At 48.5% G+C, this 285,200-nt stretch overlaps 7 protein-coding genes and 1 non-coding gene across 12 annotated transcripts; 3 read left to right on the top strand and 5 right to left on the bottom strand.

Annotated features, from left to right (window-relative positions):
- The first annotated feature begins 20,112 nt into the window (after nt 1-20,112).
- Nucleotides 20,113-63,667, top strand: PNPLA1 (patatin like phospholipase domain containing 1). 2 transcript variants are annotated; one of them, XM_070418689.1, is made up of 9 exons: nt 20,114-20,666; nt 39,417-39,649; nt 41,758-41,823; nt 42,691-42,900; nt 44,057-44,117; nt 50,564-51,136; nt 54,078-54,156; nt 55,686-55,811; nt 58,033-63,667. In XM_070418689.1, exons 1-9 carry the CDS (start codon nt 20,462-20,464, stop codon nt 58,040-58,042), a joined length of 1,563 nt encoding a protein of 520 aa, XP_070274790.1. In that variant the 5' UTR covers nt 20,114-20,461; the 3' UTR covers nt 58,043-63,667. The 2 variants fall into 2 exon arrangements, with proteins under 2 accessions (XP_070274791.1, XP_070274790.1); XM_070418690.1 differs by lacking the exon at nt 58,033-63,667 and having other exon boundaries at nt 20,113-20,666; nt 55,686-55,815.
- BNIP5 (BCL2 interacting protein 5) lies at nt 60,979-78,667 on the bottom strand. The gene is given in 16 exon segments (XM_070419132.1): nt 60,979-62,922; nt 65,247-65,489; nt 66,809-66,873; nt 67,690-67,821; nt 68,590-68,830; nt 69,138-69,199; nt 70,531-70,662; nt 71,566-71,851; nt 72,111-72,175; nt 73,858-73,977; nt 75,251-75,323; nt 75,325-75,438; nt 75,440-75,514; nt 75,516-75,656; nt 75,658-75,787; nt 78,585-78,667. Coding segments are annotated over 15 exon segments (1,911 nt in total). The 5' UTR covers nt 75,784-75,787; nt 78,585-78,667; the 3' UTR covers nt 60,979-62,886.
- Nucleotides 78,668-103,067: 24,400 nt separating this feature from the next.
- On the bottom strand, nt 103,068-122,213 carry ETV7 (ETS variant transcription factor 7). Its single transcript, XM_070418687.1, has 8 exons — nt 122,066-122,213; nt 120,521-120,656; nt 112,508-112,672; nt 112,024-112,149; nt 109,826-110,065; nt 107,577-107,719; nt 105,987-106,087; nt 103,068-105,874 (listed from the first exon to the last, which is right to left on the bottom strand). The coding sequence occupies exons 1-8, from the start codon at nt 122,069-122,071 to the stop codon at nt 105,757-105,759; spliced, it is 1,035 nt and encodes a 344-aa protein (XP_070274788.1). The 5' UTR covers nt 122,072-122,213; the 3' UTR covers nt 103,068-105,756.
- A 3,247-nt stretch (nt 122,214-125,460) lies between these two features.
- On the bottom strand, nt 125,461-183,233 carry PXT1 (peroxisomal testis enriched protein 1). 2 transcript variants are annotated; one of them, XM_070418685.1, is made up of 4 exons: nt 183,076-183,233; nt 145,057-145,237; nt 133,925-134,055; nt 125,461-125,742 (listed from the first exon to the last, which is right to left on the bottom strand). In XM_070418685.1, exons 2-4 carry the CDS (start codon nt 145,226-145,228, stop codon nt 125,638-125,640), a joined length of 408 nt encoding a protein of 135 aa, XP_070274786.1. In that variant the 5' UTR covers nt 145,229-145,237; nt 183,076-183,233; the 3' UTR covers nt 125,461-125,637. The 2 variants fall into 2 exon arrangements, with proteins under 2 accessions (XP_070274786.1, XP_070274787.1); XM_070418686.1 differs by lacking the exon at nt 183,076-183,233 and having other exon boundaries at nt 145,057-145,293.
- KCTD20 (potassium channel tetramerization domain containing 20) lies at nt 160,356-189,487 on the top strand. Its single transcript, XM_070418684.1, has 8 exons — nt 160,356-160,458; nt 173,553-173,756; nt 176,965-177,238; nt 180,190-180,292; nt 180,650-180,770; nt 182,762-182,959; nt 184,347-184,457; nt 185,906-189,487. Exons 2-8 carry the CDS (start codon nt 173,597-173,599, stop codon nt 186,196-186,198), a joined length of 1,260 nt encoding a protein of 419 aa, XP_070274785.1. The 5' UTR covers nt 160,356-160,458; nt 173,553-173,596; the 3' UTR covers nt 186,199-189,487.
- A 3,194-nt stretch (nt 189,488-192,681) lies between these two features.
- On the bottom strand, nt 192,682-232,586 carry STK38 (serine/threonine kinase 38). 3 transcript variants are annotated; one of them, XM_070418683.1, is made up of 14 exons: nt 232,394-232,586; nt 227,015-227,147; nt 218,761-218,812; nt 217,742-217,864; nt 215,741-215,824; nt 211,227-211,350; nt 208,941-209,095; nt 205,458-205,560; nt 204,351-204,412; nt 197,877-197,994; nt 196,518-196,641; nt 196,266-196,321; nt 195,155-195,249; nt 192,682-194,649 (listed from the first exon to the last, which is right to left on the bottom strand). In XM_070418683.1, exons 2-14 carry the CDS (start codon nt 227,143-227,145, stop codon nt 194,563-194,565), a joined length of 1,314 nt encoding a protein of 437 aa, XP_070274784.1. In that variant the 5' UTR covers nt 227,146-227,147; nt 232,394-232,586; the 3' UTR covers nt 192,682-194,562. The 3 variants fall into 3 exon arrangements, with proteins under 3 accessions (XP_070274784.1, XP_070274783.1, XP_070274782.1); XM_070418682.1 differs by having other exon boundaries at nt 196,226-196,321; nt 227,015-227,150; nt 232,394-232,584; XM_070418681.1 differs by having other exon boundaries at nt 196,226-196,321; nt 232,394-232,584.
- Nucleotides 232,587-268,920: 36,334 nt separating this feature from the next.
- Nucleotides 268,921-269,056, bottom strand: LOC139013362 (small nucleolar RNA SNORA42/SNORA80 family). Its single transcript, XR_011472013.1, has one exon. It is a non-coding gene; the product is annotated as a small nucleolar RNA SNORA42/SNORA80 family (small nucleolar RNA).
- Nucleotides 269,057-277,434: 8,378 nt separating this feature from the next.
- Nucleotides 277,435-284,397, top strand: SRSF3 (serine and arginine rich splicing factor 3). Its single transcript, XM_070418680.1, has 6 exons — nt 277,435-277,557; nt 278,670-278,877; nt 280,154-280,288; nt 282,431-282,469; nt 282,708-282,794; nt 282,978-284,397. Exons 2-6 carry the CDS (start codon nt 278,672-278,674, stop codon nt 283,003-283,005), a joined length of 495 nt encoding a protein of 164 aa, XP_070274781.1. The 5' UTR covers nt 277,435-277,557; nt 278,670-278,671; the 3' UTR covers nt 283,006-284,397.
- The last annotated feature ends 803 nt before the right edge of the window (nt 284,398-285,200 follow it).

Here is a 285,200-nt window from a genome sequence, read left to right as displayed (position 1 = left end):
GCTCATCCTGCCTCCCTGCTGGGCACTCTCCACCCACGCTCCTGGCCACCGATGCCCGGGCCTCGGGGTTCCTCTCCCGCTGTGATCTCATCCTCCCTGGGTCAGCTACTCTTCCACCCCCAGGTTCTAGAGCAGGGAACTGAAGCAGGAAAGGGCACATGGGCACCGGTGGCAGAGCCCGGACTAGAACCCAGGTCCGTTGTCCTCCAGTCCCAGACTCGCTGCTCAGCCTGCTGTCTGTGCCTTAAAAGAAGCAAAGCTGTGTTCTCCAACCGGCACTGAAACTCAGATGAGAACTGCTGTGGGAGGGCCTGGGGGTGTGATGTGCTGACCATGTGACACAGGGCCCAGCTGTGGGAGGGCCTGGGGGTGTGACGAGCTGACCATGTGACCAGGGCCCAGCTGTGGAAGGGCCTGGGAGGTGTGACGTGCTGACCATGTGACACAGGGCCCAGCTGTGGAAGGGCCTGGGGTGTGTGACGTGCTGACCACGTGACCAGGGACCAGCTGTGGAAGGGCCTGGGGGTGTGACGTGCTGACCATGTGACCAGGGCCCAGCTGTGGAAGGGCCTGGGGGTGTGACGTGCTGACCATGTGACCAGGGCCCAGCTGTGGAAGGGCCTGGGGGGTGTGACGTGCTGACCATGTGACACAGGGCCCAGCTGTGGAAGGGCCTGGGGGTGTGACGTGCTGACCATGTGACCAGGGCCCAGCTGTGGAAGGGCCTGGGGGTGTGACGTGCTGACCATGTGACACAGGGCCCAGCTGTGGAAGGGCCTGGGGGGTGTGACGTGCTGACCATGTGACCAGGGCCCAGCTGTGGAAGGGCCTGGGGGTGTGACGTGCTGACCATGTGACAGAGGGACCAGCCTGGAAGGGCCTGGGGGGTGTGACATGCTGACCATGTGACACAGGGCCCAGCTGTGGAAGGGCCTGGGGGGTGTGACATGCTGACCATGTGACACAGGGCCCAGCTGTGGAAGGGCCTGGGGGGTGTGACATGCTGACCATGTGACACAGGGCCCAGCTGTGGAAGGGCCTGGGGGGTGTGACGTGCTGACTATGTGACCAGGGTCCAGCTGTGGAAGGGCCTGGGGGGTGTGACGTGCTGACCATGTGACACAGGGCCCAGCTGTGGAAGGGCCTTGGGGTGTGACGTGCTGACCATGTGACCAGGGCCCAGCTGTGGAAGGGCCTGGGGGGGTGTGACATGCTGACCATGTGACACAGGGCCCAGCTGTGGAAGGGCCTGGGGGGTGTGACGTGCTGACCACGTGACACAGGGCCCAGCCTGGAAGGGCCTGGGGGTGTGATGTGCTGACCATGTGACCAGGGCCCAGCCTGGAAGGGCCTGGGGGTGTGATGTGCTGACCACGTGACACAGGGCCCAGCTGTGGAAGGGCCTGGGGGTGTGACGTGCTGACCACGTGACCAGGGCCCAGCCTGGAAGGGCCTGGGGGGTGTGATGTGCTGACCACGTGACACAGGGCCCAGCTGTGGAAGGGCCTGGGGGTGTGACGTGCTGACCATGTGACACAGGGCCCAGCTGTGGAAGGGCCTGGGGGTGTGACGTGCTGACCATGTGACACAGGGCCCAGCCTGGAAGGGCCTGGGGGGTGTGACGTGCTGACCATGTGACACAGGGCCCAGCTGTGGAAGGGCCTGGGGGGTGTGACGTGCTGACCATGTGACACAGGGCCCAGCCTGGAAGGGCCTGGGGGTGTGACATGCTGACCACGTGACCAGGGCCCAGCTGTGGAAGGGCCTGGGGGGTGTGACGTGCTGACCACGTGACACAGGGCCCAGCTGTGGAAGGGCCTGGGGGTGTGACGTGCTGACCATGTGACCAGGGCCCTGCTGTGGAAGGGCCTGGGGGGTGTGACATGCTGACCATGTGACACAGAACTCAGCTGTGGAAGGGCCTGGGGGGTGTGACGTGCTGACCATGTGACACAGGGCCCAGCTGTGGAAGGGCCTGGGGGGTGTGATGTGCTGACCATGTGACACAGGGCCCAGCTGTGGAAGGGCCTGGGGGGTGTGACATGCTGACCATGTGACACAGGGCCCAGCTGTGGAAGGGCCTGGGGGTGTGACGTGCTGACTATGTGACCAGGGTCCAGCTGTGGAAGGGCCTGGGGGGTGTGACGTGCTGACTATGTGACCAGGGTCCAGCTGTGGAAGGGCCTGGGGGGGTGTGACATGCTGACCATGTGACACAGGGCCCAGCTGTGGAAGGGCCTGGGGGTGTGACGTGCTGACCATGTGACACAGGGCCCAGCCTGGAAGGGCCTGGGGGGTGTGACATGCTGACCACGTGACACAGGGCCCAGCTGTGGAAGGGCCTGGGGGTGTGACGTGCTGACCATGTGACACAGGGCCCAGCTGTGGAAGGGCCTGGGGGTGTGACGTGCTGACCATGTGACAGAGGGACCAGCTGTGGAAGGGCCTGGGGGTGTGACGTGCTGACCATGTGACCAGGGCCCAGCTGTGGAAGGGCCTGGGGGGTGTGACGTGCTGACCATGTGACAGAGGGACCAGCTGTGGAAGGGCCTGGGGGGTGTGACAATGTGACCATGTGACACAGGGCCCAGCTGTGGAAGGGCCTGGGGGGGTGTGACGTGTGACCATGTGACACAGGGCCCAGCTGTGGAAGGGCCTGGGGGGTGTGACGTGCTGACCACGTGACCAGGGCCCAGCTGTGGAAGGGCCTGGGGGGTGTGACATGCTGACCATGTGACAGAGGGACCAGCTGTGGAAGGGCCTGGGGGGTGTGACGTGCTGACCATGTGACACAGGGCCCAGCTGTGGAAGGGCCTGGGGGTGTGACGTGCTGACCATGTGACCAGGGCCCAGCTGTGGAAGGGCCTGGGGGTGTGACGTGCTGACCATGTGACCAGGGCCCAGCTGTGGAAGGGCCTGGGGGTGTGACGTGCTGACCATGTGACCAGGGCCCAGCTGTGGAAGGGCCTGGGGGTGTGACGTGCTGACCACGTGACACAGGGCCCAGCTGTGGAAGGGCCTGGGGGTGTGACGTGCTGACCATGTGACACAGGGCCCAGCTGTGGAAGGGCCTGGGGGTGTGACGTGCTGACCACGTGACACAGGGCCCAGCTGTGGAAGGGCCTGGGGGTGTGACGTGCTGACCACGTGACCAGGGCCCAGCTCTCCTCACAGTCCCGCCCAGTCCCCACAACAGCCTCAGGTGGGGACCACGGCTAACCCCACTGCACTGCAGGGAAACAGACACAGGAGGTGACACAACTACACTCACAGTTAGGAAGCAACAGAGTCTCAACGCAAAAAGCCTGTGCTTACAACCTTTACTCGAGTCTAGGATCTCACAGGCCCCATCGAAATAACTTCAATTTCAGCAAACTTTTCCCTGAAAGATTTCAGTTCTGCAGACAAAGGGCCTGGAGGCCGGTGAAGCAGGCACAGCGGGGGGGAGGCGCTTCCTGTTAACCTGGGGCTGGCGTAGGGAGCAGGGGACAGAGAAGGCCCCGTGAGCCAGGCGCTGTCTGCGTGTGGCCCCACTTCTCACCGGGGAACCAGGTCAGGGATCCACAGCCAGTCGGTGGGATTTGAACCCCACACGTCCCACTCGGCCAGGAGGCCTCCCAGGCTGAGCGCACAGGACGCGGTCAAACCCCACGGAGAGGGCGTTTCTGGGTCAGGAGCTGGGCGTCTGTGTGTCCCAGCGAGGCTCCTGACCTCACATTCCTCCTTCCTCTTATCACTAAGAACTGAAAGCTTCTGCACAGACTGGCGTTTCCACCGAGATGGGTAAAAGTGTGAACCAACTTATCAAGTTCAGATTTTTAAAAAAGAAACAAGTTCTTCTAATTTGCCAAACCTTCACTCAAACACGTTTTTAAACGGAATTGTCCCCAGGCCCCCACGCTTGGCCATTTGTCTTTTCAGAGGTCAGTGAACTAACATGCAGTTTCTGAGCAGAGGCAGCCCCGGCTGATAGAAGCGTGGCCTGGGAGCCCCCTGTCCGGGGCCTGGCTCTGACCCGGGCTTGCTGTGTGGCCTGGAGCTGGTACCTCCCACCTCTGGGCCTCAGCGTCCAGAATGTACAGGGTTCGGGTCTGATGAGCTAAAGTTCTAGGGTAGGAGCATGGGCGCTGGGGTCAGACCTGAGTTCAAACCCCTGCTGCAGCATTTACTTGCCGGCAATCAAACAAGTTGGACAAGTTGCTTAATTACTCTGCGATCTAATTTCTTCATATGTAAAATAGAGATGGATGATACTGTGTCATAGGTATTGCGAAGAGTAAGTGAGAAAATCCATATATTTTGCTTGGCAGACAAACAGAAAATATACTCAATATTGGTTAGTCACAGTGATGAGTGTTCTTTATATGTTATTAAAAGTCAGTAAAACCACTCTGCTGTACACCTGAAACTAATCTCAAATAATCCTATATAATAAAGAGCTAATATGCAAATGGTCATCATGCCCTCACGCCCTCACACTGGAACTGCTCAGACACTCAACACTGGGGAGAGAGGAATGGGGACCAGCCAGGTTGCCGCCCAGGAGAGGGACAAGCCGCCTGCCCCGTGGTCCCGGGCTCCAGCGCCTGAGCTTGTGGCCTGGGAGAGGGACAAAATACCCACCCTGGGGTCCTGGGTGCCTGTGGCTGCAGCCCAGGTGAAGCCGCCCACGCACGGTCCCCAGTGGCTGCGGCCGGCCCAGGTGAAGCTGGCCCAGGTTCCAGGTGCCTGTGATCGGCCGGAGGAGGGAATCCTGGGTCCTGGAGGGGGGGGGGGGGGGCAGGCAGAGGCGTATAGGGGCAATCAGGCCCGCAGGGGAGCAGTTAGAGGCGATCAGGCAGGCAGGCAGAGGGGTTAGGGGCGATCAGACAGGCAGAGGTGGTTAGGGGTGATCAGGCAGGCAGAGGTGATTAGGGGTGATCAGGCAGGCAGAGGGGTTAGGGGCAATCAGGCAGGCAAGCAGTTAGGAGCCAGCGGTCCCCAATTACGAGAGGCAGTCGGACATCCCCCGACGGGTCCCGGATTGAAGAGGGTGCAGGCTGGGCTGAGGGACCCCCCTCCCCGTGCACGAATTTCATGCACCAGGCCTCTAGTATTGAATATAAACTGTAATTGAAATTAAAAAAAAAATTACTAAAGAATCAAGTCATAAAAAGATGAACTTCCATCAGTAAATATTTACTGAGCACATGTTCTTCATTTGCGGCGATCCCTTTCAGTTGGCTACCCAAACCACTCCAGGCCTCTTTGCCAGCTCCAAGCACCGAGGCTGGAAATCCAGACATCCTCTTTCCTGGTCTTGCTCGAAGCTTGGGATGGCTGTGTGATCCACGCTTTGGCCGTGAGACCTAAGCTACTGTTGGTGGCTTCTAGGGGCAGTCACCAGAGGAGAGCCCCTTGCCATTGCCCCTCTGTTTCTTCCCCCTTAAATATGAGCACGTGACACGGAGCAGGGGCAGCAGACCTGTGACTGAGGCACAATCACGTGGAGGAAAAGCCAACAAGCCAAGCAGATCACAGTGTGAGGCTGGAAGGAGCCCGGGCCCTGGGTGAACAGAACAGAGAAGCTGGCCGCAGCAGCTGCCGGGTTAGCCTCCTTGCGACGTGAAAATGCAAACTGTTTATTCAAGCTGTCAGCCAGGCTTCCTCTTCCTGGTAGCTGAGCCCGTCCTCTCTCATACCTCATTCAACAAACATTTATTAAGCTTCTACTGGCGCTGGGCACCATCCTGGGTATTAGGTTTAACAGCCTATTCCGGCAGACAGCCAAGTTCTTTTTTTAAAATGCAATAAAAATGTACGAGGTGGCACATTGAAGTCTTTATATGGTAGCACGAGGGCATACAGGAAAGGGCAGATGATTCCTTCTGGACCGTAAGCGCTTTCAGAACAGACACTTTGTTTTTCTTGCCCGTGCATCTCCAGCCCCTCGCCTAGCCAACGCTCAGTAAATATTTGTTGAACATGGTAACTGGTGCTGCTCACCCTACACAAAGAATGGCCTCACCTTGGTGCCCCTTTCGAGTCAGGCTTCAGCCAATAAAATGTGAGCGGAACTGACACATGTTCGTTTCAGGCAGAAGCAGATAAGAGCTGCTACACATCCCTATGCTCTCTTCCCCCTGCTGCCCGGGCCAGTGAAAACCAACCCTGATGTCCAAGCTGCTGGCATTGAAGGCTGTCACTGGGACATAAGCCAGCCAAACACGATGGACGGATCCAATGGATGCATCACTAATTAATTAACCTGTAGATAGGGAATGGCAGTGTTGGGAATGGATTTAAGGGGTGAGGAGACCCAAGCAGTTTCCCTATGCCACGGAGACTGCCCCTTCACCCTTCTCTCCTTCCTGATAGATCCGAGACCAAACATTATAGCTCGCGTTTTACAAATAATCTTTGCCTTATAACCTTTTTGTGAAACTTTGTTTCAGTTTCATGTGTTAGATTAGCAATTTCAACCTTTTTCATCTCATGGTACACAAACTAATTACTAAAACTTGCGGCACATAACACATATATTTTTTGCTGACCGGACCAAAAAAAAAAAAAAAAGGTGTAATTTGATTCATTCATACCAGACAGCTTTTGTTGTGTTGGCTGTTGTCATTTTTTTTATTTGACAACCTAAGGGTTTAAAAGAGGTCAGTGCCCCTGACTAAATAGCCAGGTATTACATGCTTTAAAAATTCTAATGGCACACTGGTCGAAAATCTCTGTATTAGGTGGAAAGGCAATAGAGAACAATCTAGTTCAATACCAAATATACTTTAAATGTGAATATCATTTAAAACATGGCTACTTAGCATATTATTAGGCGGATATACTCTGGGTCATTCCCTTGCTCTCATGCTCTGAGCTTCTAAGTCTGACTGTTTGGTTTTTTTGTGTGTGTGTGGTTTTTTTAAATATATATTTTATTGTTTGTTGTTGTTTTTTTTTTACAGAGAGGAAGGGAGAGAGGTAGATAGTTAGAAACATCGATGAGAGAGAAACATCGATCAGCTGCCTCCTGCACACCTCCTACTGGGGATGTGCCCACAACCAAGGTACATGCCCTTGACCGGAATCAAACCTGGGACCCTTCAGTCCGCAGGCCGACGCTCTATCCACTGAGCCAAACCGGTTAGGGCAAGTCTGACTGTTTAAGATAGTGATGTGATGAGCTCTAGAGCTTTTCCTATGCCTTAGATTACTAGTATCTCCTCAGGATACATTTCCAGAAGTAGAATCACGAATTCAAAGGCAAATTGAAAGTGGTCAGCTTCACCCAAGACATAACTGCTACGATTCTTCATAAATAGCAAAACTGTTAGATAAGACGAGGGTCTCAAGGTCTGGGCAGTTCTGATGGTTATTTCTTGCTAAATGTTAAAATGTAGCACAATATTTTACAGATGCAGCAGAAAACAGGATGAGCGGGCAGGAACAACTGGATAAATGTTGCCAACTGCGAAGAAGAAATCAACATGCAATTAACAACACAGTGCCTATCAGCAATGACTGAGCTCCGGTTGGGGAGGCGGAGCTTTGGATAGGAATCCCCTGCCGCCTTTACCTGCTGCAGGTAAAAACCACCACCACCACCACCGTGCCTCCCTTTCTGAATAGAGTTCCCCAAGGGGCGAGCCCCGTGAATTCGGTAACAAAACTGCTTTCCAACATGGAAAGAACTTGGTACCTCCTATGGCTACTTTGCCCTGGTGAGCTGAGCCCGCAGGACTGTCCCTGCTTACAGTTAAGGCTGCCGCTTCTGTTCGAGCTTCCATGGTCTGAAGAGGGGGCTTATGTTGTAGGTACTGTTAACTGAGCTAGAAAGCATTATGCTTCTCATCTTTCCAAAGAAACAAAGTCACAACCCTTTACCAAACAGCTGCACAAAGTAACCATTAGACAGTAAAAAGTAAATGATCCAACACCATGAATTATTTAAAAAATAAACTCTTAGATTTAAGTCATACAGTACTTTAGATTCTTAAGAAATAAATGTCTCTGTTCTTTTCTTACGAATCCCCAATTATTGTCAATCACAGTCTATTGAGGTGACGGCGAACCCATGACACACGTGTCAGAGGTGACACTCGAACTCATTTTTTTGGTTGATTTTTCTTTGTTAAATGGCACTTAAATATATAAAATAAATATCAAAAATATGTCTTTTTTTTTTTTTTACTTATGGTTGCAAATATCAAAAAATGTCTATATGTGACACAGCACCAGAGTTAAGTTAGGGTTTTTCAAAATGCTGACACGCCGAGCTCAAAAGGTTCGCCATCACTGGTCTATTGTTATCCTAGTCTTGGTTCTCTGATTATGATCGGGGTGGCTAGCTAGCTTAATTAGTTGACAGGAAGTGTGTGTGGGGGAGTGGGGATTGGGGGGGGGGTGTCCAGAGAGGGTAGAGGCATCTTGGCCTGAACAATTTAAACCCGCCGTAAGTTAGATCAAAAGCGGCCATAAACCAAGGACAGAGGTATCTCTGGCCTGAGCAGCTGGGAGAGCCATAAGGGAGATCAAAGCAACTCCAACCAGCAAGATAAGGGGGGAGGAAGACACACACTCACGGAGAATAAAGAAAAGTCACAGGAAAAAAAAGGCTATTTCACTCTTTGAGCAGAGGAGCCAGTGGTATCAGTCTCAAGGCTTAGCCAGATAAGGTTGCTAGGTCGTGGAGGATAGGAGAACATTGCAAAATTAGGGAAAAGAAAGAAGGGGACACCATGTGGGCTTGGCCTTTGAAACTGGTGCTGTGTAGCAGGATGACCAGTGAGACAAGCACGGGGTCCTAGCTGTGGGAGGGTCGCTAGAATGTCTAATCCCTCAAGACACAGAGAGCAGCGGCCACCCCCTTAGGGGACATCCCTGTCTTGCCTTAGCCTTCGGAATAGAAACTAGAGTTAGGAGTTTTAGAGATGGTATCTGCTTGCAATAAAGTTTCTGTACTTCTCACCTACCACCGTTTGCCCGTGGCTTCATTCTTTGAATCTATCTGGACAAGAACCCGGGAAAGAAATCACCCTTGCACCTGCTCACCAAAAAACAAAACAAAACAAAACAAAAAACAAACCAACAACAACAAACCCCCACACCCTCGAATCAGTTAGAATGGGCCATTCTAGCTGGAGTGGAATGAAAAAGCCCTTGTGGGTGGATGGGAGGCCCTGTCTGGCTTCCCACGCCAGGATCCATTATTCTGGCTCCTGAGTGTACTAACCCCGACCTGGACCTCTCCGGGCCCTGGATAAGCCGACAGGAGCGGCTGGTGTATGACGGGACTGTGGTCTCTCTCCTCCTGAGGGACAGGGCAGCCCTGGACCCTAAGGGAGGAGCACAGTCCTGGAGAGACTGAGAAAGGACGCTCAGAAGAACCCTAGCCCTCCCCCTTCCCGCCCAGTTTGGCTAGACATCAAATGCCTGCAGCATCAGAAACGGTGCATATGGACAATGCACCGGCGGCCTTCCCCCAACTATAGGACTAGCAGCACTCGGTGTAAGTGTTACTTACTCTTCCAATCGAATGTCAGGGACCTCTGATTGTATTCTGAACATTGCGTAATAGGTTGCAGCCACTCTGGACTCCTTTTGTTCTTCTGAAGAGTGTTGCCTTTTAACTTATTTTTGATTTGCTTCTTTATTTGTCTTAGCCATCAGCTCACTTGGCTGAACTCGCCGGCTGCACGTATCGGCTCCTCTCTGGTGCACGGGAGCTGAGACCTCAGCGTCTGTCCTGCTCGGGTGGGGCCCGGGGACCTGAGCGGAGTCCACACAGAGCATGAGGCTCTGCCTTCAGCCTCCTTTCCTTCCCAGGGCTCTGCCCTCTGGCCTTTCACACCAGCACAGCTGTGGGCTTCTATCCTGTCCTAACCACCCACCTGGCCTGGCTAGGGCCTCCCCTCAGGCAAAAAGCTACAAAAAATAGAAAGCTTGTCCCGGGCTTCCCCTCTCTCCAGTGTTGACTCCCGTCCTCTGTGTGCGTTGGCCGCGCTCCAGGTGCCTGGCTGCTTTTCATCATCCTGTCGCCCGAGGCCTGTGGTTCACAGCAGCGGCTCAGCCCTCACCGAACCAGCAGCACGTCTGTTAGTCTCTCTGAAAGAGCAAAGGCTTTCTCAGAGCCCCCCAGCAGATTACTCTCTGTCTTATTGGCCAGAACTGTGTTCGTCTGCTCTTTCTTAACCCCTTTGTTCTGGGACTTGTTTGTCTGCCCTGAAGCGGGTAAACAGAATCAGGGTTTGATGAGCCAGGAAAGAGGTGGGAACAACTGGAAACCACTGGATCTTGCCACACAGGACTTTCCAGTGCCTTTCACAGGAAGGTGTGCTTGTTGCTCTCCAATTTATCCCACTCTCTTACCCACACACGTCTTACACCTGTTCATTCGATTACGAAATCCTCTCCCCACAGGCATGTGTCAGAACAGGGACACTGAGGACACTGGGCTGGTCGGGAAGCAGCGAGGTGCCAGGCCTCGTTGTGGTCACAGCACTCGGGGCGCTTCCCACTGGGCAGCCTGACCAGCAGCACTGGCTCTGTCAGTGTTCCCAACTCAGCAGGCAGGCCGTGACCATGGCAATGGTTTGGACCAAAACTCGAGGTTAAAGCCTTTTTGTTTTTTTTTTAAATCCTCACCGAAGGGTATTTTTCCATTGATTTCTAGAGCAGGTGGAAGGGAGGGGGAGAGACAAAGAGAGAGAACTGTCGATGTGAGAGAGACACATCGATTGGTTGCCTCCTGCACGTGCCCCCGACCAGGGCCGGGGATCGAGCCTGCAACCGAGGTACATGCCCTTGACCGGAATCAAATCCGAGACCCTTCAGTCTGCAGGCCAACTCTATCCACTGAGCCAAACCGACTAAAAAGCTCATGGCTGAGCCTTTACTGAATCGATGCTGAGTCCTGAACTGGATGGAATTTCAGGACCAAGGAAATGCCCACAGAAACACGGGGCGTGTGGTGGGATTGTAGGGATCCATCTTTTTCAAAAAGGTCCTACTGGTACGTTTACGTCATCTTTCCCATCGTATTCTAAAAAGGGGTTTTTAACTGTTTTTAGGGGACAATCAGTGGTTTTAGAGAAAGGTGTCCCCCACACCAGGGTCTGGGACCTGCTACGCCATGAGCCCATGCAAACCACCTCTCCCTCGGCCCAGAGGCCTGGCCCTGCGTGTAGCCCTGGTTACAGGAAAGGCTCGCCTTCCTTGGATTTTTTTCTGAGTTACTCACCTTCCTGGGACAGTTTGTCAACAACTGAGACAACACTTACTTGGCCACCACAGCTGTCCAGCCCAGCAATCAGTCCAGTTAGGGAAAAACTCCACAAGAAACTGGCGAGAATGCCCACCGGCTGAGGTCTATCCCGATGTCAGGAACTGAAATGCATGTGTGTGGGGGGAGGGATGCAGCAGAGAAAACGTATACGCATCTATTTCACTTTCTATGTGCCGGGAAGTGCTTTAAACTAATGGATTTTTGAATTGGGAACATACTCACGTTTCAGCATTCAGAAGGGACAGCAGTGTCGTCAGTGACGTGACCCCGACTGCCCCCGCTGGGCCCCTCCCGAGAGTCCCCGTGTGCCGTTCAGAGCTACGTCATGCTCACGACTGCAAGTGAAGTCACTCCCCCCTTTTACACAGATGATAGCGTATTGCACCCCTTCTCTGGACTCGGCTTTTGCACTTAACGTGTAGGGATGGGTCCCCATTGTGTCCAGGGCATTCTGCTTTCTTTTGTTTTTCTAAGGTTACGCCCCAGCATTTCTCTAGCTTTCCGTATAATCATTAGAACTACCCCTTTCAGTGACTTCGGTTTTGCAGGGTGGCAGGGCCGCAGTTTAACGACAGCTTCCTCCTGCTGAGCGTTTAGGTCATGTCTCGTGTTGCCATGACAGGGACAGGCAGCCGTGACTTGCGATCCTTGCATGTACCCGTGTCTTCCCTGAGGGGCTGACAGTCATGCAGGGGAGCAGCCGGGGAAATGACAGCACACAGCACACCCACCTCCAGCCTCTGGTGCAACCTGGGCTCCCGCCTGGGAGAGGAGAAGCGGTGTTGATGGATCTGCCCAGGCTCTGGCCTGGGAATGAGCAAGCTGGGCTTAGTCATCAGGCCTGTGAGCGTGTGAGCGTGTGAGCGTGTGAGCTTGGTTCGTGTGCTCACCTCACACACAGATCCAATGTCCGCCTGTGGCCCCAGCCGTGGCCAGTTCATGGGGGCAATAAAGGAAGAATTACAGGGAAGCACTTGCCATATGCCAGCACATGATGAGTGGATGAATGGAATGATGCCCAGTTTCATGAATAATCAGGATAATCTCAATTAAACAACAATGCGTAGCATTTCACAGCCCTCAGATTGGCAGAAGCTTTTTATTCTGGAGAAGCAAAGCAGTTAGGTCTCCTATAAGCTCTCAGGGGGGTGTACCGGGCCCACCACTCTGCGAGCCATTTGCTAACAGCTGGTCAAACAGAAGCAGTGCCCGCTGCATGGACGTCTCTTCTCGTTTGTGTGTTCCCGGTGCTCTGGCCTGTCCGGCTGGAACAGGGCCTTCCAGTTCTCAGTGTCAGCAGGGGGGCGCCCTTCCCGATGCAGACGGACCCGCAGAGCCCACTTCTCATCCGGCGCCTACACTCCAGGAAGCTGCGTTCTCTGCCCTGATAGTCGGGCCAGATACCAGGCAACTGGAGGCCCGCAGACATTGTTCACACCGGCCGGGCCCAAGTCTGCCTGGCCTTTCCCACGGAGAGGGAAATAGAGGCTCCCCCCAGCTCTCCCCTCAGCCCTCTGCCGCCTGCCCACACCTGGCGCTTCCCCACGGGGCCCTGCGGGGCCTGGCGTGTAAGTAACAGCAACAACAACCCATCTCCTTTCAGTGGCACTAGCCTCTCCACGTCGTCGCTCAGTCACCTCCATAAACTGAAATTCCGCGGGTGCAATTCATACGCTCACACCATGGCCTGAGAAATTCCTACACGACGCACAGGGAGATGATACCAGGTTGGCTGGTTCTAGTGAAACGCTGGAAAGGACTCGAATGCCCGTCAGCATGAGAATGATGGCCTCGCTGTCCCACGGCCTTACAGTGGGTGACCAAAGCGGTAAGATGGGAAAGACTAGAGCCGTGGCCGCCACAGCGAATGAACGCGGCAGGTGGCAGAATAAACCAGGGTTTCCTGACATGAGATGTGAGAATGTTTATAAGACAATACTCTGCATTGTTTACAAAACATACTCATGTAATAAAAACATAAAGACATGGAAGGGAAAGATTCTCTCCAATCTGGGACATGGTTTCCCACGGTGCGGGGGGGGGGGGGGCGGGGGGTGGGAAGGGGTTAGGAGAGGATTCAAAGGAGGTTTCACCTGCATCCGCGATGTTGCATTTCTTTTCCGCCTCTACTTGTGATGTTTTATTTCTTTAAAATCAAACAAATATTTGACTGAGAGGCAGTGAAATGTTGAGATTTGTTCAGTCTGCCTGGTAGGTACATGGACGTTTGCTGTTCTATATTTGACACTTTCCTGCATATTCGAGCCATTTCATAATGAGAAGAAGACATGACTTAGGCTGCAGGAATGACCTCGAGGTCCTATACAAGGACGACAGGAAAGGGTGCCAGCCAGCTCTGTCCCCACGTCGACCTGTCCAATTTCCTCCTCTCCCCTGACGTCTTCTTCTTTTTATTTATTTATTAAATATATTTTTATTGATTTCAGAGAGGAAGGGAGAGGAAGAGAGAGATAGAAACATCAATGATGAGAGAGCATCATTGATTGGCTGCCTCCTGCACGCCCCCCACTGGGGATCGAGCCCGCAACCCCGGGCATGTGCCCTTAACCGGAATCGAACCTGGGACCCTTTGGTCCACGGGTCGACGCTCCATCCACTGAGCCAAACCAGCTAGAGCTGTCTTATTCTTTTTTAATTGCGGACTTTTTAGAAAAGGGGTGAACGCTCGCACCCCACAGAGGATATGCCCTTATGCTGATCAAGAATTAAAAAATGATGTTGCACAGCTCAAAAGGCAAGCTCAATTAAGAGCAGGACACCACTTTATTTCTCGGGAGGAATAAGAAATTGAGAAATATTCTTTCTCTTCTAACAGAAGTAATAGTTGTTTAACAACTTCTAAAAGGTCTAATACAACTTTTCTGATTAAGTTTTTCAGAATCTGCATGAATCAGAATTACTTCACCTATAATAACAAGCTATCTATACCTTAAAGTACTTCTTTTGTTTTTACCAAAAGCAGAGGGCATATTTTACTTGTTCCTCTCACTATTTGTACACATCCCTAGAAATATTTCATAGCCCTTGCACTAGTCCTGAGGTTTTCAGCAGCAAATATCAAATGCACAGCGGCTGAAACACAAGGACATTCGATGAGCTGATACAGCAGGAGAGCAAACGGTGTGGGGCCTGGTGTGGTCGCTCAGCCATCTCTCCAGGACCCGGGCTCGCTCTTCCTCGGCTGCTCCCCTCAGGAGTTTGCAGCCACTCTCCCAATTGGCCCTTAGTGGTCTCCACCTTCTGGCATTCACCCTCCACCGCTTACCAGGGTTGGTCTGCGTGGCCTTGGCCCTGGTGAAATGTGGGAGGCTGTGGATACGGCAGAAAGGGTGGCATCGCTTCTGAGATTAAGTTATACAAAGACTATGGCTTCATCCTGAGTTCACACTGCCTCTTGTTCCTCTCTCTCTCTCCTCATCCCCTTCTCTCTCCCCGCCACCCCCTTGCATCTCCTATTCTGGGAAAAACACGCTGTCGTCTTGCTGCACACACGGGGAGGCACTGAAGCTTGCGTCCGCAGCCAGCTGAGCACTGATGCCCACCCACAGTGACGACAGTGTGTCTGGAAGTGGCTTCTTCCACCCAGTGACCTTGACATGTCTGCAACCCTCGCTGCCAGCTTGCCTGCTGAGTCAGACACCCCGAGCCGGGACTACCCGGCTAAGCCACTTCTGGGTCGCCATCAGCAGAAACTGTGTGCGATGAGAAATGTTTGCTGTTTTAAGGCCTGAGCTTTTAGGTAATTTGTGGCACACCATAGATAACTAATGCCCTCGGGGTCTGCCATGTTCCCCTCAAGACGACCGCCCTAGCTCCCAGCACCAGGTTCTCACCCAACAGCCTCTCAGTCAGGAAGAAAGTGTGGCGGGGAAAGGGCTCCCCTCATGTTCCTTCCTCCTTTTACCACGAAGGAATCCTTTCTTAGAAGCCACCCGGCAGAGGTCCCCTGCTTCTCATGGGCCAGAACTGGGTCTCTGATAGCCTGTAGCTGCAAGGGAGGCTGGGAAATCAGTAATATTGTGATAGCTGTGTGTGGTGCCAGGTGGGCACTGGAGATACCGAGGGGAACACTGTGTAAAGTATAGATTGTCTAACCACCTGGAACTAATACGAAATAACATTGAGTGCAAACTGTAATTGAAAAAAAAGTGGGCCTTTCAGCTGCTCTGTGGGGACGTGGGCTCGGAACGAACCGGCCGGGATCGTTACACTGGCCCCCTCGTACCCTGTAGTCACTGCAAACTGGAGGTGAGGCCTCAGGTAGAGGCAGGTTACACATTATCGGTGACCTTCCTACTCTCACATCAAGAAGCCACCAGGATCTTCGATCAATAAACCTTTACAAGACTTAGCAGAGGGTGGTTCACTGTCAATGAAAGGCTAACCAGGAGTCCAGAGGGCTGTGTCCTGGGCGGGTGCACTTGTCTCATGCGTGTGGAGACTCCGTGTTCTTCTATAAATTCATTTCGGGCTGTGTTGCCGGAACTGTGTGTGTGATAAGCAGTCTCAGTTATTTGCATGTTATCTCCTCGAGGGCTGACGAGTCATATGAGCAGAGCTAACTTGATATAAACACCTGAGAAGCTATGAGCTGACTTTAAAAATCAAATGCAGCCCTAGTCGGTTTGCTCAGTGGATAGAGCGTCGGCCTGCGGACTGAAGGGTCCCAGGTTCGATTCCGGTCAAGGGCACATGCCCATGTTGCAGGCTTGATCCCCCGTGCAGTAGGCAGCTGATCAATGATTCTCTTTCATCATTAATATTTCTATCTTTCTCCCTCTTCCTTCCTCTCTGAAATCAATCAAATGCAGAAATGTTGGGATGCGATCCTCTCATGATGTCGTCCATTTGAAGTTCGTGAGTTTAGGTAAATGCCAGGAGCAAGCGGGCACGAGGAGAACTTCTCCATCGTGTGATTCCGAGGCCCAGGGGAGGCGGGGCCTGTGGTCAGATGGGCAGAGTCCGTTGCCAAGGTCAGTGCTCGGTGAACACGCCACCAGCCCCCGAGGGGCCTTCTCGCACGCAGTTGTGAGTTTCGAGTTTGCGTGTTTGCACCTGCCGTGGTCTCCACTGTCCCGTCTCCATGGAACTGAAGATGTTCTCTCAATGAAGACCAGGGCCTCATCTGACAGCGCGGCCGGAGGATCGGGGGTGCCAGGGGCCGTGTCAGGACAAGGCACTGTCCTTGAAAGGGGGTGGCCCCAGCCTTCAGCCCTGCCACCCGTGTAGAGTGGGTGGGCTTGCTTCCCATTTCACTGGTTGTAGCAAGATGACTGGAAGGGGAGTACGTGTCCAAGGTTGTCTTTCTCCAACAGGACCCCGTGCCACCTCCAGCTGCTTACCCTTCTCTGCAGCCCCAGTGGGCAAGGGGCCTCTGTGCCCCTCTCTGGAGCCCCCCTCCCCCCACCTTCCAGCTCCAATGTCTATTTTTTGGTCTTTGTATCTTAATAGCAAACATTCAGTAACAGCAGGGAAGACAGACAACATTAAGGCCGCGCGCCTTCCTGCAGGACAGCTCAGCTGGAGCGCACAGTGAGTGGGGGACTCTACCGTGTGCTGAGAATGCTACAGACACCAGGCGGCTGCCATCAGTAAGAAATTTATTTTTGAAGCAATCCAAATGCTGGCACTGTCCAGAAAAAAATGAACAGGTTTATTTATATTGTGATAAAGTGGAACCGCTGCAACTTGTTCCTGAAACAGTTTGACTTGCATTAATGCTTTATGTCCCCGCATTTATATTAAAAAATTCACACCCAAATGAAAATGGAAAAACTGCCAATATCTGATTTCTGTCCCCTATTTTCCACTTGCAATCATATACTCAGGTACCTCTTGACCCCATGGGAAAAAATTCTAATGTTCAGAACTACCAATAACAAGAAGAGAAATATTAAAAAAAATTTTTTTTAAATTGATTTCAGAGAGGCAGAGAGCAATAGAAACATCAGTGATGAAAGAGAATCATCGATTGGCTGTCTCCCATGCTGGGGACCAAGCCTGCAACCTGGGCATGTGCCCAGACCGGGAACGGAACAGTAACCTCTTGGTTCCTAGGTTGACGCTCAACCACTGAGCCACACCAGCCGGGTGAGAAATATACACTTTTTAAAGAATGAAATGTTCCCCTCACAGCGGATTCTGGAGCACTGCTCCACGTACATGACATGCTAGCTGGGTGTCTTTGGGGTAGTTGTTACCCGTTGGGGTGGATAGGACACAGGTTGGGTCATCCCAAAGGCCAAGCAGACGGGCCCTGCCTCCTGCAGAGCCCCACCGGCTGAGAGCTGGAAGGCAGACCTGGTTCGAAGTCCTGAGCAGTTTCTCGCACCAGACGCTGGGAGGGAAGCTTGCAAAAAAAGTGCAGTGTAATTTCACCCAGCGCCCAGGACAGGCCTGTGAGGATGAGGTTTCCTCACCCCTCCAGTAGAGGGCGCACTCGCTCGCTCGAGCTACTGCCGGGGCTTGACCCCTGGTTGGTTTGGGCCTGTAGGGAGCCCTGGAAGAGACTCCTGTACTTACCCTTCTCCTTTGGCGGGAGCCCCGAGCCGGAGGCGGCTGGTGTTCCAGCTCATGTCTCGCTGTCCTCTCAGACTTGTCTTCAAGTTACTCACCCTCCGCCCAGTTTCCTCAAGTCAGCAGAAGGCAGCCCTGCTCCTCCCAGCCCCCAAGGCGTCGCCTGGGCTCATCCTGCCCAGCCAGACCCGCCAGTCTCAGCAGCAACAGCTTCACTACCGCCTTCCTCAGCCACCGCCCTGGCTGGGTGCCGCATCCCCGGGAGGATGCAGCACGGTCCTCCCCCAGCCTCCGGCCGGTCTCATTGCAGGGCTCTCCCACTGCCAACTCGCCCAGCCCCTCCCCAGTGTCCACAGGGCACCCTTCTGTTCCACCTCAGCCCACCTTCCCAGAAGCCTTGCGCTTCTCCGCGTGGATAACAATAGAAACCCCTTGCCAGGCATCTACAGCCACATCTGCAACCTTTAAACTGCTGCGAGCCTAGGTGTTACTGTCCCTTCTACAGATGAGGAAAACTGAGGCCCAGAGCGCTCACACAGGTCACACCGCCTGTGAACAGCAGAGCTGGGATGCAACCTGTGCCTGTCTCATCCCGCGTTACCGCCCCATCCGGCCCGGCCCTCCTCGGGGAGGAGTTGATGCTCCCTGCCACAGCGCCCCTGGGCTCCAGCCACGCTGCTCGCCCTCAGCCTTTCTGGCAGGAAGCGCAGCCGCACAGCCCGCTGCCTAATCACAGGCCGCCTTGCCTGGCTCTCTGGTTGCTTCACATTTGCCTGTTTTGTTCCCAAGAAACCGGAAGTGTCTGAGTTCAGGATGGCACTTCCACACTCCTGTGCCCCAGGCCCCGGCAGAGCAGGGTGTGCCATGCTCAGCGGGGCTGACCTGCTTTCCCAGGAAGGAGGCCGGCGATGCCCAATGCTGACGGGCTCCCCCTCCCCCCAGCAGCAAGCCTGAATCTCTGCGTGTACACACACACACACGCACGCACACACATACACATACACACACACACACGCACACGCACACAGACACGCACACACACACATGCACACACACGCACACACACACGCACACTCACACACACAGACACACACGCACACACACGCACACACACATGCGCACACACGCGCGCACACACGCACGCACACGCATACACATACACACACGCACACATATACACACGTGTGCACACATGCACACACGTGTTCTCTGTTTATACACACATTTAATCCAAAGTCTCCTTCCAGAGGAGGCAGTTCTATACGTGGAGCTACCTACCCACGTGAGGGAACCCCTTGCTCCCTGAGCCCCGGGCGCTGCCCTCGCTGTGGAAATCCATCAGGTCAGTGAGGCGCAGAGGTGCTGGGGGCCCCCGGGACCTGAGGCATGGCTGTCACACCCCCACGGAGCCAGAGCTGGACCGGCCACTTGGGGCGGGGTAGTTGGTGTCTCAGTTCTAATTCTGGTCCTGCCTCTGCAGGGTCTGGGGACCCGCGGTGGGGAGGGGGGTGCTGTGAAAATGTCAGGTTGTGAGGAAGACTCCGCTCTGCAGAGCCCCGGGCACGGCTCCAGGGGAGTGAACAGCGACCCCCCCTCCCTGCCCCGCACTGCCCTGGCCCCGCGCTCCACTTCCTGGGCTTCAAACCGTCTCTGCCCTGGTCCCGATGCCAGGTCTGTCCCCCACCCGGTTCATCCTGGGGGCTGAATAGTGCATCACCAACTTCTCATCCCAGAGTGGGGAGAGGCGGGTCCAAGCCCAACACTTAGAATGTTCTCGGCTTCAGCGGATATTTTCCCTGGATGCCTTGGAGACAGCATGAAGGTTTGGGTTTGGTGAGAGGGTGGCAAAGGGTCAGCGGGTCAGTGAAGGGCCGGAGAGAAAAGGTGGTGAGGATGGAGCGGGCGATGGGTGGGCCTGAAGCTCAACTTGTCTTCCTTCAGGATTCTGCCCGCAGCCAGGCCTAACAGGTGGACAAACAAGTGACTGAGCACAGGGAGCTTATGTAAGAGGAACAATGAGAACCAGTGAGCAACACACCACGCACCACGGGGGTCTGGCAAAGCAGCGGGGAGGGGTCACGGTGGGGGCAGGGGTGGTGGGAGTGTCCCCCCCAAAGCAGAGCCAGCTGCCAGGCTGCAGTGGGAGGGGCCTGTCCCGGGAGGGAGCCAGCGTTGAATTCCTCAGCTGCCCCAGCCTCGTGGCCTCGTGGCCTCGCAGCCTGGGGGTGGGGGGTGGGGGGGCCCTCTGATACCATCACGGAAGTTTTGCAACTCAGTGTGCCAAGCCTTCTGGGCCGAGGGCTGAGCAGTGCCCGCCCCGTGGGCCCGGCCCCGCCTGGCAGCTGGCAGGCTCCCCGGCGCACCAGCCGGGCAGAGGCCAGGACTCTGCCGGAGATGAAGTAGCCGCGCCATGAAACCAGGGGGCCTGGGCACCTGCTCACACCTGGGCCTCCTTCGCCCCGTCCTGGCTCAGCGCAGCACAGGAGGCCCAGGCGCTCCGCCCAGGGGGCCCCGCCGCCGGGAGAGCCGCCCCATTCCAGGCGAGGCGCCGGCAGGGAAGCTTGGCAGCCGGTTCCCACGGCAGGGCCGCCCCGGCTCGGGCTCGGGCAGGCCAGCTGAGGGGTGCCTCCTCCCCACCCGGAGCCCCAGGCTGAGGAGATGGAGGAACAGGTGTTCAAGGGGGACCCGGACACCCCTCACTCCATCTCCTTCTCGGGCAGCGGCTTCCTCTCCTTCTACCAGGCTGGGGCGGTGGACGCCCTGCGGGACCTGGCCCCCCGGATGCTGGAGACCGCCCATCGCTTCGCTGGGACATCGGCGGGCGCCGTGATCGCCGCCCTGGTCATCTGCGGCATTGAGATGGGTAAGGCCTCGGTTCTGCTCCCGGAGCCTCGGGTCGCTCAGGGATGCTTAGGGGAGCAAAGCCAGGGCTCCCGGGAGACAGGGGGGAGGAGGTGGGTGGAGTGGGATGGCGGTGGCTGTGATGTTTGAGGCTGGAGTCTGCTGGGTGCCAGTCTCTGACCCGGGAGCTTGGCCCCATCTCTCGCTCCTGCTCTCACCTGTGAGGCCCCGTCCCCCCTCAGTTTGAGGCAGGAGGTCCCCCCACATCCTGGTCTGGGGACTTACAGGGGGCACAGTCAGACATGGGGAAAGGGTCCCCTGCCTGGCACATGTGAACGGCCCATGTCTGTACCGCCTGGGAGGGGATGGGTGGCCAGGCCACCTTCCAGGTGTGGAGAGGGGGCGCCTGGGGGCTGCGGTGGGTCCAGGGCAGGATGGGAGGAACTGGGAAGGACTGTGGACGCTCTCATTTCACCTCCCGCCACTAGTCCAGGGCCCAGAGAGAGGATGGGCCACATCGCTGACCCCCAGGGCAGAAGCCCCGTCCGTGAGGGGGGGACACGTTCCCAGCAGCCCAGACAGCAGGCCTCGACAGGGCACTGGAGGCCAGAGTACATCCACACGGGACCCTGGGCTCAGTGTTTCATGTGCTGAGCTCCTGCTCTGTGCCCAGCTCTGCTCAGGCACACGGGACAGAGTCCCTGTCCTCATGGAACAGAAATTCTAGGGAAGGAGACGCATGATAGACAGCCACACAGTAACCTGATGTCACCGCAGGAAGCGCAAGATTCATGAATGAAATGACGGCAGGAAGAGGTTGGAAGATAAAGTGGGGACTATTTCAGAAAGAGTGATCAGGGAGGCCCTCTTGGAGGAGGCGGCATTCAAGCAGAGACTGAGAGAAGAAGCCATTCGAAGGTCAGGCAGGAAAGAATGTTCTAGGCGAGGAGCAGCCAGGGAGCTGGTGGAGCTGGAAGGTAGGGGAGGAGAGGGTGAGGGGTGGGGAAGGCTGAGAGGCCGGCAGGGACCAGATCTCCTCGAGCCTGAGACAGAGGACAAGCTCTGATCTCTCCCCGAGAGGCGAGGCACGGAGGCTGTGAGGGAGGCGATGTGGGGGCGGCGAAGGGCACACACACCTGTGGGTTGGGCCCAGCCCTGCCATTTCACAACGTGGACCTGGGGAAACTACTGCATGCTCTGTGTCTCAGTGTCTGCACCTGTAAAGTGGGGCTTCTACCAGTACCCCGCTTCCAGGGTGGGAACAGGAAGCATGGCAGGTGGAGGGAGGGGCGGGCGGGAGAAGCGCCTGGGTGGCTGGACTCAGGATGCACTTTGAAGGTGGAGCCGGTGAGCCTGGCTGAGGGCCCGGTGTGTGAGGAGGAGATGCCCCGGGCTCCATCCTGTGTGCTGGGCAGGAGGTCTTCGTCTTTGTTTTAAAGGATAATAAATGCCCTTCATTGAGTACCTCTTCTGGGCAACGTTAATTTTTCTTTTGAATATTTCACATGCAATAAACAAATTCTCTCTCACTGTACAGAATTCAAGCAATGCCAAAACATATGGAGTAAAAGTATATGGAGTAAAAGTATATAGAGTAAAAGTATATAGAGTAAAAGTATACAGAGTAAAAAAATCCTCCACTGACCTCCACCCTTCGGCCCACACTCACCACAATCCGCTCTCCCTCCTGTAGCCAGTGCTAAGGGCTCTGCCCGGATCCTTCTAGATCAGTGGTTCCCAGTGTGGGGCACACCCCCCACAGGGGAGCAATTTGATTTTTAAGGGGGGTAATTTGATTTTTAAGGGGGGCATTCGAGAATGAGTTATTAACAGTGAATGTTTTACATTTCTTATGGTTCTAGGGGCCTCCTATACTTACATAAATATATACTGTGACATTTATGCAGTTCAGTTCTCTATTATATGCTTTGAAACTTTATTTGTTATTTTTCCATATCACTTCTATTACTTTTTTTAAAAAACAATTTCTTAGTGATTTCTTCCTCAGAACTTCAACTGTCCTTTCGTTCTTTTATTTTTCTCTTTCATGGGTGCCTTGTTCTTTGGAAGCTTGTTTAGACCAAGTTGGTGGCCTATTAGGCTTCCTCCACGTGAATAGGAGCTCACTTTTTGAATAATAAGAATTATATGTCACGGGGGGGGGGGAGGGGGCGGGCATCAGGATTTAGAGATGCTGGGGGGGGGGGGGGGAGGGGGCTGGCCAAAGAAAGGTCGGGAGCAGCTGCTCTGGATCTCCCTTCACACAGAATCCTGTGCATGAGGCAGCGAGTGCCTCAGTCACGCAATGGGCCCGGGACAGGCCTCCAGAGCGGGCAGGGGGAGCCCCTCTCCCTGACGGGGGCTCACAGAAGTCCCGCCTCAGATTTCCTCCCTTTCCGGTGTCTGTGTCGCTCACCTGGGCCACTGCGCCCGCCTCCTCGTGTCGTATCTCCACTTAACCATCTGAGGGAATCAGTGATGTCTACGTCCTCTGGCACTCAAGGACTTTACATAATTAACCCAATTCAATCAACTCCATGAACACTGCCCCAAACCCGCTTGGCCAGGCTGTGATGGGCCTGGACAGCAGGGGGAGGAACCGGAACCGGGGCCGGGAGAGGGGCAGCTGGCTGGACCGGGGCTGAGCCACGTGCTGCCCTGATGGGGAGGGCAGTCCAGGGAGTGGGGATATGCAGGGGGCTCGCACTTCTCGCTCGGCAGCCTGTTGACGCGCTGAGCCACGTCACTCCAGCCCACTTCCCGCCGCTTCCCGCCACGGCGTCTCATACTACCCAGCACTTCCTTATTTCAGGCGGTTCTCAGGCCTCGGGGTCTCAGCTCATCCAGCCCTCACAGCAGCCCTCTGAGGGGAAACTATTATCATCTCCATGGACAGAGGAGGGAACGGACTCACAGACAGCTTAGCTAACTCGCCTGCGGGCACAGGCAGCGCGCGCTAAAGCTGGGGTTTGAACCCCACTTGGCTAGTCTCCACGCTCACCCTGTAAACTGCTCTTCAGATGCTGGTGGTGTCACTAGGGAGGTCAGGGAGGTCTCTCTGAGCAGGTGGGATTTGAACTCAGAGCTGGGGTAGGGGGAGATAGACTCTACTCAATGGGACCAGGAATGTATATAACATCTGTCATCAGAAGCACACCAGGAACCGGGACTTGGTCTCCTGACCGTCTTTGAGGCTCTCGACCTCTCTCAGGATACATTCCATGAGGACTGTCTCAGGGTCCCTTCTGCCATTCCGTCGTTATAAACAGCACCGCACCGAGCGTCTGTGTTTGTGTCGGCCATGCCCACGTGGAATGTTTCCCTCTGGTATGCATCGCATGAACCGTGCCAGACGTGGCTTAATTACTCTCCCAAGTGGTTGTACCAATTTAACCACTAATTTCCCCACGATGTCATCAGCCCTCGGTGCTGTCAGGCTGCAAAGTATTAATTCAAGTTAATGACTGTAAATGATGTCTCACTTTATCTAATCTGCATATCCTGATTACTAGTGAGGTGAAGCATCTCTGTGTTCATTGATCACTCGTGTTTGCTCTTGTGTAACTTCCCTGCTCGTGACCTTTTCCTGTTTTTTTCTACGTGGTTAGCTTTTTCTCTTTAATTTGTAGGTGTTCTTTCCATCGTCTGTACGTTAACCACTTGTCAGTTACAGACACTGCGGCTGTCTTAGTCCACTCCGTGGTCTGTTGTTATTTTGACGATGAGGGCTCTTGTCCTTCAGAAAATGTTAATGAGTCAAATGTATCAGTTGTTTCCTCTTACAACTTGTGGTTTTTTTTTTAGTATCTTGACTTTGTTATAAGGATTTCTCCTCTAGCTTCTTTCAAAGGTTTTTAAGTTTTGCTCTTTCATATTTAGGCTGGAATTTATGTCGTGGCTAGTTTGAGGTAGAAACCCACATTTTAATGATTTTGTCAAGTGCTAAGCGAACCAATCGTCCCACCCCATTTATCGGCAGCCCTTTGCGCACCTGCTTGGCATGCTGCCTCCGGCTTATTCCAGCTCCTGGACGCTCGAGTCTGCCCCGGAGTCTCTCCCTCTTCCTCTGGCTAACTTGTCTACCTCTGCCCACCCGCAGTTTCCATTGCTGGGGCCTCCTCCTCCTCCTCTTCAATTTCTTCTTCAAATACTGACTCTGTTATTCTTGACCCGCCTATCTCCTCCTCTCCCCTCATTGAAAAGCTCTGTTGGGATTTTGATCGAAATGACATCTATCTCTCTATTTCTTCTGGCCTTTTTTGCCCTTTAATAAAGGTTGTGTCAGTCTTTTATTAGATGTGTTAGTTTTTGTTGCTATGGGCAATGGGATCTTTTTTCCTATGGCATTTTCTAATCTGATTATTGCTGATATAAAGAATGTTGACTCTTCGGGATATTAATTTTGTTTTGAGCAACTTTGTTGAACTTCTTAATAGCTCTAAAAGTTTGTTGGTAGACTATCTCATAGTTCACGTGTAAACAATCAGACCATCCGCATAGAATCAGAGGTTTGCCTCTTTTTAACAATATTCTTCAGTGCGTGGGTCCCAGGGCCTCCCTCCTCTCACTCCCAGCCTGGGCCCCCCTGTCCTGAGATTGTGTTTGGTTCTGTGGAAGCCAGTAGCAGCGAGCTCATCTGGAGATGTATGCCTCGCTCTGTGATAGGCCGATGTGAGGCCGCATGAAAATGCTGAAACCAGCACAGTGCCTGGTTTTTTATTAGATGCAGTAAACGTTTGTTGACGGATTCACTCGTCCAAGGCTAGGTGCTCTCCATGACAACCAGTGGGGATTCGGGATTTCCAATCTGGCAGAAGTGGGGATGGGCATTTGCATAATTTTGAAAAATAAAATTTTTCTTATCAAAGAATAGGGATTTGGTGGACTTAAAACCCCATCCCCACTTAAGTTACTAGGCACTTTCCTCTCTATAAGAACAGCATGGCAAGGCAGTCATTCATATTCATCCAATCATTCATTCATTCATTCATTCAACATGCTTGCTGAGCACATACTAGGTCCTGTAGAGAACACAGAGGTAGCATTCAAAAGGCAACTCTGCCCTTGGTCTCCAGAAGCGTCCATTCTTCTCAGACTCCAAGGCAGCCAGGTGATCATAACACAAGAAAGCTCCCACTGAATGCTCGCAAATGAAAAGGCACAGAAGTGCAGAGGGAGGGAGCAAATGCCTGCAATCATGGAAGGCCGCATGGAAGTGGCATTTGAGCTGGTGCTGGAAAGGTGAGTAGATGTCTGACAGGTGGGGACAGGTTGGGCAGGAGCCTAGGCCTCTGATGAGGTCGGGCATGACAACAAACACAGTCACACGGGGGCGTGACGCCTCCAGAGGGCGTGAAGAGTGCGGCCCGCTGGTGTCAGGGGTCGATGTGGAAAGTCTCGTGATAGAATACTTACTCATTCTATGCCCGGGTACGAAGCGCTCGGCCAGCGGGCTGTGTAAGGCCCGAGAAGTCATTTGGACCGGCCCTGCCAAGGCATTAGGGGTGAGTTAATTAAGTGCAGCAGGCTAATTTTTAAGTTGACAATTGCGTGTGGCCCGCAAATAATGGTATAAATATCCAAATGGGCTTGGCAGAAAAATGACTCCGCTACCCTTGCTCTGCCATAATTTTTATATTTTCTTCTAGTTGTTAGAAAAAACAACTTCATTAAGTCAAAGGTCCTTAATCTCAGTTGCACGGTCACATCACCGGGGAGGTTTAAAACGTTCATCACCCAGGCTTCTCCCCAAACACGTTGTCAGGATTTCTGGGGCGGAGCCAGGGCACCCAGGGAATTTCGGGGGCAGTGCCACCTCAGATGCCACGGCGTGTGCCCAGGCAGCGGACACAAACGGGTCGGGCATCTCACATGCAAACCTGTAACATGCCTGTCACGGACGGTGCTAATGAAAACTCCGGATCTGGTTGTCCATGGGGAACGGCCTTTCCGGGGCTGAGAGAAGTCTCACGCGGGGCTGTAGGCTGGGTTCGTTGCTATGAAGGCCTCTGGCTGGGCCGTGAATGAGGAAGACGGACCTGGCGAGGGCTGGTCTGTCTCGTCCCCGTGGCCGATCCCCACGCCCAGCCCGCCTTTCAGAGAAGGGTGCTGACCCTGGGCCCACGGCCTCTCCCGGGTGTTTTTCGCCCCCACCCTCTGCTTTTCAGTTTTCTAGAACAGCTTTTTGAGATGTACTTCACATATCAGACAGCTCACCATTTGAAGCATACAATTCAATGGCTTCTAATATGTTCACAGTTGTCCCTCCAACATCACCTTCAATTATAGGACATTTCAATTACCCCCCAAAGGAACCCCGTGCCCCTTAGCACTTTCTGTCTATCGAGTTGCCTCCTCCGCACCTTCCCCGTAGAAAGGGCCGCACAGCGAGGTCCTTAGCCCTGACCTCTCACTCAGCTTGCTTCCCGGTTCGCGCTGCAGCGCCTGGGGCTCACGCCTTGCTGTGAGTCCTATTCCATTGTGTGGGTAGGTCACAGTCTGTTTACCACTCTCAGATGAGAGTCTGGGCCATTATGAATAATGCTGCTGTGAACATTTGTGTACATTTTTAAAACTTCATAATAGCTTTTTAATGGGAACATATAAACATGTTGGAAAGAATAACATAATGAACCTGCAAGAACCCATCATTTAACAAACAATGACAGCATTTACCTACTGGGTTTCATTTGTACACTCCCCACCCTGCTTGGTTTTCTCTTATGATTTTTATTGGGAAATATTTCAACTCCCACGGACGGTGCAGGCAGGCTCACTGGCCTTGTTTAGCGGGAGGGTCAGGCGGGCATCTCTCTGCGGGTGAGGACTGAGTCTGAGAGCCGAGAGCCGGGGAGCAGGCTGGCCGACCGCACAGCCAGGACCTGCTGGGTGAGGGGGGACAGAGGGACTGAGCTGACCTTCAGCTGAGCTCATCAGGCGACTCTGTGTAGACCTCTAACCGTCATTATTTTCCAATAGCTCTCACCCTGCCCTCTCAACAACGCCAACCTCAACCTCCTCCGACAAACACCCAAACCACCAAGTCGATCATACAATGGCGGGGCTGCGGGGTAGGCGGGGACCAGGCGCTCTTCTCCCTGTGCAGATGTGTCCGCTCCCTGTGTCTTTGCACCAGCGCTCCCTCTCCCTCTGTTATGTCCCCCCCCCCCCCCCCCCCCCCCCCGCCATTCTCCAAGGCCAGCCTCAGACGTCACCTCCCCTGAGAGCCTCTCCTGACTCCCAGCAGGCGCTAAATCCTTGACGCCACCCCTCGCCACAGAGACCAGAATCCCCTTGGGAAAGAGCCCTGACCAGGAGGCAGGCTCCTGGGAACAAAGGCTACGGACATGCCCTCAAGTCAGAGTCTCCTCGCGTGGTCCTGCCGAGTGGGGCTTAGGAAGGAGGGCAGTGGGGTTCAACCAAGCTGGTCCTGGGAATCCACTCAGCAGCCAGTGACCTTGGACCAGCCCCGGCAGCCTCAGCCCAGCCCTGTGCAGGGTGAGAGGAGGATGCCTCCCCCTCCCCGTGCGGCCTGGGAACCACAGGGGCCCCGGGAAGTGCGTTGCAAGCTTCGGGGTTGATGCTGTCGCTGCACTGGTGGGCCCAGCGGGGGCTTCACCAAGACAGAGGAGCACTGCTGGCCCATGTGGCCTTGCACCAGCACCCCCAGGCTGTGTGGTGGCCTCACAGAGTTAGGACTGGGCCCTTCCATCCTGTCACTCAAGGGACTCCTGCCATGTCTGTATTCCAGCCAGTGGGGGGGGGGGGGGGGGGGGGGGGCCGGGGGGGGGGAGGGCGGGGGGGGAGGGCACACCTCTCTCCTCAAGGGCAGCCTTGGAGGTGACACACATCTCGTCACCTTACGTCCCATGGATCAGAACTTAGTCACATGGCCACGCCTGACTGCAGGGGAGGCTGGGACGTGGATGCAGACTTTATGTTGGGAGGCAGGTGTTCAGCTAAAAAGGGGAGGTCCGATTACTAAGGAAGAAGGAAAGGATGGATATTGGGGACGACTAGCAGGCTCTGCCACAGTAACCATAACTGGTGACGTGATGACGATGGACAGATTCTCCCTCTGCCCGGGACCGAACGCATGACCTCATATCCCTAAGGTCAAGTCCAGTCTGCTGGCTGGGAGGGCTGGGCTCTGAGCCTTCGGTAGGCGCCCAGTCCTGCAGGGGCCTGGGCAGGGGCCACAGCACCATGGTGTCCCCTCCCAGGAACGACCTTCTGTTCTCTTCTCCAGAGATGGCACCTCCTCCCGAGCAGCCTCCCGTTTCGCCCCCTCGCTCTCTCCGTGGCCTCTAGCACCCGGCCGGCCCGCCGTCCTAGCCCCGATGCTGTGCTGCCTGGTTGTTTCAGACTCGCTGCTCGTCTCATCTGCTAGATTGGCTGAGCCATCGGAGACCTTACGGTCCCACGGCTGCCACACGTGCTCTTCAAATAAGGGTGCTTGACAACTCCTGACAGTTGCTGGCTGTTGGCAGGCACGCCACTGAACGTCTTTGCTATTTCTGTTTTGGGGTTTACCTGGCTCTCAGACAGCTTTCTGCTGTTATGGGTCTGACTGTAATACTAGAACGTCGCAGAAGGAAGATCAGTGAGTCCAATGCCTTCGTTTTACAAATAATTGTGTTTAGTCTTTGGGAGAGGAAGTGACCAGTTGGAGGCGGAACTCGGGCCAGTGGTTTCCGAACTGGGTTCCCAGGAGCCCCAGGGTTCCGTGGGGCAGGAGGAGCAGGAGCAGGGGAACGGAGAGTGGACACACACGGAAGCCCTGGGGCCGGCAAGTCCATGGGGCTGCTGTCCATCTTACACATAAGTTATTGTCTAAAATTTCATTTAAAAAGCAGTGTTGCAGGGGTTTTTCATTTGAATTTGGAAGCCACTGTTTGAGCCTAATCCCCTCAGTGTGCAGACAAAGGAGTCGAGGACCAGGTTCCTGCGGACTTACAGAGACCAGACAGACCCGTCAGTCCACTCTAGGTCCCAGGAGCCCTCGGGGGCCAAGGCCAAGGCCAAGGCCTGCCCTCGTGGAGCTGACATTCTCCTGGGGAAATCAAGCCACAAATAACCAAACATATAGAACAGTGTCAGCATGCGTGCGAGAAGGGAACCAGCAGGAGGAGGCGTGCTGGGCGGTGAAGGATGACCTCCCGGCGGGGCAGGAGGGGGACAGCAGGTGTGCTCTGCGAGAAGCGAGCTCCAGGCTGAGGTCAGCGGAGGCGGCTGCCTGCCTTGTCGTGGGCGGGAACCGGGCCTCTGAAGGATCTGGCCAACCACCGGGAGGGCCAGGAGCAGGGCCCACCCTCAAACGTGGGTGCCGCGGGACCCAGCCCGACGCCTCCTCTGGGTGGAAGAGGCCACAGGTGTTTTGTTGGCCTCACACATCTGGGCAGGCGCTGCCTCCGGCAGCTGCTGTCATCCGGGGACCGAAGGCTTGCTGGGCCCCGGAGCCACGGCAGCTGGAGTTATTGTCATTGGCAGCGGTCAGGTGTGCCTGGCAGTGGGCCCACTGGGACTCAGGAGCCAGCGCTGGGAGGACAAGGCGACCTCTGCCAGAACCGAGGCTCGGGAGTTCTTTCCCTCGGTCACCGTGTGCCTGCCTTTGTCTCTCAGTCGAGGAATAAGCCACCCAGGGCTGACGGAGGAGCAGGTGTGACATCCCTGCGGAGTATTGTGCCCGCGATCTCAGGAAGGAGATGGCTCTCCCACTTGTCACCTAGGGTGCCCGACCAGCCAGTGACCTGCTGCACCCCCATTTTTCCCGCCTGCAACTTGGGGTGGGCCCACACCCCTTGGTCACTACGGTGAGGGACAAAAGGAGCCATGGGTGTTCCTGGCACAGTGCCTGGCAAATGCCAGTCACAAAATAAGTCTGATGAATGAATGTTGAGTGAGTGGATGGGTAAGTGAAAAAAAATCACCTTGAAATAGAAAAGCATCGGTAGGGAAAGCAGCATTGTTCATTTAATTAAAGAATGTCCTGTGGAACTTACGAAGCTTATTAAAACAAAGATGACTGGACTCTGACCGGGTCTGATTAATATTTTTAATACTTAACTGTGGGCTTTAATTGGCACAAGCATTTGGTTTTTCTTTTTCAATTTTCTTGGTCTTTTTTTTTTTAAAATTAGTATTATTTTTAATCCTCACCTGAGGAGTGAGGATATTTTTCCATTGATTTTTAGAGAGAGTGGAAGAGAGGGAGAAGGGGGAAGGGGAGAGAGAGAGAGAGAGAGAGAGAGGAACATCGATGTGAGAGAGACACAGCTCAGGGCCTGTGTCCATCCCTGTGGGAACAAAAAAGAAATAGTCCCTACAGTTCATTTATTCATTCTTTTAAAAAAATATATGTTTATTGATTTCAGAGAGGAAGGGAGAGGGAGATAGAAACATCAATGATGAGAGAATCATTGATCATCTGCCTCCTGCAAGCCGCCCCCCGACCGGGGATCAAGCCTGCAACCTGGGCATGTGACCAGAATCGCACCTGGGACCCTTCAATCCACAGGCTAATGCTCTATCCACTGAGCCAAACCAGCCAGGGCTCATTTATTCATTCTTGAATACCTACTAAGAATACCTGCTCAGTTCGACACTGAGCTAGGCAATAATAGGGGAGAAGGGTGTTCTTGTTACAGGTGCCCCCTGTCCTCAAGGCATGCAGCTGGCCAGAGCCCGAGGCGACTGGTGCACACTGGAGGGGTCAGAAGAAGCTAACAGCGAGGTGATGGGGAAGGCTTTCAGGAGGAGGCCTAGATCTTAAGCTGGGCTTTAGGGTGAGGGCTGCACAGATGGTTAAAAAAAAAAAAGTGAGCCCTGGAAAGTGTTGCTAAATGGTTAGAGCATCGGCCTCTGCACCCAAGGGTCTCAGGTTCGATTCCCATCAAGAGCACGTACCTGGGTTGTGGGTTCGTCCCCCGGATCTGGTAGGGGTGTGTGCAGCAGGCAACCAATCTATGTGTCTCTCTCACATTGATGTTTCCCTATCTCTCTCTCTCTCTCTCTCTCTCTCTCTCTCCCCGCCCCCCCCCCCCCCCCCACTCTCTCTCAATGGAAAAAATATCCTCAAGTGAGGATTAACAACAACAACCACAAAGCGTGAGTAAGGGCAGAAAAGCAGGATTGTGAACGGTGTGTTTATTGTGAAAGGAGAGACTGACCTGGCTTGAGAAGGGGCTTTGGGTCGGAGGTAGAGAAGCATGTGTGTGAAGATGCAATTTGGGTTCTGTTGCTCTAAAGGGAGTCTTCCTGTCTCCCAGGGACATCTGAGCCGTAGGAGGCGGCCTATACTAAACCCTAGACCAGTGATGGCGAACCTATGACACTCGGGTCAGAGGTGACACGTGAACTCATTTTTTTGGTTGATTTTTCTTTGTTAAATGGCATTTAAATATATAAAATAAATATAAAAAATATGTCTTTGTTTTACTATGGTTGCAAATATCAAAAAATTTCTATAGGTGACACAGCACCAGAGTTAAGTTAGGGTTTTTCAAAATGCTGACAGGCCGAGCTCAAAAGGTTCGCCATCACTGTCCTAGACAGACCAGCCCCCAGCCTCACAGTGGGGCCAGAGCTCTGAGAGATGGACAGGGTGTCCTCTCTGGTGGAGCAGAGAACCGTGGTGCAAAGAACCTTGGCTCTGGGACCCTCAGGACTTTGGGACCCTCAGGACTTCGAGCCTGGCCCTGCTGTTCCCAGTGTGTGGCCTTGAGCAAGTTACTGGTTGAGTCTCAGTTTCCCCATCTGTAGAGAGGAGAGGACATAGCATACCTCAAAGGCGATCATGAAGCTTAAATAGACAGTGAGGCCTCCGAGCTTGGCCCAGCACCAAGGAGGAACCAAACGGTGGTAGCTTGCAAGAGCAGGAACGGCGCGGTGGTTTCATGGGAACCTCAAGACTCATGTAACATAGACGGAGAGAGACGCAGTTAAAAGACCCAACTGACTGAAGTCTTGGGCAGATGGCACAGTGAACCACTTCGTCAGCAGAAATGAATTCAATGACCATGGTTCTGGAAGAGGGGGCGAGGGTTCCTTTGCAGAGGTATCCTGATGTGGGAAGTCCCAAATGAGGAGGTGCTCTGAGATGGCCTTTGTTCTGTGTAGCAGAGCCTCACCTGGAGGTCCCCACACACACCCCAAAAACAGCTGTCAAGACGGAAGACTGGAGGGTGACTAGCTCAGCTCTGCGCCAGCCCCGTGTCCCCTCAGGAGTGCAGGGGCGTCTGTCGGGTGGTTGGACGGTGGGACAGGCCACAGCCTGGAAGGGGGTGTGGTTTCCACCTTGAAACAGAATCTCAAAGGGAATTCTGGGTCCACAGAAGACAGTCAGAGAGAACGGAACGGGGCGATGGCCCCGAGAACACCGTGAGCGTCCAGAGAACTTTCTGGCCACTTTTCCTCGCTGCCTGTTTCTCAAGGTGGTTCCTGGATCCTTCGGTGGAAGGCGGGGAGAGCGTGCCTGGATCCCGGGGGAGAGGTTCGCAGGGGCAGCGTGAGGGCCCGGGGCCTGGGGGAGAGCAGCCAAGGAGCCCCGATGGGAATCCAGGTGATGACCCAGTGGGAGGCACTGCTGTTTCCATGACAACAATCTGAACGTTTAAAGCCAGATCTTTAGTAAACTCTTAGGGTTAGAAAAAGGTGCGCATGGAAGATGATGATTAGCCATAAAAAAGTACTGGGGGCTTTAGTTTGTGTTTTTACGTGCTTACTAGATCACGGTTGTTTTGCTTTTGGCTAAAGCCTACAATGCATTCAGACAGAGTAGAAAAAGGAGTTTTCTGGACATTCTAATTCTGGCTCATGCTGACAGACTGTGAGACCGAGGGTCTGCCCAGCCTTCACTCACTTCTCCAGCCCTTCAGCCACCGTCATTGAGCGTAACCTCTATCCTGAGCTGGTTTTCTTGCCCGTAAGTTGAGAGAATTAGCCTCGGCTTGTATTTTTGATGTGACCGAGGCTCCTAGAGTCTTAGGGGGTCCAGGGCTGAGCATTCAGGGGCTTCCCTCTGGGGTGCAGTGGGCAACCGGGCAGGTCTGAGACTCTGCTCAGCTTCAACCAGAGCAGCCTGTGATGAGCTGTTCTGTGCATGGGTTTCCACTTGGGATTTTCTTTTGAACAAAGGTCCCCCTTCCCTCCCAACCACTGAAAAACCACTGCCCAGGGGGTCTCTGTGGGCCGTCCAGGGGCCACACTGCAGCCTGAAGCCATTGTTTTCCACCAATGCCCCTGCAGGGGGCTGCACCCCGACACTGTGAGGATAAACTGAGACGATAAGTGTGAAAACCTGCTCCACCGAACGACTGCTGTTAAGACAATAATTGTTATTACAGTGGAGTCGGACGTCAAGATTCACCCACAGGGACATGCAGCCTATAATCCAGGTTACAATAGGGACCAGGTGGGAGCAGCAGACTTCTAGGTCTGAGACAGAGATGGAGACTCGCAGGGCTTCCCTGGGAACCCGGCTCTGCTGCAGGCGCCTCCCCAGGTTGCTGCTCCCAGCTCCCGGCTCCCGCACCCATCGTGGTCCCTGCCGCTCACAGCGGGAGGCGCCTCACAGTGATTGGCTGAGCCGGAGGTTGTTGCTAGGCTACCCCGCACAGTCCCATCCTCCTCCGCAGAGACCTAATTCGGGTACCCTCTGAACGGGATCCCCAGCTATTTAAACTGTCAGCTGACAAGCGCCTGTCTTTCTAGGATTTTCCGCTTAGCGAGAGGCTTGTGGAGGATGGAAGAGAAGCTACTTCTAGTCCGAGTCACCTTGAGTAGCTGCTTCTCTGCCTGGACTTCAGTGTCCTCCTTCGACTGTGGGGTTCACTCATTTATTCACTATTCACATATGTATTCGTGTTTATTAAGTGCCATCATGTTCCGGCACCGTATCAGGTGCTGGGACAGAGGGATGAGCAAGACAGAGGCCATCCTTGCTCTCACGAAGAGGGGAAACTTTAGGCACTTAAGCAGGTAAATAAGATAAACGCACATCTAATCATTCACATCCTTCCCTTCAATGGTTTTCCTACCTCCCCCTTTACCAGCTGGCTCTGTAGGCCCCCCAAGTTGACAGGGAGGAGTGCTGTGGCCATCCGTGCCTATCCTACATCACACCATCCCTCCCCAAGCCCTGAGGCCTCTGCTCAGTGCTTTTACCCTGCTCTTCTGCACCCACCCTGAGCCTGTGCACACCTGGGGAAGACGCCGGGCAGGAATCACGGCCCCATTCAGATGGGAACGCTGAAAGGCAGAAACATGCCGCGGCTTTTCCATGGCCGCCTGGGGAGTAGCTGGCACACTGATATCGAGCGCTTCTGTGTGCGGGGCCTTTAACATGCCTGCCTCATAGCAACCCGGTAACCTAAGTATCACCAGTCCCATTTTACAGACGGCACATTGAGGCTGGAAGAAGGTATGTGACTGCCCAGATAGCATGCGGCAAAGCTGGGGTGTGAACCAAATCTGTCTGGCTTCAAAGTCTGAGCTCTATCCAAGACATGGATCTGGTCTTAGAAACAAGTGACTCAGATTCGGAGCAGCGTCCAAATGGCCTCAAAGCCTCCCAGTCCCAGGATCTGGGTTATTTATTTCCCTACTGAAGTTTTAGGACGGTGGATTCAGAAAGCCTGCGGAATGGGCCACACTTGCCGACACTAACTCTGCTATCTGGCCATCTGTCTGGGATGATCTTGCTTTCAAGCTTTTATTGGGTCATTAAGTCAGGAAGCCCTTCCTTGGAGCATCTCCATCATTTGCTTTTTCTCCCTGTCGGTTCTTATTTTCCTTTGTTCACACACTGAACAATCACTGGGCCCACCAAGTGTCGTGGGAGGCCTGGTGGGTGTAGGTGAGTATGGCCCGTCCCTGCCCTTGAGGGGCTCCCAGCTTATAACAAAGGCTGCTCCAGGGCCTTCTATGGGCAGAGCGCCAGGTCGGCCACAGAGGGAGGGAAGGACCGGCCCTCAGAGAATCTCCTTCTTGGCTTGGGAGGCACAGTCTCCACCCTCAGATAACACAAAGTTGTGAAAGGACGTGGCGAGTGTGGGCCGGGGTGAGAGCAGCCAACCTTGAGTTTCCTGCTGTGCTGCTTGCAAATCCCGCCCGGCTGCGGTCTGTGTGGGACACGGTGTCTCAGAGCCCAGCAGCCTGGAAGGAGCCCTTTAAATGGGAGACGGTGCTGGAAAGGACAGATGCATAGCGAAGCAAGTTAAATTTACCCCTCCTCACAGCACCCAGCACTTGCTATGCTTAGCATGTGACTTTCTCCCAACAGCGACTTGTTAACCAGAAGATTAGTTGCTTTTGCCTCAGCTAGGAAGAGAGAGAAGGGGGTTGGGAGGGGGAGAGAGAGAGGCTCTGAAGACAGAGACACACAGGCGGACCTGAAGCGAAGCAAGGAGAAGCGGATAAAGGCATCCTTTGGTACGAATCCCCGGTGAGCAGCAGGAGAGAATATTAAACTAGGCACCTGAGTGGGAGAAATCAGACAATGTCCTGTCCCCTCCCTCCCTGGATATGTGATACTGGCTAGAGAGCATTGCTAGCTTCCAGGTGTAACTACTATACTGGAGATGTCAATACTGTTTCTATTATCTTGGCCACTGCTCAGTCCCTGTCACCACCCGCCCTGAACAGCTGAATTGACTCTAAATGGATAATACACAAAAGCCATGATCAAAATAAGCATTACGAGGCTAACTGTGCACCCCCACCTCTGTTCCCATCCTGAGGAAAATAAGGAAGGACACAGGCAAAGAATTTAGCATGAGATTATTAATTGCAGCATTGTTTATAAAAGCAAGGAAACAAACTAAATATTCAACTCCTCCAGGGGACCTGCCCAATAAATAATCTCATAGCCTTACAGTAGCTTTCCATGCTGCTTGTAAATGAGGTTCTAAGTGGGTACTTATTGATGGGAAAGACATGATTTACTAGGTGAAAAAGGCAAGTTACAAAATAATGTAAATAGATTGACCCCATAAAAGTATTTTGTAAGTAAGGATAAATATAAAATATATAGTGTAGGAAGACATAAACCAAATGTTGATCTCTGGGTGGAGGGATTCCAAGTCGTTTTAATCTTTTCCTTTTGCTTATCTGCATTTAAAGCAATTTTCCCACCATGAGCATTTTTTTCTTGTGCAATAAGAACAAACGTCCTTCCATCGGTCCCAGCGAGCTCCTCTTGCTGGGAGTCCAAGGAGCGTTTGGGCAAACAGATCTGGGTGCTCCTGGCTCCCAGGCATTGTGGGAAGGCCACCAACTCCTTTGTGACCACTTCAGGTTGCTCATTAAGAATTCCAAAAGCAGCCCTGACCGGTTTGGCTCAGTGGATATAGCGTCGGCCTGCATACTGAAAGGTCCCAGGTTCGATTCAGGTCAAGGGCATGTACCTTGGTTGTGGGCACATCCCCAGTAGGGGGTGTGCAGGAGGCAGCTGATCGATGTTTCTCTCTCATCAATGTTTCTAACTCTCTATTCCTCTCTGTAAGAAATCAATAATATATATATATATATATATATATATATATATATATATATACATATATATAATTCCAAAAGCAGCCTGGCCGGTGGCTCAGTGGTTGGAGCATGGTCAGGTACACTGAAAGGCTGCAGATCCGGTTCCTGATCAGGGCGCATACCCAGGCTGCGGGTTTGATTCCCATTCGGGGCACATGCAGGAGGCAACAGATCAATGTTTCTCCCCCTCTCTCTCCCTCCCTCTCCCTTCCTCTCTCTCTAAAACCAATAAGAACGTATCCTCAGGTGAGGATTGAAAAGCATTTCCCAAAACAGCACATCCTCACCCTGGTCCGACTCCCCATCCCGCTGGTCTTGTAGGAGAGAGCTCAGCGACCCAAAACCTTGGTATCCGAATGCCCAGTTGTTTCATGACCTGCTGGTGGATTGGCTGCCTCGTCCCTTCAGGGAAACGCTGTTTGTATCAGTCGGCACACGGAACGCTAACCTCGCCACCACGGCAGGGCCTCCCCCAAAGGGTGACAGCTGAGATGCTCTGCTGCGCAGGCCCGTCCCTACGGCACATACGCAGCTGGGATTCTACACGTTGGTGAGAAAAGGCTGTCGCCATGGCAACCCAGGCTCCCCAGCCTCTGGGATCAGTCCAACACCCAGGGACAGACGGTGGGCGGGAGTCAGAGCAAACACCGCCCGGCGCTCTCACCTCAGGGAGGACACTAGGGTTTCCCTGATTCGCTTTCTGGGTCTGAGGAATGAGGCGGACGCTCCTTATCCTGTCCACCTCCAGGATTAGGGAGGACCTGCCTGGGACCTGTAAACCACAGGAGGAGGAGCGCATCACCAGCTTTGGTTTGTCCCCCGATTGCTGCAAATCACTTAAGGTCCCTGTGCCTCAGCTGCTCTATTTATAAATGGGGAACAGGTTCACCGCCATGCCTCCCGGGAGACGTGGTCGGGCTCTGGTGAGAATCCCGGAATCTCATCATGAGACGGGATCTTAGCCCTCACGGTCCACCCAGGAACCCCTTTGATGAGCTAGCTCTCTGACTGGGGAGCTTTTCCTGCCTCTGCCTAATTACCTCCAGCGGCAGGGAGCTCATGACCACACAGCCTCCCAAACAGCCATTGCTGCCTGATGCTGGCTGTGAGGACGCTCTCCTGTGCGGGAGGTTTTACAATTCAATGTTTGTTTAAAGCGTTAGCAGCCCTTTTCAGAGCCATTTCCACTCCTGATTTTCCCAGGGAGCTTCCACCAGGTAGAAAACAGCAACAATGGGCAGGACGCAGGTACAGGCCGGACTCTGGGAGCCTGCAGCGTAGTTTAGTGGCAGGAGTATGGGTTCCGGGGGCACTCGAGGTTAAAAGCCCACTTTGTCCACGTACCACATAGCTGACCTGGGCAAGTTATATCAGCTCTCCGAGCCTCCGCTTCCTGACCAGCGGGATGAGGAGAGAAATGCCTGCCTCAGAGTAATGCTGTGCCGCTCCAGCACCATCGCACGTCTTAGCAGGTCTACAACCCAACTTCCCTGGTGGGATTCTCAGGGTCCGGGAGGCAACTTACACCTCCCGCTGCCACCCCCTGAGCAACACACCTGCCCTCCAAGCCCATCTGGCCCTGGTGCCCGGGCTGTGCTCCTCTCAAAAGGAGGAGGAGGTGTCCCCCTCCCGGGCGCCTGCAGGGCAGCCTGGCACAGCCGTCTCCAGGGCTCAGGACCCTCTCCCTTTCCAGCCTATCGGGGGCCAGAAAGGGAAGATGATGCAATAGTTTCAGGACAAAGTTCAGCCCTCCCTGTAATTCAGCTGCCCCAAGGCCAACGCGCCCTCCCTGCACACAATGCAGCTGGCACTACACCTGTGTCCCAGGTGTCACTTGGTGAAGGCTTTCCACTGTGTCAGTGGTGTGTGTGTGTGTGTGTGAGTGTTTTGATAGGCATCTCAGGGTAAAAAGTCTCTAAGACTCCAAAAGAATGCCGCCTGCTGGGGGACGGCAGGCATGTGAGGGAGCTGGGAAAGCTCCTTGGCGTCGGAAAGTGGTCCTTTGTCTCAGTGAGCAGAGTCGGGGTGCTTGGGTCTCGTTCTGCCCTGGGATCTCGGGGGCCAGCGACTCGGTTCCACCGTGCCTGCTCTCCTCCTGAGCAGATGACTGGTGGGTCCCCTCCCTGCCTCAGAATTCTAGGTCTTCCCATTTGCTGGCTGCAGGATGAGATGAGAAATCACCGTTGACCCCCCTTGGCCACGGCCGCTGAGCTCCCGCTCCTCTCTGCTTCCTCCACAGATGAGTACCTCCGAGTCCTCAACGTGGGCGTGGCCGAGGTGAAGAAGTCCTTCCTGGGGCCCCTGGCGCCCTCCTGCAGGATGGTGCAGATGATGCGGCAGTTCCTGTACCAGGCCCTGCCTGAGGACTCCTACAAGGCCGCCACCGGGAGGCTGCACGTGAGCCTCACCCGCTTCACCGATGGAGAGAGTGTGGTGGTTTCCGAGTACAGGTCCAAAGAGGAGCTCATCGAGGCAAGAGGGCGGGGCCGGGGTGGGGGCGGGGCCTGGAGTAGGGCAGGACTGTGGAGTGGGAGCAGGGCTGTGGAGTGGGGGCGGGGCTGTGGGGTGGGGCGGGGCTGTGGAGTGGGGGCAGGACTGTGGGGTGGGGCGGGGCTGTGGAGTGGGGGCAGGGCTGTGGGGTGGGGCGGGGCTGTGGAGTGGGGGCGGGGCTGTGGCGTGGGGGGGGCTGTGGCGTGGGGCGGGGCTGTGGAGTGGGGGCAGGGCTGTGGGGTGGGGCGGGGCTGAGTGAGGGCGGGGCTGTGGAGAGGGGGAGGGGCTGTGGGGTGGGAGCGGAGCTGTGGAGTGGGGGCGGGGCTGTGGCGTGGGGGGCGGGCTGTGGCGTGGGGGCGGGGCTGTGGCGTGGGGGGGCTGTGGCGTGGGGCGGGGCTGTGGAGTGGGGGCGGGGCTGTGGGGTGGGGCGGGGCTGAGTGAGGGCGGGGCTGTGGAGAGGGGGAGGGGCTGTGGGGTGGGGCGGGGCTGTGGAGTGGGGGCAGGGCTGTGGGGTGGGGCGGGGCTGAGTGAGGGCGGGGCTGTGGAGAGGGGGAGGGGCTGTGGGGTGGGGGCGGGCTGTGGAGTAGGGGCGGGGCTGTGGGGTGGGGCGGGGCTGTGGAGTGGGGGCGGGCTGTGGCGTGGGGGGCGGGCTGTGGCGTGGGGGCGGGGCTGTGGAGTGGGGGGGCTGTGGAGTGGGGCGGGGCTGTGGGGTGGGGCGGGGCTGAGTGAGGGCGGGGCTGTGGAGTGGGGGGGGCTGTGGAGTGGGGCGGGGCTGTGGGGTGGGGCGGGGCTGAGTGAGGGCGGGGCTGTGGAGAGGGGGAGGGGCTGTGGGGTGGGGCGGGGCTGTGGAGTGGGGGGGCTGTGGCGTGGGGCGGGGCTGTGGAGTGGGGGCGGGGCTGTGGGGTGGGGCGGGGCTGTGGAGTGGGGGGGGCTGTGGAGTGGGGCGGGGCTGTGGCATGGGGGCGGGGCTGTGGAGTGGGGGCAGGGCTGTGGGGTGGGGCGGGGCTGAGTGAGGGCGGGGCTGTGGAGAGGGGCGGGGCTGTGGCGTGGGGCGGGGCTAGAGTGCGGTGTGGAAGGGCAGGTTGGAGGGCAGGCTGGTCCTGCTTCACCAGCCTTCTACCACCTTCCTCGTCTACCTGTGCCAACCAGAGCAAACCACAACAAAGCTGCACTGTTCTAGCCTCATTAACAGAGCTCTTAGCTGGGTTGCTCTTGCTGGGGAGGGCTGGGGGTGGACCCAATTTTCGTTCCTGACAAAGGGGTTGCGCTGCATGACTCTGTCCCACATTTCTATTCCCCTCCCCTCCTCTGACAACAAGGCCCTTGCCACCCATCCTCTCATCCCCACACTGGCCTGGCCATGATCCTGGGTGGAGGGTGAATAGGCAATGCACGTGGATACTCCTCCACCACCTCGTGTCCCTGGGCTTGTTGGCACCAGCTCTTCAAGACTTTCCTCTCCAGCCTCCTACCACCTTCCTCGTCTACCCGGGCCAACCAGCACAGACCACACACCAAGCAGGTCTTCGTGCCTTTGCACCTGCTGTGCCCTCCGCCAGGGAAGCCCTTCTCTCGTTCTCACTCCCCTTCACCTGCCGTAGAAGACTCCAGTCATGCCTGCTGGAACTCTCCTCCATCTGCCCGCCCCACACCCCCCTAAGCTGGGTGCTTCTTTGGGGCCACAATGTCCCTGCTCACCTCCCCCACGGCACCTGTCACCCTGTACTGTCACCTGCTTGCTTACTCCCCTCTTGCAGCATTCCCAAGGGTGGGTATCTCACCCTCCTTTGATGCCAGGACCTGGCCCAAGCCGGATGCACAGTGATGGTGGTTGAATCCCATTGGATTTATGGAACTTTGGTCCCAGAAGGGACCCTGGAGGTCACTGAGGTCACCCTCTGCCTTTAAAGCTGTGACCAAGTTGTCACCAAGGACCCAGCTAGTCAGGGCCAGGACAGGGACTGAACTGGGAGGAAGGCAGGGCCTCCACCTTGGGTTTAAGGAAAGCGTGGCTGGCCGTGTCCCGGGGGCTTGCAGGTACCCCCAGCCCCCAGGGCCTCAGGTGTCTCAGCCCTGTTCTCCCCCCGCAGGCCCTGTACTGCAGCTGCTTTGTCCCCGTGTACTGCGGCCTCATCCCCCCGACCTACCGCGGTGTGGTGAGTGCTGAAGCGCGGGCGGGGCTGAGCCGGGGCCCAGGGGTGCCTCTCGGACCCTGAGACCACAGCTGGGACAGCAGGGGGTGGTCTCAGAATTCAGCAGGAAGACCAGGAGTTGGAAAAGTTCTTCTGTTTTCCTGCTCAGAATTCCCCATATAGTAGATGGACTTCTGGGGCCTTAAGAGGAACTTTCCCAACTAGGCTGGGCTTCTCTCTGGATGCACCAACCCATTACTGAGCCCAGCAAATCAAGATGCCTCCGTCTTTACAGACTTTCCCAGGCTTGACAGGAAGCCTAGGACACAGGCCCTGCACCGTGGGGACCTGGAACCTTGAGTGATGGGGACCTTTGAGGTCATCTAGGCTAGTGCCTCGCAAACTTCCACGTGCCCACGAATCGCTCAGGGATTTTGTAAAATAATGCAAATCCTGCCCCAGTAGGTCTGGGGCAGGGCCCGAGACTGCGCCTGGAAAGGGCTTCCACTGAGCCAGCGCTGCTGGTCCCCAGACCACACTCCAATCAGAGGGTCTAGCCCACCCCCTCCTCATCTTATGGAGAAAATGAGGTCCGGACAAGGTTCAGCTCTAGATGGAGCCCAGCTTGCATGTCGGTGTAGTTCTCAGTGACCCCAGAGGGTCGGCGCCTTTGTTCTCAGCTGAGGAACCGAAACCCCAGAGGGGAAGGGCCTGGAGGGTGGACACGTGGCCGGTCAGGGTGCCTGGCTCGGCAGAGGGGCAGCTTGGACCCGAGTGACCTTGAGCCCATCACCCAGCCCCCGGGCCTCAGTGTAGGGCTTGTCCTTGTGTCCTCCCCGCGTGGGGAGGGGCCCTCTGGCCAGGCGCACATTTCTCACTCTGCCCCCACAGCGGTACATCGACGGCGGCTTCACGGGCATGCAGCCCTGCGCCTTCTGGACCGACTCCATCACCATCTCCACCTTCAGCGGCCAGCAGGACATCTGCCCCCGGGACTGCCCCGCCATCTTCCACGACTTCCGCATGTTCAACTGCTCCTTCCAGTTCTCCCTGGAGAACATCGCCAGGATGACCCACGCCCTCTTCCCCCCGGACCTGATGGTGAGAGAGGGGGGCCTGGAGGGGCCGGGGTGGGGGTGGGGGTGCAATGGGGAAGCCAGTGGGGCCCACTCAGTTCCCATATTTCCTCCCCTCGAATGTTCCCTTAAACTTCCTCCTAGACCTGCATCCTGGCCTTTTCGCTAATGAGCTGTGTGACCTTGCACATGTCCCCTAAGGGCTCCCAGCCTTAATGTCCTCCCCTGTAACTAAGGTGATGTCAGAATCGCTGATGGGATGGTAACTGAGCTCTTCCACTCTGATGTGCGATGCCAGGTCAGCAAACTGTGGCCCGGGGGCTAGATCCACCCCCTCCCTTGTTTTTGGACAGCCTGTGAGCTAAGCGTGGGCTTTCCACCGTTAAAGGCTGTAAAATGGGCGGTGAACACACAATACAGTGTACAGATGACGTGTGTAGAGTTGTGCACCTGAAACCAATATAATTTGGTTAACCAGTGTCACCCCAATATATTCAGTAAAAAGAAAACATAAAATAAAACAAATGACTGTAAAAAAAAGAAGATGAAGAAGAAGAAGAAGAAGAAGAAGAAGAAGAAGAAGAAGAAGAAGAAGAAGAAGAAGAGTAAGAAGGGAAAGAAGAGGAGGAGGAGGAGGAGGAGGAGGAGGAAGAAGAAGAAGAGGAAATGACAGACTATGTATGGCCTGCAAAGCCCCAAATATTTGCTACCTGGCCCTTTACAGAAAAGGCTTTGCGGGCAATATCTCGTGTGACCCTTCAGCATCCTCTGCGATAGATGCTATTATTACCCCATTTTACAGATGAAGAAACTGAGGCTGTGAGAGGTTACACCTACAGAGCCCCACAGCCAGTAAGTGGCAGCACTGGGATTTGAACCCAGTCTCCAAACTTGGCTTTTCATATGGTCCAAATGCACTTTCCCTGCTTCTGCTACAAATACCTCGGCGTCTCCCGCCAGAGGAAGCTGGTGGGCAGCTGCGCAAAGTTTAGCACACTGGTGTAGTGTCACTATGGACACAGGAACTGCTCCCAGTCCTTGGCAGAGAGTGAGGGATGGGACCGGACAGGCACATTTGAAGAGCCCGTCAAATAACAGGCGAAAGCAGCTGCTCTGGGGAGGAGACCGCGCTGTCGCTGTCGCTGCAGCCTGAGTCTCTTCCCGGTGTGCCCCCCTCGCAGGTCCTGCACAATTACTACTACCGAGGGTACGAAGACGCCGTTCTGTACTTGAGGCGGCTGAGTAAGTACCACGTGGAGCCCCGATGAAGGGAGGCCCGGAGGGTGGGCAAAGACAAGAAGTAGGAGAGCTGAGCAGGGAGGGGAGCATTCCCCCACATTGGTGACCTGGAGAGCCAGAAATGGGTGCAGGACTGACAGCTGCCTTGTCCAGGACAGGCCACTGTGGCCAGAAATGAGGATCTTCGTGCAAAGGCCGCGTTTCGGTTACCTGAGGGGACAGTGTCTGGGGCTTTGCACAAATATATTTCTGGATAGAAAAACTGTATGTAGGAAATACATAGCTCGTATCTTCCATTTTCGTGTCATTTCATTCTCTTTCCAAAAGGGCCGTATTGTTAATGTAGGAACTACATGCGACAGGTTTATGTTTATCTGAGGCTCTGAAGGACGTGCGGCTCAGCACATGCGAGAGAGGAGCCCTGGCCCGTGCTGGTTTGGAGGTCGTGGCCCCGCACCTGTGTGTCCTCTGTGATTTGGTAGAAGGAGGACTCCAATGACATGTATAACACGCTTTAACATGAGGAAGGTCATGGCAAACGTCTCTGTTCAGTGGAAAGAAAAAACCTTTTCCATATTAGAGTTAATTTCCAAGAGAAGGGATTCCTGGCTCAAAGGGCATTTCCCGTAAAAACAGTAAGTTTTCCCCATAGTTCCCCAGCGTCTTCATGATTGTCCTCTGGGCAGTTGGTTGTGCAGAAAACTATTTGATCATCCCTTTGAGTTTCCAAACATTCACTATGATCAGCAATGCTGTGTTGTACTTGTGTGTACAGATTTAAGAAATACTTTGAGAGTGAGATTAAGGTGTTGAATGAGGTTTTTCCCCCCAGGATATAGTCACTTTTCCCCTTCACAATTGCTTCCTGCTTTCCCAAGCTCCCACTGTCCTGACTCTATGTTCTCCTGGGTCCTTTCTCCCAACAAGGGTGGGGGTGGGAGAGAATGGGGGCTCCGAGGCAAACAGCCTGGGCCAGGATTCCTTCCCTCCAGCTGTGTGAGCTCAGGGAATCCACTCCCCCTCTCTGAGTCTTGGTTTCCTAATCTGTGAGAAGGGTTTAGATCCCCATTCCTGACACCTCCCAGCTGTGTGATCTTGAGCAGGTAGATAACCTCCTGGGGCCTCAGTTTTCTCATCTGTATAAGGGGCTGATCATCGAACCTCCTCAGAGGTTATCGTGAAGATCAGAGGAGCAAAGCCACAGAGCCCTCAGCACCATTCTCCAATAGCTGGCGGTTCTTGGTGAGGACAGCAGAGTCCCATGTCCCTGCCGTGGTCAATCCAGTCTCTGCCCCCTCGGAGCCAGAGACAGGCCCCTCCTCTCATCCCTCGGCAGGACAGACTCCTCCTGGCCCTGCCTCCTCTGACAACTCCCCCATCCTCATTTGCACAGGTGACAGCTGTGAAAAGTGAGCCCCAAAAGGTGAACAACATGAGGGGTGTCATGGGGGGGGGGTAGAGATGGGGCCTCAGGAATAGGAGGGGCTGGCTGGGGCCTAGCACACTGGTGTAGTGTCACTATGGACACAGGAACTCCTCCCAGTCCTTGGCAGAGAGTGAGGGATGGGACCGGACAGGCACCTGGAATAATAGCCTGAGGTGCATATGTACCATCTCAACCACTAGTAAGTGGACAGCTCGGTAGTGCTAAGCTTCTTCACAAAAGCAGGAAGCAACTGTGAAGGGGAAAAGTGACTATATCCTGGGGGAAAAAACCTCGTTCAACACCTTAATCTCACTCTCAAAGTATTTCTTAAATCTGTACACACAACAAGTACAACGCAGCAGCTGGGGAGCCCCTCCACTCTCCTCAATGATGATGTAGGCTGGGGACTTGGGGCTTAGGGAGACCCCCTGATTTGGGGCTCAGATCTTGGAGCAGACACCAATTCCCTGCCCCAGGAGACCCCTCTACACCCATTACAGCCTGGCTACCAGGCTTCTCCATACCTGCCTCTCCCCTAGAACTTTTCCCTTCTCTTCCTCTCAGGGCAGGCCCTGGGGAACTCGTCCCCCCCGTTTCTCAGTAGCACCTTCTCCCATCCTTCCACCTGCGGGAGGAACCCAGCGCCCTCCCCCCACCCCTCCCCCTTAGCTGGTGTGGACGTGTTCACAGGTATGAATGGTGTCCTAAGCACAAGGCTGAAACCCTGCATTTCAGCATCCACTCCTGACCCGGGCAGTATATGGAGGGTGGCGGGATTTCCCAGGGGCCCTGGAACCACCCCCAGTAGGAAAGACGCTAAAGGAGATGCTGTCTACTGCTGGCCACCGGCCAGGGTTGCTCCTGCTTCCATCTGCCAGTGCTGCTTTCTCAGCGCAGGTTTCAGCGCCCCCACCCCAAGCCTCTGGGGTTTAGATGGGCTGGATCCGCCTCCTTCACAGGGAGCGTGGGAGGGAACCACCCAGCCTGAGTGAGTGCGGTTTTAATCCTCACCCGCCATCCGGAACGGAAAAGGCTAGTCCACTCCAGCCTCCCGCCCAACTGGAGGGTGGTCAGCTCCACAGGAAGCTGCACCCACAGGTGTCACCCCCCCCCCCCCCCACAAGGGCTCACCTCCACCTCACTATTCCTGCTGCCGGCAAGTCTCCCTCCATCTGCCTCCCTGCAGCAGCCTCCAGCTTGCCATGTGCTTGAGGACACACATCTCTCTCTCTCTCTCTCTCTCTCTCTCTCTCTCTCTCTCTCTCTCACACACACACACACACACACACACACACACGCCTGTGAAATGGGCTGTGCACCTGGGCGCTGAGTGAGGTTGGAGCTCAAAGGACGCCGTGTCTAAAAATAGCCACGTGGCATCCAGACCTGTCCAGCCAAACCTACCCTCCTCCTTCCCTCCTTCCTGCCTTCCTGCCATTCTTCCCTCTCTCTCCCTCCCTGCCTCTCATAATTTGATGTGTACACACACACACACACACACACACCCCTGTGAGACAGCTCCCCGTCAGAATAGCGAACCATCTATCACGCCCGGTCTCCTCCTGCCCCTCAGTGATTCCTCCCACCTCCCCTCACCCACCCCAACTTCTGATCTGCTTTCTGTCATTACAGATCAATTGCATTTTCTAGAGTTTTTGATAAATGGAACCTTATACTGTGAAACCTTATTTTTGGCTGCATTCTCTCCTTCAGCGTAATTATTCAAAGATTCACCCATGTTGTTGCGCGATATAAATAGTTCATTCCTTTTTACATTCCATTCCCTTGTATGACTATACCACCGATCATTTAGCCATTCACCTGTTAATGGACATTTAAGTTGTATGCACCTCAGGCTATTATGAATAAAGCTGCTATAAATACTCATATATGTGTATATATATGCTCTTATGTCTCTTCGGTAAATACCCAGGAATGGAATGATTAGATCACATGGTCGATGTGCTATATATAATTATGATAATTACGTTATATAATATAATGATATATAATTTGCATATAAAATTGTGATAAGGACACATAACATAAGTGTGCCATCTCAACCACTAGGAAGTGGACAGCTCGGTCGTGCTAAGCATGCTGACTTTGTTGTGCAGCTAACCTCCAGAACTTTTTACTTGCAAAACTGAAACCATACCCGCTGGCCCCAACTCCCCATTTCTCCCTCCCCCAGGCCCTGGCAACCACCGCTCCTCTTTCTATTTCTACGGGTTTGATTACTTTACATCCCTCACATCAGGGAAGCACACAGTATTTGCCTTTTAGTTCACTTACAATGTTCTCAAGGTTTATCTATGTTGTAGCATGTGACAGGACTTGCTTCATTTTTAAGGCTGAAGAATATTCCAGCGTGTGTATATACCACATTTTATTTAGCCATTTGCTCATCAGTGGACATATGGTTGCTTCTCCCTCGTGGCTGTTGTAAATAATGCTGCAATGGAAGGGTGTGCAAATATCTCTTTGAGATTCGATGATCCATTCGTTGGGACATGTGCAGATGGAGGCATATTCCCAGAATGCGGATCTAGCTTGTTAGGAGACCACCCTGCGGTCCCCCAAAGTGGCTGTCTCATTCTCCATCCCTCCAGCTGTGAGGAGAGCTCCAGGTCCCCCCGTGTTCACCGACACTTGGCGTGTGTGGCAGGTCTTTCCCATCTGAGCTGTCCTGAGAGGCGTGCAGCGGCGTCTCACTGGCTTGAAGCTGCCTCTTCCTGGTGGCTGATGATGCTGAACATCTTGTCATTTGGTTATTAGTCGTCCAAAGAGCTTCTTTGGTGGTTTCCATTCAACTCTTTTGCCCATTTCCCCCTAGGCCTTTCATAAGCTTTATTTTTAGAACAGTTTTAGATTTACAGAAAAGTATAAAAACAGTACAGCGTTTCCGTACATCCCGCACCCAGGTTTCCCGTCGTTAGGTGTTACAGGGTGCCTAGTAACCAAGGCTACACTCTGCTCAGACTTCCTGAGTTGCTGCCTGATGACCTTACTCTGACCCAGGACGCCATCCCGGAGAGCACGCCGCGTGCCGTTGTCATGTCCCCTCGGACTCTCCTTGTTGGTGGCAGTTTCTCAGACTCTCCCTGTGTTTAGTGACTGGCAGGACTTAGTCCTGGCCAGAGACTTTGAAGACTGCCCCTCAGCTGGGGTCTGTCTGATGTTTGCCCCATGATTAGACGGGGTCCTGGGTTGGAGGAAGGAAGACAGAAGAGGCAAAGTGCCGTCTCAGCACATTCCACAAGGGCGCGGGCCGCCCACCTGACGGTCACGATGGTGTGACCTCGGTCACCTGGCTGCAGCGGTGCTGGTCAGGTTCTCCTGGTGAAGTCACCCTTTCTCCTCTCCCCACCCTGTGCTTTCCGGGAGGAAGTCTATGCGTAGCGCACACGGAAAAGGCGAGGAATCCTCCTCCACGTCCTTAAGGTCAGGGCGCCCCCATGAAGCATGTGGGCTGCTTCTGCCTGGACGATGGGTCTCGTCTGCATCACTCAGGCAGTTGTTTCTTTGTTTATGTGTGAACTCCTGGGCACTTATCTTATTCTCTGGGTTCTTATTCAACTCTAAGTTTTTTCTCAAATTGTCCCGGCTTTGGCCAGTGGGAGCTCTTTCAGTTGGCCCTTTGCCCATTTGAAAAATGGAATTGTTTGTTTCTCATTTAAGAGCTTTAAGGAATTCTAGATAAACGCCCTTTGTCAGGAATACTGTTTGTAAATGTTTTCTCCTGAGCTTTGGAATCTTCCCAGTTTTGCCTGTTTTAGGAAACTTGCCCTGGGGCCCTCTGCTTGTCTGCCTCAATCCCGGCCCCTCCTCTCACCTGCCTTCCCTCCCCAGGAGTCTCCTGCACAGCCACCACCACAGCCCCAGTGACCGCCCGGTGGGCTCTCAATACATATGAACCTCTAACCCTCGTCTCTAGAACCCAAATCCACATGCACACTGCCCACTGGTCCCTCCTTGGGCATCTCCAAGGCCCCTAAACTCAACGTGTCCCAAAACAAGCTCCTAACCTGAGCTCTCTTCCCCCCTCTCCCCGTCCATCCCTCCCACGGTCTAATCTCAGCAGACAGCACCAGCATCCATCCGATTGTGCAAGCCACCTACCTCCCCTCAGCCCCCATCAGTCCCTCACCGATCCTCACCCACTTGCCTCCCAAACAGAACTACTTCCTTCACCTTCTTCCAGGCGCAAGCCCCACACAGCTCCACAGCCACCCGACAGGTTTCCCCGGCCCCCTGTGCCCTTGTCAGTGAGTCTCCACACCCAGCTGCCGCGACCTTGTCAAAGCCAGAGTCAGGGGGGCGCCTCCCTGCCTAGAAGGCTTCATGGTCCCCATGAAAATTAAGAGTCCTCAGTGCTGCCTACCAGCCCTTGAGCGAACTGGTCCCTGCTCCTCAGCCCCATCCCCAACCACAGAGCCAACCCCCACCCCGCCCCCCGCAGGCTCCAGCCACACTACCTTTCAGGACCCCACGTCTGGTGCTCCTTCGGGCCTGTGACCTTTGTGCATGCTGCTCCCTCTGCCTGACTCTCCTACCCATCCCTCCTAACCATCCCCTGGACCACTCACTCAGCCTTCAGATCTCAGCTTAAATGCCCCTCCCTCGGGGAAGCCTCCCAGTTAAGTCCTCCCTGCGTCCCTTTCTGCTAGGGCCACGCTCCTCCCCTGCCTAACACTTGTCTTGATTAAAACTTGAGATCAGGGCCTGCCCCCGCCCTGGGCTGTAAGCTCCGGGGGAAGGAACCGTCACACCTGTTTCTGTCTCCTTCGCCTCCTCAGTGCCAGGCACAGTGCCTGCCACACAGAGAATCTCAATAAATATCCACTGAATACGTGGATTAATCCGCAATCAAATACTCAATGTCAATCCAAGCAAGTAATGAAAGGCACCAGTGGGAAATAACCCTGTTTATGACAGTAACTTGGAAAAGCGTTTTTTGCAAACACCATGCTGATGTCGGAGGTTCGAAATGCCACCTGTGACCCATGCTTGTGTTTCCTAGACGCTGCTTACCTTAATTCTCCCTCCAAGAGGGTGATCTTCCCCCGGGTGGAAGTGTACTGCCAGATAGAACTCGCCCTGGGCAACGCGTGCCGGGAACACAGTGAGCCAAGCCTCCAATCAGAGCAGGCCAGTCTGGAAGAATCCACGCAACTTCCCACACAATGCGATGGCAAAGAGCAAGAAAGCGGTGGCCGCGGCCCACTTGTGTCCCCACCTGCACAGACACCTGAATGCACACACGAGTGGCCTCTGGAGTCACCCGCTTCACCACCTGCCTCTTCATCTGAGCAGTCACCTGCATCGACCCTGGGCTCTTCATCGTCATGTTCTCCAGCTGACTTGCCACCTGTATCACTCCCAGCTGTGCCCTCACCGCCCAGCCCCTCACCTGGTCTGTCACCTGTGTCACCACAGCAGCAGGTACAGCTGACTGGATCACCACGCGAGTCCCCACCCTCCCAGCCACCTCCGGGGCCTTCAGCTGGGGGCGCACCTCACACGTTGCCTCGATGTTCTTCGACGTCACCTGCACAGTCAGCTGCGGAGGAGCTGGGCTCAGCACAGCCCCAAGGTAGGGGCCCTCTGGCTTCTCGCGGCTTCTCGGGGTTTCCTCTTGTCTGCAGCCCTTCAGCTTGACAACATGGTGGCCCAAACCATTGCTTCCGAGGGCAGGCAGCCACACGAGGGCAGTGTACCTGATAGTTGTTTGTTTCTGTAGCCCAGTGAGTCTCCAAGTGAGGCTTCCAACCAGCAGCAACGAGAATTTGCAGGCCCCACCGCAGACCTGCTAAGTCGCAGACTCGGGGGGTGAGGCCAGCTGTCCTTTCTACAAGCCCTCCAGGTGGCTCTCTTGCCCGCTTACCTCTGGGGCTGCTGTCCTGGTAAATGCTATTGAGTCCAGGACGGTGCTACTCAAAGGGTGGTCTGTGGACACTGCCGGTCCCCTAACTATCTGTCACTAGTTCACGATGAAATGGGCACGGAAACTGAGAGAAGCATTTAGAAATGTGTAGCGGGGTGGGGTGGGGAACCTTTTTTCTGCCAACGGCCATTTGGGTATTTATCACATCATTCTCAGGCCATTCAGAATTATAACTTAAAAATTAGCCTGTGGTCAAACATTTAATTAATGCCCTGGCAGGGCCAGACCAAGTGATTTCTCGGGCCGTGTAAGGCCCTCGTGGACGTTCCCCACCCCTGGTGGCAATAAGATGGAGCCATGGCGTGGAAGGGCTTCCCTCCTCCATTTGATTGTATTCCACCGAAGCACGAGTCCATGTGGGTTGTAAATAAGATTTTAAAAAACGGGCTCTTTGCTGAAGATTGTTTGAGAAGCACTGTTCTAGGGGCTGCAAAGAGGAGCAGTTCTCACTTCCTCGCCCCGGGGAGTCTCCCCTCCGGCAGAGGGGATGGCAGGAAACCAACTCAAAGATACAAGATACGTTATTTGGTTCCAAACCTGTTGTGGGTGCTTATGGAGGATGTATCACTGCTCTCGGGGGAGGAAGGAAGGCCTCTGGGAGGTGACAGGCGGGTTGACAAGGCAGGATATTGACCATCCTGGTCTGTGGGATGGATTGGACGGAATGAAAAGAGCAGGTCAGGATTTGTTTATTCGAGAAGCTCAGGTGCAAAGCAAGAAAGTGCAGAGTACATTCAGGATGAAGAGGATGGTCAGGGTGGGGCAAAGGGACAGGGCCCAGATCATGAAGGGTCCTGACGGCCCAGCAGCCAAATTTCCATACTATTAGAGTAAACAGTAGCACAGATTAGCAATGAGAAAAAATCTAAGGATAGTAAAAGTCAGAAAATTGGTCCAAGTGTTTCACATGCTCTCTATTTCCTGTGAAATAAAATGCATGTATTTTCATATCACACCGGTGCCTATAGGTAGCCATCCTCAGGTGCCTGAGCCATCCCGGGCTTCCTCACTCCCCCTGGGGGTGGGCAGAGGTACTGAAAGTCCAGTGCTTCTCAGCTGGGAGCGATTACCCCCGGAGACCTTGGCCATGCCTGGAGGCCAGATGCTGCTGAAACCCTACAGTGCACAGGCCCGCCCTCGGTTCAGTCTGCTGAGGCGGGACCCCTGTGTAGCCCCGGCCGAGCCGCTGTGGCACCCCAAGCCGGCTGTGGGGGGTGGGCAGGGAGGAGCCCCCCAGGCTCAGCGTTGTCAGTCCTACAGTGAGGGCCATGTGGCAGGGGGTGGGGTGTTGCAAGAAGCCCTGGAAAAATCCCCCAACAAAGGAACTACAAGTAGATTTGCGACATCCACCAGGCCCCCAAATGAAAGAACTTCATGTAGGGGAATCTAAATAGAGTCCATGTTATTTTTAGTTACATAATTATTATTAATCTTCATATTTCATATATCCCCATACTCTGAAAACATGCAATGCACTTACTTAAGAGCATGGTCATAAAACTATTAATATTTTTTATTAAAAAAAAATGAGAAAAGCAGTCCACAGAGCCAGTGATGGAAGGTCCAGGCCTCTGTGGGTTTTTCTGGCACTTTGCCTCGCACGGCTGCTCTGTGAGGGACGTTATGATGTTCCATGGAGGGTCAGCCTCAGTCCTTCCACTGCATCTCGGTCGAGGCCACAATAAGATTTTGGTCCCACAGACGAGAATTTGAGAACAAGACAGTTCACTGTTCTTTCTGAACACTCTCGCTTACTTCCGATTGTAATATCAAAAAAGACTAAACATTTCCGACGTCACGCTGTTAACCACTGGGCAGCACTACCCAGCACCTCGTCAATTTCCAGGTTCACACTAACAAAAAACGAGGAAGACACAATTGCCCAGGTAGTTCAGGACAAAAGAGTAAAACTTTGGCAAAAAGTAAAATGGTCCTAGCCAGTTTGGCTCAGTGGATAGAGCATCGGCCTGCGGGCTGAAGGGTCCCAGGTTTGATTCCAGTCAAGGGCACATGCCCGAGTTGTGGGCTCCATTCCTAGTAGGGGGCGTGCAGAAGGCAGCCAATCAATGATTCTCTCTGATCAGTGATATTTCTCTCTCTCCCTTCCTCTCTGAAATCAATAAATATATATATATTTTTAAAAAAAGGTAAAATAGAAATGGAGACAGACTTGTTTTGCTTTTCATGTTTTAAGATTCAGGGCCCCCTTATCTACTTTGGGGGTTAGAGAAGGGTTTGGTCTCCCCTCAGTCCTGTCTAAAACTTGGTCATATCATTTCACTGTGTCTTTCTTAAAAACAGGGAAAGGGAGGGGACGGGCAGGCCTGCCCTGAATGAGGTAATGTAGATAGATGAAAACGCTTTGTAACCTACAAAATACTGTACAGACAGTAGCTTTTGCATGATGGGAAAATTCCCCCGCCTTTGCGCTGTTTAGGAAATGTCCTGCCTCCTATTGGCTGAGCAGCATGCCAGTGAAGTGATGGGTGACAAGAAAAATTAAACAACCAAACAAACAAATAAAAAGAGTAAGCACCCCTCACCCACGCCATCTCACTCCTGTCTCCTGCATTTTTCCTTTTGGCTGCAGTTCCTCTGGCCTCTTTGAATCCCCAAAGCACCGTGCCTCTGGCGACCGTGAAGGAGACCAGCAGCAAGCCGGATGCCGCGTGAGTTTCCCCTCCACGGAGACGGAGTTCTCTCCTGTGACGGGGGAACGCTAAGGGACACTTCCGCCTCGTTCCCCGCCCCGGGGACACTGGGATCCCTTTCCAGTCTGTGTGGTGACAGACCACCACCCTCTCCTGTCTTCTTCGGTGGGGACCATGCGTGGGAAAGGGGCCTTTCACGCCGACAGTGCCACTCTCCTCAGCTCCCTGCTCCGTGCACCGGGCACACACCTTCAAGTGCAGAGGGACACTGGTGACGGCTCAGCTCGAGAGAGCAAGCAGTGCACTGCTCCCCAGCCCTAGCGGCCGCTGCACGCGATGAGTTGAGGGCCTCCCTTCACCCAGTTCATTGCTGCCAGCACGATAAGGAGGCTAACATTCCTGTGCTGTGGGTGGTCCCCAGAGAAACCTTTCTCATGGTACACATCAGCGGTCGGGGTCGTGTCACACGTGCTCCGTGATTATCTTTGCAGCCGTTCCGAGGGGGGGTCTGGGGACCTCTATGATTTTAAGCTCCCAGGCTCCCTCACTGTCTGGAAAGCTGTGGGCGAGCCAGTGCAAGGCACCAGCAGGAGGTCAGAGGGTGGACCGGGCACCTCCCCACCAGCCTCACCCCTCCCTGCTGCTGGGCAGCTCTGGTGGTGGCTGGGCTTCTCTCTGGCCACAGCTGCAGGGGTTGGGAGAGCAGGGCCCCTTACTTTTCATGCTGCCCCTCCATATCACACCATAGCAAATACATTAAAACAGACCTGATTCCTTCTCCCAGTATAATTTCAATATAAAACTTTTTTAATGAGTTTGCATAAATTTTTTAAAATATTTTTTTACTAGAGGCCCGATGCACAAAATTCGTGCAAGAGTCGGCCTTCCTTCCCCCAGCTGCTGGCACCGGTTTCCCTCTGGCACCTGGGACCCGGACTTCCCTCCAATCCCCCCGGCTTCATCCAGAAACACCTCTGGAATGATGTCTGGTCTAATTAGCATATTACCCTTTTATTATTATAGATTGATTTCAAAGCGGAAAGGAGAGGGAGAGAGAGATAGAAACATCAATGATGAGAGAGAATCATTGATCGGCTGCCTCCTGCACGCCCCCTACTGGGGATGGAACCCACAACCCAGGCATGTGCCCTTGACCAGAATTGAACCCGGGACCCCTCAGTCTGCAGGCTGACGCTCTATCCACTGAGCCAAACTGGCCAGGGCAGAGTTTGCATACATTTAATAATTTTGTGCTTGGGCATAAAGTATGCATTTTGTTCTCATGATTTACACTTTATTGCATTGACATATAACCATGTGAAAGTTAGAGTTTCTGTTGACTAGTTGGCATGTTCCTCAGACAAATATTCATTGATTACAAAATAAAGGCCGCTGGGAACTCCGACGCTCCCAGGCCCAGAGCCACGCTCTGGTGTGTCTGACACCTTCTCAGCTGGAGCAGGGCCCTGCCGGGGGCTGGGGGGGGGGGGGGGGGCGCGGGGACACAGGACCGTCACTAACAAACCACTACCCCTCTCTCTGCCCAGGGCGAGCCCTGCCGGAGACGCCAACTGGGTGAACAAGGCGTTCAAGAAGAACAGACCAAAGACAAGTGGCACCAGAAAAGGCTTCCCGAGACATCCGCGACCCAAAAAGCCGGGCAGCAAAGTGCAGTGAGCATGGCTAACGTTCTTACATCCCACGGGCAGGAGCGGCGTGGGCATGGGCTGCAGGAAGATTACAGGGTGGGGAGGGGTCAGGAGTGGGGCTAGGAGCTGGGCTTTGGAAGAGGACGCACCCGACATGAGATCCGCGATCAGCCACGGTCTCACTCAATGAGCGTTTAGTGACGTCAACTATGTACGGTGCTTCGCAGGGAGCAAGATGTGCAGCAGCAGCCAACAACTAGCAGACGCCAAGGTTATATAACTCCCAGAGGTGGGCCAGCTACCTCTCAGCTCCTGGGTAGAACTGCACTAGAAAACAAACTAGACAGGTCGATGCCCACGTGACCCTCAACACGTAGAGCTCCTGACTGTTCCCACCCTACAGCTAAAAGCCCTCTCCAGCGTAGGCCGGCTTCCTATAGCTTTTTGACTATGTTATATTGTCATTGATTTCACTGATCGACATTGACGGAGCACCCAGTAAGCGCCCAGCACTCTTCTGGGCTCCGGGGAAATAAAAGGTGAATTAAACTCAATCCCCAACTTCCAAGAGTTTCTCTTGAACTTTGAACTTCAGGCCAAAGACAAGAATAAAACCTACTGATCTGACGAACTATGAGCTCCACAGAAACCAAGCCTTCATTTATTATTATTATTATTTTTTCCAAGCTTCTCTTTTAGGCACATGGATCCATACATACACACTGGCAAACCCAGGACACCAGCCTCAAACACAAACCAAGCTGGTATCACCTGTAATTACTTTGCTGGATTATCAAAGCATTCTCTGAAGGAACAGACCTGCGCTGCTATTTAATTTTCTTCAAGCATTTATTGCTCAGAAGAAAAACCCCTAAATCATTGTAAGGGACATCCTTCCAGGTTGCTCCTGTCCCGGGAGGGGTCCCTGGGTAGGCAGAGGGACTGGGGCGGGTAGGTACCTGGTGGGTGGTGGGAAGCAGTATGGTGGGGAGGAGGTTCTCAGAACTGCCACCAGAACCAGGCCAGACCCCCAGGCACCTTCGGGATGGGCAGGGAGGCCTCAGGACCCAGCAAGCAGTTGGCGGCCCCTGGTGGCCACTGGGTCAGTGCAGCCTGGGATTATTCTCACTCTGTTCCTTGGTGTCCAACTCCAAGACTTCCCTGACCTTGAGTGTCTACATCTCTGTCCCTAGAAGCTCAGGTCAGGAGCATGTGGGCAGGTCTGCAGGGGGCATGGGAGTGCCATCTGGAAGCCAGCCCCGACTCAGGCCCTTGGTTCCGGGTCAGGCCTCTCCTACACGTCAGAGCAGTGGGAACTCTGCAGTTCAGCCAGAGCTGCTTGGGGACAAACTCCTAGGAATCCAGGTGCTTTATGAAGAAGCGGGCTGGGGTCAGACAGACAACAACATTCATAAGCTGTGGGAGACTGTGGTCGGTGGTCACACGTGCTGTTCTGTCCGCAATGCTTCTTTCCAGAACAGGTTATGAAACTGCCTGGAGGCAATTCACCAATTGAGCTGAAGTAATTCCACTGCTCTGAGCTTCAAACACCAGGGTAGGGTGCAGAAAAGAGAAGCTCAAAAATGCTAGGCATAGAGAAGAAGGCGTGATCTGCTCATTATGTCCCAAACTACAATCAGGGGGACACTGTCTCATCCAAGGGCTAGTCCTGTGTAAACTCCTGGTCCCCAGCTGATATTCTTCCCAACAAAAACGAGAGAGGCTAGAATGAAAGCCACAGTGTGGGTGTTCCATACATACTATGAAAACAGCACCCCTTCCCTGAGAACTAGACTGCCAGCTGTGGAAGGTTGTCATATGCACTGCTTTTGTTAGAACAATTACCTGCTGACTGCAGAAATCTGTATGGGTGACGCACAGAGCGTCAGAGCTGTGTAAATAGCATGGGAAGCAGTACAATAACAGGTGCCTACGCCTGTGTTGGCAGTGTACCCTTGGCCAGCGTGCGGGGCCTCCGCCTCTTCCCCTTCCCGAAAACCCACATATTAACGGACTTTTGTAAACCCATAATGTTTCAAACACTCTTAGTAACAAAGTGAACTTCTAACTGGCTTTTGGTGTAAATGGAGAGTTCCGATTTGGACGCGTCAGGAGGCCATGGTGGGGCCTGGCACGTGCCCAGGACGCCCAGGGTACGCAGCTGTGAGAATGTTCTCCCTGGGAGTCGGGGAGGGAAGTCCGAGGCGAGGGACTTAGCAATGATGAGTCTGTGTTCTTTCTCCAGGAAGCTGTGAGCTGAGAGCGAGAACTCGAGCTGGAACGGGAGAGAACCTGAGGAACCCAGCCGAGCCTTCTCCCCGCTGTCCTCAGATGCTATCCCCTCGCCCTTGGCCTTTGGGGGACCAGGGTGACACCCACTATCAAGCCTGTTGGTGTAGAGGGTCCTGCTTCCCCGGGGCGAGCACCTTCCTGTCTTCACATCCTCTCAGCTTCCACTCCCCTGCTCTGGACAGACGGGCGGACAAGGACGGAATTGGGGAGCATGCAGCACAGCCCTCCTGCTGGCGGGCCCGGGGCCTTGCTCTCCCCCAGCCCCAGCCCCAGCGGGGGCCAGATGGGTCCCAGCCTCGGGATCTAGTCCACGGGGCAAAACTCTGGAGGGTCCGGCAGGGCTGAGCCATGGACACTCTCCCGTTTCCTGTGGGGTCAAGAGACCAAGTTCTTGAGTTTTGTTTTCCATTCACTAAAGGCTCCACGTGGGCTGGCCGCCGCCTCGGCCGCCTCTGGAGCCCCTGATGGAGCTGAGGCGGCAGCAGCCTCCCCGGGTCCGGCTCCGGGGACTGGGGGGCAGCGAGTGGGGCTGGCGGCTCTGGCCTCCCTGAGTCCGTGTGGCTGTAGAGGAAATGGGGCCAGACGTCCCTCCCCTCCCCCAGCCCGAATGAGCCCAAATGACAGACTCCGCTGTTCACACCGAAGTGAAATGTTCCACAAGAAAGACACCTCCAGCCTCAGTTTTCCCAGCCTGTCCTGAAAAAGGAGCCCCTCCAGCCCCAGGGTGGTCGTGACCTCCAGCCCGACCGGCCCAGTGAGGGAGCCCAGGCTGTCCAAGGCCTCAGGTGCATTTGCCTAACAAGCCCCCCAACCCCAAACCCAGGGCCTGGGTGGGAGGCGGCCCTGAATGGGGCTGGGAACTAGGACGGAGCAGATTTAGCCGCGGAGGGAGGGGGCCGTATGGAAGGAGGCCCTGGTGGAGCCTGCGAGTAACGGGACCGCGTTGGGGAACACGGGACCACGTCGGGGAACACGAGTCTTCGCAAGCCCCTCAGAAGCTTCTGCCCGGAAGACCCAGATGTGCCTGGGAGAGGCCTGAGCAGAGTCAAGTCTCGGGTGTACTTGGACCCCTGCCTGCTGGTTCTGTGGCCCAGGGAGGGCCTGGTCCTGGGAGCCCGGGCCTGGGCCTCCGCTGCAGGCCTCTCCTTGTGCAGATGGCTGTGCCCGGAGGCCTGAGCCATGGGGAGGGGGAGGGAAGGTCAGTTTGCACAGCTCAGGAGTGCGTGCCCCCTGGTGTGCAAGGGAGATCTGCACAGGGTAGTACCTGCTGTCGAGCTCAGAGCCCGGATTCAGAGCCCAGCTGCTCTCGTGCTGTAGTTATAAGTATCAGTAAGTCCCCTTATATATTTTCCTTCATTTTGCTTAATTTCCTTTTCCCCCATTTGAGGTAATCAAGAGAATTGTACTTGCATTAGTTTCAGGGCTGCCAGATAAGATACTGGAAGCTTTGTTAAATTTGCATTTCAGATAAATAGTGAGTATTTATTTAGTATAAGTATGTCCCCAGTATTGTATGTCCCCAGTATTGCAATTATTTTTTTGTATATCTGAAATTCAAATTTAACAGGGCCACCATATTTTTATTTGCTAAATTTGGTAACCCTAAGTAGTTCCTTTCTCCTTTTTATGCTCTTAAAAACAAAAACAACAAAAAAACACACGAATGGATTGTTTTTTGAAGCCAGTCACCTGCTTTGAAACTGGGAGGCCTCACTGGGGCCAAGGCCAGAACACACTGGTTTTCCAAACAAGCGAATCTGAATGACAGCGGCGGTGCGGCCCTCTCTGTGACCAGCTAACACCCCCAACTCACCAGTTCTCTGCTGACCCCGTTGTCTCTGACTCACCCGCTTAGCCTCCTGCCTGCTCAGGGTGAGAAATTAGCTTAATTATGTCCTGATGTTACTTGCCCGCCTTTAAAAGCCTTTCAAAGCAGCAGGGTCGCGTGCACTGCAGGGCACTTGCAAACCTCCGGGGTCTGAATTGAGGGAGGCCCACCCTCGTACAGTGTCCCCCACCCTGTATTCCCAACGGCACGAAAGTCCCATAACCACTGAGGTCCATTAGCATCCCGAGGGCAGGATTGTGTCTTTCACATCAGCCCTGGCCCAGGTAAGTGCTCGATAAATGCTGGTTTGATATAAGAGTTAATGGGTTAAAGGTCCGTGAGGTCCGTGAGGACCGCTGGATTAGACAGTAAGGGGGCCATTATAACAGGGGTTCTGCGATCTTGAACAAGGCACCGCCCACTCTGAGCCTTAGCTTCCTCATCTGGGAGGTGAGGGTACTAGTACTGCCCTCTCCTCCCTCCCCATGAGCATCCGGGCTCCGGGAATGGAAACGTGGTTTGAAAAGAACACAAGCCACCACACAACAGGGTCGCCTCCCCCAGGAGCCACGGGCAGAGCTCCCATGTGATCTGAGCAGGGAAAGGAGGCCTGCGATGCCTTCTGATGGAGACCACGTTTCCAGACCCAAACCAGGCACTGGCTTCTGCCAAGTCTATCCTGGTTCCGAGTGACAGAGTTTGGGCACCAGGATTTCAGGATGGATAAAACAGATGATTGAGAATGAGGCTGGGACCACATTTTCCGGGACGTAAGAAGGGACTGTCACCCTAAGAGCCGCAGAGGTGCAGGATGTCAGGTCTGGGGGGCAAGTGTCTGTCTCCAAGGTCGTCAGCCTGTGGGCAGCCTCTCCCGCCTGAGGCCCAGCCTGGAGCACCTTTGTCACTGCCTCAGCAAGGTGGCACCCAAGGAGGGGCCACCGGGAAAGCGTCCAGACAGGGACCCCGGCTGGACGAGGAGGCCGACCCTGCAGCCTTGCAGGCACATGACCGGCCGGGATATGGCCTGTGGGCCCCCGTCTTGTCTCCACTGTGAATGACCCACCTGAGACCTCAGTGCAAATTGTTTCTTTATTTGTCCAAATAACACAGTACAAAAATGAGACAGATGCCAGCATCGGGAGCTCATACCAAACACGCATGCAGCTTAAAGAGCACCATTCCGAATGAGAAACCACGGACGGAAGGTTCCTGACCCCCATTTAAAACTGGTTCCCATCCTTCACATTTGGCGCTGAATTCCTACACACCACCTAAGATAAACCCATAAATAGCTCACCCCCCCACCCCCACCCCCCTTCCTAGCAGCAATAACACTAAATGACTTTCAGAATGTGATTAGTTGTGATTCCTAAACTTTGCCTCAGGTTTGAGGTCAGTCCCATCTGAACACCCAAGGCCTCTCTGCCCAGGGCTTCTCCACCCAGCCCCACCCCATGGTGCTCAGGATTGACAAGACTGAGTTTGCCATCCAGGTGTCAGCACCCCTCCCCTGTGGTCAGGCTGTGGTCCTAGCCCTGCGGGCGTGCATGTAGGTGATGGCACCTGGAAATGGTTCCCTGGGGCCAATCTGTTGAAACTGTTCAGTTGGGTAGACGGCAGAGCCCCTGACGGCCCACACTTCACCTTTGGACACAAATGAGACCTTGCATGAGCTGGAAAATTGTCCTCAGAAATCTACAAATGCACAAGGCCCAGAGGTGACTAGCACTTCCTGCGCCAGGTGCCCCTGAGCAGCGCGCCGTGCAGCCCATGGTGAGCCAGCTGGAACCCTCCCCATTTCCTGAAAACTACCGCATTGTGGCTATAAGAACACTGTCTGACGATGACACAGTGGACAAGGCACTGTGCTATCTTCAGAACCTTCACACTCACTTCTCACTCGCTCGCGGCAAACGCCCACACGAGGCTGCAAGGCACCGGCTTCCGTTCTCTGCCCATAGAATTACAGGGCGCAGGGCTGCAAGGTCTGAGACAGCGAGCCCCAGTGCATAGGTCCTCCCTCTCTGGCCTGCAGAGTTCCTGGGCGGCGTCTACAAGTCCCTGTGGGCCCTGTCAACTGAATAAATGATGTGTCGCACATAGAGGCACACCTGTTCAAATGCATGTGGATGTTCTGGCGAGAGGTTCAATGTACTTTTGAAACTAAGACTCATTTAAAACCAGCACCTGAAAAAATGTCAGCAGGTGTTCTATATGTTAGTGGCCATATTTTTAGCTCTGTGGGTCAATAAAATACATGCAGGTAAAAAAAATAAGATTAAAGACTTGGTAACTCTTAAATGAAAATGAAAACCAGGAGACACTCAAGGGCACAAGTGGGCACCAGGGCTGTCCCCAGAATGCAGACTTTGGTCCAGTGCTTGTCGAGGTGGCTCCCCCACTTCCTCCCCACCCCACAGCGTAGAGACAGAACCCCTGGTTGTACAATTCCAGCTGAGGAGCAAGGCCTCCAGGGATGCCTGACAAGCTGCCTGGATCTTAGGAGTTCTCCACCTTTCTGTTCATTCATTCATCCATTCATTCGGCGAGTGCCTCCAGCTCAGTGGGGAGGCTATGTTTAGCCGAAGCGTAAAAGCACTCACCACTCCTCTTTAGACAGATTTCGGAACACAGAACCCGAAGGGACACAGTGGGTCCCCTCCACCCAGAATCCAAGGTCTGAGGGGACAGGGACATGCAGGGTCTTGCAGCAAGTTTGAAGCAGGTCAGCAGTTGAAGCCCCCAGTCCAGTGTTATTTCTCCCAACAGGGTGTGTCCGCCTCTCGCTCTGTGGTCGAATGCGTCGTGCGTTCTCGTCTTACGCCCACGGCGATGTGAGGACACGGAAGGCTGTCCTCTGTCTGCAGTCGTGTCTGGGAAGCAGCGGATTGGGACAATCATGGAGCATCTTCGGGGTCTCCTGGCAAAGCCACCAATTGTTTAACTAGTTCAAGGGCACTTGAGTGCAAGGCACAGCTTTCAGTCTGGACTCTGGACGTCAAGACTTGTGATGTTCTGAGGAGAAAAGGAACATAGGTGTTAGCCAGAGCCCAAGGCGTCTGATAACAATGGACATCTCCTTCACTCGTCACCACACCACACCAGCTCCCCCTCCGGGTCTCTGCTCACACAGTGCCTTCTGCCCACAATGCCCTCCTGGTCCCTTCTCCCCATCTACAGCCTCTCCGGCCTCGAAAGTGAAAATCAATGCCTGCCACCTCCTGGAAGTCTCCCAGAGCCAACTTGCTTTCTTGACCTGTTACCAGTAATTTGGCATGGAATTGATATTTAACTCTGTCAGCAGGGATCAGTCTGTCTTTTCCACTAGCAGAACCTCCCACAAGCCCTCACAGCACCTTGCACACTATCTACTGGTTGAATAAGTAAGTGGATGAATGAATGAGTGAACGAATGATAAAACCAGAGGATGGAATTAGGGCTACTGAGGATGTCAGAACTGATGTTTCCAATATCTTCCACAAAGAACTCAGATCGCTCTATAAACTATTACCTACAGGGCAAGTGACCTGTAATATCCCCATTCTCGGGAGAAGACGGTAAGGCTGAGAAAGGAGAGGTGTGAGGTCACAAGGAGTTCTCACCCGGAGAACAAGCCATTGTTGGGCAGAGCATTTGAATAACAAGCAGCAAATATGTGTAGCTTGTAAGACTGAGCACATGGCTTCCAAGGGTAGTTAATTCCAGTAGAGGAAGACAGAGTGTTTGAGTGATGGTAACGACATTGCAATGATGCTCCTGTTTCCGGGGGGGGGGGGGGGGGGGGGGGGCCATTAGGATGTAAAAGTTCTGGTTCTCTGTGTCCAACCCCAACAAACAGAACATTTCTTTCCTTTAAAGCAGCGGTTCTCAACCTGTGGGTCGCGACCCCTTTGGGGTCAAACGACCCTTTCACAGGGGTCACCTAAGACCATCGGAAAACACATATATAATTACATATTTTTTTTGTGATTAATCACTATGCTTTAATTATGTTCAATTTGTAACAATGAAAATACATCCTGCATATCAGATATTTACATTATGATTCATAACAGTAGCAAAATTACAGTTATGAAGTAGCAACGAAAACAGTTTTATGGTTGGGGGTCACCACAACATGAGGAACTGTATTAAAGGGTCGCAGCATGAGGAAGGTTGAGAACCACTGCTCTAAAGTCACACCCTCATTCAGTAGCTTCTGCTCTACAGATCAGGGCGGTGTTTGTAAGCAGGTTATTTTAAGTGGATTTGAAAGGAGTGGGGGAAACTGTTTATCTGAGTCTTCCAGAGTACATGAGAAAACTCAGATTTTAAAAAAAATCAGTGGTGAGTGTTATTTCTAAATGGGAATCTGAGAGTCTTGGGGGAGGGGGAAGCATGAGGCAATCAGAAGAGTGAGCGTGGGGCAGGGGAGGGTCTTAGCCAAGGACCCAGGCCTGTGAAGGAGCGCCCCCGGGTGCTCACTCCTCCAGCCCTTGTTTGATATGCAACCTCACTCTGCTTCGTTATTTCAGTTTTATGGCAGTCTCAGATTGGGAAGTCACGCAGCAGAACCCATGGAACAATAAGAGGGTTAGCTAAGACAGCAGCCAGTCCCACATCCCATGCTGATATCAAAAAGCATGAAAGTGGCCCGGCTGGTGTGGCTCAGCTGGTTGAGTGTTGTCCCATGCACCAAGTCGCGGTTTGATTCCCAGGCAGGGCACATGTCCGGGCTGCGGGCTTGATCTCCAGTAGAGGGTGTGCAGGAGACAGCTGATCATGGATGTTTCTCTCTCATTGATGTTTCTATCTCTCCCTTCCTCTCTCTCTAAAGTCAATAAAAACATATTTAAAGCCTTAGCCGGTTTGGCTCAGTGGATAGGGCATTGGCCTGCGGACTGAAGGTCCCGGGTTCGATTCCAATCAAGGGCACCTTCCCCGGGTTGCGGGCATGATCCCCAATAGGAGGCAGCCAATCAATGATTCTTTCTCATCATTGATGCTTCTATCCTTCTATCCCTCTCGCTTCCTCTCTGAAATCAATAAAAATATATTTTAAAAAACATTTTAAAAAAAAGATGAATTCCTTTAACAAAAAGTATGGAAATGCACACAGTTGAGACCAGAGCCAAATGAAGAAGATGTTAATTGTCAAGTAAAGCCCGTGAGGGTTTGGGGAAAGAAAAAGGTCACCGTGGTGTAGAGCTGCCTCAGAAGGCCTCAGCGAGGAGGTGGCACTTCAGCTGGACCCCAAAAGTCCTGAACTAGGCAGGGAGGGAGGGGACAGTGAGTAGATCCCGTCGTGAACCCGACCTTGTCAACCTTTTCGTCACTTGCGCCACATAGGGGTGTCTCACCTGCTGGGCCTCCGTGTGTGGGAGCTGGGGGTAGCGCAGGCCCATCAGGCTGAGGGCGGAGTGCCCATTCCTGCCAGCGTACTTGTTGGCCAAGTCGAAGGCAAACTGGTAGGGCCTCTCCGGGAGGCCCCTGCAGGGCGCAGGGAAGCAGGCGCCCCGTCTGCGCAGGGTGGCCGCCAGCTTTCTGAGGGAGGCGTCCGGGAGCTGGTAGAAAAACTTCTTAAGGCTGGGGTGTCGCCTGATCTGGAAGCAGAAATGAAGGCAGGCATCAGTGTTGCTGGCAGGCGACCCTCCCACCCACGCACGGCCTCTCCCTCAACTCCATGCAGCCAGGCCGGGCGGCCTCACTGTCCCTGGGATAAGCTCCCGGTTCCATTCCTCCCACAGCCGCTCAGAATCTGTTCTGCAAGGTCCCGCTGCAAACAGCAGGACAACCTGGGGGCGAGGGGCAGGTGTTTGGAGCCGGACAGCTGTGTTTAACCGCACCTACGCTGTGTGAGCTCTCGGAGCCTCTGCTTGGTCTGTAGAAAACAGGAGGCTGATGGCCCGGCCCTGATTATCCGGGTGAGGGGTTTATGTAAAATGTTATGTCGGCCTACATGTTGATGAATTTTAGTTCCCATCCTACACCTCCTCCTCTTACTACCTAAATGTCTTAGGTTGGGTCCCGCCCTTCTCCCCCTCCCCAGGCCGAGAAGAGACAGGTCTGGGGTGCAGCTCTCTTATGGGGAAATGGTCCCGGGGAAACACTGATGGGAAAGGAGGAGCTGGGGCCGGATGGCAGAGCAGCCACACAGTCCCCTCGGGCACTCAAGAAACCAGCTCCTCCAAGTTCTGCCCCACCTCACCCTGGAGTGAGGGGCTGGGGTGTGCACCCACCAGCTCCCATCAGCCACTGGTTGAGGACAGCTCCTGGGAGGTGGAGGGTGTTCATTCTAACCTACCACGTGGGTGGCAAAGTGGCTCTGGGGCCAGTCCTCAGGCCAAAGGATGCGGGCGCTTTGGGCCGGGCTACACGGTGAGGTCAGGTACCTACAGGTCTGCCACACGACTCACTCATCTGCGACCTGCGCTCCCACCAATGACCCTTCATGAGCGATCTGTGTGTGTCTCTGAGGAGACGGAGGTTTCCAGGGCAGGGAACCGTCCGTAGAGGCTGTCTAGCCGGGGAGGGACATCGAAAAGCCTGAACGAGCTGGAGGTCACATAGGTGCTGAGGGTGTGCCAGGACCTCCCCCAGTCAAGTCCATCCGGACTCGGAAGGAGGCTCCAGGAGGTGGGACTTGAGCTGAGCTTCAGGGAGGACTCGGATGGGGTGGCCGGGCTGGCAGGGAGCCACACGAGCTTTATATTATTTTAAACTAACCTGTATCTCATCTGCTACCTGTGTGGCACTTCCTATCTATGCACTAAACTTGGCTAAGAAGGTATTTATCCCCCAGTTTGCAAAAGAGGAAAGTGAGGCTCAGAGAGGCTAAGGGACACACCCAAGGTCACTCCGACACAGAGATGGGGGTTGCTGAGGCCCCGGGGTTGGCCTCGGGGGGACTGGGTGCTCTTACCTGCTCCCCCAAATGGCCGTCCACTCCTGGGAGGAGCGCCACCAGCTGCTGGATGACCAGCTCCTCTGGAAGATAAAGGAGAGCGGGCACGTGGTGCCATCACACGTGGCTTAGACGACTGTGTCTAACACACAGCACAGGCTGGTCGTGAAGGGCAGAGGGGCGTCTTCCCCGAGCTAGCGCTGGGCCTGGCTGCTTTACGGAAATAGAAGGGACTTTGGGCGGCCAAGCTTCCCCCGAAGCCACTTGACAGATACGAAAGCTGAGCCCTTGATGTCCCCACCCAGGCTTCAGAGCAGCAGGGTCAGGAATGGAGCTGGGACCAGAAAGGGGGAGGGGGACTTCCCGGCTACGGGTGGAGCGGGAATGTCCCCACCGGCCAGGCTGTCAGCAGCGGTGTGCGGGGGCCGCTCAGACCAAGGGTTCATTGCAAATGGTCGGGGAGGCTGTGGGCCCTGGTTATCAACTGCCAGCAGTTGTAATTGGCCACAGTGGGGATATTTGTACCACAGAAATCTGCAAAGGCTGCAGCTCGGGCTTCCCTGCTTGACACCACCCCTCCCCCCGCCCAGCCTGCTTGCCAGCACACCTCTCCTTATGGGACCCGGAGCAAGCTAGGAATTAATGAAATCTTCGAGCAAACCAATGGTGTGGGGTGGGGTGGGTGGGGTAACGTTACATCCCTTAGAATAGACTGGTGTTCTCTGCCTGAAGAGGCTCTCAGTCTCCGACTCTGCCCCGGGAGCCCCAGCTGAAAGGCTCCCCTCCCCTCCCTGCCTTCTAGTCTCCTGGACATTTGCCAGCTGCCCTCCAGTTCCTACTCGGGCTCAGCCTGGTAAGTCCACGGGGCACCGTCCCAGGTGAGAGCAGGTGGTACTAACTAGATTCACACGCTCCGTCCGGCAGGGGTCTCCCTTCTGGCTCGTGGCTTCTGGCCTCGGAGGGTGATTCTGAGGATCCAACTCGGCCCCCTTCTGCAGGCGAAGACTCCCGGAACTCAGGACCCTCCGGATCTGGGGCAAAAGGAGCTGGTGTGAATGTGTTTGCACCAAGTCCTCCAGCGCGTCACTGCGCCCGGGGCTGACAGCAGTGTCCACAGGCACCTGCAGGAGTGGGGCCTCTGTTCCAGGCTCCTGGGTCAGAGGAGTTCACGGGACTCTACCTGCCCCCTCCCGAAATCCCTCGGCCTCCTCTCCGCCCGGGAGGAAAACAAGCAGGCCTGCCAACAGGTCCCACCGGGTGAGCTAACTTTCCCTGTTACCCTGTAGTCCCTTAGCCTGTGGGAACCTCACTTTCTCCATCTGTCCAATGGGAGTAACAAGACGGGCCTCACAGGTTGTGAGCTGGTTAAATGAGATACTATGTGTGCGCGTGGCATGGAGAATCACTGCAGAGGTCAGGGGATCACTGTGCCCAGCGGTCCTCACACTGGGAACAGCAGAAGACAGCCCCGGCCTACCCTCCTTCATCAGACCTCGGCCTGTGCTTCTCCATTAGCGGGTGCACGTGCCTAATGCACAGAGGCACTGTTCTCCTACCACCTTTGCTTTAAAATGCTGGAGTGTGTGTGTGGGATGCAGGGAGTGTGGGGAGTGGTGGGTCCTGCTAGCAGCCCGCCCCTCTCCTTCCCCACGGTCCTCCCGCACCTCCCCGCTCTGTTCAGAGCAGAGAGCAAAAGTCAAGACTGAACCAGAGGCCATGCAGCTGGCCAGCCCATGCCCTGGAGGAAGCCAGGGGTCAGAGGCTGCCTCTGCTACCATGACAACAGCAGGCCCACTCACCAACGCTGCTGGAGATGGAGGGCCGATGGCCCCCCACACACAGGGGCAGATAGGTGGGCCTCCTGGGCCGCCGGGACTCCGGGCTGGTGGCACCTGCAGCCCCCGCTCTCTTGGGCTCCTTGGAGCCATGCTTCTTATGGGAAAAGGCTTTTCGGAAGCTCGACTTCTTCTCTTGGGATTTCTTCCTGTAGGGTGGGGCCGGGTTTTCCGAGGCCACCTCTGGCTCCTGGACTTGGAGTTGCTGCAGGTGAGACGAGAGAGATCGAGTCAGGCCCTGGACTTTGAGGAAATTGCAAGTGAGCTGGGGAAAGAGACCAGCATCCCCTGGAACGAAGAGAGACCCATGCGGACCAGAGGGTGTGTGTGGCCCAGAGGGAAGAGCCACTGATGCTCAGGGGTGGAGAGGGAGCCTGCGGCGACGGGGAAGGAGGGGCCGGAGCAGGGCTCTGGCAGGATGTAGAACTGGGGAGGGCAGGGAAGTGATGGTGCCAGGCAGGGACCGGGTCCACGGTGAGGGTCAGGGTCTAGGCGGGGAACGTCCTCCTCACCTTCTCCCCCTCCTGCTCCTCTGCATCTTGGAGTAGGGCGACGATCTTCTGGATAAATTCTTCTAAAAAAGGACAAATAAAGTACAGAAGAAAGTGTGGGTCAGTCTTCATTTCCTAAGGCCCCAGGTGGGCGATTCTCCGGTCTCCTAGGTGCGAAGGAGCTTGCATTTGTGCTGTCCCAGTCCTGACCCGAGGGACTCACAGATCCCTCAGGTGGGGCCGAGGGCAGAGCTAACTTCAAGGGGACATAGTCATGATCATTCCCCAGGGAGGACCTAGGGGTGCCCCCCGCCCCCATTAGGTGAGAGGAAAACAGGAAAATGGCACTGGGCCCCTCTCCGTTCCCCTTCCAGGCACATTTTTGTGAAAAGCAAACAAGGCAGAGGGGGTAGGAGCAGGCCTTTACGAGTATCCTCAGCACCCAGAACTGACAGGGATTCTGATTCTAAGCTCACCCTCCCCAGTCCTCCCCACCCCCACCCCCATGAAACAGTAATGATCGTGAGGGCAGCTGCCATTTGCTGAGCTTCTCTCCCATGGCCCTTCCTCCTTCCCATCCTCTTTGCTTCTCCTGCGGCTCTGAACAGCCTCAACAATAGTGATAACAACAAATGTTATCACTGGGGGAAGGGCACTGGTCCACGGGGGAAGGGCTAAAGTTTATCAGCTGCGAAGGGGCACTGCTCTCAATGCTGCATGGGCATCTACTCCTTTAGTGCGTCCAACAGCTCTATGCGGTCGGTACTATTATTATCCCCACTAGAAGGCCCGTGCACAAAAGTTTGTGCACTGGCAGGGAAGGGGGGTCCCTTAGCCCAACCTGCGCCCTCTCACGGATCATGCTGCCACTCGCCCCGCCCGCCCCGCCCAAGACAGGGCAGGCCAGGATCTCGCCTTGGGCAGCGCAGCGGGATCTGCCTGCAGTATGCAAATTAGCCGCCATCTTTGTTGGTGGTTAATTTGAATATCTCGCTGATTAGCCAATGGAAGGTGTAGCGGAGGTACGGTTAATTTCAATCTTTGCCTATTATTAGATAGGATTATACTGATGAGGAAACTGAGGCCAGAGAAGAAGCAACTTGTCCAAGTTGATGGGGCTGCAAGAGGTCAGAGCCCAAATTCAAACCCAGGCCCTAAATCACACCGTCTACCCAGCCCGTGCAGTGAGCCAATGCCTCCCTCGAAGCACCTATGGCCGCCCCCCAAGGAGGGTGTTTTGCAGCGGAGGCTCAGACAGGGGGGTGACCGCGGTGTGGCTGGGCGCCCGCCGCACTCAGAGGTCAGGACAAGTCTCTGCCTCTCAGGTTCAGTTTCCCTTCTGCAAGTGGCGGGGTCAGGCCAGACGTTCTGAAGGGACCCGGGGTGGGGGGTGGGGGGGGCGAGGGGTACTGACTGCACTCCGAGGCTTTGTCCGGCTGCAAGTCCTCTCCGGGCTCCCGGCTTCCTGAGTGGATGGAGAGTTCGAAGGGACTTGGACCCCCACAATCTGTAGACGAGGCCTCTTGGACTTCAGGTTCTTCCAAGTCTGAGAAGCAAAATGAAATGGTGAGTGTGTTTTGTTAGTTCAAGGCTGTTAACTACTGCACAGATGCTACAGAGCCTTCACCGTTCGCTCTGTGGCCAGATCACCGTGGAGTGAGCCGGGGAGTGAGCCGGGGTGGAGGTGAGCTGCTGGGCAGGGCCTTGCACTTGAACACCTGGCTTCCTGGGCTTACTCCCTCGCCTCCCTCCCCTAGCGACCTCACCCCTCCACCAGCCCGGCTTGGTCCACTAGTTGGAGAGTAAGTGCGTAAAATGAGTCAGCATTTTGGTCCAGAATCCCCTGCAGGAAAACCCACTCTCTGGTTCAAAGCATTGCCCCTCCTTTTAAATAGGCTGCTCCCGCTGACACCCAGGAGATCCTTCTCCCTCTGGCTCTGGCTCCATCATTGATGGGCCATGACCTTGATCACTGTTTTGCCCCCTAACGATCAGTTCCCTCATCTGTAAAATGGAGGTAAGAAAACGGCCGAGGGCTCATTGATCTAGATCCACAGTGAGCAGGTGTCCTAGTTTACAGGCGAGGAGAGTGAGGCAGATGGAGATGGAGAACGACATAGGGAGTACAGCTCAGAACCCAGGTCTCCCGCCTCCCAGTCTCCTCCTTCCTGCACAGCTCCCCGCTGCCAGGGTGTGGAGGCTGGGGTGCAGAGATGAGGAGGATGGGGGTCCCTGAATACAATTCCCAGTGGGGGCTTCGGCGGGGAGGTCTGGTGTGTGGAGGTGGCCCGCTGGCACCCCTCCCCTCCCCACGGCCCTCCCCATGTTGCTCAGGGAAGAGCAAAGGTCAACCGGGCTGGCTGCTCTTCACGGCCAGCTCCAGCCCAGGGGAAGCGTCCAGAGCTGGAGGCAGCCGCAGTGTTGCTATGGTAACCGTGAGCCTGCTCACCAACGCTGCTGGAGATGGAGGCCCGGTGGCCCCCGACGCACATGTACAGGAAGCTGGGCCTCTTGGTCGGCCGGGACTCCGGGCTGGGAGCATCCGCAGCCCCCGCTCTCCTGGGCTCCTCGGAGCCCTGCTTCTTATGAGAAGAGGTTCTCCTGAGGCTGGACTTTCTCTCCTGGGATTTCTTCCTGACGACGGCTGGGGCTGGGGCTGGGTTTTGTGGGGCCACTTCTCGCTGAGAGCCTTGAAGTTGTAGGGGGCCTGGGAAAAACTGGGCCAGGTCCCTGACCTTGAGGAGAGAGGAGAGCTCCCTGAGAAGCAACTCAATCGCAGCCAAGTGCTAGGGGGTGTCCCCAGGCAAGGGAGTGACAGAGTCCAGAGCAGGGGGGCTGGGAGGCCTGGAGGGCAGGCAGGGCAGGTAGAAGGAGGAGAAGGGGGAGAAGGGGGAGGAGAGAGGGAGGGAGAGGGAGAGTGGGAGGACGAGGAGGAGGGGGAGGGGGAGGAAGCATCAAGCCCCCGGGGACCCCCACCTCTCCTTGGCTCCTCACCTCTTCATCCCACTCGTCTCCCACGGCTTGGAGCAGCTGCACTATCATCTGAATGATAGTATCCTCTGGAAGAGAGTGGATTCCAGTGAATCTTTCTAGGTCAGTGGTTCTCAACCTTCTGGCCCTTTAAATACAGTTCCTCATGTTGTGACCCAACCATAAAATTATTTTCGTTGCTACTTCATAACTGTAATGTTGCTACTGTTATGAATCGTCATGTAAATATGTGATATGCAGGATGGTCTTAGGCGACCCCTGTGAAAGGGTCGTTCGACCGCCAAAGGGGTAGCGACCCACAGGTTGAGAACCGCTGTTCTAGATGCACAGAGCGCGCTTCCTAATGACTGTGCTGGACTCTGAGACCAGCATGGGCCTCCTGTGTTGAACGGGGTGCCCTAGAGCATCTCCTGAGGCCTCAGACGGGGCGGGAAGCACCACATCCCAGGGCTGCTCCTCTGAGAGGCTGGGAGGTCCACGGGGGAAGGGCACTGGGCCAAGGCATGAACTCTCACGCAAGACATCTCAGGTCAGTCCTTCAGACGTTCACCTGGTGCCCTGCTGTTTCCTCAGAACGCCACAGGTCTGTGAATATCTGCCTTGGGTTGAGCAAGCTGGGTGACCTTGGTGCATTTCCTAATCCCGCTGGCCTTCCTCTCTTTCCTGTGAAATGTGGATCATAATCCCTGCTCTGCTTCCCCCAAAGGCAATCAGGCCATCAAATGACAGGCTGCGCTTGGAAATACTTTTCAAGGCTAACGCTGACCTTCCAACCCATCTGAGGAACGGCTGAAAGGGTGCCGGCCTGGCCTCGGGTGGGGTTGGAGGACGGAGGGACTCCAGCCCACAAGACAGACAGCCGGCTGAGTTGATGCATAACCACACTACCCAGTCTTTGCAGAGAAGCCACGAGAAACATCAGGGTCTTCTTTGCTGCCCCGGCCACTCTGCAAGGACAGCGAGCCCACAGCGGCCCCTGCTAGCTGCCAGCTGGTCCCAGGACATCCACAGACTCTTTCTCCACCCCCCCCCCCCCCCCCCGCCCCCCACTTCGCTCTCAGTTAGAAACCCTGCTTGGCTTTTACTCCTGCACTCTGTCTACCTGCTGATTCCCTCTCAGGTGAGAAACAGTTAGCATGTAAAATAAACATCTGGCACAATGAGCAGCTGAATGCCTTTTACTTATCCTTTGATGGGCAGAGAGCTCCTGTTTCATAGCTTTAAAAACATGCCCATTCTGTACAGGGAAGTAGATTAATGGAGCAGCATTGATTTTATTAGGGCCAATACCAGGGCTGTGGTTGTGTATGAGACTGTCCTTATTTCTTGGGTATTTAAGGATGAAGCATTATTTTACTTAAAATGGTTCAGCAACGAAAGTACACACACACACACACTCACACTCACAAAGCAAATATGGCAACTGTTAACAACTGTGAGCATGTGAGTGTGCATAGAACTGTTCTGTCCACTCTTTGATATATTTAATATGTACATAAATTCTATCATCCTCTCTTCTAAATTCCTTTTATAAGTTTAAAGAGAATAACAGAGCTCCCGTGCTCATTAGCACATAATTCCTGTGACTCCCTTTGTGGAACCCTAAAAGTAAGTGTGGCCAGGAGCCCCAGGGGGGCAGGGTCCAGTGCTCACCAGAGTGCGACCAAGGCGTAAGCTTTCCCCCCCATCCGCCCCCATTCCCCCGGGCAGACCCCAGCTGCGGCCTAGAGGACAGTAGATTCTCACTCACGGTCAAGCTTCTGGGGCTCCTCCTCCAGCCGGGGGCCCGTGGCTTGGGAAGAGGACTCCGAGGCCCCAGCACCCCTGCCTTCGATGAGCACGGACTGGTGGGGATCAGGATCCGCCCCGCCTGGAATGAAGGCAGAAGCAAGTGAGGGAGTGTGTGTGTGGCCGGGGGGGGGGGGGGGGGGGGGGGGGGGGGGGGGGGGGGGGGGCATGTCAGTGACATTCTCCTGACTTGGTTAATGGACACAGGAAAAACAGCTCAGCGTTCGCCGCAGGAGGGCGCTGCTGCAGCCGGCTCTGGGCCTAACCAGAGAACCAGGAACCCAAGGAGGCTTCCATGGAAAAGAGGCTGCCTCCACCCAGACATCCTTCCCCCGCCCCCAACGCATCCTGGGCCTCCCTGCGTGTCTTCTCCCCACGAAACATGGGGACTTTGGGCAGAGCCCTCCCCTCCAGGTGCCCGGGGGACACTCAACTCCAGGAGCCGGAGTCAGGAAAGGAAGCACCTCGGACCCGCTCCCTGATTTTACAAATGAGGAGTCAAAGGCTCCAGAGGGGGCAGCAACCTGCTCAAGATCGCCACAGCATGTCCTTCCTGCTGAGCCACGGCGGCCCAGCCCCCAGCACTGGCCCTGCCACTTCCCCGACACCCCCAGTGCTCAGCTGAGGACTAGTGTGGAGGGCGGGCGTCCACCCTCGCCTCCCTCCCGGCCTCCCGTTCCTCCCTGGCCCATGTTCCTCGAACAGGAGCACTTCACAGGAACAGCGATCATTATGGAGCACTTTCCCGGGCCAGTGCTGGGCCGCGGGCCCACCCCATGACAGCTCTCAAAGCTGTCGTCCCACTTTCATTCCTCAACAACCCTGGGAGGAGGCAGTGTCCTGGCCCCACTTTCCAGAGGAGGAAGCTGAGGCCCAGGAGGTCGTGCCCAGATCTCACCGTGCCCCTCCCCCCCCCCCCCCCGCAGCCTCCCCCCCCCCCTCGGGCAGCTCAGTGCTCTCATCTGAACTGGGCCAACACCTGCCTATCCACCCAGAGGCTGTTAAGAATATTTCACCGGACAGCTCAGTAAATGGCAGCTGCGTTCTTCCAGCTGCTCAGGACAAACATGGGAACTGTCATTATCTCCACTTTATCGATGGAAAAAGATTAAGGCTCAACCTCACAGCTGGTTGGCGGTGGAGCGGGTCTGACGGAGCTCCCAGGGGTGGGGTTCCTGGCAGCTGTCCCACCTTCCCTCCGTCCCCTCTGCTAAGAGGTTGGAGGAGCCACTTTAGAGCACCCTAGTCCTGGGGTGGGCAATGGGGTTACCATAGAAATGGCAGGTCTGCTCACCTCTGGTCCTGGGCCCGGGTCGGCCTCCTGGGAGCGCCAGGGCAGCAGCTGTGTCCCCGGCCTCCGGCTTCCTGGCCTGGGGCCCCCCTGGCGTCCCCGTCCCCGTGCTTCCTGTGGCCATGCTTCTTGCGGCCCGGCCTTCTTGTCGTGGGCTTTCTTCCTGGGCTCCGAGGTTTCTGCGGGCGGGGGCAGGCCCTCCTTCGCCCTGGCCCTCCTGGCAGCCTTGTCCTTGGCCTCCTCGGGGCCTGTTCCTCAGGAAGAAGTTCAGCACCGTCTTCAGCAACCCCTGCTGGCTGCGACTCTGGGCCTTGTCCTTCTTGTCCTGGCGGAGGCCTCTGCTCGCTGGTCAACAGCTCCCTGGCCGCCTCCAGGCTGAGGGCCTCCGGGCCCGGAGCCTCCCGAGACCCTGGGCCGCTGAGGTGCCGGCTGCCATCTCGGGCCCTCCCCGCAGGCGCTGGTCTGGGGGGGCGTGGCGGGCTGGGAGAGGTACTGGCCTTCCCGGGACTCCAGGTCCTTCCTGGGCTTCTGCGACCTGTCCCAGGACCGGGCTCTTCTCTGGGAGAGAGGCTTCCTCTGGCCCCGCGGCAGCTCCATGGTGCTGCAAACCAAGACCAACAGCTCCTAGGAGAGGCCGCCTGCCGCCCAGGGCCACCCCCACCCGCTAACGCCAGCGGCCTCAGCCCTCAAAGCTGTCGTCCCACTTTCATTCCTCAACAACCCTGGGAGGAGGCGGTGTCCTGGCCCCGCTTTCCAGAGGAGGAAGCTGAGGCCCAGGAGGTCGTGCCCCAGATCTCACCGTGACCCCCCCTCCTCCCCCCGCAGCCCCCGGCAGCTCAGTGCTCTCATCTGAACTGGGCCAACACCTGCTATCCACCCAGAGGCTGTTAAGAATATTTCACCGGACAGCTCAGTAAATGGCAGCTGCGTTCTTCCAGCTGCTCAGGACAAACATGGGAAGTCGCCCCGTCTCCGTGTCTCGCTCGGCCCCACATCCGCCCACCAGCACAGCCTGCTGCTGCCCTTTCAACCAAGGCCGGGCCTCAACCCACCGAGTCCTCACTCGCCGCCTCCTCTGCTCAGCTGGACCATTCCTCGCTGCACGTCTGCTCCCCTCTGTCCTCTCTGCCCCACGCAGCCTGGCTGCTCGGGAGGACCTGCTTCCAGCCAGTCCCCCCGAGACACAGCACCCCCTCACTGCGAGGAAACCCAGCCGCTCCTGTAAACGTGTTTATCACCTTGGCGGAGAGTGGTTTCCGAGCAAAGTCCAGTCTGCTCGGAAACACCCAAGTGATCTGCTGGTCACGGGACCTCGGCTCAGATGTGACACATACCCACGCACCAGGGAGGGCACAGCTGACCCAGCTACTGCGGAGCCGGAGTGGAGTCTACGAGTCCCCCGAGCTGCTGCCGCCTCTGGTGGGTTACCTGAGTGTACAATGACCACCTCCATATGCCATCCCTCACCTACTCACCCGCTGGGGACTCTGTCACAGGCCCCTTTTGCCCTGCCCTCTCCACCCTGGACGCCACACAATAGAATTTAACCAATAGCCGCCACCATGCGTGTGGCAGACGTGTGTGGGCCGGAGCCAGCACCCACAGACGCTCACGGCTGTAGACTGAACGTCTGTGCCTCCAAATTCACTGTTGATCCTAAGGCCCCAGGTGATGGTATTAGGAGGTGGGGCCCCTGGGCGGTGATTAGGCCTCATGAACCAGGTTAGTGTCCCTTATAAAGGACACCGGGGGCTCCCTTGCCTCTCCCGTCACGTGGGGGCACAGAGGGCAGGTGACTGACTGTCTATGAACCAAGAATCCTTCGCCAAACACCGAACCTGCCGGCACCTCGACCTCAATCTTCCCACCTCCAGAACCGTGAGAAAGAAGTTCCTGTGCTCTGTGCTACAGCAGCCCAAACAGGCTCAGACACTCGTGTGTCACAGAAACACGCACACACACCGCAAACCTACACATTTACCCGACCCAAGTGCAAGTAATTATCTGAGCATCTGTGTGCCGTCTGCCCTCCTAAACTCCAAGTCCCAGAGAGGACAGAGCTGCGTGGTTCCCGCAGCACCCACACTGCCTGGAGACCCTTGGGGTTTGGGGAATGAATGAATGATACTCATGCAGGCACAAGCATGGCCAGCGCCCCGGGTGCGGCAGCAGGGCGTCCAGAAAGCCTCTCATCTACACATCTCAGTCTCCCCCCTCCCCCCCCCCCCCCCCCCCCGCCCCCGCGCCCCTCCGGTCCATGCCTGTCAATCTGACTGGCTGCGAGGGGAATGGAGCTCCGAAGGGCTAAGAGACTTGCCCAAGCCACGCCCCCCCCCCCCCGCCCCGCTCCCCCCCCCATCCCCCCACCCCCCGCCCCGCTCTCTCCCCCCAGCTGGGAATCAGAGAGAGGGGGGCTAGGATCCATTTTTCTGGATTCTAACTTCACTCTCCTACGCCAAGGGGCCCCCAACAAGTGCAGATGCGCCCACACGGCCTGAGGTGAGCAGCGGTGCTGTCTCACACGAGGGAGATAACATCTGCCCACACCCACCGTGACCCACACACACTCATGCGCCAGAGGCGGAGATGGTCAACTCCGGGCGGGGCGCACAGGCTCTGGGCAGGAAGCCGGTCAGTGGGCTAGAGGGTCAAGGGCTGTACCCCTAACTTTACTTCTTAGCACAGGCAGCCCATGGGCCCTCCAAGCCCCTCGATGAAAGCCGCTCTCGTCCGAGCTCAAAGCCTTCAACCTGGGCTCCCTCAATAGTGCTGGTCCATCACAGGTCACACCTCCCACATGCAGGGGAAGGAGGGGGGCCTGCTGGGGAGACACTCAACCTCCCCTGGCCTGAGTCTCGTGGGGGACAAGGTGGTCTCCTCTCCCCTCAGGACCCGTCCTGCTCCCAGGCCCAGCTCCCAGGTGTTAGATGATCCCCTCCAATCCCAGTCAGGGCAGCAGAAGATGTCCCTGTTCTTGGACCAACTTCCAAAAACCTTAACATCTAACCCTTAGTCCAGCCACAGGTAATAGCATCACCTCCCACTGATGGGGAGCTTCCCTTTACTCCGCATCTCCACGTAAAGTCAGTGGAGTATGGAGCACCGCCTATTTTGCAAATGAGGAACTGAGGCCCAAGAAAGCGAAGTTCCTTGACTTGGGTTCAGAACTTATAGGTCCAAGTTAGTTCAGAGCTCTTCACAGGCACTGGATTGAGATCGCATCACCGAGCCCTGCTCTCTCTCAGAGATGAAGAAACTGGGGCCCAGGGAGGCCCAGCAAGTAGAGGCAATATTGGACCTGGCCTCAGGGTCTGCCTTCTGGGCTTATACTCCTTTCAAAACCCCAAGAAACCCACCCACGGCTCCAGCCTCTAAGGAGAGAGTATCATTCAACCAACCTTGGGCCACGAAGTCACTCCTGTCCCTCCGACCAGAGGGCTCTGGATGGGACCTCTGAGAAGCACCGCCCTGTCTGCCAGAACTTGTATCCAATGAGGGATGGTAGGCCCAGCTTCCCGGGGAGAGGATGCTGCTGCTGCTGCTGCTGCTGCTGCTGCTGCTGCTACTACCGCCCCCCAAACTCCCCGAGTGTCTCAGAGATGCTCGGTCACAGTCATATATAGCTGAGCTCACAGCCCCCGAGCCAGGGGCCGCCCACTATGCCGCCCGGTCCCGTCCCATCCCAGGCTGCTTCCCGCTCAGTAGAGATAGGAGGCTTACCTCAGCCACCCTGGAAAACAGTTTCGCCCGACAACTTCCTCATTACACTCAAACCCAACCAGAAACCAGCGCTCAGAACACAGCCCTGCCTGGCCAGAGGCCAATCCTCAGAGTGAAAAACAAGCGCTTAGAAGCACAGGTCATGGGGAAGCAGAAGGCCGCGGTTCTATCACCGCCACACCCCCCTCGGAAGCACCCCAAAGAAAGAAGGATCTGAGAGAAAGGCCGCTGGATGGAACACATACATTCTTTGACCTGGAGACGGAACTCAGAAGAAGGAGTTGATAAGGGGCAAGTTTCCCAAATCCACTCTCCTTAAAAATCAATGGGAAAAATATCCTCTGGTGAGGATTAACCAAACCTTGCCTCCTCTTTTTTATATGATAAAAATACAGATCGATGTATTATATTCGAAAGAAAAGAAGAATATGTACTGAGAGCCAGGCTCTTTCTAAGTCCCGTCATGGCTCTTGGGCTAATACCTGAGTGTGGTGGCCACTGGGCGCCTTCTCTCACCGGGCAGAGGGGCCGCCTGGCCCTGTCCTCCGAGCCCGTCAAAGACCACGCCTGGCGGGGATCTGTGGAGACACGCGTGGCCTGTGGCCAGGGCCGGCTGCGTGATGTGTGCAGCCCGGGGCCAAACAAAACGAAGGACCTTTTTCAGAAGGTGTGAAGACTTTCAAGGCGGCAGCGGAGCACGAACCAGCCGCAGGCCCTGCTGAGCGCGCAGCACAGCTTGTACAGGTCCCCAGGCCGCCAGGGAGCGGACCGATGGTTCCCAACCAGGTCGGTGGGAAAGGCCACAGAAGAGAAAGATTGAAAAAAACATCTTTTTAAAAATTTAACTTAAGCATGACATACAAAAGTGCACAAGTCGTAAGCACACAGCCTGGTGGATTCCCACAAAGGGAATACATAAACCCGCATCCCCAGCCCGGTGCACCACAGACCCAGCGCTCCTCGCGGCCCCGCCGTCCTGGCTTCTGAACGCGGGGACTATTGTTCCCGTTTCGGGTTGTATACAGATGGGAATCGGACTGTTTTCTTCTATGTAGCCCCCCCCACCACCACCATATTTCATGTTTATGAGATCCGTGTGGCCTGTCGTTGTAAATTCTCAGATGACAATACCAACTGTAGGAGGGGATGTGGGGCGGCAGAACGCCCCCCCGCTAGTGGGCGTGCGGGGGGCGCAGACACACTGGAAGATGGAATGGCAACATCTGCTGAGGCTGAGCAGACACCCACCCACCAGCCAGCGTTTCACTCCTGGATACACACACAGACCGAAACGCATGTGCACGGCCCCAAAACAACGTTTATGGGAGCGGCCGATCAGCACTGTTTATAATGGCCCCAAACCCAGACACTTGAAACTAGTCAAATGGCCAGTGACGACACATTGAGCAAACGGTGGTATGTTCACAAAATGGAGAAGTTTTTTCCCTCAGAGTCTGTATGTTTGTTTAGAAAGACTGTTCACCCTCTTGGGTGCCCTGGGTGTGCCACATGGGGACACAGGATAAACTTGGTCTTGAGTGGACATGAAGGCGTCAGTTTAAGAGAAGGCCCCGTCTCAGGCGCCATGGTGGGCACTTGTCAGTGATACAACCGAGAGAGGGAGAATTTTCCCAAGAGACGCTCGACCCCCTCTGAGGTCGGAGCCCATTTCCCAGAAGTCTGCCTGCACTCTAGCACGATCATTTGCATTATGGAAATTAGCACACCTCTTCGGTGACTCCCGGGAGCAAAGAGCAAGTAGAAGAGGCCTCCTTCCCAGGGCCACACCCTCTGCTTGGAATCCACCAACTCAAGGCCCAGCCCCCACCCTGTGTGCGGGCTTCCCACCAGCTGGGCCGCCTGGAGAGCTGTCTGGCCAGAGGGCGTCTCAGATGTTCTGGTTCCCGTGCCCGATGACGGAATTTAGGTTTCGCGCCCAAAGTGCTCAATGAATCCCAATTCCCGTCCACACTCTCCTGCCTCAGCGACTCTTCCTGTCCCTCCCAGCAGCTCCCCTCCCTCAGGAGTCCCCGGGTCCCCATGGCAAGTGGGCCACTCAGTGACCATCATGAGAGCTGGCAGCTTTGACATTGGCCAGAGCTGGCTTCCCCAGCGCCTCACCCCCAGCGGGCACACTAGTGATAGTGTAACAACAACTGTCATTTGTGAAGTGTTTACTCTGTGCCAGGCCCTGTCCTGCGAGCTTTTACATGCATTCTCTATTTGTACTCTCATAATAATGTTTATAAAGTAGATATTGTTTTATTGCTCAGATTTGGAAAGTGATGTTCAAAAAGGTAAAATAAAATGCTTGAGTGGCACTGCTAAATGGCAGATGAAGACCTGTCAGTCAGTCTCCACAGCACGTCCTTAACCACGGCATTCCATTGTTCTTCTGGACCTCAGTTTTCACAGCTGTACAATGGGAATAAATTATACCGGCCTTGCAGGGTTGCTAGGAAACTTCTAGGAGGCAAATCTCATGAACACCATCCCAAGGCACATATTAGGTGTGCTGGCAGTGGCAGCATCAGGTTTAGAGGAGCCCACACTTAGGTCTCACCTGAGGGGCTGGGGCCCACGAAATTTGGTCCAAACCTGCTGGACTAATCCCTGCCCTCCTCTTTCCTGTGCCCCGAGGAGGACACTGGTCTGCTCACCCTGCAGGGCTCGGGCCAGGCTCTCACACTGTCTGAGTAGAGACAGCACTTGGTCAGCAATGGCTGAAGCCGGAGTGTCTCACATTGGCTCTATTGACATTTTAGACCAGATAATTATTCATTACTAGAGGCCCAGTGCACGAAATTCGTGCACAAGTGTGTGTGTGTGTGTGTGTGTGTGTGTGTGTGGTGGGGGGGGGTGGTGTTTCTCAGCCTGGCTTGTGACCTCTCCCAGTCCAGGAGCCCTTGGGGGATGCCCACGGGGAGCGGGCCTAAGCAGTCAGTCGGACATCCTTAGCGCTGCCTCGGAGGTGGGAGAGGCTCCTGTCACTGCTGCTGCACTCGCCAGCTGTGAGTTCAGCTCAGGGCTTCTAGCTGAGTGGTGCTCCCCCTGTGGGAGCACACTGACCACCAGGGGGTGGCTCCTGCATTGAGCATCTGCCCCCTGGTGGTCAGTGCGCATCATAGCAACTCATCGTTCAGCTATTTGGTTGATTTGCACATTAGCCTTTTATTATATAGGATGTGGCCTGGCCTGTGTAGTTTAGGAATGTTTAGCATCATCCCTGGCCTCTCCACCAGATGCCAGTAGTGAAAACCAAAAATGTCTGCAGACATTGCCAAATGTTCCCTGGAGGGTGACCTCCTCCCCAGCTGAGAACTTATGTAATAAGGACGTGTAATGGTCTCAGCCTACAGGAGGCCCTGAAGGTAGGTAGCGCCAGGCTGGGGGAAGCAGCCCGATGAGGCCAAGAAGAACCGGTCTTGTGCTGATGCTCATCTCCTCGTGAGCACGGACAGCTGTCCAGATCCCCGTCGCCATCACAACCCCATTCAAAGGCAGCAAGAGGGCAAAGCGATGGAGTCCTGGGTGGCTTTACCTTTCATCTGAAGAGTTTCCCCAGACATTTCTCAGCAGATCTGTCCTGTCGTATTGGTTAAAACTGGTTACAGGTCACCACTAGCTGCAAGGGAGGCTGGAAAATGATTAGGTGGCCAGGGGGTAGAGGATTAGAATGGAGTGGGTCCTCCCTGCCATGCAGTGTGGGCAGTCCTGTACTGTGGAAATCGTGTTTCTGTTTTCCTCACTAGACCATGAGAACCTGCAGGACAGGGACCTCTGTATCCGTAGCCCAGTGCTCAGCACTCAGAAGGTGCTCAATAAATTCTCATTGAATGACTGAATAAATAAATGATTGAATGAAGAGGAAGTGAATCAATCAATATTTAACCTTCCCCCTCCTTGCTTATACCACCAAGAGCCCTTATATAGGCAATTATTTATTCCTATGCAAACTAAGCTTGAGTTATCTACAAATAACCCTATAATGCAAACCATAATGCAAACATCTCCCAGTTCCTCCAACAACCCATGGTACCTGTGGCCATTAGACATGCTGTTCTCTTTGCCTAGAACATTCTTTCTTATTGTTAATCCTCACCCGAGACTATTTTTCCATTGATTTTTAGAGAGCATGGGAAGGGAGGGGCAGAGACAGGGAGAGAAACATTGATGTGAGAGAGACACATAGATTGGTTGGCTCCTGCACATGCCCTGGAGGTCAGGGCCCAGGATCGAGCTTGACTGGAATCAAACTTGTGACCCTTCAGTTCACAGGCCAACACTCTATCCACTGAGCCAAACTGGCTAGAACATTCTTCCTGCCACCTCCAACCTCCCTCACCCATTTGCACATGCCAGCTCCTTCTCACTCTCCAGGTCTCTGCTGAAACATCGCCACCTCAGAGCAGCTGTCCCTGACCTCCCAGTGTGGCTCAGAGGCCTCTGCTTGTCCTCCTGAGCCCCCATCCTAGCACTTGTCACTCTGGGTTGTGACTGTCTCCCTCGCAGGACATTAAACTCCCAGGGGAACCAGAAGATCACGCCCTTCACTAGTAGGTTCTCCAGAACCGTTTGCTGATTGGGTCACTCATACCAGGGGTGGAAGGCAACGCTTTTTTGTAAGGGGACAGAGGTAATATTTGCAGCTCTGTGGGCCATATGGCCTCTGTTGCCACTACTTAATTCTGTGGTTGGAGTGAGAACACAGCCATAGATCACATGTAAATAAATGAGCGAGGCGGTGTTCCCACAAAGCTCTATTGATGGGCACTGAGTTTGAATTTCATATACATTTCACACATCCTGAAATGTTATTCTTTAAATAATATTGGGTTACCACAGAGTCAGAGTCACATGCTTTGGGTGTTTCGGGTCCCTCTCTGGGTAGAGCAGGCTCCTCTAGAGCAGTGGTTCTCAACCTTCCTCATGCCGTGACCCTTTAATACAGTTCCTCATGTTGTGGTGACCCCCAATTTCATTGTTACAAATTGAACATAATGAAAGCATAGTGATTAATCACAAAAACAATATGTAATTATATATGTGTTTTCCAATGGTCTTAGGTGACCCCTGTGAAAGGGTCATTCAATCCCCAAAGGGGTCGCGACCCACAGGTTGAGAACCACTGATCTAGAGCAATAACGTAACAGTATTTCTTAAAATCAAGGGTAAATTAAACTGGAAAGTACACTAAGTGATGTAGCAGCCTCCACAGGTAGTGTTTTAAGAAATCAAGATTAAGGAACTGTTACTCTCAGGGAACCCTGTCAACAGGCTTAACCAAAACTGACCATTCTTGTATGCAACCCTGATGGCAAGTTTTAAAACTAGGCAAAGAAGAACATTTCTTTTTAATAATAAAAATATTATTTATCTTAAAAAATATCCAAACTGTTATTTAGAGAATGAAAGTAACCATGGGAAACTGGAGACAAATTACCCGAGACTGGCTGCCTGCAGGGAGTGGACGTGAGGGGTGTTTTTGTGTTAACGGGGTTTCATGCATTACTATGGTGCCTGGAACATTAGTGAGGTGTGGGGAACAGAGACCCCCATGCCCTGCCGGGCGTGGAGCGTGGGGCCTGGCACAGCCACTCTGGACAACAACCAGGCAGTATTAGTCAAAACTGGTGTCCATATTCTCACTCATGGCAACTCCACATCTAGAAATTCTCACACAGCCCTTAAGGGCAAGAGATGAGGGTGTCCACTGCAGTGTTGGTACCAGGGAGTTGAAATATCCTGGGAGAAGGACAGATAAAGTGTAGCAGATGTACATGCACACCCTGGAGAATTATTCACATACTAGAGGCCCAGTGCATGAAAATTCATGCACTGGAGTGGGGGATCCCTCAGCCCGGCCTGCCCCCTCTCACAGTCCCAGAGCCCTCAGCGGCAGGAGGTGACCCAGCGATCAGGGGAAGGCAACGCCCCATCACACCTCTGCTGCTGCCACTGCTGGCAGTGCAAGCCTCGGCCGACCCTGGTTACCTGAGCCTCAGGCCAGCCTTGGTGGCTGGGCAGCCGCCATCCGAGGCTTGACTGTGCCTTGGCCGGCCCTGCTTGCCTGAGCCTCCCTCAGTGGGGGGTGCAGGAGGACCCGAGGCCCCCAGTGGGGCTCAGGGGACTGGGCTCTGCCATCTTATGGCTGTGGGTGCTGCCATCTTTGTGAGGGTGTGATGGTCAATTAGCATATTTCCTCTTTATTATATAGGATTAGGAGCAACTGATTGGATTAACCCAGCAATATGGAAGTATGCTAAAAATGTAGTTTTCAAAATAAATTTTCAAAAATATAGCATTCAGTGAAAAAAAGTAACAGAATAAGATATAACAAATAGTGTGTAACTTAAAAATACAAAGAAGCAAAACAACAATGCAGGTCTGAAAGAACACATACAAAACATACACATTAAACACATGAGCCAGGTTACTTTGGGAGAGAGACACACCTGGAATAAACATACATAACGCACACTAGAGGGGCCGTGCATAGGCAGACAACATCGTACCATGAACTGCACCTGAGGTCCCACAAAACCCCCAAACTAATAAAGGCAGAAAATGAGGATAATTATCATTGTGTATGATAATTTGCAAATATCATACACAATAGTAAGATATCAGGGGTATTCCAATTGAAAACAGCAATAAAATGAAAAGCCAATTTTTCATAGTTAACGTTGTTCTCAGAATTTCTGACCATTGCAATAAAACATGCAATAGAAATAAACGTTATAAATAAAAGGTAAGTAATAGGCAGATGGAGAGATAGAGATAGAGATAGAGATGGAGATGATAGCGATAGAGAGATATAGTCAGTTTCCAATTTGGCCAACTTCTGACCATTGAGCTACTTTTTCTTTTTATTTTTTAAACTATGTTTTTATTGATTTTGAGAGAGAGAGAGAGAGAGAGAGAAACAGATCAGTTGCCTCCTGTACTTACCCCGACCAGGAACCAAACCCGAAACCTGGGTATGTGCCCTGACCGGGAATCGAACCATCAATTTTTCGGTGCATGGGATGATGCCCACCCAACTGAACACACCAGCCAGGGCTAGAACTACTCTTTTAAAATCAAATACCTTACCAGGTTTCAGCCAGGACAAACAGTAAATATCCCTGGCAAGACTGAACAACCCCATGGACCCAAAAGGCATCTCCAAAAAGGGTGCAAAAGATACTGCCCTTCTAATATCCACAGCCACTCCCGAAGACAACCAAGAGAAAGAAAGACTTAGCATTCCTCTCAGGCCTGGCCATGGACCCTTGCTGCAAATGGAAGGAAACCCTCATTCTGTCCAGTCATATTTTGGGGTCTCCATCCTCATGACTGACAAGCCAAGATCTCAGAACACAAAATAAGACCAACAAGAAGGTGACAGCTATCCCTGGGAGAGAGAGGACCAGTAGCCCATGGGTCTGCACTGGGAAAGTGAGATATTATCTTCCTCTCTCGACTGGGAGCTCCGGGCAGAGCTTGGGGCGAGCTGGTTCTGGTCTGAGTGCTCACCCCTCACAGCTTCTGCCCCTTTTTCCGGGATCCACGCTGCAGGCTCCAAAGTAAGTGGGGTTTAAAGAAGAGAGCGCAGCTCTGGTATCTACCAGAACCTAACACGGTTTCCACTCATTTTCATTTTAGTTTCCCCTGGGCTGTGTAAGAGAATCATTAGTAGCAGTTTACCAGAAAAGTCCTCAGTGTCCTGTCAACACTGGCAGGGGCCCACATGGGAGCCTCCTTCAAGGGTAGACATGGGGGTGTCTGTAAGGCCACTAACTTGCCAGACCTTCGTTTGTGGTCATATAGTCCCCAGACAGATGATAGAATGAGAGCTCAAGTAAAGGATGATCAGAGGAGCCATAGGAATCACAGCAGGTTACAGTCTTTGTTTTAGGCGCCTCTTATATCTAACTTCTCATTAGCCTTTGCATGAATGTTTCAATGAAGCTATTTTGGAAGGTTGAAGCCTTTTGAAGACTTCTGAGTGCCAATTAGAACAGCTACCCCATTGGGAACCCTTGCTTTCAAGTGTACTTCTTTTTAAAAATATATTTTCATTGATTTCAGAGAGGGAGAGAGAGATAGAAACATCAATGATGAGAGAGCATCATTGATCAGCTGCCTCCTGCATGCCCTGCACTGGGAATCGAGCCCACAACCTGGGCATGTGCCTTGACTGGAATCGAACCTGGGACCCTTCAGTCCGCAGGTGTCCGACGTTCTAGCCACTGAGCCAAACCGGCTAGGGTTCAAGTGCACTTCTTACATGAATGGTCTTGTCTAATTGGAACATTTCTCATAATGGCCATTGCAAAGCTAGGTTGCCTTCAGTAAAATTGGTCTATGCACATGAGGAGAAACCTCTTTTTTTTTTTTGTTCTGTCTTTTTTTTTGTTTGTTTTTACCTGAAACCGGGCAGGGTCCTAAACAGGGGCCACCTTAAAGCATTTAGATGACTGGGATCCCATTTCCTGAGTGCAAAGGGGAAAAAAATCCTAAATAGCTTAAGGGTTACCTGTAGGGTTGGGACTTGGGTTTTGTTAGTGTGCCTTTTATGGGATTCTAGTTTTTCCTGGTGGACAGCCTTGTCTAACTCATGACCAGGTGTCCCTCGTTGCATGGAATTCCCGGTGGGAGGTAGGGGGCCCATCGCTTGTCCGTGACCACATTCTCCTTACACGGAGCCTCTTGCCTCAGAGGTGCTTGTCTGTCATGTAAAGGTGGCAAGTGCTCGAGCAGCATCAGGTGCTCAACCTGCACCCGCCCGCTTTGGTTTCAGTTCTGCTTTCAGGAAAATCCACATATTTAGATCTAAACCAAGCACATTCTCAATCAGAAACCAAGAGCACTCCCCAGATGGACCATCTGTCCTTCTCCAAATCCAAATACAGTCAGAGCTCGACCAGAAGGAGGGAGCTCAGACCCAAGAGGAGACTCACCAAACCAGAAGCAAAAGGCAAATCCCAGAAGCTTAGAGCTCAAGGGGCTCAGTGTGGGCACCTCCCTTGATTCTGAGGGTCAGCGCCTTCAGATCCCACGGCTGACACCACTGATGTCAACCTAAATAAGGGGGTGCACCGAGGTGAGCTCAAATGATCAGAAATTTGAGTTTATTTGGGAATAGCAGAAGCATTGCAACCATAGAAACACACGGTTAGCAAGCTACAGGCGAGTCCATTGAGGACTTAGGGTGGCTGTTTATAGGCAGGCAGTGCAAAGAAGAGGAAGTCCCGGCAGAGTCCAAGCCCTGGGCTCATTAGCTTGGAGATGGGGAGAGATTCTTGGCAGATATTAATCGGTCAGGAGATAATCTCTGTTTTCTGTAAATCAGGCATTTAATGAAAATCAGTCTCAGTTCTCAAGTTCTGTTCTTCTGCGGGTACATGCATGCAATTCTCCATTTCGTATCCTCTGGTCCCATTTTTAGATTGAAATCCTTACACAGATACAGATATATATACAGACACTTGTGAAAATATAATTACACAGCCAGAAAATTGGGATCAACTGAATTCTTTGTGAAAATTAGAATTAATAAAACAAAGAAGACTGTGTGCAAAATAAATACACACAAAAATCAAGTTTTTTATTTAATATTGTTTACTATATTTTCTGTTGACTTTATTTCTATATAACCAATCAGGAGGTATGATGGCAGAAAATATCCCAGCCACAATAACAATTAAGAGACACCCTAGCCCTAAAAAAGAAATGTATGGGGCCTACGCAATATAAAAGATGTGAGAAAATATAAAAACGCCCATACTCTTGAATGGGAGGCTTATGCAAAACATTTAAATTCTCTCCTAGTTAATTCACAGTTCACCACACTTTCAACTTAAATTCTAAAGAATTTGACTCAATTAGAATTTAGAAACTGGCAAAATTTTCCTGCCTGTATTCCACCTAGCAAACTAACAGGTAAGATTACTATAACATTTTTGGAAAAGAAAACCAATTGGGATGAAGAAAGGACATTTTCTCTGCCAGATAGTAAATGCATTATAAAGCTGAAGAAGTAAAACAAGATAGTGTCAACAAGAAGTAAGAGGCAAGTCAATGGGAAAAAACAGGTGGCTCTGAAACCATTCCAAGGAGCAGGTGAAATTCATGTATGAGAAAGAAAGCTCACAAACCAGCAGGAAGAGGTGGCTTATAGAGCAATGGGGTTGCAGAAATCGGCTGGATTAGTTAGACCTACACTTCACACTGTAGCATAAAATAATTCCCAGGTGCTTTAAAGCATCACATGTAAAAATAATGTCACTTGAAAAAACTAAAAAAGTAGCCCTAACCGGTTTGGCTCAGTGGATAGAGCGTCGGCCTGCGGACTGAAGGGTCCCAGCTTCGATTCCGGCCAAGGGCATATACCTGGGTTGTGGGCACATCCCCAGTGGGGGGGGGTGCAGGAGGCAGCTGATCAATGTTTCTAACTCTCTATCCCTCTCCCTTCCTCTCTGTAAAAAAGAAATCAATAAAATATATTTTAAAAAAACTAAAAAAGTAGATATGTAACTACATTTGGGTGAAGAGCTTTTAAAGAATAAAACCAATGATGAGTGAAGTCACATAAGAAGAGAATAATAGACTTGACTAAATAGGAATTATAAACGCCTGCATGTCAAAAACACTACAAAAGATTAGCACAAACTAGGAAAAATTATTTGCGACAAATAGTTCAGGCAAATAGACAAATAGTTCTTATTTTATAAAAGATGCAAAAATAAAAACAAATTTAAAAGTAATCAACCACATAATAAATAAAGTGAGCGCTTACTTCCATGTATGAATGTTGTAACACAGCATTAAGTAGAAGAACCAGGATATAAAATTGCATCTGCAGCACAATCCAAATTACATTAAATTAAATCACACACAAGTGTTTTTAAAAGCGGAAGTATAACTGCCTAAATATTTAAATGACCTCCACTTGGAATGGCATTATAGGTGATTTTTATTTATTTATCTTGTTCTTTGACAAATGTTCCAACTTTTCTATAGTAAATACGTATTGTTTATATATTCCATTTTTGAAAATGAGTCACATTTCCCTGGCTGGTTCCCCCCAGGTGAATTCTGTAAATGTCTAGCCCAGCGGTTTTCAACCTGTGGGTCTCGACCCCTTTAGCAGTCGAACGACCCTTTCACAGCGGTCGCCTAAGACCATCCTGCATATCAGATATTCACATTACGATTCATAACAGTAGCAACATTACAGTTATGAAGTAGCAACGAAAATAATTTTATGGTTGGGTCACAACATGAGGAACTGTATTTAAAGGGCCAGAAGGTTGAGAACCACTGGTCTAGTCCCTTTCGGCGGAGGGGGTTTGAAGAGAGGATTCTGGGAGTGTCTCCCCCAGTGGCAGCTTCCAGGTTGCTGCACCCGTAGAAGCTTCCTGTCCACCGGGGCCTCGAACACAGGGCCCTGGGCTCTCGGTTTCACAGAGGAACTCCAGCTGCGAGCCAGGCCTTCTCCGCCACAACCTCCCTCCCGAGGAGCACGCCAAGCGGTGGCTGCAGCTCTCGAGTTACTGAACACACTTCCCATCAGCCAAGTCCTGGGAGTGACAACAAGCTGGGGGAGGAGAGGGGGCCGGTCTCTTGTGCCTCAGGGTGGACCACCTGCCCCAAATTCCCATCTCCTCCTCCTCCCACTGAGCATCATTCCTCCCGCAGATGTGGGCTTCATCACACCCATCTTCCACCAGGTCTCTATGGGGGCAGGATGCCGGTGAGTCCGCGGGACCTGTTACGGGTATGGGCTACGCAAACTGTCAGACAGAGAGATGTGCAATGCGCCGTTACTAGTTAGAGCCGCGCTGGCCTCAGGCCCCTGGCCCCCCCCTGCAGTGGGCTGATTAAGGACCCCGATGAATATGGCCAAGGCCGAACCCCAGAATCTGTGAATGTGACTTTGTTTGAAAAGGTCTTTGCAGAGGTAATTAAATGAAGGGCCCCACAGTAAGACCGTCCTGGGTTTAGAGGGCCCTGAGTCCCACGGCAGATGTCCTCGTAGGAGGCAGGCGGGAGGCGGAGCCTGCCGGAGACACACCGAGGGAAGATGCCAGGCGAACACAGGCAGAGACTGGACAGAAGCGTCTGCAGCCAGGGTGCCAGGCTGCGCAGCGTGACATCCTGGAGAAAGCGGCCTGGAGTCCCCCCAGAGCCTCCGAGGGCACTGCCCCCGCCAAAATCTTGCGTTTGCACCTCTGCCACCTGCGGAAGACTGAATGTCTGTTGTCTGAAGCCCCACGTTTGTGGTCATTTGTCACAGGACAGGAAACTAGCGCACACTGTTTCACACACAGCCGTTCAGCAGGGTGGGTGTCGGGGACTGGCGCCCCACCCGGCTCAGCTGTGGGCTGCCCCTGTCCTGTGAGTCAGGGACGCACTGGGATGCCCCCTCCTGCTGGAGGAAGCTCTCAGGAGCGCCCGCTGCACTGCCGGGGACTTTCAAAGCGTTCCCTTCCTGGCCCTAAAAACAAACAAATCAAATGAAGTAAAAGTGATACTAATTAACCTTTGACATTGACCGCAGAGCCGTATGGAGGAAACTGAACCAGGTGGATTCCGGGGGCATTGCTCAGGCCTTTTCTGCCCTGAGTGACGTCCACCCTCCCGAGGCCAGGGTGGGACCAGGTCTCCTCCGCAGAGGTTGTCCCCAGGTGACCGGGATAGGCGGGCCCGCTGACCACCCTGAGACCCCGGGAATGTGACCAGGTGGCAGGAGGAGCCTGGGCAGGGCAGAGGGGGCCTTTGCAGCAGCAGGACTGTCCTCTGGTGGGGAAGTAAGGTCACTCCACCAGGACCCAGGACTTGGAAGGTCCCGTCTTATCTGCGGACAGACGGGCAAGCCCACTGGGTCCTCCTGCCACACTGCAAAGCACACGTCCGCGCGGCGGGAAACACGGGTGCTCCACAGCACCCGCACCTGGGAGGCTGTCCTGCTCTGAGCAAGCTCCTCTGGGTCCTTTTCAGAGAAACAGCGTAACATCCCTTACCAGCATCATCATCGCCACAGGTGGGAGCACTCCGTATACACGGGGCCGCCATGCGCTCTTTTTCTTTTGTGTTTATGTTGTTGTGTTGGCTCCACAATAAACATTGTGCTCAGGGGGCTTTTAACCAAAGAGCAGGGGAGAGTCCCCTCGCCTTCCAAGCCCTGAGAGTGTCCTTAACTGAGTAAGAGAGAGGCTTCCCACTCCTAGAGACAGTGAGGACTCAGGAGGGACGCCAGCCCCGCCCCCTGCTTCCCATGCAAAGCGACATCGAGAAAATGGCATTTTACCACCACTGGCGTCTCGGCCTTCTGCTGGTGACCTTTGTCCTTGAAGTTTTCAAATGCTGGAGTGGACCTTCCCTCCCCTCAACTTAGGCAGGCAGGGGTGGGGGAGGAGGGAGGAGGCGGACCCCCATCAGCTCGTCCCCAGCTCGGCCACTGCTTTAAACCAGAGGTGGTTGACGATTAGGACGGCCAGGGGCACGGAAAGCTAAGTAAAATTCTCCTAACAATGGAAAACATGAAGACTAGAGACTATCCCACACCTGTAGCCCAGTTCCTTGATATAATTTATATAAATTATCTTATAGAACAACATCGACCTAAGCCTTGCTGTGCCATGTTCTCTGAATCACGGTTTTCCCAGTTCCCAACGTCCGCAGACAAGGTGGCATCGCCATTGGCAAAGGGCCCAGAGCCCCCAGCCCTGCCCCTTCGAGGGTGTCCACACGGCCCTTCCGCGTCAGGACTGGAGGATCGACCTCTACGTTGCTGCTGAGTGCTGAGCCTCCGTTGTATTTATTTATCCAACCCCCTGCCAGTCGTTGGGATTTCCCCAGGACTTTCTAACCGTAACCCAGTGCTTCAGGAAGTATCTCTATAAATTGGGGGGGGAGGAGGGGGGAGTGTTTGTTTGTTTGTTTGTTGCATAGAGAACGTTTCTGGAAGGTGTATCCTTAGAAATAGAGTGTCTGGGCTGCAGGGGAGACATTTAAATTCCCTTCCAGAAGTTTGCCCCTCTAACCTCCAGCCGTGGTCTGTGGGTCCCACAGTGGCTGCGACGGAGCCGGTTCCTTGTGGGACCGGGGGAGCCATTCTCGTTTTGATTTGCCTTTCTCTGTTATCAGTGAAGGTAAGCAACTTCTCAAATGCTTCCTGGCCTCTGAGTTGGTGCTTGAGCAGCTGGGTCTTTCTTGAAAAAAATATTCAGCTTATCAAGTATATTGTTTCCTCCAGGAAGTGCTCATTATGCTCAAGAGAATACGTGGAAGCCCTTGCTTCCTAGACACACAGGAGCTTCTCACTCCCTGTGGAGAAAGTGATTATTCACTTCAGCATCAGCCAGCGGGAAAGCACCCGCAGTTCAACACGAGGACTCCTCAAAGGAAACCCCTTCTCCACGTTCCCAGGGCATGGCCCATAGACTCCACAAAGGGGAAAAAGTCATCTCACACGGCAAATACAAATTTCATACAAAGAAAAGGATCATCAGTTGTTTAGCTCAAGTAACGATTGAACCAAATTCAATGTTAAAATCTTGACAACGCCCGGCTGGCGTGGCTCAGTGGTTGGGCGTCCACCTATGAATCAGGAGCGCACAGTTCGATTCCTGGTCACGGCACCTACTGGGGTTGCAGGCTCGATCCCCAGTGTGGGGCGTGCAGGAGGCAGCTGGTCAATGATTCTCTCTCATCATTGATGTTTCTATCTCTCTCTCCCTCTCCCTTTCTCTCTGGGAATCAATGAAAATATATTTTTTAGAAAAATCTTGACATAAGGAGGCAGTCCTGATGGATTGACCCCATGTATACCCACACTAGCCTCCTCCGAGGGCGGGGTCCCTTCCTCTATCTCGGGGACTGGAAAGCTGAAAAGAAAACTTCCCAGACTTCTTTGCAGCTAAAGTTTCCGATGAGAACTTGGATCTGAGAAGTAGATGTTCTGGCCCAAGAAGGGGGAGGAGCCATGAGATGGGGTCCTCTTCCCCTGGATCCAGCTGCTGCTGGGACAAGCAAGGGCAAGAGAAGCTGTGTATTTTTCAGCAACGTTCCAGCATGTGGGCCCCTCTCCATGGAGCAAGGGTGGCCCCCTGCCATCTGGTGGAGGTGTTCCAGAACATTCCTTGAGGTCCTACTTGAACCCACTCCTCCAACCCTTCCAATGACTCTGTACACCCTTGAGTCCTTTTCTGTTAAAATTAGCTGACAAAGTTTGTTTCCTCCAACTGAACCCGGACTGGTACAGTTTACAAATACTTATCTTGACCGAGCTGTTCAAGATACAAAAGAAAAGTCTAGACGAAGGGCAATGAATCATGCTTCCTATAACACTGTAATCAGATCCCTCATCCCTGATTCAAGAAAACTGGAAAATACAAACAGCAGAAATAAATAACAATCAAATGCCATAGATACATGGCTTTATTTCAGAATTCTCGTTTTATTTTACCAATCTACATGTCTATCCTATGCCAGTCCCACTTGTTCTGACTACTGTAGCTTTGCAGTAAGCTTTGACATTGGGAAATGTCGGTCCTCCAGCTTTTTTTATTTTCAAGGTTGCTTTGGCTACTTCAGGGTCATTTGCAATCTTCTAAGTATTAGGACTAGCTTTTCTATTTCTGAACAGAAAGAAGTTGGAATTTTAATAGGGATTGCCCTGAATCTGTAGATCAATTTGAAAAGTGTTGCCATCTTAACAATATTAAGTCTTCTGATACATGAACACGGGGTGTCTGCACATTTATTTAGAGCTTCTTTAATTTCCTTCAACAATGCTGTAGTTTTCAGAGTATAGTTTTTGCCCTTTAAGTTTATTCCTAAGTATTTTAAATTTTGATACTATTGTAAATAGAATTGTTTTTAAATTTCATTTTCAAATTGTTCATTGTTAGTGTCTATAAGTACAATAGGCTTCTGTGGATTAATTTTGTATCCTGCAACCTTGCTGAACTCATCCATTGGTTCAAATAGACTGTTTTCCTTAGGACTTTTTGTATACAATATCCTGTCATCGTGAACAAGCTGGATGCCTCTTATTTATTTATAGCAAGATTTATCAGGTTAAGTTTTCTTAAAATCTTTTTGGTTGAGTATTTTCATCATAAAAGCATTTGGACTTTGTCAAGCACTTCTTCTGTGTCTATTGAGACGATCATGTGATTGTGTCTTTCACTTATGAATGTGGTGTCTTACTGTGATGTTCATAAATGTTGATCCTGCCTGTGTGAGAAAACCAGAACCATATTCAAGCACCAGGCCTCTAATCTCCGGCAGGAGGAGGCTGTACACGATGGGGCCAGTGATTTTTTAAAAAATGTTTATATTGATTTCAGAGAGAGAGAGGGAGAGGGAGAGGGCATCCCTCATGGCAGAGAGAGAGAGCGATCAATGAGAGAACATTGATTGGGTGCCTCCTGCATGCCCCCTACTGGGGATTGAGCCCACAACCCGGGCATGTGCCCTGACAGGGAATCAAACCGTGATCTCCTGAGTCGATGCTCAACAACTGAGTCACACTGGCCAGGCAGGGGCCAGTGATTATTACTGAGCACCTTCGATGCCACCCAGTTAAACCTCTTGAGCTCCAATGTAGTGGACTCCCTCTGATCCTTCCCGGTGGACACCCCCTCTTCTCTTGAAAACCTTTCGTGATGGGGACCTCACCCCTTGGGGTAGAGAGATGTGGTGGGCCCCGGAAGTGACCTTGAAGGGTTTCAAATAATCCTTTGACTAATAATTGTAGCTCCTTCTCAAAATATAGTCAAAGCTTTCTCATTTGCATGAGACAAAACACCAACTCGGACCCCCTTAAGGGAGAAGACCTTTGTTAGAAAGTGATTGGGGTTGTCAAAAAATTGAAGGGAGATCCCTGAGGATCAGGACAGCTCAGAAATTCCAAGGATTGGAACTAGCAGACCTCACCCCACCTTCCTGCTTCTCTGGCATCCCTCATGGCAGATGACATGGCCACCCACAGCTTGGGGATAACTTCCTTGCCAGATCCAGTTAGAAAAATCCCGGGGAAGTACTCTGATTGGCCTGTCCTAGGTCATATGCCATCTCTGGACCAATGGCTGTGGTCAGGGGAATGGGCTGCTGTCAGCGGCCCTGCCTGGGTTCCAGGGCCCTTCACCATTGCCAAGGACAGAAGATTGGTGGAGTGGGAGGGGAGCCACTCCCAGAGGCAAAATCAAACATTAGCAGGATGTCAAGACAGGTACTGGGCTGATCCCTGTATTACCTCATTGCCAATCTCTCTTAGGGGTTGGGCATTGAAGACGGATGTTTCAAGTACAGATATGTTACTGCGGGAAATCTGAGGGACTCTGTCACATCCATTAAAACATCATCACAAGTTAATTATCAAAGGACTGAGCCATAACACAGGGATGCTTTGCAGGGCTGGAACCCAGTGCAGGGCATGTATTCATCTGCTGGGGCTGCCATAGCAAAGCCCCGGAGCCTGGGTGGCTTCACACCAGAAATGTACTTTCTCACCGTTCTAGAGGCTGAACGTTCAAGTTGAAGGTGTTTAGCTTCTTCTGAAGCCTCTCTCTCTGGCTATGTCCTCTCGTGGTCTTTCCTCTGTGCATACCTCGTCCTGGTGTCTCTCTGTCCTAATTTCCTCTTTTCTTTAAAAATATATTTTATTGATTTTTACAGAGAGGAAGGGAGAGGGATAGAGAGTTAGAAACATCGATCAGCTGCCCCCTGCACACCCCCTCCTGGGGATGTGCCCACAACCAAGGTACATGCCCTTGACCAGAATCGAACCTGGGACCCTTCAGTCTGCAGGCCGACGCTCTAGCCACTGAGCCAAACCGGTCAGGGCTAATCTCCTCTTTTGATAAGACGCTCGTCCAGCTGGAGTAGGGCCCACACTTAATGGCCTTGTTGTAGCTTAATCACCTCTTCAAAGGCCTTATCTCCAAATACAGTCAATTCTCAAGTGCTGGGGGTTAGGCCTTCAACACATGAATTGGAGGGGACACAGCTCCATCCAGAAGATGAAGCTGGCAGGCATTGGGGTAAGGAAACCTTTGGAGCCAGGGAGAGAAAGCTGCTTGGAGTTCAGGTAAAGAGCCAAGTATCTCAGGGCAACTGAGGCGCCATCTGCAGCTGGAGGGGCTGCTGATGTCAATCAAATAGATCTCCTGGCCCAGCCCCTCATTTTACAGATGAGAAAAGGGGGTGCAGAGAAAAGACATTGCCCGAGGCCACACAAGCAGCGTGGACAGAGGTCAGAATGAACGGGGCAGAGACAACCAGCTGTGACCGATTCCGCACTGCGGGGAGCGTGTGCCCAGGGGGGCTCCCAGGCCCGCCTCTGAGTGTCTGTGTGCCCGTGCGGGTCCGTCCCAGCAGGAGACGATGGCTCACGCGTCCTGAGCACGTGTACAGGTGATAACAAGGCAGTTTACGAGGCTGGGTGCAGGGCGTGGGGAAAACAAGGGAGGGTGCGGTTTCCCGGGCCAGCAACGCTGGGAGCTGCCGCCCTGTGCCTGCTGGACAAGGACAAGGGGAGGAGCAGGGGCACAGCTCAGAGGGAGCGACTGTAGCGAGGGCGGAGACAGAAACCAGCCCTGCCGTTCAGGAACATAGCCAACCATGGCAGCGGCAGGGCAGGACGGGGCTGGGGTGCTCGGCCACACTCTCCTCCTAGACAACCCCCCCCCCCCAGAAGCACAGGACGAGGAGCCCGCTGGTGCACCCCACGCAGGGCCACCTCCTGGCCAGGGAGCGGGGTGTGAATAAGGACAGCAGATCTTTCCAAAGGAGCTCAGAGCACAGCTGGGATTCCAGCTGCCTGGTTCTGGCAATGAAATGTGGGCAGAAATGATGGCTGCCTGCCCCCCAGTCTGGCCCATGTAAACCCCTTCCCAATCCCCTCCGTTGTCTCTGCCCCACCTGTGGCTGGAGGTCAACCTCCACATGGGAACCGCATGAAGGGCCGAGCAGTGCCCCCACCAGCCTGGGTCCCCGAGTGACTTCATGGAGGGGACCCGCCCCGCCCACCAGCAAGCCTGGCAGGCCTGGGAAACCGTCTGTCCCGGGAAGCGGAGGTGCTGTCTGCAGGGACGGCGTGGCCATGCGGTGGTCACCTCCCCTGCAGCAGGCGCAGGGTCAGCGACCGGCTTCCTCAGAAGGAGCTCAGTTTCCACCCGGGCATGTCTCCCTCGTGCCAAGGCGGCTGTGTTACAAGAAAGGCACTTTCTGGCCCAAAATAAAGGTGTGGTTGCGCCACAAGCTTTTGTTACCTTATTTCTTTGGGACCTTCTGCTGTGAGCTCTAACTCAGACCTCCTCCCTTTACTGATTGATTTATTTTTGGTGGCTAAGCAAGACCCAAGTTGGTGAATTATTTATTCACTGTTCAGCCAGGAGAACATAACTTTTTTCTTTTCTGCAAATCACTAGAGCTTTGTGGGAGGGTCTCAGAGCTAGGAGGGGGTCCTGCTGGGAGCCGGGTGCCGGCCCTCGGCTCCCCTGGCACCTCTGATCTTCAGTGTCCCATCCCTACGACGGGTCAGCTCGCCATGCCCAGGAGCTGGTGGGGGAAAGTGCCTTAGCAGGGGCTTCAGGATCTCTGGGGATTCGCACACCATGTCCAGCCCACCCCCAAGGCACCTGCTCCCTGAGAATCTGATGTGCACCCCACCCCACCCCACAGGGTGAGAGCCTGAGCAGGTCACCGGCTGGAGAGTGCGATCATAGGGCCAAGGGGAATCCCTCGTTGACCAGACTGCTGGGATTTCTAGAGTCACAGGAAGAATTCTGGGGCTTTCCAGCTGGAGCACTTTCAACAACACACGGCACGCCCTGCCTTGGGGTGTTGAGGTCTGTTCAGACTATGATCTCCTTGGTCTTAGCTTGTGGCTCCTCCATGGGGAAAGGACAGGTGTAGAGAAGGGTGGCTCCTGGCCAAATTGGCCTCCCTCCAGCCTCCTGCCTGCATTATTCATGCCCATTACGCTCACACTTGATCGCACATAACAACAGTGCTATCTCAGGCAGGCGCCACAGCCCAGGAGAAGGGGGCAGGCGGACGGCAGGGGGGACTGAAGCAGGTGGGGTGACTTGCTCCTGCTTTCACATGCTTCTCACATCTCCGGCAGCTCCATTGGGCACTGGCCCCTTCACATGACTCTTGTTTTTCTTCATGGCACTTAGGCCGTCACGTATTGTTTATTTCTCTGACGTGGTTACCGCTGTATTCCCCAGTTTCTAGAACAGTGCCTGGCATATACAGGGTGGGGCAAAAGTAGGACCACAGCCGTGAGTACACACAACAGCTTAGTCTTGTATTATTATTTATGATTGTATTGTTTTCCATTGGAACAACGGTAGACCTACTTTTGCCCCACCCTGTAGCAGATGCTAAATAAATATTTGTTAGATAAACGTAAACGTTGTGGCACTTGAAGGTTCTCAGCAACTTAATGTGGCCCAGCGGGCAGAGGGCGCTGCTCCTTATTTCCCAGATGTGCAGACCGAGGCCCAGGAGCCCGGCTTCGCTAAGTCACCAGGGAACCGAGGGAGCCTCAGGCCTGAGCCCTAACCAGGGGCTGCGTGTGGGACGGGCGTGGAGGGGCTCTTCCCGCCCTTGGCCTGGGCCCCAGACCTGTGCAAAGTCTCCTGGAACACGCAGATTCCAACCACAAGGAGGCCTCTCCTCACACTCACACCTGTCAGAATGGACACCATCAGTAAATCCATAAACAAGTGCTGGCGAGGGTGTGGAGAAAAGGGAGCCCTCGTGCACTACTGGTGGGAACGCAGACTGACGCAGCCACTGTGGAGAACAGTATGGAGCTCCCTCCAAAATCTAAAAATGATTTAGAATCAAAAGATTCGAAGGAATGTATGCACCCTGGCAGGGTAGATCAGTTGGTAAGAGCATTGTCACAAAACGCCAAGGTTTTGGGTCCAATCCCCAGGCAGGACACATACAAATATCAACCAATGAATGCATGAATAAGTGGAACAACATATCTATGTTTCTCTCTCTCTCTTAAAAAAATCAAGAATATATTGGATACATTGGAGAGTTATTTCCAATGCCAAGATTTGGAGGCAGCCCAAGTGCCCATCAGTAGATGAGTGGATAAAACAGCTGTGGTGCATTTACACAGCGGGTTACTGCTCATGTATAAATGTGATGGAAGGAGACTTGACTGGGGGTGGTGAACACACAATACGATATACAGACGATGTATTATAGAATTGCACACCTGAAACCTATATAATTTCATTAACCATGTCACCCCAATAAACTCAATAAAAAATAAATACAAGGTCTCGTTGGGGCCTCTGCTCAGGAAGTAGACAAGCTACTCAGAGATACAGTGAAAAGAAAAGGTGATAGTTATTCCCAGCAGAGGGACTTGGAAGATAGGCATTTCAGAAACCACTGGCCTGTGGGTGGGAGAGGACGGGTGACATCAGGTGGCTTTCTGGTGCCTTCAGTTCCACCCTTACTCACGCTATTTACCTGCCCCCCGAGGTGGTGAGCTCCCTGTCGCTGGAGGTGTTCAAGCCTGGCTGGATGTCTATTTATGGAGTTTGCCTGAGTTGGAGAGTCGTACTCACATCTTAGGAGAGGCAGGCATGCTCCCTCACAGAGCAGGGACTGTGGGCAGACAGCGGTCCCAACACCAACACAGGAGGCTTTGTGCCACCTGGTGGACATGGTTTTAAACTGCAGACCCTTCCATGGGACGAAGCACCTCTGTCCTCAGAAACCTGGGCTGTGAAGCCAGAGCAGAGCCCCTAACGTGTCAGGAGGAGCCGCAGTTTGTGAGAGCTCAGCCGGGCCCTGCACTGGGCAGGCGTCAGAGAGGCTACACCGGGAGGGTTTATTAACGGGACGCGTGTTGCTGAGCTGTGCCTTGGGATCGGAAGGGACACATCCTTCCCTAACTTCATTCCGGATTGCTGGACGACACGCTGGGATGCTGCCTGGAGGGGGGCAGAAGGCTCGTTTGCTCCTCCTGCTTAACTCTGTACCGGGGAGTGACCCTGAGCTGTCTTTGCCCAGAAGTAAAAGTTCCCCACGTGTTCCGTTCTGCAGGAGCCTCCAGGGAACCACACCCGCAACCCCCATAACAACCCCCCAAAACCCCAAGGACATCAGATTCTGAAAGGTTTTGTCTACCACGGTGCATGCTTTCATTACACTGGTTATACTGTCATCTGTGTTTATCTTATTGTGTCATTCGCTGTCTTCGAAGGCCTTTGCACCTGCCAACAGAGCACAATGAGCTTCGTGGGTGAGCGTTTCCTCACCGAGTTCACTGCATTTGAGCAAAAACAATGGCACCAAGAGCCTAGCGGGCCTGAGGCACAGCTGAGGTGAGGGTGCTGCCAGCTCCCGCACACGGACCGGGCCCTGACCAGGCCCTGAGGGCACCCTGCTCTGCCTGCCTGAGCCCGGCCAGGCCAGCTGCTCATCCCATCAGTCCTCCTGCTGGTCTCATGTCTTTCTGAGGAAAGGGCCTGATTGCAATCACCCCATGCCTAGACCTGGGCGTCAGGGCAGCCAGGCTCCAGGGAAGGCGCAGGGAAGCCCACAGCACAGGCCTGGGCCGGCTCTCCAACACAGCTGCTGGGGGCCCCACTGCTCCCCCAGGTTTCCCCCGAAAACAGCTGCCCCTTCACGTGACGTGGGGACGTGCAGGTGGGGCTGCTGGTCTCCTGCTGCTGCTCCTCACGGGTTCCTCTCCCTAAAGGCTCCTCCTCTCCTGCGGGAGGTCTCAGCCCAGACTTGGGGAGCCAGGCCCACAAGCATGAACCTCAGGAGCCCTTCACCCCTCAGGGACCGGCCTCCACCATCAGCCTGTGCTGGTCCCCGCAACTGCACTTCCTTGGCCCCTGATGATGGGGAGACCCACTGCCCGCCGCACCCCCACACCTCACCCCTCCCAAGGGAAAGGGGAGGGCAGAGCAGCCTGGATGCTCCTCTTTAAGGGACACTTTCCCTGGCACCTGCCAAGCCGAATCCAAATGCACCGTGCCACTTTGTCACCAGGACCGGGGCGCCTCTCTGCCTCTCCCAGGGCCTCCTCTCTGCATCAGGGCCTGCTCTCCTCTGTATGTCCCCCTCCCCATGAGCTGGTAACTTACAAGGATTTTGGAATTTAAAAAATTAAGATTATGATTGAAACAAGAGGCCCAGTGCACGGAATTTCATGCACTGGTCCCTCAGCCCAGTCTGCACCTTCTCACAGTCCAGGACCCCTTGGGGGATGTCCATCTAAGCCAGCAGTTGACATCCCTCTCGCAGTCTGGGACCCCTCGCTCCTTACCCCCTGCCTGCAGCGGAGACCGGGGAGGCTCCTGCCACCACCACTGCACTCGCCAGCCGTGAGCCTGGCTTCTGGCTGAGTGGCACTCCCCCTGTGGGAGCGCACTGACCACCAGGGGGCAGCTCCTGAGTTGAGCATCTGCCCCCTGGTGGTCAGTGCACATCATAGTGACTGGTTGACCAGCCTTTTGGTTATTTGGTCATTCGGTCCCTTAGGCTTTTATATATAGAGAGATTGATGTGTTTAAAATACACACAGACTTCAGGACAACCCACTTTAAACTCCTCACCCTAGCCGGGGGCCGTCCCAGTGGCCGCGGAGCCAGGGGTCCCGGCCTCGGACAGGCCCCACCCAGCCAGCACCTCTGCATCTGCCTCAGACGCAGGGTGCTCTGCAGGCCCCAGCCCTCGCTCTGAAACATACGTGTTTTCCGTGCGCCTCTGAAAGCGCTGAGAGAGCACTTGGGTAGAAAACACGTGGGAAGCGACCAGGGGAAAGAGTTGCGAAGGCTGGCACCACTAGCAGAGAGTGGTCACAGCATCGGCCAGGCTTCCTGCACGGAGCCCCCGACCTGGCAGGCCCCGGGTGGGAGGAAGTGCTACTCATGGTACCCCCTAACCTTCCACAGTGTCCTGTGTCAGTCATACCCCAATAAAGCTGGGGCGGGCGGGGGCGGGGGGGGTCTGAGGGAAAAAGACTTTCTCTGTGTTGTGCTCAGAGACACAGAGAACAGACTGACGGTGGCCAGAGGGGAGAGGGCTCGGGGGGCTGTGTGAACAAGGTGAGGGGATGAAGAAGCACAGGCTGGTAGTCACAGAACAGTCCCGGGATGTGAAGTGCAGCACAGGGAATACAGTACCGATAATACTGTAATAACAGGCCTGGTGCCCGCTGGGCACTGGGAATACTTTGCAGAGTGTACGATTGTCGACCACAATGCTGAACACCTGAAACTACTACAAAATAATTCTGAGTGTCAACTGTAATTGAGAAATAAAATTTTAAAAATACAGTGGGGCCTTGACTTACAAGTTTAATTCGTTCCGTGACGGAGCACGTAACTCAAATTACTCGTATGTCAAATAAAAAAGTGAACGAGTGAGACACATGATGCTGGGCTGATGTGGTGGCGTTCACTGTGACGTTCGCTGCGCCAACTAGCGGTGGGGTATCTGAAGCTGGCTCGTAACCCGAATTTTAGCTCGCAACTCAAAGCAAAAAATCGGCCGAGAGACGGCTCTTATCTCGAAAAACTCGTTAGTTGGGACACTCGTAAGTCAAGGCCCCACTGTAATAATAATAATAATAAAGAATCTGTGTCAAGGAGAAGTGCAAGGGTTAATGCTGTAAATGGTTTCACTGGATGGAGACAGTGACTTGTATAATTTATTTCACTAACTTCTTACTATAGCACTTTTTTCATAAACTCTTTATTTACTGCTGACATTCATGTAACCTGGCCCCAAAAAGGACACGACTGTCTACCTTATCAAACCATGAGGATGTACTTTCTGCTTGTTAAGGTTACGTGTGAGGAAGTCCCCTTTGACAGGTGTTGTTTTCAGTGACCCACGGCCTTTCAGGAATCTAATTTGTAAAAAGTGGGGGTAAACCCAGAGCCTCACCTGATGCCAGGTACATAGCAGGTGCTCAATTCGTGCCCCTGGAAGGAAGGGCTGGAGAACCCCTTTGCTCCTGCACCCAGGTGTCCCTCCCTGAGCACAGCCTATGTGCTGGGGGAGATGGGGAGAGGGTGGAGCTGAGCGCAGGGCCGATTGGAGAGCCCAGGGGTCCGGGGTCTGGGGTGGTGAGCACTGCCCAAGCCCAGGGCCCACTCCTGGCCCCGAGAATCCCAGTGTGGGGTGAGAGTCATCGCCCTGGGGGAAGACACAGCCCCTAGGATACGCAGGTGTTTTCAACCATTGACACACCAGCAGGCCAATGCCAGCACCCTAACTCCATTCTCTTGTCTAAACCCCTGCATCTTGGGCCCATGAAAAAGATGTGAGACTAGAAGAAATGAGGCAACGTGAGGGGCAGCAGGCAGCTGGGCTCTGTGCCCTGGGCAAGTCACCCCGTCTCTGGCCTCAGCTGTGTGATCTCTAAAGGGAGCGGCTGGGGGGAACCCCTCCCGCCCCAGGTATGCAGTTCTGGTTGGGGACAATGAGAAAGGCTACGGGGCCTGAGAGCATCCAGGCCGGAGTCAGGAGACAGCACAGTCCCAGGGCAGATGGGAGGGGCAGGACGCCCTGCCTGGCCCTTTGGGGGTGGAACTGTCAGAGCCCCTGACGGACTCAGCGGGAGTTTCCCTGCTCGTGAGCGTCCCAGCTTTGAGTCCCAAAGTCCAAGAAGCCTGAGGACTTCCTCCTGCGGTGACTCGGGTCCGCAGACGGGCTTTCTGACCTGCTGGAGGCAAGCGGCTCGGTGGTTTCCTCCTCCCCAGAAAGAAGGTGCAGATCCACGTTCTGTTTTTGATGAAGTAAAAACACTCCCTTCGCTTTCCGTGCAGGGCGAGGCTCCGACCCCCAGGAGCCCAGTGGGACTGGGAGCTGCAGAGAGGAAGGCTGGCCCGGCAGCTCAGAGGCCTGTGCTGAGAGCAGCTCTCGGTTGGCAGGACTGACGGTGACCTGGTGCCCGGAGTAAGCGCTGCGGAGCAGGCACCTGCTGGGCACTCACAGGTATGGTCTTACGGAGCTTCCCGCTTTCCCGAGGGTCAGCCAGGGCAGCGCCCCACCTTGCAGATGAGAAACCTGCGGTCCCCGAGGTGGAACAGCTTGCCCAAAGACACCTGGCAGGTACGGGCCCAGGCGCACAGGGGCCCAGGCGCGGACGGGAGGTGGTTCCCACTGGGCCACAGTCACTGTCACCAAAGACTCAACACTGAGGACAGGGATTGTCACGGAGACGCCGGCAGAGAGGCAGGGCCAAGCCTCATGCCCGAGACCCTCGCAGTCACTGACGGGAACAGCAGCACTGGGCTCGGGGGACACCCCGCCCTGCAGGTCTGCCTGTGCCCAGACCTCTGAACCTCACGGTGGCGTGGGAACTGAACGAGATGACGTGTAGGCAGGACCCTGAGTGCAAGGCCTGCACAGGGAGCACTTAAACGCCAGGTACCGTCGTTGTCCCAAAGGCTGACGGAGCAGCCATCCTTTTGTCCGTTCATAGAGGAGCCCTGCGGGGAGCACGCGCCCTTGATGGGCGAGCTGAGGCTGGCGGCCGCTCCCCTCTGTGACCTGGAGGCGTGGGGCTGGATGCCCTCAGCGCCAGGCCACCCAACCTCGCTGGGCAGGTAGCCAGGGGCAAGGCCGGGAGAGCTCATGCCTGTGGCCCCGCCTGGCCCACGATGTCCTGGGCGAGCCTCCCAGTCCTCACAGCTCAGGTCCTCAGGCGGCTCTGAGGTCCCTGACAGCAGGTCCCGAAGTGCACCGGCCGGGCATCCCTGCTGCCCGGGGAGGAGGGCGGAGGCGTGCAGCTCGCCGCCCTCACGAGAGACTCGCTCTCTGTCCCATCTGCCCAGGGCCTGGGTCGTGCCCTCACGGAGAGACCGCCAGCACGTCCGCCTTGAAGCCGGCCTGGCCCTGCTCCCGGCGCTGCAGCTGCTGCGGGCGGCTGCCCTGGTCCGGGGCCGTCTTCCTGGGCAGCTTCAGGAACCTGGAGTCGGGCCCCAGCGCAGTCAGCCGCTGCCCAGCCGCTGCCCAGCCGCGGGGCTTCCGGCCCACCCAGCGCCGCCCGCCTCCCTGGCCCCTCGGCCCAGGCTGCTCACCTGAACAGGAGCTTCTGGCCGGGCTCCTTCCTGATGATGTTCAGCTTATAGTAGTGGCGCAGGGCACGCGACATCTTCTCGTAGGTCATGTTCACTCGGTTCTGGGAGGCAAAGCAGCCACATCACCCTCACTCCCCACCTGCCCCTCCCAGGCCTCGGTTCCCATGGTTCCCACGCCTGGAAGGGAGCAGCCAGGGTTCTGAGAGATTTCTCTTGAGTTTGGAAGGAGGAAGGCAGGGGAAGGCCAGGGAGACACATTGGGGCGGTTCTCTCATCTGCCTGGCTGAGAACCAGGGGCAGGAGCGGGTCACGTGTAGCTCTTAAAAACCTAATGTCACCGGCAGTAACAAATAAACATACATGCAGTTGGCGATGTAATCAGAGAGATAGCCTGGCAAGGGGCCGAGTGACTTCGGCCAGGGGACGGTCTCCCCTCTCCGCAGGACGGGCAGTGCAGAGCAGGCCAAGTGGCCGGACTGGTGTTACCTCCCTGAACCCGTGTGCCCGGCTCTGAGACAAGGACGAGAACATCCGTCTCACAGGTTTGGGGTAAGGATGAACTTGCTAATCCGTGAGAATACGTAGCACGGTGCCTGCCATGTAGTCTGTGCTCATTAAACGAACTTACTACTCTCTGAGCCTCAACTTCTCCCCTGTACTGTGCAGGGGTTGGGCCAAAGAGCACACCCAAACTTTAGTCATTTGCACGCTTCCAGCCACCGGCCGTCCTGAGAGGCCACAGAACAGAGGAGTGCAGGGCTGCAGTCTGCGTTCAAGTCCCTGCCCTGCCACCTCCTGGCTGCAGACTCCTGGACAAGTTGGTAAACCAATCCGTGCCTCAGTTTCCCCGTCTGATACCTACCTGCCCTCACGAGGCTGTTGTGAGGAGTAAATAAATGAGTTAGTAAAATATAACCCTCAGAGCAGTGCCCGCCAATCAAATGCTATACCCTTTTAAGGAATGCTACGTATTGCAAATTATTGTTATTATTAATAGTTTTCTTTAAAAGACTCATTTTTTACTTAAGTGAATTAATTTACAGACAAGGACATTTGCTTTGTATCACCACTGTAAATCATGAGACTGACATGATAGATTTCTTAATCCTGATTCTTACTAAAATAAGTCCTTAGTTCCTAGAATCCCCTGCAGACACCCATTTAGGTGTGGGCACTCCTCGCGCTGGGAATGCTGGTCTCAGCCCTTCCCGGGCCTTCCCAGCCCCGATGGCAGACATCCCTGCAGGCCCGAGACCTGGCTCCTGCCCCGGCTTCCCCCAGGGAACCCGGTTCCACCCACGGCATCCGACGGGCAACTCATGTAAACGTGCTCTGAAAGGTCCCCGTGCTGAGCACAGGTGGGAGCAAGCGGTGAGAAGGCAAGATCCCAAGTTCCAGGGCCAGTCCCCTCCTGAGGAAGCCGCTGTCTGACCTTCAGGGCCTCCCAAAGTAGAAGGACCCCAAGGCTTCCTGGAGCTGCTGCTGAGCCCCCAGGTAAGGACGGAGCCCTGGTGCTGAGGGTGCGCTCTGACCCCTGCCCCGTCCGCTCCTGGGTAAGTGGAGGCCTCCCGCCCGCTGGCTGAGGCTCACCTTGTGGTTCCCCCAGAGCCTGGCGAGCCCGTTGGGATCCACGACTCGGAAGATCCTGGCGTTCTCATCTTCCCACCTGATGACGGACTGGTACCTGGTGTCGGAGAGCAGCTGGTACACGTAGTCCCACAGCAGCCGGCAGTCTGCAATGGAGCACAGGGTGCAGGCGGCTTTCCTGGCGCTGTGAGGCCCGGCATGAGGAAGGCGCTCGGGGCCCGCGAGGCTGGGGCCCAGCGTGCAGCAGGATGGAGACGACGGCGGTATTAGCAGAACTGGGGGGCCATTACTCGTTGTCTCATTCAATCACCCTAACTCTAAGGGGTGTTACCTTCATCCCCAGGAAGAGATGAGGCAATGGGCTCAGAGAGGCAGGCAGACTCTCACCCAGCTCTGCAGATGCCAAAGCCAGGGCCCTTCCCTGGGGCAGGCGGCTTCCAGGTCCCTGTCTGCCCCTGGCCCAGTCACTCAGCCCCTGGGCTCTGTTAAATCAGGTGCTAACATCCACCCTCACCCTAAGGGAGATTCAGGACACCCACGTGCCATTGCAGAGGGCAAGCAGCAGAGGGAGCCCGGGAGCACCCGCAGCTCCAGTCCCACTCCCTGGGCCTCCAAGCCAGTTTCCTCACAGGGCCTGATGGGAGCATGAAAGAACACAACAGACAAAACCAAACAAAACCTTAGCACACTGCCTGGCACCGGGTAAGTGCTCAAAGAATGTTAAGCCATTATTATTTTTTAAATCAAATAACTGTGGTCTGGCCATGGTAGCTCAGTGGTTGAGCATCAGCCTATGAATCAGGAGGTCACAGTTTGATTCCCAGTCAGGGCACATGCCAGGTTGCAGGCTCAATCCCTAGTAGGGGGCATGCAGGAGGCAGCCAATCAATGATTCTCTTTCATCATCGATGCTTCTATCTCTCCTCCCTTCCTTTCCCTTCCTTTCTGAAATCAATAAAAAGCCTATATAATAAAAGCCTAATATGCTAAGTGTCTGGTCGTCTGGTTGTCTGTTCAACCAATCAAAGCGTAATATGCTAATGATATGCTAAGGCCATTCAACCGCTTGCTATGAGGTGCACTGACCACCAGGGGGCAGATGTTCCAACTGGTAGGTTAGCTTGCTACTGGGGTCTGGCCGATTGGGACTGAGCAAGATGGGCTGGATACGCCCTGGAGCCCTCCCACGGTCCCTCCCCGGCCCTGATTGTGCACCAGTGGGGTCCCTTGGCCTGGCCTGTGCCCTCTCGCGATCCGGGATCCTTCGGGGGATGTTGGAGAGCCCGTTTCAGCCCGATCCCACAGGCCAGGCCAAGGGACCCCACTGGTGCACGAATTCATGCACCAGGCCTCTAATTATATATATATAATTATTTTATTTAAAACATTATATATATAAAATAATTGTGTTTCAGATTCCCAGGCATTTCCAAACCAGAAGCCATGCTTCTTCCACCTCAATGGTATCTTAGAATAAGTATAGTGGCCCCACTATGGCTAGAAAACACCCTTTGGTGCTTATCTGTCAGTCTGTCTGCCTGTGTATTAACCAATCCTTTAACAAGTGTAAAATGGAAGCGTGTCACCTGCAGGCTCAGGCTCTGGAGCCAGACCGCCTGCTCCACATCCCAGCTCTGCCACTTACTGCTGTGCAAACATGGGAAAGGCACTCGGCCTTTCTGGGCCTCATTTCCCTTGTCTGTGGCTGTCGCTAATAATAATGGCAACCTCAAGGGCTGTTGTGGGATTAAATAAAGAGCCGTGCCTGGCACATAGTAAGTGCTCAACTATTTAAAAGTAAATAAGGGTTTTTAAAAATATATTTGTATTGTTGACAGTATTACAGATATCTCCCAATTTCTGCCCTTTACCTCCTCCCAGCCCCTACCCACCCCCACCCCCGGATCTTCACCCCCCTACTGCCCGTGTCCATGGGCTATGCATATAAGTATATAGGTTCTTTGGTTTATCTTTTCTCATCCTAAAAGTAAATAGGTTTTTAATGCCAACCTGACCAACTGCCTGAGTGTGACTGGCTTAACTGTCTCTGCTCTGGAGATGGGGTGGGCTTGGCAATCCCGGGCGGCACCGCTCGCTGTGGCCAGATTGTGGCCAGCACACAGGACAGTCCCCCACATCCCTACCGCCCAGCACAGACAGACCCTCTCACCCCACAGAGCAAAGCCAGGGCGCCTTTCTAACGCCCATCCTCACAGACCCTCTCATCCCCCAGAACACAGCCCCCTACCCACCTGCGATCCTGCCATCAATCCTGCCGTCGACGGGGGCCTGCGGCCTCGTGGGGAAGGAGCAGACTCCCTCTGCCCTACAGCTGAGCTCCCCACGGAGAGGGAAGCTGAGGGCCTCCTCCCTGCCGGGGGGCCACCTGGCCAGGCCAGGGGCATCCAGTTGGCTCCAGGAGTTGGTAAGCTCCAGGTCCGGTGGCTGCTGCAGGAGGCCTCCCTGGGCCACCCGAGAGGGCCTGGTCTCCTCTGCAAGCAAATGAGCACCGGTGATGCTACGGGACAGAGCCTCCCAGCCCAGGCCTCCTTAACGGCATGCCCGGGACCCCGAGGGGCAGCACTGCTGGTGGTCTCCCTGCGTCTAGCCCCGGTGCCAGATGGCGTGGGTGAGGGCCAGACAGCCCCGCTGCTAGCCCAGCTCTAGACACGTGACTCCTCTCTCAGACCTGTTCCCGCACCTGCAACATTGTTCACAAAGCCAAGCGGTGGCGAGCCAGGCCCAGAGCCCAGTGCCCTGCGCCTCAGTCCAGTGTCTTCTCCACCCACCCCATCAACATTGATTGAGAGCCTTCTAGGAGCCAGCATTGGTCTAGAATCTTGGGGACACATCACTGAACCCCAAGAAGCCCCGACCTCGTGAGCTTACATTCTAGTTGGGGGTGAAAGGAGAGAGATGATTAAAATAAAAAAGGAAATAGAAACAGTAGGTAATATGGGGGGGGTGTGAAAGTAAAGCACCAGGAGGCAGGTGGGGAACCCCGGGCAGGTGCAGGTGCGTGCAGGTCAGGCCTCACTGACACGCTGACACTTGAGCAGACACTGAGGAGGCAGACGAGTGGGCTCTGTTGGCACCTAGAGAAGGGAATGCCAGGCAGAGGGAACGAGTGCGAAGGCCCTGAGGCAGTGTGGCTGGAGCAGTGTGAGCGAGGAGGAAAGGGGCGGCCGAGGGTCAGGAGGTCAGCGTAAGGCAGGGGTTCTCAACCTGTGGGTCGAGACCCCTTTGGCGGTCGAACGACCCTTTCACAGGGGTCGCCTAAGACCATCCTGCATATCAGATATTTACATTACAATTCATAACAGTAGCAACATTACAGTGATGAAGTAGCAACGACAATAATTTTATGGTTGGGTCACAACATGAGGAACTGTATTTAAAGGGCCAGAAGGCTGAGAACCACTGGTAAGGACTGTAGCCTTGACTCCAAGTGAGGTGGGAGCCGTTGGAAGATTCTGAGCAGAGAAGTCACATGACCTAAGTAACGATTCTCTCCAGCTGCTCTGTTGAGAACAGATCGTAGGACGTCAAGCGTAGGAGCAAGGAGACCAGTGAGGAGGTTCAAGGTTGGGAGAGAAAGAAATCAAAGATGGCATCCAACATTCTGGCCAGAGCAGTGGGGGGGAGGCAGGAAGACCTGGGGGAGGCAGGGAGCGGGTGTTTGCTTTAGGAGCTGAGCTGCTGTTGGAGTGGACATCCCGGTGGGGGTGGGGCAGGCAGTGTGGGTGCTCAAGTCTGGAGTTCAGAGAGGTCCGGGTGTGCATGGAGTCATGGGCACTAGATGGTGCTTCGCACCCGAGACAGGTGAGACCACCCACGGCTGCATGTAGATAGGGAAGAGGCCCCCCAAGTCCCGGGAACCACAACATTTAGAAACCAGGAGCCTGAGGGAGCGACCAGTGGGGTGTCCTAGAGGCCAAGGGAGGAGCAGTGGTTCTTAACCTTCCTAATGCCGCGACCCTTTAATACAGTTCCTCATGTTGTGACCCAACCATAAAATTATATTCGTTGCTACTTCAAAACTGTGATGTTGCTACTGTTATCAATCGTAATGTAAATATCTGATATGCAGGATGTATTTTCATTGTTACAAATTGAGCATAATTAAAGCATAGTGATTAATCACAAAAACAATATGTAATTATATATGTGTTTTCCGATGGTCTTAGGCGACCCCTGTGAAAGTGTCGTTCCACCCCCAAAGGGGTCTCGACCCACAGGTTGAGAACCGCTGAGTTGCGGGAAGAGGTTAACCCACCGGGTGGGAGGCTGCGAGAGGCCACAGGGAGTGGGTGTGGTCATCCCTAAGTTCGGGGCCCTGGAGACGGACAAGAACCGTTTCCATGGAGAGATCAGGAGGGAAAGAAACAGAGACACGGTGCAAACAGCCCCTTGCCGGCGAGGAAGCCGAGCAACGAGGAGAGCGCCTCACCTTGCAGGGGGCAGGGGCAGTGCCCACGGGGCATCTTCTGCCTGAAGGCCCTGCCGAAGAAAGGGCCGCACACCAGGGCTTGCCGCTGGGTCTTGATGTACTGGAGCAGCTCGTACAGGACGTCACCTGGGGGGCGGGAGGGGCTGCTGACCAGGCTGCGTGGGCGCTGCCTCATCCCCTGCAGCCACCGGCCTCGTGGGGGCATGTCCCGCACAGGCTGCGTGCTGATGGAGATGGTAGGGGAGACGGGGCCACAGATGGGAGGGGTCAGTGCTTGGCAGGACAGACACCTGCCTGCGGCTCTGAAATCAACCGCCAAATGGAGTCCTTCGCTGCGGGTCAGCCCAGGCTGGGAGCCGCCTGGCAAACATTTATGGAAAGAGGGGCTGGGAGTGAGCATGACCTTCCAACCAACGCCCCTCCACCTCCCGCCGGGCCTACGTGGGCTTCCAGGGGGTTAGAGAAAGCCAGAGAGTTTCCAGACCTGAGCCGGGCGCGCGGAGCCGGAAGTCGTCCTTGGTGAGGATGCAGAGCGCGCGGCCGTTCATCTCGAAGCCTCGCTCCCGGGTGCGCTGCAGGGAGTACTCGCGCTCCGCCCAGCGCAGCCAGTGCAGCACGTCCTCGCGGCTCCAGAGCGCGGGCTGGATCCCTGCAACACAGGATGCGGGCTGGAGGCGGGCCCTCGCTTAAATGCCACCTCCTCCGAGAAGCCCACCCTGAACACTTCTCTGAGCAGGTGTCCTGCTCCCACACCCAGTCATTGTCTCTGTCATTGTGTCCTGTTCTTCCCCCTTCCTGGCACCTTACCTTACCTTTGGAATTGCACTTTATATTTGATATGATTATTTGCTTATCATCATCTATGTACTTTTAATGTATTACTTATTTATTTGTGGTACCCCCAACCCACCACCCCAGCCTGTGTTCCAATTATTCATTCAACAAATGTGTAATGAGGAACTGCTCTGTGCCAGGCGCTGTGTGCACGCTGCATGTATTCCAGGACAGGGCCTGAATACAATAGGTGCTCGATAAACACATACTGGATGATGGTATGAACGACCAACCAGTCCCACAGAGGAGGTGTCAGTATTACTGTTTTCCAAACAAGGAAACCGAGGCTCCCAGAGGTTAGGGACCACAGTAGCATGAGGTCCAGCCAGGCAGAACCAGGTCTGTGTGGCTGCTGTTCTCGTCCACTCCGTGGAGACAGCTCAGACCTGGGTTTGCTCAGGGAACAGCTGGGGGCAGAGGATACCTTGCTCAGGTGTCTCCTCCCTGGCAGTCCCCCAGCAAGCGCTGCCCTCTTATGCCCCGCGCTCTGCCCTGCCTTCGCCAGGCTGCCCGAGGCGACACTGCCCCCCTGACCGGGCTGCTCAGCAGGCCCACAGCACAGCACGGCTCTCCCAGGCCCCTTCCTCCACTAAAAATTGTTATTATATTTTACGGCTGCATCGGCATCAGGTGAGTATGCTGTTGTATATTAAAACATTTTCTTCTACCTAAAAGTTTTTTTCTTCTGATTTCAAAAGGAATTGGCATATTTTCATGGGCCCCCGAAAGCGCTGGGCCCAGCACTGTGCCCACGATGAGTCCGCCTGGTGTTTTGCCCTTCGTCCCTCTAGCACCCCCGGCCATGAGAGTGGGAGGAGCTCGGGGCTCACCGGGTCCAGTGTGACGGTAAGAGAATGGAGGCAGCGGAGAAAAAAAAACTGTCCAAAGCCACCCCCCAGCCCCCCACCCCCTTCCCCCTGCCCCCAGCCCCGGCAGTGACAAGGACGGAGCCAGCCTCTGACTGCCTGCTCCCAAAACAACAGAAGAGATCAAAGTTTTCATGTTAAAAAGAAAAAGAAGGCCCTAACCGGTTTGGCTCCTCGGATAGAGCGTCGGCCTGCAGACTGAAGGGTCCCAGGTTCGATTCCGGTCAAGGGCATGTACCTTGGTTGCGGGCACATCCCCAGCAGGGAGTGTGCAGGAGGCAGCTGATCGATCTTTCTCTCTCATCGATGTTTCTAACTCTCTATCTCCCTCCCTTCCTCTCTGTAAAAAATCAGTAAAATATATTTAAAAAGAAAAAGAAGAATGTGCATCATCTACTCGTTCATTCATTCAGCCAACATCAAACAAGCACTGCTGGGGGCAGGGCACAGCACGAGGCTGGCAGGAGGGGGACCCCACAAGCAGTGACTGTCTAATAACAATCCCAGTCGGCGGCAACGCGGCCCAGTGGGGACGGACAGACGGACGGACGGATGGACAGAGAGGCTTTCCTTTCCTTATTTTGGGAACTAAGAGTGAGTAACAAGGAAGAATAAATGTCTGAAGTGGACTAAAAAGTTATTTAAGGGAGAAAAAAAAGAATAGAGGTGACAAGTGACCTTTGGCACACATACCACAAAGTCATGTAATCAAGATGTGATGGAGCTGAACTAGACTGACAAGAATCATCGGAAAGGAAGAGGGAGCGGGGGGCGGTGTGCGTGTGCAAAGTAAAATAGGACAGAGGCGGGTTTTCATTCGGCGGGAAAGGATAGTCCATTTAAGATATGCTGAAGCCGCAACTGCCTCTCCGTGTGGAAAATATATTTGGACCCTCCCCCCACTGTTCACAAAAATCAATTCCCGACGATAAGGCCTAATGAAAACCTCAAGAGAAGCAGAAACACTAAACCATATGCACCAAACAAGGGCAGGGAGCCCTCAACTACGACAGGAAACCCAGAGGCTGTCATCAAAGTGAAAGACGCATTTGACTACACCATTATTGTCTGTGTGGCAAAGAGAAACCACGCTAACAGAGGGCAGATTTCGGGAAATACTTGCAAAACACAGATAAAAGGCTAATGCCCATCCTAGGTCAAGAGCATCTCTAAATTTTTTTAAGACAAAGCATCTTAGCTCGGTTCACAGGGGAGCAGGACTGCTTAGCACTATCGACACTCCGGGCCTGAGAATTCCCGCTGTGGGCCTGTCCAGAGCTTGCAGAAGGTTTAGCAGCTCCCTGGCCTCCACCCACCAGATGTCAGGGCCAGGCGCAACCGAAGAAGGATGAGAGGCCGTTTTAAGGTCACCTACCCCTGGCAGGAGTACACAGAGCAACAGCCTCGCTGGTGGGAACGGGAATGGAGAGCCTCTTGGGGCTCAGCCTGGGGGGACAGCGTGCGACACAAGAAGCTGGTGGGTGAGACTCGGGCCGAGGTGGCGGCACACAGGAGGTGTCCGGTGGAGCCACACAGCCGCTCAGGACTGCCGGGCTCCGGGGCCAACTGGCAATTGCATTGTTTGCAGCATTGCCTAGTTCATGATGTTTGAGGCTGTCGGTCTGAAAATTCGAAACTATGATGCCTGAGTCAGAGGGGCCCGTTTTCCTGTGTTTGGCCAGAGCATGAGGATGGATTCCACGCCTCCCCCACCTTCCTCACCCCCGCCCCCGGCTGTTCAGCCTCCATGAAAAAACTAAAACCACAGTGAGAGGGAACACCTGAACTTGCAGACATTCCCAGCCACACACGGTCCTGCCCCGGGTCCACAGAGCTGGGCAGCAGACCGCCCAAGCTGTCTCCCGGGACCCTGCGGTCACACACAGCCTGCGGCAGCTCCTGAGACCTGGAGCCTGTCACCGGCCGGAGTGTGATCTGGTTTTGCTTTCATTGTGTCGTGCTCACGCCTACCCTCGCCTTTCATCCCGTTGCCGCCAGCACCTCCAGCCCTGTGATCAAGAAGAGGAACCTGCCTGGCGGGCATGGCTCAGTGGCTGAGCGTGGACCTGTGAACCAGGAGGTCACGGTTTGATTCCCGGTCAGGGCACAGGCCCGGGTTTCGGGCTCCATCCCCAGTGTGGGGCGTGCAGGAAGCAGCCGATTTATGATTCTCTCTCATCATTGAAGTTTCATCTCTCTCTCCCTCTCCCTTCCTCTCTGAAATCAATAAAAAAGAATATTTTTTTTAAAGAAGAGGGGCCTTCTTGTTCCCCATGTTTCCAAAGATCACTAAGGCCAAAGGCTTTCGAATAGGACCGGCGCCTGGGAAAGGACCAGGTTCCAAGCAGTGGGTCAGCCACCGACCTTGGGGCCAAGTCCTCAAACTCAGGGTTTGGGTTCCAGCTCAGCCCCTTACTAGCCAAGTCAGCGCTCACCCTCTCTCAGCCTCAGTCTCCCCGTCTGTGGAGTGGGATAAGGCACTGCCTCTCCGGGCTGCTGGGTGGTGCAGAGGTTAGGAGCCCAGCATTTCCACTCCTAAGTAAAGACCCAAGAGACACAGTGACCGCATCCACTGAAAGACACGCACGCAAATGTCCACCGAGGCTCCGTGCACAATGGACAGGAACTGGGAACATCCCACGTCCCACCAGCCAGAGGAGGGACGATCAGACTGTGATATTGTCCTGCAATAAACGCTGCTCGGTAATGAGCCAGAAAGTACAACCGAGAGCTGCTCACGACACGTGGGTGAAGCTTACAGATGCTACACTGGGAAGGGAGCCAGACGCAAAACTGAGCAAGAAGAGTCAGAGCTCCTCCAGGGAGGGGAACCAGGCCGCTCACCCTCTGGGGGGCAGTGCCTGAGAGGAGGCACAGGGAACCTTCGGGGGCCCTGGAAACGGTCCAGAGCTGAATGCACATGGTGGCTACGTGGTGTTTACGTACATAAATACACATGCACACTTGCGATTAGCACACGTGACTGCATGTAAACTACACCTAAAAAAAGGAAAAGTGAAAACAACAGGTACGGACGTGGTGCCAGGCCAGCTGTCCACGATGGGACCTACATGACTGTGTCTCGGTTTCCTCATCTGGACCGGCCTTCGGCAACCAAAGCAAGAACAAAGGGCAGAGCCACGCGGGATTGTCGGGAGGACGCCGAGAGAAGCCACTTACAGCCCAGCATCGGGCCTGTGGCGCAGGCCTTCCAGACAACGCAGCTCTCAGTGTTAGACGAGGTCACACGTGTGAAACGCTTGGCAGGTGCTGGTGCAGTATCTCAGCTGCTGACTTCCCCAGCAGCCCCCTGACCTAGTGGCTGGATGGGCCTAACGGGCCTCCCTCCCAGTCTACCCCCCACCCCTGGGGCCCCACCTGCAGACCAGCCACGGCTCCTCCCTCCCTCTCTCGCAGCAATCCACTGTTTTCAGTTCCTTCCCTCCGGCCATCTTTGTCTCTCGAGACTCCAGCAGGTATCCCCTTACCCTCCCTGCCCCAAGCCTTGCTCACTGGGAATTCCCAGCGTGGCCGGCTCCCGGTTCCCGGACAGATCTGAACAGAGACCCCGCTGGCTGGGCCCCCGGAGGAGCTGCCTGTCCAGCACGTGGTGGGAGGGCTCGGGTGTCTCCCTGAAGAGTCAACACTCCCTCCCCACCTGCACACAGGGCTGGACATGGGGGCTCCCCCTCCCCGCCGCAGCTGTATGGCCCTCACTGCCCTTACACAGCTTAGTTTTTCCTCATGGAGTCGCTGCACCCCGACTAGAACGTCAGCTCCGTGAGGCACAGACTTTGTCAGTCTCAGCCATCTCTGTCTCCAGCACCGACAGCAGTGCCTGCCTCAGAGTAGGTGCTCCATAAACATGGAAATGAGGGAGCTGAGCAAATGCGGGAGGGCCAAAAGGCCCCTGGTCACCCTGACCACCCCCTCCCAGCCCCCAGCCCCACCCAACCAGCTCTCTCTCCCCACAGCACCCCTTTCACCTCCTCGGTGAGCCTTGGCCAGCGCTCTGAAAGCACTGTTAGGACTGAGCTGCGTGACAAGGTCCTCAGATGCACGTCCCGGAACGGCGCCGGCAGCACGGAGAGTTTATTCGAGATGCAGGAGCCAGGCCCCAGCTGAGACCCACCGAGCCCAGGGGATTCTCGAGCCCATTAAAGAGTGAAAGCCCCGCTCTCGGACGGGGAGCCCATGTCAGAGCCGCGTCTATCAACACAAGTGCCCAGGACGCTCCTGTAAGCAGAGGATGGGCGCTTGAGCAGAGGATGGGCGCTTGAGCAGGGACGTGAGGACTGCTGGAGCCCGGGGGCCCGTCCCTCGTTCCAGGCCAGGGAGCTGCAGAGATGCCACCCGCTGCCTGCGGCACTGACCGGCGGAGCAGCGCTCTGCCTCTTCCTGGGGCCGAGCCACAAGCAGGAGGCTGTGCTGCTGATCACATCAAAACCGCCGGCTCTCAAAGTCCCCGAGCCGTCCCTGGAGGTGGCATCACTTCCTCCCAGACTCGCTCCCGTGACCTCAGCCCGGGCCTGCAAGTGGTCACAGGGCTGGCACCGCCCCCGCTGCCCGTGACCCCGGCCTCGGGCTGACCTGACAGGGGACACTCCTCTCCCCAGGTCAGAGGGACACACAGTCGTGAGTGTCCTTTGTGAGCTGAGGTCACTGTGGAGCCCCGTGAACCGCATCCCTCCGCCCGGCCGTGTCCTGTCAGGACGTCTGTGTCCCCGGAGTGGACTGCCCACTGCTCTCCGCACGTCTCGTCGGCCAGGTGACCGCAGTGAGCTGTGCTGACTCACAAGGCTCAGCCAGGTTTGTGCTGTTTGTTCGCCTTTCTGCCGAGGCTAATCAGCCCTGCTGGTTGCAGTGGAAGCAGAGGGGAGGGGGGGTGAGGGGAGGGCTGGTGACTGGGAATGAATGTCAGAGAGATGCCCGGCGATAGAAACACAATTTCCAGAAATGCAGGAATCGGGCTGACATCACCCTGGCATCTGAAAAGTCAAACCCTCATTAGGTGTCAGCGGTTTGCTTCCTTGGGATGCTGTTGACAGGGAAATGAGTCATTGCGTGTCCCCTGTCTTTGAAGACTGTGAGGTACTTACTAAGGGCCAGACTGTGCTGTCTGATATTTTTATGAGTCACAGAATCTACGGTGAGAGATACAGAAGGTGCTGTGCCCCGGCCTCGGCCCTTGGCTCGTGCCTCTACTCTGCACCTGACTCAGCCTGTGTCAGGGCAGCTTGAAAAGCTGGGGGCAGGGGGGGGGGGCGGAGATCCATCTCCCTGGAGCAGCCCTGAGCCCAAGCTACCGGTCAGGGTTGGCATCTGGACAAAATGAAACAACGGAGGCTCCTCACAGAGCCCCAGCCCCCTTCTCCCCAAACAGCGCCACATCCCTCCATCTCCACCGCAGCTCCAGGTACCAGAGCCTCCTCCACGGGGCTCCTCTCCTGCCGACGCCACAGGCCTCGGTCCCACCTGCCCCTCACCCGCGCCCAGGCCCCGGTCCCACCTGCCCCTCACCCGCGCCCAGGCCTCGGTCCCACCTGCCCCTCACCCGCGCCCAGGCCTCGGTCCCACCTGCCCCTCACCCATGTCCAGGCCTCGGTCCCACCTGCCCCTCACCTGGGAAGACAGGCTCTGTCCCCATCACTCATGCAGGCAGCAGAGGCAGAGGCCTTGGGGGGCAGCAGGGTGAAGTCCTCCCCCACATCCCGCTCAGCCCTGTCAGCGCCTAGAAAGCATTCCGTGGCCAGGAAGTCAGAGGGTGTGGAGCCCACAGTGTTCCAGCCCGGGGCCCGCCGAGCAGCCGAGCAGCCGAGCAGGACGTGGTCAGACATGCCTCCCCACAGCTGCCCAGGCCCCGCCCCGTCAAAGAGCCCGCACGCCCCCGCCAGCCGCCTCTCCGTGATTTCCACAGCTTAGGGCGTGCATTTAAACATCGCTTGGGAGATTATCATCAGGACCAAGCGTTCGCCTTGACATGGAGAGCGTGTGAGCCTCAACATGTGCTTAGCTTTTCCCCCTCTCGGCTCTGCGATGGGAAATACAGCGTAAATACACTGCGTGGCCAGATTATTATGACCACCCCATCAGTACAATGAAGTGAATTCGTTATGCAAATAATAATAAAACCTTGAGAGTATTTGCTTAGGAAGTTCTCAATATTCAGTATTTTTGGAAGTGTCAATGGAGTACTGATGGGTGGTCATAGTAATCTGGCCACTCACTGTAATGCTAGTCCACAGCCTGCTCCGAGGCTCTGAGTCTAATCAGGCAGGAGAAGCGCTCAGAGGATGGAATGAAAGGCCGTGCCCAGTGCATTTCCCGTGGTTATTTCGGGGTGGATGTGACTGTCCCATATATATTCTTCTTATGCTTCTTGCTCAGTTCCCAATTTCTGATACTAAGCAGATGCTACTTTTGTAACAATAAAAAGTAAACGCGATTATTTAGAGCAGGATCCTATGTACGTACAGCTGTTCACTGTTTAGCCTGTGGCTCCCTCACTGGCAACGTCCCCAACTCTTGGTCTTTAGGCTGCAAGGGACCCAACCGCTCATCGGACCCCAACCCTCACCTTCCCAGTGAGGAGACTGGCGCCCCCAAGCTCGGTCACGTCAGCTGTGTTCCCTGCAGGGAGAATTCACATTTACCTCCTCTGTCTTCCTCGCCACGGAATAAAGAAGCCCAGCAAAGAAACCGCAAAGGCGGGGACATCAAACCCTTAAATAAGGAAAGTCCATGCCTTGCACGTGTGTCCTTGGCAAACACGACCCTCTCCCCTCCCCTCTACTCACGGAGTCTTCCTGGCAGCTTGCAGATGCCCCGCTTGCCCTGCAGGTCCACGTGGGCGTCACATCTGGCCTGGGCCCGGGCGCCTGGAGGTGGCGTGGCTGCCGCGGGGCTCACGGGAGAGCCGGCCAGTGCTCCCTCCTAGAGAGGAGACACCCAGGCAGTCGGCGGTGAGCGCCTGGTGTAGGCTCAGCATCCCGAAAGGCGTTAAGAGTTTTTTCAAAGGGAAGGAGCATCCATCTCCATGTGTGTCATGGAGGTGGGACCATGTGTGCCCTCACGTGATGCCCTGCACATCTTGCACACAGCGGACACTTGAGACATCCATCTTCCCCAGCCAGCTTTCCGTGCCTGGGCCCGACCCACCAGAAGGCCGCCCTGGTCCTGACTTGTGAGCTGGGAATCTGAAGGCCTAATAATGCTCAGTGGGAACCTGAGGGGCCAGGATAAAAGGCCTTAACTCAGAAATAAACAAACAATGACATCCTGTTTCCAACAGAGAAAAAGACAGGCTACATTTCTGAACCCCAAAGTCCCAGCAGGGACGTCTGTATCTTTACAGTTTTCCATCAGCCTGGGCCCCAGGGAGGTGTGGCTCTCTCCTGGGGTGAGGGGGTGGAAAGCGGCAGGGCTCTGTAGAAACAGGAGGCTCCTTGGGGCCCGTGCCCAGTCACAAAAACTGAAAGTGAAACCGAGTCACTTCTCACGCTAGGCCCTCGGGGAGCCGCACAGTCATCTTTGGTGTCTGCGGAGGGCGATCTGCAGGAAGAGACTGTGGACCTGAGCCAGCAAAGCGAACTGCAGGCCTTGGTCGCTGCAGAGGGTTCAGCAGCGCCTCTGGGGTAGTTCCCATCCATTTCTGGCTGCCCGCATCCTGCCCCAGCTGGTGCCGCCTCTCAGGTAGCCAGCCTCAGAGGCGGTGGGGGCTGGCCCGGCTGGAGGGGGCTCGCGGCCCAGGGCTGGCCCAGGACTTCCCGGAAGATCCTCGTCTTCTCCTCCACCCTCTTTCAAGCAAGAGGACGGAAGCCCAGGCCTGTGACCGCCGTGGGGTGAAAGGCCCACGGGAGCTGCTGAGGGAGAGCTCTGGCCTCCAGGAGGGACAGGGAGGAGTGTGCGACTCAGACATGGAATGGGCTTGGAGAGAGGGGGGCAGAGAAAACCTGGGAGGTCGGAGGGGGCCCAGCTCCCCCCGAACAGGTCTGAGGCTCCCAGGGAAATATGGCAAGCGGAGAGGGGCTCTGGGGAGAGGGGCCCTGCAGTGGCTGCGTGGGTCAGCTGTGAGGGTCTGGCTTGTGCAGAAACTTCCAGAGACATCACACCTGGTTGGTGTAGGGTGAGGAGAAGGGAGGAGGAGGCAGCACCTAGAGGAGTGGGGGCTGGAGGTGAGTGAGGCGGGAGAGTGAGGGGCGGTGAGGATGGGTGGTGAGGGTGGGGAATGTGTTGGAAAGTGAGACTCCAGCCAGGGAAAGGACTGATAAAATGAGTGTGGGAATTAGGCGGCGGAGAGGGGATGGGGCAGGTGGCGGTGCGCTCAGCGGCCAGGCTCTTACCTGCATCACAGGTGGAGGCGTGGGGGCCGGGCTGTCCTTCCCCAAGGCGGGCCCCCGGCCGCGCTGCCAGACGCTCCGTTCCGACCCCAAACTCGGCTGGAGAACGGAGTGCCTCGTGGGAGGAGATCTCCTTCCAGGCGCGCGGGGAGTGTGCGCTCGGACCGGGAGCAGGCGCGGGGCGCTCGGTAATATCTGTCCTTCCAGGAAACGAAAACGAAAGCGCGGATCCGGCTTCCACTCCCCGCGGCCGGGTTGGGGGAGGGCAGGGGCGGCCCCGCGGGAGCAGAGCCGGGCGCTGGGTTCCGCAGGAGGCGTCGGTCCTGCTCGCATCCTCCGTGGTGGGCAGCCTGTGGGCAGCCTGGCCCTGGCTCCCAGGGAGATGAAAGTGGGGTTCTGCGGGATCTGGGGAGCTGAGGGACCCCTGGTCCTGGGCTGGGGTCTTGTGCGCCTTCGCGGATGGATAGGAGGGGCCGCTCCAGCTCCATCAAGACCAGTGCTTCCCCTTGGGGTGGGGGACTTTGTCCGCCTGCCATGTGGCGGGCAGAGCCCCAGACCCTGGACCTCAGAGCTCAGCGACCGCCTGGACCCGTCCCCAGGCCTCTGGCTGCCCCGGGCGATGCGCCCCTGCCCATCACTCTGCGCACCTGCCTCAGCTCCCTCCGTCTTGAGGGGAAACGGAGAGGTTGTAAGCACTAAAGCAACCCAACGTCCAACCCTCGGAAGAAAAGGAGGGAAGAAACTTTAACCTTCTGCTACACACGGAGGGTGGGTGCTGGGTAAGGAAGGCTTATCCCCGCCTGGCATGAGCTCCTAGCGCCCGCCCGTAAGAACAAGGCGGGGAATACAAGGAGCATGAGCAAAGGGTGTGATGGGCATCCACAGAAAACAGAAGGCCAGTGGCCCCTGAACACAGGAAAAGACGCTCAGAGTCACTCGATAATAAAAGCTACTCTGAGAGATCATTTCCACCCCATTAATTTAACAAAAACCCAAAAGTTTAACAGCATCATCTGCTGGAGAGGCTGAGGCGCTCCACTGGATGTACAGTGGCCCCCCCCATGGAGGCAGTGGCAGGATCTAGCACAGTTACAGGTGCATCTACCCTTCACCCAGCACCCCAGCACCACGGAATTGCACACTGCCGTGTGTGTGTGTGTGTGTGTATGTGTGTGTGTGTGTGTGTGTTTGGTGTGTGGTGTGTGTGTGGTGTGTGTGTGTTTGGTGTGTGGTGTGTGTGTGGTGTGTGTGTGTTTGGTGTGTGGTGTGTGTGTGGTGTGTGTGTGTTTGGTGTGTGGTGTGTGTGTGGAGTGTGTGTGTTTGGTGTGTGGTGTGTGTGGTGTGTGTGTGTGTGGTGTGTGTGTGTGTGGTGTGTGTGTGTGTGGTGTGTGTGGTGTGTGTGTGTGTGGTGTGTGTGTGTTTGGTGTGTGTGGTGTGTGTGTGGTGTGTGTGTGTGTTTGGTGTGTGGTGTGTGTGTGGAGTGTGTGTGTTTGGTGTGTGGTGTGTGTGGTGTGTGTGTGTGTGGTGTGTGTGGTGTGTGTGTGTGTGGTGTGTGTGGTGTGTGTGTGTGGTGTGTGTGGTGTGGTGTGTGTGTGTGTGTGGTGTGTATGTGTGTTTGGTGTGTGGTGTGTATGTGGTATGTGGTGTGTGTGTGGTGTGTGTATGTGGTGTGTGGTGTGTGTGTGGTGTGTATGTGTGTGTGTGGTGTGTATGTGGTGTGTGGTGTGTGTGTGGTGTGTGTGTTTGGTGTGTGGTGTGTGTGTGGTGTGTGTGTTTGGTGTGTGGTGTGTGTGTGGTGTGTGTGTTTGGTGTGTGGTGTGTATGTGGTGTGTGGTGTGTGTGTGGTGTGTATGTGTGTTTGGTGTGTGGTGTGTATGTAATGTGTGGTGTGTGTGTGTGGTGTGTGTGTGTTTGGTGTGTGGTGTGTGTGTGGTATGTGTGTGTGGTATGTGTGGTGTGGGTATGTGTGTGGTGTGTGTGTTTGGTGGTGTGGTGTGTGTGTGGTATGTGTGTGTGTTTGGTGGTGTGGTATGTGTGTGGTGTGTGTGTGTTTGGTGGTGTGGTGTGTGTGTGATGTGTGTGGTATGTGTGTGTGGTGTGTGTGTGTTTGGTGGTGTGGTGTGTGTGTGGTGTGTGTGTGGTATCTGAAAGGATGTATAACAAACAATTGAGATTCAAGATAGAAAATAAGAGGAAGGGTTTTCACTGCAAGTTTTTAATATTGTTTTCATGTTTAACCATACGATTACATACCTGTTCAGAATAGTAAAAAAAGAAAGAAAGAAGTTCAGAATCTGTTCCATGTCAGCCAAAACCGTGGTGATGATGGAAAAAGTAGGTGCTGCATGAGGCAGACTAAAAAAATGGGGGCGTTTCCCTTCGGAAGGACAAAGTGGATGCTGCATAAGATCTGCAACCTGTGGGTCGCGACCCCTTTGGGGGTAGAACGACCCTTTCACAGGGGTCACCTAAGACCATCGGAAAACACATGTATAATTACATATTGTTTTTGTGATTAATCACTATGCTTTAATTATGTTCAATTTGTAACAATGAAAATACATCCTGCATATCAGATATTTACATTATGATTCATAACAGTAGCAAAATTACAGTTATGAAGTAGCAACGAAAACAGTTTTATGGTTGGGGGTCATCACAACATGAGGAACTGTATTAAAGGGGTTGCGGCATTAGGAGGTTGAGAACCACTGATCTAAAGTCTATGGCCCTGGCTCGTTTAGCCCAGTCGATAGAGCGTCGGCCTGTGGACTAAAGTTCCCAGGTTCAATTCTGGTCAAGGGCACACGCCGGGTTGTGGACTCGATCCCCAGAAGGGGGCGTGCAGGAGACAACCAATCAATGATCATCATTGATGTTTCTATCTCTCTCTCCCTCTCCCTTCCTCTCTGAAATCAATAAAAATATATTTTTAAAAGTAAAAAATAAAGTCTATGAAATTATGAACCCAGGTGAGCCGGAATAAGTGGAATCCCTTCCTCACAAAAGACATATGCGAAGATGTTTCATGCTCAATAAAACAACAATATTTATTTCATTTTTAAATAACAAATAACTCAACCATATACAGAACTTATAATTTATAACAACAAACTTCCTTAACACCTGTAATGCTCCTAAAGGGGAAGACAGGGAACATGGGTGGACAGAAAGGAATGAGAAGAACGGGGGCTGCGGATCTGGACATGGGCACCTGGAGTGGGGCCAACAGGTGGCTGGGCGCCCAGGGAGGGCCCAGGAGAAGCGTCCATTGCTGTGACCTCTGGTTTGAGGACGAGCCTCAGGTTCCCTCGGGGAAGCAGATGCCCCGGGGACCCTGGCAGCGCCTCCTGAGTGCGCCTGCGGCTCTACCACGAGGTGGGGCAAGCGCAGACATGGCACAGCGGCTGCTCTGAACAGACAAATGGTCAGTGAGCCTGCAGCTGCATATCCAACGAAGCTGCATAAACCAACAGTGACGGTGAAAACAGGGAGCGGAGGAGGGCCTTCCTCCCACCTGTGCAGGGACTGGTTCTCGGCGCAGGGGGACGGCAGAGCTCGGATGCCCGTTCGTCTTACATCCAGTGGTTGTTCCAGAGGAAGCGCAGCAGCGCGTGACCTCCCGCATGGAAAACCACGACAAACTGAGCCAGTGCCTCTCTGCCTTCCCGCTGAGCGTTCTGTTTAAAAAGAGAGAAAGGGTTTGTTTGTTTCAAGGCAATAGAATAATCCGAAGTGGGAAATTCAGTATTAATATTAATTCAATCAATACCAAAAGCACGCTTCTGGGGCTGCTTTATGATGTAGACGAGCTGGAGGAGACTATCTTGGGGGTGAGTGATGCGCTCCCCTGCACCTGTTCTCCCACCTTAACCCCCAGCAAATGGGGGCCCTCTTTTCAGGGCTGATGCCGCCTCCGCTGGCTTCCCAGAGCACTTTCTCCTCCTCTCAGAGAAGCAAGGAAGCTTGCTTTGGGGTTGGAAGAACTGATGGGACTCAGATGGGTGTAAACCCCTAACACTCCTCATCCCCTTCCTTGTTTTATTTTCCTCCAAAATATTTATGACTGTCTGATAAGCTATGTACTTTATTTATTTATTTATTACTTGTCTCCCTTGAGAACATAAGCTCCCTGATCTCAGGGAGTGTGTCTGTCTTGGTCACGGCCCTGTCTGCAGTCCGGGAACAGCCCGACACACCAGGTACTCAGTACCTGTTAGCCGACTGAATGAATGAATGATAAATCATTAGCGGCAGGTTAAGGACTTTAGACTTTGTCCTGTCAGTAACAGGAAACCACTAAAGGATTTTTCTCTCTTATAATTTATATCCGTTAGGAAGATGAATGAATTTCCTTCCAGCAAGGCAGACAAGAAAATGGGCGCTGAGCCAGATGCTGGGATAGGTGACCAGATCTCTCTGAACCTCAGCTGCCTTTCTTGAAACACCTGTACCACGAATGGATAGGGTTCCTGTGAGAATTAAATGAAAGGAAAAGCTGTTTTCCCTCTGCCCTCTGAGTGTGTTTTCAAAGAGCACCTGGAAGAAATCCTATCTAATAAACCCTAATATGCAAATTGACCCAACGGCCGAATGACTGGTCGCTATGACGTGCACTGACCACCAGGGGGCAGACGCTCAGAGCAGGAGCTGCCCCCTGGTGGTCAGTGCGCTTCCACGGGGGAAGCACCGCTCAGCCAGAAGCCAGGCTTACGGTGGCGGTGGCAGGAGCCTCTCCAGCCTCCACAGCAGCGCTAAGGACACCTCGGGGGACACCCAGCGGTCAGACATCCCCGGAGGGGTCCCAGACTGCGAGAGGGTGCAGGCCGGGCTGAGGGACACTCCCCCGACCCCCAGTGCATGATAGTCGTGCCCGGGGCCTCTAATAAATGTTAGTTTCCCTCCCCACTTTTTAACAAACTAAGAAGTTCCCTATGCATTACTGTATCAGTAAGGGTCCCAGAGAAAACAGGTGGCACACTCAAATTAGGATAATTGAGGGTGGTTTGAATAAGGAGACGATCTACACAGTGGGTAGGGGCCAGGGGGGGTGGTACAGTACCGAGGGCTGGTAACCACAGAGTTGGTGCCACTCCTAGGCCTATAGGGACACGGAGGGTGCAGTTTCTAGAACCCAGAAGGAAAGAGTCCTTCCTGTAGAGAAACATTTAAGATCCTAAAAGTGATGGGAAGACTATTATAAAACATACTTTATATCTAGGAAAACGACATGCCCTGGATTTAAAAAACAACAACAACAACAAAAAAAAAACAGTACCTGGAATCAAAACCCTATATAACTCAATAGCAAAACATGTTATTTTGAGCTCCAGGCCTATTTGAAAATACAAAATGCTCGCTTCGTGAAAAGAACAAGACAGCAGATGTGTGGCAGTTCAAGGGCAGTCAGTTCAGCAGACAAAGCATGGCCTGCTGAGCTCCTTGCCGGCGTTCTGGAGGCAGAGTGGAAGTTTCTTTAAATATATCAAAAGCAGGAAGGGACCTGGCGAGTCAGTGTGACCACTTGATGGCACTGAGTACAAAAGGTGGGTAAACAATGACTATACATAAAGAAAATGAACCATGCGGGGTTTGAAATTCTGTTGAAGTTGCTGGATTTAAGCCTGGAAGCAGCAGAGTAAAGCCTTCGGCATTTTAGAACCAAACTTAGAAGACATTTCTAAAATTATTTTAAAATTATGATGTGGTCTATTAAGAGTGTTCTAAAATGCAATTCTGTGGTAGAGAACAAGCGATATTTAAAAGTCTAGGTCAGCCCTAGCTGGCTTGGCTCAATGGATAGCGCATCAGCCTTTTGACTGAAGGGTCCCAGGTTCGATTCCGGCCAAGGGCACATGCCTGGGTTGCAGGCTCGATCCCCAGTTGGAGGCGTGTAGGAGGCAGCCGATCAATGATTCTCTCTCATTGACATTTCTCTCTCTCTTCTTCTCCCTTCCTCTCTAAAATCAATAAAGAAATATGTTTTTTAAAAAAAAAGTCTAGGTCAAAGCCTGCTTTGTAAATTCCTGCAAGGAAAGCGAGGGCAGGCAGAAGGGTAGACATGTAGATCGATGGAAGAGAACTGAGAGTCCAGAGATAAAACCCCCATTTACAGGCCACTGATTTCCCATGAGTGCCGGGGGAAGAACAGTCTTTTCAACAACCGGTGCTGGGAAGACTGGGTGCCCGCATGCAAAGATTGAGGATGGACTTTTAACTCACACCATACGCAAAAGTTAACTCCTACTAGATCAGAGACCGAAATTTAAGAGCTAAAACTAAAAATCTCTCAGAAGAAAATATGGGTGTAAATCTTCATGACTTAGGATTAGGCAATGATTTCTCAGACAGGGTGCCAAAAGCACTAGAAACGAAAGAAAAATGAACTTCCTCAAATCAAAAAACTTTTGTTTTTCAAAGAATACCACCTAGGTAGTGAAAAGACAGCCTACAGACTACGAGAAAACATTTGCAAATAGTATTTCTTATAAGGAATTTACATCTAGAATATATACTAGTAAAGAACTCCTACAATTCAATAATAAGAGACAAATAACCCAATTTTTTAAATGGGCAAAGGATCTGAATAAACATTTCTCGAAAGAGATACACAAATGACCATTAGGCGCTTGAAAAGATACACAGCATTAGCCATCAGGGAAATGCAAATCAACACCAGAGTGAGATAACTCCTCAAGCCCAGTGGGCTGGCTATAAACAAAAAGACAGTTAAACCCTAACCGGTTTGGCTCAGTGGATAGAGCGTTGGCCTGCGGACTGAGGGGTCCCAGGTTCGATTCCGGTCAAGGGCACATACCTTGGTTGCAGGCACATCCCCAGTAGGAGCTGTGCAGGAGGCAGTTGATTGATGTTTCTCTCTCATCGATGTTTCTAACTCTCTATCCCTCTCCCTTCCTCTCTGTAAAAAATCAATAAAATGTATTTAAAAAAAAAAAAAAGACAGTTAATAACAAATGTTGAGGAGGGATGAGGAGAGACTGGAACCTGTGTGCTGCTGGTGGGAATGGAAAGTAGGTCAGTCACTTTGGGAAACAGTCTGGATGTTCCTCCAACCGTTAAACATAGAATTCTCATCCAGCACAGCAATTCCACGCCTAGGAATGTACCCAAAACAACTGAAAACATATTCTACACAAAAACACGTACCCACAAGTTCATAGCATCATTCTTCACAATAACCCCAAAGGGGAAACAACCCAAATACCCATCCCCGGGTGACTAACTAAACACAATGGGACCTCTACACACAATGGAATATTATTCAGCAATAAAAAGAAATGGAGGACTGACATGTGCTACACATAAAACAAAGAAAACCTGGGACCGTTCAATGTTGACCTATGCGGCTGCAGCAGCAAATTGAAGACTTATAAGCAAATTACAAAAGGTGAAGAAAAGGAGGCAGCGTGGAAAAGGAGGCTCATTGTGTCCTACCCTGGTCTCTCCTAGTCAGAGAAAAATATTAGCAGGACCCATGAGTATTCAAAATTAGCTGATCAAGAAGCAGGAAAGTTGAACTAAGGAATTTCCAGAAGGAAAAGTGAAAATGTTCCTACAGAAGAAACTAGCCTGGAAGGGAGCAGACAAGTAGCATGGGTGCGCTGTAAGAAAAGACACGCGGTAAAGAGATATTCAACTCCAAATCCTGGAAGGGCAAAGACAAAAAGCAAGTTAATTTTTGGGTTTAGATGACATCAATTGGTCATTTTCTGTGGGCCAGGCTCTGTTCTAAGTGACTTACATAGATTCTCTCATTTAATTTTCACAACAGCCGTATGAGGTAGGTGCTGTCGTGACCTCCTGGTTACAGAGGAGAACCCCAGGAAGGGTAAGTAACTTGCCCCCTGTCACAGAGTGAACAGTGGTGAGCCAGACTTTGGACCCAGTACTGGGACCCTAAAGCCAGCACTGTAACTAACCCCTTAGACCTCAGTTGACGATTTGGTGAGCAGGGAGTCCATGTGAGTATCTCTTCTATGTACGTTAAGCCTCCGGTGTGGTACTGGGACACGGTTGTCCAGTGAGGCCAGAGAGTGAGGCTGTGGGGTGAGGTCTTCTCTGAAGGGGGTGCTACACAGAAAATGGATGGTCAGAAGACACTCCCCCGCTCTCTCTGTGCCTCAGGCTCTTGGGTCCAGATGTAAAAAAGAGGTGACTCCTGGGAGAAAAGGGGGGCAAACAGTAGAGACAGTATTGGGGTGGTGCATGCGTTTTGGAACCAGCAGACGTAGGTCAGGTCCTAATTCTGAGACTTACCAGCTGTGTAACCTAGGAGAAGTCACTTAACTTCTGGTCATCAAGTTCCTCATTTGAAATGTGAGAATAGTAATGATCCCAGCTTCGTTGGTGGTTGTAAGAATGAAATAAAACAATACAGCTCTGGCCAGTGTGGCTCAGTTGGTTGAGCATTGTCTCATGCACCCAAAGGTCGTGGGTTCAATTTCCACACAGGACACATGCCTGGATTGCGGGCTGGATCCCCAGTCAGGGCCTGGTGGGAGGCAGCTGATCGATGTTTCTCTCTCTCTCTCTCTCTCTCTCTCTCTCCCCCTCCCTTCCTCTTTCTCAAAATCAATAAGAACACATTTAATAAATAAATAAAACAATGCAAGTAAAACTGTTAGCATGGCCCCTGGCAAACAGCAAGCCCTCAATAAGCATCAGTTACTATTACATAGCTTTAGTTTACCCTCCAAATAGAGTTGGGCTGGGAGCGAGGTCATTGTTGATCCTGTGAGCCCAGGGAGAAAGCAGCACTTTATAACCCAAATCTTATCTCGAGCTTCAGTGTCTCCTCTAACTCCAGACCTGTTCTTACAACTCCTGCGCAACTTTACAACGTCTCAATCTGCATGTCTAATAGGAACGTCAGACTCACGTGCCCCAAATCGAGCTCTGTATTTCCCCCAAAACCTGCTCTTCGGTTTCCTCCATCTCAGTAAATGACACAACCACCGATCCATCCAAAGGCTCGGGCCAAAACCACTGAAGTATGTGTTCCTTTCCTCTCCCTCCGCACATGCCGCTCATGGGCCAATCCTGCAGGCTCTACTTCTAAACGCACCCTGGGTCTGACCGATCATTTCTTACCACCTCCACTGCTGCACGCTGGCCCAGCCTGTGGGGTCTCCTCTGCCACTCTGGCCCCAGATGCAGCGCACTCCGCAGGAGGACAAGCCCCAGACCTCACTCACTCCAGCCCTTCTGGCCTCCTTACTGTTCCTTGGGCCTGTTCCTGTCACAAGGGCTGTGCGCTCGCTGTTCCCTCTGCCTGGAACACTCCCCCCACGTCGTCCCGTGCCTCATCCCTCACTTCCAGTCTCTGCTCAAACATCACCTCCCCAGAGATACCCCCTCCCCGATTGCCCACCCACGTCAGCCTCCATCACTGTCTTCCAATGCTGCTCCAGTGGGCATCCTGCCTGGCGGTCCGCTGCCTGCTCTGTCTCCCTCCTAGACTGAGGTCTGTGAGAGGAGGCTCATCCGCCCTGCTCTCTGCTCCAGCTGCCAACGCCTGCAGCTGAGCCTGGCGTATAGTAGGTGTCCAATAAATATTTGCCTTAATGAAATCGGCCTATCAAATGGCTTATTTGACTGTGTTTATTTCATCTTTGTTTCCTTCTTGCTTTTAGTAGTGTTGCTGTCGGGGCCTCCCATTCATGTCTTGTCTCGGAATGTTTTATCTGAGGGAAAAACTGTACACGGTCTACATTTGGACCAGAACACGAAAGAAGACACGGCGCTCCCTGAGCCAGCGCAGTGGCAACAGCAGTGATGAGAAGAATCGTCACCGGAGAGGGGAAGCGTAGGGCAAGAAGATGGGCCCGAGGGGCAGCCACCCTTCCTATCCCAGAGCCCACGTGATCGGTCTCTCTCTGCTGCCAACTCCAGGTGGTTCTGAGGAAAACTAAGTTGGCTGTGGATTTCATTGCCCCTAAGATTTCCAATGGCAAGCATTATTCTTTCCTGTTTGCCCCCAATACCTCTTATAATCAGGAGAAACTAAGAGATCGGTGAATGGGGCTTAGATCATACCTCGGGATTGGTTCAGGAGGATTAGTACAGTCTAAGGCAGAGGTTGGCCTCCCTGACTGAGCATTCGATTTACCTGGGAGCTTTTAAAATGCCTGGTGCCCAGGCCACACCTCATGCCAATTCAATCAGAACCTCTCAAGGTGGGGCCTAGGCAACTGTAATTCTTTTATATATACACTAGGGGCCCCGTGCACAAATTTGTGAACCTTGAAAGGAACTGTGGGCCGTGAGGCTGCAGTAAGTACAGGGGTGGGTCTTGGCCCATCCTCTGAGTCCCCACCTTGCCCCTCCCTCCACAGCCCCCCCCTCCATCTGCCGGCAGCCCCACTCCTGCTGCCACCGCTTCCATGTGCTGTTGGCGCCAGTCCCGCTTGCACCCGCTAACGGCACAGAGCGATTGGGGCTGGTGCCAGCAGCAGGTGCAAGTGGGTCCAGTGCCGTCAGCAGGTACAAGTGGCACCTTACACCTGCTGCCCTGATCGCCCCTCAGGAGCAGGGGGAGGTAGAGAAGCCCTCAGGGGCGATCAGGGCCAGCAGCCACCACTCACACTGATGATGGCACCGAGTGATCGGGACTGGTGATGGGCACTGGCAGTGTGTGCGAGTGGTGACTCCAGTGCCAGCTGCGGGTGCAAGCAGGGCTGGTGCTGGCAGTGGGTGTGAGCAGTGGCTTTGGTGCTGGCAGTAGGTGTAAGCAGGGTCAATGCCAGCAGTAGGTGTGAGCACCGGGCAGGACCGTCGCACGAAGGAACAAAGAATTTTCAGTAACCACTAGAGGCTTGCCCTGAGGACAGTGGCCGGTGCCCCGCCTTGGTCTGGTGCCCCTGCTCACCTGCTCCACCACCCCACCGTGGCCAATGCCCTTCATGTTTTGCACACACCCCCTGATGGTCAGCACACATCATAGTCAGCGTACATCGGTTTTTCCAGTTGTTCTATTTGCATATTAGCCTTTTATTACATAGGATTTTAAAATATTTTTATTGATTTCAGAGAGGAAGGGAGAGGGAGAGATAGAAACATTAATGATGAGAGAGAATCTTTGATTGGCTGCCTTCTGGGGATCAAGCCCGCAACCCAGGCATGTGCCCTGACTGGGAGTTGAACTGTGACCTCCTGGTTCCTAAGTCAATGCTTACCCACTGAGCCACTCCAGTTGGGCCAGCATCTGTAATTCTTGAGATTACACTAGGTGATTCCCAAAGGCATCCTAGTTTAAGGGTGTGCAGCAAAGTCTCTCACACGTTAATGTGCACACAAATCCCCTGTGCAAAAAATTAGATGGTGCCCCGGCCGGTGTGCTCAGTGGTTAGAGTGTCGGCCTGCACACCAAAGGGTTGTGGGTTTGATTCCTGGTCAAGGGCACATATGCTGGTTGCAGGTTCACTCCTCGCCCCTAGCTGGTGTACATGTGGTATGCAACCAGTCAACGTGTCTCTCTCACATCGATGTTTCTCTATCTCCTCCCCTTCTACTCTCTCTGAAAAACAATGAAAAAGATATCCTCAGGTGAAGATTAACAACAACACAAAGGAAGATGGTGATTCCAGCGTGTGGGCTGGGATTTTGCACATATGACTGGCTGCTAAGTGAAGCTGAGGCTCCTAGTCCATGGACCACAGTTTGAGCAGCAAGTGTGCGGTCAAATACTGACCTTGAGTCAGGCTCACAATTTTCAGATTGAATGCTTGGTAATCCAGACACTACTAATCCACGTGTTCTGGGCATCCCAGCCACTTAGCAGCCGTCGTTCCGCCTGCTCTTTCTCCTACCTGCCGGCCCTTCCTGGAGAAACAGAGGCCTCACCTCTTGAGCCATCCAGTGATCAACGCTGTCTCCAATGTTCTTCAGCTGCATGGCCAACTTGTGGATTGTTTCCTCCGGGTGAGGGTTCTGGCCAAGGCTATTTTCCTTGGGCTGAGAAGGTGAATTGTGATCTGCATTAAGAGAAGAGAGTTCAAAAGAGATAATCCATTAACTGTCTGTGAAATTACTCACCACTAGTTACTAAAAACCATCTTAGACAATGAGAGGGATGAAAACCCATCATCATAATGATTATCAAAAAACATGCCCTGGCCAGTGTGCTCAGTAGTTAGAGTGTCGGCCGATGCACCAAAGGGTCACGGTTCAATTCTGCTTCGATCCCTGGCCTCTCTCATCGATCTCTCTCTCTCTCTTTCTATTCTCCCTCCCTCCTCCCCTCCCTCCCCTCACTCTCTCTAAAAATCAATGGAAAAAATATCCTGGCTGAGGATTAAAAATAATAATAATTCTTATTATTATCAAAAAACAAATCCTTGAATTGAAATAGATCAGTTCTGTTCAATAGAAATATAATTCAAACTACGTGTTAATTTTTAATTTTCTAGTAGTAAAATCAGATACAATTAATTGGTAATTTATTTTATTTAAGCCAATATATCCAAAATATTACCATTACAACATATAATCAACATAAAATTATAAACGATATGTTTTGCACTCTTTTTATTATATGTAAGTCTTTGAAATCTAGTGTTAATTTATTCTTACAACACATCTGAATTCAGAAACTAACTTTTCATTGGAAAACCTTGATCTGCATTTAGATTTCATGAAGTTCACATTTTAAAAAGTAGGTTCATATATCCAACTTGTCCCAAACATACTTGAAAGTTTACCAACAATTAAATCAAGTATCAGTTTTTTAAAATGAAATAAAAGTAAATAAAACTTAAAATGTAGTTCCTTAATGGCACTGCCTACATTTCATGTGCTCAAAAACCAAATGTGATTAGTAGTCACTGTATGGGGTAGGTCTGGATCTTCACAATTTTTTTATAAAGTAGATTTTTCCTTTTTTTTACCCATGATCCTTGAATGAGCTCTTCCAAACCCTATTTGCTTCCAGCAACCAATGGGTGTTTTTAAGCAGCATTATAAGTAAACTACTATGCTGGGTGCTCTGGGAAACTTATCCTATATAATAAAAGCATCGTATGCAAATTGTCCCCTCAACCAAGGGGATCCTCCTGGAGTTTGACCAGGGGGTGGGGCCAGCTAGGGGAAGGGAGGGAGGCCCCAGCTGGTAGCCACCAGCCACTAGGGACCCTACCGGTGCACGAATCTCATGCACTGGGCCTCTAGTAAAAAATAAAACGGCATGAGCTGGACCTGTCCTGAAGTTACTCACAACACACTGGTTAGGGATGAAACAATTCCCAAGTGCTTTAGGAATACAGAGAAGTAAATAAATCTGGGCTAAAGTAGACACAAGAATGGCTTCATAAGCACAGCAAGTTTTGCATTAAACTAAAGGAGTTCATCACCACCAAACCAGTATTATATGAAATGCTGAAAGGTATTCTTTAAGAAGAGGAAGAAGAAGAAAAAGGTAAAGATAAAAATTATGAACAATGAATACATATCTATCAACAAGTGAATCTAAAAATCAAGTGAATAAAAAATCTGATGAACAGAGTAAACTGGTGAATATAATAGAATCAGGGGCATAGAAAGGGAGTGGACTGACAATTCTCAGGGGGAAAGGGGTGTGGAGGGTGCGGGAAGAGACTGGACAAAAATTGTACACCTATGGATGAGGACAGTGGGGGAGGGGTAAGGGCAGAGGGTGGGGTGGGAACCAGGTGGAGGGGAGCTATGGGGGGAAAAAGAGGAACAACTGTAATAATCTGAACAATAAAGATTTAATTAAAAACAAACAAAAACAACAGTAATCCTAAATATTACACACAAAATTCAGAAACTGAAGAGAATGTGTGCAAATTCTAATGTATATGTTTAGAGAGATTCAAGAAAATATCACATCCATGAAATGAAGAAGGATGCACTGAGAAAAAGAATGATCCTGGAACAGATTCTTTCAGATTTGCCAAATATAATTGCCAAAATTAAAAATACAATTGATGTCTCGCAACAATGAGGTCAAGGAAATCACTCAGAAAAAGCCTCAGAAGTTGAAAAATATGAGAGAAAAGACAAGTGAGTACCAGTATGGAAAGACCAGCATCTGATTCATAGGCGTTCCAGAAAGAGAGAAAACAGGAAGTTATCAGAACAGCCTAGGACAGCTTCCCAGAGCTGAAGGACACCAAACTTCAAATTAGAAAGTCCCATTAAAAAATTTTTAAAAAGCCCCCATTTTTCAGGACAACAAACAGGGAAATTAAAACTTCACCTCTAGAACATATTGAAATTTCAAAACTGCAAGCATAAGGAGATGCTAAATATCTCCAAAGAAGAACACAGATTAGTTGGGTGGCTGACTTCCCCTCAACAATGGATACTAGGAAGATAGTAATAATAAAACAATTAATAGCCTCTAAACATTATTTTCAAACCAGAATTCTATGCCCAGCCACACTCTCAATTGCACAGGAGATGTGAATAAAGACATCTGCAGCGATGCACGGACTCCGAACGCTTTTCTCCCACACACAACGTCTTAGGAAGTCTTTTGAGGAAGCATTCCAGTAAAACATAGTAAACAGAGCATGACTAAACCAAGAAAAAAGACGGGAGATTTAGCAAAAGGTGGATCCAGCCCATGTGACGGGAAGTCCCAAGGTGGTGATGGTGCAATAGGCCTAGAGAGCAGCTAGACCGGAGCGCAGAGCAGCTGTGGATGGGAAGCCCCAGGGAGGGGAGATCTGATAGAAGACACCATATGGTTGAAAATTTGGGGAAACTACAAAGGCAAAGAGACAGCCCAGAAAACAATAAAAGGTCACACAGGAAGTTTATGGCCCATATGTGAAGCAAGTTAAAATGTGGCTTACGTTTAAACTGAAGGCATTGTTTTTACATGTGTTTGTTTTTTTCTAAAATGATATTCGTCTGTGTTAAATCTCACGGCATTTGACCTATACGACTAGGCATGACTTTAAGCAAAGGCAGCTTAAGTTTCTTATTTACTGGGAGGTGATTATTCTCAGGGAAAATCATTCTGAGTCATACGGTCTTTGTTGCTGGAAGCCACCACCCCTAAGTCCCAGAGCATTAAGGGAGTTTGCATGACCTTTTGTCTTTCAAATACAAAATCAACCGTAGTGTCCCCATCTCGAAGGAGATGCCCTCTCATAATCAAACATTATTCATTCCTGACAATAACTCATCTGAATAACAATTGCAAAGTAACTTGCTTAAACTTATCAGGACTGCTAGTCCATCTCGGGAAGGCCCAAGTCTCTTAGCAAGGACAAACGGATCCTTAAAGATTGCTGGTGTCACCGGGACTGAATCCCGTCCTGTAAGGGTCAAAGAAGGTTTGCAGGACAGGGAAGTGTGCGTTTGAGCTACCAGAGCAGGTGTGGCATCACAAGTGTAGACTCCTCTGAGAGGTACCCTGATGAGGGAATGAGAGAAAGGCTGTAGCAAGAAGAGGAGGCGTGTGGAAGGAAATTCTAAAGTTGAAAGTCTTGAGCAGGTTTGTAGGTCGAGAGAAATTAGAGCAGGAATAATGAAAAGCAGAAGACAGTGTAGGTCAAATTGTTGAGGCAAAGTCTCAGAGGTTAAGGAGGAAGAAGAATGAGAACAGCCCCCGCCGGGAGGCCCAATTGGTTGAAGCATCGTCCCATACACCAAAAGGTTGCGGGTTTGATTCCCAGTCAGGCACGTACCTGGGTTGTGGGTTTGTTTTCTCTCGCTCTTGTCTCTCTGGTCCCTTTGGCTTTGCTCCTGCCCGTGTTCCCTCCACAGCCCATGGCCCACGGCCCTGCGAACCCCACATGCAACGGACTGATGAACTGCAGTGGGAAACACAAACCAAGCCAGCCTGGTGCTGGGCTGGACTCTGCCCTGACATGGAGGGAAACTCCGGACGCTGACTTTGATCTGAACCCTGCTGAAGGCAAAACGGAACTTCTTCATTGGTGGGACAAAGGGAAACGGGACCTTGGAAACTCAGGGGTGTAATTCTACAGAAACAAAGCTTTCTACAATACCCCGTCCTCCTGTGGGGGCCTCGGGAAAGTATTATTCCAGCGGCACAACGAGAAGCCCACTTCCATTGATCACTGATAACAGTTCCATTCTGCTCAGGGCATGTATGGGAGGCAATATAACCATGTTTCTCTCTCACATATCTATCATCTATCTATCTAACTATCTATCTATCTATACCTGTACCTGTATCTCTCTATCTCTCCCTTCTTCTCCCTCTAAAAATCAATAAAAACATTCCTCTGGTGAGGAAAAAAAAAAGGAATGAAAACACGTGGATGAGCTTTGACGAGAGGGGCCCCCTTTCTTGTGATAGGATAGGAGACAAGGTGTGATGCTCACACAAGGAAGTCTGGAGCAAAGGGGAAGGAGACCCACCTGTTGCCCATGATGGCATCAATTCCATACATGGAGCAGGAAATGAGCCTCTGCTGAGACAGTGGGGGGTGCAGAAGAGGCTGAAATTAGTCACTAACAGAAATGGAAGAAAGAAAACTGACCGGAGTTGTACAACAGGAGCTAACGACAACCATCACCCCTCAAAAAAGAGGGGAAACAATGTATTTGACCTTGATGTGCATTGTCTTCCCAGCTGGCAAGGGTACTAAACTTGTACCCAAAGAAAAGAAAAATGTATCCGATCCCCCCATAAGGGAAGGTCAAGTCTTGCTCAGTTCCTTTCTAATTGCCTGTTTTTAGGCAAATTACTTCACTTCTTTGTGCCTCGGTTTCCTCATTTGTTAAAAGGGAATTTAATATTCTTATAACTATTAAACGGTGGTATTCATAAAGTGCCTGGTTTTACAAAAAGCCCTACATTATATGTCTTAGCTACTACTACTGGACTTGGTGTTAGACAATATTTACATAGATACAATAATGTAAGCCAGAGTTTTTGGTTTTTAACTTTAGGATCAACTGATGGACAAAGTATGGGAAAGTTGGTTGTGACTGGAGGGCAGAATGTAAACGTTAACAATTGTGGCTACAGAAAAATCCTATATAATAAAACCCTAATATGCAAATTGACTGACTGGTGGAACAGTCGCTATGATGCGCACTGACCACCAGGGGGCAGACACTCAACGCAGGAGCTGCCCCTGGTGGTCAGTGCATTCCCACAGGGGGAGCACTGCTCAGCCAGAAGCCAGGCTCATGGCTGGTGAGCACAGTGGCGGTGGTGGGAGCCTCTTCCGCTTCCTCGGCAGCGCTAAGGACCCCTCAAACCTAAGCTGGCAGGCAGACATTCCCCAAGGGGTCCCGGAGTGCAAGAGGGCGCAGGCCAGGCTGAGGAAGCACCGCCCTCCCCCCCCACCGCCTCTCCCCAGTATACGAATGTCGTGTACCAGGCCTCTAGTTAAAAGATAAACAAGATAAATAGCAGGCTATGGAAGGCTGAGAAAGAAGAAAGCAGGGACGTTAGTATCTTCACTGTATAAAATGCTGGGTCATGTGATATTGCTGAAAATATATGAAATAAAAAACAGAAGTTTAAATTATTTACGTTTACAAAGACAAAAAGCAGAAATATTAAAAGAATATTTTAACTATCAAACATGAAATAGAGGGTATACTATAAGCTAAGCTTCACTGTCATGTCAAGGAAAGGATGGATGGCATCAATAAATGAAGAGACAGAGGAATAAAATAGTTGTTCCCAGCACTGCTGCACATGACTATCAGCTTAGAGACCTAAAAATAAAAATAAACTTTAAAAGACGATTTTGTTGGTCTGGAAATAAATAACACAACATGTAGGTATTTTTTAAAAGCTCCCCAGGTGCTTCTAACATACAGCCAGGGTTGAGAACTACTGGCCTAGAACACTGGAAAACACAGCCAGTTAAAGAGTTGCCCTTCTAGGGATGGGGCATGGGATGGGGTGGGGGTGAAAGGGAGAGGCCAAACACTGACCTTGTATTCATTCATTCAACAAATATTTATAGACGCCCTTCTAGGTGCCAGGCACTGCTTTAGGCCCTTTTTACCATAAGCTCTCCAGTTCACGTTTCCATGAACATGTAAGTTGTTTTGATTTAAAATTTTTAATGCAACACAAAAAGCAGCATCATTGCCTGAATCCACACTTTTAAATACATTGAGCAACTAGCAAGAACCGCTGCAACCTGAGTGGAAAGGGCAGCCACCTATGCAAGTTGATACAGTTGGGGAAAAACAACCTTTCATGCGGAGGCGGGGTAAGTGTGTGTGGGGGGGAGAGGGGAGACAGCCAGGTTGCAAGCTGACTGGGAGAAGACGATGGGAAGAGTGCCTAAGGGCAACCCACTTCCCAGCACCCCCTCTGCGACCACCAGATGCCACTGAGCCAGGGCTGCAGCTGAGTTTGAAGGTTAAGAGCTCTGAGGGCGATGGTCCCCAGAGCTCCCAGACCCTACAACAGAGAAAAGAGTAGGAGGGAGAGGATAGGATTGGACAGGAAGGAACAAGGTCTCAGCCAAGGTGGATTAACTAGTGGATTAAATAGGCGGCTTAACTAGTAGGTGAAATATATGGCCCTTTGCAACCTTACTTACTGCCTATCATTTCAGTTCCTATTCTTGTTTTCAAGAGGCTCTTGAAACAGACACATACTATCTCACCTCAAGCCATTTTGAAATGACACATTAGTGATTACTTAACACTCCAGCAAGGATTATTTGACAATTACCTGGGAAAAGGCGAGAGCACCGGTGAGGGCTGAGAACTCACCCAGGAGAGACGGTGCCAGAGAGAAGAAGAGGGAACCAAACAAATGTCACCCATTTCAAAACCAGTTTAGGGCCAGCCCTGCTTGTGCCCAATCAAACGAGTACTGATTTGCAACTAGTTAACTGGTTAACTAATAGTCACCTGGGAAATACAAACCTAGTACATTATTTGCATTAGGAAGATGGGTTACAAGGGGGGCAGAGAAGGTAGAACCTGGAGCTGGGAGGCAACACAGGACTGAGTGCGCCTCAAGCAATTGGCGAGTTTTGCATTCTGGAACTCAACATAATAACTCTTTGTAGTTTGTGCGTGTCTGACCAAGTAAAGGATGAAACCCTTGAGGACATGTATCTATTTCAGATCTCTGGGGCCGAACTCAGTGCCCTACACATAGAAGGTACCCAACACTGTTGATTGTGAAACATGCAGCTGCAGAAGGGGGCGGGGAGACTGCAGCAGAGAAGAGAGTAAGAGTTAGATGAGAAGTTGGCTACTCTGTAAGTTCACCCAAGGACAGCCCTACCTTTCAGTTTGTTTTGAAAACAGCTCTCCTTTCACTTAAAGTTGTAAAATGGCAACAATAAAGCACATTCAAGTATTTTAAAGTCTTGGAGACCAGCTAACAATTAGTGGTGAGAGTGTAAATTGATACAACCTCTCTACGGGGCAATGTATCTATTTACCCAATTTTACAAATGCAAAAACATTCAAGGTCATTTGTTGTAAACAACCCAAATATACATCAATAGGAAACTATTTAAATGAGTGATGGTGTACGCACACAATGAAACATGCCGCTGTAAGAATGAGCCCGGGCCGGGCGGCTGGGTTGGTTGGAGTGTTGTCCCAGACACTAAAAGGTTTTGGGGGCACATACTTAGGCTTTGGCCTCAAGCCCAGGTCGGCGCTCATTAAGGGAGGCAACCGTCAATGTTTCCACCCTTCCTCTCCCTAAAAATCAATAAAAATGATTTTTAAAAGTAAGAATGAGGAAGCTCTTTAAAAATTAATGTCAAAAGATCTCCAAATCATACTGTTAAGTGAGAAAGCGAGCAAGAACAGTCTACTTAATAGTCTACCTTTTGCCTAAAAAGTGGGAGTATAAAAATCTATATTCCCAGTTGTTCAGAATTGAATTTAAAAACACACACACACTTCCAGAAGGATATCCGAGGATATAAGGACAATGGTTGCCTATGATAGGGAGTTATGATGGTGGGAACTGAGCAGATGGGAGGTAAAAATGCAGGAGAGAGTTTTCACTCTATGCCTTTTCATACTCTTTAGTTTTCCAACCGTGAGAACGTATTTTTAAGCAAACACTTAGACAGCTCTGACAGTCCGTCAGCCACTCTTGCAAGCCATTTAGAATTAGTAGCTCGTTTATTATAATTGCTGTCTCTTAGATGCCTTGTCGAGTCTTCCAAAATCATGTGATCTCTCAGCACTTTGAGTAGCTACTGTTCTTTTACTTCTGTTGAGATACATCATACTCTACATTTTGTTGTCATCGCTGCATGTTTTCAATATGTGAAACATAAATGATCGTGCATACTAGATGTAGATATAAGTATACTTGCCCTGTCTATAACGATAATTACAGGTGACAGGTTACTGCCTGAGAGAAGGGAGTGAGTGTTCTGAGACTGCGAGGCCGGCTGATGTGGGCACAGTGGGGGTGGCGGGGCCAGGCAGCCGCTGGAGAGGGAGAGGCTGCGCCGCCTCTGCCCCAGCTGCTCCCTCTGCCCCAGCGGCTCCCTCTGCCTGCAACTCCCGCTCCCTTCGCCCCTCCGGGTGTGGGTCCGGGGACGCCCCCTCTGCCCTCCCTGCTGGGTCAAGCCTCCCTGTAGCATCTGGACCCCTTAGAACAGGGGTGGGTGCCGTGACCAGCCGTCTGCCTCCTTGATCAGCCTGTAGCTCCGGGGGAGCGGCCCCGGGACCGAGCACAGTGCCTGGAACAGAGGAGGCCCTAGCGCGCTTTAGAATGGATGAAGGAGAAGGATGCTTCCTGGAGGAGGAGGACGAGGACGAGGAGGAGGAGGGGGGGGGGAGGGGAGGACGAGGAGGAGGAGGAGGGGGAGGAGGAGGAGGAGGAGGAGGAGGAGGGGAGAGTGGGTGAGCCTCCGGGGAGGAAGGCAACGCGGGCAGCCGGGCCCCCTCCGCGGAAGAAGGTCGCGGGACTCGACTGTTCTGCGATCACCCATCCCTTCCACACGAGTCGCGCACCTACATACGCACACACACAAGTACAGAGAGATGCGGGATTTTAAATCCTCCCCTTTCACACGGATACGTTATTACACTCTCACCGGTGGGCGGGATCTCGTTTTGCTTTTACTCATTTTCGTTTTCCCAAGAGTTCCTAATTCCCCTTAAGTGACAAATCTGGATGGCTTCTCTGGACTTCCCTTGACTTTTCTAAGAAGACGTGGCTTTAAGTTCCTCACACAAACATTCTGCTCTCTTTGCCCCGCAGGAGGTGCTCAGACGTGTAGACTTCCCCGAAGTGTCAGACCCAGTCTGGTTTCACACGCCGCTTTCCGGCCAGTGATGGCCTGCGGTTTCCACTGTCAGTGTGTGAGGCAAAGCCACGGCGGGGGGACCTCTGGATAACCAGTTTCTCACGAGGAGTTTCATTTGGGGCAGTACTGGGGGCTTTTGTTTTAAGGCTGCCGGAAGGGGAGCCCCCCGGCCCTCTGAGGGACCTCCCGCGTCCCCGCAGCCTCACGCCCCGAGCTCCCAGCGGGGAAAGCGCGCGCTCCGCCGGGCGCCGGGTCTAGCGGTCACGCGGGCCAGCCGTGGCCAATGGGAAACGAGCACGGCCGGCGGTGGTCTCGGGAGCTGCCGCGGCGCGCGGGGCTCCCGCGAGATCCGGAGGGAGCGTGAGATCGCCCCGAGGGGAACGGGAGACGCCTGAGGGGAGCGTGGGACCCCCGAGGGGAGCGGGAGGCCCGGTTCCGGATTGCGCCGCCCATCTCCCCAGGTTTGGCGTTCTCGACGCCTAGTAACTCCGTGTCCCGCTCACGCCGCCCCTTTCCCCCTGCACATCCCCCCTTTCTTCGGGGAGATCGTGAAACGTGAGCGGGAAACGCGCGGCGGCCTCCGGGGCCAGCGATAACGTGCAGAGAAATGGGGGGCCCGCCCGCCAGACTAAGACGCCCGTCACACAAAAGATTTGACCTGCGGAGTAAAGCGGGAGTTCTGGGCACGAAAACGAACGTGCAGATGAGGCTGCAGGTGTTGCTGCGTCAACCAGCGGGGGTAGCGTTATTGCTTCCTCACCCGGTTGGTCCTTTTGAGGTGAAACCAGGGACGCATTTGGGGTAAATGGGGCAACCGCCCCTGGCACCTCGGAAGGCTCCCGCCAGCTTTGCAGGAATCTGAGGACCGAGCGGTGTAGCGAGTGCGAAACACCGGGAAAGGCTTACAATAAACTATGTTCTAGAATCGGAATGATTGCACGGCTCTGAATATACGAAAAGCCAGTGAGTTGTGCGCTTTAAAAGGCTGAACTTCATGGTGTATGAATTGCATCTCAATTAAAAATACGTTGACAGGCGACCGAGCCTCAGGCTTTGAGAATTGTCACCTGCACAGACGAAAGTTCGGCATTTAAGAGTTCTTTCTGGAAAATGGGCTCCGCGTTTGATATGGGGGCCAGAGACTCTCACGGTGCCTGAAATTTCCACTTTCTCCGTGGCATGTGATGCTTTTAAAATTGGAGAACAGTTTGAGATTAATTTTAACACCTTTCATGTGTCTAGCATATTTTAATCCCAAAGTCTAAAAACCCGTAAGTTTGACGCCAGCACTTTAATGCTCTTCAAAACATAAGACTAGTTTCCCATCAGTCTGAGACATTTAGGAATTACACATTTTTGCAAAACAAAATTTCAAGTTTATCTTCCCTTCAATTCTTTCCTGTACTGGCAAGTCAAGAAGGAATCTAATCTGAATTTTTCCTACCTTAAGAATGCAGACATTACCAGGTCAAGTTTAAAGACAAGTTTTTCTAAAAAGATAAATTTGATCTATTTAAATTGCTTTGGGGTCATCTTAATTAGTTGTCACATCAGTGATTCAGGGCTAACAGAAACTAAATAAAAATTAATACTATGAAGCAAAGAGCAACGTCCATTTAGCACATAGAACTTTAAGAGATTTACCGCCGTTTCCTTACAGTTAATGTTTAAGTGATCTATTTAACGCCCAAATTTGTGTCCTCAATACCAAGAAAAATGCATGCCAAGTAGAATATTTCTTTTGGTTTAATATAAATATCTTACCTGGGCTCCTTGACATGGCTGGAACTGGCTGGTTGCTGGCAAGTCTGGTCATGTATGCCTTCTGAAAACTGTATTTCACACACAGCGATTTGCAACAATTTGTTACTTTGGGAGAGGGATTCAGGAGTTCTTTAGGTTCACAAACAATGGCATTAATTTTTTTCTTCTTCATGTTTTTTCCCTGTTGGAAAATATATTTTCAGAGACTTTCCCCCATTTCTCAGTATATATCTGGCATGTTAGATGAATATGGATGTTCTAACAATACAAGCAGCTTTATTCCATATATAAGAGGGTGATGGATTTGGGTGAAAGATGGAACAGGGTGATCTCTGAGGTCTTTTTCAACTTAGATAAACATCTCTCTGTGTTGCTTGGCCTTTAGATCTGCAACACCATCCCAATCCTCATCTCCCAGCAGTTTTTCCTCATCTTTCAACAGCCACATTCCCTCAACGGAACAGTCCAAACCAGTAAACACACAAAAAGAGAACCCGAAATGGTGTATCTGGACGATGCTCTTACCAACTGATCTACCCTTCCAGGGCCCAATTCTCTTGACTTTAGGGTGTGCCACAGAGTTCAACTTTCTATTTTACCTTCTAAATCTAAGCAGTTACTGGAAAGAAAAGAAATGGATGAGAGGCCAGACCATAAAGAACAACTGAAGAAGGTAACAGGGGAGGGTTTGGGGAGCCTTAGATCAGTGCTCACCAATAAAAATACATGAATCAGCCCTAGCCGGTTTGGCTCAGTGGATAGAGCGTTGGCCTGCGGACTGAAGGGTCCCAGGTTTGATTCCAGTCAAGGGTATTTGCCCCGGTTACGGGCTCAATCCCAGGTAGGAGGTGTGCAGGAGGCAGCCGATGAATGATTATCTCTCATCATTGATTTTTCTCTCTCCCTCTCCCTTTTGCTCTGAAATCAATAAAGATATATTTTTACAAAAATAAATGAACCACATGGTACTAGTAATTTTAAGTTTTCTAGTAGCTACATTTAAAAAAGTAAAAGAAAGGCAAAATTCATTTTAATAATATAGTGTTTTACCCAAATCCCAAAATAAATCCAAAACTCATTTCAACAAGTAGTCAATATAAACATTATTAATGAAATATCTTATATTCTCATTAAAATAAGTCTTCAAAATCTCACATGTGTTTTACACTTACACTACATCTCCATTGATTGGCCACATTTCGGATGCTCAGTAGCTCGTGTGGCTAGTGACTACAGTATTAGACAGTATATACAGTAAGGCTGCATGTCAGCTTTAGAGGAAGAAGCAAGAATTGAAAAGATGGAGAGAAAGGCAATAAGCAGCTCTCTCAGCTATGCAAACCAAGACAAGGGAAATCATCAGATAGAATTCTGACTCATCATTTTTCAAATGTACCACGTTTTCCAGTGTAGTATGCTACTTCAATATTTTGATTATTGCAATTTGGGCCAGATTAGGGGAAAGAGGGGACTATGGGATGAAGGGTTGTGAGTTTCTTGGCATTGCAGGTGCCTTGGACAGCCTGACATTTTAACTATACTCATCAGGCAACTTTCTGGCCTTAATTTGATTTCTCAAGTAAACTTTCCATTAGGAAAAGGGGATGGTCCCCAGCTAATGCATCAGAGCCAGATCAGGCCTGAAAAAAAATTATTAAATTACCAAATGGGCAAAGGTGATCATCAAAATGCAATTACCAGGTGAAGTTCTTATCTGAGAGCCAGCTGACGGCTTTATCCATCAGCCCACATGAAACTGCCCACTTTGTGCTATTCAGATAGCATTGCTCGATAACAGAATAGAAAATATATAACCACGGCCTTTTAAAATAAATGATCAAGAGTGTTGGACTTGATTTTCCCCAGGTAGGTTTTTATTATAATTTTCCCAAACAATTCTGCCAAATGTTAAGAGGTACTTATTGAAAAAATAATCAATGCGAATTATATTTTTCACTTAAAATTTATTTTTATTTTTAAAAAATCTTTATTGTTGAAAGTATTGATTTTTCTGTTTTTCTAAAATATATATATTTTAAAGGAACTATTACATATGTTCCCTTTTTTCCCCCCATTGACCTCCCCTGCCCCCACCAATAGGGCTTTCACCACCCTATTGTCTGTGTCCATGGGTATGCATATATGCATACAAGTTCTTTGGTTGATCTCTTCCCACCCACCCACCCACCCCTGCCTTCCCTCTAAGGTTTGAAAGTCTTTCCTATGCTTATATGTCTCTAGATCTATTTTGTTCATCAGTTTATTTTTTTCATTAGATTCTACATATGAGTGGGATCATGTGATACTTGTTTTTCTCTGACTGGCTTATTTCACTTAGCATAGCTCTCTCCAGGTCCCTCCATGGGTAAGAGATCCTTCTTTTTACTGCTGCATAGTATTCCATGGTGTAAATGTACCACAGCTTTTTTATCCACTCATCTACTGATGGGCACTTGGGCTGTTTCCAAATCTTAGCTATTGTAAATTGCGCTGCTGTGAACATAGGGGTGCATATATCCTTTCTGATTGGCGTTTCTGATTTCTTAGGATATATTCCTAGAAGTGGGATCACTGGGTCAAATGGAAGTTTCATTTTTCTTTTTCCTTTTTTTTTTTTTAGGAAATTCCATACTGTTTTCCACAGCGGCTGAACCAGTCTGCATTCCCATAGCCACCTAAAATTTATTTTTAAATATATGTACTAAAATATTTCTTTATGTAGTTGTTAATTGTTAGTATTATTGGATAATTGCCTTTAGGAAATAGTGAGCCTACCTGAAAACACCAGAAGATCCCAGGGTTCAGAAAACATGATAATGGATTTGCACGTGGAAGCCTAAGCAACCACTGAGCTATGGTCTATTTAACAATCATTGGTTCCCATTAGTTATCTTGTCTTTTCGTTGTTGTTAATCCTCACCGGAGGATATTTTTTCCTTTGATTTTTTAGAGAGAGTGGAAAGGAGGGAGAGGGGGGAGAGAGAAACATATATGTGAGAGAGACACATCGACTGGTTACTCCCATGTGCGCCCCAACTGGGGTCAGGGATCGAGCCTGCAACCGAGGTATGTGCCTTTGACCGCAATTGAACCCGAGACCCTTTAGTCCACAGGCCGATGCTCTAACCACTGAGCAAACTGACTAGGGCTGTTATTTTATCTTATTGCTTCAATATATAGACGGTATTTTTCACTTAACAAAGTTTTTTTTATCTATTTGTTTGGAGGTTGCTCTAATATAAAGTTTAAAATATTTGAGTGAATTTTTTATCATTTCTTTCAGTAATTAATTCATCTATAGATTCATATTGTACTGTCTTTGTGAACTGGCTGAATAATGACCCTCCAAAGGTGTCCACATCCTAATCCCCAGGATTTAGGAATGTTTTACCTCCTGTGGCAAAATAGGTGTTGCAGATGTGATTAAATTAAGGCTGTAGAAGCAGAGATTGTCCTGGATTATCTGGGCCCAACCTAATCATATGGGTCCCTAGAAGAGGGAGGCAAGAGGGTCAGACTCAGGGATAGAGATGTAACAGTGGAAATAAAGGTCAGAGTGATGTGAGAAAGGCTCTGTGAGCCAAGGAATGTGGGCAACCTGCAGCTAGAAAAGGCAAGGAAACTGAGGAATGCAACCCTGCCAACCCATTTTAGACTCCTGACCTCCAGAACTGTAAGATAATACATTTGTGTTGTTTTAGGTCCCTCGGTCTGTTGTAATTTGTTACAGCAATAATAGAAAATGTATACACTATGTTAATCTGAGTACATATTAAATTATAGTTGGCACATTATAATTTTAAATGTGTTCATTGTAAAATAAATTTGGAGATAGATAAGAGTCCATATTATAGTACTAGAGGCCTGGTGCACAAAATTCATGCACGGCGGGTGGGGGGGGGGGTGTCCCTCAGCCCAGCCTGTGCCCTCTGGCAATCCAGGACCCCTCACTCCTAACTGCCTGCCTGCTCACTCCTTACCACCCACCTGCTTGCTCCTTACCACTTGGCTCTCTGCTCGTTAGCGCTGCCATGGAGGCAGGAGAGGCTCCCACCACCGCCGCTGCCCTGGCCAGCCATGAGCCGGGCTTCTGGCTGAGCAGCGCTCCCCCTGTGGGAGCGCACTGACCACCAGGGGGCAGCTCCTGTGTTGAGTGTCTGCCCTCTGGTGGTCAGTGCATGTCATAGCGACCAGTTGTTCTGCCGTTTGATCGATTTGCATATTAGGGTTTTATATAGATAACTAGTGGCCCAGTGCATGAAATTCATGCACGTTAAAAGGGGATTAATTAGAGGAAATATTTTAATATTGCTATTTGCCCTTTCTCTATAATAGAAGTGTCAGAGATGAAAGAAAATTAGTAAAATGTACATAAAAATCTTCCTCCTGTCAGAGTCTGGGGTGCTCCATGGGAACCAGAGTCAAGTTCCCGCCTACCCACAGCACCTCAAAATCATGCAAGACCCAGACCCAGCCAGCCCCACCCCCATTGGGCAAGATCCAGACCCGGCCGGCCCCACCCTTGTCAAGCCCTGCCAGGCGGGGGGTGCAGCCTTAGGTCCGCTGGCCCAGTGCCGGGCTGAGGGCACAGCCTCAGGTCCCCCGTCAAGCCCCACTGGGTAGGGGGCGCAGCCTCAGGGCCCTTGTCAAGCCCCGCAGGGTGAGGGGTGCAGCCTCAGGTCCCCCATCAAGCCCTGCTGGGCGGGGGGTGAAGCCTTAGGTCCCCCGGTGCACCCTCAGGTTCCCCAGACTGGCGCCAGGGTGGGGGTGTGGCCTGAGGTCCCCTGGTGCTGGGGTGGGGTGCATGGCCTGAGGTCCCCTGGCCCAGGCCAGGGCAGGGGGTGCACCTTGAGGTCCCCCGTCAAGTCCCACTGGTTGGGGGGCACAGCCTGAGGTCCCCTGTCAAGCCCCACTGGGCGGGGGGCATGGCCTGAGGTCCTCCATCAAGCCCTACCAGGCGGGGGGTGCACTTTGAGGTCCCCCGTCAAGCCCTGCCAGGTGGGGGTGTGTGTGCCCTGATGTCCCCTGTCAAGCCCCATGGGGGGTGGTTGGGGGTTGCAGCCTCAGGTCCCTGCTGATTGCTCGTTACGGGAACTCAGCCTCCGCTGTGGGTGCAGCCATCTTGGGTTATGGAAACCCCACTCCCACCTCTCCTCCCCCTGCTGTGGGTGCTGCCATCTTTGTGGTAGAGTGATGGTCAATTTGCATATTTCCTCTTTATTATATAGGATGTCTCCATAACAATAACGAGACAATAATAAGAACTAGAATTGTTGAATTCTAAATAACTACTTATTGGTGGTAGCAACTATATTCTAAGATATAAATCTTCATAGTGAGCAATATACTGTATATTGATTAACAATGAAAAATATATATTGACTCCCTATTGCAGGGTTGGGGAACATCCGGCCTGCAGGCTATGCAGAGTCATTTGGTCTGGCCCTGCCAAGGCATTAGAGGTGAGTTAATTAAATATTTGACCAAAATAGCAGGCTGATTTTTAAAGTGATAATTTTGTATGGCCCACGGAGGCTATTATAAATATCTAAATGGCCCTTGGCAGAAAAAAGTTTCCCCCACCCCTGCCCTACTGAATGCCAGGCATTGCACTAGACCAGGGGTGGGCAAACTTTTTGACTCGAGGGCCACAATGGGTTCTTAAACTGGACCGGAGGGCCGGAACAAAAGCATGGATGGAGTGTTTGTGTGAACTAATATGAATTCAAAGTAAACATCATTACATAAAAGGGTACGGTCTTTTTTTTTTTTTTTTTTTTTTGGTTTTATTCATTTCAAACGGGCCGTAGTTTGCCCACGGCTGCACTAGACACTGGGCTATAGCAGCCAACAAGATAGAAATAGTCCCTTCCCTCATGGAGGTGACAGTCTGCAGGGGAAATAGGCATATATACTGAGTTAGAGTAGGGGTAGCTGTTATGAGAATGTATCATAGGTAGTCTGAAGGACTCATCTAGAAATGATGTGTAAGCTGAGACATTAAGATGACGTGGGATTGGCCAGGAGGGAAGTCGGGGAAGTGAAAGAATATCTCAGAGAGCTGGAACACTGAGTGCAAAGGCTCAAGCTCAGTATGGAATTCAAGGCATTTGAAGGACAAAAATAACAGTGAGGGCCTCCTAATTCAAGACAGCCGAGGCCTTCTCTCAAAAAATAACAAGTAGGAAAAGAAAAACAAGAAACACAGATTCCATCTTTACTGAACTAGGAGTCACTCCAAACCACAATGCATGAAAATAGGAAATGGATGGAGGATGGTAAAGAACTTACAGCCAAGGGAGGTCGAGCCTAAGTGCTCAGAGGAGGAACCGGAGAAGCAGGCAGGTCTCACTGAGGAGCCTTGGACAGACTCGGGAGTCAGAAGAGGTACAGCACAGAGGAAAGCTGGAGCAGTGGGATGCGAGGAGTGCATTGAAGAGGGAGATTTGTTTGAAAAGCTGTTTATTAAGTAGTCAGATCCTCACCTCCCCGCCCCCACTTGATATAATCAGGTTACTTACAGCGGTTCTCAACCTGTGGGTCGCGACCCCTTTGGTGGTTCAGCGACCCTTTCACAGGGGTCGCCTAAGACCATCCATCATATCAGATATTTACATTACGATTCATAACAGTAGCAACATTACAGTTATGAAGTAGCAACGAAAATAATTTTATGGTTGGGTCACAACATGAGGAACTGTATTTAAAGGGCCAGAAGGTTGAGAACCACTGGGCTACTACATCTACTCCGTTTCTCTTTCAACACTACCATACAGAAGGCAGTTAACAAATGACAGCTATCATTTGGTCCAAACTTCCTCATTTTTAGATAAAAAGAAATGAGACAGAGAGGGAATTATTGACTGACCCAAAGGTGGCCAGGCTGGTACTGATGCCAGAATTCCTTAATCTCTGTCCAGCCTTCTCTCACCTGACTCCCTCTCAGTTTCTAAGTATATGATTTCTACCCCAAGGCCGAACATCTACTAATTTTCAGCATCTTAGGAGGCCACCTCCATTTATAATAAATAAAAAGCAAGGTAGAACAACCCAAATTACTAGTGGAACTTAGGCGTTATGTGCTATAGAGATTCGGAGCAAGAAAAGGAACTTCCTGAAATTGCTTTCTTCAACCTTGTTCAGATGTTGCTGTCATATGATTAAAAATCAAAGAGCAACTAAGGAAGGATTGTTAGCTATTCCTTCCAGATCTAGCCTAGGAGTGAGTGTGTGTGTGTGTGTGTGTGTCAACCTTTTAGGAATAAGAATCTTCGAGGGCAATTACTTACTATACCATTTTTAAAAAATCACTAAAAAGAACACATTTAATAGAGAACCAAATGTCCCCTTAAGAAAAAATGTCAAATTATCTTTAAAATAGTAACTCTATTGTTATCAGTGATTATGGATAAAAGGAAGAAATATTGAAAATATTTAATCACGGTAACATGTTTTTATATTCATTTAAACTGCATAATAAATACTAAGGAAACCAGTATATTTTAATATACAACTTACAAATGTCATTAAGAGGGCAGTTTTATCTCGTAAAAAAAGTCTTTGGGTGTGTTCCTTTTAAAGATAATATTGGTTTGCATGGAGTGTGTACATAACATTAATATTAATAGTACCTTACATTTCTCTAGTGCTTTGAAGTTAGAAAATGCTTTTACATAATTTTGATTATGTTTTCTTCCTCATAACAACTTCATAGCAAAGATAGGTCAGTTATTATCTTACAGATTAAGAAACCCAAGCTTTTTTTTTTTTTTTTTTTTTTAAATTAAATCTTTATTGTTCAGATTATTACATTTGTTCCTCTTTTTTCCCCCCATAACTCCCCTCCTTCCAGCTCCCACCCCACCCTCCACCCTCACTCCCCACCCACTGTGTTCATCCATAGGTGCATGATTTTTGTCCAGTCACTTCCCGCATCTCCCACACCCCTTTTCCCCCCAAGAATAGTCAGTCTATTCCCTTTCTATGTCCCTGATTCTATTATAATCACCAGTTCATTTTGTACATCAGGTTATTTATTCACTTGATTCTTAGATTCATTTGTTGATAGATGCATGTTTGTTGTTCATAATTTGTATCTTTACCTTTTTCTTCTTCTTCCTCTTCTTAAAGGATACCTTTCAGCATTTCATATAATCCTGGTTTGGCGGTGATGAACTCCTTTAGCTTTTCCTTATCTGTGAAGCTCTTTATCTGACCTTCAATTCTGAATGATAGCTTTGCTGGATAAAGTAATCTTGGTTGTAGGTTCTTGGTATTCAGCACTTTGAATATTTCTTGCCATTCCCTTCTGGCCTGCAAAGTTTCTGTTGAGAAATCAGCTGACAGTCGTATGGGTATTCCCTTGTAGGTAATTGAGCCTCTTTCTCTTGCTGCTTTTAAGATTTTCTCTTTGTCTTTTGCTCTTGGCATTTTAATGATGATGTGTCTTGGTGTGGTCCTCTTTGGATTCCTTTTGTTTGGGGTTCTCTGCGCTTCTTGGACCTGTAAGTCCATTTCTTTCTCCAGATGGGGGAAGTTTTCTGCCATTATTTCTTGAAATAGGTTTTCAATATCTTGCTGTCTCTCATCTTCTGGCACTCCAATAATTCTGATATTAGACCGCTTAAAGCTGTCCCAGAGGCTCCTTACACTATCTTCACACTTTCGGATTCTTTTTTCATTTTGCTTTTCCAATTGGGTGTTTTTTGTCGAATCTTTTGTTTGATTATTGTACTCCTCTGGTCTGCTATTGGGTATAATATTCTTTATTTCAGTCCGTGTATGCTTACTTTCTAATTTCTTTATCGTAGCATCGAGGGTCTCATTAGTTTTCGTGAGGTTCTGCACAAATTTATGGCAAGCCCTCAAAATTGCGATTCTTAGCTCCATATCCTCCATTTCTGTCATGTTTTTTTGTCTCCGCATCTTTTATGCTTTCTTGGTGCACCCCCTTGTGGTCTCTGTGCGCAGTCTTGTTCTAGCCAAGCCTTAACTGTTGTAGTTAACACTAGAGGGGTTTGATCACCAGGCCGACTGGCTATAGGAATCAGCTGTGTGGAAAACGTCTGCCTTCTGGGGAGGCGCTAATCCAGCCTTTGCCTGAGGCAATCGGCAAATGGCTGTGCGCAGTGTTTGGGCGGGGCGGGATCAACAGGGCGGGCGGAGGGAGCAGTTATGGCCACGCTCAGTCGCGTTCCCAGAGGCTCTGCTTCACAGAACCCCGGCAGCCGCTGCAAACTTCGGAGAGAAAGCTGCCCTCAGGTTCCAACTGATGCCGGGTAATCCCGCTTCTCCCGTTTGAGTCTGGGTCCCTAGAGACTCGCCCGGATCTGGAGCCCAGAGTCTGAGACTCACTCCCGACGGAAAACGACAACCGCGCCCTCAGCCACCAGCCCGCTTTGCGCGCGCACCTCGGTACCTTTGTATTTTCCACACTGCGCCGCCTCTGAGCCTCGATTTGCTGTTCTCTTTCCTTCTAGTTGTAGAGTCTCTCTTCAGCCAGCCTTCCTGTGGAAGAAACCCAAGCTTACTCGTGACTTGCTCTGTCAGTAAGTGGTGAAATGACCTTACACCGAGGTCATTTGGCTCTTTTTCCAGTGTTTTATTACTACATCATACTGCCGTATGCATCCGATGCCACTTCGCGTTTTTGTGTTTCCTTTTCAGGTACCTTGTACATTTGCAGACACTGACTTATTTCCAAGAAGGCATCACAACTCCAAATGAGCAAGGAGGACACTGGCTGGTCAGAGAAACCTTTCTGAATTTGCTAGTCCCCATTCTTTGCTTTTCATTATAAAATGTCTCAAAGAGTGGATGTAAGGGGCCAGGCCGCATGCTTTGGTAAATAGATTTGGCTTTTCTCCGTTATTGAAAGTTTGGGGAAAGGAGGAGGTGTGATGTGAACAAGGTAAACGAATCGCATGGTTGTCTGCAGCGGCTCAGTGGGTGACTGGAGCCTATTTCATCGTAACCCCAAAGTCCACTGTTGAAATCCTAATATGAAGAATACATATTTTGGGGCTTGTCTATTTGTTTACTTTTTCCAATGCAGTTTATTTTAAATTCATATAAGGTTAAAAAAAAACTTCCCAGCCCGGCCAGTGTGGCTCAATGGTTGAGTGTCGACCTATGAACAGGAGGTCACAGTTCGATTCCTGGCCAGGGCACATGCCTAGGTTGCGGGGTAGGGGGGTGTGCAGGAGGCAGCCAATCAATGATTCTCTCTCATCATTGATGTTTCTATCTCTTGCTTCCTCTCCCTTCCTCTCTGAAATCAATAAAAATATATTATTAAAAAATAAAAATAAAAAACCCACAAAAAGCTTCCCAGCATTCTTAGTAAAACTTTCCGGCATTGGGTTCAAAAATGAGACTTGTGTGTTCACAAACAGGCAACATGAGCCGGCAGCGCTGGGAAGGTCAGAGTCTGTTTGTAAACTGGTAACAGGAGGAAGGAGAGATAAACATATTATCAGTTTACACCGGCGCTGCCGCAGCCCATGCAGCATGCTTCCACATTTCCTGATCCCCCCACGCTGACTCCCCCAGGACCACCATTTACAGAGGTGCATTTGATTCTTGAATTCCAAGCTGAGCATTCTGTGTACTATTAAAAAGTCATTCCGTCCTGAGACATTGTCCTGGCATGCAGGTGGGGAAAGTGGGGGAGCTCATGCCCTCATCGAAGTCTCAATGGGAAATGTTTATGGGTTACTTTCCTGATCACTACTAAAATGTAACCATTAAGCTCCAAGAAACTGTTCTTGTCTCCTTATCTTTCATCATTCCATTTTAGCTTTCCTCTATACCAGGGGTGGGCAACCCCTGGCACACATGCCAAACATGGCACGCCAGTAACTTTTGCTGGCGCGCGAAACCCTCTCTTATAATCTTCCATTTACAATTTTTTTCTTAATATCAACTTTTTTATTTTTCAGATAAATTCAGTGTAGGTGCATCTTAGATAAATAAATAAGTTTACATAACAAGTTATCTTAAAGACCATAGACATGGATTGACGAGAGAGGGGAAGAGCAATTTCTATGCCTCTGCCTTAACTCTCCCTGCCTTCCTAGATCCGACCAGTGTTTTGGTTTCATCCACATACGCTTGTGAATCTTTGTTCTCAGTGATGAATTTTGTTAAGTCTCATAATAGGAGTAGCCTGACAGATGAAAGTAGTAGCTCGTGCATATCTCTGAAGATCACGAAATATAAACCTGATGTAAAATCTCTGTCATCAGTGATGCAGCAGCAAAAGTCCCACTGATAATATCAAACGGAGTCATAAAGTTTTCTGCCGGACTATCAGTGTACATGTATACATTAAAAAATAAATGTATTTTTCATCATCATATACTGTGTTTTTGTCGATGGAATGAATTTTATTATTTCTTCAAGGTTCTTCACATACGTACACCTTAAGAGATATCAAGTAAGCGTAATATGTTCTCAAAAAATTAGGGTTGGCACACAGAAGAATTTTGCTGGTTTTGGCACGCACTCACAAAAAGGTTGCCCACCCCTGCTCTATATACCTACTTATCCGTTACCTTCTAAAAAAAAAGACAAAATCTATACTAATTCTATATAATAAAGAGCTAATATGCTAATTAGACCAAATAGCCAAACAACCTTCCGGATGTCCTTCCAGACAACCTTCCGGATGAAGCTGGGGCTGCAAGGGCCGGCTGGGGCTGTGAGGGCTGGCTGAGGCAGGCAGGGCTACAAGGTCTAAGCCCCTTGCACAAATTTTGTGCATCGGGCCTCTAGTATCTAAATAAAATTCCAAAATTGTATTACAATGTGGAATATCTTTCAAAGGATTTGCTCTTTTTACAGCATTTATTTTTTTCTTTTTAAAGTAATTTAACCTTAATATTGTCCCAGGAAACCAAATGGATATATTTGCAAATAGCTCTGTGTGGAGAAAATATATTTACACTTAGGTAGGACTGGCCTCACCCTCCAAACTTTTTCCTTTACAATCTTTCTATTATATAATAAAACAAGGGAAATGTTTGCCGTAGTGAACTTTTTAAAGGCAAACACCCTTGTAACCACCACCAGGTCAACAAACAAAACTTCACTCCCTGCCCTTAGAAGCTCCTTCTCAATCACAACTGCTTCCCCACCACTACCACCTCGTAAGTAACCATGACCTAACTTTCATAGCGCTGCAATTCCTTTCACTTCCCTTTTTCTTTAATGGTTTTACTACCCAAATGTTCACCCCTGGACAGTATAGTCTCTAACCCCTGCCCCCCCCCCCCCCCCAACACACACACAATTTTTTTATATATCTTTTAAGGTTGTTTTTTAATTTTATCTTTTAAAAAGTAGAGGCCTTTTGACCTGTAGTCTTCCATAGACAGGACTTTGCAAATTGCATGTTCATGGTGCAGTTCAACATGTTCCTCTTTCCCTGTGTTTCTTACAAACTGGCTGGTGGGCTGCAAGTCTAGATCAGATTCGGGTTTGATTCCGTTGGCGGTATTTTAGGTGGTGCATGGTTTTCCTTCAAGAGACACAGGATGCCTAGTTCTCTCTCTGATCTTTGAAAATGTTGATGTACAATGCCTACATCTACTGATTCATGGGAGGTTGCAAAATTGGGATATTCTATCATTTCTCTGTTACATTATAGTGGAATATTTTTACATAGATTCACTTCCCTTTATCTCTTATTTCGTTACCCAAATAACCAAACTTAACTTTTTAAAGTTCCTTTAGAGGAGAGATCCTGCCATCATCATCTACATAGTTCTCTTGGGCTCCTAAATCGTTGAACTGTGGCTACTAATTTGTTGAATTTGCATATGAAACATTCCCTATAAGTGAGACTAAGAGGCACACTGAAGTTGTATGTAAAGCAGATGTATATTAATGAAGAGATCACAGTAAATTCCAGCCACTAAGAAACTTAAAATTCTTGATTCCCTGGTTGAACATGTATTCAAGGTCCAGTCTGTTTGCTGCTGGTAGTAAGCCTTTGTGACTTCCATGAAGAAATTGTTAACAAAGATGAACTGATGGAAGTGAAAAGGGATTCTTCTGAATCTATTCAGTATGCAGGGTTCTGGCCAGCTTTCCTCTAGAAAGTCAGAAATTAAATAATTATTTCCATCTACATCTGAGCACAATTTGGATTTCAAATGAAAGTGATTATTCTTTCAAACAGTCTCATTTGATATGTCTGCAGTGGTCTAGAGATCATACAACTAAACCAAACATTTAGTTTAAAAATTGCAAATGTAATTGCTTTGAGAGTTTAAAAATATTGGGGTTTGGGGGTTGTTTTTATGCTTACTACTGCACATATGCTGTAGTATGTAGAAAGAATAACTAGTTTCTTATTAGATCCTTGATAACAGCTATTGCTTTAAAAATATTTTATGTCTTAGCATCAACCTTAAATTACTTATTTGGTGTAACAGCTGAAGGCCTGTAAGATACCTCCGGGGGTGCTCAGGAGTTCACCTGGAGGCAGGTAGGTGGAAGGGCTGCACCTCCCCGGAAATCTCGCAAGAACGTTGGGGTCACATGGTTTGGGTTCTCAGTTCTTCAGCACCACTTAGTAGTTTAGTGACCTTAGATACTTTGTTTATGTCTTGCTTTCCTCATTGGTGAATCTGAGTAATCAAATCTACCTCCCAGAGTTGTTGAGAAATGGAAGTGATGTAAAGTATTGGGGAAAGTACTTCGTAATAATTACTGTTAGTAGATGTTATATTTAAGGAGACTTAAATAACAGTTAATGAGATGGATTGGCCATTAAGACAACTGACTTTAGGAAGGGTTTCAGTTTCAGATATAAGTACATCTGAGAGATTCAGGTTTTGGAGATGCACTTATGTAGAAATAAAATTATAACAATCAGCATACACCTGTGTTTTCTGTGAATATACATGTTATACTCTATCTCCGTGATGTCTAGTCAAAAAAAAACTATCAGGTCTGGTATGCTATTCATTCACTATATAAAATTACAGACAAAAGTAGAACAGTTAGTCTTAACTATTAATTAAAAGACAGTAGTTCGCCTGATTCTCCAACCTTTGGGTCAGATTTTTGTATTTTACAAATTTGCAGAGAGAAACTTTTCCAGAAAAGATTTTGGTTCAAGTATTCTTGCAAGAATATTAAAAGGGTTTTCCCCCTTTTTTTCTTTTGACTTGAAGGGCATAAATTACACTGTACTTTATAGAAATGGAAATAAAGGCATTGGTTTGAATAATCCTCCATGTTACTTTGCTTGTGAAGCGTGAATCCTATTAACACTCCAATTGTTTATATTTATTTTACTAATTAGCAGCATAAGCTATCCATCCTGATTCAAACACAATACTGGATACTTTACAGTCATTTAAAGTGAAGTGAAAGAGTAGAAATGGGGAATGACCTCCAAACCTCTAGGTCAAATTAAGGATTGTTGCTATTTCTTCCCTCTTACGTTTTCTAGCATTAGTTTTATAGGGCCATACCGAGATGTTTTTGAAGGTTAGAATATTTTTCTCGTAACAACCAGTTTTCCAATTATTTGCTTCCAGTTAATTTAAAATGTGTCATTCAACTTTGTTTGCTATAGCATGTAGTTCCATTACACTCAGGTTTGAGAAAAGTGTGTTTTCCCCCTTCTTTTGGTCAGAATGCATACCCCGGGAGAGGGGCTTCCAAGCAAAACGTGTTTAAACAATTCCTTTGTTCTTACCACCGCCTTCCCTTAAAACAGCGGTTCTCAACCTGTGGGTCGCGACGCCTTTGGGGTCGAACGATCCTTTCACAGGGGTCGCCTAAGACCATCGGAAAACACATATATAATTACATATTGTTGTTGTGATTAATCACTATGCTTTAATTATGTTCAATTTGTAACAATGAAACTGGGGGTCACCACAACATGAGGAACTGTATTAAAGGGTCGCGGCATTAGGAAGGTTGAGAACCACTGCCTTAAAAGTATGGAGATGCGGGCTCCACAAGTTTCTATGCGCATCAGCTGTCTTGGGGCGAGTTTATTTTACACTCAGGGAACCACCACCTTTTCCGCTTTATTCCTTTAATCATTGGGAGAAGCTGCCCGGGGCTCAGAAGCGGAACCCACCCTGGCTGGGCGGGCGTGAGCGCGCCCTCTCTCGGCCGCTGGGCGTGTGGGGAAGGGAAGCGGCCACCCCAGCGCGGGGCCGGGGCCGCGGCCGACCCGGCTTTCCCAGCGTGCCCCGCGCGCCGCGGGGACTCTTAACGTGAAGCGCCGGTGATTCAGCCGCGTGTCCGCGCCGGTCGGGGCAGGGGGCGCGCGCCCTGCGGCACGGCCGGTCCCCGCGGCAGCTCCTCGCGGCGCGGAGTGCGCGCGCCTCGCTTCCCGGGCAGATTCGGGCCGGCGGCGGCGGGGAGCGGCAGGTAAGTGACGGCGGCCGGGCCGAGATTTGCCTTTGTGTCCGGGGGGGCGTCTCCTCAGGACGCCGCTCGGCGGAAGTCCGCCTGGTCCGACCCCCGCGCGGTCCCAAAATCCTCGCCGGGAAAGATGTCGGCAGACGGGTTCCGCGCCGGTCCTGGTGCCGAGGGTGGGGGCTGACGGCCGGGAAGGGGCACCTGCGGGGGCCGCGGAAGTGTAACGTGTGTTCGCCGCGGGCCTGTGGCGTTTCTGTCCCGCCAGCGGCGCCGGGAACTCCAAGGCGTTTGCAGACGCGGTCTCTTCTGGCCGCGCACTGACCTCGTTAGGAATTAGGTTGTTGGTCGGACGCGCTCGCCCGGCTTCCGCCTTCCTCCTCCTCGGTCACCGCCGCCAACCGGCTGCCTGCAGAGGAGCCGGGCGGGCCGACCCCGGTCGTTTTCTTTTAAATAAAGCCTTTTTATGGCAGACAGTGTCCTCAGGTTTAATAAAACCTTACTTTTTATAGCAGACAGTGTCGTCAGGTTTACCAGCCGAGCTCTGCGCTGTCAAAAAACCTCTTCTGTTTTGGAGTTTGTGATTCTTCCTGAAAATTCCTGGGTTGAAACCATTTATGTATAAGCAAACCAGCCAGCAGGATAGCAGGATAAACAAGGCTGCGGAGGGACTGTGGCCCCGATGGCGAACATGCGTGTTCCAAGCCCTCTCATTGTGCCCCTGTGTGCTGCCACCTGAGAAATGGAGGGTTTTTTACTGGTTCCCAAGACGAAGTGTTGTATGATATTAGTGAAATACGATGAGTCCAGAATCAAAGCGCTTCCCTCCCAACTGCCCCCCGCCCCCCATCCTGGCGTGAGGTTGCTCCTCACAGACGCCCGCGCCCCTCCCAGGAGTCGGACCCGAGACCCGGGGCGGGTCCCGAGCTGCGTCTGCTGCCGAGCCAGCGCCCTCCTGGGCTGGTGCTGGGATCCAGGGACCACACCTGGGGACACGCCGCCCGGCTCCCTCGCCCCTTTGTCGATTCACTCTCCCCTGCCCCCTAACCAGCCAGGAGGCGCCGACCGGAAGGAAACTTCAAAAAAGAGAGTGTTTTCTTGGACTCTGACACGGGGTAGGAAATGACTTCGTGCATATTTCTAGAATTGCCTTGGTGGTTTGGAGGTGGCCCGTGCCCATGGATCTGTCCTCTTTCCTTCTGGGGGCTGTTCACTACCAACACCCCCAAACTCCCCCCAACTAGCCCCGTCTCCTTCCCTTAGAGCCGGGGCAGTAGTGCCGTGTGATTGCCGTGGCCTTGAGCTCAGGCGTCCTGGTGTGTAGCCGGCGGCAGACACTCCAGTAAATGCCTGTCTTGTGCAAAGCCCTGTAGAGGCCGTGGTGCCTACAACATTGCCAAGATGGCCAGTTACAGGGCTCCCTCGAGGACACCTCTGCTGCCAAAGCTCTTTCCGTGTCTTAGTCCCTCTTCAGAGAGAGTGTCGGGAGGAGGTTCAAGTCAGGCCGTGTGTTTCGGACCATTTTCCTGTCTGGGGTATCTTTGTGGTGTCTGATTTCTCCTACTCATCCATCTTTTCCTATTGGTTCACAAAGCATCGTGTTGCCTTCCATGGTCCTGGGCTTCCTGGGCTTCACTTCATCCTCTGCGCCCAAGTCTGAACACGCCCGCACCTCCTTGCCTAACCTGAGTAGAAAGTTTAGGGAAGTTGTTGGAAAATGGTTTCTAGTTGGAATACCCAGAGTCGTGGAAAGATGAGGCTTAGAGATAGAAGGAAACCTATTACAAATTTATCTAGTGCAGTGCTCTAGTCTTTCAGGAGAATCTGAGCGAGGACATAGATGGCGGAGTGAGGACTCCTGGCTCCTAGCCTACTGTTCTTTCCACTAAGTCATCTCCAGAAAAATGCTTCAGAAAGGAAAAGGTCCAGAGAAGTTAAGTTATAAGGAGATGAGGAAAATGGAGAGACTGCCACATGACTACAAAAGCAGTATTATTTGGGAAAAATGGAGCCATATAAATCACGAAGAGTGGGAGTACTAAAATAAGGAACTCTGAAGCTTGAAAAAAGTAGTAAAAGGAAAAATGAGAGTAAATAGGTAGTTACCTTGTAATCCCAAGGGATTTATCTTTTTAAAGATCCACTAAAGGTTAAGATAAGTACATTGGACTTTTTATTATATTAGATGTTTACGCAGTGTCCACATAACTATACTGTGGTCCTTACCAAAGTTATTAGGTATCTCTGTTGGAGACAATATAAAACTGATGTAACTACTAATATGACTCATTATATTCTCATGTTCCCATGGGAAATTAGATTATTGGAATAATATATGCATTTCTGGAATAGAAGGAAGGAAAGACATGGATGAAAGAAGAGAACCTTTTGATATTTTTGCTTGGATCCCCAAATTAGACATTGTTGGATTGTTCTTGTATATTCATGAAAAGTAGAATTAGAAATACTGTAGTAACGACTTATAATACATAGACATTATTATATACCAGATGCTGTACTAAATGCTTTTTTATGTCCATTGTCTCATTTCATTATCTCCTTTTTACAACTGAGCAATCTGACAAAGAGTTTAAGCTTGCCCAAAGTTGTAAACCTAGTAAGTGGTCAGTGTTCAAACTTAAATCTGGCTGACTCCAAAGCCAATAAGATTTATGCTCAATAGTGTCCTCATAGACAGCTGAACAATATGTGCTTGAACTGTGCAGTTTCATGTATATGGAATTTTTATAAAATGACTGCAGTTCAATTGACCCTCATAGTTTAAACTCCACATTTGGGAATCCGAGTATGTGAAGGGCTTATGCAGATTTTGGACAGTGTGGGAGGTCTACGCCCCTAACTCCAGTTGTTCAAGGTCAGCTGTACTGAATTGTGTAGTGATTTAAAATGTGGGCTTTGGCCGTAACCGGTTTGGCTCAGTGGATAGAGCATCGGCCTGCGGACTGAAAGGTCCTGGGTTCGATTCCGGTCAAGGGCATGTACCTGGGTTGCGGGCACATCCCCAGTGGGAGATGTGCAGGAGGCAGCTGATCGATGTTTCTCTCTCATCGATGTTTCTAACTCTCTATCTCTCTCCCTTCCTCTCTGTAAAAAATCAATAAAATATATATTTTTTAAAAAATGTGGGCTTTGGATCCAGTCTTTCCTGGGTTCAAACCCTAACTCCTTCATTGACTAGCTTGGATAAAGGTACTCATCAGTTCTATGTCTCTGAAATAGTGACTGTAATAGTACCTACCTCAGAGGTTATTAGGATTGAGTTAACACATGTAACTTACATGATGTGCTTACAGCTGTGCTGAGACATTGAAAGTTCTCAGGAAATGCTGGCTATTCATTGTTTTTTAAAATATTATAGTTTAATTTATTTCAAGATACTGTTTTCTTTAGATCCAGATTGTCCATTCCACTGTTGAAGTTTTAAGGCTTTATGATAAATTATTATAGGTATAAAGTAAACTATCTGTTCATACTAAAACAGGTGGAGCCTAATACAAGTTTGGAAAGCACTGAGGTGCAGTGGATTTGGTTTCAGTTGTCTCTGTTAGTATATTCCTATTTGTTTCATAAAGAAGGTTGTAAGGATCAGATGAAGTAACAAATGTGAATGAAATTTGAATTGTATGCTATACAGATGTAAAATACTGTTATTAAAATTATAGAGGTAAGCCCAGCTGGCGTGGCTCAGTGGCTGAGCATTGACCTATGAACCAGGAGGTCACAGTTCAATTCCTGGTCAGGGCACGTGCCTGGGTTTCGGGCTTGATCCCAAGTAGGGGGCATGCAGGAGGCAACCGATCTCATCATTGATGTTTCTCTCTCTCTCTCCCTCTTCCTTCCTCACTGAAATCAATAAAAATATATATTTTTTAAAAATTATAGAGATAAGTGAAAATAACGAATTCCCAGCCCCACTGTAAGCCAGCAGAGACAGACTCTAGGATATAGGCCTGAGAATCTAGAACCACTGGCTTAAACCACTTATTTTATATTATTACTTAAATTTACTTATCTTTTCGCCCTGGCTGGGTGGCTCAATTGGTTGGAGTGTCGTCTCATACCCCACAAAGTTGCAGGTTCAATTACCGGTCAGGGCACAGACCTAGGTTGTGGGTTTGACCCCTGGTTGGGACACATATAGGAAGCAACTGATAAATGTTTCTCACATCAATGTTTCTCTCACCCGCCCCCTTCCTCTCCTTCTAAAAATTCAATAGACATATCCTCAGTGAAGCTTTAAAAAAATTTCCTTATAATTTTTTTCATATATCCCCACCTAACCAGTGTGTGAACTTAGGACCAACTCTGGAAAGTGTTCCTCAGTCCTTGTGTGTCCCTCCAAAGAGTGCTAGTGCCTTCACACAGTAGATGTTTGGTAAATGTATGATGACCATATATATACTAATTTGCTGGTAATCTGAAGTTACCAAACACTTCTCTATAATTTTGAGAGATTAAAAAATAAACCTAGCTGATACAAGTGCTTAGTCATACAAGAGATTCATTAGAAAGCTGTGTAGTTTTTAGTTTTAAAAACTACAGGTTTGGTTTTACAGAAATAACATGTTTGTTATTCGTAAATGTTTGGAATTAAGAGTTAATAGTGGTATCATAATTGTTTTGTTACTTCTGCAAGTGGATGTATTCAGAATCCAGTACTTATTCTCTATAAAAATACAAATACCCAGAGATGTAAATAGAGGGTTGTTGGTGTTGGAATTGAGAAGAAGGATGATGTGGTAGCTAGGTATTAATGCAAGAAAAGAGAAACAAGCAGAGACTTAAAAAATAAGGTTTTCAAATATTTTTATAAGCTTGAAACTAGTTTTAAATATATAAATAGTAATAATAACAGCTAACACTTTTTCAGTGTTTACCATATGCCAGAGACTGCTTTATTTGAAGTCTTTATAATTTTTAAAATAGTTCTCCCAAATAGATACTATTATTATTTTTAATTTACAGGTAAGAAAAATGAGGCTCAAAGAAGTTAGTCATGTGCCCAGATTCACACAGCTAGAAAGTGGTGGAATTAAGAACCAACCCAGGTGATCTGGTCCCAGAGCACTTGCTGGTAAATATGGGAGGCAGGGTAGCTTACGGTTAAATATAGCTTCCCTTCTAGTAACGCAAATGGAAAAACATTTATAGCATCAGTTGTTTGAAAAGAAAAAGAAACAAGAGAGAAAGGGGGTAGGAGAAGGGGATTGATCTTTACTCGGGGTTGATTATACAGATGCCTAAGCTCACAGGGAGAGGAGGTAAGGAAGGCGTGTGGTAACCTTGACCAGTATTCAAGAAATGCAGTACCATGAGTTCTTTTTTCTGCACAGAAAAAAGTCTGCATAGCTGCGATATTAATCTAGAAATATAATTTATCTTTAAAGTATATAATGTATGTAAGTTATTAATATAGGTGAACTAAATTTACATTTTACTTCTTGAATTAAAATGTTGATTAAATGCTGTCTTTTAACAGTAAATATCAAAATTTATCTAGTATTAATAGTTTCAATTATCCACACATATTTTTGTTAACATTTCACTGGAATGAGTTATGACAGTAATATTTTTAAGTAAAGCAAATTTTTACTTCCATATAGTAAGAGAACAAACAGCTGCATTCTGGGTCATAAACTAGTACGTGGAATCTAAATGTGTACAGTTGCCATCTCCATTACATTTAATGTTCTAGGAGAGTTATCATAAGAATGCTAAAACTGTTAAAGCTGGTGTTACTCATTGCAAAAGAAAAGTATAAATGAGTAGTTAAGACATAATTTTAAAGGTTAGAAGAAAAAAATTTCTCTATTGGCAACTTAAAACTTAGAACTTCTAGATAAGTGACATAGAAAAATGATGGGAAGTTGTTAAATTACAATTATGCATGACATTGACACAGAAATATATGGCTCAGTGGAACAGAGTTTAAAAACCACAGTAAGCATATATTATATGTTAGTATTTGAGAAAATTGACATCTCAACCACTGTGGATGGGGGAGGGGGATGGACTCTTCAGAATATATTGTTGAAGCATAGTTGGTTAACCTTTTAATTTTGTGAGATCTTTACCTCATGCTAAATGCCAAAATAAACTCTATATGGGTTAAAGTTTAAATTTTTAAAAGTAGCTATGAAGTGCATTGAGTTAAATTTGTTACAACCATATAATGGAATATTATGTACCATTGAAAATGATGTGACTGTGATTATTGACTTACAACCATGTTCATTGTATGCTGAGAATACAAAATAGTATTTACAGCAGAATTTCAAATTGCACAAATAAAAGAAATATATGTGTTTATTTATATTTAGAAGGTCAGGAAGAGAAGTTAGGATTGATTTTTGTCTTTTCAGTGTTTTCTGCCTGGAACAATGAACATGTTACCACCCAAGTGCAAGATTATCATTTGTCCTTGTGGTTTAAAATTTGACAGCAGTAAAAAAGCTAAAGAATAGACAGTTTGGTAGGAGAAGAGAAAGAATATGACATTTTCCTGAGGGAAGAATAGAAAGACACAGAAAGTCAGGTGCAAGTGAAAAGTTAGGCAACTGAGGCAAAAAATAATTCAAAGAACTCCAAAAGCAATACAGTGTGTAATTTCATTGAATCAAAATGAGAAAGAGAGCTGAAGTCAGGAAAACCATACAATAGTCAGAACATAAAAATATATTCAAAAGTGGAGGAGGAGCGTGATGAGCCAAATAAATGCTAAGTAATCATACAAGGGAGATTCACATACCCAGGTTCATCTCATGTCTTTATATAGCTTTTTGAGGGCTTTTCCATATATTCTATTTGAGAAAGGATTGTCTAACTTTGTAGTGGTAGATATCCCATTTTTATGCTTAAAACACTGAAGTTTAAGTGACATTTTCTTGGTGACATGGCTAGTTAATAACAAAGCCAGAACCTGCTTTGCTTCAGTCTGCTGGGTGGCCCCGTCATCATATCTTGTCGTCTCACAGACTTTCAGGGAGATGTGAGCATGTCATGGGAAACATCCAGTGGTTCTAGTCAAGACTGACACACTTGATGGGAATAAATCACTGCTGTTACCTAAGATCCACCTGGCGTGGGCTTTTTCCCCACCCACTCAAAACTTCTAAGGCTTTCAAGGGTGAAATTTTGGAAGTATGCTGAAAATAAACGGCTTTTTAAATGACCACATTAGAATGAGATAATATTTCACTTATCAGATTAGCAAAAATAAGGAAGACTGAAACACTGCTAGCAAGAATTCTGGAGAGTGAATACTCCATGCTCCTGAAAGAAGTGTAAATTGGTGTATTTATAAAGGATAAGCTGGTAGTATATCTACCTTTTTCCATAGAAGTTTTATTTCTAGTTTATTCCAAGGATATAATAGGGTAGATGCCCAAAAATATGCATGCAAAGGTTTCACCACAGCGCTGTTGATTTTTAAAGTATTTATATCTTTCTATGTTGACTGAATTTTTTTTCTGTTAGCACATACTGCTTTTATAAGCAGTAAAAAAAAAAAAAGCTATTTTTATGTATGGAAAAATAAAACCATCTATCACAGATTTCTTGTATCACTGCCATAACTCCTCCTTGATAAGAACTTCAGCAATAATGACCCTGGAAACTACTGGTTTTCTCTTTCATCTCTGACAGTAGAAGGATTAAGTCCTACAATCAATAAGGCAAGATGGTTTGGGGGAAGCAGTGGGATTGGTTGGAAAGAATATAATAATCCAAGGACCTAAGTTTCGAATCTATCTTTGCCTCTTGGCTAGAGTGTGATTTGGGGCAAGTTGCTAAACCTCTCTAAAGCTTTTTTTCCCCCCCAGCAGAAAAGTGAAGATAATGAAAATACCTCTCCTGGGGTAGTTTTAGTAACAAATACTTTTTAAAAAAATATATATTTTATTAATTTTTTACAGAGAGGAAGGGAGAGAGATAGAGAGTTAGAAACATTGATGAGAGAGAAACATCAATCAGCTGCCTCCTGCACATCTCCCACTGGGGATGTGCCCGCCACCCAGGTACATGCCCTTGACCGGAATCGAACCTGGGACCTTTCAGTCCGCAGGCCGATGCTCTATCCACTGAGCCAAACCGGTTTCGGCAACAAATACTATTAGGTTTGTAAGAGATCTTTGTAGACTCTGTATTCAGGAACAATAACAACAATCAACATTTATTGAGTGCTATATACCAGGCATCATACTGAGCACTTCAAATGTATTAGCTCATTTAATTCTTATAACAACTGGTGTGGTTTATCCTCTCTTACAAGTGAGCAGGTTGAGACACAGAGAGACTTAGGAACCTGCCCAGGGCCAGAATTATAAAAGGTAGAGCCATAATGGAAGATCAGACTTGGGGAGAAATGTAGCAAGAAATCTGTAAGAAGTAGTTACGTCTCACCATTCTGCCAGAGTTCTTTAAGGAAGACGGCAAGTATGTGGGAAGGGAGGACCCAGTGGAAATAACTTACAAGGGTTTCTCTCTTTACAGAGTCAGACAGCTAAATTATTACAGGTTTGGGGATATAAAATAGGAAAGCTCCAAGATTTAAAAAGGTTAAGAATAAAGTTTGTATGGGCTTAATCCTGGAGTGGTCTTACTCAGTACTTTAGAAATAATCTGGAAAAAGGAAAGTCAGAAGCCTTAAATAGTCAGAGACAGAATTTCTTCTGAGACTGGAACATTAGGGCTACACATGCAAAGGGAGAGAACAGAAACATGACAGAAGCATCAGCAGAGTTGATTTAAAATATATATAGATCTCACACAGATGTTTCTCTTTGTCTCGCCTCCTCCCTTCCACTCTCTAAAAATCAATGGAAAAATATCCTCGGATGAGGATTAACAAAAATAATAATAATAATAATATATATATATATATATATATATATAGATAGATAGATAGAGAGAGAGAGAGAGAGTTAAGTAGATGTAAATATTTAAACACACGCACCAGAGTACATTTTGAAGATGGTGCCTCTTCGCCCTCAGTCAGTAGTATTCTATCACCTCTGTTGTCTCTCCCTCTATTTTCACCAACTCTTTTAACCAGAACCCCTGGGTATCACCAGAGAATATATGTGAAGCAAAATGGAATCTGTTCACCTCTAATAGAAAGCATTAGCAGGGTTCTCATTGCTCTGCATAATGGAACTAGACCAAAGTCAAAAGCCATTAGAGTAGTAAAAGAAATGTAGTTGTTTTCACATAACCCCAGACTAAAAGGAGTAGGATTTGTATCTGAAATGAAGAATTGGCAAAGATATAATTACTTTCTGAATTTAATTATGAATTATAGATGAAGGGTGGGTGTTTATTTACCAATTTCTGTGCATCTACCACATCTTCACCACTGAGCTCTGACAGAGGAGACATGATCCTGAACTAAAAGATCAGATGCTGTACCATTAACAGTCTGAAAGCATAATGCTTTTGAAATGCATCCATGTTAAATTTAATTGTCCCCAACCCCATTCCATCTGGATTTTTAAAATCTGAATAGTTCAATGGCAAGATATTGAACTTAATGGAACAGTGATCTGATTATCTTCTCTTCTTCAGAAATAATTAGAGGAAATTGCAAGTAGAAAGAAAATACACTTGTTATCTAGAGATTATTTTGGATTAATACTCAAGATGACAGTGTTCTAGAGAAAAAAACAGTGTGTCCTGTTTTTAGGTGCAAGGAATATGTGGAGATAATTCCACTATCAAAGATTGTGTGTAAATTTTCCAAGATGGGGAGATTATGATGCTAAATGTCTTGCTGTTTCAGATCAGCAAAACCAAGACTTAACAAAATGTGGGCCTTCATAGGAGGCTGTGAAGTAAATAATAAGTATATTTGTGCAGCTCTTCATAGTGTATAAAATGCTTTCATGCGAGATGTGGAGGTGAAGCTTGAGCTGGCTTGCTTCTTAGCTATACAGTTTCATTAATATATTTCTAACTCCTAGTTGTGTTCTGAAGCAGTCTCTTCAGTTACTATTAGGTGTGCCAGGGGTGTCATGATCCTTTGCTTCTTGTATTTGACTTTTAGGACTGTTGGCCAAACATAGTGTTGTAGCAATAGAGAACTGTATTGTTGAAGTACTTTGCTTATTTCTTTTCTTTTTTTCCCCTCTTTTTTCTTCTTCCCTTAGATATGTTCTGAGGACCAAGATTCATTGGGGATGGTTACAGAATTGAACCATAGTAGGCAATGAAAATGTACATTCAGAGTTGAATAAAACATCCCTGCTGGAAAGAAAACACACCCCTACTATTAAGTTTAAATTGGCTGCACTGGTGTATGTTGAACAATTTGGTGTTAGGCTGTTTACTTTTTAGGTTTCATAGGTTAAGAGAGTTTTGTTCGGTCATGCTAGGATGATAGAGGAATTCATTCATAGGGACTTTGGGAAATGTATATTAGGGTTAGGCTATTTTTTAAAGCATTAGTCCTGAGACAGTTTCTTGAAAAACTGAGTTCTGAAACCAAATCCAGTTGGGAAAACTGAAAACTGGATCCTGACTTGGAGTTTCATAGTACACTCTGATCTTGTTCTTTGAAGCATTGTTTGTACTGGTAATAGTTAAGTAAGGTCATCTTAAATATTCATAGGTAGACAAGGCTCCTAGAATATTATATAGCAGTTGAAAAGGGCATGAACTAGACCATGATCTTCCAACATGAATGGATCTCAAGAACATTAATTTAGAGAAATATTACAGAATATACGAAATTGCGCAGCCCCACCCACCTGTGCTGGTCTTTGGTCGTTATGGCGTTAGGGCCACAGGCCTTTTATAACATAGATAGGAGATGCATATAGAATATAGTTTGTTTTTTAAAAGCAGCATGCTTTTAACAGTATATCTGTGTAATATGAATATATTTTTATAAAGTCTAAAAGGGTTCATACCAACCAGGTATAGTCACTGGAGAAGTGACTAGGGTTGGAGATGATGATCAAAGGGTCCTTTTTAAGAAAGGAAATATTCATGTATTATTTGTAATAAAAATGAACTAAATACAAATAAAATGCTTGTTAATGCTCAACAAGTTACTTTCTTTTCCCTCATTGGAGATATCTACCCTGATAATTCCAAATATCTATAATAATAAAAGTGTAATATGCAAATTGACCGAATGGCCAAACAGCGGAACGACCGTCCAGATGACCTTCCGGACAAAGCCGGGGCTGCGAGGGTCGAGGAGGCCGGGGCTGGATGCGAGAGCCGAGACAGCTGGCGCTGTGAAGGCCTATTCTTGCATTAATTTTGTGCATCGGGCCTCTAGTATCTTTATATTCATTAATTGGCTGTATACAAGTTAAACTGAGTTTTGAGCTTCGGTACTATAAAATAGGAAGAAAGTATTTTCATTCTAGTCCATTACAATGAAATTATTTTTCACACATTATAAGGAATAAATGAAGTAACACATACAAGCAGTCTAGACTTGTTTTCAAGAGATAGGCTTATTCAAGCTTATATTTTGGTCCAAGAGATCTTTTGAGAGCAACAAAGAGAAGTTTGAACTTGGTTCTTGAGCAATTAGTGAAGAGTTGAGAAGCAGCAGCTGTAGGTTGAGTGAAACATTGTAGTTCAAACCAGTTAAGCTTAAAGAAGCAAATCCTTTTTTGATCTTTCAATGTTGGTAAGAAATGTGCTTTCCAGTTCCATGGCTGTTCTTTATTCTGTTCTGTAGACCTGATTTTGGCATCTTCCTAAGAGAACTTGAGGGCAGTAGTGGTTCCGTTTGACTTTACCAATCTCCAGGATAAATTTTAAGTGGCTGCATTTTTTGTGTGTAGATATGCTTTTTCTTTAAGAAAGGGTAATTCTGAAAAAGCTGTACCCACATAACAAGTTTTCTGTCAGAACATTCATCTATTGATTTAATTTGCCTAATGTTATAAGAACCATTGTCTGAAAAGATTTCATCAACTAAAAGTATCTCTTCTTTAAAACAGTTTGTTTTCAGGCACATGTATTGATTCATCTTTCCAAACTGGTCATTTTTATATTTCATTCAAGTTAAAACAAGGATTAACTGATCAATCAACTTTATGCTAAAAAAATGTATTAATACAAGCTATGAAAGGAAGAATTTAATTCACATTACAAATATTTACTGGCACCTCTACATACTTGCGTGTGAGGGAAATTCAGAGTATTAAAACATGTTACTGCCCTTTGTGACCAGACTTCTTCCTAAATTGGTGTTAGCCTGCAATCCATATGCATAAAAATTGCTGGTGATGTAAGATGATTCTTCCACCAAAACAAGTGGAAATTAGTAGAGTATAAACTGTGAAAGTACTGGGTAGGGTGAACTTCAGGAATGTTTTCTACTGTAGTTGGACAGCCCCCAAGGAGAAGGGCTGCCCGGCATGACTGCCTGGAGGAAAGGTGTAAAGCCTCCTGTCTGACCTCCATTCTGCCTCATGGGCGAGTACCTTGCACGTGGCATTCGCCAGTAGGTGTTGTTCATGATGATAGCGCACTGCGGGAGGGGGGGGGGGGGGCGGGGGGGGGGGAGTTAGCCTTGTGTCCAGTGACATCTTGGTGTAATTTTGAGGTGGGTCTTGGGGATTGAGCGTAATTAACAGAAAGTGCGAGAACTTTTTTAGTGCAGGTGACTTCGAGTTTCGGCTCTCATGCTAGCATTATTGTTGTGATTGTTTTGCATTTCTTTGTGCTTCACTGTTGCAGGAGTATGTCTGTCTCAATTTTTAAAAATATATGGCAGGTTTTCTTTCAGTGATCAATTGGACTCTTCCCTGCCTGTGTCTCTGTGGTATAAATACCACCATTTAATATGTAGAATTGATCATGAATGTGGGCAAAGTCAGTGAGTGCTTTCAATGTCTGTTTGTAGATAAAGCTTAACATTATTCTCTAATAACAGGTTTATCAACAGACCATTTAAATCAGCCAGTTCCTCTCAATATAAATCATAGAGATGTTTAAGATGTCATTTCTTCTCAGAACAAGAATGAGAGCTGCCTGTCAGTTCTCTAGTTTGGCTTTCATGCCATGGAAGTCCTTGGAAACCTGTTTTGAGAGAGTTCTAAATCATGCATATTCCTGTCTTGCAGGTTTTTTTCCTGATCAGGCGGACAGATCAGCATAGAGTCCAAGGATGAATGTTCATCGTGGCAGTGAGAGTGACAGGTTATTGCTGCAGGAGGCCAGCTGCCTAATGGATGAAACCTCGGCTGCAGCCCAAGAAAAAGAAACTAGTAGTCTGACTTCTTCTGGTCTTCAAAATCTTGCTTATCCGCTAACTCCCAGGAGTGATGGTACGGAGACTAGATATTGGCTTAATGTAAAGGGCCTTCTGACATCTAAGCATCCACTCTGCCCAGAAGACATAAATGTTCTTCATCTTTATAAATAAGATATCCAGTTAATTGGCTTAGCTTACCTTTCACAATTATATAAAGCTAACCATCACAGAAAATCTCCACTTATTCAATCAATCTAGAACATCTAACTTAGGCTTAATGGTGTGAGAAAAACAGTCATGGGTTTGCAAGCAAAAGACCGGCTCAGATTCTAGCTCTGCTATCTATCAGCTGTAACCATGGAAAGATTCTTAATCTTTCTGAGCCCTGCTTTCTTAATCTAGAAAACAAGGATATAACATTCTTCTGACTTCACAAGGCTAGAATATTAGAGTTAATGGGTGCGAAGGGTCTTGTAAACCTTTTTCTTTTTTGGTTTTAGAGAGAGAGGAAGGGAGAGGTATAGAGAGGCAGAGACATCGATGAGAAAGAAACTGATCGGCTGCCTCCTGCACACGCCCCACTGGGGATGGAGCCTGCAACCCGGGCATGTGCTCCATAGGGAATGGAACCGGGAACTCCTGGTCCATGCTCAACCACTGGCCATACCGACCGGGCTCTTTTTAACTTTTAAATAAAAACAGTAGCAACAATAATAGCAATTACCACTTATTGAGCACTCACTGTGCTAGGAATTTTACATACATCTCTTTATTTTATTTATTATTTTATTTATTTATTTATTTTATTGATTTTTTTTACAGAGAGGAAGGGAGAAGGACAGAGTTAGAAACATCGATCAGCTGCCTCCTGCACACTCCCTACTAGGGATGTGCCCGCAACCAAGGTACATGCCCTTGACCGGAATCGAACCTGGGACCCTTGAGTCCGCAGGCTGACGCTCTATCCACTGAGCCAAACCGGTTAGGGCTACATACATCTCTTTAGATCAAGAGTGGCAAACTGTGGTCAAATCTGCACTGCTGCCTATTTTTGTCGATAAAATTTTGAAATACAGCCATCATGCCCATTTGTTTACATATTGTCTATGGCTGCTTTCTTGCTACAATGGTAGAGACTGACCCACTGAGCCTAAAATATTTACTTTTTGGGTCTTTACAGAAAGTTTGCCGATCCCTGCTTAGATTAGTCCTCCTTTTAAAAATGACGAAACGTGGGTAACTTTTGCTCGGGTTCACACTGCTAGGATGTGGGGACTGAGATTTGAACCCGTGTCTTTTGGATCAGGCTGTGCTGTTGTATACATACCAGCTGATGGACAAGCGGAGTCACTGCCCCTAGAGTGCACCATTAGAGAGAAGTTGTGCTGTGAGTCTCTTTTCCTGCTCACCTGTTTAAGGATAGTACCTGAGGCATCCTTCAGGAATCCACCTAATTTAATTGCTTCATTTCTGGGGGCAAATCAAGCTTTCTAGAGAACTGAATTAGTGATTTACATACCTACTTTCATTTTTAAGAACGGCACTGCCAGTGTGAAAGCCTGTCTGGTGATTAAGGTGTTTCTTCCTACAAGCCTGCCTGTGGGTTGTGTGGGAACTTGGCTCTTGGTATGCAAAATCAGGGCCACATTGAAAACTTAAGTCCTGCAGAAGCTGTAGGATGTAAACCCGAAATCGGCTTTTGGTCTAGATTTTGCTTTTCTTTTCTCCAGAAACAAGGTCGGGGCGTTAATCAGACTAATTCCCCAGAGGTCATGGGCAGTAATCATGTTCATGAAAATTTAGAATATAGGAAGGGTGGGAATGAGAAATTCAGTTGTATCTATAATATTTTATTTCTTTCCAAAAAAGGTTTGAAGGAGAGAAAAATGTTAACTGAGCTTGGCATATGCATGTGGTATTAACTCTATGCTTTGGTATATTTGACATTTTTTATTAAGAATACTTTTTATATTAAAATATATTAGGAAAACTGCCTATTTAAGCATCCTCTGAGCCCTGGCCAGTGTGCTAAATGGTTAGAGCGCTGACACAGGAAATGAAGGGTTGAGGGTTCAATTCCTGGTCAAGGGCATGTACCTGGGTTGCAGGTTCACTCCCCATCCCAGATGGGCTGCATGCAGGAGGCAACCAGTCGATGTGTCTCCTCCTCCCCTCCTCTCAGTCACTCTCTCCCTTTCCCTTCCACTCTCTCTGAAAAGCAATGGGGGAAAATATCCTCATGTGAGGATTAACAAAGAATAAAATAAATAAAAAATAAGAGCATCCTCTGGGAATCCTTTTGTAAATACTGGCTCCTTCCAGCCAGAACTATGAGAAATAATCTGTTAAGTCTCATTCCCTATCTCCTGTGTACTCCCAGAGTTCATTAATTCCAGTTTAAGTCTCTTGCATGATGTGGTATTGTTCGTTTTTAAGTGCTCTCACATTCTTTCAGTTGATAGTCAATCCTGTGAGGTAGGTGGAATGAACGTTATTCTCATTTTAGAGATGACGAGCCAAGTTTAGAAAAATAAATTACTTAAAGAAAATAGCTTTTTGGTGATACAATAACTGAGCATGAATCCTAACCCAAGGCCATTTGCATGGGAATTTTGCAGCTGATAGAAGACCTGCCTGTTCAGAAGTGGTGTTGGTGATGTTAGGATGCTCCTTTGCATAGTGAAAATGCATTTTTCTGTGACTTCTAGGAAAAGTGATGCATTAGACAATAGACTCTGTCATTGTCTTTCTGGAAAATAGAATTTGGAAACATTTTTAAAGACTGTAGAAAGTAAATGGTTTTGGCACACCAGTGGTAGCACAAATAAAACATAGGAAGTATAAGTATTATTTGGAGAAGTGAAAACGAAAGTAGAAAGTTATTGCCTCTGTGGAATAACACTGGGGCGGCCGTGGAGTGGCAGGGGATTGCTGGTTTTCCACAGAAAGTTGTCCCTAATGTTTTAATTTTTTAAAACCATATCGAAGTTTACTTTTAAAGTTTTTAATCATTTTATTTTAAAATGTGGCTATTACTGCCTTTATCCCTTCTCCCTACACATACATGTGCTTGGCATGAGTGGAAAAAGCTCAGGGGAATCCAATGTAAGTCTCCTGCTATATTTTTCTTTACTTGCTGTAGGCAAGAGTTTTTGCCTGTTTGCCTCTAAACATCTATGGGGGTTTTGTTTAAATTTTTATTGTTTTTTAAAGAAAACAGGGTTTATTTTTCCCCCAAGGCTTTTGCAATTGAGTTATTTTGGTTGGTTTGTATCTTTCAGACCTTTCACTGGACTATGCCTCTCAGCCAGCAAGCCTCCAGTTCCCTCACATAATGCCACTTCCCGAAGACAGCAAAGGCTCCTGCTTCCCAGGTGGGACTAAACGGAGCTATGAACCCTTTATTGCTCCAGAACGATTTGGAAACAGCACTATGGGCTTTGGCAGTAACGTTCATTCCCAGGCGCCAGAGAAAGTGACACTTCTCGTAGACGGCACACGTTTTGTGGTGAATCCACAAATTTTCACTGCTCACCCGGATACCATGTTGGGAAGGTAACTGATGATACTTCCCTTCTACATGCACTCTGTTCTCTATGACTGGAATACCTGCTGTTTATCTTGCTTTAGATGTGAAAATGAAAAGCATTGCATTGCTGATTTTCTGCCTTCCTCCTTTGGTGAGATGGAGGGCAAGCTGGTACAAAACGTACATGTGTTGGTAATTTGGGGGGCTGGGTATTTTATTTATAAAGCCAGTATAGTGAACAAAAGAAGGGAGTGCAGCCAGAACTATCAGAAATAATATGTTAAATCTCATTCCCTATTCCTCTATAAACTAACTCTGAAACAGAAATCAGATACTTAATTTATTTTATTCACAATTTGCATAACCTCCCAAAAGCAATGTTTTTCTGAGTTCTACAAGTCAGAGATACTGGGATAAAGTGAGAGCTGTAAATTGAGTTCATCTTTCTTTCGTCTTTTGTCTCTTAATAAAAAAAATAGAATTAGACAAAAGTTTCACAGGACACAAAAAGCCGTTTCACTGAAAAGTAGTATATTGCCTGCCATCTATTGCCAGTTCGGCTGAGAAATAGATGTTTTGCTGTCATTTTCTGATGCCTCCATCACTACTTGTTTTCTGACATCTGGCTTTTCTGTTTCTTTATTCTTCATGTTTCATCCAGACGGTAGTCTTACCCTCCTCTCACTGCCCACTGCCCCAACTTTTCAGGATTGGAATTTAGGGAATGGAAAGAGCCTGCCCAAAGGAGCACTGCCCACAAGTGCTCTTGGAGCCGGGGCTGGAGGTTAGGAGATCCTCTTTCTGCAGTCATAGACCTTAACATGAGGAATAGCCAATGGACAAGAGTAAAATAATAATGATGTGTGTGTGTACACACCTTTGACTTTTAAGGATTTTTATCTACTTAGAAGTAGATGTTATTTAAAGATCTAACCTCACTCAGGACATTGAACTAATTTGAACCGAATTAGAAATCAGAGGAAAATCACTAATTTTCCTGAATCTTAGACCAAATGGGATCCAGCTATTCAAATATGTGTTTACTTGAACATATACATACAAATTCATGATGAGCCATTTTTAACCAAAACTAAACCTATATATTTCTCAAACATCTGAATTAAGATTAAATGAGAACATTAAATTATTTTCTAAATTGGCCCTGTATTTAATCAGACTTGACTTCCTGTGCTCAGTCTTGGTATCACCACCAGTAATGTCCCGCCGCCAGGGCCCCCCCCCCCCCCCCCCCCTGCAGTGTTCCTGAGTTCCTCAGGGCAGTCTGGCTGAGGTAGGTTTCCTCTGAAGGTGGTGATAGAAGAAGGCAAGCATTATCTAGGCAATAGATCCTTGGCTAACAGTGTTCTTTGAATCTAGGAATGGGTTGTCCACGAAGAAGAGAGTCTGATTTCTTTATCTAAATGGTTCATCAGCTGAGTGCCAAGGTCATGAGTTCTGAGAGTTACTTAGGTTTGTTGTCCTGTGGCTGCATAACAGTACTCATAAGCCCAGCCATTGAGCTTACAGATGTGGACCGCTAGCCGCAGAGGGGACAAGTTGAGAGATCAAGAATGGACTAATGCAAATCCATGCCACTATTGGAGAACTAGGTCCTGCTGATGGCAGGGGGATCATACTGCATTTGTTCACTATTTTGATTCATAGCTGTCTCAGCTAGACGTTAGCCAGAATGTTCCAGAAAAATGTTAGCATTCTTTGAAGACAGTTTTTACCAGGATGGATTTCTTATGTATGGTCTAGTGATTTGGAAAGCATGTGGAATAGAGTCTTTTTCAGACCTTTAAAAGTAGCCAATTCAGAGTGGAGGCAAACGGTTTTGAGCAGTTGAGCAGCAGGACTTCCCAGCAGGTTAAGGAAGGAAACGGCAGTGCGTCCCCACTGAGAACTCAAGTCAGGCTGCTGCAGCTAGCAGCTATCTGCCCGCCCTTCGTGCTCACTTCCCATCCCACATGCAGCAGGACTCAGTTTGGGGCCAGTTTTCCTGGAGGGTATCTGAGAGGAGGAGGAAGAATGGGAAAAGGTGAATCAGAAAAGCAACCTCCTCCTCAGACCCTCATGACCTCTGAGTTCATGCTTAGCGCAGGCCTGCCTCTCTGAAATACGTCAGACTGCTGATGAGCCTAACACAGTGATGGCGAACCTATGACATGCGTGTCAGAGGTGACACGCGAACTCATTTTTTTGGTTGATTTTTCTTTGTTAAATGGCATTTAAATATATAAAATAAATTTCAAAAATATAAGTCTTTGTTTTACTATGGTTGCAAATATCAAAAAATTTCTATATGTGACACAGCACCAGAGTTAAGTTAGGGTTTTTCAAAATGCTGACACGCCGAGCTCAAAAGGTTCGCCATCACTGGCCTAACACCTACCCTCCTTTTCTACTTGACCTGAAATTCCCATAGTTAGTTACTCCTTGGCTTGAAGAAGGGCATTTTCCCCCCAGAGCTCCACCATTGAAACGTACCAGGAAAGGGAAAGCATTGACATATCTGTACCTATTAATACAGATTCATCTGTCAGATTAGAGGTTGAAAGCAGAACACAGGAATATTGAGAATTGGCATCCCGGGTAGGTAAATGCTGATAGAGGAGGGAAAGGGATAGGAAAGGCCAGGAGCATGAGACACTGTGTCTCTGAGCTGCGTGGCACATACACAGGCAGATTCCCGGCAGTGGGGAGCGCAGGAGAGGCAGCCCTCACACTGCAGACACGCTCCCAGGGCTTGCTTCCCTGCCCCTGCTGTCACAGGAGCTCGCCACAGGTGAGCCTGGCGGACGTGCCGCTTCGTGCCCCTCGCTGAAAGCCATGCTGCCTTCTTTTCCAGTCTGAAGGGCATTTCCTAAGACTTGAGTGCGTCGTTGGGGCTGGGTCCCAGTGCTCTGTTAACTTACCCTAGGTGAGAGTGAAAATCCTGCCGGAGAAGGTCACATTGTTGCCTGGTGTCTTTCAGGATGTTTGGACCAGGAAGAGAGTACAACTTCACACGGCCCAACGAGAAGGGGGAGTATGAGATTGCCGAAGGAATCAGTGCAACTGTCTTTCGAACGGTGCTGGTGCGCAGTAGTCTTTTCGTTATATCCTCTTCCACGGGCCCGCGTGATCAGAAGTCCTCAGAGTCCACCAGGCTGTGGTACTGACCTTAGGGTCTCTAGTTTCCAGTGGCTGACTTTCCCACTTTACTTTTTATTCCTGTAACTTAAGTATTCTTGCTGTATGAGCTCAATCAGGTATCAAGTTGTGATTTACCATGTCAGGATATCCAGGAGCCACTTTGCCATTTAGTGAGTCAACCAACTTGGTGACAGTGCTAGTAACCCATCACTGTACAGAACCAGCAGTGAATAGGTGTGGAAGAGGTAATTTTTCATCTTGTTCTTTACCTACATTTCTTCCTCCTAATCTATTTACAGGATTATTACAAAACTGGTATCATCAATTGTCCTGATGGCATCTCTATCCCAGACCTTAGAGATACGTGTGATTATCTCTGCATTAACTTTGACTTCAACACTATCCGATGTCAAGATCTGAGTAAGTACAGGAGCAGCTGAACTTAGTTTGCCTGGAATTGATTGGCATTTTTTATTGCTAACCAGAGATTCTCAAGTTTGGGCTGAGAATCATCTGCAGAGGCAGAGAGGTGCTGCTATCCCGTCCCCTCTCTCGCTTCAAAGCATTTTGAGGACGTGCAGTAAACAAGAGAATGTGTAGTGAGCTCTAAACCTAGCTTGGCCCGTGAGTTACCAAGCTAATTCCTTCCCCTCTTGGTGTCTCAACCTTTTTAACAAATAAGGGTACTGATTCTCAGATCTGTGGGAAGTTTCACTAGGAAAGTTAAACAGCATAAATTGGCTGGGTTCTTAACAATTATATTTATTATTAGCATTAACTTAGTGCAGGGGTCCTCAAACTACGGCCCGCGGGCCACATGCAAATACAAGTATTGTATTTGTTCCCGTTTTGTTTTTTTACTTCAAAATAAGGTATGTGCGGTGTGCATAGGAATTTGTTCATAGTTTTTTTTTAAACTATAGTCTGGCCCTCCAACAGTCTGAGGGTCAGTGAACTGGCTCCCTGTTTAAAAAGTTTGAGGACCCCTGACTTAGTGTTTGTTAAGTGCTTTATAGATGTGAACTTGGTGTAAATCCTATAATAATCCTAAAAGATGGGTGATAACCTCATTTAACAAATGAGACTGAGAAGTTAGCTTGTTCAAAGCTCTTAAGCATTAAAAGTTGAAATTAGGACTGATTGTCCGACTATAAACTCCATGCTCTTATCATTACCCACTAGGCTCCCTGAAATTATTTTTAAATTGTTCTTTGAAGTTCATGATACATTTCCCTGCAGACTCCATGAAGTTCTCTGGACTTGTGAATTCTCTACTGGGTCTAGTATATACTTAGAGCAGTGGTTCTCAACCTGTGGGTCGAGACCCCTTTGGCGGTCCTTTCACAGGGGTCGCCTGTGACCCTTGAAAATAGTTTAACAGAAAATATTTTCAAGGGTCGCCTAAGACCATGCTGCATATCAGATATTTACATTACGATTCATAACAGTAGCAACATTACAGTTATGAAATAGCAATGAAAATAATTTTATGGTTGGGTCACAACATGAGGAACTGTATTTAAAGGGTCAGAAGGTTGAGAACCACTGACTTAGAGCAAGTCCCTTGGTGTCTCCAAACTTCAGATTCTTCTTCTTCTGTGTACGCTTAACTCCATGAAATTGGGGTCTAGAGGATCTTCAGAAGCAGTACTACAGAGTCATCCCCGAATGATGGTTCTATATCTTGTAGAATTATGTTTATGATATGACACTGTATGTTCAACAAAGCCTCCATTGATCAGAATGCTCAGGGATTATTAAGCACTAGAGGCCCAGTGCACAAAATTCATGCACGGGTTGGGGGGAGGTCCCCCCTTAGCTCAGTCTGAACCCTCTCCAATCTGGGACCCCTCAGGGGATGTCCGACTGCCGGTTTAGGCCCTCTCACAATCCTGGACTGCTGGCTCCTAATCGTTTGCCTGCCTGCCTGATTGCCCCTAACTGCCCCCCTCTGCCAGCCTGGTCGCCCCCAACTGCCCCCTTCTCTAGCCTGGTCACCCCCAACTGCCCGCCCCCCTCCCCCGCGCTGGCCTGGTCTCCCCTCACAGCCCCCCCGCCAGCTTTGTCACCCCACTCAGCCTGCTGTTCAGTCGTTTGGTCATCCCTCACTAACACCCCCCCCCCCCCCCATGGTCATAGGCAGCCATCTTGTGAGGGTGTGAGGGTTAATTTGCATATGACCGCTTTATCATATAGGATCATATAGGATGAGTAAAGGAAGCATGGTAGAATGTGAAATACATCTAACAAAATCAGCTTAATCACCACCTTGAAGCAGGAAACAATGTCCGCCTTCAAATGGGTCACTTCTCTGGGCCCCATCAATGGTGACAGCGATTACCCGATCATCTTTTTCACTCCAGTAACTTGCACTTGGGCAGAGCATGCTCACCTGCACTTTCTCTCCCCAGGTGCTTTATTGCATGAACTGTCCAATGACGGTGCTCACAAGCAGTTTGATCACTACCTCGAAGAGCTGATCCTGCCCATCATGGTGGGCTGTGCCAAGAAAGGGGAGCGAGAGTGCCACATCGTTGTGCTGACCGATGAGGATTCTGTGGACTGGGATGAAGACCACCCCCCACCCATGGGAGAGGAATATTCCCAAAGTAGGAGCCACCTGCATGGTGCAGATGTTTTTTGCAAAAAACACGCTACCCAGAATAGCAGCTAGATGCTAGAACCAGCGTGAATATCACTGTGAGCCAGTGATGAGCACACTCACCTGGAAGATCAGTTCAGTGCAGTGACGCAGGTCTGACTGTTACGCTGTGGAACATAGTGAATGTTATACCTTCCCTGCTGCTGGTGCCTGGTACTGTGTCAGTGCTGAGGCAGCCTGTTAAACGGTGGTGTCATTCTTCCATTTTTAAATCCTTTTGAACTGATAACACAGAATTCAAAAAGTACATAAGGATGCACATTGAGAAGTCTTGTTCCCACCTCTGCCTCATCTATCCAGTTTTCCTCCTCAGTTTCTTCCAGATGTTTTCAGTACACATACATAAGCACGTTTTCCTTTCTTTCAAATGATACCATATAGAATACAGACTGTTCATACAATTTCTTACATTAAAAGCCTCCATGCTCTTATTTATAGCTGTATAGTATTCCATTGCATGATTGTCATAATTGATTTAACCAGCCCTGTTGGTGGACATTTAAGCTATAAATTATAAATGATGCTGCAGTGAATAGCTATTTATTTATTTGAATTGTTATGAGTTTAGTTGAGTCAAAATGAAGGCATATGCCAGGGAGCAAGATCTCAAATGCTCCGTGAATATCCTTTTTATTACAAATCTTTTCACACGTGCATATCTCTGTAGAATAATATTCCTAGAAATGAAATTTCTGTCAAAAGCTTTGTGCTTTTATAATTTTGATACATGTTGGCAAATTATCCTCCATAAAGTTTGAGTCAATTTACACTCACAAAACATAGGAAGGTTTGTTTTCTGCACGTGTTTTACTAAAGTTTTATATTTGCTATTTGAGTTTTGGTTTTCATTTCTCATTTCATGAATGAGACTGACCATCTTAATTTTTAAGAGCCATTTTAATTTCCTTTTCTGTTAAACTATTTTTTCCTTCAGCCCATTGCAAAATTGGATTGTTAGTCTTTTACTTAGAGATTTGTGTAAGCTCTCTATTTGTGACCTCTATTAAGGAAGTTAGCCCTTTGTAATATGAGTTGCAAATATTTCTTTCAGTTGATTGTCTACTTAGTGGTTTTGACTAAGTAGAGATGTATTTTTATATAGTTGAGTGTATCAACTTTTCTTTTATGGCTTCTAGGTTTTATGTCCTACCCAGAAAGGCCTTCCATATCCTATTTAACATTTAATTTGTGATCCACCTGATTTTTTTTTGGCATCAGGGCCAAAAGAAATATAACTTTTATTAGTCTGATTCTGTTAGCTCATCTCCTTCCTCTTAATGGAGTCTTTGCTCCATAACTAACCCCAGATCTTTTATTTTTTATTTTTTCCACAGTTCTTTATAGTTCCAAGCTCTACAGATTCTTCAAGTATATTGAGAATCGGGATGTTGCTAAAACAGTGTTAAAGGAACGGGGCCTGAAAAACATTCGCATTGGAATTGAAGGTAAAAACATCCCAGTCAATATTCAGCTTGCATAGCTTATGGAGGTAGGCTGCAACTACGGTCATAGCTTATGTCCTGAAAACTTCCAGAGGACCTAGACAGTGGACAAATGAAAACTACATTTCTACCCAGGTTTCAAGGATCTTTATTTTTGTTTTGTCCTTATGTTTCCTTTTCGCTTTATTTCCAGTTGAAAATGCTTTAAAGCAGCTGCAGGAATAAGTTCCAATTTCCTGCCTCAGCATAAAGGGAGCAGTGAGGGCTAAGGCCTCTGGCGGGTAAATGGAGCCACTCTGCCAGATCCTTGGTGAGGATCTTTCTGGGTCCTGGAAAGGTCCTTCTGAAAACTCTCTTGGAGGCTCTGAGTTTGTTCCATTATGTGCCCTTGAGAAATGCCTGGACGTTGGCAGAGTTGCTTCAAATGATCTTGAGCAGTGACAGCCTCCCCACCTGTGGACTCTGTGGAAGGTCTCAGAGACTGACTCCTGCTGAAGCTGTCCTGGTCTCCCTCCATGGGACTGGGACATATGTTTTGTTACTCTTACTGTCCCAGTCTTGCCCACGGAACCCATCAGGCCTTCATTGTGTCTGAATTAGGCTGGAATTTGAAGTTGGAAGAAATTTTTGAGATCTTCAATTAAACCTCTGTACTTCCCTTGTCTCTTTGGAAACCCCAGGAACAGGGTGGTAGGGATCACTCCATTTCCCACAGCAGCCCATCAGCTTGTCCTACCATCAGAACATTCTTCCACATAATAAGATTTCTCCCATTCCATGTGATAGCCTTTCAGATACTTTAGGCAGCATCCCAGTTTTTTCTTTAGGCTAAACATTCCACATTCCCTTAACTGGTTCTCATACAATGTGCCCTCTAAGCAATAGAATTAGAGGACGGAGTAGCCATGCCCTAGCAGGGTTTTCATTCTGTAGTATTGTTGCCAGTAACTAAAGCAGGGGTGGCAAACCTTTTTTCTGCCAAAGGCCATTTGGATATTTATAACATCATTCGCTTAATATAAATGTATAATATTATTCACTTAATATAAATGTATGTTGCTATGAAAAAAAACTCCTAGATTTATTGAATTTCAAATCCTGCCTGCGGTTGCCTTGGCAGGACCATCCAAATGATTTTGCAGGCCTTCCATGGCCTGCGGACCAGACATTCTGCACCCCTGAACTAAGGCGTCTGAAATTAATAAGAGGTTTCTCTCCCCCTTCCATTAGAAGGGATAGAATTTTTGTTACTTCCCTTCTAGGGATAAGACCAACTAACTGAGCAGGAGGGCAGAGAGCGTATAGGTGATTGGGGCTGGGAGGACATGGTCAGAGACTGGTCGCTTCCCCTGTAATTTTCATGGATTTGGGAGGAATTCATGTGGTGAGGAAGTATGGAAGCCAGAGTGAGCATTTGCTGAAGTCATGAAAACGGTCTTTTTCTGTTTCAGGTTACCCTACCTGTAAAGAAAAAATTAAGAGAAGACCTGGTGGCCGATCTGAAGTCATCTATAATTATGTGCAGCGCCCTTTTATCCAGATGTCATGGGAAAAGGAAGAAGGAAAGAGTCGCCATGTGGACTTCCAATGTGTTCGGAGCAAATCCCTCACTAATCTGGTAGCTGCTGGAGAAGATGTCTTGGAGGACCAGGAGATATTGATGCATCACCCGCCCCAGGTGGATGAACTTGACCGACTAAATGCCCCACTTTCTCAGATGGCTTCTAACGACTTTCAGGATTAGGGCCAGCTATGGGTCCACCTCTCTGCGAAGCGTTTGTCTGGGCTGCCAAAAGCCAGTTCTCCCCATCCTTTCCCTTTCTCCCATAATTAACGTGCGTCCTTTTCAGTATATCTGCACCTCCGCCGGGGATGAGAAAGCGCTGGTAATGAAGCTCCCAGCTTTGCAGCAGCCCTGGTAACTTGAAATTTTAGGTCTGGTGCTGTTCACTGAGCCTTTGCATAACTGCAAAGCAGAAAAGCAAGTCAAGACTCCTGTTGCCTCATTTGGCAAAGCAGTTCTGATGCTTTATGCTGTGTCTTGGCTTTGTGTGTTTTGTTTTATATCAGGCACATCACTTAGCCGTGAAGGGACCAAACTTAAAGGAGACAGTCTCTATCTTCTGCAAATAGCACTAATGGCATGCTCATTAGAGGTTGATGAAGATGCCATTCCTAGTGGCATCTGTGCCCAGATTGCATCAGGGAAGAACGAGGCTCGTATTCAACATGTCTAAAAGGAAATTCGTAGGCGCTAAAATTCAGTTTTGTTTTTTCTTTAAATGCAAGAACAATCCAAAACCACATGGATTCTGTCACAGGAAGGAAAGTGGCATCACGGTGTTGATGGAACCTTAGCGTCATGGTGTTTAGATTAATTCATTTAGAAGGAAACTCAAGTAGAAGAACCTCTCCAGATGGGGCCACTCTGATTGCCCTGGCTTGGAATTGGTGAGAAGCCATAGGTCTTCACCCAGGAGCAGCATGTTGCTGTGGATGTGGATGGGCGACCTTGGATATGACTTCAAGGCTCCAGCTGTGAGCAGACATTTCTCACCAGGGCTCAGTTTCTCAACAGGAAGACTTGTAAGAGCTCCAGTGAGGGGACGTGTGGGGGAAAGCTGGATGGGGAAGCATTACCTGCTCAGGCTTTGTCCCAGTACAGGATTCTTCTTTGTGCATCCTTTTCATACTTAGGGAATTTTTTTTGATACCAGGATATTTTCATTTTGAAATAGCCTATCAGCTGCTCACACTGAGTAAGAAACCATACTAATATCATCCCCCAAGGAAGGATGAGTTGAAGGGAAGTGAGACCTAGTAATTGTTTGCTCTGTCACTGCGTGTCAATGCACAGCGACAACCAGATCACCCTCCCCAGCACTGAACCGCCTTCCCCAGTGTCCCCATGGCTAGAGCTGGATGTCATGGGATCATCTCCCCTTTTGCGCTACTGGCTGGCCTTCCAGTCACCTGCCCCGGGTATTTACTCATCACAACTTACAAAGAGGCACATAGTTTTCAAGTCCTTTAAGAGCATGACTGGCTTTCTTAAATCCCATTCCCATAAGATGCTATAGGGCAAGCTGCTTGATTCTGTTTTGACCATGCTAGTCACAGTCCTCCAAGAGTGAAGTCGGATGGGCGTTGAAAGCTGCTCTTTCCAGGCTTGAAGAGCAAGAATCTTACTAGTAAGTGTATTCTCTGCATGTGGTCAGCATCACAGTGGAAATCAATGCTCTCTTCCTCTGAAAAGTAATCGGGGTTAAACTGAACCACCCCCCACCCCATCTGCAGAGTACTGATTACCATGGCATCCATTTGTAAGGCTGATGGCCAGTGGGTAGCTTTATTTCTGTGAAACTGTTGGCTCATATTGAGGTCAGGTCTGGCTATGACCTTACCAGTATACATTCATGCCCACTAGGAACCGACCAGCCCAGTATTGTTTAATGGTGCTTCCTTTACTTTTCAGTTGACTTCCATGTCATCACAAAGGACATTTGCATTGAGTGTGTAGTCTGTGGTATATGTATAACTTTCGTGACACAGCTAATGTTTTGGTAACGTTTAGTAAGTGTCAACACGCTGCAGCTGATACTCTAGTCCTTGCTTAGTTGGAAAGCCAGGTATGAAAGTATGTCATGTAGTGAACACTTTCTTCTATATCAGTGGTTCTCAACCTTCCTAATGCCGCGACCCTTTAATACAGTTCCTCATGTTGTGGTGACCCCCAACCATGAAATTATTTTCGTTGCTACTTCATAACTGTAATGTTGCTACTGTTATGAATTGTTATGTAAATATCTGATATGTTATATGTGTTTTCCGATGGTCGCAACCCACAGGTTGAGAACCGCTGTTCTATATGAATGATTAACTTATTCTGACTTTTAAGAACTATACCTTCTTTTCCCAAATTGGGTTAATGTGCTCTTGGCCCCAACCCCATGGACAATCGGGGGAGGTAAATCTGCCACCGTCACCAGGTGTGGTGACTGAGGAAGAAGCTGGAGCGGGAGGCTTCTCCTGCATCCGCGCCCTCCCAGCCTGGAGCTCAGCATCATTGTCACTTGGTGGCTCCCCTCAGAGCTGCTGTTTCCAGGGCCAGGACATTCTGCTGTGGCAGGACCTCTCGGCCAACACAGGCTGGGTTGTAGTCATTCCCTTAAGAATCAGTTACTGGCCACCTGGACAAGAGGTGTTTCTAATACAGAGGGTAGGACTCAGGTCTGGTGTTTTTTCTAAGTGCCTAAATAAGTAAGCCAGGTGACTTATACAGAAGCATTTTCATAAGGAAATAGTTTTACCCAGACTGTCTTAGAGGTATCTCAGCAAGCCAAGATGAACCTGATTTTGAGGTTTAGAATCAGTTCATGTCTGCATCATATCACGTATTGTTGAGTAGGAAATATTTGCCATTGAGACTTGGAGAGTACTGGGCAAGGAACAGTGTTAAAATGTGGTGATATTAACGATTTCTCAGGCTGAAAAGAATGACAGCAAAAGGTAAAGAAGCTGGAAAGTAGCTGGATTTACTGCACAATATACAATAGCCAATATTTTCAACTAAATTCCAAGAGAACGATGTGATAATGTACACAGTCTAAGGAAATACTGTGGAATAAGCCCAGGAGGGAGAGCTCTATCTGCACAGTGTTCCAACAGATCCTTGTGTAAGTAAAACCAGTCAGAACACAGGCTTTCATTCACACTGTCCAAGTGTGACATGGAGCCTTTTGTATCCAGTGAAAATAGAAAGTTAACAAGGGGTTTGAGTATTCCATTTAATGTCATCATTTTGAAATTAAAATGCATAGTGAGTTCAGAAAGCAAACCTGATGCCTTCGTGGGAGATGGAGCCACAGTCGTGCTCTGGGTGGGACCACCACTGCAGGACATTTTCTCTTAAAGGCAAAATGCCTTTAGTTTTGCCTCTTTACTTTGTATTTAAAATTGCACATGTTTACCTACCAGTGTTTACGAAATCCTATATTTAGGATGCTTTTTTTAAAATAAAATATTATAACTTGTGTCCATGTTGTTCTTTTGGCAGAAAAATAAAACTAGGTTTAAAAAGGGACTGAAAGGAGCGGCACCAGTGCCCAGTCTCCTTTCCTACAGCAGCCGTGGGCTTGCCACAGGCCTGTGTGTTTCCCGCTCTGCTGTTTGTACGTCTAGGTTCCAGAGCCCTGATGGTCTCCCTTCTCTAGTTCCTGGTTAGCTTGCATTCGAGACCCCCTGAACCCTCAAATACAACTAAGTAGGACCTCGCAAAGTCAAATGTAAGTTTGAAAGATAGAGGACTCAAACTTTGATGTCCCAGTTTGGGTTTATAGCAAGTGAGGAACCACGGCACCAGTGAAAGGTACGTCCCTTGGAGACATCGTGGTGGAACCTCTTTCTCATCCTTAGCCCTACTCGGGGCTGGTGTCTACTGAGGCCCCTCAGCCCAGCCTGGGAGCCTGCTGCTGGTGACACTGAATTTCAGGGGTGCTGAAGCAAGCCTGGGCCTTCCTAGCAAGCCTGCCTTTATCAGCTCAGAGGTTAAGAACACGCTCTGTAAACATGGCCTGCAGAGTATGTTCTGTGCCGAGCACTGCTGGGCCACAGGGACACCCTGAGTAGGACACGGTTCCTCCCATCAAGGGGCTTTTATGATCACATGAAGAAGACATCAGTAGACAGTCCAGGTCACTTAGGAGCCCCATAAAGGTGGAGTAGCCAGTTTTTACTGAGGGTATAGAGGTCACGAGAGAATTCTAGAGGTGACCCATGAACCAAATTGTGATGGATGAATACAAGTTGTTTTGGATCCATGAGTATGAGGGGAGGAGGTATCGTAGGCCAACTCAACTGTAAGCAAAAGTGACATAATTGCTTACTGTCATCAGGGAAGTTGGGGTGATGCAGAGAAGAGGCCAGAGTAAAGACAGACAGACCTCAGACAACGGTGTATTGGGAGCCCTCAAGGCTTTATGCAGAAGGACATGATCAGACTTAAAATTTAGAATTTCTTTGGCAGCAGGGAGGATGACAGGCTTGAAAGAAGGACCCGGGCAAAGGTCACTTGGAGACCACTGTGATGGGTTCAGCACAGAGTGAGGAAGGCACTGAGGATGGAGGCCATGCTCCGGACCTGGACGTGTTTGCTGTTGGGAAGCATGTAAGGCATTTCTGGCTTGGATAGCTGAGTAGACTGAGCTAGAAAAAAGGCTATGGAGGCGAGAGGAGCTGGACAGCCTTGGCCTGAGCCGGAGAAGGCCATCCAAATGGCATTTCTGGTAGGCACTTGGCTCCATGAGACCCGCAATCTGGGGAGTGGTCTAGGTAGGCTGGTCACTTCGAAGACCTCACCACAGAAACATGGTAGTTGAAGCCGCAGTATGAGGCAGATGGCCTAAAGATCATGAGTAAAAAGAGGGCAAAAAGTCATTGCTCTGAAGAGCACCAGCTTTTAAATGGTGGCAGAGGAACTACAAGAAGGGAGTCGGAGAGGTGGGAGCTGTTTTTAAAGTCAACAGTGTGAGTGCAGCAGGTTGATCAAGATAAGGAGTCAAGAAACCAATGGGTATGGCAGGACACCAGTGACCACAGGAATAGTAACAGAAATACCAGCACGGTTTATACATGGGATACTACTAACATTTCACACAAGGAAGAGGCACCAGGCTGGAGTGGGTTGAAGTGGGGGAGGGAAATGACATAACAAAAGTGACTGCAGTGTTCTTCATAAAGCAGTAATTACTCAACTCCGTGCCTCTACCACAGCACAAGACCATACCTTCCTGCCTCCAACATCCTGGACTGCTCACTCCTCCCTGCCAAGTCACTGCTGTCTGCAAACATCTCCGGGAGCTTCCCTAAGCTTTCCAGCAACTTTGGGTTGGTTTAAACGTATTGTTACATCGCCACTAAAATACTAACTATAACCGATGCTGCATTGTTAGCCACTTGGTGGGAATTCTCCCCTCACTGATGTGCAGTTCAGAATCACACAGCACTCACTCCCTTGTCCGAGTGCCTGGTATTGAAACTCCGTATAATATGGTGCTTAAATGTTATTTGGGCAAGATGTTTTTCTCTGAAAATAATGCCTGAACAAGCATGTGGAGGTTAGTTTTAAGTCAGTATTGGCTTTGATAGATAATTCTGAGAAGATATATGACCTAGCAAAGGAAAAGACCATTCACTGAATCCTTCTGAGTTCTGAAAACACCATGAGGTTACACACAAAGGCTATGCTTTTCAAGGAAATAATTCAGAGAAAAAGTATTAGTAGTAAGTAGCAGAGGAATCCTATTATGCCATATAGATGAGTTTTAAAATTAGCAATCTACTATTCAGATCTTGAATATTAATCCCAAAGGAATTCGCCTGTATGTTATTTTTGAAAGTAATTCTACAAAGGAATACGTGCCCGGCTGGCATGGCTCAGTTCTTGAGTGTCGACCTATGATTCCTGGTCAGGGCACATGCCCAGGTTGCAGGCTCAATCCCTAGTGTGGGGGCGTGCAAGAGGCAGCCGATCAATGATTCTCTCTCATCATTGATGTGTCTCTCTCTCCCTCTCTTCCTCTCTGAAATCAATTTAAAAAATTATTTTTTTAAAAAGAAAGTAGGAAACAGAATCATCTGTGAACAGAACCAATACTGAGCCAATCCCAACATGTCTGTGACGAGCCTTGGAAAGACAGCACACATCTGACTGCATTTAGCTTCCCTCTGCCTGCAGGTCCGACCCTGGTTTTTGCCCCTTCCTTCCTGCCTTTTTCTCAGGCTTCCTTCTCTAACCTAGAGAAGGGGTAAGTGGGATCCAACAGGACCCAAATACACACGATCTGGAGACAGAACCCTGCTCTGGTGGACATGGGGTCTGAGTCCTGCCCTGAGAGCTTTTGAGATTCCTAGTCAACCCCAGGCTGGGGAAAATAAGTAGGGCTGAGCTGTAAACAGTTGTACAGAAGGTCCACCAGTTGAGAGCACTGTCAGAAAGGTCTCCCCTTGGCCTTAATGCAAGAGGAGAGCCCACTGCCCTGTGACAGAACCAGGTAGAAAGAACATGCGTGGGGCCAACAGAAGACAGTCTCTTTGTATGGACAGCAATTCAGAAGATGCAGGCCCAGCTTCCCTGAGACAGAAAAGCACTCGGCCTGCAGACAGTGATGCAGTTAGCATTCTGCCTCTTTGAAGTGGAAGCCACATTTGAGTTAGAACACATTACACGGCTTTTTCCACACAGTTTATTCAAAAGTTTAAAAAGTGGACATTTCCCCAAAAAACAAATGATCCCCCGCCACTCCCCAACACACAATCACCACTCCTTACCCATGCTCACCACAGACTCTTGCAAAACACATGGGGGTCAACACCCCAACTATTTGGTAATACAAAGAAACTAGTTACACAAAAGAATCTCATTTACTTCCTTTTCACTAACAGACCATGAATGAAAGATTAGGGGCAGACACATTACCTTCATCCAGAGTTAATACTTCCTTAAAATTCTTTTTTCTTTCTCTAAAACATGAAAATCCAAAGCAATTTCGTTTACTACTGTAACTTTGAATTTCATTTTTCTTTTCTGAATGACTAAGCTAGGACATACTTTCCTTTCAAAGCTGATCTTAATAATAACATCAAGGCTGGCAGGAAGTGGTCCCCCGCTGCAGCTTGGCTAGGATGCTCTGCACAGGTAAAGTTACCACCCAGGTGCAAATGATGCTTTCAGAGTTATTAAAATTTTTAAAGTAATGCATTAATATGGAGCCTCCACAATTTTCTGACACAGCAGACTTCCTCCTAAAGGTGGTGGCAGCTGTAAAAGAGAAGGCACTTTGTGCTCAAGTTCCGAGGGTGTCTCATGAGAGAAGGCCACAGCAGGGCCCGCTCAGCCCAAGCTGCAGGCCACCCTATAGGGTGGAGGGGAACATCCCCCAGGAAGGCATCTGCAAAGGAAATATCTGTAATCATGGTTCCAAGGCAAAAATGGTACTTAAAGATGGGCGAGAAGAAATACCGAAAGAGAAGACAAAACACAGCTGAGCTGCACCAAGGACTGAGGAGTGAACGAGACAAAGATCTGAGGCTGGCTCTGCACTTCCCACTGGGCTGGCTCCTTCCCACTTCCAATCAGGTTCTGGAGACCCGTGGGAGCAGCACCTCAGCCAAGAGGGTTCCAGGCTCCTGCCTGTGCCTGGCTCTCCTTGCTGTGTTCCCAGGAAGAAGCCGAGTTCCTGCTGGAAGCACCTGTGGGTAGTGCTGGTCCACGGCAACATCCGACTCAGGGACTTTCTGAGCTAGCCGAGAAGAGAAAATGAGGTCTTCCATGTGATCGGACTCCGTGGCAATGCCCAACGGCTTTGGGGGCCTTCGAAGAGCAACAATGGATCAAGCTGGTATTCCCCCATTAACACTCCAAAAAGCAGCATGAGTATTTCAGATGGTGGGAGGACAGGCATCAGTGGACTGAGTCTGTGTCCTAGTACCATAAATAAGGTGCAGCACGAATGGAGGCTGTCAGAGCCTCTCGTCGGGGGAGAAACTACCATCACCCCTCAGAGGATGGAGGATCACTTTCTTCAGCAGAACGCTGGCTGCTGAGGCTTTCATTATTGCTTATTTCCTTAGGACTATGGAACTTTCAGGTGTAAAGAAATAGGAAATACTTGGTGGGCTTGGCAGAAAGCATATCACAAAATCATGGGAATTGGCGGATATTCAGTAAGTACGTTACAATTTCAATAATGTTGGATGATGGCTGTTTTTTCCCCTTCATTCTGATGAACTTAGGAAAACTCAAGTTGTTTAAAAAAAAAAAATCTATCAAATTGGCTCGTGACGCTTCTGAAGAAGCTGCTTATGGCCGACGTGGTCGAACTGGCTGGCTCTGTTCTACAGCTTCAGATGCACTATGAAGAGAATCCACTGTCACATTTCAGGCAAGTTTCCGGGACATACGGGTGGGTTCCATAAGCTTCTTGGAAGCTCTTTCAAAAGTGTGTGAGAGGAACACGTGGTGTGTACACAGAACTCTGCTCCACGCAGGGTTCCACCCAAGGGCACTATTTTGCTGCTTTCATGTAGGAAGGTATTGCCCCCCGCGCAGTCAGGCCCTCAAAGCGCTTGTATGTGTAATTGATGAAGACCCAGTCCTTGTTCTTGTAGTCAGTCTCAGGGTGATTACTTGTTGCCACTGGGAAAGAAATAGACGTGAGAGTTGACTCCCTGCCTTACCCCGACAGCCCACTGGTACTGAAGACATGACATTCTGAAGAACATACCAGTTTCCTATCTGGGAAAAGCTATTTTTCACTCAGGGTGAATTTTCTACATTTGCTTGCCTATATGTTCCTTGAACCTCATTTTTTTCCACATATATTTAAAGCGGTTTATTTTCCCATTTCTGTCATTCCCGGTCACCCAAGCTTTACTGTAACAAACAGCAACAAGAGAGCAGACCTTTGTGACTGGCCCACCCGCTGGGCAGGCTAAGCCCGGGAGCGTGTATCCATCTTCCACGTGACACGGTCTCTCTGCTACCCAGCACAGCACCGGAAATACTTACCAAGAACCCGAAGACCTGAAGTTCCTCTCCACATCCTCTACCCTGATTTGTAAACATCACCCCAAAACAGGGCGGGGGTGGTGGTGAAATAATGCACTTGTAAGGCGGCCATAGGCAGAGTTGGTGGTATTACCTGTTGGCTTAAGAATATCAGATTCTGGAAACTCATCGAAGTTTGAGGTATCGTCAATGCTTTTGATTTCAATAGATATTGCAGCAGGTCTCTCTCTGCCAAGAACAGACATGCCAGAATTACTATGGTTAGTAATCAAATGGGTCATAACTCATCAGCCTTCCGCAGAGAAGACCCCGGCTCGGGTCTGACGCGAGAGACTATCCCCGGGCAGGCAGCACTCATTTTCTCTGAAAAGCTTCTGACCACGGACCAACCATACCAACTGACTACAGCCAAACAAAATAAATCACAATGAAAAACTATAACAATTATTCATAGCTAGAAGAACAATAAGGAGAAATTAAAGTCCAAGCTATGCACCCCCCTGACGACCTGCCCTGCCTGCTAGAAAGGGAGCCTGGGCCTCGGAGAGGCCCCTCCTGTAGGGCTCTGCCGGTCCATCCGAGATGCCAACGAGGAGGCGGCACAAAGGAGGCAACGGAAAAAATCACAGGATGCAAGTCAGAACAGTCATGAAACAGATGACAACTTCTTCACCTGCTGTGCAGCAACCACAAGCGCGAGTGGCCTGGGCCTGGGCCCACGGCAGCTGTGCAGGGGCCCGCTGGGCTGGGAGCGCTCCACACACCAGACGTTCTCCCTCTCCCTCCATCCCCTCCGGCCCCTTCCTGCCCCAGTCCTTCCACTCCTTCCTCCTCATCCATCTCCCAGAGGCAGTCCCTACCCTCTGGGCAGGGACAGTCATGCTGGTAGTCCCCAACACCAGAGAGGCTGGAGTGTTCCAGGTAAAAGCAAGGACAATACACTTCTTAGATGCTCCCTTCACCATGGAACCCAAAGTTCACTTCACTCTGGGAGTAACTGCTGGCTTTAACATATCCCATGACTCCGGGCTAACAGGAAGCACCAATTCCCAGTCCTCAGCATAAACTTACATCAGGAAAATACCCTGAATTTCTAAAAAGATCTCTTCTCTTACTTGGCTTGCCAATACTGGTGCTTCCAAATTAGTATTAAGCTAACTACAGAATTTCTGAAATAATCCTGAAAGTTTTCATATGGATATACCTGATATGTTCCCAGTCAACACCTTCAAAAAAAGAATTACTTTTGATTTCCTCAACTCCAGGGGCTCCAATCCTATGTTCCCATTCACAGCAGAATCTGGAAAAGACAGAGGCCTTTCAGCATACCTCAAGCAGTTTCTTTTGAAGAAGAAAAGGAATAAGCTCCCCTTTTCAAAAAGAGAAATAGGAGGAAGTAGGGTGCAAACCCAGGAAATAATGAAAGATTTAAAACACAGATTCACTGATGTCACAAAGCCTGGGTGGGGGCGGAGGGGGTGCTCTCTGACCGATACCTCAGAATCAGGGCCTTGGCTTTCTCAGAGATGGGAACTTCTGGAGGGAAAGTCAGCGTTTCTTTCCAGTTCATCACCTTCTTATATGTCTCTTGAGGGGTCTCAGAACAGAAAGGTGGGTAGCCTGTAATAAAAAGGAACCTGGAGCTTTCACATCGCAGAGCGTTGAATGTGAGATTATTCTCCTTAATACAATTCTCTATATCTTTAATGATCTTGTCATGTCCTTCCCCCATGACATCCTAAACAATATTTTATCTTCCCCGAACTCCTAAACCCAAAGTAAAGTTGTGCTCTTGGAACCACTAGGGAGCCAGCTAATAACTGGATCTGGAAAAAGAAAGAAGTAGACTTACAGATGCGGGAACCACTGTGCCCGAAGAAGAAATGAAAGGATGAAACATTACTAAGAAACGCCTCACCCTGGCTGGGTGGCTCAGTTGGTTGGAGCATCATCCCGAGCGACAAAGGGTTTCAGATTCAATTCCCGGTCAGGCTGCGGTTTCTGTCCCAGTCGGGGAGTGTACAGGAGGCAACCAATCAATGTTTCTCTCTCACATCAATGTTTCTCTCCCTCCCTCTCCCTTCCTCTCTCTAAAATCAATAAACATATCCTCAGGTGAGGATTTTTAAAAGAGAAAAAAAGAAACTACTCCATTCTAAGAACATCCAAACAAGTAGAATAAGAAAAAAGCATGGGTTTTGAAAGTGACCCCCATCCCTCTTTGAGAACCACAGGCACGAAGATAAATGCACATCATACTCCTCTCCCTGCCCTCCACACATGACACCCACTCCAGAGGCCTCCATCCACTGCTCCCAGAGACAACACAGTCAGACAGAGGCCTTGCCTGTTGTCCACGCAGACACACTCAGTGCCCCCACAGACACACTGACTCCCCCAGTGCCCTCGGGCATGGGACCACCCCACTGCTGTGTCCCCTAAAGGAGATATACCATCTGAATAAGAGGGAGAGATCAGAGGGTTCCATGCTTTGAAGACCCCGAGAGACGAAGGGGACAGAAAATAGGAAGTAAAGAGTGTGTGAGGCACTACCCACTGCATACAATGACTGTTTAATAAATGCCAGTGACTGAAAGAGCTGCTGGATGGAGAGGATGCAAAAGCAGAAGAAAAACATGATAAATGATCAGCAAAGCAACCACAGGATATCACTGTGCCAGAGAATACAGTAGGATGCATTTTTTGGCCAAGAGTTTTCTACTTGGGAAACTACTTTGAAAGATGGGGGAGGAGAGAGCACTTAGATCAACCTCAAATTGAAATGGGAGTTTATTATCACTGTAGGACTCCTTCCTGGCCACACAGAAAAAGCCGACTGAAAGCATACAACTTACCAATGAGCATCTCATACATGATCACGCCAAGCGACCACCAATCACAGAGCTTGTTGTACCCGGTCTGCATGAACACCTCCGGAGCAATGTAGTCAGGCGTCCCTACTGTGGAGAAGGCCTGAAACACGTACCACACGTCAGGGAGGCCCAGCAGGCAGGAGGGTGCCAGAGTTCTGTTCTACAGACCAGAGGCCCCAGCACCATCTAGGGCAGGGGTGGGGAACGTCCGGCCCACAGGCCATGTAAGGCCCATGAAATCATTTGGTCTGGGCCTGCCAAGGCATTAGGGGTGACTTAATTAAATGTTTGACCAAAGACAGCAGGCTAATTTTTAAGTTGATCATTGTGTATGGCCTGTGAATGATGTTATAAATATCCAAGTGGCCCTGGGCAGGAAAAAGGTTCCCCACCCCTGGTCTACAGCTACCCACAAACCAGACATGCAGGAAGGCCTCGCTGCTTAATGGCAAACCTGACTTGCCAGAGCACTTCCAAAATGAACACTAAAGCTGTCAGTGAGGGAGGGACCCAAAGCCTACTAGTCATGACAGGTACCTATCATGACAACTAGTCACAATTTCCTGACATCCAGGAAGGGCCAGGCTCTGTACTTATATGCTTATGAGACTATTTAGTCCTGACAAAACTCAGCAAAGAGGACTTTATTAATCCAATTTTGCAGATAAAAAAAATCTGACGCCCAAAATGGCTTTGCCCAAGGTCTCAGAACGAGTTAAGTGGCAGAGTGCGGCTTGGAAATTCTCTTGCTCCAAACCATCCCCCCTTTCTACTATATCCATTCTTTGATTTGAGAAAATCAAAAAGGGAAGTTTTATTATTAAAAGCTAAAGGTGCCGAACCAGTTTGGCTCAGTGGATGGAGCATTGGCCTGCAGACTCAAGGGTCCCAGGTTTGATTCTGGTCAAGGGCATGTACCTTGGTTGCGGGCACATCCCCAGTGGGGGGTGTGCAGGAGGCAGCTGATTGATCTCTCTCATCGATGTTTCTAACTCTCTGTACCTCTCCCTTCTTCTCTGTAAAAAATCAATTAAAATATATTAAAAATTAAAAAAGCTAAAGGTATATCCTATAGGCCAAAGGTTTATAAATGTCTATTTACCAAACTTAACTATGTCTATGACTAGTTGTGAGAGGAGTGTTTATAAATGCAAGGAATCTCGTCTCGTGCCCCAGGACTGCAGTCCTGGGGGAGCACAGCCACGCCTGCCGGTGTGCTCTGCACCGGAGCGTGGACCAGCTGGAAGGCTCCACTCGAGGTGCTTTCCTGTTACATAATTTCCAACATGAAAAGTACAGCTGTGTTGGTTTTTTAAAATATTTATTGTGAAATACTGCAAACATACAGAAACAAAACACAAACAACACACATGTAATTATTACCCATCTTAAAGAGAGGTTAAATAATCTGCCATATTTGTTTTAGATCATTTGTCTTTTTTTTAAAAAGTGAAACTAAAGAAAGACTGAAGCCAGATCCCCGGTCCCTCCCTCCACTAAAATTAAAACCACCCTGACAGTTGCTTGCTATGCTGGTATGAATATTCATGCAAGGTTTTTTTTTTCAGTTGCATATTACTTCCTGTATATTTCAACTTTTAATAAAGGATTTCACACTGATCTGTACTATTTTACAAGGCTTGCTTGTTTTACTCCAATTATACACGAGATTAATTCACGTAATTCTTTCACTCATTTTACTACTGTATACTTTTTCATTACACAAATGTCATGGTGTTGTTTCTTTATTCATTCTCCCGTAATTGGACACTTATATTGCTTCCAATGTTTCACTAAAACAAAAACACCTGAATGAACATTCTTGTATCACTTCCTGGGCACTTGTGCAAAAATTTCACTAGAGGATGTAAGAGAAATAGTATCACTGGACTTCTACTTAATTAGCAGTCTTCCAATTGTCCTTCCATGTGGTTATGCCCATTTAATCACCCCAGGGGGGAGCAGCTCCTGATGTTTCATGTCTCACCCATACTTAGCTCTGTTGAACTTTTTAATTTTTACCAATCTGATGAATATGATATGGATCTCACTGTTTTAATTTGCATTTCCCTTATTTTCAGTAAGGCTGAGTGCATATTCCTATGTTAATTAGCCATTAAGGTCTTTTTTTTTTTTCTGTGAATTCCTTGGAGTTAAGATCCTTTGCCCATTAGGTTTTTTTTTTCAGTTGCATTATCTTTTTTCTTATTGATTCAGAGGAATTTTAAAAATAAATCCAGGGCATTAATCCTGATTCAGGACATTAATCCTTTATAGTTTCACATATTGCAAATATCTTCTCCCAGTTGGAGGCTTATCATTTATTGATTTTTTTAAATGATGCAATATTTGTCCATACCAAAAATGTGTAATTATTGAATTATAAAGCATAATAATGAAAACAAATACTCACGAGTTCAACTGAAAAACCAAAATATTACCAATAACATTAAAACTAAAAGTGTACTCATCCCATTTCACCCCATCCTTGGGCTCTCCTAAACTCTATATGCTCAATTTTATGTTTATCATTCCTCTGCTTTTAAAAAGAAATTTAATTTTTTGCCATCTGTCTAACTCATTTTTAGTTTTGTTTTTGAGCTTTGTAAAAACAGCATCATTCTACATGCAGCCTTCTGCTATTTGATTTGTCCTCTGAATGTTTTGTTTCTAAAATTGATCCATGATATCACATGTAGCTGTAGTTCAGTTATTTTCACTGCTATAAAATATTCTATTCCAGAATGTAACCATTTTCCTGTAGATGGACAGAACCACTGAGTAATTTCCATGGTATGGGGTTTGTTTGTTTTTTTGCTATTATGAAAATGCAATAAACATTCTTTGGCGTGTCTCCTGGTTTACAGGTACAAGCATTTCTCCAAGGCACATGACTAGGGGTGGAATTGCTGGGTTGCAGGATAGGCACGTGAATTGCAAGACAATTCCAAAGTAGTTGGGCAACATGACTTATCTTCTCCTTTATGTCTTTCAACATACAGAAAGTTGTGTGTGTTTTTTATAAGCAGTAAAATAAAACACACTTTCTTTATGATTTGTACTTCTTTTATGATATTTGAGAAGTCTTTCTTTACTCTGAGGTTATAAAGATATTACAAGTATTTGCTTCTAAAATTGTCAAAGTTTTACTTTTCATCTACAATTTATTTTGTGTATACTGTAAGACAGAAATCTACTTTTCCACATACATAATTGCACAGTATTTTCTTTAACAATACATATTAAATAACATAAATGCCAGTTTTATTTTGTTTTAAAGCTTGAAGTCTAAAACATGGATTGGGCCCCAAGAAGAAACCCTTCAATTTAGGGACTAGATTTATTCCAGCAAAGCTGAATATTAAGTAAACCTTATTTGTTCAAAGATTTCTATTACGAAACCAGAGCTCTATTGCCACAGGAAAAGAATTACTTCAAGATACTAAGACATTAAAAGACTCCTGAAGTTATAAAGTACAGCCAACAGCAGGCACAAGCCTGTTACTAGAATCCAGCCTCAGGAGCTCACTGTCCTTTTAACAAACCGTCGAGGGACTGCCCACTTCCCAAACTTTTGTCTGTTTCCCATACTAAGGTGTCCTCCATACTAAGCTCTTAATACCTCAAATCTGTATCCTTTTTCTTTTTGGTCTCTGGATATTTTTAGTGTTAATTAGAGCTGCACTTTTAAGAGCTCTGTCGGTTGTTAATAGTCATTTTCAAACATGACATGTTCCAACTTATTATTTCATTTAGGATTTTGGGGAAAATAAAGCAATTTCACTTCCTACTCAAACACTTCGATAACTTCTACACTAAAAAAATAAATACATTGGCAAAGATCGGATGCCTAGATGCACTTCAACTCTTACCTCTGTGGTTAATAACTTAAAGCTGACTCATACCTATTTCCTAATCAGTTACTAGGCCTAAGGTTACCCAAGACCACAAAGCTATTTAAAACATTACAATATGATTTAAGCAGCCAAGGAGTGATCCTTAAACCTCTACTTTATTCAGTGATTCTCAATGGACTGAAAAGTAACAGACTGTCGAATCCCGGATGGAAGGCAGGGTGGGTGGGTGGGAACCTGCCTGCATATATGCATAACCCTTGGACACAGACAGTAGGGTGGTGAAGGCCTGGGGCAGGAGCGGGCTGCAAGGGGTCGGTCAATGGGGGTGGGGGAAAGGGGACATATGTAATATTTCAACAATAAAGATTTTTAAAAAGAAAAAGAAAGAACAGTAATAGGGTGGGTGAACAATATGATAGGCTTAACCTAGAGCAGTAAATCTACATTAAGCATTAACTAATATTAACCTCCTGTTTGGTTCTGGCTGAATGAGATTGCCTATGAAAGGTCAAAAGCACAGGGTTAATTGACCTTGTGAAGACAGAAGTAGTTTTATTTTCTTCAAGTTATCAAAATTGATAATATGAGGATGACTTTAATACATTCCCATTTCTACCATAGATAAAACAAAAAGGTCAGAACATTAATCACAGCATGAGAACCTTAGTTTACTAAGATTTTTAAAAACTACAAAACATTTGAACTATTAAAGGACAGTGAATTCCAAATACAGCAACAGTGAGCTCCTCTTCCTTACAGACCTGTAAGGGGTTCCTAGTAAGCCTGACATGACCCTCTGTGCGTGTCAAAGAGCATTAAGCCCGTCTCAAAGTATAAGAATAATTGAAGGTACTTAAGCTTAATTACCCCAAAAATAAATATTAGTACAGCGGCCAAAGGTTAAATATTGGCTTGCTTTTATTTTAAAAATTAAAAATCAAAGAAGATTCCTTACCTTTTGTTAGCTTCCAAAACATAGGTAAATGTCAATGTCCCAATAACGCAGAAGCTATTGTTAAGAAATAGTCTCAACCTTCACTGCACAGGGCAATCACCCAGAGTCCTTTTGAAAATCAGATACCCAAACTCTATACCCGAAACTAAGTCAACCAGAATCTCTGGGGTGCACCCAGACACCTGGATGTTCTGAAGTCCCAGGTGATCCTGATGTGCAGCCAAGGTAAGATCTGCTCTATGGAGAGACACAATAGAAGCACCTGGCCAGATCTGTTCCGACATTCCCTAACCCTCACCAAGCTATGGAAAGTTTTTAACCACATACAGAATTTAGACATTTAAAGAATATCAGAGTTCCTAAGCAATAGAGACTATGATGTCACTAACTACCCTGATTATCAAATATTAATTTCAGTTACTATATCTCCAAAAGTATTTGGGTTAAGTTACTGCCTCTCCCAAGGCCCAGGTTTAACATAAAAATCATAATACGCAGAAAACATAGTCTGAGCCCACATATGGGCCTCAAGTAAATTTTTTTTAAAAAGCAAGCCTTCCTTTGATTCTTTCTCAAACAATTCTACAGGCTTCCATTTTCACATGACGGGACAGCTACTTACTAGTGACCTACTAAGTCAGTCATTAAAAACACCATAGAGAACTCTAATTCAGTATTTTACCAAGAAATTTGGCTGAAAACCAGGATCCAGCCCACCTGCCAAGTTACTATTGTATCTGTATACGTCACAAGCAGAAGTGCCACCATGTCTATGTAATACGCACGCATGCTCATCACTCCTAGTCAGGCACAGCCTTCCAGTGCGCTGCTCTTCCTTTCTAATGGTCAGCTTTTAGTTCAGCTCTACCATCGTCAACCTCATTTGCTGCAGGTTTCTAGCAAAGCCTAAGTATGCAGTGATTCACATTTCTATTAATTTCCCAATAACTAGACAGTAGGACACGTACATTGCACTTCAAATATAAACTAGTGAATCAGAATAAAAGCTTGCTAATAGCAACATTTCACTGGTGAATTTGTATCATTTAAATAACTTCCTACATACGATCAAGATAAATCCAATGTTATTTTTTAAACCTGTGACACATAATTTTATGTGTATTTGCTCCAATATCTATAAAGTAAGCAATAAGCATTTCCCTTAAATTTCTCTCCAATTTTAAACACCTGGTTCTTTTTCCTACCACAAAATAGAAAAGGGTGGGGCAGGTAAATCGAGGAGTAATGACTTGCTGAAGTGAATCAAATTTTAGAAGTTTGTGAACCATTATTGTCTTAAAGCTCTGGGGAGACATATGTGCTTAGTTTCATTTTGAGAACTGGAGCTTAAATATGACCGTTTTACCATCATAAAAATAGGGAAATGGTGGGAGAGGAAAGAAAGGGGTTGTCACCAATGTAAAGGTCAGAATGAGGTCATCTACTGAAAATGACACAACCAAAACCAACTAGTATCATCTGCTTCCAAATGACAACAGTACACTATTAAGGTCATCTTAAAAAGCAAGGGATAGATGTGCTGCAAATCTATGCGCATATTTATCAAATGCAAATTTATGTGCACATTTTTTAACATATTCATACTTGGCTTGTAGCATTTAAGAAGCTACAGAGATTACTTACTAGCTGACGTCTATTTCTTTTCCAGGTTTCTGCTTTCCTTTTGGAATTCATGTTCTGGAAAGCTAAAAGTAGAGAAAACAAGTTCTATTCAAAGTTCAGACAGGAATGTTTACTACTTTTTTAGGCTCTGGTCCAAACCACATGAGCCCTAAAGTCTGCCAACACATCAGTAACTTTGGATGACACATTTCCCAGCAAGCATTTGTTCAAAGAATCACACAATGAGATCAAACAGCACTTCCATATGGATCATGTGGCTACAGAGAACACAGGCCAGCCTTGATCAGAACTACAGGGAATTTCATCAGAATCACCGGAAATTCGGTCTCATCAGAAGCAAAGGTCCCAAAATGGACCTAAAACATTTACAATTTCTCAAAATTACCATCAAATTTCCAAGAGCAGTAATTGTTAATCAGAGATTCCAGGGTTTATAATACATTATTTGATATAAGCTCTCTAAGATGAACTGTAGTTTTACTATATAATTTCAGTGGTTTGATTGATAGTGAAAGTAACACTCATAAAGATAAATTTCTTTCTGCCACGACAGAAAGAAGCATGTAGGATAAATCTGTTCTGGAACTGTTCCCAGGACTTCCTCCTCTACTGCCCCAAATTCCTCCCCAGGAACCTTCTCATAGAGCTCCAAAGCAAGCTCTTTACGACATGCGTCTTAACACATTGGGGGCACTTCTCTGGCCTCACTACACAAGCACAGATCATTTCACTCTCTAAAGGCTCCAAGGGCCCTCGCTGGTTTGGCTCAGTGGATAGAGCATCGGCTTGCGGACTGAAGGGTCCCAGGTTCGATTCCAGTCAAGGGCGCATACCTCGGTTGCAGGCTCCTCCCTGGTCCAGGCCCTGCTCGGGGCTTGTGCAGGAGGCAACCAATCGATGTGTTTCTCTCATATCGATGTTTCTCTCTGTCTTTCCCTCTCTCTTCTACCCTCTCTAAAAAGTCAATGGAAAAATATCCTCGGGATTAAAAAAAAAAAGACTCCAAGGGAGACTCTCCTAATCTGTCCTGCATATTCTGTTACCAAGGACCAGCTCTACCAGGCCCAGTTAAGGAATAAAAAGGCTGACATCACTGTTCACACTTACTGAAATCACTGGGAAGGCTGTGGTTCAAATTCCTATAAAATTCTGTCCTGTGTGCTTTCTTCAGGCCTGTGCAAAGCCCAAAATCAGAAAGTTTCACATGGCCCTGTGGGAAGAAGAGACCACGGATGAGCGTTCGTGGATGTGGAACACAGCAGTATCCTCGTAAGATCACCCCAAGTTCTATTACACTAATAAAAGTATTTTCAATTTTGCATATTATCTTTTTTTTGTCTAAATATGAATGTTTAAACATAGCTGAACCCTCCATAGCATTTAAAGAGAATTTCACTTCTTATATATATAGTCTTAGAAATTACCATTTTTATTTTTTTTTAATATTTTTTTATTGATTTCAGAGAGGAAGGGAAACGAGAGTGAGAGAGAGAAACATCGATGAGAGAGAATCATTGATCAGCTGCCTCCTGCACGCCCCCTACTGGGGATCAAGCCCAAAACTTGGGTGTGTGACCAGAATCGAACCAGTGACCTCCTGGTTCATAGGCCAACGCTCAACCACTGAGCCACGCAGGCCAGCTTACCATTTTTAATGTTTACAGATAATACTCAAATGACTTAGTACATCGCTGCTTACCTAACATCCCCCTCATACTTTTGCTCACTTCACCCCCAATTCTTCCCTCTCACTGCAATGTGGACTACAAGCACCCCGGTGCTGTCTCATTCATAACTCTGAGGCCACACTTCTCAGACTCCGAGTTGTTAAATGGCTCGCTGGTGACATGGCAGAACCGAAACCAGAAATCAACAAGCTCTTTCTCTGCCAACCAGGATTAGCTCACCTCTGCACCCCTGACCCATCTGGAAAGGGGGACAATGACATCTGCCTAGCAGGAATGAGGAGAATTAACGCATACAAGGCTCCTAGCTTGGTGCCTGGCACATAACTAGCCCTAAGAAAGAGGTAGGTGTTCTTGAGTGGTTAAATTTTAAGTAGAGGAGGTAAGCCCCAAAATAGGGGAGGGAATCCTGATGCTCAGCGATCTGTGCTGCTCAAGGTCACACACTTAGAAGTGGCGTGGCCGTGTGAGCCCCGATGACTTCAACGTGTGTGGTCATTCCATGATACCACCTTCCTTCAGGCCCTAACATAAAATTTCCCAGGGGACAAGGCTACAGCAGCCCTGCTCAGAGGGTCAGGTTTTATTTTATTTTGTTTTTAAAGAAACCCCATTAGATCCCGGCTGGCATGGCTCAGGGGTTGGGTGTCCACCTTGAATCAGGACACAGTTCTATTCTGTCAGGACACATGCCTGGGTTGCTGGCTCGATCCCAAGTGTGGGGTGTGCAGGAGGCAACCAGTCAATGATTCTCTCTCTTCATTGATGTTTCTGTCTTTTTCTCCTTCTCCCTTCCTCTCTGAAATCAGTGTTGGGGGGGGGGGGGGGGGGGGGGAGAAATAAACCCCATTAGGGGGGTGTGTGTGTGTGTGACACTGCCAAAGACAGCTTTGAGCCTATTAACCTGATATCTTTGTTTTCAGATCTGCAAATAACTTGTTCTACAAGTCAAGGAACAGAGTTTAATTCGTAGTTCTCATAATTACATGTTTTACCTGGACACCTCTAAGAAAAGAATGTGTCTTAAAGAGCAGTGCCTGGAGCAAATGTTATGCAAGCCTACATTTTCAGGGAATTCTGTAGCTGTTCTGAGTATACAGCAGAAACTCAAAACTGCTACATTTTCAATTCAACAAACTATATGGCTGAACACACAAATGAGCTTGCTTGTGAGAACATTTATTCTACAAGTCTGGGCTAGCATATTACAGAGAGCAAATGTGCCCCTAGCAGGGCCCCCCATGCCTCCTCAGCTCGATTGAGTCCCTAACATTTAGCCTTCAACGTTTGCTGAACCTTTACATAGACTACAGGGTACAACTACGCCAGCACTAAGGCATCGGGGGTACAGGACCAGTGCCTGTGAACCCAAGACCAACGAAGTAGGGCCAGTGCCTTATTAAAAATATATCTGGACTTAATGACACAGAAAAATATTCTCATATACATTAGCATTTTAAATACCAAGAATACCAAGCTATTTACTTTGAGGATCTAATTTTATAAAAATTATTGATATAAACAGAAAAGATACTGAAGCTATTATACCAAAATAGTGCTTATCCTGGAGTGATGAGATTATCAGTACTTTTCTTCTTTGTAACTCTCTGCATTGCTCAAATTCCTACTGTGTTATGTGCATTATTCTTATAATGAAGAAAGAGCTACTAACCAGAAGAAATTATCCGACAAATCTCCTGCCCTTTTGAAACAGAAAGATAAGGGTTTTTAAAGAAAAAAATTCCATTTTTTTAGCACAGCAAGAAAGTTATAAATTTACTTTCCTACTTAAAACAATTACATGTAACAGAACAGAAGGCAGGAACTTCGGAACGTCTCTTGATCAATATGTTCACTTTACAGGTAAGTGAGGCCCAGAGGTAGAGAGACTTCCAAGGAGGACCCAGCAACCACCCAGCACTAGGGGTTCTCTGCGGATTTGTTGTGAGTTTAAGAACCAAGCAAGTGAGCTCATTTGCATGTCTAATGATAAATATAAGACCATTACAGGGGCTGAGCAGCCTCTTAAACAGAGGGCATAAGATCTGGAATCTGAACTTGTGACAAAGTGTTGTGGTGGTTGCTGTTGTGCCTCACTTCCGGGTTTGTGGCTGGTGCCTCAATTGATGAGGCTGCCGACAGAGGGTTCTCAGTAAGTGATGCATCAATGTAAGTACCTGCTGAGGAAAGATGATGATCTTCGGCTTTATTACAAAATAACGTTCTAAATCAATTTTACTCTTAATCATTTTCAAAATGTCCTCTATTTTTAAAATAAACGTTCAATCAAATAACAGAATCATGCCCTGTCCGAGTAGCTCAATTGGTTAGAACATCATCCTGATATGCCAAGGTTCAATCCCCAGTCAGGGCACATACAAGAATCAACCAATAAATGCATAAATAAGTAGGACAACAAATCCATGTTTCTCTCTCTCTCTCAAATCAATAAATAAAATTCTTTTAAAAATTGTAGAATCATAAACTTTTCAGAGAAAGGAGGTAACAGCAAATGTACCTGTTTTTGTTTTTTTAAAAAGAGAGGCCCAGCCAGTGTGGCTCAGTGGTTGAGCATCGACCTATGAACCAGGAGGTCATAGTTCAATTTCCAGTCAGGCTCATGTCTGGGTTGCAGGCTTAGTCCCCAGTAGGGGGTGTGCAGTAGGCAGCCGATCAATGATTCTCTCTCATCATTGTTGTTTTTCTCTCTCTCTCTCCCTTCCTCTCTGAAATAAAGATATATTTTAAAAGAAAGAGAGAGAGAGAAACATACAAGGTAGTTCACAGCTCCACAGCTTCCCTACAGTGACTGCCATGGCAGTGCGGGTGTTAAAGCAGAGGCTGCTCAGATTGGTAAATACACCTGAGTCATGCTGCTACCCATCCGCCCCACACCCCGTAGTACCTTGCTGTCCAGGAGAAGGTTGTCTGGTTTGATGTCTCTGTGGATGAATCCAAGCTGGTGAATGGAGTCTATGGCTAACACTGTCTCTGCTATATAAAACTGAGTCTCCTCCTCTGTCAAAGTATCTTTTTTCATCAGGAGGGTCATCATGTCCCCTGTGAACAAGAAGATACAAAACCACCACACACACACAGCGCGTGAGTAAGCCAGTTTTCAGGTGTGCCTGCCCTCCTACCTGCCAACATAAGGCCCCTGCCGTGTTCCAGAGCCTGATACACACTACCACTATGGGCAGAAACAGGAAGTCGTTTCTACAGGTAAAGTTCACAGCCACGGGAGCAAAGCACTTCTGCCTAAGCTGACTGATGCTTGCCACCGAGCTATGGTTTCTACTCCACTTTGCGAGAAAAAGAGAACTTCTCTCACATTAAAAAAAAAAAAAAAAAAAGTAAATTTGCTTATGATAAATTTTTGAACTGGGAATAAAAGCTACTTCACTTTTAACTTCGCACAAATATCTGCAAGCGTCCCTAGGACCAAATGGCATTTCCACATGGGTGTACTGCCGCTGTTACAGAGGGAGCCTGAAATGCCGAGAGAGGTAAACACTGGGGAGGCCGGAAACAAGCTCTCCAGCTTCTACTTTCAAAGGCAGCAAAGTGCGCGTCCGCAGAAGCTAACCTGAACATCTATCTCCACAGAGACCGTGTGAGAGTTGCCTCCCCAGAGCGCACACTGATCATCTCCCAAGATCAGAGGGGTCTTCTGTCCAGTGTTTTATTGTATTTAAATATACACTAATATGCTTTATGCGATTTTTACAACACAGCATCAATAGTTCAACAATTAAAGGTAACCTCCTTGTTTTCTGCAAAGTCAAAATTTAATTCTTTCTGCTTAATACCAGCAACATAAAATGGCAAAACAAAGATTCTGATCCTAACTCAACGGTTAGACAAAAGCAAAGCAAACATGTATAAGTAGTTAAAGCTTAGAGAAATAGGAAAGGTTCAGTTTAGATCTCATAAAAAGCCATCTATGTTAGAAAATAGGGAAAAGAGAAAGAAACCTGGTGTTAACAGAGCATCATGCTGCTTTTTAAATTTCATTTCATTTATAACTTTTGGGGAACTTTAAATTCTTAGAGAAAAGTGGATATTTTACCCCCAGGCAAAAAATAATCAAACTTTTATTAAAATACTCTCTTTTTTGACCCAAGACTTGAAAAATATGAATCCCTACGCACTCCTGGCAGCCACACATTCAGTCTGGAGACACACTAGTGGCACAGGGATACCGTCCTCAGTCCAGCTCTGAGGTGGCCCACGGCCTTACACTGGTCCAGGAGAGAAGCCAATGGCCTCACCTGGGGAGCCTGTCCAGATCAGAGAGCTCAGGCCAGATGGTCTATGGCTCTGCAGGCCAGCTCCACCCAGTGCAAAGGGCAGGGTCCAGGAGACATGGGAGGCTATGGGAGATTGTGCAGGTAAGGCCTGGGGAGCACATGTCCAGGGGCTGGTGACTATTTAACAATTGGCATCTAAATAATAAAGTTTCTCCTCACGCTATCAGTCTCTTTTCTCATCTTCATCAATTGTTAATAAAAAAAATTACTGATGACCCTACATCTAACTAAAGGTTGTCATAAGATCAAAAGGTTATGCCACAATAGTTGCTTTGCTGTAGAACAAAAAAAAACAAAACTTCTTTTTTCCCCACCTGTCTGCTCACAGTTCATCTGCTCGCTGGGGACAGACTGTGTTTCCCAGAAGAAATGGTATGTCCTGCTCTGGGTTTGTTGGGAGCTGCCTCAGGAGATACACATGCTGACTTACATAAACTTAAAATTTCAGAAATGAGAAATTGAAGCTGGCTACTAATACAGGTAATGAGAAATTCACTCCTTATTAATATGTTATAGAAAAGGAAACAAAAGAATTGAAGCAAAGAATGTTATAGTTTCAATCTTTTCACTTAGGTAACTGATTATACAGATTCCCATTGACAGGAGAGCAGGCAGAGTCCCTAGTTTATTCCTATATATTTAGAAGAAAAAGAAAGAAATGTCCATCTGAAATCATGAGAATGAATGAGAAGGTTACTTTTATGGCACTAAGAATTGTAGAAAGGCACCCAGCACAAGACAGGTTATTGACTTCCTTTACAGACCTAAAAAAGATAGAGAAAGTAACTTTGTGAGCACGGATTAGAAAGGAGGGTTAATTGAGGTGAGAAAGAAACCACAGAACAAAAAGGAAAAATGACCTTTCATCGTCAAGTAATTACCTCCAGGCAGGAACTCCATGATTAGGTAGAGGTTTAGCTTATCCTGAAAACTATAGAACATTTTCACAACCCACAAACTGTCTGCCTCCACTAGAATGTCACGCTCCGCACGAATGTGGCCAACCTGGAGGTATATGCATTTGATTAATGACAAGACTTGCTCTGCTTTATTAGACTGTATATTTGTTTAAACAATTTAAATACTATTTTGAGTATTAAATTGTGATGATGCAAAAGATCTAATTTATACTTAGGCAAACCTACTAACTCAAAATTGACAACATTTGACTTGAAGATATTTGATAATGAAAAATTAAGTGATGAAAGTTTTTTAAAATGGCAAAATGAATGGCTGTAATGCAAATGGCAACTTTAACAGTGCAAAAAATCAACCCTCTGATTAGTCAAAATGACTATTATTTTGCATCTTTTTGTTCTAATACAGCAGTCCCTCCTTACCGGAGAGGGATACTTTCCAAGACCCCCCGGGGATGCCTGAAACCAAGGATAGCATGGAACCTTATATATACTACGCTTTCATACAGATGATAAAACTTAATTTGTAAATTAGGCACAGTAAGAGATTAACAACAATAACTAATCATAAAATAGAACAATTATAACAATATCTGTGATAAAACTTATGTGAATATGGTCTCTCTCACCAAATATCCTATCGCACTGTACTCACCTTTTCACTTAAAGGAAGCGCTTTACGGCTTCTCTTTGGCATACCTGATTGCCAGCATCACTACTCTTATGCTTAGGGCCATTCTACAAGCCCTGCTACACCACATCAGTCCGTCTCATCACCGAGATGGCTACTAGGTGGCTAAAGGCACAGCGTAGACACATGGGGCAAAGGCAGGTTCATATGCCAGGCAGATGGAGCAGGATGGTGCAAGATGACATCACACTACTCAGAACGGTGCTCAATTTAAAATGTATAAAGTGTTTATTTTTGGAACTTTCCATTTAATGTTTTCAGACCACAGTTGACCACAGGTAACTGAAACCACGGAAAGTGAAACTGCTGATAAGGGGGCAACTAATGTAATCTTTTATGATAAAGGTAAGTCTCAAGATGAGACTCTCTAAACAAGTCCTGGTCCAGGTGTGCAAAGGTATCGGCAATGATGGTGCCCTGGTTGACCATTCTAGAAGACTATGATACCACAGCATTTAGGGCGCTGCTATACACAGGGGATGTGCTCAATAAATTCTTACTGAACTGAAATATAAGAACACCTAAGGAAAGTTTTAGGTTCAGATTTATGACATTTCCCATTTCCTACTCTTACTGAAATATCTAGCTAAGGAGACCAAGTTGCCGAAGGTTTGGGAGAACTGGAATTCATTAAAATAATGTTTTATTATGAAATTTGCCTTATCTAATTGAATATATAATAGTAATCAAAACAGTGCTGCATATTATCAAATCCCACCCCCTCTCCTCTTATGTAAGTGTCACAAGATGCAAAGTTGGGTTGAATAAGATTTAAATTTATTAAACCCAGTCCAATTCTTGAAGAGATATTTTGGTCTTAACATGCCACAGGGCTTGGGTTTACAGCATGTTCAGAGGCAAAGATGTACCAAGGTTCACAAACTGGCACTCCTGTTGACAAGCTCACACAATGTTCTAGATGCCTGTTTGTCTTATTAGAATGTCTTTAGCAAAGCCAGGCGCTCTTCCCTATGGACACAAATCCTACCCCTCTCTCCTGTCTGACACCTCTCCTGCCTCATTCTTCCCTGCTAACTCCCAGGGGCCTGGAGGCAATTGAGTTTACTTACTATCTGAGTTTTCAATTGCTACTAAAATTGTTCAAGACATTTTTAAATAGCAGAAAACATACATTTTTACATCTCACTTGCAGCATGAGGGTGGGAAAATGGAACACAGGGTGATAAGGAACAGTGCTATGAATCACGACAATGCCTGGTAAAGCTACTGCCTTTACTCAGCTTTAATATGGGATCAAAGCTTTTAGAAAACACTAATGCCACCTGCTGAACAGCAGCCGTGGCTTTGACAGTCATTACTAGACACAAAGACAGTACAAAGCAGCCCTCACCTGCCTCTGCTCCCCTGGCTCCTGCTAAGGCTACTCCCTGCTGCAGAGCGCCGCTCGCCTTGGGGGACAGAAGGTGACTACAACATTCCCTGTGTGTCGAGGGGAAAGCTACAGTCACTGGGAGCTCCCCTTGCCCTTCTCTCCTGGGGCTGAATCGGCAGCTAGGACCTCAAGATCTAGGAGTGGAGTCAGGTGGATAGCGGGTAACGGACAGAAGAGCCAGAGGTGCAACTCCCACCAGAGGTTCCCCTTCCCCTGCTCCTTAAATATTTAATGAGATGCTACCTGGGCACTAGGAAAGCAGAGACACAAGTCAGTCTTCTATCCGATGCTAACACTAGACTGGCGCCACAATTGGAGGATTTCCTTTTGTGCTGGGAGAGAAACATGAAGAAACTAGCTAAATGCTGGTCTCTTATCCTTTAGTATTTATTTCCCAGGTAGCAAAACTGTCCATCCTGTGGGACAGAATAACAGTCTGAATTCTCAGTGGGCAGCTCTAATTCTTGCTCATTTTGGTAAAAGCAAACAAAAACCTTTTCCTCTGAATAAGGCACCTACCTATGCCTGCAAAAAGGTAGGCTCTGAGCCTAAACTTTGCCAGCCACACTCAAAAGTGATGGCCTTGCCCTGGTCTACTTCCATCCGACCCAGTATAACCAGTTTCTCCTTCTTCAGGATGGCTAGCCAGGGAGAGCCTGGGCCAGTGACTTTAACTGACCACCCTGAGGTCAAACCTTAGGGGAGCGGTTCTCAACCTGTGGGTCGCGACCCCTTTGGCGGTCGAACGACCCTTTCACAGGGGTCGCCTAAGACCATCCTGCATATCAGATATTCACATTACGATTCATAACAGTAGCAACATTACAGTTATGAAGTAGCAACGAAAATAATTTTATGGTTGGGTCACAACATGAGGAACTGTATTAAAGGGCCAGAAGGTTGAGAACCACTTCCTTAGGGAGTTAGGTCCAACGGCAAGATGGACTCAAATGCTAATTCTAACCAACACTTTCTTTACTTTCATGTAGAAACACTTTAGCAATTAATTCTGAAGAAGATACAGTCTTTGAGAAAATGGGTGACAGTGTCCGGATCATCTCTGTCACCAGGCTAAGGAACTGGCACGTGCTAAGAAGGACTAACAAATGAGAGTATGATGTGCGTTCTTTACAATATTAACTGAATGTGAATTATTTGATAAAGAGGGGTTTTGAGCCTTGGGTAAACCTATGGGAAACATGTCTGGTAAAAATAAAATGTACTTGTGAAATTCAAAATATTCTGACTAATCAATACAGTTTTAGTTTCCTTTTCAGGATCAACTGAAACTCTTTCAGTGCTTACAGCCAAACCACACACAAATTTTTAGATAAAATATAAATAGGGTGTGTGCATTTTTAATAGGTTGGTGTTAGCATAAACTATAGTGTCTGAATACTTATGCCAGGGTATTTGATACTCTCAATGGAAATTCCTGGGAGTCTAAAGCTTCTGGGCAACATGAAAATTAAAGAGAAAATATAAACTCCAAGTGTCGAGCTGAGACTTAAATGAAGCCTCAGTGATTGTACCTCCTCTCAAGAGGCAGAAAGGGCCGGGTGGGGCCAGCCTCCATCCCTGCTCGTGGGCTCTGTGTCAGAGCTCTCCTTGTCCTCCTGCAGCATCGGGTCTTCCACAGGGTATCTGCGCGCATCACCCACCATCATCTGCTCTTGAGCAAGCAGCTAACTTAAACTAGATTTACAGAATGTCTGCAGTCTCTTTCTTAATACACTGTCCAATATTTAAAATTTATTTTGCATAAACTACTTATGTATCTTACAAATCTATTTGCAAAGTAGGCTTAGGCTTTAGAAAGTGTTCTTATTCATGAATGAAGAATCTACACTGCTCTGCCATTTACATATTTTATCAAATTCATTCAGAAAGAAGACTTCTCTTCCAGGTGATGATAAGCTACTCCGAAGATCCAACTTTGGTGTCAGTGTACAGAATGAAGTACACGAAGTCACACTGAGATGGCAAATCCCAAATTCTAACGCCTAAGCCTCAGTTCCAAGGTGTGCGTACAGTTTCTCTCTCTCAGCTGCCAGTAAGGAACATGCCACCACATCAAGTGTTACCTCAAAATTGGCTCATGACAAAGACAACTTATGATCAAATGGGATTCAGAGAGAGCAGGTGCTTCTCTAATAGGCTTTCAACTTTTAAAAGATTGCATATAACATAGAAATATTATTTGTACTTTTAAAATATATGTAACTACTACTTCTTTGTTGGATAAAAAAAAAGTAATACTCTACAAATATTCATACATGACAGAGCTAAAGAAAACTGTAATAAGAATATACATTTCAAATAAGCAAAAAGAACAGTTTTAGGAGACAAAAAGTTCATCAGTTAACTAAAATCCCAACTACAATTGTGCTTTACCTGCTCTTTTTCAAGCATATCTGCTTTACGGAGTATTTTCATTGCATACACATGCCCTGTATCTTTCTTCTGAACAAGCCGAACCTAAAAGTTATTAAAAGAATGCCAAGTTAGAAGTTCACAATGCCAAGCTAATGCTTTCATGTGTTATAGGAAGTAATATTTAAACTGAAAAAGTATAAAAATATTTTTAAAAATATATTTCCATTGATTTCAGAGAGGGAGTGAGAGGGAGAAAGAGATAGAAACATCAATGATGAGAGAGAATCATTGACTGGCTGCCTCCTGTATGCCCCCCACTGGGGATTGAGCCTGCAACCCGGACATGTGCCCTTGACCAGGAATCGAACCATGACCTCCTGGTTCATAGGTTGATGCTCAACCACTGAGCCATGCCAGTCGGGCAACAAGTGTAACAATTTTAATATAAGCAACTATCAAGAACAAAGCAAAATAAAATGCTTTTTGAAGTTCCAAAATAGATATTTTACACCCAGTGAAATCAGTGCTAGAAACATCTGCTTTGGCTCCCTAATAGGACAAAACAATCTAACTCAGGACCCTCACTTTCAAACTTAAGGACTCATTAAACTCGTGGCTCATGTCATGCAGTCAGCTCAGAAAACCTAAGTAAGTGACTACAGCAATGTTTAAAACAATAGCAAAAGCTCATGCGTAGGAAAAATGTCTTGAAGGGAAAAAACTAAATATAACTAGGGAAATGGGATTTTATGCAGTTTTCCTCTCTTCTTAATTTTCCAATGTTTTTTCGAGAGAATAAATAAATCAATGAAAAGAAAATTAAGAGTCTACAAACCCCCCAAAAAGCCTCTGGCAATTCCCTGCACATCCTTCCCTTCCTCTCCCAGCACGTGTATGTTTTCTTCTCCCCACACCTTTGTTTTCCTGCTTGGGCCCCATGTCCCTTCCTCACTGAGCAGAAAGCAATTTAGAGGTGATACTGTCCATTTCCCTCTCTTAAGGGCCAACAGGGATTCTGAATGCTCAGGGATCAATTTATTCTTCCACCTGTGCTTTTGAATATATACTTACATTTCCCCGAGGGTACAGGGTTGCCATACCTATTATACAAAGACTAGAGGCCTGATGCACGAAATTCGTGCAAGAGTAGGCCTTCCCCTTCCCCCGGCTGCCAGCACCGGCTTCCCTCTGGCACCCGGGACCTGGGCTTCCCTCGCAGCCCTGGCTTCATCTGGAAGGTCGTCCGGAAGGATGTCCGGTCTAATTAGCATATTACGCTTTTATTATTATAGATAATGAAACTGTGGCAACAGTTGGTCACCCACTCTGGATGTTTTCCACTAATGGAAATGATGTTGCATGGCTCATGCACACCCTCCCCAACAGACTGCTCTTGTGACCAAGCAGGATGCATCTGCAAGATTAGCTGGGACAAAGCTACATATTCTCTCAACTCTCTAACACTACCTACATAGCTCATTTCTACAAATCCTGTCCCTCAGGGCCATCTTTTTACAGCTGTACCAGTCTGGCAGGAAAAAATATAGAGTGGAGATATGCTTTTAGCTCATGCCTGGAGAGGCAACGTGTTACATACTGGGGAAAACAAGAGCTTTAAGATCAGGAAACTTGGGCTGACTTCTGGTACCACTGGATATATGCTGCAGTGTCAATGGCTGTGACACTGCAACATATATTCCCCTCTGAGTCACCGATCAGTTACTGTCATGATTACAGGAGAAAAACAATATAATAAGTATTGGTTCCCTTCCACCTTTTAACGCTCCTACATCAATATTTAAAACATCAACATCATCAGAGAAGAACAATCCGAGAGCTGGGGCAGTGGAGCGGGGAAGAGGAGGCAGACAGAGCCGTGAGGGTGTGGGGCTGGCATGCTGGACCCTCCTACCCCATATTTCACTTATGTCAACAGTCATGAGCTCATGGCATATGAGAAGCTTTGAGGTGCTGTGGGCTTTCGCATTGGATAAGTAGCTGTAGCTGTGGGGTTTTTACCTCACCAAATGCTCCTCTGCCTATTACTTTTAAGGACTCAAAATCTTCCAGTCCAAGTCTTGTCCTCTTCAAACGAAGAAACTCTGTTTCCTTCCGAGCATGAGCTGATCGCCTGAGTCGTTTCTAATGTTTAAATAAAGGGGGAGAGGGGAGAGGGGGAGGAATTGAAATTCCCCAACAAAGTCATAGTGACTTTACCCATCTGGAGACCAGAACCACACCAGGCTAAACATAATCTTCTCACCCCGGAAAGCACCACAGAAGGACCCCACTGCTCACTGCCCGCCCCCCACCCACCCCCAGCCTTCAGATACAGAACCACACCACACTGAACAGACTGGGTGCTTCCTCTGGGGACACGTCACCCACCCCCTCAGCCATCCACCATTCCAGCCCTTCTAACGAAGGAGGGATGACCCGCATTGTCCTTTAACCTTCGTTATAGAAAAGTGTGTGTGTTCTTCATTTCCCTCTAGGTTTTTTACACATTGCAGTTCATTTTACCATCTAGTTTTCTATTATCTCTGTAAGTCTGGGGTATTTTTCACCATTTTCCTGGGTTCTGTAATTTATTCCTACTTTTGTAAGCATTTCCACTGCCATTTCAGTTCCCTGCGCAGTTACTAACTGTGCTTTCCCCCACCACATCGGAGGCATAGAGGAAAGAGCTGATCTGCCTTGAATATGATTTCAGAAGTTTGTCCCACTTCTATGGAGCCTCTTCAGTGAATTCTGTAAATATGCTATCCTGTGCTTTTTAACATTTTAAATTGGTTTCATCTCTTCCTTTTCTTGGAATTCTAAATTAATGCTAATTGACTTGCTATGATTGTACCTGGAGAAGTTCCTCTCCTGACTGCTTCCGCATTAAGTACAAATGCCTCAGTGCAGAAGCACACCAGCCGCCCAAGGTGCTGCTGCTGAGCAGAGCCTTCCCCGGCACTAAGACTAACAATGTGCTGAACAGGATATAACCTGCCACGCTGAGTTTCAAGGGAAAAAATTCTGATTTTAATTACCTCTTCATCCTTTAGGCCTTCTTCTTCCATCACTTTTTCTAACTTCTTTTGTCTAAAAATAAATAAACATGTGAAATAATATTTGAATGTAATTTTCTGGAAAGCGTATACAAACATAAGAATTGTTTTTTAATGACAAAAAAAGGTAGATCTTAAAAGATCTCATTAAAGTAACAAATTACAGTTACTAAGACAAGTGAAAAGATTCCCACTCATTAGTTCTACATTTTGAAACAGACTGTATAAGATGTTAATGCAACAATCTTATTTCGAAATGAAAAGTTCTCTCTTTTTTTTTTCCTGTCAGAACTGTATTTCCTCCTTAACAAACCACAAACAGCTGGTGTTTGATAACCTCATATCAGGGTGTTTCTCTCCCTCTCCCCGATATCTACTTCCTTTATTTTCACATCTTCTTCCTCCTCCTTGCCACAAAGAATAATAAACAACAAAGGTAAAATGCAGAATTTGGATATTCAAGGAAGGTAATTGGCGGGGGGGGGGGGGGGGGAGGGAAGAGGGGGCACCTGTGAGGTGAGGGGGGGAGAGATTGAGTAAAAAAGCCCCCAAAAAAGAGAGAGAAAAAGTCATGGAGACAATAGGGTGGTGACTGCTGGGGGGAGGGGGGATGGAGGAAGGTAGAGGAGGGTATGTGGAGGATAAATGGAGATGGACAGAGACTTGACTAGGAGCGGTGAACACACAATACAGTGTACAGATGATGTATTGTAGAATTGTGCACCTGAAACCTGTATAATTTTGTTAACCAATGTCACCCCAATAAATTCAATAAAAAGGGAGGGAAAAACCTTAAGAATTCTAAATCCTTGGAGTATTGAATTTAGAAACTGTATTCAAGCATATTTTGATCTATTTTAATACTGATTTGATAAAACCAAAAGAAACAATTAAAACTTCCTTACAACCAATTCCCTATAACCTCTACTTATTCAGCATAATCAATGAAAGCACATGGGCTGGGATCTCCCCTCCACCACTCAGCATTCCAGAAGACAGGCAATGTGAGCAGGCAAAGAAGAGGAAGAGTACTGGGCACACGAAGTAACAGCAAGCAGTCTAGCATGGCTGAGGCGCACAGCACTTCTGCGTGCCTGGCTCTTAGTCTGCAGATGACCAAGAATTGACAGAGGCTTGTGCACAAAGGAGTGATGTGATGAGATTTCTATTTTAGAATGGCAACCAGCAGTAATGAGCTAATGGACTAGCAGGAAAAGCACTGACAGACAGCAAATTCAAAGCTATTGTAAGGATTCAGCTGTGCAGTAAAGATCTGGAACTAGACTGGAAACCTAGAGTGAACAGAGCTATTGCAAAGATGACCAACTGGCAATAGAAGTCAAGGGAAAGGTCTTAGAACTTCTTCTGTGGGAGGACAATGATGCCACTAACCAAGATAAGAAACACAGAAGAGGAACATGGAAAGACAATGAGTTTCCTTGTGGTCAATGAATATGTATTATAATAATACTATTTAGTTTAAATGAATATATTGTTAGAAATCATATTACAAACCCACAGGATCAGATGATGAGTAAGAATTTGTGTCTAAACACTCAGGAAGTAAAAAGATCTACTCTGCCCCTGATGGGAAGAAGTGAGAATCTGCATGACTGCCATCCCACTTTTCTTCTTCTAGTTCCCAGGATATTTGGGGATATGCATCTATGTGTGCTTATGTACTGGAGTGAGAAGGCTGTACTACTGGTAGTTTCAGGAATGTAAATTAATTGCATTTCAGTGGTTAAATAGTTGAAGTAGAGAAGGATAAGAATCAAACAATCAATAGCAAGAACTATAAGAACTCAACCATGTTCCACTCTTTTTGTGCCTTGAGTGTCAAATATTATCATATCTTCCAACTACATGTTTTCTGAATGACCACATCAGACTGGGCTAGAAGTCAAAAGTGCTATCACACAATGTGTGTCACAAAGACAGCTCCTTTTGACTATAATTTATTTTTTAAAAATTTATTGAGAGAGAGAGAGAGAGAGAGAGAGAGAGAGAGAGAGAGGACCCAGGCCCTAGTCAAGGTGCATGCAGGAGGCAACCAATCCGTCTCTCTCACATTGATGTTTCTCTCTGTCTCTCTCCCGCCCTTCCACTCTCTCTCATTTAAAAAAAAAAAAAAAAAAAATCAATGGAAAAATATCCTTGGGTGAGGATAAAAAAAAAAAGACAGAAAAGCAAAAACTAAAAGAAAAGAAAATAGAGGGGGGGGAGACATTAATTTGTTATTCCACTTATTTATGCATTCATTGGTTGATTCTTGTATGCACGCTGACTAGGGATCAAGCCCTCAATCTTAGCAAATTGGGATGATGCTTTAACCCACTAAGCTCCCCAACCAGGGCCTTCTGACTATGTTTTATTGTGTTTTTTTTTCTTTCTTTTTTAAAAAAATACCTCTTTATTGTTGCAAGTATTACATATGTCCCCCTTTTTCCCTCTGTGTCCATGGGTTATGCATATATGCATACAAGGTCTGACTACATTTTAAATCTAAATTCAAACTGAGAAGTTTTCCACAGCTTTATTGCAAGTGTAATTAAATTGGTTTCAGTAGAACACCTGACTGAGAGTAAAGTTATCAGAATCAATCCCTTGAACACAATCAGATTCTTTCATTAGAGAATCTATATATATATAAAACCCTAATATGCAAATAGACCGAACGGTGGAACAACCAATTGCTATGACGTGCACTGACCACCAGGGGGTATGTGCAGAACATGGCGGGTGTCAGCAGCAGGCGGCAGAGCACAGAACATGGCGCTTGGCCATGGTGGGATGGTGGAGCAGGTGAGCAGGGGTGCCAGACCAAGGCGGGGTGCCGGTTGCTATCATTGGGGCAAGCCTCTGGTGGTTACTGAAAATTCTTTGCTCCTGTGTGCAACGGTCCCACCCAGCGCTTGTACCTGCTGCCAGCACCGGCCCTGCTCGCACCTGTTGCCAGCACCGGAGCCGCCGTTAGTACCCACTGCCGGTACCCGGCGCAGGCCCCGATCACTCGTCGCTGTCAGCGGGTGCAAGCGGCGGCTGCAAGCTCCAATCACCCCTCAGGGCTTCTCCACGCCCCCTGCTCCTGAGGGGCGATCGGGGCCCCAATCTCTCCACGCCATCAGCGGGTGCGAGTGGGGCCAGCGCCATCAGCGCATGGGAGTGGAGGCAGCAGGAGCAGGACTGCTGGCAGACAGGAGACCAGAGGGTGCGGTGGGAGGGGCCAGGCAGGGGCACGGAGGATGGGCTCAGACCCGCCCCTGTGCCCACCACAGCCTCACAGCCCACAGTTCCTTTCAAGTTGCATGAATTCATGCACTGGGCCCCTAGTATATCCAGAAAAGGCCTATCATACAGAATAATCCCTGGTAATGATGTACTGGGGCCAAGTCAACGAAGACCTTGAAGACACCAAAATGGCAAGCACACCCTGAAAGGAGGCTTGACATCCTCAGTGAGACGATACCATGGAATTACTGGACTCTGTTAGATTTGTGGCGGCACTGTGATTATATAAGAAAATGGCCATGTTTTCGAGATGCATAATAAAGTACACAGGATTGAAATGGCAGATGTTTGAAATTTGCTTTAAAACACAGTAACAAGAAAAAATAAAATATAACTGATGAAACAAATTTAGTGAAGTCTTGATAATTACTGAATCTGAGGAATAACTATATGGTAGTTCACTGTATTAGTCTTTCCATCTATCTGCGTATTTAATTTTTTGTTGTTGTTAATCCTCATCCAAGAATATTTTTCCATTGATTTTAGAGAGAGTGGAAGGGAGGGGGAGAGACAGAGAAGGAGAAACATCTATGTGAGAGACATACATCGACTGGTTGCTTCCTAAACACACCCCACCAGGGCCAGGGATGAAGCCTACAACAGAGATACATGCCCCTGACCAGTATTGAACCCAGAACCTTTCAGTCCTCAGGCCGACGTTCTATCCACTGTACCAAACTGGGTAGGACTTATGTGTGTATTTAATGACCCTGGCTGGGTGGCTCAGTTGGTTAAAGCATCATCCTGACATGCCAAGGTTTCGGTTTTGATCCCTGGTCAGGGCACATACAAGAATCAACCAAGGAATGCATAAATAAGTGGGACAACAAGTCGATGTTCCTCTCTCTCACAAATGAATGATTCTAAAATTTATATGGAAATACAAAGAAACTAAAATATACAATGCAATCTTGAAAAAAAAAAAAAAAGAACTAAGTTGAGGACTTACACTACTGACTTCAAAACTTACCATAAGGCTACAGTAATCAAGACAGTGTGATACTGGCATAGGGATAAATAGAACAATGAAACAGACTGGAGAGCCTAGAAATAGATACACACTTATATGGTCTTAATTTTCAACAAGTGTCAGAGCAATCTAATGGGGAGAAAAATAATCCTTGCAACAAATAGTGCTAAAATAACTGGATATCCATACAGAAAAAAATTCATCTCAACTCCTATTTCATATCACACACTTATTAATTCAAGATGGATAATAGTACTAAATGTAAAAACTAAATCCATAAAACTTCCAGAAGAAAACATAGGACATCCTTATGACTTGGGTGTAGGCAAAGGTTTCTTGGAGGTCACAGAATGTAATAACTACAAGAGAAAAAAATGCCAATATTGAAAACTTCTGTTCACCTAAAGACATCATTAAGACAGTGACCTGAAAAGCCACAGACTGGAAGAAACTATTTGCAAAACGTATATATAACCACGGGGCAGTATCTAGAATATATAAAGAACTCCCTACAACTCTATGGTCAAAAATATGAATAAACACTTCACAAGAGATGAGAAACCAAGATGGCGGCATAGGTAAACACCGGAGTTTGCTGCCTCGAACAACCACTTCAAAAAGACAACTAAAAGACAGAACTGACATCACCCAGAACCACAGGAAGGCTGGCTGAAGAGAGACTCTTCAACTAGAAGGAAAAACAACAGCATTCCGAGGCTCCGAGGAGGCTCAGTGTGGAAAATTTAAAGGTGCGGTGGTGCGGTGGTGCGCGCACAAAGCGGGCTTGGGCTGGTGGCTGAGGGCGCGGTTGTCGTTTTCAATCAGGAGGGAGTCTCAGACTCTGGGCTACAGATCTGGACAAGTCTCTAGGGACCCTGACTCAAACGAGAGAAGCGGGACTGTCTGGCTACGGTCCCTCCGAGGTTTGCAGCGGTTGCGGGGACAGAGAGGCAGAGCCCCTGGAGACGGACTGAGAGCAGCCATAGCTGCTCCCTCCCCCCGCCCTGTTGAGCCCGCCCCTCCCAAGCCCTGCGCAGAGCCATTTGCCGATCGCCTCAGGCAAAGGCTGGACTAGCGCCTCCCCAGAGGACTGAAGTTTTCCACACAGCTGATTGCTACAGCCAGTCGGCCTGGTGGTCAAATCCCTCTAGTGTTAACTACAACAATTAAGGCTTGGCTAGAACAAGACTGCGCACAAAGACCACAAGGGGGTGCACCTAGAAAGCATAAAAGATGCGGAGACAAAAAAACATGACAGAAATGGAGGATATGGAGCTAAAAATCGCAATTTTGAGGGCTTGCTATAAACTTGAGCAGAGCCTCACGAAAACTAATGAGACCCTCGATGCTACGATAAAGAAATTAGAAAGTAAGCATACACGGACTGAAATAAAGAATATTATACCCAATAGCAGACCAGAGGAGCACAAGAATCAAACCAAAGATTTGACAAAAAACACCCAACTGGAAAAGCAAAATGAAAAAAGAATCCGAAAGTGTGAAGATAGTGTAAGGAGCCTCTGGGACAGCTTCAAGCGCACTAATGTCAGAATTATTGGAGTGCCAGAAGATGAGAGACAGCAAGATATTGAAAACCTATTTCAAGAAATAATGGCAGAAAACTTCCCCCACCTGGTGAAAGAAATAGACTTACAGGTCCAAGAAGCGCAGAGAACCCCAAACAAAAGGAATCCAAAGAGGACCACACCAAGACACATCATAATTAAAATGCCAAGAGCAAAAGACAAAGAGAGAATCTTAAAAGCAGCAAGAGAAAGAGACTCAATTACCTACAAGGGAATACCCATACGACTGTCAGCTGATTTCTCAACAGAAACTTTGCAGGCCAGAAGGGAATGGCAAGAAATATTCAAAGTGCTGAATACCAAGAACCTACAACCAAGATTACTTTATCCAGCAAAGCTTTCATTCAGAATTGAAGGTCAGATAAAGAGCTTCACAGACAAGGAAAAGCTAAAGGAGTTCATCACCACTAAACCAGTATTATACGAAATACTGAAAGGTATCCTTTAAGAAGAGGAAGAAGAAAAAGGTAAAGATACAAATTGTGAACAACAAACATGCATCTATCAACAAGTGAATCTAAGAATCAAGTGAATAAATAATCTGATGTACAGAATGAACTGGTGATTATAATGAATCAGGGACATAGAAAGGGAATGGACTGACTATTCTTGGGGGGGAAAGGGGAATGGGAGATTCGGGAAGAGACTGGACAAAAATCATGCACCTATGGATGAGGACAGTGGGTGGGGAGTGAGGGCGGAGGGTGGGGCGGGAACTGGAAGGAGGGGAGTTATGGGGGGGGGAGAAGAGGAACAAATGTAATCTGAACAATAAAAATTTAATAAAGAAAAAAAAACAAAAAACACTTCACAAGAAAATATACAAATGGCCAAAAGCACACTGAAAAATGTCCAACATCATTAATCATCAGGGAAATGCAATTAAAACAACAGTGAGATACCACTGAACATCCACAAGAACAGCTATAAGTTAAAAGACTGACAACACAAATGTTAGCAAAAATGTAAAGCAACTAGAACTCTCATACACTGTTAGCAATGTTTTGGGAAAAGGTCTAGCAATTTCTTATAAAACTAAACGTGTGCCTACATATGTTTATGACTCAGCAACTCCACTCCTAAATTTACCCAGGAACTGAAAACAAATGTTCACAAAAAGATCTATAACAAATGTGCATAGAAACTTATTCAAAATAGCCAAAAAATTGAGAAAAACCCGGGTATTTATCAACAGAATGTATAAACAAACTGAGGTATAGTAAAAAAACAGAATGGTACTCAGCAATACAAAGGAACAAACTACTGACACAATAGCAACGTGAATGTACCTTGAAAACATCAGGATGAGTGAAGGATGCCTTGCTCAAATGAGCACTCACTCTATGGACCTATTAACATGTTCCATTTGATGGAACAGGCAAGACCATCAATGGTAGAAACAAAGTCATAGCAATGGTTCCTGGAGGTGAAGGAACATCCCAGGAGTGAACCAACTTTCTGGGACAATGGCAATGGTTTATGTCTTGACAGAGGTTTAAGTAATACAGGTGTAGGCATTTGTTGAAACTCATCGAATGGTAACTCTTAAGATTGTACATTTCATTGCATGCAAATTTTATTCCCTTAAAATACTGAACTCTAGTTCATATACAAGCGGAAATAAACAGAAAGTAAAATATACTGACATCTGAAACATGTACAGCAAAAAAATTAACAGATTAATGAATGGATAGAGGAATGGATACATGGATTTATGATAAAACAACAAATTATTTTTTAAACAACAAATGATTAATTGCAGAATTTAGATGATGTATTTATGGGTATCCACTGTACAATTCTTTCAACTTATCTACACTTTTAAATATTTTCATAATAAAATACTGGGAATAAATTGTAATTATGAGTTACTACATGCATAATATACACCAGATTAATAACAATAGTTGCTACTACCGCCATTAACTAAGTGATTATTATGTGTGAAGCACTATGGTAGGTACTCACATATGTTAAGTCTAATCCCCATTTTCCAGATGGGGAAACTGATACACAAAAAGACTAAGGAACTTGTTCCAACCTCATACAGCCTACTACATGGTAAAGGCAGGATTATAAGCCCAAGTCTGACTACATAAGAGCTGCTCTTTCCATTACATCACACTGCCTTAATGAACTCCAAGGATTTGAACCAATTAACTGTTTTATCCTACCATGGAATATTGAGTTATTGGCTCAGTAGTAGAAATGAGGGGGTTATAATATCAAGGGCTTTGGAAATCAATGACACTGTCATTCTACTGTAATGGGATAGGCTATAAACATGGCTGCTGTTATTCTTGTCTCCTTTCAACAAGAATATGAAGGTACTTTATAATACCAGACTTAAATGCCAAAAACATGACACAATTTGCTTAAAATTCTTTACCTCATTTCTCGTTCTTCATGTTGAGCGATAAGATTGCTATAAAAATTCTCCAGCGTCACTTTGGTCATTGTCACCCTTTCTTTTGTGTGATTACTCATGGATGAGCAAGGTGTGGAGCCGGTCATTGCCATGGCTGCTAGAAACAAAGGAAGGAAGAGGTTTTAACCTCGGAATTAGAATCTACCAATTATGTGCTCTCCTACCTTATAGGTAGGAATGTAAATTCGTACAACTTTTATGGAGGACAAACAAGTAAATAACAAAAGCCAGACAAACACTGGGTGAAAATAAATATATATTAATGTCCCATGACCCAGAAATACCATCCCTAGGTAAAAGACCTAGAGCAATTGTCACACAGGCTCTTAAGGTAGCATGCACACGGATGGACATTTCAGAGGATGTTCACTGTGCCATCATTTGTAATAGGAAGTTAGAGGCAATTCAGTAAACATATAAAATGTTGTGGATGCATACAAAAAAATACCTTGTAGCAGTCAGAAGCATTGAAAAAATGCTTTTTTTTTTTCAAGATTGCAGTTTTTCAAGATTACCTATACCTAAAAGTGGCATCAATATATCTTTAAAACAGTTTTGCATTTTTAAAAAGAAAACATGATCACAATACCATATGAGTAAATTAAGAATATATACTATAGACAGTGCAATTCCTTGCCATCTAGGAAGCTACCTTGGAGAAATCAAGACCCATAAGGATTCATACATAAGAAAGTTTGAGGCAACATGTAAACAAAGGAAAACTAGAAATAACTTGAATATCCAACAGAAATGATTACATTATAATAAGTCATATAATGAAATAATATGCAGATAATTAAAATATGTTCAGCCCAGCAGCGTGGCTCAGTGGTTCAGCACCTACCCATGAGCCAGGAGGTCACGGTTCGATTCCCTGTCAGGGCACATGCCCGGTTTGTGGGCTCAATCCCCAGAAGGGGACGTGCAGGAGGCAGAGGATCAATGAGTCTCATCATTGATGTTTCTCTTTCCCTCTCCCCTACCCTCTCTCTAAAATCTATAAAAACATGTTTAAATTAAATAAAATATGTTCAAATGTTTAATGTCAGGGGAAATGTTTCCAATCCAAGTAAAAAGAATATGTTATAAAACAGAATTTTTCCATGATCTCAATACAATAGATCTTTTATTCTTGTTTATGCTTTCCACGTTTTCTATATTTTCTTCAATGACTACGTACTATTACCATTAAGTTATCAATAACTCTTAAATTTACAATTTCTACAGTTTAAAAAAATCTGACTAAAACACTCATCTATAGGTATATATGTACTCTGATATGTCTATTTGATAAATATTCACTATATATTTGAATTTACTAGTTAAAACAAAGACCTATGATGGAAACAATATTACAAAGAAAAAAACTAGACCATAATTTTAGTGACGAAAATATCAGAAAGAAAAAAAAAAGGCACCCTACCAGTACATATGACAAAGCCAATACTAACAGTTTAAATAGCTGATAGAACATTTTTCCCTAAATTTAAATCTCATTTTCCCCCAGAAATTTTTGTCAACCTATATTGTCACACTTGGCCAGATTGCTCGCCAATCTTGACTTGCTCCAGCACTAATGTTCATATTTTATCCTTATTGTATCTTCCTCCCATGCAAGTTGACTCTAAGTCTGTGTTTTCATCCTAAAATAAAGCTGACTAAAAATAAGGAGAGGCTAAGGTCCACTTTTAAAGGTAGTGCATTTTATGAAGTTCTCTCAAGGTTCTCCCCTTAATACTCAGTAGATTTTTTGCTTTGTAGATCAAACTAAGGCTTTTAAGGAATGTGCAAACACTTGTTATTACTAAGAAAAAAGACAACATTAAACAGTTTTATAAAACACTCACGGGGAAAAACAAATAATCCCTTCAGAGCAAAGAGGTTCAAAATCAAGGCTCTATTTCAGAGTCAAACATTGTGATTCATGATGTGCCAAAATGACCAGTATAAATTCAGACACTGAACTCAGCTCTACCTTATTATAAAACTAGAAGCCCGATGCATGAATTCTTGCACGGGTGGGGTCCCTCGGCCTGGCCTGTGATCGAGGCCTATCAGGGGGCGGCTGACTGGGGAGAGGGATCATGGGAGGTTGGCCAGCTGGTGAGGGGGGAGGAAGGGCCTTGGGAGATAGGCCGGCTGAGGGGAAGGGCCCTGGGAGATTGGCCAGCTAGGGGGAGGGTCCGCAGGAGGTTGGCTGTGGGAGCGCACTGACCATCAGAGGTCTGCTCCTGCGTTGAGCATCTGCCCCCTGGTGGTCAGTGTGCATCACAGCGACTGGTCGACCGGTAGTTCTGGTGGTTCGGTCATAATGGTCGCTTAGGCTTTTATATATATAGATGTTATATATTTTTATGGGACGTTTCTGTTAATACCAAAGCAAACTCAAGTGTTTATAGGACATCAGAATTTAAAAACACACAAAAGCCTGGCTGGTATGGCTCAATGGTTGAGCATTGACCCAGGAACTAAGAGGTCACCGATTCTATTCTCGATCAGGGCACATGCCCGGGTTGCAGGCTCAATCCCCAGAGGGAGCCATGCAGGAGGCAGCCGATCAATGATTTCCTATCTCATCGATGTTTCTCTCTCTCTATCCCTCTCCCTTCCTAATAAAATAAAAAAAATCAATAAAAAATATATATTTTAAAACACACACACACACACACAAACAAACAAAAAGCCACCTCTGTTTGGCCCTGGCCAGTGTGGCTCAGTTAGTAATGCACCAGAAAGGTCTCGGGTTTGATTCTCCATCAGGGCACATACCTGGGTTGCAGGTTTCTTCCCCTGCAGCTCAGGGCACTTAAGTGGGAGAGGCAACTGATTTATATTTCTCTCACATCGATGTTTTCCTCTTTCTCTCTCTCTCTCTCTCTCTTCCCCTCTGTCAAAATCAGTGAAAAATGTCCCTGGGTGAGGATTTAAAAAAAAAACTCTGTTTGGTTTTGGGTGTGGTTCCTTATTTGTCAGCCCCTATCCTCTCTCCACCCACAATGAAAACCACATGCACTCTAAGTTTGGTGAAGAAATTTAAAAACCAGATTTAAAAACAAGTCTGAAGCAAGTGAGCACTTTGTACTCTACTCCTCCCGTATCTGTAAACTTCTAGAGAACCTTTATATATTTTAACAACTGAAATTACTTCAAACTTAAAAAAAAACTACTAGAGAGAGTTTAAGCCTGAGACAAACAGTACCTTCCATATAATAGGTAGAATCTACCTAATAAATATCAACTGAGCAACTAAGTTAGTGATTTTTCAGTTGTCAATAATGCTAAAAGAACAAAATTACATTTACATTGATGAGCATATAAAGACTGGGGGAGGGGGGGAGTTTTGACCCATTTAAGTGGATGTCATGACTTACTAAACTTCTTAAAAGATTAAACACATTAAATTCACTCAAAGATGTTTACATAGTAAGGCCAACAAATTTTCCAGCAGAATGGTTTTCGATCTTCACATACAGCCTCTAATGTAAGGCAAAGGGTGCACTGGCCTTCCCTTTGATCTTTCTTCAAAACCTTCTCCTGCCCTGGCCAGTGTTGTCAGTGGTTAGAGCCTCGGCCATGCACTGAAGGGTCTCAGGCCCAATTCCTGGTCAAGGGCACCTACCAAGGTTTCAGGTTTCGCCTCCCCCATGTGCTGGTCAGGGCACATGGGGGAGGCGACCAATTGATATGTCTCTCTCAGATCTATGTTTCTCTCTCTCTCTCTCTCTCCCCCCCCCCCTCCCCCTCCTTCCTCCCCTCCAGTCTCTCTAAAAAAATAAAAAATAGCCCTAACTAGTTTGGCTCAGTGGATGGAGCGTCTGCGGACTGAAGGGTCCCAGGTTCGATTCCCCTCAAGGGCATGTACCTTGGTTGTGGGCACATCCCCAGTGGGGGGTGTTCAGGAGGCGGCTGATCGATGTTTCTAACGCTCTATCCCTCTCCCTTCCTCTCTGTAAAAAAATCAATAAAATATATTAATAAAAAATTAAAAATCAATGGAAAAAATATCCTCAGGTGAGGATATGAATAAACGAATGAATGGAGATCAAATGAAAACCATTGCTTGACTCAATCTAGAGATTTTACCTGATTGACTTTACAATGGTAGAGCTCTCTCTATAAATACAACATCGGGGCTAAGACCATTCCATAAGACTCACCTATCTAATTTCTCTTACTAAACTGGAAGGCCCTGGAGAGCAAGCATCCTGTCCTCTACTGCTTTCAGAATCCTGCCCCCATCTCACGTGCAACACTGTGCACTTGGTGAGCACCTTACAAAAAGTTTACTAGGAGCCCGGCTGGTGTGGCTCAGTGGGCGAGGATCCACCTGTGAACCAGGAAGTAGCAGTTGGATTCCCAGGGGGAGGCGTGCCAGAGGCGGCCAATCAATGGTTCTCTCATCATTGATGTTTCTGTCTCTCCCTCTCCTCTCCCTTCCTCTCTGAAATTAATAAAAATACATATTTTTTTTAAAGTTTACTAGGAAAACGGTCCTCGTTGATGTCCATTACCAGGAGTTGAGTGTGTGGTGGGGCATGGTTTCCTGCAGGGAGCTGGAGGAGAGCTGATGTTGGGGTCCCCTCCTCTCCGGAGGAAGCTGGTGTTGGGGTCCCCTCCTCTCCGGAGGAAGCTGGTGTTGGGGGCAGAGCGGAGCCTGGGACTGTGGTGGCTGTCTCATTTTTGGGGAAACCCCATCTACTGCCTGGCTAATTCTAACCCAGAGCCCAGGCGCACTGGGAGGGAGAGGAAGCGCAGGGTCTGCACATTCCAAACAGAACAAGTTTCTCTTTGCCTCTTGGGATCGATTCCAAGGGCGACCGGGAGACCGGTCTGTCCACGGGCCGCTCCGCGCTCTCTGACACAGACTTCCCTCGAGTCCTTCCAACTTTCCTTCCTTCTCTCTCCTTAGAGAAGGGTCCTCACGAAAGGTCCCTGCGATGTCAAGGTTACCTGGGCCCCGGGACCCAGAGCCGGACCGGGGAAGGGACGGGCTCGAAGGCCCCACGCCCCACGCTGGGCTTTCGACATTCCTGCCTCGACGGCAGCTCTCAGGGCCTCGGGCTCCAGGAAAGAGAAACGGGGGCGAAGACCGGTAATGAGCGAGACCCGGACGAGACAGATGGCAGCGCGCAGACAAAGCCGGCAACGCGGAAAGGAGCGCCCGGCTCCCCGCCCCGACAGCACACGACGGAGGAGAGAGGACCGGCGGGGGCCTCGGCGGCGGGGGGCCGGGCCGGGGGGAGGGCGCAGGCGGGACGCGGAGAGTCCCGGAGAGTCGGGAAGAAGAGGTGAAGGGCAAAGCCTGGGAAGGGCTGGAGGCAGCGGCAGCAGGACACTCACCAGAGCCCCGAGGGCGGCGGGGCTGGCGGCGGGCAGACAGCCGCAGACGCCGGCCGGCCGAGGTCTGGACGCGCGGACAGGGCGGCAGCCAGCCGGCCCGCGGAGGGGAGGGGACGGAGAGGTGCTCTGGGGTAGGGGACCAGGGGCGGTTGAGGGTGAGAACAACAGGAAGCACCCCAACTGCCGGAAAAGACGGCAGCGCGGAGGGGCCAAGGCGGCCGATCCGGCGCAGACAGGGGCAGGGGGAGCGGCCCGGGGCCGAGACTGCGCACGCGCGACTTCCCGGAGACGCGGCGGGGATTCGGGACTGCGCATGCGCGGCCCCACCCACCCACGCCCTCCCCGCCTGCGGGTGCAAGGGCAAGGGTGCGGGCAGAGTGTGCAGTGCAGGGCGCTCCCGGGGTGGCTGGGCCGTTGGGGGAGGCGGGGGTTCCCTTTGTGTGTTGTGTTTTGATTTTTCACTTTTTATTTTGGAATCATCAGACCCACAAAAGGTTGCAGAATTAACTACAAAAAGGTGCCTTATACCCGTCACCCCCCCAGCTTCCTTCAACATCTTACATAACTAGACTACACTATCAAAACCAGGAAATTGACATTGGCACAATACAATTAACTAGACCGATACAATTAACTAGATTACAGCCCTTATTCTAATTTAGCCAGTTTGGCATGCACTCATTTCTGCAAGTATATGTACGCGTGCCTGCGCCCAACTGTAGTTCTTTTTAAAATATATATATATATATATTTTTTTTTTTTTTATTGCTTTTTTACAGAGAGGGAGGGAGAGGGATACAGAGTCAGAAACATCAATGAGAGAGAAACATCGATCAGCTGCCTCCTGCACACTCCCTACTGGAGATGTGCCCGCAACCAAGGTACATGCCCTTGAGGGGAATTGAACCTGGGACCCCTCAGTCCGCAGGCCGATGCTCTATCCACTGGGCCAAACCAGTTAGGGCCCAACTGCAGTTCTGTGAAATTTTAAAACCTGTGTAGTCGCTACCTCACCCCTCCCTGATTTTTTGCACACTGTAGTGAGGTCCACTGTAGCCATTGACCCCACCTGCTCTTCCTTAAAGTAATAATTAACATGCCATATTGGGGGGGTCAGGCGAGCTCTCACAGGTTTGGACATGGGCTACAGGGAAGGCGACCTAGTGCGCACAGAAGAACTTGCTTTTCAAGGCTACTCAACCACTTCGTCTGTACCACCATTTGGGATTAAGAGGTCACAAGTTTACCTAGCCTTTGGGTACTCACTCCTTGAGAAAGGAGCTGTCCTAAACCAGTGTCAGGCTCCTGCAAACAAAGATGGTCTCTGCTGGCCTTCAAAGAGGCCATCTGGAGAGCAAAGAATTCTGTGTGCAAGTCAATCATTAGGGTGTTTTGTGATTTTATGGCTCCCTCTCTCTCTCTCTCTCAACTTAAGACCATAGGTCTTGGTTTTACCCTTCAAGCTTGGGATCCCAGGCTTTGTTTCCTTAATGGTCTTAAAAACATAGGCCTTCCTTGACTACTTTCATCTTTTTTTTTTTTTTTAATTGATTCTAGAGAGAGAGAAACATCAATTTGTTGTATTCAATCAATGCTCTAACCTACTGAGCATCCTGGCTAGGGCTGCTTTGATCTTTCTAAACTTCAAAGCCCCTTTTGTGGAGTCTCACACAAAAATTACCTCACCTTTCATTCTCTCTGCCCAGAGGCCCTTCTCCCTCATTGCCTTTTGTCAAAGTTCTAGCCATCCTTAACGACTTAATAACAGTGCAGGATGTTTGCATAGAGCTTTGCAGTGTACAAAGGGCTTTCACTCATTTTTATCTCAGTTGATTCTCACAGCTCTTGGGCAGGTTACACAGATGAGCTTTTTAAGTGATTTTTTTTTTACATTCAATTTTTACATTTTATTTTTAAATTATAGTTGACATGTATTAGTTTCAGGTGTTCAGTGTAGTCATTGGATATTGATATACCTTACAAAGTGATTATCATAATAAGTCTAGTAACCACCTGTCACCATACACAGTTATTACAATATTATTGACTATACTAGAGGCCTGGTGCACAAATTTGTGCATGGGTGGGGTCCCTCGGCCTGGCCGGCGATTGGGCCAATCAGGACAGTGGGAGGTTGGCCAGCCGGCTGAGGGGGAGGAGCCAGGGGAGGTTGGCTGTGGGAGTGCACTGACCACTAGGGGGCAGCTCCTGTGTTGAGCATCTGCCCCCTGGTGGTCAGTGCACATCATAGCAACCGGTCGACCTGTCATTCGGTCATTCGGTCACTTAGGCTTTTATATATATAGACTAGAGGCCCGGTGCACAAATTCATGCACATTGAAAGGAAATTAATTAGAAAAAATATTTTAATATCACTATTCACCCTTTCTCTATAATGGAAGTGTCAACCAAATTCACAATCATTAATGACAGATGGAAACGCATGCAATTGGCTCCAGCAAGAGCTTTATATATATAGATAAACTTACTTAACTAGACCTGCTTTCTGATTTGGCTAAACTTTTTCCAGCCCAGTGAAGCACCCCAACTTCTCTTTCAGGAAATTGTCAGCAACACAGCAGTAAATATCAACACAAAGCAAATTATTATTGTAGATCATGCAGGGAAAACAAAGGGTAAAACAGTTAACTGCAACAGTGTTTAACTATATTCTGCGCAGTGAGAAAAATTGAAGTCATTTTCAAGGTCCACCATTTCTTAATTCTTTTCAGTCGGGTCAGGTTTCTAAACTTTCTAAATCTTTGTTTTCCAGCTGATAAGAAAATAGGATTCCACCAAGTCTCCTGAATCTCCTGTCTACCTACTCCAGGACTTCTGTGAGGATCAAATGATATGAGGCACAGGAAAACACTTCACAGACATTTGGTTAAAGTGTAAAATGTTTGCACCTGGCTATAAAGTCGTGTTCCTGGGCTGAAGAAACTCCAAGGCAGCTAGTCTCTAGGGAGAGGAAGCTGGGCGTTGCTACGTCACATCATTACCCGATGCCCACAGTGACTGTTTCCGGGCTGGGCTGGGTTGGGCTGGGCTGTGGGCCGCATTTTGTGCCATGGGGTCTTGGCAGCATTGGCTGCGATTTGGTGGGCTGTCGCTCTGGGGTGGTGGTGGGACCTGTGTCCCACTTGGGGGAAGCTGAGTGTTGCTTTGTTGGCGCCAGGTCTATGGTGCCATTTCTTTGTAAATGGTCAGTGTGCATCACAGCAGCTCCTGCATTGAGTGTCTGCCCCGGATGGTCAGTATGTGTCATAGCAACTGGTCAATGGTTGGAGGGACACTTAGCATATTAGCCTTTTATATATATATAGATTCCCTATGCTGTACATTACATCCCCATGACTTAATTTATAACTGGTAGTTTGTACTTCTTAACCCCCTCCCTTCACCTTTTTGTGCATTCCCAACCCTCCACTCTGGCAACATCTGTTTGTTCTCTGTATGAGTTTTTTTTCTGTTTTGTTTTGTTTACTCATTTGTATTGTTTTTTACATTCCACATGTAAGTGAAGTAATACAGCATTTGTCTTTCTCTGTCCAATTTAAGATGACTTTTTACAGATAAAGTAACTAACACTCAGAGAATCACAATGATTTGCCTGACTTCTCACAACTAGTAAGCTAGTAGTGAAGTAGTGAACCCCATTTTCTGACTCCAAAAGCAATGTTCTTCCTGCTTTCCCCTTCCCTCCCTCTAACGCTCAGTTCAAACCTGATCTTCTCCTTGGAACCTTCCCAGTTTCAGAAGAGGGATTTTGTTCTCTGCTCTCTGTATTCCTACACTAATAGCTACTGAAGTGTTCCTCAAAATAGGGCAGCCAGAAAATGCTGCTCTCTCTGCATGGACCCAAACAATGACGTTTTACCATGACTCCAATAAGTGTAGTGGACATTTGTCATTCTTTTTGACTACCAGGATCCCTTTCATGCGTTTCTCACTTCTCATCAAAACGGAAAATTCCAGATATCCTCTCTCCTTGATTCCTTTGCAGTTAGGGCACAGGCACTAAACCTAAGTGCCACCAATCACTTAGACCAGCCGTGGGCAAACTACAGCCCGTGGGCCGGATCTGGCCCGTTTGAAATGAATAAAACTAAAAAAAAAAAAAAAAAAAAAAAAAAAGACCGTACCCTTTTATGTAATGATGTTTACTTTGAATTAATATTAATTCACACAAACACTCCATCCATGCTTTTGTTCCGGCCCTCCGGTCCAGTTTAAGAACCCATTGTGGCCCTCGAGTCAAAAAGTTTGCCCACCCCTGACTTAGACCCACCCCAGACTGTGAGTTGGAACCTAAGGTGATCTGACCCTACTTGCAGGACTCAGCATCATTTGCCTCACTCTAGTACTGGTGTTGTCAGATCCTGTCTTTATTTTAAATGTTGATATTTGTTTATCATGGATTTTAAAAAATATATTTTTTTATTGACTGCAGAGAGGAAGGGAGAGGGAGAGAGAGATAGAAATATCAATGATGAGAGAATCATTGATTGGTTGCCTCCTGCACGCCCCCTACTAGGGATTGAGCCCACAATCTGGACGTGTGCCCTGACCAGGAATTGAACCATGACCTCCTGTTCATGGGTCGACGCTCAACCCCTGAGCCACACAAGCCAGACATCATGGATTTTTTTGCATTAAAAATTATTCTTTTAAATATTGCAATAAAATATATTGATTACTGAGTTATTTGCCACCCTCATCAATCTTTTATCGAGGGGCATGTCTTGCTCTTCCAAGCCCTGGAAAGATCACACTGAATCTGTTCTGTAGAGAGTGGTGGCTGCTCCACACAGTTTGTAAAGGCCTCCACAGAGGTCTCATGGACCAGAATTGTGTCACAAGACCACCCTTTCTGGGAAGGCAAGTATTCAGCTTTTTTATGCTCTATAATGAAGGCAGGCAAGAAAGAAAGGAGTTGGGAATAAATATTGGATTATCCAGCCAATAATGTTTGCCATGGTAGTATATACTTCTTTGCTGTTCACTTTTAATTTTACCTACTAATTTAAATGGAAAAGAAACTTATAGTAGGATTCTTATTCATTGACTTCTGGTTGATGGAAACACTTAACACTGTCAATGCCTTTATATTTTCTATTTTGCCCACCTATATGGTCACACTCAGCCAGATTCTTTTTTTAACCCTTTCATGAATGGAGGAAGAGGAGGAGGTGAGTGTCTTGCTCACCTCACATTATGTTATCTCAGACCCCATGTAATTATAATTACAACTAGAGGCGCGGTGCACGGATTCGTGACTGGTGGGGTCCCTTGGCCTGGCCTGTGCCCTCTCACAATCTGGGACCCCTCAGGGGATGTCAAATAGCGGGTTTCAGCCTAATCCCCACAGGCCAGGCCAAGGGACTCCACCAGCATATAATCGGGGCCGGGGAGAGACTGCAGGAGGTTGGCTCCAGGGAAGGGCCACGGGAGGGCTCCAGGGCATGTCCGGCCCATCTCGCCCAGTCCTGATCAGCCTTACCCCAGCAGCAAGCTAACCCACCGGTTGGAGTGTCTGTCCCCTGGTGGTCAGTGTGCATCATAGCGATTGGTGAAACGGTCGAACGAATGGTTGGACACTTAGCATATTAGGCTTTTATTATATAGGATATAATTCACCTAATCCAACCTCCTCTGTTTTATAACAGATTTCTCTAAAATGTCTTGGGGGAAAAAACTTTTTTATAGTGTACTAAGTTATTCTTGATTCCCATGGAACTTGATTTGAATATTAGCACTTTATTGTCTTGCTCTTTTCCCAGTTTCAGACCCACTAGCCTTACCGTTCCCTTTAAACATTGCCCCAAATTGTCCTTTGTCCCAAGGGAATCACTTGCTTCCCCTCCACCAGGCTGACCTCCGATTGCTTCACCACTGGAAGCTCCATCTCTCAGCAAAGCCCACAAACCTCTACAGGACAGGCCTTTTGTGCCCCACCCACTGGGGGCAATGACATCATTGTCTGTGACTATTCCTTCCATAAGAGAATAGGAACTGTGCTTGGTGCTGGCTAGCCCAGTGCTTCTTGGACTTTGATGTGCACACAAATTCCCTGGATTCAGTGAAAACACAGGTACCAATTCAGAAGGTCTGGGCAGAGCTGAGATTCTGCACATCCAACAAGCTCCCAGGTGATGCCAATGCTGCTGGTCCAGGTACCACACTTGGAATAGCATGGAGCTTGAACACATATCTAAGTGTAAAACAAGAAGGGAAAAGTGTCCCTGATCCAACAGCCCTCGGCCCCTACCAGAGTGCTGCGTCCAGCACGGGCAGGTTCAGTGAACTTGAGGAGGGGCGGTGAAGGATTAAAGAAAAGACAGACAAGAGAATACAGCTGAGACTCAGTGGATCTCCTGTGCCTGGATGAGGACACGGAAAGACCCAGCCTTGAAGCCGAGGCTTTATTTTATAGGCAGATCAAAACAAGGGTAGTGGTCAACATGTTTACAATGGTCTTGTGAGTTTCCCCTTGTTTTGGCAGCACTTGCTGCACCTCCACAGCCCATTAGCTACCTAGGAAGGAACTAGGGAGGGCTATAAGGTTAAGCCTAATTATGCTAAGAGGGCTCTGCCCTCCAAGCTGGGACTTGTTTGTGGCCCTGCCACAGGTCAGTCTGAGGCTTAACACTAGAGCCGCTCCCTACATACCAGAGCCAGACTCTGGTGAGGAAATGAGGCATCTAGGACACAGCACTGAAAGAGGCAGTCAAGCTCGCTGGTGCATCCCCTGCACATGCACAAACTTATGAGTGAATGCCTCGCATTGTGCATCCAGGCACTCATTTACCCACCCTTGTGCCTGTGCTGGTCACTACCAAGGAACATTTTAGTCAGTATCCCTCCATACTATTTTCTAATACACACATGAACACATATGGAATCATACTGTATGTGGTCATACCATATATAAGTTCTAGAGGCCTGGTGCATGGATTCATGCACCAGTGGGGTCCCTCGGGCTGGCCTGCACCCTCTCACAATCCAGGACCCCTCAGGGGATGTCAGACTGCCAGTTTCAGCCCAATTCCCACAGGCCAGGCCAAGGGACCCCACCAGTGCCCCCGGCCTCTAGCACAGTGATGATGTCCTATGACACGCGTGTCAGAGGTGACACACGAACTCATTTTTTTGGTTGATTTTTCTTTGTTAAATGGCATTTAAATATATAAAATAAATATAAAAAATATAAGTCTTTGTTTTACTATGGTTGCAAATATCAAAAAATTTCTATATGTGACACGGCACCAGAGTTAAGTTAGGGTTTTTCAAAATGCTGACACGCCGAGCTCAAAAGGTTTGCCATCACTGCTCTAGTATGTATATAAGATCTTTGGTTAATCTCTTCTCGACCTCTCCGTCTCTCCTCCCCTCTGAGATTCATCAGTCTGTTCCATGTATCCATGCCTGTGCCTTGAGCATCTGCCCCCTGATGGTCAGTGTGGGTCATAGCTACCAGTCAAATGGTTGAACAAGTTGAACAGTTGAACGGTCACTTAGGCTTTTATATATATAGACTAGAGGCCTGGTGCACAAAAATTTGTGCACTCGCGGGGGGGCGGGGGTCCTCTAGCCTGGCCTGTGCCCTCTCACAGTCTGGGACCCCTCGGGAGGTAACGACCTGCTGGCTTAGGCCTGCTCCCGGGTGGCAGAGGGCAGGCCCAATACCTAAGTGCAGCCCCTGGTCAGGCTCAGAGCAGGGCCGATTGGGGAGTTGGGGCGCCACCCCGTCATGCACAGAGCAGGGCGGATCCGGAGGTTGCAATGCCACCCTCAGTCACTTTCAGGGTAGACTGATTGGGGGGTTGGGGCACCGCCCCCTGTTACATTCAAGGCAGGGTCGATGGGGAGGTTGCGGAGCCACCCCCTGTCACGCACAGAGCAGGGCTGATCAGGGGGTTGGGGCGCTGCCCCCTGTCACTCACAGAGCAGGGCCAATCAGGGGGTTGGGGCGCTGCTCCCTGTCACTCACAGAGCAGGGCCGATCAGGGGGTTGGGGCGCAGCACCCTGTCACACACAGAGCCGCAGGGCAATCGGGGGATTGGGGAGCTCCCCACTATCAGGCACAGAGCAGGGCTGATCAGGGGGTTGGGGCGCTGCACCCTGTCACACACAGAGCAGGGCCGATCAGGGGGTTGGTGCGCTGCACCCTGTCACACACAGAGCCGCAGGGCAATCGGGGGATTGGGGTGCTCCCCCCCTATCAGGCACAGAGCAGGGCTGATCAGAGGGTTTGGGCGCTGCCCCCTGTCACGCTGATCCTGGTGCTGGGAGGCATATTACCCTTTTACTATATAGGATAGAGGCCTGGTGCATGGGTGGGGGCCGGCTGGTTTGCCCTGAAGGGTGTCCTGGATCAGGGTGGGGGTCCCCACTGGGGTGCCTGGCCAGGCTGGCTGAGGGGCTGAGGGCTGTTTTCCCACTGGCAGTTGACTAAAAGCTCCCAACTGCTCCTTGTTTTCTTTTTTTTTTTAATTCTGGGCCAGCTTTAGCTCTGAGGCCTCGCTGCTGAAAACATCGATACAATGTTGCAGTCCGGCTGGCTTTCAGTCTGGCTGGTTTCTGGGGTTTTGTTTAGCTTCTTATTTGCAACATAGTAATAGTTGCTTAGAGTTGCAGTTGAGAGGCCGGGAAGTAAGGCGGGGAACGTTGGAGTCTGCAGCCCCTGGAGGAAGCAAGCCTCCCTGCTCGCTTCAGTGCATGGCTGCCGGCCGCCATCTTGGCTGACAGTTAATTTGCATAAGGATACGCTGATTAGCCAATGGGAAGGGTAGCGGTTGTACGCCAATTACCATGTTTCTCTTTTATTAGTGTAGATACCTACCATATAACACATATAGTATTTTACTTATGTGTTCATTTATATCTAAGTTATGCTATTTTAAATCCCAAGATCTGACAATTTAATCTCAACACATTTTTTTAAATAATCCTGTTCCTCTAATATGTACATAGCTACTTTCTCTGAGTAGAAGATTATGAGTGGTTATTATTTTCTTCTTTATACTTTTGTGTACTTTCCTAATTTTCCATATTGAACCACATAACTTTTTAAAAAAATTCTACGTTTTGATTTTTTAATTGATTTACTTATTTTTAGAGAGAGAAGGGAGAGGGATAGAGAGAAACATCAATGAGAGAGAAACATCATCAATTGGCCGCCTCCCCCACGTCTCCCACTGGTGATCAAGCCTGCAACCCAGGTATGTGTCCTGTCTGGCAACCAATGACCTCTTGATTCCTGGGCTGATGCTCAATCACTGAGCCACACCAGCCAGGTGGAACCCAAGTAACTTTTACTTTTAATATGTTTTTATTGATGAGAGAGACAGAAATATCTATGTGAGAGAGAAACATCGACTGGTTGCCTCCTGTGCACATTCTGACCAGGGCTGAACCCCACAACCTGGGCCTGTGCCCTGACCAGGAATCAAACTGGTGACCTTTAGTACACGGGATGGCGCTCCACCGCCCAGGCACGGACCCACATAACTTTTAATTTATTGTTTGTTATCAAAGTGATACAGGTATGGACTTGTAAAAGCCCAGCCCATCTGCAAGTCACAGTGATAAACGGCAGCTCCTTGCCCACCCACCCCCCGGTTCACTCAGCAGAAGCAGCTGAGGTCAACGCTTTTCGTTGTTTCTTCTGCTATGTACCTCCTTGTTTCTAAACAACATCGCTATTTCTTAAGCTTTCAGTTTTAGGTATTTTTAATTTCCTCAGTGCAGATGAGGACTTACCTCCCACCACAACTCGTACATAACTTCTCCCACCACCATTCTCCTTAAATCAATACTCAGTGTTTACAACTGAGCCAAGCAGGGCAGAAAAATTACCATTTCTTCTTTTACCACTTTTTGTTTTCACCAGAGTTAACAATTCCTTCGATTTTTCTGCCCCTTGCATAGTTTTGTTTTAAAGTATCGATCCCTGATTTATCTGCCAACGCTAGGAAACATCTTTCAGATTATGGCCAAACTCACATCTACCAGCTCCATTTTTTTTTTTTTTCTTCTCTAGTCATCCTTCTGGAGCTTTCTGAGTTCGGGTTCTCCAGAGGAACAGAACCAACAGGAAGAGAGAGCAATTGGTGTGTGTGTTTTTCCACCCCCACAAAATTGGTTTGTTTTAAGGAACTGGCTCACACGATGGTGGGGGCTGGGAAGACCAAAATCTGCAAAGCAGGCGAGCCGGCTGGAAACGCAGTCCTGAGTCTGAAATCCACATGGGAGGCAGCAGGCTGGGAAGTCAGGCAGGGTTTCCATGGTGTCATCTTGAGGCAGAATTCCTTCTTTCTTGGGAAACTCAGCCTTTGCGCTTAAGGCCTTCAGCGGATTGAATGAGGCCCACCCACATTAGAAAGGCTAGGCTGCTTAATTTAAAGGCAAGTGATTGTAAATGTAAATCACACCTAAAATACACCCTCACGCAGCATCTAGACTAGGTTTTGACCAAATGAGACACCATAGCTTAGCCCAGTTGACACATGAAATTAACCATCACACTCTTCATCCTCCTAAGTACTCCCTCCTTTTTTATGTTTTTTATTTTTATTGATTTTGAGAGAGAGAGAGAGACATGGATCTGTTGTTCCACCCATTGATGCATTCATTGGTTCCTTCTTGTATATGCCCTGACCAGAGGTCGAACCCACAGCCTTGTTATATGAGGCAACGCTCTAACCAGGTGAGCTACCTGGCCAGAGCCTCCGTGTTTTATTTTGTGTTTTTTTTTTCTCTCTGGTGTCCCCCTCCCACTTAATTTCATGGCCCTCCCTTCAAATATCAGCCATAGTTTTCAGTAAATAGTTCCCAGGTGAATTAAGACAACCCATCAGAAAACTGTGGTGTAGACAATGTATAGGAGAGTCAGTGGGTACCTCCCCACCCGCTCCCAGCAGCCTTCTCAACTCCATTTCTCTCCCAGGGTCCTGGGGGCTCAGACAGCCCATACTGTGGGGAAACTGCCAATGACAAGCCTGGCCAGGAGAAGGAGAACTTATCCAGGGAAGCATCCGTATATTTAGCTGGGTCTGCAGCAGCTGTCTGGTCATTTTTGTCCTAATGCTTAGGCTACAAACCTGAAAACCTCAAAGAAAAGAAAATACGAAATGCAAAAGTGGCGTTTCACATTGTTTCTTGGTTTCAGACTTACAGATATGACAACACATGTTACAACGATGGGTGATCACACAATTTTGCCTGCTTAGAGATTTTTATTTTCTTTAAACTGAATGCTTAGTGATGGGGCCAAAATAATCAAGAAGTCTTAAGAAATGCAGATTTTGCCCTGACCGGTTTGGCTCAGTGGATAGAGCGTCGGCCTGCGGACTGGAAGGTCCCAGTCTCAGGATTGATTCTGGTCAAGGGCATGTACCTCAGTTGCGGGCACATCCCCAGTGGGGGGTGTGCAGGAGGCAGCTGATCGATGTTTCTCTCTCATCGATGTTTCTAACTCTCTATCCCTCTCCCTTCCTCTCTGTAAAAAGTCAATAAAAATATATTTTTTTAAAAAAGAAATGCAGATTTTAAATTAAATTATTCCCAAATGAGTGTGTGTGTGTGTGTGTGTGTGTGTGTGATGAGTCAATGTTTCTTTGGGAATAGAGGGAGAAAAACCTCAGGCTGATGGAGGATGTGGAGCATGGCAGGTCCAGCACCCAAGTCATGGCTAAGCTTTTCCCACCTACCTCTTTGGGAATGAAAATACCAGGAGGGAGGAAATCATACAAACCTCATGGAGCAAAGAGAGAAAGGGAACTAGAATTTCTGAACAAAAAGAGTGAAAAAAGTTCTCAAAGCAAAAATAAATCTGAAAGCCAGAAGCGAGAGGGATGCGATGTCCACGGACTTCTCTGTGCGTGGCGGGGACCTTCCTGTGAAACCAGGGCAATTCTGAGGCTCCCACTGTTGAAAGGTTTTCTTTCAGCTGGTGGGGTGGAGAGCAGTATGAGTCACAGGATTCTCAGGCTCCCTTAGGAATGTGCTAAATCTTCCCATATTTGCAGAGGCCCCAGAAATATTCTAACTGCCAGCTGAGAGCTGATCTCATAAATTCCCTAAAAATGAAGGCATGTGAATCCCATTGGTTCCAAATAGAGGTAATAGGACACACCAAAGTGTTCCATATTCATCATTTTGGAAAATGCTGAGTTGAAGTTATGTGAGTTTTTCAATTAAAAAAATGTTTTTATGGATTTCAGAGAGAAGGGAGAGGGAGAGAGAGATAGAAATATCAATGATGAGAGAGAATCATCGATCTGCTGCCTTCTGCATGCCCCCTACTGGGGTTCGAGTCTGTAACCCAGGCATATTCCCTGACCAGGAATCAAACTGTGACCTCCTGGTTCATGGGTTGAAGCTCAACCACAGAGCAATACAAGCCAGGCTCTGTGAGTTTTTCATTGCAGGACTTCTCAGCACCTTTAATAGCATTGTGACTCTCCATCAGGAATCCTATATAATAAAAGGGTAATATGCAAATTATCCCCTGACTGGGAGTTCAACCGGGAATTCCACCAGGAGGCGGGGCCAGCCAGCCAACCACCTGCGGCCCCTCCCCTCGGCCAGCCCTGCCCCTGATCGGCCTCCCCACCTGTGCATGAATTTGTGCACCGGGCCTGTAGTATATTTATTATATAGGATTTCCCAAATGTATTAGAGATATTTCATGGAGCATTAATTAACGTTTACCTAAACTAGCTCTGAGGAACACAGAGCTAGATAGTAGGAGAGAGGGGCCAAAAAAAATCACTAGCTAGTTCTTGTGTAGCTTCATGTCAAATAAGCAAAAAGCAACCCAACAGCCAATTACCATCTCCTGGCTTTGAAAAATTATCTCACTGGGGGTAGAAGAGAGTATGGGGGAGGGCTGGGGGAGGTAAATGTTGAAATGATGAAAAAAAGAATAAAATAAAGGAAAAATGTAATTAATAAATAAAAGTTCATTGGTTAAAAAGAATGATCTCATAAATTCCCCTTTAGTTCTAAATTGCTAATAACCGTTTCAAAATCCAGTAACATCAGAGCTGAAAGGGAACCTAGAGATCACTTTATCCAATCCTCTAGTTTTTATAGGTGTGAAAACTGGCCTAAGGAGAGGAATTAGGTTGCCCAAAGTCACAGGGGAATTCAATTGCAATGCTTGGTTAAAACCAGGTTTCCCTGACTTCTTGTACACTGATCTTTCCCCTGCCCTGTGGTGCCTCTCCACATGACTGAATTTGCAGACTAGCAATGGGCTGTTACTGCATGATTTTGACAAATCTACCTATAGTAAAAAATGAGATCTAGGCCCAGCTCATAGTGCATGTCATTTCAAGCAAATTTTAATATGATGAAATAATTCGGTCAGTGGCATTTGAAGTAGCAGGATTTGACCTGTACTTTCAACACCAGATCCTTCAGTTGTCTCTGGGCCCACAGCGCCATGATGTCATCCTTGAAATCTGATTTGTAATTCATGCAGATGTCATGGACCACCTCTTTAAAAAGTTTTTAAGCCTGGCTGGCATGGCTCAGTGGTTGAGCATCGACCTATGAAGCAGGAGGTCATGGTTCGATTCCCAATCAGGGCACATGCCTGGGTTGCAGGCTCTATCGCCAGTGTGGGAGGCTTGCAGGAAGCAGCCAATTGATGATCTCTCTCATCATTGATGTTCCTATCTCTCGCTCCCTCTCCCTTCCTCTCTCTGAAATCAATAAAAACATATTTTTTAAAGTTTTAAAATAGGTTTGTATTGTTCAGTAAATAGATCCAGTGTTTCTCAGTAGTTAGAGCATCAGCCTGCACACCTAAGGGTTGAAAGTTGAATTCCCAGTCAGAGGAATGTACATGAGTTGCAGGTTCAATCACCAGGTGCCTGCAGGAGGCAACCAATCGGTGTGTCTCTCTCACATCAATGTTTCTCTCTCCTTCTCTCTCCTTCTCTCTCCTTTCTCCCTCCCTTCCTCCCTCCCACTTTCTCTAAAAGTCAATGGAAAAATGAACAACATAAACTGATGAACAAAAATAGATCCAGAGACAGAGAAGCATTGAACAGACTGTCAAACTTCAGAGAGAAGGCAGGGGTGGGGGGTGGGGGAGTGTGGGGGTAAGAGATTAACCAAAGGACTTGTATGCATGCATACGAGCATAACCAATGGACACAGACACTGGTCTGGGGGGCGGGGGTGAGAGCATGTGCTGGGGGGTAGGGGTGGCTGGGGAGAGGTCAATGGGGGGAAAAGGAGACATATGTAATACTGTATGTAATACTTTAAACAATAAAGAATTTGTTTAAAAAAATAATAAAATAAAAATCAATGGAAAAAATATCCTCCAGTGAGGATTTTTAAAAAAATAGATCAAGGATGATAAAAAGTTCAAGTGAAAATCTCATTCCTATCTCTGTCTCCCACTTCTCACCTTCCTTCTGCACACAGTTAGCCATTCGTATCAATGTATTGTATATCCTCGAAGAGTTGATTATACAAATATGGATACAGAGACTTACGGTTCTCCCTTATTTACACACATGGCTTGATCTCTTTATTAGGCAAGTAAGTCTCTTCCCCTTTAGGCCTTTAGTTTCCTCGTTTATAAAGAGGTCAGCTCTCTCCAGGGTCTCTTCTCTCTGACCTTCTCAGGGGCTGGGATTACCCCAAGCCCCCGCCTCTCACTTGACAGTGCTTGGCCTTTTGGGAAGTCATACTTGTGTGGCGGGTTTAGTCAGTAACCTCAAATTGAGAGCACTCAGGGTGTGGTTTGTAGACTCTGGCAGTTCATGCTTTAAGAAAATCCAGTATACAAATGTCAACGTTTCCAAAGCAAATTAGGGAGTGGCTGTTTGTATACTCGTACTGGGTACAAAATTCAAAAGAGCATAAAATGAAAAGGCTCCACCTTGATCGCAGGTCACCTTGCCCTCAGTTTCTTGCATACCCTTCCCTATTCTTTGAATATGCAAACATACCATCGATGGCACTCCAAAATAGCGCTCTAAACACTGTTTTGCACCTTGCACTTTTCACTGAAAAAAATACCTTGGAGCCCTAGCTGGTTTGGCTCAGTGGATAGAGCGTCATCCTGCGGACCAGCGAGTCCCAGGTTCGATTCCAGTCAAGGGCACATGTTCATGTTGCAGGCTCGATCCCCAGTGGGGGGTGTGCAGGAGGCCGCCGATCAATGATTCTCTCTCATCATTGATGTTTCTATCTCCCTCTCCCTTCCTCTCTGAAATCAATAAAAAGATATTTTTTAAAAATACCTTGGGAATCCTTCCATATCAGGACAAATAGAACTGCCTCATTCCTTTTTTGTAAGGGTCGCGTAATTTTCCTATAATGTATATGCCAAAATGAATTAATCTTAAAGGTGTTCTTTTTCATCGTGAGCTCCTTCATCCCGTTGACAGTGATCCCAGAAGTCCTGCTTTCCTTGAGCTCTGCTGCAGGAAACAATTTTCTCACCGGGTGTTTCCCTTTGAGCACAGTCAGGGCCTGCATCAGTGCCTACCGACCCATGTGTGCCAAACAAACAATGTTTTCACCCCCTAAATGCTAAGGCTGAATCTCAGACTGCTCCAAGATCCTCGAAGCTTAATCTTCCTAATTTTGGAATAAGGCTCTCTCTCTCTCTCTCTCTCTCTCTCTCTCTCTCTCTCCCTCATTTCCTCTTTCCTCCCCTACCCCCTCCTCATAGAAACTGAACAATCTAATTTAGCTTTCTTTTTGGGCAGCAAGGTTGTGAAACCTGTCTCATCTTCCAAGACTCTGACTAGTCCCCTGGTGACCACTAGCAGCTCTTACCTGGGTGGTCCCCAGCTCTGCCCTTATAGCGCTAAAGCTCCTGTGTAGTCATGGCTCTATAGGCATAGAAAGAACTTGGATCAGAGGGAGGAGATAATGAGATGTTGACCTCCCAGCCCTGTGTCGCCTAGGGGCTCCGGCAGCCCTGGGAGCCTCATCATCCATTCACCCCAGGGGACGTACACACACTATCCTGATTTCACGTGTGACGGTGAGAAAGGTTGAGAAGCCCTGATGAGCACCAGGAGAGGGAACACCATCCCTGGCACAGAGTTTGGCACATGGTGTTAACATGTGATTGATTGATGGGTTGCTTGAATGATAAAATCAGGTGCTATGAATAAATAGCAGGTATGATGATGATTATGATTATAACTTGACACTGTTTTTATGCTCCAACCCAAAGAAAGAAGATGTGACAGGCCGAAATCGGTTTGGCTCAGTGGATAGAGCGTCGGCCTGCAGACTGAAAGGTCCCAGGTTCGATTCCGGTCAAGGGCATGTACCTGGGTTGCGGGCACATCCCCAGTAGGAGATGTGCAGGAGGCAGCTGATCGATGTTTCTCTCTCATCGATGTTTCTAACTCTCTATCCCTCTCCCTTCCTCTCTGTAAAAAATCAATAAAATATATTAAAAAAAAAAAAAGAAGATGTGACAGCCTCAGATATTTTATAGTACTGACTAGTGGCCTGGTGCACGCAATTCATGCACATTAAAAGGGAATAAATTAGAGGAAATATTTTAATATTGTTATTTGCCCTTTCTCTATAATAGAAGTATCAGAGATGAAAGGAAATTAGTAAAATGTATATGAAAATCTTCCTCCTGTCAGAGTCTGGGGCACACCGAGGGACCCAGAGTCAAGTCCCCGCCCACCCACGTGCACCTTGAAATTGAGAGGGACCCAGACCCGGCCGGCCCCACCCCCATCAAGCCCCACCAGGCAGGGGCCACAGCCTCAGGTCCCCTGTCAAGCCCCACTGGGCCAGGGGTGTGGCCTCAGGTCCCCTGGCCCAGCGCTGGGGCGGGGGGCGCAGCCTGAGGTCCCCCGTCAAGCCCCACCTGGGAGGGGTTGTGGCCTGAGTTCCCCCTTCAAGTCCCACTGGGTGGGGGGTTAAGCCTCAGGTCCCCTGGCGCACCCCCAGGTCCCCTGGCCCGGCACTGGGGTAGGGGGTCGCAGCCTGAGGTCCCCCATCAAGCCCCACTGGGCGGGGGGGCACAGCCTCAGGTCCCCCGCCCCGGCCCAGTGCCACACAGCCTCAGGTCCCTGCTGATGGCTCATTATGGCTCATTACAGGAACCCCACCTCCTCTGTGGGCACAGCCATCTTTTGACCGCATGACAGAGTGAGGGTCAATTTGCATATTACCTTTTTATTATATAAGAATTCTAATTGACCTCTTATTTTACTTAAAATATTCATTTCCCTTAGTTCTGTGACATGACGTTCTCCTGCCTTTCTTTCTATCTTTTCAATTCTATGTCCTGAGTCTTCTTCCTTTACTGGGCCTTTGGAATTCCAAATTTGGGTTTTCATCCTCACCTCTCTCCCTAAGGCGTGCCAATGCCTCGGGACTGTATTCTCATGACCTCCAAAGTGATGTTTTCAGCCCATAGCCCTCCTCTGAGCTCCCCCTTCCTGCCTGTCATCTCTTCTTGAGTTGACTGAGATGCAGCATCTGCCCCCTAGAGGAATAAGAGCTGAAAATCAAAATAAGGAACTGTTGTCTCAAAATATCTACTTGATTCTTTCCTTTGTACCATTCCTTCAGATAAAGCAATGTTGTACAAAGACAGAAAGAAAGAGTAAGAAATGAACGAAGGAATTAAAAAGGAAGGAAGGAAGGAAGAAAAGTGCTGAAGTACAAGGTTTTTCTTGCATATCTAGAACTTGTACCCACACTAGTAGCCATTTCAGATCTTTCCTACTTTCTTCAGTTCTTTGATTTTGCTAACCTTTCCCACCCACCGACCTGCCCCAATGAGCAGATCTATCCCCTCCCACTTCACAGAGGCCATTAGACACGCCCTAACCACTGCATCCACAGACATCTCCATCCTCAGCTTTTCCTCCTCCTCTTTCAGCCAGTTTTCCATCTGGGCTTTGGCTTGTGTCACTGCCTAGTTTCTCAGGGGTCCTTTGCCACCGAGTGTGCCCCCTGCCCATCCGCTCTCTTCTAGGCGCTCTCCACTTGCTGCTTCCTATCAACGTTTGTGCATGTTCGAAGGCTCCCCAAGGTCAAAGCCTCTTCCTTGGACCCATGTCCAGCTCCTGCCACTGCCCTTCGCAGTCCAATTTCATGAACCAGTTGTCTGCTTACTGTCTTCGTGGTACATCTCAGCCTCCTGCAACTGCGCTTTCTTCCCACACTCGGCTGAAGCCGTTCTTGGCAAATCAACACCAGTGTCTTCCGTATTGCTTAGTCCCATGGTCTTCACGTTGCTTGAGGAACGTGTTGCTATCCACCAGTCCCTTCTCCTTGCTTCCTTGCTGTTATTCCCAGGACAATACTTCATAAGTGGTTCGGGGTGGCCCGGGAATTGCCAGCCCAGGGACTATAATTTCTTTCTTCCTTCATAAACACCTAGTTATCTCTAACCTGCCCTTCAGGTCTCGGCTCAGGGCGCGCTTCCCGGTCCCCTCAGACCAGTCCACAGGGCTTCCTGTGCTCAGTGTGAGTGGCAATTACCACAGGCTGCAATCAGCTGTGCTCTGGGCATCCTACACCCCGCTTCCCCCCTGAGCTGTAGCTAATTTCCAGGGACTTCTGTGCTGCCAGGGTCCGGGGAAGGCGGCTCTCTGCTCCTGAACATCATCTGTTATGCCGGTCCGGCTGGAATGTGCTGGGACCTCACAGTCCTGGCGCCCCTCCATGCTCCTCACGTGATGGTTTTTACTTACGTTTTCCCACCCTTTGTCCGAAGTGATTACTGGAAATAATTAAATCAGCAGTCCCGGAGGGTGGCCCGGTCATGGCCACACAGCCTCTTGGTACGATATTTCACTTCACAACCGCTGAGGGGCCCCGAACACTTATCAGGGCGTTCCTCCCCTCCGGGTGCTACCTCCCACCAGCACAGCTCGGGCCTGGGTACCCTGGGCCCCGAGTTCTCAGGGTCCTTCTCCTCAGCCCAGGGACCTGACCTCACCCGGAGGTGGGGGACTCTTCAAGCCTCGAGAGTGGTCCTTGCAGCTGAGTCCTTTCTGTTTCCCACGGGGCCTGGCTCCCAGCCAGGAGGGTTCCTTTCCCTTTCAGCTGCGCCACCCCTCTGCCACCCCTCTGCCACCCCTCCGAGTGGAGACAACAAAGACAAGACAGAGGAAGGGCCAGGGAGAGAAACTCCGGGGACAAAAGCCCTCAGCTGCCATTCCAAAGCCGCCTCCTGACACAGCACTGCCGACAGGGAATCTGGGAAAAGGGGTTTGGAGGTGACAGATGAATCCGGAACCACCTGATGTCCTTAGGAGATAAAGGGGAACAGCAGGAGGAAAAGAACCATTTTGCCAGAGAGTAAGAAAAGACGGCATCGCACAGAGGAATTTCTGCGGGGAAATGTGAAGATCCTGTGACTGTTGAATAGCAAAAGGTATGAGTCACTTGTAAATATGAAGAAAAATAAAACAGTACGTGTGCCTAAATGGAGCTAGCAAGAAAGTTAACAATCACCCACATGTCTCTCCTTAATTGCCTAATTAATCCAATTCCTCCTGCCATCTTCTGACCTTTCTCTTCCCACATTTCCCCAATGATTGTTTGTTATCTAAATAAAACACCACCGTCACCCCAAACAAAAAGCCCACAGACAATCGAGGGAAGACACACGTTTGAGAAAGATTCCATTATGTTTTCAAGGAGCTCTGCGTCCATATACCCCCTTTTAGGCTCTCAGTCCCTCGGAGGAGTATGTAGATGGGAGTGGAAGGCAGTGACCTCATGCTTCTCTGCAAACACTGCTGGTTCTTCAGGGGCAGGAAGCCGACTCCAGAGGCCTCCTGCTTTTTGATAATCCCCCGGGACACCACAGAACCAAGCGCAAGCTGTCTGCCTGCGGTGACTAGAACGTGACACTACCCAGATGGGACCACCTACTTGTCTTCCCTCTCAACACCAAAATGCACCTTAGATCCACCTTCCTTTGGCTGGTTGAGAAAAACTTAAAGTAAATATCTTCTCTTCTTGTTGATGTCCACACGATGGAAAGCTGGCCTTCGGGGATCCTACAGAGGACTCGCTCCCCTGATACTCTCTCCACCTGCCCTTGTTTTTGGATGCTCTGCTTTCTTATTCTTGCTTAGGCTTCTCTTTGGAGAGAGAGCTTTGGAGAAACCAAAATAATTGAACTCCAGGGAGAGCTGAGTTGTAGAGCTGAGGCTTAAATTAACTGACAAAAGTATATTTCTCCATATCATAGTCTTATTTCAAAACCTGCTTTAAAAAATGGCTTCTAATTGATGCCCTGTGTTTTTGTTGTTTTAAAATATATTTTTGTTGATTTCAGAGAGGAAGGGAGAGGGAGAGAGAGAGAGAGAGAGAGAGAGAGAAACATCAATGATGAGAGGGAATAATTGATCAACTATCTCCTGCACACACACCCCCACCTCCTGCACACCCCCCACCGGGGATCGAGTCCACAACCTGGACATGTGTCCTGACCAGGAATTGAACTGTGACCCCCTAGCTCACAGGTTGATGTGCAACCACTGAACCACACCAGCCGGGTGAAATGCTCTATTTTTAAATCATTATCCTATATAATAAAAAGCTAATATGCAAATTGTCCTCTCGACAAGAGTTTGACTGGGAGTTCAACCAGGGGCCCACCAACTGCCTGCAGCCCCTCCCCGCAACCAGCCCGGCCAATCGGCCCAATAGGGGTGGGCTGGCCAGACCCAACCCGTGCACCAGGCCTCTAGTTATAATACTAATTAACAATCACTTATTGAGTACCTACCCAGTGAACATTGTACCAGACTCTTCAACTAGGTTCTTTCAGTTGATTTTCTGGCATCCATGAGAAACAGGAACTGTTAGCTCCATTTCAGAAAGTAAAAACTGTCAGAAATAAAGTGCTAAGGAAGGGCAGACAGAAGCTAATTAAGCAGGAAGCTAATGAAGCCCAAGCCGCAGGCCCTCTCTTACACGAGCCCCTTTCAAGGCCCTATACCTAATTCTGTATCCCTCTCCTGGGGCCGGGCGGGCGGGGGGTGGGGGGTCTTTCAAAATTGCATAAGCTTGAGTCCCCACAAAACCTAGATCTGTCCCTGGTGTGGAGCCAGTATTGGAACTCAGGATGCTCTGACTTTGAAGTCTATGCTGTTACACAGAACTACTGTTCATCATGAAATACAGGAGTCAGAAAATACTTCTCCCTAAATCTGCTGTAACCTTGAACACTCCAATAACCTTGACAGGGTGTGCTGTGGAAATACTGTTTGAATCAGCCCTTCAGAGACTCAGAGACATATACCAGCAGATATTATTTATCACCACATGCCTGGGGGGGTGGGAGAGGCCCTGTGAGAGAGTGGTCCAGAGGCCAGGCTTTGGAGCTGGCTCCCTTGGCTGGAATCCTGGCCCTCCCACTCCATCCTCAGCTGTGTGTGATAGGCAAGTTCTTTAACCTCTCGGGGCCAGAATTTCCTCTTCTGAGAAAATAGTACAATAACAATTCTGGCCCTGGCTGGATAGCTCGGTCGGTTAGAATGTCCCCCGGATATGCCAAGTTTGCAGGTTCCATCCCGGTCAGGGCACATATAAGAATCAACCAATGAATGCATAAATAAGTGGAACAACCAATTGGTCTCTCTCTCTCTCTCTCTCCATCTCTCTTGCTCTCAAATCAATAATAATAATAAAAATAGCTCTGCCCTAGCCGGTTTGGCTCAGTGGATAGAGCTTCAGCCTGGGGACTGAAGGGTCCTGGGTTCGATTCTGCTCAAGGGCACATGCCCAGGTTGTGGGCTCCATCCCTGGTGGGGGCGTGCAGGAGGCAGCCCATCAGTGATTCTCTCTCACCATTGATGTTTCTATCTCTCCCTCTCCCTTCCTCTCTGAAATCAGTAAAAATATTTTTTAAAAAATAGTTCCTATCTCATAGGAGTTTGTGTGTGTCTGTGTATGCATGTATTAAATGAGTTAAAAGGGTTTTTCAAATTGCAGCCAATACCCATTAGTGGGTCATAAAATCAATTGAATGGGTTAACCAGAATTTTTTTTTAATGAAATACAATTGAAATACAATCTAACTAAAGATGTCACAGTCAAGGCAGGTCATTGATTTTTGAAAGCTTTGTTATTATTGTGTACAGTTTGAAAGTACAGATGAATGAGTGTGCTGCATAGCTCTGTGAAATGTATTTCTTACCATAAATCACCATCCAAAAGGTTTAAAAACCTCTGGATGAATACAGACAAAGTAATTGGAAATGTGCCAGGCACCCTGTTAGTTACTAGCACAGGGCTAGACCCGCCCTGTGCAGCAGCCACAGGTGTGCCTAATGGAGTGCAAATGCTTTATTTGCATTATCTGTTTTCTCGTTATTCTTATATGCTTTCTAAACAATCCTCAACCAAGGATATGTTTATTGACTTTGAGAGAGAGAAACAGAGAGAGAGAGAACATTAATGTGAGAGAGAAATATTGATTAGTTGCCTTTTTATGCGCCCCAACTGGGGACCAAACCTGCAACCTAGCTATGTGCCCTGACCGGGAATCAAATTTGAAACCTTTTGGTACATGGGATGACACTTCAACCAACTAAGCCACAGCAGCCATGGTAATCCTTATATGTTTTTAAAATAATGCTTTGTTATTATAAAAAAAATGTATGTGCAGAGTAGAAAGTGAGAAAATCCAAGAAGGCAAAAATAGAATATCATTGTCTCCTTACCAGAGATTACCACTGTGAGTATCAATCTGAGTCTTTTTCTATTCACATACTTTTTAATTCAAATCACATCAGATCCTTCATATTATTTTATAACCCTCTTTTAGTCAACAATCTCTTCCTTTTTATTCTTGTAAACTTTCATTTTATCTACTATCCAGACCATATTTAAATTGCCCTATAAATGTCCTTTATAGCAGATTTGTTGAAACTAATGTTGGTGCAGGACTGCTCGCTGAGCTGGTTGTTACGGCCCTGAATGTCTTCTCATCCTTTTCTCATGACATTGACTTTCAGAGAGACCAGGCCCACTGTCAGAATGACTTTGTTTCTTTTTTATTATTATTATTGGTTTTAGAGAGAGAGGGAGAGAGAGAGGTTTGTTCCACTTATTTATGTATTCATTGGTTGATTCCTGTATGTGCCCTAACCAGGGATCAAACCTGCAACCTTGGTGTATTGGAACGACGCTCTAACCAACTGAACTACCCGGCCAGGGCTCTGGCCATTCTTCATAGTCCTATGACTCTCTGTTTCACTTTTAAGGAGCCCTGAGATGACTTTGGGCCCACCCATATAATCAAGGATAACGTCTCTATTTTAAGGTCATCTGATTAGCAACCTTAGTTCCATCTGCTACCTTGATTCCATCTTGCCACGTAACATATACAGGTTCATAGATTCCAGGAATTAGGATGTGGAAATCTTTGGGGGACCATATTCTGTCTACCACAATCTATTCTGGGATCTTCAAAGATTTATGTCCATCTCATATGCAAAATATATTCGCCTTGCTCCAAGATCCCAAAAAGTCTCAACCCATTAGAGCAGTGGTTCTCAACCTGTGGGTCGCGACCCCTTTGGCGGTCGAACGACCCTTTCACAGGGGTCGCCTAAGACCATCCTGTACATCAGATATTTACATTATGATTCATAACAGTAGCAACATTACAGTTATGAAGTAACAACGAAAATAATTTTATGGTTGGGTCACAACATGAGGAACTGTATTTAAAGAGCCAGAAGGTTGAGAACCACTGCATTAGAGCATTAACTCAAAGTCCAAAATCTCATCTAACTCTCCTCATTGAAATCATCTAAATTAAAAATGTGTGAGAATCTGGATATAATGCATCCTGGGGTAAAATTCCTCTCCATCTGTGGACCTGTGAAAACAGAAAATAAGTTTCTGTTCCCAAAAGGCAGTGGTGGTCTGGCATAGCATAACAGTTACAGACATTCCATTCAATGTGGGGAAAAAGGCAGAAGATAAAACGGAATCACTCGTCCAAAACCCAAAACCCAGTCAGGTAAATGCCATTAGGTTTCAAGGTCTGCAAACAATCCTCTCTGGCTCCCAGCTCTGTTCGCTGGGTTCTAGGCTCCATCTTCCAAGTCATCCTTCCTTTTTCATGAAAAGTGCCTGTGTTTACAGCTCAGTAGTTTTATTAGCCTATTTCCTGAAGTCTGTAGAATTGGGGGGGTGGAGGGGAGGGTATATCAACAGACTTCTTTCATTTTGTTTTTTCTCTGTCCCTGTCAGTGTTTCCGCTGGTATAAAATTCTCAAGAGCCTTTGGGTCTTCAGTAGATACCTTTCTCCACTTATCTTTTCTAGATAATCCCATCTCTACTTTCTTTTTTTTTTAAAAAAAAAGTTTTATTGATTTCAGAGAGAAAGGAAGGGAGGGAGAGATAGAAACATCAATAATGAGAGAGAATCATTGATTGGCTGCTTCCTGCACGCCCCCTACTGGGGATGGAGCCCGAAACCCAGGCATGTGCCCTTGACAGGAATCAAACCTGGGACCCTTCAGTCCACAGACCCATGCTCTATCCACTGAGCCAAACCGGCTAGGGCTCTATTTTCTTACATTTTATTTATTGATTTTGAGAGAGAGAGAAACAGCGAGCGAGAGAGAGAGAGAGATTGATATTGATTTGTTGTTCCATTTACTTATGCATGCATTGGTTGATTCTTCTGTGTGCCCTGAATGGGAATTGAACCCCCAACCTATTTTTTTTCTGAAGTGGTTGAGGGAATCTATGAATCACATCCTTAATCTCCTCAAAGAGCCCTTTTGAGCTATTACAAAGAAAGCTGCTGTAAACAAACATTCGCGTATAAATCTTTGTATGGACATATGCTTTCATTTCTCTTGGGTAAATACCTAGAAGTGAAATGGCTGAGTCATATGGTGGGTATATGTTAAACTTTTAAAGAAATTGCCAAACTGCTTTCCAACGTGTTTGTACATTTTACATTCCCACCAGCACTGTCTGAGAGTTCCAGTTCTCCAGATCTCCACCAACATTTAGTATGGCCGGCTTTTTACTGGTAATTTCTACCATTCTAATAGGTGGATTGCCTAATGATTTTAACCAGGGGTCCTCAAACTTTTTAAACAGGGGGCCAGTTCACTGTCCCTCAGACCGTTGGAGGGCTGGACTATAATTAAAAACAAACAAACAAACAAAAAAAACAACTATAAACAAATTCCTATGCACACTGCACATATCTTATTTTGAAGTAAAAAAAACAAAACGGGAACAAATACAATATTTGTATTTGCATGTGGCCCGCGGGCTGTAGTTTGAGGACCCTTGATTTTAACACCAGTTGACAATCCTTGCTTGAATCAATGTCACTAGAGCTAGCAAAATGCTTTTATATTTCTAACATTATTTTTACATTGATTAGCTGGCATTCTTCAGTAAAATAGAGCTTTCTCTCATTCTCATCAACTGAGATTATATAGTTACCCTAAATGTAAATCCCACTAGAAAAGAGATTACATGTTTAATTCTTGGCCTGTCAGGTAGCGGAGTTGGCTGGAGCATTGTACCAATGTGCTAGGGTTGCAAGTTCAATCTCTGTCAGGGAAAATAGAAGAATCAACCAGTGTTGTTCCATAAATTAGTGGAACAACAAATCTCTCTCTCTCTCTCTCTCTCACACACACACACACACACACACACACACTCCCCCTTCCCTTTCTCTCTAAAAGTCAATCATTTTAAACACACACACTTATTCTCAGGTGAGGATTAAATAAAAATTCTTTCCCTTTAACTGCCAATTTAAAAAGGTGGGGGGTGTTGTTTTAATCCTCACACACCTTTTTGATTCAGGTAGGTCACTCTTGTTTTCCCATTTTGCAATATGAAAGATATGACAGTGAAACGAGGAAGTTGTTCAGGCCTTAATCTCAGCCAACAATCAAGAAACCTGATAAGAGTTTGCTTCTAAAATAAATGGATTCGGTTGCCAAGATACTCTGAAGACTCCACCTGCACTGGGCACCTGCTTCCTAGTCACGTGGTCGGGGCCTATTGAGAAACACGTCCTCACCCCACCATTCACGCCCCGGTTTGCAGCGAGGCCCTCATTGCCAGTGTCTCAGGCTGCTGGGCTGCGGCCGGCCCCTGCTGGTGCGGGGCGGAAGCTGAACGTTGTGTTCCAACGATCCTGGGATGCACTCCTTCGCCATGAGAGCCCCCCACTGACTTCTGTCTGAGCATCTACTTTTCCTTCGGGAATTAGGATTCATTAGGGGTGGCCTCTTGGGATCTTTTCCAAACAAGGACGGGACAGAAAGTAGCCAGTGGCAGAAAAGCCGAGAATCTGAAAGCAAGTTGAGATGGTGGCGTGGGTAAGGGACACAAGCTAAGAGGTAGACAGGGCTGGTGGTCAGCTGGAAGGCTTTAGAGCAGAGGTAGCAGTTGTTAAATGTTCGAATACTTCTGTGTTCCTTGGTAAAGAACTGCTGCTCTGAGAAACCCCACTCACCCCTGTGCCTGTCTCCGCCCCCACCCCCACCCCCCCCTCAGCACCCAGTCTCTTCTCGTGCCACCTTCCCATGGCTGGTTGACTCCCTAGGGTCCAGGCTGAACTACGGCTAAATATTTGGAATAACTCTGTTCTGGGTGTGGACACAAACTGGATTAGAATTCTAACTGGCATGACCTGGCACCTGTATTCTAACTTGAACATGAACATGGTATTGTCAACCACTGTTGCGACAGCCTAGACACTGCCTAGCATTGGGTCATGTACTTGAGGGCACTGGTTCGTGATGCCACAGGTATTCTTACGGTTGGGGTCAAAAGTTGAGAAACCCAGGCAAGGGCACTCCAGGCAAAGGGGGAGGTATGGGGTGGTATGGCTCCGGTGTGCAAGAATAAGTACCGCGTTAAAGATAAAGCAAAGAGCCCTAACCGGTTTGGCTCAGTGGATAGAGCGTTGGCCTGCGGACTGAAGGGTCCCAGGTTCGATTCCAGTCAAGGGCATGTACCTTGGTTGCGGGCACATCCCCAGTAGGGGGTGTGCAGGAGGCAGCTGATCGATGTTTCTCTCATCGATGTTTCTCACTCTCTATTCCTCTCCCTTCCTCTCTGTAAAAAATCAATAAAATATATTTTTTAAAAAAAGATAAAGCAAAGAACGTAAGTCCCTCATGGAGAGAGATACACAGGGGCCAGGAGGAGAGCAGGAGGGACACTGAGGGCTCCCCACAGCAGCGAGCAGTACAGGAGAAGCACTCTGAGGGCACTGAGATGAGGAGCCAGAGCTGGGAGCTCCAAAACCGGAAAGGAGAGAACAGAAATGCAAGAGGAAGTGATAGGTCAAGTGCTGAGGACCCCAGACACCTGGGGCTCAGCAGCAGTGTGGCCTGTGGCCAGTGTCCTCACTGCTGGGGGCTAACTCGCTCTGGTCATTCTGAGCTCTGGAACCTTGGGCAAGTGACTTAACCTCCTGTGCTCCTCTTTCCCCCATAAAATGGAGATAATAAGAACATCTACCTCGTAGAGTTTCAGTATTAAAGACAGAGGGAGAGAGAAGAGGAGGAGGAGGAAGAGAGGGAGGAGGAAGAGAAGAAGGAGGAGAAGGAGGAGGAGGAGGAGGAGGAGAGACACTGAATTGGCTTTAAAAGATTGTAGGAGCTACATCTGAACATATGCTAAATGATGATAGCTCTGGCACCAGCGCCTACAATTTTGGGATTGATGTGTAAACTCTAGAAACTCAAGAAAGAAGGAAGGAAGGAAGGAAAGAAGGACAGCCATGGGGGAGCTGAATAAAGACAAACCCATTTTAAAACACAGAATTAAGCACACGCTAAACATTGTGACATTCGACACCTCCACTCTGCCCGCTTCGGTGCCTGCTGGCAGTTCCTTTTGAGGCCAAGTTTGTTTCCCCATGTTTGTGATTTTCAGAGCGTGAGCCTGAGTCACTGCACAAACAATTTTTTTTTTTTTTATTCTGGCCCGGATCCTTTTCCAGACCTCTTTGTGGCTCTGAGAACCAAATAAGGTAACACACTGAGGAAGGCATTGAGGTTCAGGGCCACTTCGGGGGGAAGTGGGTAAAGCTGAAATCAGAAAAGGAGGCTCAAGAACTTGAACCGCCTCAGAGAGCCAGGCACAGCGAGGAGGGACATCTGTTCACATAACATGTAGTTCCTTGGGGTCCCTGGAGGAATGTGGGAAGCTGGAAAAGCGAACACACACCCCAGAGATCTAAACACAGTCTTTCCGAGCGGCCACGGTTTCTGAGCATTGTGGCTTTCCAAGCCTCAGGTTATCACCAGGCTTCAGAGCCAGACTCCGAGTGTGAATCCCACCTCCATCCCTTACAAGTGTGACCTTGAGCAAGTTACTTAACCTCTCTATAGCCCAGCTTCCACTTGTTTCAAGTGCTACAATTACATTTTATAAATCAGGAACATTCTAGAGCAGTGGTTCTCAACTTTGGCTGCACATTAGAATCACCTGGGAATCTTTTTAAAATCCTGATTTCTGGGCCTCATCCTCCGGAAATTCTGTTTCTTCGTTACTAATGTTTTGGCCCGTCCCCATAACAAAGAAACAGAATTTCCGGAGGATGAGGCCCAGAAATCAGGATTTTAAAAAGATTCCCAGGTGATTCTAATGTGCAACCAAGGTTGAGAACCACTGTTCTAGAGGAAACCACAGGGTGAAAATTATTGTGTGTGTTAGGAGTGGTGGGGGTTGATGCATGTGGAGGAAGGTATTTGGTTGCGGGTAGTGTCAGGGAAATAGAATTCCTCAAATGCTCTCAGCTAAATAACAAACTTCCGGGTCATGTTGTTACAGGATAGGAGATGGCTTGTCTCCCACGGTTGCTCATGGAAGAGGGGTTCATGGGGGTACCACTGGAATAAGAATTTCTGGAGGCCCCCATGGGAGGATGAAATATAGTAAAAAGCTTTATTTCCGTAGAATTTCACCCCTGGGTTTCCAAAGTCCCATTTCCATTGGTCCAGTCGTAGAGGAAGTGTAACGGGCTTTAGTAGAGCTCAAATCAGAGCCAGTGTCCAGAGGTCCCTTTCCATGTTGGAGCCGGGTCCAGTCCCGTATCGGGCTGGCTCAGCTTGTGTTTCCCCCCAGAAATTCTTATTCCAGTGGTACCCCCATGAACCCCTCTTCCATGAGCAACCGTGGGAGACAAGCCATCTCCTATCCTGTAACAACATGACCCGGAAGTTTGTTATTTAGTTGAGAGCATTTGAGGAATTCTATTTCCCTGACACTACCCGCACACAAGTTCATCAGTCCATTGCATGGCCATGGGCCATACCGATGAATGCGAGAAAGCCAAGAGTCACGAGTCAAGTGCACCAAGAGCAGCAAGAGAGAGAGCTCCTCTGTTTAGGAGATTATGTATTCCCTAATTTTTGCATGCTTGCAGTGGCCATGCCCATTCTGGCCAATTATCTCTGTCCCCAGGTATGATTAACAGGTAAGTACTTTCCCTATGTCACCCCAGTGTTTTTGCAAGAAATAGGCTGGTGGTTCCCTGAGGAGTGCAAAATTGCAGCTTCCCGGTGAAGCTGCCAAAATGACATGCCTATAATGTCTGGCCTTCCCCTTTGCTCCTTTCCTATCTCTATATATAAAAGCTGATCGATGTTTCTCTCTCCTCGATGTTTCTACCTCTCTATCCCTCTTCCTTCTTCTCTGTAAGAAATTGTTACTGCCAAAGGTGATCCTGAGTGGGGCGGTGAAAGGATTGAGAAAAGACAGACAAGAGAATGAAAGCTGGGTCTCAGTGGGACGCTGCTCCCTGATGAGGAGACAGCGCCCACAAGCCGTGTCTTTATTTTATAGCAGATGCCACGAGGCAAAGTAGGGGCGTGATCACATTGTTTACAGCATTCTCGTGAGTTTCAACCTCACTCAACTGCATGCACCCGAACTCTATCACAAGGCACGTAGGGCTACGTGTTTGGACCTTAGGTTCAAGCTTACAACCACAGCCATTGGCTATAATTGTGCTGGGAGGGCCCTGCCCTCCGGCTGGGACTTGCACGTGGCAATGAGAGGACCCTGTCCTTTCATTAGTCCGAGGCTTAAACCTGGCCAAAACACCGTACCCGCACCCCACAAGAAATCAATAAAAAATATATTAAAAACAGCAAAAAACCAAAAGCAAGCAAACAAAAGAACCCAGTTTTATCTCCAACCCACCGCAGACCCGCAGGCAGCCAGAAGCCCTGCCGCTTCTCACACTGGATGTGATGTGGGCCGCTGGTCTCAGCTCTGGTGCTCCCTGCTGTGGAGCCCAGCCTAGTTCCGGGCCTCGATCTTCTCAGGGAAAAGACCCTCCAGGAGCTGAGAGATCCCTGTTGGCTCTCCGCCTGCTGCCTGTGAAAGCCGAGTCAACCCGTCTGGTGACCTGGCCTTTCCTTCTGGTCTCCAGGTGTTTTCTGTCCTTCCTTCATGTCTCCTCCTCAGCTAGGACTCAGTTGGTAATTCTGGTGAATGTTCCCCTATTTCGTTGTATTTCCAGTCTGGCCCTGGAAGGAAGTGCAAGAAAGGTCTGCCATTCGACTGCCATCTTCTCCCTCAAGAATCCACAGTCAAAAAAAAAAAAAAAAAAAGAATCCACAGTCAATCTTGTTTTATCCTCAGTCCACTTCCCCCATCCCCATATTATTTAGAAGCAAATACAGAGCATCATATCATTTCATGTATAAGTACTTCCGCATGCATCTCTAAAAATCATAAACATGATCTTGTTGTAATTCCTTTGAAGTTAATAATAATTCCTTAATATCATCAAATATTTAGTCAGTGCTTAGATCCTATATGCCGGTCCAGAGTTGAAACTCTGATATATCATATCTACAGATTTGATTTATTAGATGTCTTAGTTTGGGCTGGTATAACAAAGTACCATAGACTTGGTGGCTTATATAAAACAAATGTATTTCTCACAGTTCTAGTGGCAGGAAGTCCACCATCAGTCCAAGCATGGTTGGGTTCTGGGTTGTATACAGCCAACTTCTCCATGTATCCTCACATTACTAAAAGAGGGATAGCAACTTTTATAGCTGAACTAGAGGCCCAGTGCACGAAATTTGTGCAGGGGGGAGAGGGAGGTGTCCACTCAGCCCAGCTTGCACCCTCTCCAATCCAGAACCCCTCGGGGGATGTCCTGGGGATTGGGCCTAAACTGGCAGTCAGACATCCCTCTCACAATCTGGGACCACTGCTCACCTGCCTGCCTGCCTGATTGCCTATAACTTCCCCCCCCTGCTGGCCTAGTCACCCCCAACTGCCCCCCCACCAGCCTGGTCACCCCTCACTGCCTCATTGCCCCCCCGCCCCCACCGGCCTGGTTGCCCCAAGCAGCCTGCTGTTCGGTCGTTTGGTCATCCCTCACCAACCCCCCAGCCGGCCTGGTGGCCCCACGCAGCCTGTCCAGTCATCCGTTCGATTGTTTCAGTTGTGACAGTTGCTTAGGCCTTTATATATATAGATAATATTACATTTTATGTATATTCTACAATTTGGTTATCCATTGGTGAACATTTGGGCTATTCCTACCTTTAGCCAATAGGGAATGGTGCTGTTATGAACATGCACGCACATGTACTTGTGTGAGGATCAGGTTTTGATTCTTTGGGTTACATACCCAGAAGTGGAAATACTAGGTCATAAGCATTTTGTCCTATGTTTAGCTTTGTGAGGAATTGCTAAACTTCTCCACAGCAGCTGCACTATTTTACATTCCTACCAGCTACATGTGAGGGTTCTAATTTCTCCACATTATTCTCCTTTTTAAGAAAATTATTATTATAGCCATCATAAAGGGTGTGAAGTTGTACCTCATCGTGTTTTTCACTTGCATTTTCCTAATGACTAATGATGTTGAGTATCTTTTCATGTGCTTGTGGGCCATTTATACATCTTCCTCAGCGAATTGTCTATTCAAGCAGTTTGCACATTTTAATCGGGTTGTTTGATTTTTTGTTGTTGAGTTGTAAGTGTTTTATACTAGCTCTGGATACTAGACCCCTATCAGATGCATGATTTGCTAATATTTTCTCTCATCCTGTAGGTCCTTATTCTGTTTCAACGCCAACTGTTGCAACACAACTGGTGTACTGCAATTCAATTCTGACATTAGCCACCCAGGGTTAGCATCAGACACTATAGTTTTAAGGGCACAGTTTCCATAAGGCTACCTCCACTTCAGACACCAGCCTCAATTTCTGGGGTCTCCAGACCACGAGCACTTCTGAACATGTGGTTAAAAATATAGGGGTTCCCACTCAGGTTTGATAATTCATGAGAAACCACTCAAGAAACCACTATACTTGCTGTTCCACTTTTATTATAAAGCGTACAGTCCAGGAGTAGCCAAGTAGAAAAATGCATAGGGCGAGGGCTGGCAGGGTCCCCAACACAGAGCTTCTGTGCCCCCTCCTCATAGAATCAGGTACATCACCCTCCCAGCACATCCATGTGTTCACCCACCAGGAAGCTCCACTGAGCTTCAGTCCACAGGTTTTAATGGGAGTTTCATTACATAGACATGACTGATTAACTCATTGGCTAATGACTGAACTCAGTCTCCAACCCCCTTTCTCCCCCCAGAAGTAGAGCTGGCTCAAAGTCCCAACCTCCTAATCATGTGGTTGCTCCGGAAATTCCAAGGGTTTTACAAGCTCAATGCCAGGAACCTGGGACAAAGACCAGACAAATTCTTTATTACACAACAGTTGCCCTTTCAGTTTCTTAATAATGCCCTTTAATGCACATTTTTAATTTTGATGAAGACAATTTAACTAATTTTTTCTTTTATTGCTTATGCTTTTGTTGCCTGTGCTTGTCATATCTAGGAATCCATCAGCAAATCCAAGGTCAGGAAGATTTACCCCTATGTATTCTTATAAGACCTTAAGGTTTTAAAGCTAATTCTTAGGTCATTGATCCCTTTGCAGTTAATTTTTGTATATGGTGTGAAGTAGGGTTCCAACTTCATTTTTTTGCATGTGGAAATCCAGTTGTACAAGCCCCATTTGTTGAAGAGACTATTCTTTCCATATTGAATAGTCTTGGCCCTTGTCAAAAATCAGTTTACGGGTTTACTTATATAGATGTACTAGAGGCCTGGTGTACGAATTCGTGCATGGGTGGGGTCCTTGGCTTGGCCAGTGATCAAGGCCTATTGGAGGGCTGGCTGGCTGTGGGGAGGGACCCCGGGAGGTTGGCTGGCTGCCCCCCCCAATCAGGGCCGATTGGTGGGGTCGGCTGGGGGAAGGACCACTGGAGGTCAGTGGTCAGGAGGAGGGGGAGGTCATAGGAGGTTGGCAGTGGGAGTGCACTGACTATCAGGGGGCAGCTCCTGCATTGAGAATCTGCCCCCTGATGGTCAGTGCATGTCACAGCGATCAGTTGACTGGTCATTCAGTTGTTCAGTGGCTTAGGCTTTTATATATATACTAGAAGCCCGGTGCACAAAAATTTGTGCACTGGCGGGGGGAGGGGAGCGGTCCCTCAGCCCAACCTGTGCCCTCTCATAATCTGGGACCCCTTGGGAGATAACCACCTGCTGGCTTAGGCCCGCTCCCCTGGTGGCAGATGGCACGCCCAATCCTGTGGTGTCTGCCCCGTCTCTCCTGGTCTTACACAGCAGGCCCGGATCCCGCGCTGGGGTGGCCAGCGGCTGGGATCACAATGCCGCCAGCCCCAGGCGGGGCAGCACAGCGGGATCTGCCTACAGTATGCAAATTAGCCGCCATATTTGTTAGTGGTTAATTTGCATATCGTGCTGATTGGCCAATGGGAGGCGTAGCAAAGGTACGGTCAATTACCATGTTTGTCTATTATTAGATAAGATAGACTAGTGGCCCAGTGCATAAAATTCATGCACGGGGGGTATTGTCCCTCAGCCCAGCCTGTACTCTCTCCACTCTGCCCCTAACCACTTTGCCTGCTGGCCTGCTTGCCCCCAAATGCCCCCCCCACCAACCTGATCACCCCCAACTGCCCCCCGTGCCAGTGTACTTGCCCCCAACTGACCCCCTGCTGGCTTTCTCACTCCAAATTGCCCCCCTGCTGTCCTGACCACCTCCAACTGACCCCCACTGATGGCCTGCTCGCCCCCAACTGGCCCCCCTGCTGGTCTGCTTACTCCCAATGGCCCCACCCCCCATCAGCCTGACCACTCACAACTGCCGTCCCATCCTGGCCCGATCACCCACAACTGCCCTCCCCTCTTGGCCTCTAACCACCTCTACCTCGGCCCCAGCACCAGGGCTTTGTCCAGAAGAACACCTGGAAGGTCTCCCAGTCTAATTAGTATATTACCCTTTTATTAATATAGATAGAGGCCTGGTGCACAGGTGGGGGCCGGCTGGTTTGCCCTGAAGGGTGTCCCAGATCAGGGTGCGGGTCCCGCTGGGGTGCCTGGCCAGCCTGGGTGAGGGGCTGAGGGCCGTTTTCAGGCTGGCCACACCCCCTTCAGGGTGGGAGTCCCCACTGGGGTGCCTGGCCAGCCTAGGTGAGGGGCTGATGGCTGTTTGCAGGCTGGCCAAGCCCCCCCAGCGGAGACCCTCACCCCATTGGGGTGTGGCCAGCCTGGGTGAGGGGCTGAGGGCTGTTTTCAGGCTGGTCACACCCCCTTCAGGGTGTGGTTCCCCACTGGGGTGCCTGGCCAGCCTGGATGAGGGGCTGATGGCTGTTTGCAGGCTTGCCATGCCCCCTGGCAACCCAAGCTCCCAGCCTCTCCTCTTTTTCTTTTTTCTTTTTTTTTCCAGCACCTCCTTGAGCGGAGGCCAGGGCGGGCTGGAAGCAGGTATCTGGGATTTATTTATTTTCTATAATTGAAACTTTGTAGCCTTGAGAAGAGCCCAGGGCTGGCCAGGGCAGGCGGGAAGCTTGGCTTCCTCCATCACCAGGGCAATCCAAGCCTCCTGCTCTCTCCAGCTCTGTGGCTGCCACCATCTTAGTTGAGTTAATTTGCATACTTGCTCCTGATTAGCTGGTGGGTGTAGCAGAATGGCGGAGTGATGGTTAATTTGCATGTTTCTCTTTTATTAGTGTAGATGAGTTTATTCTGTACTTTCACTTCCATTCTATTGGTCTATATGCCTATCCTTATGCTAGTACCACAATATATTGATTATATAGCTTTGTAGTAAATTTTGAAATTCTGAAGTCTAAGTCCTCCAAATTTGTTCTTATTTTTAAATACTAGAGGCCCGGTGCATGAAAATTCATGCACTGGAGGGGGTGTCCCTCAGCCCAGCCTTTCCCCTCTCACAGTCCAGGAGCCCTCAGGGGCAGGTGGCGACCTGGTGATCAGGGGAAGGTGACACCCCATCACACCTCTGCTGCTGCCACTGCTGGCAGCTCAAGCCTCGGCCAGCCCTGGTTACCTGAGCCTTGGGCAGCCCTGGGCGACTGGGGGACTGAGGGGACTGGGGACTCCGGAGGCAGGCGCTGGCCTTGCCACACTCCTGCCGCCCGGCGGGGCTTAGAAGACTGATGGCCTGTGGGTGCTGCCATTTTTGAGGGCGGGGAAGTCAATTAGCATATTCCCTTCTTATTGGCTGTGGCCGCTGCCATCTTTGCAATGTCAATTAGCATATTCCCTCTTTATTAGATAGGATTATTTTTGGCTACTTGGGGCCCCTTGAAAATCCATATGAATTTGAGTATTGGCTTTTCCATTTCTGGAAAAAAAAAAAAGCCTGTAGAATTTTGATAGGGATTGCACTACATCTGTAGATTGCTTTGGGTAGTATTGTCATCTTAACAATATTAAGTCTTCCAATCCTTGAACATGGGATAACTTTCTTGTTAGAATTTTAAGTAAGCCAGGATAGACCTTTGAAATGTTTCCAAAAATTAAATGTACAAATGTTGCATGATATATTTAAAGTAATTAGATTCATTAAGTGTGTAAATAAGGTTAATTGTTTACGGAAGTTTTGCTTAACTTCTGATTCAATTAAAACTTTATTAAGGACAATGGTTACTATTGATGTTATTAACAAACATTAGCCCAGCCAGCATGGCTCAGTGGTTGAGCTTTGACCTATGAACCAGGAGGTCACAGTTTGATACCTGGTAAGGGCACATGCCCAGGTTGTGGGCTGCAGGCTCCATCCCCAGTAGAGGGCATGCAGGAAGCAGCCAATGATATGCTCATCATTGATGTTTCTCTCTCTCTCTCTCTCCCTCTTCCTTCCTTTCTAAAATCAATGAAAAAATATATATTTAAAGGACACATTAGATTTTCAGAAAATAAAATAACAATGATTGGAGGATTGGTTTAACTATTGAAAGAATTTAGATTGAAGAATTTGAAACTTTAATAAATTGAATATTAATTAAAACACCAAAATCAATTATTATGCCTTTCCAGATAAAAGAGCCCCCCTCATTGCTGGAAGCCGGTCCATCCTTGCTGCTTGACACAGTTGCTGCAGGGAAGAAACATCTGCACAGCATATGCTTCAAGGGACCTGGCATATATGGCATACTGTTCTTTTTTTTTTTCTATACTGTACAGCCCCCTTCAGTGCTCACAGCCCAAGGGTAAGGAGACTGGGCAATGGTTTGAGGCTGCAACTTCCTCTGGCATGGGTCCACTATGAGAGGCCCACAGACAAGGGCCCCCCATAAATCATGACCATGCAATGACACACTGTTCTTTTTTTTTTTTCTTTTCTTTTTTTTCTTGGTATAAATCCTGATCCTAAATGACAAATTTATCTCAAGTATTGGTGTTATAGACACACTGTTCTTAATATGTTTGCTCACCTTCTTGGCTCTATGTGTTTTAACCAAGGTCACCTCTCCGAGAAAGGTTGTTTCTCCAGGTAGGGATTTTTCCCTGAAGTTAGGGAGGGAATAAAACCCCTTAACTAAGTGCCAGGTGGGTAATCACTTCAACTACGAACAATCACGCTTAAGCTACATAATCTTTACTCCCTGGAATGGAGATAAGAAACGCCCTAACCTTAGGAATAGAAATTGATAGGATTAAAATCAACTGGTATAAATACAGATGTAACAAGACAATAAAACACAGAACCTGGCTGGAGATCCTGGATAGAACCAGGCAAGAGAACCCAACCATGCTGATCAACTGAACGCTGCCTCTGTGTCATTCATTCCTTCTTCACTGACTCCGTCCACACCTTTGGGAACCCCTGGACCTGCTGGGGCTGGACCCCAACACCTCATTAAATACAAAGTTGTCACCTGGAATCTTCTATTGGAGGAGGAAGAAAGTCTCCTTGGTACACATACTTCTTTTTTTTAAAATTAAATCTTTATTGTTCAGATTATTACATTTGTTCCTCTTTTTTCCCCCCCCATAACTCCCTTCCTTCCAGTTCTCACCCTACCCTCCGCCCTCACTCCCCACCCACTGTCCTCATCCATAGGTGCACGATTTTTGTCCAGTCTCTTCCCGCATCTCCCACACCCTTCCCCCCCCCCCCCCCCAGAATAGTCAGTCCATTCCCTTTCTATGTCCCTGATTCTTTTTTTTTTTTTTTTTAATATATTTTATTGATTTTTTACAGAGAGGAAGGGAGAGGGTTAGTTGAGTTAGAAACATCGATGAGAGAGAAACATCGATCAGCTGCCTCCTGCACACTCCCTACTGGGGATGTGCCCGCAACCAAGGTACATGCCCTTGACCGGAATCGAACCTGGGACCCTTGAGTCCGCAGGCTGACGCTCTATCCACTGAGCCAAACCGGTTAGGGCGTCCCTGATTCTATTATAATCAACAGTTCATTCTGTTCATCAGATTATTTATTCACTTGATTCTTAGATTCACTTGTTGATAGATGCATATTTGTTGTTCATAATTTGTATCTTTTTTTTTCTAATATATTTTATTGATTTTTCACAGAGAGAAAGGGAGAGGGATAGAGAGTTAGAAGCATTAATGAGAGAGAAACATCGATCAGCTGCCTCCTGCACACCCCCTATTTGGGATGTGCCCGCAACCAAGGTACATGCCCCCGACTGGAATCGAACCTGGGACCCTTGAGTCCACAGGCCGACGCTCTAGCCACTGAGCCAAACTGGTTAGGGCCATAATTTGTATCTTTACCTTTTTCTTCTTCTTCCTCTTCTTAAAGGATACCTTTCAGCATTTCATATAATACTGGTTTGGTGGTGATGAACTCCTTTAGCTTTTCCTTATCTGTGAAGCTCTTTATCTGACCTTCAATTCTGAATGATAGCTTTGCTGGATAAAGTAATCTTGGTTGTAGGTTCTTAGCATTCATCACTTTGAATATTTCTTGCCACTCCCTTCTGGCCTGCAAAGTTTTTGTTGAGAAATCAGCTGACAGTCGTATGGGTATTCCCTTGTAGGTAACTGAGTTTCTTTCTCTTGCTGCTTTTAAGATTCTCTCTTTGTCTTTTGCTCTTGGCATTTTAATTATGATGTGTCTTGATGTGGTCCTCTTTGGATTCCTTTTGTTTGGGGTTCTCTGTGCTTCCTGGACTTGTAAATCTATTTCTTTCACCAGGAAGGGGAAGTTTTCTGTCATTATTTCTTCAAATAGGTTTTCAATATCTTGCTGTCTCTCATCTTCTGGCACCCCTATAATTCTGATGCTTGTACGCTTGAAGCTGTCCCAGACACTCCTTACACTATCTTCGTATTTTCAGATTCTTATTTCATTTTGCTTTTCCAGTTGGGTGTTTTTTGCTTCTTCACATTTCAAATCTTTGGCTTAATTCTTGCGCTCCTCTGGTCTGCTGTTGGGAGTCTATATAATATTCTTTATTTCAGTCCGTGTATGCTTAATTTCTAGTTGGTTCTTTATCACAACATCGAGGGTCTCATTAGATTTCTTGTAGATCTCAATAAGTTTATCGGCGGCTTCTAGACAGTTCTTGAGAGACCTTAAAAGTGTGGTTCTGAACTCAATATCCTCCCTTGATAGTTTTGTCCTGTTTCTTTGTCTCCGCATTTTTTACGCTTTCTTGGTGCACCCCCTAGTGGTCTTTGTGCGCAGTCTTGTTGTAGTTAAGCCTTGTTGTTGTAGTTAATACTAGAGGGATTTGACCTCCAGGCCGACTGGCTGTGAGAATCAGCTGTGTCTGCAGTGGGAAAACTTCTGTCCTCTGGAGAGGTGCTAATCTAGCCTTTGCCTGAGGCTATCCGGCAAATGGCTCTGCGCAGGGCTTGGGCGGGGCGGGTCGCACGGGCTCAACAGGGCGGGCAGAGGGAGCAGTTATGGCTGCTCTCAGTCCCGTTCCCAGAGGCTCTGCTTCTCAGAACCCCAGCAACTGCTGCAAACCTCGGAGAGAAAGCTGCCCTCACGTTCTGACCGATGCCAGACAGTCCCGCTTCTCTGGTTTGAGTCTGGGTCCCTAGAGACTCGCCAAGAACTGGAGCTCAGAGTCTGAGACTCCCTCCCAATTGAAAACGACAACCGCACCCTCAGCCACCAGCCTGCTCCTCGCGCACCTCCGCACCTTTGTATTTTCCACACTGCGCCTCCTCTGAGTCTCGGTATGCTGTTCTCTTTCCTTCTAGTTGAAGAATTTCCCATCAGCCAGCCTTCCTGTGGGTCTAGGTGATGTCTGTTCCGTCTTTTAGTTGTATTTTTGAAGTGGTTGTGCGAGGCAGCAAACTCCGGTGTTTACCTATGCCGCCAACTTGGTTTCTCCATACTTCTAACATACAATTATAGCATCTCTCTGAGCTTTCCAGAAAGAAATAATAAATACTCAATTAATGTTTATTGACAATGACTGTGATTGATTCATCTTTGCTTTTAAAATGTATATATATTTATTGATTTCAGAGGAGAAAGGAGAGGGAAGAGATAGAAACATCAATGAGAGAGAATCCTGCACGCCCTCTACTGGGGATTGAGGCCTAAACCCAGGCATGTGTCCTGACCAAGAATCGAACCATGACTTCCTGGTTCATAGGTCAATGATCAATCACTGAGCCATACCAGCCAGGTTCATCTTTGCTTTATTGAAAGCATTTAGTAGGCACTTGGTAAGTAGTTGTTGATATATAAATAAATATATGTGTAAAATGAACATTTTACATATTATTAATAAAATTTTAAGTCTCGCCCTCACTTTTGTGCTTAGCCACACTGGTTTATTTTTTTAATCCCTTTAACTTACTACAGGAACTTTATACATTCTGTACCCTCTTCCAGGAACATTCCCTCACTCCACTCACAAACTTTGCCTATTATCTCCTGCTTTTGCTCAATCACCACTTCCTCTGGGAAGCCTTCTTTGATTCATATAATCAGGCCAATCTCTCCTATGATATGTTCTTAGGGCACCTTTTCCCTCACCAACCATAAATAATTTCACAACTACCTGTGTGATTTTTTTTCTCTACTTTTCTTCCATATTGAAACGTAGATCTCTGAGGCTCTGTTTGGCTTACTACTTTCTCCTCTAAATCCATCTCAGTGTTTGGAAATAGAGGGTACCTAAAAATACTTCTTGAATGAATAAATGTTAACTATGTAATACGATCCAAAAAACTGTTTCAAGGAATCATATAAAAATACATAGAAGGGTGATACCTCAAAATATCAAAAATATTTTTTAAAAGCTTAACACTATGTAATTTGCAGAAACACTATTTTCACATAGTCTTCCAGTATATGGAACTTTATTTATTTTCTCCTGAGAATTTATTTTACTAAAGTTCTGTTGGTTTTTAAAATATTATTAGTTTGTATACAATATTATATTCATTATATTAGTTTCAGGTATACAATACAGTGATTCAACATTTTAATAACTTATTTACAATGTGATCACTCCACAAATTCTAGTAATCATGTGTCACCATGCAAACTTATCACAATATTATTGAGTTTATTCCTCTTCACCTTTTCACCCATCCCCTCACAACAGCTTCCTTCTGGTAACCATCCCTGTTTCTATGAGTCTGTTTTTATTTTGCTTGTTCTTTTGTTGTTGTTTTTAGTTTCAACATATAAGTGAAACAATATGGCTAAAATGAGTATTTTTTAAATTGATCTTAGAGTAGGGGGGTGGGAGAGGGAGAAAAAGGGAGAGAGAGAGAAATGAGAAATATTGATTGGTTGCCTCCCGCACACACCCCAACCTAGCATTGAACCTGCAACCTGGGCATGTGCCCTGACCAGGAATCAAACCAAATCTGAGACTCTTTGGAGCCACACCAGCCAGGGCTAAAATTAGATTTTAAATGATTATTTGTTGTAATTGTATGCGGTTATTTCCCATTTGTCCTGGTAGATTAACACTGCCCAATAGAAATATAATGCAAGCCACACATATAATTTTAAGTGTTCTAATAGCCACAGGTAAAAAAATAGAAAAGACATAGATGAAGTTAATTTTAATAATATAGTTTTTAACCCAATATGTAAAACATGTTATCCTCTCTACATGTAATGAATACAAAAATTTATGAGATATTGTACATTTTTTTCTTTGTATACTGTTTGAAATCCAGCATATATGTTACATTTGCAGCACATCTCAGTTCGGACCGAAATAGTGACACATGCCTAATGGTTGCTGTATGAGACAGCATAGCTCTTGATTATCTTTCCCCCATCTTCTCTGCTCTGTGCCCTGGGAAGCTGACTTCTAGGGTTGCATCACCCAGGTGTCTTGCCCTCAGGTCTCCAGATGGCTTTGGGCTACAGAAGGTACCATTAAAAGATGGGACTGCCTGGCCGGTGTGGCTCACTTGGTTGGGCATTTCCTATGCACCAAGAGATTACCGGTTTGATTGCCGGTCAGGGCCAGGTTTTTGGCTCAATCCCCCAGGCCTTGATGTTTCTCTCTCTCTCTCCCTCTGCCTGAAATCAAGAAAAACATATATGTTTTTAGTATGTAGTCCAGTTCTTCCAACTCTGACCATGATCCCTTCAAGAAAACAAAGCAAAAGCCCACATCTGGGGTGCTGCAGTACCTCTAGTTAAGGCCATAGTGGCCTCTCTTCATTGCTACAGCACTTGCCTGGTTCTGGTAACTCTGATCATTCTTGCCCTAGTGGGCCTCAGAGCTGCCTCTGGGAGTCCTGCCTTCACTTGTGGGTTTCCTTAACCCTGCCATACTTCTATAAATAACCCTGTATTGACTGTGCTATCTGTTTCCAGGACATTGAACCAAGTAGGGAATGAACTATTGTTATGGTCTAAGCTCTTATTAGATTTTCCTTGAAGTCAACTACAGTATTTAAAGTATTAATTCTTATACATAGGTATTCATGCCTGGCCATCAGTAACTTTTTTTTCCTTAAATTAAAAAAAAAAAGTATTTAGCTTATTGGTAACGGATGAATTTTTTAGAATTGGAAGATTACTTGATGCCACGGTTCTCAACCTGAGGTAGTGAGGAGTGTGTCAGAGTAATTTCTGTGTTTGGAATCTTTCTGTGTGCAAGTGCCGGGGGCGGGGAAATAAAGTCAAAGTGGCTTAGGCATTTGGGGGAAGAGGTAGAGAGCTTGCACGTTCAAATAACTGGGAATTCCAAAAGCGGAACTGGGCCCAGGGCTTCTACAACCAGAGGCCCAGGGCTCCTCATTGCCATCTCTCAGGTCGCTCTGCCTTTAGGTTGGGTCTATCGCAGGCTGCTTCTTCCAGTGGGGAAGGCGGGGGAGGGGGGGGGGGTGGAGATGGAGGAGAAAGGGATGGCTGCCCTGGCAGCAATGCTGGAATTAGTCACTGATCGGATTATTCATCATTTCTAATGGGGGTGAGGGTAGGGGGCTATGAACTGGAATGACTTAACCAGTGGTGGCCATTCCCCTCCCCATGAAAAAGTGGGTTGTAGGGCCCAACCACACTGGAATCAATAACAGGGTCTACTTGTGAGAAAGGTAGTTCCCCCAAGAAAGATCAAGAGATATTCACTACAATACATAGCTCCATTCCCTGTCCCTACCAAGAATTTCTGATTGGTCTTTCTTAAAGCATCAGGTTTTCTAGGGTTCAGACAAGAATGGTTGGTGGCCAAAGAAAATCAAAGCAACATTAAAATATTCCAGAATTTAAATGGATACTTCATTTAGCTGCAGTCAGCAGAAGATGGAAAGCGTGTGTGGATAGCCAGAGGCGGTTCAACATGTACTCATGAATACAGCAAGTAGGAGTGTCCCATTGAGACGCATGCTAGACTGGCTAGCATTACACACACCAACAAAAACAGGGAAAATGGTGGGAAAGGATGGCATACTGAGGTGTGAAAGGGATATTTAAAAAGAGGCAGCATTTTCTATCAACAATAAAGGCAAAAAAAATTTATTAAAAGAGCATTTTTGTTGTTGTTTTGTAAATCCTCAGCCACGGATATTTTTCCCATTGATTTTTTTTTTGAGAGTGGAAGGGAGGCGGAAATTAATTCTGAGATGGGTTAAGGGATTCTTTTCAAGACACTTTATTTTTTAAAATATATTTTTACTGATTTCAGAGTGTAAGGGAGAGGGACAGACAGATAGAAACATCAACGATGAGAGAGAATTAATGATTGGCTGCCTACCCCACCCTAGGGACTGAGCCCGAAACCCGGACATGTTGCCCTGCCTGGGAATCCAGCCCTGACCTCCTCGGTCACAGGTCGACCACTGAGCCACACCGGCTGCGGGAAGACACTGGAGCAGTGAGCAGCCGTGGGGCTGGGGTCCGCATCCAGGACCATCTGACTTTGCTCTGGCAGAAGAAACATTAAGAGAGAAAAGCTTACACGGCGGAGAGGAGCAAGTGAGGCAAACCGAAGGGAGCCAGGGGAGAGAGACACTTAGAGGATGGAAGGGAAGTCAGCGGGAGAGACGCAGGGCTTGCCAGGACCCCCTCCCAGGCGAGGCCAGCACGGGGCCTGCTCAGCCCTGGAGCTCCCAGCCCCCTTCTCCCCTCGCTATGGCACCCCCGTTTCACACCCGAGAAAACCAAGGCTCAGAGCGAGTCCATCTTCTTTGTTTTCCCCTCCCCACAATGGGAAGTCCTTTTCGGGCCACAATCAGAGATAAGGCTCCCAAGGAAAACACCTGGGAGAGATAAGACAGGAAAGTAACGAGCGGATCTTTCAGCGAATGACTTAAAATACAGGTTATTTTTGTTTTGTTTTCCCGAGAGCATATTTAAAAACAGCTTAGCAATAGGTAAGTGAGACGCCCCTGCAGGCGGGTAGAGGGAACCGGACTCCCAGGCCGAGCGCGCGGTTCCGGAGCGGGAGGGGGGTCGCGGCCTTCCCCTCCCAACCGTGTGTCATCCTGCGGCTCCGTCTTCCTCGCGGGAGCGGGAACCGGAAGGGCGAGGGGCCCACGGAGCCCCCACCGCTTCTGCCGGAGGAAGAGCGGAGGCGCCCTCCTGGCATCTGCTGGGGGCTTAGGATGGAACTCAGTCGTCCTGGGAGCTCCCGTTTATCGTGATCCGCCGAAGCTACAGTTTCCCGGTGGCCGGCCGGTCTCCGGGGCCGGCGCGTTGCTATTACACCTCGCGAGCGCCCGCAGGCGAGGACGCCGCCGCCGGCCCGGCCCAATCCCGCCGCTGCGGCCGGAGGCGGGAAAACCGCGGAGCGGCGGACTGCCGGGCCGGCTTTCCCGTGAGCGCAGGACCTGGCGGCCACAAGCCGGCGGCAGCCCGGTCACCCCTCCGTGACCTTGGAGCCACTCGGAAGCGCGCCTGTAAGCGCCCGGGTCTCGGTTCCAGCCCCGCCGCGGGCGGGGATCGGGTGTTGGATTCATCCGAGACCTCAATCCTATCAGGAGCCAGCGGCTCCATCAGCTCAGGGGGGTGGCGGCCGCTGTGTGAACAGCGCCGGCCATCTGGGGAGAAGGGGGGACGGGAAAGATGGGGACACGGAGGAGGAGCCCCGGGGGAGCGCCAGGCGCGCGGAGGCCGGGCGCCCCCAGACCCCGCGGCGCGGCCCGAGCGCGCTCCCAGCCACCGCGCGGCTCGTCGCGTTCGCAGCCGCTGCGTCACGGCCTCCTCGGCCGCTCATTGGGCGAGCCTGTCCAATCACATGACCCCAGCATGGCGTATAAATAAGGGCGAGGGGAAGGCGGTGGTCCGCCATTTCGTGGACGCCGGGGTGGTGCGGGGACCTGTGGAGCCGGGCGGAGGGGAGCCGAGGAGCCGTCCGAGGGTGTGTGAAGTTCAGCCTCCGCGTTTCTCACTCCAGATCTCGGTAAGAGGCCGGGTCCGAAGAAGGGAAGGGGGAAGTGGGACGTAACAGGGCCGAGGTGGGGCCGGGCCCCATGGCGGCGCCAGATGGAGACAAAGGGCCGCCGCCGCCATTTTGTGACGTGCGGCGCGGGCGGCGGCGGGCTGGCAGCCCACCGGGCGGGCCCCGGCCTGGAGGGAAGGGGTTCGTGGACCTTTGTGGGGGGATGCGCCGGGGAGTGAGGTTGCCCGAGGATCGAGGCAGCGGCGGACCTGGTACCGAGTCGTACGCCAGGCCGCGCGGCCTTTCAATTTATGGCGCCTTTTTTTTTCCGCCCCACGTTTTCTGAAGCTCCCAGGGTTTTTGTCCCTGGGCTATGTCAAGGCTGGGATTGTGGCCTGGGCGGGCTGGAAGGGGCCAATGGAGGCAAAAAAGGGGACATCTTGTAATAGTTTGAATAATAAGGAATTAATTCATAAAAAGACCGGAAGTGGTTTCTGTACTCACATTTTCATGTAATTTTAATTCGACTCCACTTTTTACTCCTTGAACCCAGCCTTTTTTTTTTTTTTTTTTTTTTTAAACCCATCTTCTGTGGGCAGCATTTGTTTTTGTAGCTGCGTCCCGGTAGCCCGTAGGCCTGAAGCTGGTCACAGGGAGGTTTTTTTTAAATCAGTCTGCAGCCGTGGTTTGGTCTCACCTCCCGGGCAGAGGGCGGGGTCACGCCAATAGGATGTGTCTGGGCTGGTTTTTTAATCGGATTAAGCCGAGCGGGGGAAGGACCGGGGGTGAGAATGGTCCTTACACCGAGTGTTGAGAGGCCGCTCTTTGCAGCCATTGAAACCCGCCTGGGGTGTTGGGGGCGCGGCTCCAGTGGCTCAGCCCCAGCCCCTAACGTGCGGCTCACTCCCGAGAGCCTGGCTCTGCGTTCACCTGCCTCGGACATTTCATAATAGACGGGATCGGGATGTATGCCCTTCAGTCTCATTTAACGGAGAAACGGGTGTTTTGAGGGTCGTAGTTTTAATTAGGTTTTTAGTATTCTGGCAGTCTTTCCTAAGGGTCTGTTTCTCACTGTGTATGTAGATTATTTGGTTAAATCTTCCATATTTTGGTTTTGTTTTTTATTTTTATAGAAATGCATCGTGATTCCTGTCCATTGGATTGTAAGGTTTATGTGGGAAATCTTGGGAACAACGGTAACAAGACTGAGCTGGAACGGGCTTTTGGCTATTATGGGCCACTCAGGAGTGTGTGGGTTGCTAGAAACCCTCCCGGCTTTGCTTTCGTGGAGTTTGAAGATCCCCGAGATGCAGCCGATGCTGTCCGAGAGCTAGACGGAAGGTAATTTAATCATAATGTCGCTCAAGTTTTTAATGTTTAAAAATCTCTAGAATAATGGTTCTGAGGGGCTTCTTGGTTATCTGAAATGGATGTTACTGGAAATTTGTGTACACCTTTTTTACAATAAAAAAAAAAGGACCGAACAGTTTTAGTGGAGATATATAGGAGGATTCTTTTTAGTCAGTTGGTCATTGAGGAAAATAATTAGGTTTAATGGTCAATTCTTGATGGGTGGACAGCTACATCCAAAAAATGGTCAAAACATTTTAATCTAAATTCTCTTCAGTGTCAACTGTTCTAAAACAGCTGTGGAATCACATTTTCTTTAAGAATGGCCCTGTATTGATCATTGTAGCTGGATGGTGCTTACGTGGGGTGTATTGCACTGTTCTCTTTCACTGTTTGGAGTGCTGCCTTTAGGAAGTCTGGCTTGTATAGCAGTTCCGCAGCTGGTGCTAATACCGCGTCTTAATAGCGAGCAGGTGTTGCCCCTTCTACTTGGCATTTTGAACCATTGGATTTCAATCCTAAAATGTTTGGAGGGTTGTCTGTATAAAAGCTTGTTTATCCGAGCAGATTGCAGAACATATTTCCAGGGTTGCACCTCTTCCCAGTCACTGTGGCTTAATCTAAATATAATGGCTTTTGGAATTTTTTATGTCAACTATTGTGTGATAATTGAGGGAGAAGGGTGATGTAAAATAAAATGGCCAAATGTCCTATTTATTGCTGTTTACATGGACGGGTGGAGTAGAGAGACCAGCAAATACAGTGGGGCCTTGACTTACAAGTTTAATTCGTTCTGAGACCCAGCTCGTTAAGGAGCTTGTTAACTCAAATTACTCTATCAACTCAATGCAAAAAATGGGCCGAGAGACAGCTGGTATCTTAAAAAGCTCATTAGCCGGGACACTAGTAAGTCAAGGCCCCACTGTATAGTGTAAGATGCGTAAACAAGTGATGGGACCACAAAGGAAGAAGTCACACAGGATGTAGATGAACTAGTTCTGTAAAGATTAGTCTGCGTGTTTTTTCACACTTAAATTACAACTGCTAACAAATTAACATTGAGCCCAGTGATCAGACTGACTCTTAACAAAACAATAAAATGTAGGGAAGTTAGTTTTCTTTAAGAAAATCAGGGAACTGAAACCTGTTTTGGCATTAAGGACTCTGCAGGCATTCAGATGTGTTCTTAACTAGAAGTGCTCTTTGGAACATCTTTTAGAAAGTCAGTTTGGCTGCTTTAAATGTAATAATGCTTTTTTCTCCCTAGAACACTATGTGGCTGCCGAGTAAGAGTGGAACTGTCGAATGGTGAAAAGAGAAGTCGAAATCGAGGCCCGCCTCCCTCTTGGGGTCGTCGCCCTCGAGATGATTATCGGCGAAGGAGTCCTCCACCTCGCCGCAGGTACTTGAGAGAGAGCGTGACTAGAGGTATTGGTGTAATGGAGTAGGTAATAGGAGCAGGTACTTCTCTCAAAGTTTGTTGGTGGGTTTTAAATGTATTGTGAAGAACCGGAGGTTTTTATGAAGCATTTGCTGGGTGTAGTTTGGGGTATGTGAGTTGTGCTGAGTGTTGGCTTTTGTCTTTAGGTTCATGTTGGTAGTCAGTAACTTCTATCTTGGATCTATCTTCTAGTTCATCTTCTAGTTGCATCTTTCCAAGTCTTCCCTTATACTTCAATTTAGGCCTTTTTCCATTTCTTGACTCCATAATGACAAACATTACATTCAACTCTAGCTCTTCACCAAAAAATGTGTTTTCTATTAGCACGATTGTAATATTTATCAATCAGGCAGCTGTTTTAATGTTACAACTGGTAAAATAGAAATCTTTCTGAAACTAACTTAAGTCACTGACCAATAAAGGGGGCTATAAAAGTAATCCCAGTCATCTATTCTTCATACCCAAATAGGAGAGAGATCAGTTTTTTTATAATTGACAATGGCATCATTCTTGGACCAGGCAGTGGTGTCTGGATGCTAAGTCCACATCTCCTCAAATCTCCAAAATAGTTTCTGAAGGACTGAATTTACCTCTTAAAGGTGAGTGAAGTCCTAGGAGATAGGAGTTCAAAATCTTGCCCCTTTTGCTGTTTTGAAAAACAACACACTGTTGCCCATCATAATAGAGTATTTGTTAGCTAATAGATGGTTGTACTGATGGCTTGTTTTTTTCATTTTTTTTTGTGCTTTTTGGTCCATCTATTAATAAAAATGAACCCCGTTACAGAGTCACCATCATGTCTCTTCTCACCACCCTCTGAGTCTGCATTAGCCAGTCAACTAGCCCTTTCAGCGTCATGTGACCAGCGCGCCCCATTCAGCTTGGCTGGTGTCGTTTCACATGACCCAGGCATGGCCAGTCGTCAGGTTGCACCGCCCTTTGGTTCCCGAGCATGCTGTTTTCTCTCAGCCTTCTCTCCAACCTTAACCAAATCGGCAGCAGCCACCTCGACCGCCCACACATTCCTGGCCAATCAGCTCAGCTGTTTATTTACCAAATGTCTTCACAACAACTACAGCAGCAGCCTTCGGCTAACAAAAAAGCAGGAAAAATCCACAACACCCCCTTCGCCAACCAACTAAATCCAACGCAACATCTGGCAAAACCTTTTCAGCAAATTCTTCCTGGCCGTCAGTCCGGCAGCCTCACCTCACCATTTCTAGCTTGTTGAAACCCAAAACTAGTAAGTTTTTCCTGCTTATACAGTTTACTGCTGGTTAAAATAAGGAGTAAGCGGCTTAAAGTAATTCTTTTTTTCTGGATCAAAGGCTGGCTGTGCATAATTGAATGGTAATGTACATATATATTGCTTGAATAAAACTTTTAAGGGTGATAGGGAACTCATAATGTAACTAGACCTTCAAGTGAAACTTATTTGCATGTGTGAGATGCCAAACTAAAAATTTTAATGACTAACAGATTTAGCTTTCCTTTCTAGCAAAAATTTGACTCCTATCACCTTTAAATGGTTTTACTAACAGTTTTCAAAATTTTAAAATTTTGGGGGTGAAGTGGGCCAAGAGCTAAGGTAATTTTGATAAGTCTAAACACACCCTTAAATGTGACGATCACAAATGCAGTTCTAATGTAGCACTTAATGGCATCAATATTTACACCTAGCGCGTTTTCACAATTACACTATCCACCTGGTACCTAAGTCTTGTCATGGACTTATAGGTTTGCATGGGTTCCAAATACTGGTTTATGGTACTGTTTTTGGAACTACTTGTGGGACTACATTTTGGTGTGGTGTTTTGGGTAGTGAAGTTAGTTTGACATGAAGTTTTGCATTGGACAGATCTGCTGTGAAGCATTCTTTGTTAAAGTGAGTCCATGGTTGGAATACCTGCTTTTCACTTGAGCTTTTGGTTCCTTAATCCTTCTGTGCCTTTTTTTTTCTTTTCTTTTTTTTTTTTTTGGACGATGGGTGCCAGTTCTTCGGCACATTCACTGGGCCCAACAGTGAGATTGAAAAGTTGGGAAATGCCTCACGCCATACATACTAGTTGACAGTTAGCCTAACTTTCTTGTTTCTGCTTTTAGATCTCCAAGACGGAGAAGCTTCTCCCGTAGCCGGAGCAGGTAAATGACTTTTTCGGCCACAGTCTCAGAAATGGCAGTGTTGTTTGCTATTCATATGCTGTTTTCTAAATGACTTGGTTAATGGTAATGGATCTTGTAATGAATTCTTAGTAATGGATAAAGTGTTACATGGAACCAGTATTAACTTAGTAGAATTAACTCTTTGTTTTCAAAGACTTATTGGAAATATTTATTGTTTATAGTCCTGAATGGTCTCATTTTTCTTTGGCCTCTGTAGGTCCCTTTCCAGAGATAGGAGAAGAGAGAGATCACTGTCTCGGGAGAGAAATCATAAGCCGTCTCGATCCTTCTCTAGGTCTCGGAGGTAAGATCTTTAATGATGAGCTAGTTAAGACCTCGTATGTGTAACATACTAAAACCACAAATAGTTCTAACTAAGCCATTTTTATATAATTTTATAATTTTCTACCATAAAAATTTTTTGATGTTTTGTCACTGTCACCAAGTTACAGATGGAACCTGTTTTTCTGCTTTTGTTTTTTTTTAGCCGATCTAGGTCAAATGAAAGGAAATAGAAGACCAGTTTGCAAGATGAGTGGTGTACAGGAAATAACTTCATTTGACAGGAGTATGTACAGAAAATTCAAGTTTTGTTTGAGACTTCATAAGCTTGGTGCATTTTTAAGATGTTGTAGCTGTTCACATTTGTTTGTCTTGGAACAGTGACACACAAAGATGTAATTCTCTATGGTTTGAAATGGATCATATGAGGCATGTAATATCAAGAATTGTTACTTTACAATGTTCCCTTAAGCAAAATTGAATTTGCTTTGAACTTCAGTCTTGAGTAGACTGATAATAAACCTCTTAACTTCTGCCCAGCTAACGTGTGATGTTGAATATTGTGGAAACAAAACTGGCAAAATTTGGATTTAAGACTTTCCATAGCTGTGACCTAATATGCAGCTGTAGTTGGACAGGCAGTCTTCAAAAGCTGCTGTGAACCAAGCCAGCAGCTAAAAATTAAAGCTGCACTCTTAAATTAGATTAGAGGTTTAAAAAAATCCAACACTGGGCAGATGTCCAGTTAGTGTAGAATCTAAGTTAAAGTTTTAAGAAAGTTAGTTTACCTTTGCTTCGGTCATAAATTTCTTAAGTGATTGCTATATATGAATACGTGGCTATTGGTAACATTCTTCACTTGGAAATTTGAGACTGTTCAAAATACCAGTTTCCTGCCAGTTTAAGGGTACATTGTAGAGCTGAACTTTGAGTTACTGTGCAAAATTTTTTTTCATGCTGTCATTTGTAATATGTTTTGTGAGAATCCTTGGGATTAAAGTTTTGGTTACAAATTGTTGTTTAACCTGAAAGCCTGTTTTTCCTTGCAAAACTAAAATGTGTGAGCTTGGTATCAAGTTCAGGTATAACATTCCTATTGGAAGCCATACTTATATTTTCTTGTAAAGTGCTTTTGAATTAATAAATAATAGCATAACTGTAATAGTCAAACCCACTATTACCACAGTTCTTGTCCCATGGAAAGCAGTTGGTTACACAAATCTTATAAGAAACAAAATTGAGGCTTTTGAAGTGAAGGGAATTTTTGGTTGTCACTTAAGTGATCGTTCTTGAGTTTTTTCTTTGGACTTACTCAGTGACCAACATTTTAAAGGTTAGCAACCTAGTACATTATAACCCAAAGTTGCCCCAATCACTAAAAAGGCTTTTAGCATTAGCATGAGAACTTTCCACAAAGCTTTAAAAATTGCTTCCATTTTATTTTACATGATTTGAGGTGTTGCATGGGAATTCTAAATTGATCCATTATAATGTAAAATTCACTATATGGTTCAAATGTAACAGTGCAGACTTGAATACGGAGGCATGCATAACCTTCCTCTTAGAAATAGAGGAGCTGTAATTTCTAAATTTTGTGCAATTAGATTAAACCATAATGCAACAGTCTTGTGGCTTAGTTTCCTTAAATGTGCTATTTTATGACAGTTTTGGATTATCCTGACTTTAATATGACAGAAGTCATTGCATTGAGTTGAATCTATAAGGCTATACACATATACTGTAAGAGAATTTTAATTGATTTTTAGAGTGGAAGGGAGAGAGAAACAACTATCAATTGTCCACCTATGGAGCCCAAAAACCTGGACATGTTCCTTGACCAGGATTCAAATGGGCAGAATAATGCTCAACCAATGACCCACACCGGCCAGCGCTCTATGAGGATATCTTGTAAGATTAGGTCCTAAACAGTAATTTCCCTTGGTCCTTAGCCTTTCATGCAAATATCAGGGGGGAGAGTCTGTGTGTCACAAGGGAGAATTGGTATCACTAAAGTTCAGTATGAGCCTTGTTACAGAAGACATTTAAGATTACCTGATCTGCTGGAAGCTCTGGGCCTTATTGTCTTGGCATTTCCTCATAGCCTAAATATAGTTCCTGTTAGGAACAAAGCAAGATAGCTAAAAAGTCATGGAAGTAATATGGTGTGTCACTAATTACACTGCTGTTATAAATGGGCATTTATATGGCCTTTTGGGCAGTATACAACTTCCACAGTCTTAAGTTAGAAGGGTTTCTGTAAAAAGGTTAATAAATTATGGGTATAATGTGGCTAATGGAGAAATTGCAATACAGTCAATCTTGGAGTTACCCAAATTTTCAATCACTTAAAAGCCCTAGCACAATTTTTATGGCTTGCAAAAAAATACGGTAGGTAGAAAGTATTAAACTCTGACATTGTACATTTAGA

The sequence above is a fragment of the Myotis yumanensis genome, unplaced genomic scaffold, assembly GCF_028538775.1.
Source record: "Myotis yumanensis isolate MYYU_CA2020_CCGP unplaced genomic scaffold, mMyoYum1.0.hap1 SCAF_6, whole genome shotgun sequence".
Lineage (NCBI taxonomy): Eukaryota > Metazoa > Chordata > Mammalia > Chiroptera > Vespertilionidae > Myotis > Myotis yumanensis.
This window is presented reverse-complemented; position numbering and strand designations above follow the sequence as displayed.

Coding starts and splice junctions, on each gene's coding strand:
- PNPLA1 (XM_070418689.1), top strand. CDS start 20,462: ATGGAGGAACAGGTGTTCAAGGGGGACCCGGACACCCCTCACTCCATC. Junction 39,650..41,757: donor CCAAAGAGGAGCTCATCGAG/GCAAGAGGGCGG, acceptor CTCCCCCCGCAG/GCCCTGTACTGCAGCTGCTT. Junction 51,137..54,077: donor GGGCTCAGCACAGCCCCAAG/GTAGGGGCCCTC, acceptor TTTTGGCTGCAG/TTCCTCTGGCCTCTTTGAAT.
- ETV7 (XM_070418687.1), bottom strand. Junction 110,066..112,023: donor CTGCCCCTGCCCCCTGCAAG/GTGAGGCGCTCT, acceptor ATTTGCTTGCAG/AGGAGACCAGGCCCTCTCGG. Junction 106,088..107,576: donor GGCTCTGGGGGAACCACAAG/GTGAGCCTCAGC, acceptor TTTGCCTCCCAG/AACCGAGTGAACATGACCTA.
- PXT1 (XM_070418685.1), bottom strand. CDS start 145,228: ATGAAGAAGAAAAAAATTAATGCCATTGTTTGTGAACCTAAAGAACTC. Junction 134,056..145,056: donor AGCCATGTCAAGGAGCCCAG/GTAAGATATTTA, acceptor CTCTTAATGCAG/ATCACAATTCACCTTCTCAG. Junction 125,743..133,924: donor ATCACTGGATGGCTCAAGAG/GTGAGGCCTCTG, acceptor CTTTTTAAACAG/AACGCTCAGCGGGAAGGCAG.
- KCTD20 (XM_070418684.1), top strand. CDS start 173,597: ATGAATGTTCATCGTGGCAGTGAGAGTGACAGGTTATTGCTGCAGGAG. Junction 173,757..176,964: donor GCTAACTCCCAGGAGTGATG/GTACGGAGACTA, acceptor TGTATCTTTCAG/ACCTTTCACTGGACTATGCC. Junction 182,960..184,346: donor GGGAGAGGAATATTCCCAAA/GTAGGAGCCACC, acceptor TTTTTTCCACAG/TTCTTTATAGTTCCAAGCTC.
- STK38 (XM_070418682.1), bottom strand. CDS start 227,145: ATGGCAATGACCGGCTCCACACCTTGCTCATCCATGAGTAATCACACA. Junction 211,351..215,740: donor ATATGCTTGAAAAAGAGCAG/GTAAAGCACAAT, acceptor ATATACCTCCAG/GTTGGCCACATTCGTGCGGA. Junction 204,413..205,457: donor CAGCCTTCCCAGTGATTTCA/GTAAGTGTGAAC, acceptor CTCTACTTTTAG/CTTTCCAGAACATGAATTCC.
- SRSF3 (XM_070418680.1), top strand. CDS start 278,672: ATGCATCGTGATTCCTGTCCATTGGATTGTAAGGTTTATGTGGGAAAT. Junction 280,289..282,430: donor AGTCCTCCACCTCGCCGCAG/GTACTTGAGAGA, acceptor TTCTGCTTTTAG/ATCTCCAAGACGGAGAAGCT. Junction 282,795..282,977: donor TCCTTCTCTAGGTCTCGGAG/GTAAGATCTTTA, acceptor GTTTTTTTTTAG/CCGATCTAGGTCAAATGAAA.